This window comes from Harpia harpyja, chromosome 13 (genome assembly GCF_026419915.1).
Source record: "Harpia harpyja isolate bHarHar1 chromosome 13, bHarHar1 primary haplotype, whole genome shotgun sequence".
In the NCBI taxonomy this organism is placed as follows: Eukaryota; Metazoa; Chordata; class Aves; order Accipitriformes; family Accipitridae; genus Harpia; species Harpia harpyja.
Genome location: NC_068952.1, coordinates 5,771,536 through 5,998,093, shown reverse-complemented (window position 1 = coordinate 5,998,093; position 226,558 = coordinate 5,771,536). Strand labels below are relative to the sequence as shown.

The 226,558-nt window shown below is 37.9% G+C and overlaps 1 protein-coding gene across 14 annotated transcripts; it reads right to left on the bottom strand.

Annotated features, from left to right (window-relative positions):
- Positions 1–3,124: 3,124 nt before the first annotated feature.
- CDC42BPA (CDC42 binding protein kinase alpha) lies at positions 3,125–192,848 on the bottom strand. Of its 14 annotated transcripts, XM_052806775.1 has the most exons (41): positions 192,196–192,847; positions 191,205–191,429; positions 130,020–130,111; positions 123,672–123,755; positions 119,025–119,120; positions 114,079–114,227; positions 83,623–83,716; positions 82,651–82,851; positions 81,811–82,059; positions 78,324–78,403; positions 77,086–77,252; positions 76,575–76,697; positions 71,276–71,409; positions 69,372–69,614; positions 69,019–69,129; positions 64,849–65,096; positions 59,789–59,894; positions 57,917–58,041; positions 50,347–50,452; positions 49,589–49,737; positions 48,289–48,380; positions 45,518–45,594; positions 44,302–44,349; positions 40,420–40,458; positions 37,192–37,311; positions 36,417–36,497; positions 34,232–34,337; positions 33,334–33,470; positions 32,526–32,665; positions 31,610–31,691; positions 30,209–30,425; positions 29,401–29,463; positions 27,894–28,487; positions 25,940–26,037; positions 24,257–24,341; positions 22,418–22,541; positions 20,994–21,111; positions 14,565–14,750; positions 9,430–9,547; positions 8,288–8,445; positions 3,125–7,124 (listed from the first exon to the last, which is right to left on the bottom strand). In XM_052806775.1, the coding sequence occupies exons 2-41, from the start codon at positions 191,398–191,400 to the stop codon at positions 6,993–6,995; spliced, it is 5,568 nt and encodes a 1,855-aa protein (XP_052662735.1). In that variant the 5' UTR covers positions 191,401–191,429; positions 192,196–192,847; the 3' UTR covers positions 3,125–6,992. The 14 variants fall into 14 exon arrangements, with proteins under 14 accessions (XP_052662735.1, XP_052662742.1, XP_052662736.1 ...); XM_052806782.1 differs by lacking the exon at positions 69,372–69,614 and having other exon boundaries at positions 192,196–192,848; XM_052806776.1 differs by lacking the exon at positions 40,420–40,458.
- Positions 192,849–226,558: the final 33,710 nt, after the last annotated feature.

The following is a 226,558-nucleotide window of genomic DNA, read 5'->3' as shown; positions in this document are numbered from 1 at the left end:
AACATACAAACTTCTTCATTTAAGACTTGGTTGAGAAAGATCCAGTGCTGTTTAATTCAACTAAAAAGTACTGGTTTTAGGTTATTCCTAACCCTTTCAGAAGAGTGAACTCTGCTGTTCAGTGAAGTAATAGTTTTGCATTAAGCTGTTTAACTTTGTATACTGATACACAGTAACTTTGTTGTTTTGGGTTCTGATGATAGACATTGTTTAGTTTTTCTCCTTTGGATCTAGACCTTGCAGCTGTAAAAACAGTGGAATTGTTTGAGATGTTAAATGCTTATGTTAAAGGTTAAAAAGCAAATTATAAAAAGCTGACAAGGGTATTAGATTAGGTGAGCTTCAGAGCAAAATTTCTGAAACTGAAGATTCAGAGCCAGTATGTTCAAAGAACTTGCAAAGAAGTCAAAATAACTCAAAAAGAGCATTACCGTTCACTTTTCCAGTAAGCACAACTAGGTGAGATTTGTATGTGCTTGTTCATGTGACCACAGACCTTTTGTGTAGAATGCTGGGACATGAGTGTTTAACTCTCAGCAAACATTTCCCTTCCCTTGAGAGAGAGTGTTTAAAGAATAACATCAAGCTGAACAATGGAGTTGTTTTGCATTTGCCTAAAGGATAGCAACTAGCAGAAGGTAAGGAAGGTGTTTCTTTATTAGGAGAGCTAATTAGAGCTCTCAGTCCCTAATTCTCCTGGTCTTCTGTGTATGTTCTGAAAGTGTTAATTTCTATAGCTTTGTCCAGAGAGATTTGTGACATGAGGAATTGCATGTCAGTGTAGCAGCTGTGGAGAAAAGGTGAGCCAGAAACACGATGCTCTGGTGTCCAAGTCATGATGTTTTACAGTGAGCAAGAACACTTGATCACTGCTGCTTGCTCTGTACCAGCTAGTGCATTTGCTTGAACTATACATGTAGGTTGAGGATATGAGCATTTCTCTGCTGCAGCAAGCTTCTAAGTTCTAGAAAAATCCTTTTGCAGAAAACAGTTCTTTGTTCCACAGGGCAAGCTGGAGGTTAAATCTGCTTCTCTGAAGACAGGGATTTTCCGTTCTAAAGAATCAAGATTCAGGCTACATGTGGTCACAGTGGTTTTTCTACCTTCCTTCCTTTCTTTAGTCAACCTGTCTGCTGCGTCAAAACAGAAAATGAAGGCCGAGGAGCTGAACAGGAACCCTAATGTGCAGTTCACTTTCTGCTTTTCTAGTGTCCCAATCCCTTGAGAATAGAAGGCCCATTTCCCAAGACCTTCACAGCTGTGATGGTGCAACTGGAACCCTGGGAAATCAGAAATATAGCACTGATTGTAAAAGAGCAGAGGAAACATGGTATTTCACAGAGCTGCAGCAGCTAGGAGAGACCTGCAGTGGCCTAAATGGGATGGATGAGCTTATGGGCTTAAATCCACATAAGCTAGTAGTAGGGGGCTGAGAAAGTAGTAATTTTGACTGAAGGAGAGGGACAGGATTAGAAGTTTCTGTGCAGTAAGGTAGCCTGTGGCCATGTAAGAAGTGGGAAGCATGCTGACTGTTCCTGGAGGGGATTGGTAATGGGACAATGCCCAGGCTGGCACTGCTGGCAATACAGGATCAGTGACAGCAGAGTCCTGTTACTCCTGCTGCAGGGGGGTGTGACTGAAGTACGTAATCAAAGCTAGGACTTCTACCAACAGGGTAATGAATGAAGAGGAAGATGTCCCAACAAACAGTCTCTGGTATGGAGAAAATCCCAGGCTGACTTGTGAGGAACTGGTGGACGATGTGCAAGGGGTCAGGGCACATGCAAAACTTAACAGGTATTTTGAGATGCACTTAAAGGTGGATGAAAGTTGATTTGATGGTAGTAGCTCAGAAATAAGAGTCCAGCCTCTAACACTAAGACAGCTGAAACATTTGATGTGTAACTGAATTAAGGAGGAACATCGGAAAAAATGACTACAACTATTGACACAGAACAGATGACCTAAGAAAAAGGTCAGGAAAACTGTAGTTGAAGAAGTTCAATATATTAAAGTATAAGGTGGCTTGACTTTGAATTTTCAAAAAGGTTCTGGTAATTTTTTCTGAAAGCTGTTAGAGCTAAAGCTATTTCTTATATATTCCTTTTCTTCCCAGTGTGTACTTGTGCAGACATGTTACAACATGCTGGTTTTATCTTCAAGAACACCATTATTCTCCTTCCCCTTTCTTCCTCAAAGCTTAACATGGGGAGGTAGGAAAAAAAGACAGAACTTCTGCATTTCTAACAGTTCCCTGTTTTATTGCAGTACATCAAAGTAGGTTAATATTAAGTGTGTTACCAACATAAAATATTGGTGGTAAGTCATTTTTACATTGTTGACTTTTCCACCTTAAATATTTCTGTGCAAAAGAATCTACATCATTGTTCTGTAGCAGAGAATCTCTTACAATGTCCCCTACAACATTGAGGGCATTAAACAAAATAGTGAGAAGAGGCAAAAAGCAGAATCTTTCCCCCACACGCACACTTGTCAGCTTTTATACTCTAAAACAAAAAAGTGATTACATCTATGCCATGCAAAACTGTACAATAATATTACAATGAAAAACCTAAAAAACATATTTTAAAAATAAATGATATGAAACTGTCATACATAAAAAGGCAGGTATAATTGCTCTGAAATACCAACACTGGTTTGTTTGTGGATTTCTTCCCTGTGGATGAGACTTTCTTAAATGCAGAATGAAAATAGGTTGTACTGAGCTGTGGCTGAAATGAAAGACAAAGTGGAGTTGAAATTTAGACTGGAAAGCCTGCAACAGAGCGGTTTCTAGGGGTGTTTATCAAATACAGTGTCAACACAAAGCACGTGGAAGGGTGCAGTTTGTGTTAGTGCAGAAAGTTGTCCCATTTCCTCCATGGAACTAACTCCTATTAAAAAAAACCCAAAACGCAGCAGAAGCTACTATGTGCCACTTCGATTCTCAGACTAAGGCTCAGGAGGTGTGGGTACTTGCACTGCAGTGAATTTTATCCTTAATGTATTCATTTAAAATTAAACAGCGTGCATAAAATGGAAAAAACCCCAAGCTTCTTCTACCTAAGAGCATGTTTGTCCTGACATTCAGGGTCTGGCCATGCAAGACAATACGGTGCCAGAATCTGAAAAGCTGACACACTCTGTGAACCAGTTAGGTATAGTTAAACTACATTTCTATAAATACACTATGCTTTTTGGACTTTTTTGGTATGACAAGACCCTTAACTTCCCTCTGCCATATACCTGAGAATAACACACCTGGCTTGTAATTTTATCAGAAGCAAATCAAGGAGATATAACATTCCTGATTCAGTTTTGAAGTTCATTAAAATGGGCAAAATGCACATTTGTAACAAGCCACAGCAACTAACTGAGAGGAAAAGCAGCAACTACTTCACCACAGCCTCAGGAATGTGTTTTTTGAAACCACCAGCTGTCTTCTCCAGGTCAAAGGCAACAGAGAATACTATAACCCTGCTTTTGGGTTGATGAAAGGTGGAAGGAAGCCACATATCTGTGTGTGCACACGTGCAGGGGAAAACTATTTACCAAACCTTTTTCATGCTATAACCTGGAATCCTTAGTAGCTGCCTGAATCTGTTCAGATCCTTTTTTGCCATCAAAAGAGAAAAAAAATGCAAAAACCCAACAACCCATATGTTTAAGCAGTGTCAAAAACGCAAACACCTTCAGTCTCAGCCAAAAGGAAAAAATCAGCTAGATACATACTGTGTACAGAGAACATATGCCACAGTCAAAAATCCAATGGGAGATCTTAAGCTCCCTGAACAAAATACAGCCCTCTAACTGTGAACTTGAAGCAATGCTACAGTGCAAAGTAGCAAACATCAAACCTTAAGAGACAACTGTGAGATACCAGTCAAGAGTCTTACAGTTCAAATGACCAAGTTACTTTTCCTAGCCCAATGAATATTTAAAAAGCCCAACTACCATATGCATATGTTTTCAGTGTTCATAGCAACAAAAAAAGATGAGTGTAGTTTAAAATTGTGTGTTTAACCAAATGGTCCCCAAATATATAAAACTATTCAAGTCCTAGGACAATTTTTCAAATAAGTGATGTGGTCATTTGCTTTTCAACTGAGAGAACAGTTGCTGTTTCTCTTTTGAACAGATGCATTAAAAATGCACAGTACCAAACTAATGATTAAATACAGTAATCCTAAAGGAGACTGCCAAGGCTTAGAAATTGTGGTGTACAAACAGTGTAGGCCTGTGGAGCTCTCATCCTCTGGAGCTTAGTTTTGTAACACAGCTGACCTATGCTCTGCCTGAAAATGTCAGTTTTTGATATCAATAGATTGCAGGCACCATAATGGAGTAAACACAGGGGTTACTCGATTTAATTGTTTGCTGTGTCATGGCTCTTTGGGTTCCATTTTCAGATAGAGCATTAGCTCAACTGCAAAAAAAAAAAAATCCACAAAAAAGATCCTGTGATCCTCTGTCAGGGGACTGTCACGCAGGCTGCTCTGTCTTAAATGACTGCTGTTTAAATGCCTTCTCTCAACATCAAAATAAGATTAATGTTTAAATACAACATACAGTAAATACAAAACTAGTCTGCAAAGGCTTTGAAAAGTGTGTGGACATGCTTCACCAAAAGGAGGGAATTGTGGGGAAAAAGCAGTGGCTATACTTGAAGCAATATGCAGCCTTTAAAAAGAAGCTGATGTGGAATTTTAATAACGCCAATAACGCCCTGCCTATCTGTCCCTCAGAGAGACTGAAAACTTCTGGGAGGAATTAATTTCAAGTGCTTAGCTATTTGCTAAAGCTTTTAATATTAAATGCCAGGCTTGCAAAAGTAGTAGCTTTGAAGTGAAAACAAACGACACAACCAGCTTGCTACTCTCAAAAACCCAAACAGGAGAGAGACAGGCTTTTGATGTGATGGTTTCTAAAAAAACTTCTTGAATTCCTGTCCCAAAATAACACTGAATGAGCTTAAAACTTGGACAGGCCTCTTGATTCAGAGTAAAAGAGAAATCTTACCTAGGAGACCCAGCATGATTAAATGGATTAGATGATCTGTGTCTCATTCCCTACTTCACATTTAGATCATACCTGGAAATCACTGTATATAGTTTGAACTTACCTATAACTTCTATTAGGGAAGACAGAAACTGGAAAACTCCAAACATCTCTATGTGGGTGAAACATTATATACCGCTGACTGCAAGAATATGGAATGGTTTAATAAAAGCCATAACAAGTTTCCGAAACCCACAAAACCCAGTATTCTAAATACAAAAAGCCCTTAGATGTTTGAGTATGGTCATAGTATAAAGCCAGCAACAATACTACTGAGAAGAGAGGCTCATTTGAACACACTCCCAAATGAAAAACACATCTGCCTTCCAAACTAAAGAGAAGAGACGTCTTCCTCTTACCATCCATTTGTACATTGGTCTCTCACTTTATTCTGTTGACTGCATGACCAGCTTCAGCTTTTTATTTATTTTTGCAACTTCAGTGGGCTCTGTCTTCCACTGCAATACTTTCTGCCCTCCAACCTGACCTGCTATTGGAACCAAACAGCAGGTGAGCACATAGAAACAACTGCAAATTGCACAAACCCACAGCACAGGTAGGGAGGGAGGGAGAGGAAAACCAACCTTGCCAGCATGGCAGTTGTGGGTGACTAGGCATCTTCGACTACCACAGTGTTGAACAGTGTGAGGTCAGTCTTGAAGGTTCTTCGTTGCTACAGTGACAGCATAGCCAGCCGTGGCTAGCTTTGGGCTAAGGGCACTCATTTGGCTGATGTGTATTAGCAACTAGTATTTGGTAACAACAGTAACAGTTTCTGGTTAGGGATGGTTACAGTAGATGTGGAAAACTGCTCGCTTCTGAGTTAAACCTAGTCAAAGGCTGACCCAGGGAAACAGTCTTCCTGCTGAATCCTGCTGCACTGAATTCCCTTGCTGCCTTAAGGACCTCTACTGTAGCATGCCGTAAGGTTCCTCAGCTGCACAGCTAGCACACAAGAAACCAGGGCAGCCACCTGGCTGACTGGTGCCCTTGGTTGTCAGGGCAGGGGGTTGCTTTCCAATTGTCATTTTTGCAAAGGATGGGGATTAACATGGAAGTAGGAATTATAGCTTCAGTTATGCTACCGCCAGAAGTAAAGAAACGTGAAAGCACTGCAGGGACCTCTCCCGGCAGTGCAGCGAGTGCTATGCAAAAGGAATATCTGTCCTGCGAAAGGTTTTAGGCCAGGCCTCCAAGTCTGTATATTACCGAGCATGAAAACAGGGACAACACAAATCTTAAATTAAAGGCTCTCTTAAATAAGCATCCATCTTCTGCTGCATACACAATGCTTTTTTTCTTTGAATATATACATACGTATTTTACTCTAACATCTGCGTATTTATTTAAACTCTGTACTGTAGTAAAATATGCATCATTTTAATCAATAAGGATTTGCTGGCGACAATCAGATTGACATTCAAACGTGGCGGCTGAAAGCTTTTATGTGCCTCTGACATACTGATCATTCCCCATGCAGGGGAAGGGGTCTCTGTGCTACTTTTGTACAGTACAATGAGCTATTGTATGAAAACAAAATCCCTCTGAATTTTCTCTTGTCGATACTGGTCTGATCTACTTAAGCTACATTTTGGGAAGTGGAAGGGGGTTGGGATAAATATGTCTTTAAAAATGAAGCAGCCGTAACCACAAAAATGAAACCAATACTAATACAAATCTACAGCATCTGATATTTACCAACACCCTAGCTTTGCTCATTTGCTGCTGTCAGATCTGGGGAAGGGAGGGTGAGGCAGTGCTGAATGGTGCTGAAGACGACCAGCTTTTACCTTCCTCTGTACCCCACTCCCAGATCACTTTCAGGCAGGGAATGGGGAGGGTTAGGATGATGAAGGTGAGAACTGGAACAAGTGAAGGGAACAGCCATGGGGACAGCAAGCTGCTGTGATGTCAAATCTGAATGCTGAAGCAGTTCATGAGTCCCAACTCACGTGGTCAGAGCTCTCCAGGGAGAGGCTCTTTGTCTTGTGAGGAGAAACCGGGCTGGGAGGGCTGCTGAGGTTGGAGCTGTTCGATGCAGTAGAGTGCCTCGGAGAGTCAGAGTCCTGCAGCCCAAAGACACATAAGAACATGGTAAGTAACACAACAGCAAGTTTGAGAGTGACTGAGGATGTCTGAGCAGCAGGTGACTGGATTCAAAGGCCTCCATGTATTTTGCTTGTGTCCAAAAATACAGAGGAATTTTTTTTGCTCAGTATTTCCTGGTCTGGGGAGACTTAAGAGTAAGTGGTGAGATCACTCTGCTTTCAGCAGGCATAACTGATGCTGACATAAGGACACAGCACCTGTGGGATTCTTGCAGTCTGCACGCTGCCGAGGGCCTCTTGGTCAGCAGAGTGTGCAACTTCAGGTTGCCTGTGAAGCTACAGTGCCTCCTGCCTTTTCACAGATTATGATCTGAGATGCTCTTGTGCTAAACTGAGGAATGTTTATGATACGGGCTTCACCACAGCTACCTCTTCTATGTCAGTCCCAAGATATTAATTCAAAGCATCCTAATCAAGTTACGCCAGCTGGATCTTCCAGAGTACAGTAGAATGCAACTACGTCTGAGTTTTGAGTTTGGGTTGACAGTTGCCTCCAGCTTCAGCTGAAAGGATATATTCAGTACCATGAAAAGCCTGTGTGATCTCTAATTTTCTCACTCCTTCATAAGAAAATGGTCTGGGGAAGTTTTGCTGGCCTACTTCAGATTGAACCCTTCCCTGTAAAACATTCTTGGAGGGACTGAGTTTAGCACTGGGCAGGACTGCAGTTCTATCATAATGATAGTCTTATTCTGCACAGAATATAAATTATTAAATCCAGTTTCTGCTCCAAATGAAATTATTATATGATAATTCTTAAATTACCTTGTTAATTTTAGGCACTCTGAGAACAAAATGTCTCCTGTGAAATGGTTGCTAAAATAGGTTAAGAGTCTTTGCAAATAAAGGGCGGAAGGAATATCACCACTTCAAGCTGTGATAGGTCACTATCAAGCATATATCTCCAGGTAAGGAGTGCAGAGAGTTTTCTGCATGTTAAATACCAGGACCAGACTTGACACAGTTTGACCAAAGTCTTTTGTCAGGATAGCTTGAAATCCAGGAAATCCAAATTTTCATTGTCAGTGACTCCCAAACTTGTAGCCAAACCCGTGACAGAATTCAACTTCCTCATCTTCATCAACACACTTAAATTTTCTCCTCTTTCTCCTGTCACTCACCTCTCGCTCGTAGTCCCTTGTTGGTGCATCGCTGCCTTGGTCCAGGCCACCAGAGGATAAGGAACCATCTGAGGGCGATGCCATAGGCTGACGCTTTGCTCCATAGCTACCTCCTGAGAATTCCCTCCGCAAAGCACTGCCGTTTTGTGCAGATGATCCTAAGATGCGCAGAGGAATTAAACTGTGTTACAGACACCCGCTCAAGGTACTAGACATTTGTTAGCTGTTGCTCTGGTTAGTTCTGCTTTCCTCCAGCATGTCCCAAGATGCTCAGCTCATAGCTTGCAGGCTGTGTGGACTTTTATCTTCTCTGCTGCAGTTTTTCCTAGGGATTCTGTGGTCCCTCCCTTGGCATGTCAGCATTAGCACACTTTACCCAGCACAGACACAGTCACTATGTTCCCAACAAAGACAGCCGTTGTAGAAACTGCTGTGGTGCAGCCTAGTTCCAGTGGCCTCTTTCCCAGGGAGTAGGTGGGTTGTACCAGCAGGTACAGACTACAGCAGACACACGCACTTCCTGCAAGCAGTTGGCAATGTGCAGCAAATGCAGTGTATGCCACAGGAAGGGAAAAAACCTAGAAAAGTTGGGACACTAGTCTTGCCTCTATTTTCACATGGTCCATTACTTAGTCACTTGCCTGGTCTCAGTACAGGTGACTGTGCTGACTCTGGCACACAAGGACTAGGAAAGGTGTTTCAAATTCAGTGCAGCTCTTCCATACCAGTAGCCAGTTTTCTATTGCTTTCTCTTTGCACTAGCAGCAAGAGAGGCATCAAGAGCTCTACACAGTTCAGCAATGAAGTTAATAACCATGGAGCTTGTGAAAAACTTGCCACTGTTTTAAAACACTTAAACAGCAGCAAGGTAGTCCCAAGGGTAAGAATGTAATTTTAATTCTAATGTCAGTTTTAAAAATTTGACAAATTACAACCGTGGGACTCTCAAAAGTGCTAGCTGCTTATTCACGTGCTCCTTTGAAAGCAAGATTAAAACACTGTGCTTGCCCTCAATAGGAAGAGAGTTGGCCATCACTTCTGAAAATCCTGTCTAGTGACAGTATGATAGAAGCAAATGCAAGCAGCCCTTTCCCTAAAATACTTGTGCATAGACCCCAAGCAACACAGTTTTGTTTGCTTACGTGCTGCTAACCCGCTGCTTGCGCTCATCGATCGTCCTGGTTCTGTGCGGGATTTTGTGATCGATGGGATACTAACAGAGCCACTGAATACGGTCCGACTTTCCTGAGGCCGAAGATTCTGCAATGCAGACACACACAACGACATGTTTACTTATTGACTGCTAGCTCAACCTTGGATGTTATGAAGTAAGGCCCCAAAACACATTAAAACCCCAACCTTACCAGAGCTGAATTATCTGCAGCAAGTCAGCAAAATTTGCAAAATAATATTCTGCAGTTTAGTGCAGAGACTGGAAGCAACACAACGTGATAGTGAAGTGCTGAATTACATGGACATATGCAGACAACTGAAAGAGTATGTCTAATAATTCAAGAATTTCCTTGAAAGTATGGTTTGCAAGCTTAATTAAGCTGCTGTAAATATATTCAAGTAATATCACATAATGCATTCTTTCTGAACACAAGCTTCCAAGGTTCTTAATAGAATTTCTCTCTTTGATGCCATCATTTGTGCCATGCATGTGTAACTTTATACAATAACCATGTTAATCCCTAATGCCTGCAGAGTTATGAACACATAGTGGATCAATCCGTATTTCAATTACTTATGTAATTCCAAAGGCATTAACAGCATTACTCCAGACCTACACCAGTTGAGTCAAAGTGAGAATCAGGCTCCTGTTTTCAGCCTACTCAAAGAGGATGACCAGAGCACATGCCACTGTTTTTCTACGTATTTTGATTATCGCTCCTGTTTTGCACCCTGAGAGTTCCAGTGTGATTTTCTACATTGGTAAGTTACCGGGCTGAAGTGGTTCTTTACTGAGGGAAGAGATAAAACAGTTTCTCTGCTTGGATAGGGTAGTTTCTTAAACATAAATTGTCTTTAAAAGAAGGGAAAAGAGTACTTTGAATTGAGTTCTGGGAGATTTTATTTCTGCTTCTGTTATCTTACAGCTGACCTTAGGGGAAAAGGCTTCTCAGCTTATTTAGCCCCTCTCTGTATATGAGTTGGCTTCTTCACCCAGAGGGACTTTCTAATGCCCTTATGTATCACTCAATCTCTGGCTAAATATGAGACTTCATCCTGCTCCTAAAATGATTTGTACTATGAAGTCATTAGCATTAATTAGAATTAGGTTTAGGGAACCTTTACAGATGCAGAATGTGAAAAGAACTGCAGGTAGCTCTGAGCATTACTTTATTTCCACTTTACCAAACACCCCCTGCAATAACTGTTAATTTCTTCCTATTTATATTTAATTATTTCCCCATCCTCATGCTGAGGTAAAGTAGCTACACATAAAGCAACAGTTGCAATTGCAATGCCTTCTTAAGCTAGGATGTTATGGAACTTTCAGACCAGAACAAAGATTCCACCCCCTACAAGGGTATTCTCAGAAACCCTCAGATACTACCCATTTCTCTATCTGTAAATGGAGCCTTTGTAATGAACAGATTTTATACAGTTCAGAGTTTATAATTGTTACCAACCTGCTGTCAAATCCAGTCTTACAATGATCCTTTGAGTCATTGCTATAACAGACCCCTTTGCTCTTACAGTCAACCCTTTGCTTCTCATTCTCCCAGTGGGCTGAAATGGCTGATTTTTAACATGTAACAAACAAGAAAGAATTAAAATCTCTCCTCCTGTTCCCAGATCTCTCTCAAACACCAGCAAAAGAGAATCAGAGACCTTACCAATGAAAAAGTCCTGCTTAATTCTCCCCTCATCCATTGCTGCACTCTTCTCAATGAGGATTTATACCTAAAGGCTTAAAAAAGTCTCTTAAATCATTTTTGGGGTCATACTGCTGTCTCTTGCTTACCTTCCTCCCCACCCCCCCCTTTTTTTTAAATGTGAACAACCAACCTACTTTGTAGCACAAAATACTAAATTTCTGCTCCTGTGTCCTTCACCATGCAATAAACAATCTGAGTTACAGATAAGAGTATGAACATCCTGGCTGTATGAAGGCTCCCCTGACAATACACAAAAGAACTAATGGGCTAAGGAATAAGTTACTGCTGTGTTCTGAGAAACAAAGGAAAGCTAAGTGCAGCACCATGCAAACGTGTGCACTGTGGTTAGTACACTGGAGTTGCAAGGAAGGTCTTTTGTACTTGTATAAACCTACAATGGTTCATTTTGCAAAGAGAATAATTATGTTTAATGATAAGGCGATTAACCTCCTTAACAGTGACTGAGCAGACAACATACAGGCATCAGGGGAAGGAGGGAACAGGTGGGTGCATGAAAAAGACTCATTTATTTTAATAGTGTATTCTAATGATGATTATTTTTCATGATCTCAGTTTGCAAAGTCCATGTAATTCCTAGTAGAAAGTTTCTCCACAAAGCAAATCTTTCATTGTTCTTTGTTCTAAAAATAAAATAAGCACATGCCAGAGACCCTGGCATTTTGGACCAAAACCCCTGGAAGTTATATGCACATGATGCAGAAAGGGGATTCAAAGAAAAATAAACGGCGGTTATTAGCGGTAGTTATAAAGCAGCAAAACACAGCAAGTTAAAAACAAAGGAAAAAAAAAAAAAAAAGAAACTTGAGCTTGCTTTACTTGAAGAGAGAGACAAAAACCCCTCATTTAGAGCAACAATTCAAATCCTAGCAGGAAAATTCATCCCCACTGCTGAACCCAATGGAGAAAGGTGAGAGAAGAGAAAAAAAAAAAAAACAGCAGCAGAGAAGCTGCTTGCTGAATGAAGTTAATCACTGTGAAATAGGGTGAAAGACCCAAATTAGTTCAGTGCATCCCATTCCCAGTCAGAGAACGGAGCTGCTGTGGAGTTGTGGGTTATGTACATGCTATCGCTGCTATGCTCGCAGCTCTGCAGTGTTACAGAGCCTCAGCTCTCACACTCACACTAACTGCTCCCACGCTGCCTTCTCAGGCTGTGGGGTGAAAACATACATATAGGGTCTAACTAAACAGTTACGACACCTATAGGAAATTGTTGGCCTATGTTTCTCTGTCCATCATGCTGCTTGTTGTTGTTTCGGGTTTTTTGTTTTAGTGTTCTGTTCATTACATTATAAACCTGAGCTTTTAATTCTTCCATTAAATAATATGACAGAATCTAAAAGCCTACTTTAATGGGCCATTTTTCAACTTCCCTATGGATTCCATGCTGTTTTGGTTCCCATATCCCATCTGTACCCGGGACCACAGTCCCCTCGGAGGGAGTGCTACCCTTCTTACACTAAAATCTCCAAACACAAAGGGAGGATGGACAGACATGAAACCAAAACTCACAGCCTTGCTCTCCATATAGCTTACAGCATCTCTACCCTCAAGCCACAAAGGAAACAAATGCTTTTCTTCATACAAGACTAAACCTCTAGTGCTCTAAGGACCCAACAGGTACAAGACCTTGACACTCCAGGTTGCCCACTTCACTTTTTTTTTCTCCAATTTATGCTAGTAGGCTGCAACATTAGGATGAAGGATGCTCCTAAAGCAAAAATTAAGAGTTATTGTCTGAAACACCGGGGGTCATTCCTTACTGATCCCAGGGAGACTACTCACATGAGAAAGGGAAGGTAGAGAGTGGGTCACAGTCCGGTGATACATCACTGCATACTGAACACAGAAAATTTTACAGCACAGTTGGATTAAAAAAAAAAAAACTTGTTAAAACCAGAACTGAAATACAGCTTCAATGACCCTATAGTGACCCTCTAAGAGAAAAACAACTTTCAGTTCAGCTTAATTTTTTTTTTTTTGCATTTCAATAGAGCATTCCTCTTGTGCATTTGCATCTCTCCTCCTACCAGAAAAGCCAGGATGGATGCAGAGCTGTCATCACAGGGCATGTTTTACAAAATGCTGCAACTTCATTTTTGAATATTAATGGTTGTGACAATTGGGACTTCACAACAGTGACACATGACCAGACACATGACGTGACCAGTCAAAGCTTAGGTGTGCAGATTTGTTTCGGAGCCATATAGAAGAGATTAATTTTCCTCCCGCATTTTTAAATTCTCTCTAGGGTTGTATGGAGGTATGTATCCAAAAACCTTCCTGGTGATAGGGATCTAGGGCAGCAACCAAAAGGCACTCAAAGCAGTCTGGCAGTGAAGGTTTGCCATGCATGTCTGAAGGGTATCCAAAGGCCACAGAAACCAACAGCAGTGTTTCCATTACAGCAACAGACGTGGGTCAGACCCATACAAACCCTGAGCAACCAACCACCATCACATACATCTGCCTCACAGATTATTCCTGATTTATCTGCGAATCTGGCCCAAGCAGAACTGCAGGCCACAGCACAGTACACAATTACAATGCACAGCATGTACTTGTGTGCCTGTTTTCATATGGCTTGTATTTCTGTAGGACCTAGCAACCCCCACATAGTCAGACCAGGATGCACAATACAAGAAAAAAGAAAAGACCACTTCCATCCCCCCAACTTACATTCCAACTGGAAGGGTATCTACAGAACAGTACCCTACCTCAGCCTCTGCTTAAAGCTATCAGGATTAAGAGGATCTACATCAGCAAATTGCCATCATCTTTAATTTTTTATTTTGCTTGTACATGTTCTAACTTCACTTATTTACTTTAACTAGAAACTGTCTGAGGTACAACCTGTCTCTCTCTCAATCTGTATACAGTACTGTGTAAAAATTCTTGCATTCTACATGATTTCATCGTAAACAAAGAGTTTGAAAGTTTCATGCAACACAGACAGGTCCGGAACCTTTTCCTAATGCAACCTGATACACAGCATCCCACTACTGACTACTGGAGGATGAACACTGTGAAACAGAGAACTCATCATTCAAAATTCCCACATCCTTCCTGGTGATTAAATATGCTATTCTCGTAGCAAAACGTTCTAAAAATGCTATTCTCATAGCAAAAGGTTCAGCCCAGTTGTTATACATTTCATTTCTTTTTTTCTACAGCCATGACGTATCTGTTTCTTGGTATGTCAGAGCTGTGGAAAGACCACAGCTGATAGCAGAAAATAAATCAACTGGGACAGAAGAAAGTTAAGGGGTGAAGGAAACTGCTTACAAGGGTTTTTCTCCCATGTTAATAGCCAGGCAAAAGGAAAACCACACAGTGTTAGTAGAGTGAACACCTGACTCAGCCGTTCATACCCTCAGAGTCATAAAGTCTGGAGTACCGAGGACAGAGCGTGGAGGTGGGGAAAATGCAGGGTTTATGGAATCGTAAGAGAGGAATTTTTCAGCTGAATTAACAGTCATGTGGTAGATGTGCTCAAAGTTGCTCGGAGAGGAGATCAGACGGGAGTGATGATGAGGGAACTGATAAGGGGAACGCTGCTATCAAAGACAACAGAGAGAGAAAGCAATGAAGGATGGTTGTACAGGTTACATTGGCAACAGCAGTCCACAAGAGCAGTCAAACACAAAAGGACAGCCAGACAGCAACCCTGCTTGCCCGTCAACACACAGGTTCTTACATTGTCACCCCCAGTCCTCTGAGCACCTTCCTTACATGGTGTCATATGGGCCTGCAGCCCTTGCTGTTGCTAAAACATTAAAAACAAATAAAACTTTTAACTCATTAGGAATCGATTCTAGTATTTATTATTATTTGATATTTCAAAGAGCACCACAGTTGTAAAAGGTGCTTTACAGACAGTTGAGAAGCATCAGTTCCCTGCCTTGAGGAGCTTACAATCTAAAATAGACATAACACAAACAAAGGAAGGTGAACACAGGTGAGATGGTGTGGGGAGAAGAAAAGATGAGAATACACAACAGTTAAAGATCGTAAGAGATTTCCTTCTGTTATTCATGCATTTTAGTGATTCCATTAAAATTAAGTATCACCCGTACAACAAACACAGAGTATTTCTAAAGGGAGGGAACAGTGTTTCGACAGGATAGGGACACATGGGAAGGTGAACTGCTTAGTGTCAGACAACTGGGACAATTTACTCTGCTGTAGACAGATGAGACAAGGCCTATGTCCTTCTGCACGCTCACTTAATCCTCACAGTGCTTTAGCAATGAAGGGACATTGCACTGCCGTGTCTGTGCTGCAGAAGACTAGGCCCTTAGCAGATAAGGTGCAAAAGTATTGGGAAATTCAAATGTTTTTAACAGGTTAACTGAGCAATGTGCTCCCAAAGTGTGATGTAAAGAAAGAGAGGGGAGAAATAATCCTGCAAATTAAACAGAAGTCACTTCTAATTTATCTCTACAAAATGTGCTGACACAAGTGCTCTTATAATTTAAAGTAATCTAAATCCAGATTTAATGGAAGAGTGTTTCAAGGCTCAGTCTCCCTCCCTGTGTCATCTGTACGTGTTCACCAGGTCAGCCTGCAAGGGGATGGTTTGCCCAACGGCCACCAGCAAATCAGAACACCTTTTCTAACTTCTAACTTTCTCTTCCCCTTGTCCAACTGATTTCATCACCTTAAAACTAACAGAGCTGAGTAACATTAGAAATGTTAGGACTTAAAAAAATAAAATATGGTAAAAATACAGCTTACCCCTCTGCTAAACCTAAGGCACTACTTTTTGTACGTGGAACGTATTAAAGTCTGGAAGAACATTAAGTCACATCCCAATACATATTACCAAACATTATTGTTACGGTTCTCTTAATTTCAGCTGGTAAAATCCAACTTTTTTTTTTTTTTTCCAAACACACAGTTATTATGAGGCTTTGCATGTTAACCAAAACATCAATTACCACATTATGGCATATAAGACATAATATATATTAAATTGTTATTAGTAAGTTTAGCAGCATGTAAATATCAGTACAAGAAGCCACCATTCCAAGAATGGTCCAGGAAAGCAGACTTTGCTGAGTTATCTGCTCAGCAAAGCCAGCTATGTTCCTAAAAGCCAATAAGGGAGAAAAGGGAGTCTCTAAAATCACAAGCTAAAAAGCAGAGGGTAGGCCAGCTGCAGACCATGAAAATATTTAGCCAGCATTCATGAATGTGAAAAAGCCACGATATGGCAACATTTTTAAAATGATCCTCCATGGAACTTTCCCCATGGACTCCACCATTAGATGCATGCATGGGGTTCCCACTTTCTTTAAAGAATACCAAATATGGATAAGTATTCATTTACTATAAAAGTTTCTCATTTGAAACAAGCAAAGCTTCACACATCATCTAGAATGGAAGTATAATGGCTCATGTATAATGAGGTCAAACTGAAGCATAATGTTCAAATATAATGGCAGTCAAGACTAGCTTTTGTATGTAAAATACGTAGGCATGCAGAATATGAAAGCAAAATCAATCCTGTACATCTGATGTACACAGAGAGGTGGTCTGTGCTGCAGTAAGTGCAGTTCCAGATTTCAGATCTTCACTACAAAGGAGCATCCACGATAAAGTGGCTTCAAGGGACAAGAGGGCAGAAGGGAGGCCAGACTGTACGGCCAGTTAATTGGTGACAGGCTGCTAGGGAAGAAAAACATGTAAATAAATAAGTTTGGGGATATACTAACAGGAATGATTCTAAATTGTACAAAGCAAGACAATGACCCAGATCTAGCACCCACATCAATAAAATACAAGTATGTACTGATTACGGCTCTGTTAATAGCAAACAAGAACTTCTGGTTTCTGTTATGTTGTAGCCCACAAACTTGCTTGTCAAAGCCAGACCCCTAAGTAGCTGCTCACCATGAAGACGGATGAAAGTTTACAATTGCCTGATAACCTCTAGTATTTTCCCTCTTAACTCTGATCTCACTCTCAGCCTTAGGCATGTTCATTTATGCCCAAACATAGGGCTATACTGAAGTCAAGGGTGTCCATTCACAGAGAAAACAATGTGGGACTAGGCTAAGAGACTGCAATTTGCCATAAACATCTCACTATTCATGTCACGTGCCTCTTGCATACCAAGACCTTGGAAACAATGCACAGAAGAAGCATCTTTCCCCCTTGTGTGGCTGCATCAGCAAGGGCAGTCACATGCAGACAGATATGTTACACATATGTAGGCATCTGATACAACATATCAAATAGCCTGAAAGAGTTTAAAACATTCCATTTATCCAATTTTCATTTTGTACATTTACAGTACAAATTAAACTCTCTAAAGCTGGTCTTATAAAAGACATCGTTAAGAACAGTAGCGGGGAGAGAGCAAGGAAGCTCCCATTGGCCCTGCATCCACCAGGCAGTTATGTCACGGGTTAAGGCAGCACAAGTGTATGTCCCCTCCTGCCCACTGACATATCGCAGCCCAGCCACGCAAGGACCATTGCTACCAGTTCTAATTCTGTGCTTCATTCAGTTTTTGGCATTTCCCTTGAAAAAGACAGCAGAGGCCGGTTAGTGGGACTGCAGAGATAAAGTGAATATGTATATATAAAGTGAATATGTATATATTGTTAAATAAATATAAATACATACTTATATATAAATTACCATTTGCTTTATAAAGTTCATCCATGGATGCTAGATAAAAGCTAGGCTGAGCTGGCTATTTAGTTTGTGACTATCTCATCCAACAGAGATTAAAATACCTATTCTCTATTAAAACCTATTTATTACTAAGGACCCTTCTGCCTACGTAGCCATTTACTGACTTCAGTGAAAGCTCATGCTGGATAAACAAATTTCTATCAGTAGATCCAGCCAAATTTGAAATTGCTCAAATAAGTCGGAAGAAATCGCAAATAAAAAGGCCCACTCCATTCTTTCATACACTTTCTGCATTCCAGGATCTCATAAAAAAAGAAGCTATGTCACCTAAAATAGTTGGATGAAGAGAATTTGAGAAAACTATTAGTCTTGCACTACTTGTTCCCCCTAGTGGTAGCCCTCTTTAAATGCAAAAATATATTTTATCATCTGCTTTCATAAACAGAAATGGGCATTTGCAAAGTAAAATGCTGCAATCTTTCCCATTTAAAAATAAAATACTTTTTCTTCTGAAACATATTAGTCTATTTAAAAATACAAAGATGATGTTCCAACTGCAAAATCATCACACCTGCTAAGAAGCACAAAAAAAAAAGCTATCCACCTTTTTGGAAAAAGGTATGAATCTAGTGAAATAATTCTATGTCCTTGTAAACCACCATACAGATGAACTGTACACAGGGTTGGATGAGTATTCTTTACCTTGTGTACTGATTCTTCAGGAAACGTCCTCTATTTCCATCCTCTCTTTTAATTATAAATTTATCTTTCAAATAAAACATCAGACTCAATACATAACATCACATGCACGCAGTAACTCCTTCTCTTCTATTTTTGTGCCTGAGAAACAAAGTAGGTAGTTTGGAACAGACTAAATGAAAACTCAGTCCAGCCAAATACCTTACAGGAAGCTGTTGGAAAAGAAAAAGCTACCTAGACCAAAGTAGCTCTTGACAGAACATTTATTTCCTAATCTCAAGTTACACTTTCGAATTCACACATTTTCAAGTCCTATGATTGACACAATTCTGTACCCGTTAACTTAGGAATACAACTACAATATGATATTGCAAGGAGCTGTTGGAAAAATACACGTCAAATTTGCTTTATCTGCAGTGACATCTCCCAGCATTAAGACTGATACCTACTTGCAAAAAGGAGTTTTTAATAGTAACTTTATAAAGAAGCTGCAGCAGTGGAACAAGTGCAGAAATCAATTCTATATTGTACACATTTTCTAATGTCTTCTCATCACTTTTAAGTGTGGAAAGTGACTCATGAATTTCTTGCAAAATGTCGTATCGATTGGTAAGAAGCAAAGTACCAGTCCTAACTTCAAATATGACCTTTGAGCTAATACAAGGCTTGCGTAATTAGCATGAATTCAAAGCTAAAAGCCATTTAGAGATGACATAGCTGAAGAAATATTAATCCATGTAAGTCTAGAAAATCCCCTTCAATAGACAAAATCATTCCTCATTTTACACTTGCCAGATCTGGGGCTTGATTAAGAGTCCTTGCAGCTTTTGATTCCCATGAACTTTCAACTACTGATGGTGTGAAATGGGATGTCTTTTGCCCTGCCTTTAGCAGTAGCAGATTATTTTCTCTGCTTGAGAAGAGCCAGAAATATTTTAAGGAACCCACCAGAAATGGAAAAAGAAAAAAAAGATTCTGATCTACATCCTGCCCTGAAGCCAATTATCATTCTTTGTTTAACATTAGATGTATGTATACTCACATCCAGGTAAGATAAACACTACCTGCCAACTTCCCTTGGATGTGTCATGTATTTTCTAGAAGCAGCTCCTTCATTATTTATTCATTTATAAACACACACACACACACACACACACAGAGTTGTTTTTTGCTCAATTGCACTGAATGTATTTGTTATTGAGAGGTTTCTCTGAGTGTCTCTAGTACGAGATTCAAAGAAAATCGTTTCCTTTCCTTCCATATTCTCATCTAAGGAAAACACAGTGCCAGAAGGGCTCACGTACAATGTGTAGACTTTACGGTAAAGTGTAACATAAAAGTACCATTTGCTGCAAAAGTGAGGTAAAATGAGTATCCGAAGACCAGAGATTATGCTCCTAAGCTCCTAAACTAGTGCAACTGCACGGCACACTTTATTTTCCAGTCTTACTGTTGTTTCCTCTGGGGTTTTCAGCATCTGAAAATACCAATTTCAGTATCAACTTCCTGCTTTCTGCACAAACTCCAAGTAATAACAATTATCATTTTAGACAGCACTTCTGTACTAATCCCTATGTCTTACGGTGGTACTCATATCATCTGTTTGATATCATATAACCTGATCTTTCTTACAGTGCTAATTAGCATCTTCTGAATCTCATCTGTGTCATCGTAGATGAGTTTATAAAACAATACAGAACACACAAACAAGATGCTCAAGGTAGCTTGAAGCAAGCAGTATGATACTCTCCTGTGAACAAAATATTAATTGGTCTTTAGCTCATCAAAAATTTCAGTAACTTCCAGGTGAGCATTTCCTATATAAGGTTTTGTGGAAATGAACGTGTGTGTGCTATTACATGTTTTCTTTTTCCATTTTTCAACTTAAAAGGTTAATTTTTATGTAAGAAGTTCTGTTTCATTGAGACTAGTTAAATTGGAGAGAAAATGAAAATAGCATCTTTGGAATGGAAAGAAATTTGGGCACTACACACTATCAAACTGCTACAGTTCCACTGTCTGAGGAAAAGAGGCTGTAAAGAGATAGGCTAAGATGGAGTTGAAGATGGGAAGAGAAGGAAGGAATTGAACTACAGTTCATGAGAAAGGAATTTCTCTTTCCATTCCCACAAAGAATACAGGCCCAAATCCTCTTAATTTTGTCCTTTCATATGGGTCATAAAAATTATCATCAACACCAAGAGGCCAACCAGCCTTAAAACCCAGGAGGCATTAGCCACTCCTCCTCCTCCCCTCGATGCTTAAGTGTCATCCTCTTTGTTTAAATTTTATCACATACAGCAGAGCATGTTCAGCTCCATTTCCCTAGTAACACTGCTCCTGATATGAAATACATCAACACTCTGAATACACATTTAAAATTGTACTTGTCTTTCTCTCACTTATTTGCAGCCTATGTTGCAGTCAGTCACTCTCACATGTACTTTTGTACTTACCATTGGAAGGTCTTTGAGAATCTGTATACCATCTCCTGGACCCATATGTGCTATGTGGTTAAAATTAGTTGGGTTAGAAATTAATTTATTTCTCATTTCTGGATCACGTAGCATCTCCCTGGAAGAGAAAATACTTTGTTTAGATATTTCATTCAATGTAAGGATGGACATTTATAAAACATGTACAGCTTTAATTATCAGCTACTTTTAAATGGAAATTAACTATTTAACCATCTTAACAGTGATAAACCCTTGCTATCAGCACTGGCATGGACAAGCCTCCAGCTTGAAGAGGAGGCAAGGGGCCAGAAGAAAAGAATGCTGTTTACAGGCTAACAGCCCGCACCCAGTAGTTACTAACATTTAAAGAATATACAACCACTATGAGCTGATAAAAAGCTCTGTAAGATGAGCAAAAGCAGAACTCATTTGTGATGTATTACAAAGTAGAGATGAAAATGAAGTACCAAATATGAAAATAGAATTAAAATAATACTGCAGTACCTTTCTCAGTCTGTGGTCAGAATTAAAAGCTCTTCAAAATGGCAAGGATGCATTTCAGAACTCAGAATAAATAACATTTTAAAAGACCAAACCGCAATCAGCTCAGAAAAGGCAAGGACAAGAACTGGAATTTTATCTCCACTGTACACAGCTGTTACTTTTCTTAGAGCCAAAAAGAAAGGAAAGCTGGGAGCCAACCATCGGTGGAAGACGTTGGAAGTTAGAAAACTGAAATACTCAGTTCTTGGAGTGTAGCTTAGCACAGTAGCAGGTCATCTTTAGTGAGTAATAGTAAATGGTCAGTAACATCCTCTGTGAACTCTGTGAGTAGTGCAGACCTATTTTTATTGCCATTTAGGAAAGTAATTGTGGCCTGTTAAAGACTTCTATTAGAAACACATCCTGAAGTCCTATGTTCTCTGAAGAGGTGAGTTTTCTGAGATTTATAGAATGTTTATGTAGTTAAATCTATAAATCAAAAAAGCAGATGCCTTGGAATACTGCTGAGAGTAGAATTGCCTTCAGAAAGAAAAGCAGAACCAGAGTCTGAAAGTAATTAATCCATATGTATAGTTAGCAATGTAATCCCCTTTTACAAAGTGTTTATTACAGATCTTTATGTATACAGTATATATGCACACTTATGTACCTATATACAGTATGTGGAGACATGCATTCCAAATTACAGCTGTTTCACATAATTAATTTGAACTAATGAATACTTGTGTATCCAGTGCATATCCATATCCAAACTGGTATTAATACAAATTAAACATTGAGGATTAACGCGGTAGTGACGAGACAGGAACATCCGAATGGGCATTCCAGAAAGCAACAAATGAAGTACTACATTGGCATCAGTCACTGTCCTTCAGGGCCTACAGGCATGTACAGAAGACAAGTACATGTTGAATACCGACCTCCTCTGCTGCATCCTCTCCTCCTCTGGTACTCTAAAAGAGTAACGGCGCTTGTTGTTGATGTTTCGAACCATTTGCTTCCGGCTGTTATCTGATGTCTCAGGAACTACCAGTTCATCACCCTCTGAAATCAATATAAATATGATGATCCAGTGGGACAATTATTAGGTATTCATGGAATTTGAATTCAAAGACATTTTCTTCCTCTGCTCTTGCTAGTGCTGGACACCACCCATTTCCCATCAAACCTGAACAAATACTCCTTGGTTTATGGGTTTTCTTGGCCACTATCTACTCTGTTATATAGCAACAGACTTAACCCTTCTCACACACAAGTTGCCACAACTGTGTTCTCAAAATACCACTGATTAGTTCTTTCAAACAAAACATTTAGGTGGGCAGGAAAGAATCTCGGTCCTCTATCTCAAACTTTCTTTGGCAGCTCTCACTGAAAATCACTAGAACAGTCTTCTGCCAATTGTCTGGAAACTCAATGCAAGATTCTTTTTCATTGATTCCCTGCTCCAAAGAGGCTATTCCTTTTGAAATGTTTGAACACTGATGTATTTTGGTGCAACTGTGGGAAAAGGGAAGATTTTTTCCACATGTGTACGTCTGGCCAAGGTGTTTTTAATAAAGACATGAAATGTACAGCAGTGATAATCATACAATAGGAGCATTACTTTGAATGAGTGCTGCAACCGCTCTGTCTCGTTTTATATATATGGAGACTAAAGTTACACTTAATAAGCTTGAACATACCCAACACCCATTGTTCACTGCCAAAACAGTTTTTGTATGGAACTGAAATCTCTTCTTTCCTTAACATCAACTGGAGATTTCATGAAGTGTGGAAACTACAAGTAGCTTCGGGAAAACACCTTGCAGACTTTTAAAGACATACACCTGGAGGATACTTTACTGTTTGGCAACCTCTTCTGAAAGACAGTGAAAAGCGTACAGGAGTAAAGCATCAGCCTTACTCACTTCTGATCCTATGCTCTCCATTTTTTTTTTCTCTTCTGCTCTACTTCTAATGTTCAATCTTTATTAGACTTGAAAATTATTTATACATACTTCCACCATATTGCTCCTCTCCACCGCTGTCATTCCTTTTGTACTAAATTTGCTAGCAATTTCAATAAACACTGAAACACTGCCAACAGCAGTATATGTTTCTAGAGTGTTTATTTCTACTATTTTCAGAATAGTTAAAAAAAATTATAGCTTTTGATTGTTAAACAAAGCACATCCCCTCTCCATCTAAGAGGTTAAACGAAAGGTTAAGGAAATTACTCAGGAGCATGCTTACGAAAATGGGCTCTAAAAAGAAAAAAAAAACAATCAAAAAGACTCACAACAAAAATAGAATTCTGAAGCTAAAACTTTGGCACACAATCACACGTGACCCTAATAACAAGTTACAAATACGTAATATTATATTACTTTCTGATCCTTGGGAAAGGTTTGTTTAGGTTAAGTATAATATTAATTTTAATGTAGTACTGCCAAGATCACTATTAAAGTTTTTAATTGTGCAGACAGCGTTCTGGCAGGTGATCCCAGATTTGGAGGGAGCATCTAGTCATTCTATTTTCTATTTCCAGTCTTCATTCAAGTCTTCACTGAATAGTCAAAAGGGAAAAAAAAGTTCAGAGTAGCTGCCTAGCAGATATCATTGCAATCATTGTGGAATCTGTAAGCTTTGGCTTTCTCCGAAATTAACAAGCACACACACATTTGAGAGGTCACTTTCTACAATGCACAGATCCAGGCCAAAGAAAAATGCTCTTTCTAAACAAAAATTTGCATGATGAAAACTGCCTTCTCTTTACTTACCTGCCATTTTGTTTTTGAAATATATTAATCTAACCGTCTCCAGGCCTAAAAGGTTTAGTGATCCTTCTGTATTCAAGGGTCGTACCTGAAACAAGGAAAATCAGTCTTTGTAAGAGCAATAACTCACATTTACATAGTGCATCTTATTCTGAAAGCTCCAAGGTGCATTATACACTCTATAAAAGGAGCACTGTTATAAAGCCAACCAGGGCACAGAACACTGCAGGGAGCAGTGTCTCCTACCTCTAGTAACACACGCCTGCTCTCAAGAATAACAATTGTGAGTCACTAAAGCTGCAAAGCAGAGTTAAAAACAATTTTAGATTTTAAACTTCTGTTTGGAGAACGAATACAGAGAGAGTTGCTTAAAATTCCACTTAAAGACATAGGCTTAACACCATTCCTCCCAGCATTTAAATAAACAGTTCTGTTAGAAGTCTACTTCATATAACAATTCAATTTTGTCTATTAGATGCACAAAGCAATAAGCTGTGCTTTATTTTCTGTTAGTATCATGTCACGATTACGCTTTGCAACTTGGTAAGACTACATACAGGTTGCTAAAACCTACTGGTATTTGTGATTTCCCACTTCAAAATGAAAGAAGCACTCCACTCTACTGAGTCTGCAAATTGTGTTAGAAACAAACTCTTCACAATAAATTGCCATTTTTGAGTCTCCTAGATATAGCAGTTCTTGTTTGTTGAAAGTAGCTTCACTTATTACATGGGCAGTCTTGAGCCAGATATTAATCAAAGTACTAAATCACATCCTGCTGGGTAGGAAAAAAATGCTCCAACTGCTTCATAACTCAAAGTTTGGACATCAGAAAGAGTAGAGGAAATCTCCTCTAAAAGGCCAGATTCTTCTTCTCTCCTTAAGACGGTTAATAGCTGAGCACCTTGATCTTTGCATTATTTATCCTCACAGCATTGCCATAATATCCTGGTCCGCATCTGACATGGGAAATTGATAGGTAGAGAGACTGAATGACTAACACAAGACCTCAAGGGCAATTTCTTGTAGTTCTAAGTTATTGGGATGCCAGTAAAGGAATTATGTTGACACTAATACAAAGTTGAAGTCAGTCTAAACTATGGGAAGAAAAACACTTCTCTTTTTTCTTTCCAAATACAGCTGAGCAAACACCTCCTAAATACTAAGGAAGTGTCAGTTTTCAAAAACTTCGTCCTTTTGATAAGTGATCTAAACCTGACATCTCCCTGGTTTTAATATTTGTACTGGTTGAACCAAAATGTTCTAATGCTACCTGTCTACAATGTTCTCAAGCAGCAGAAGATAGATTTTTGAAGGCCTCTTTAGTTATCTTAACATGCATCATCTTCTGGCAATAACATAGATGCAGTCAGTCCCAATGAAGCCATCTGCAATTAATACCAAGAAACTGCTCTCTACAATAATATCAGTAAGTCCAATATACTCATATGCTCCAGACTGACCATTCATCTAAAACAGCGAAATCACATGCAAAACACATTTCGTATCTTATATTTCAAACAAAAAGCACTAGTTTCTTTGCAGTAGCTCTTCTTTCAGTTCAATTACGTTTAAACAAGCCGTTTTAAGGATGGCTTCTAATGTGCTTAAAAACCCGGTATGACTGTAGCAAAGCAATATTGAGTCTAGACATATTCTTTAACTTATACTGAAACAGCAAGTTACCTTTTTAAGAGGAATAGTCTGAATCCACTCCATGGAGTTCACGTCAAAGATATCAATTGCATTTTCACTGTACACAGAGAGGTATGGTGCATTGTAACCTGAGAGGGAATGATTAGGTATAGTGTCACGTGCTTTTAGACAGGGCTCAAAATATACAATTTCTTACGGTTTAACCGTATTTATTTAAACCAGCAACACCAAAAAAACCTTAAAACCCCCACAACTTTTCTTTTAACTTTGCAGAACCAAACTGCTTTTTGAACTACAAGGGATTACAGTTTACTCTGCCAAACACTGATGTGGTTCAAAGTTTTTTTTCTTCTAAAAGCCCTATTTTTAAGAGCTCGTATTTTGTAAATGATGTGGTAGGAAAATATATTGTTGTTATTTAATAACTGTCATTTGAATGAATTGAGTCTTTGGACTATGCACTAAATGAACATCAGTTGGAACTAAGCACCATGACACAGTCATAAAAATCTTCATGTTTCCTTCTAGCTTTAATTCTCTCTTCTTATTTTCTGGATTGTAAAGAGAATTCTTGTGCTACTTATCTGGCACATTTCCCCAGGATGAAATTTGTTCCACTGGGACCACTTCTAAAGGAGAATTCATTATTTCCATGTCGGCAACAAGACTGCCATGGTCTGCCAAGACTAACAAGAGCATCCAATTTGTGTTTAAATGTAACAGGTTTTGCTATAAAATATACCTCCATTCTGAATTGGAATAACATCAAGTCACTTCATTTAAGGCAATCAAAAAACTTTCCCAAGTATCAATGACCAGTGTAGATGAACTACATGTAAAAATACCTGTTTTTCAATCTATCACAAAATCTTTTATTTTGATTCACTCATTCCCTGAGTCCACTGTAATAATCACACTCTTGCTGGAAAACCAGAAGTGACATATAGCCTGTTAAAGTTGCTCCTTCCACATTCAGAAGGGGCTTCACTCAAACAAGGTGAAACATTCCTCTCCTCTGCAGTGTGGCTGTACTGCTGTCACAGTGAGGTAAGAAGGCAGCCTATTTTAAAAATCAACATAAGACTGGGCTCGTTCACAGATACTCTGAGGACAAATTTGGCTAATCCTTATCTGCATTCAGAAAGACATTAAAAAGAAGACGACAGGCATTGGAAGTTGGTTTTTTTTTTCTCCAACCGTCACAAAGATAAAGCCCCAGCTTTGAAAAAACGTGCAATAAATGTTTTAACAGTTCTTGCTGGAAATGGAAATCTTGAAAAATTACAGTATTTTTCCCTTAAGGTTATGAAATGTATTTTCTATACTGCCTGCCATACATTGTATTTTGGAAGGGAAGAGGGAGACAGAGGGGGAAAAACTTAAAAACTGATTTTTTAAAAAAGCAAAGAGAGGAGATGAATGAGAATAGTGTCAACAAAAACTGCTGAGGAAGAGAGAAAGAAGGAGTAAGGAAAGAAAATAAAAAAACCCAGTAGGTAGGAATAAACACCATTAGAGAAAAGCAAGTCAAACTACCAGATCCTGATGACTCTGAACATCAAGAAAGCTTGAACCACAATGGTGAGCCAAAGTACAATCAAATTTTAAGACTTTAATTAACAACAGTCCAGTATCAGTGGTAGCGAATGCATAAAGATCCCATTAGCCTCTGGAGGACCTGAGGTTTTTGGCCGTTTTAGAGATCAGGCCATGTGTTTAGAAATTGGACACTGGAGTTACAAATCCTGACCTTTGATTCCTCTTTGTATTACAGCAGTATAGGTCAGTTACAGAGTTGTCGAAACTAGCATAAATGAGATCAGGATTAAACCCTCTGACTAGATTAAAAATGCTGACAGAAGCTGAGAGCATTCATTTACTTGTCAGGTAATTATCCCTGAACTTCACTTTCTGTGGATATTAACACAAGTAGTGATCACTTCAATGTATAATAGCAAGTACACGGACACACATGGCAACTTACAGCAAGACGATGGAGTTGCGGGCCACATCAGTTCTTGTTGTCTACATCTTCGGCCCTGGCAGTCAACGTAAACCCCTACGCTGCTAAAACACAGCAGGTATTCTTTATTTGAGATTTCGACCGCACAGATGGCATCAGTTGGCTGCTGTGAGATAAATGATAGTGTGTGGTCATCTGGATGGAGCAGACTGTATGGGCTGCCTTCTCCGTGAAGGGGATATTTTAAGAAACCTGACTGGTAGCCCACACAAAGACGGTCACTGAAGATTGACATCCACTGGACGTTTCCCTGGACTTGGATCTCCTTGATCTTTTTGTGACGTGTCTTACTCTGATTCAGTTCGTAACAGAGGACCTGCCTTTTCATAGCTACACAGAGGCAGGTAAGAGCTCCGTGGCGCACATGTCCAGAAACTATTGACTGACAGCCTTTTGTCTCTGCCAGCTTATAAAACTCAGTCTCCCTTCCATCCAGGGCAGCCATAGGGAAAAGCCGTACATGACGGTTTCTTCCTGAGATTACTGCAATGAGCTGTTCATTTGGGATAAGCTCAATCTGATGAACCTTCTTATTGTCACCAACACGGATAATCTCTAAAAAAAGCCAAAACAAAACCCCCCAAATCCAAGTAAATAATGTTGAAGTGTGAATTGATTGTAACATAGGTATTTGTAAAGATAAACTATGAAGGAAACCCAAAAAATCCCCTTTATTGCTTTCCTGCGATACTAAAAATACAGAATCAAAACCTGTATTTTAGTAATACCAGATGTGGCAACGCTGGGTAGACCTTTGGCTTTTCCTCATCAGAGGAAGGGAAGAGCAGATCCGATGCAGTAACAACCACAGTATTATTTCAGTATTCATTTCAAAAACAGTTTATAGCCACAAAACTACCGAATAAAGAAAATCCCTCAGAGAACTGAAATATACAATTAAACATGTTGCTTGTTGAATTGTCTTGGGCATCTGTCGTTACATCTCTTTACAATACTGAACATAAGTTTTCATTTCCAATACCAAGGAGGAGGTTACAGAAAAGGATCAAGCCAGGCTCCTTACTGAGGGGCACAGCAGGAGAAGAGGAGACAACAGTCACTAATTGAAATGAGGGAGGTTCCTAGTGGATATACAAAGAAAATGTTTCATTGTGAGAATAATTTGCAACAGGCAGCCCAGATTGATTGTGGAATCTCTGTCCTTGGGGATTTTCAAGACCCGACTGGTCAAAGTCCTGAGTAACCTGGTCTGAATTCAGTATTGAGCCTGCTTCAAACAAGGGAAGAAAACCTTCAACTGCATTCCAGATACTGGAAAGGATACCCAAACCAGAAAGCACACAAAACACCTTCTTGATTATCAGCTCTCACATGGGGTTGTCCAGTTGATAGTATAGTAAATTGAGAAAAATGAAACCAGAAATTATTGTAAGAGAAAAAAAGGTTACAAAGTCACTTTCTGATTATTTACTATTAGGGAAATAATTACCAGTTCCTAATCTCTTACCATCTTTGGTGACATGCACTACAAATAGCCCTTCTTCATTCCCCAGAGCTATTCTTTCATGGTCTATGATATTAAGGAAAAAAAAAAAAGGTTATTTTTCTTTGGAAATTCTTCTTCAACAATAGTGATAATTCTGATTAACAGAGACAGTTTTTTAACATCTTGAAATAAACAAATACAAAGCCAAACCCAACACATTCATGTAACAAAAAACTTGGTAACCTCCCAATCTTTCAAATTTCTGAAAAAATAAGTCTTTTCCCATTTCTCCTGTTAGTAGAAGTAACAGCAAGAAATGTCATTTTTAACAAACCATTCAGAGCACTTAAGAGTACTACCAACTTTGCAATAACTGTAGTATCATATTTAAATAATTTAAATAATGAGAGTTTAACAAATTGTATGCAGTAGCATTTAAAATTACTAAATTCATTCCCTGCTTTTACATTTTCTCTCTGGTCCCACAAGCAGATTTGGTAAAGTCAGTGATTTACGTCTATTCTATAGTGCTAATTTTGCCCAGTTAAGGAATTATGTTTAAAAAATAACAAAAGAGTAATGTCCAATTCTCAGTCGAAATTATTCATAATGAGTATGTGAGAATAGGGGGAATATTCTTAAAGATCTGACAAAGTACTGGGTAGTGAATTGCACTTCTCTCAAACCCCTACACACTCCCATATGGGATAAAAACACTACATATTACTCTCTATTCAGTAGATAATGCCATTTAACTTGGTTTTTGCAAAAAAAGCGTGCTTTTAGCATACTTATTTTTCTTAGAGCTTACTTCTTATTAATTTCATACCTATGATTGCTGCTGACTGTGTTGTTTTGATGAGGGGTAAGGTGCTGTCATAAGCTTCTTTGGGAACATAGACTGAGCGGTCTTTGAGTTTGTTCTTCTTCAAGATCCTATGCAATTCATTCAGTACTCCTACCCACTTGCTTTTTTCATTCTCACCGTCTGCTAGAATCAGGATTGAACACTTATTACTGGATGCAGAGAGCTGGGAAGCTGTAACCTGGAAAATTTTAAAATATATATTTTAAGTCGTAAGTGATAAAAAATTTCATCATGATCATTTTTACAAGGGTATCAGATGCCTATAAGTGCCTTTTTAACTAGCTGTCTGAACTAAGAATGCAAAAATTTAGCCTTCGTTAATAGAAAACACCCTATCTCAATCAAGAACCCACAGCAGAAAAACCTGTAGGTATGAATAACTCAGCAAAGAACAGAGAAAACTTTTGCTTTATTCTAAATGCATTTGTATTTATTCTGTAATTCAGAAATGTCTGCCCTAAATAAGGTAGTCAATTGTTTCTCACAGCATTTTTATAATGAAAAGCACTTCTTACAAAGTATTCTGTTGGTTTTTTTTAAACCAATAGTTTTCATTAATAATTTAATGCAATAGGAATGGTCTTTATGGAAGAAATATCTATGATCCTTTTCATGTATTTGGTACAGCTACTATAGATAAAAATGAAAGCCCCTTTTGTAGGTTTATCTCCTCTCAGCACACAGAGTGATGAACAGTCTGAAAGCCAGAAAAACAAGGAGTGAAATACAATGGTATAGTAAAGAAATGATAGTGGAATTAATAAGACACCAAAGATATTTCATTGAGGTCAAAGCTTCAATAGAATATATAGTAAAAATAAGAAGAATATTAGAAAAAGCCAATAACGATGGCAAAATCCTAATACCAGATGCTAGACATAAATTTTGATGAGCATTTTAGACTACATTTCTATACTGACTACCTGATGAATGGGAGTTTTCAGAGATCCAGTGCATATATACAAAGAAAATACATAAAATAACGGCTTCAGGAGAAACACAAGAAATTAAATTGAGAAGCAGAAGGCAACTTTAGGAAATGAAAATATAGAAGGTCATGAAGAACAGAAGAACTCCAAATGACTAACAGGCGGTTGAGAAAAGTATGTCTTGTAGAAGGTTAAAAAAATAAAACCCACGTAAAAGGGAGATGAGAGCTTGTCTAAATGTACCAGTGCTATTTTTACCACGAAAATGATATATGTACAGATCCTTATGCATTGCTGCTGCTGCCATGGATACCACACGGCCAGAACTTGCAAAGGAAATAAAACACTAGCAAGCTGTCAGTGACTACACACTGTACATCACACTGTGAAACCCTGTACTTCTGGGTTACTAGGTTCAAGATGTAACACTTACCCTAAAGATACAGGGGATATCTTTTCGATTTGCGTGGATGACATCTGAGGCCAAGACAGAACTCACTGAGAATTCTTCATCCCTTATGGAGACCACAAACATAATTGGAAAAGAGTTAAAGAGTAAAAGCTGTATGTTTGTTTTTTACTTGTATTTCCATAGTACCGATAGCTTTGTTTTGTGAAGAACACAAGACAGTACTGAGATCTAATTTTTAAAATTATCCTTTCCTCTTTATCTGCAGATGCAACTCAGAAATGCAATGTTGCATAACTAATTCCTGGTAAATGGTGATAGACATAAATCTATTCAGAGTATCTGGTTTTTTGTCTGTTTAAATTAAAACCTTTTTTTAAAAAAATGAAAATAATCACACTTAAAAAATAAGCCTGGACCAAGAACACCTCTCCAACTCTTTCATAAAAGTCCAAACTCACTAGAAGCTATAAGCTACAGCTGTTTGAGACTTCCTGGATAAACTAACCTAGTTCAGAGATGAGCTTTACTTAGTTGGTATGTTAAATGTTCTCAGCCTTCAGTGAAGTTGGTAGTATTTCACTAATACTGAAAACAGTGGGAACAAACTATTCAGCCCTTCTGAATCAAAAATGGTATTCGTTTTATCCTATAACAAAGTTTTATCTGTCTTTAAAAACTCTATTCAATCCCAAAAGAATGTATTTTTCTTTATTAATTCCAGGCCTTCTACACAGCTGAAGAGATGCATTTTGGCACATGATGCAGTAATGGAAGTTTAAACTGCCACACTGCAAATACTGCTTTTTTCCTGAAAATTAAAGGCTCCCAACATGGATTACAGCGTTTCATAAAAGCTTACTGATTTCACAATGAAGAAAAGCAGAAAAAAACCTCCCAGTGCCTCTGAAAAGCTCCCACTCAGCACCAAACAGCTTACCTCATGTCTACGACCTGACTCACTATCACACTAGGCTGGGATGCTTTTCCTTCTGCTACATCATATAGGAAGAGTTTAAAATCACAGATCACTGCCAGTGCTCTCTGCCAACCTTTCTTTACTCCAGCTGGTTTTGGTACCTGTATCAAAATAAATTCTGATTAACTCTCTGTAAGTTTGCATGCAATCAAAAATCAGACAGACAGTACCAAATTCAATTCTCTCATCTAGGCTGACAAGCTTTTATTCAGTGATAATGTTAAGCAACATAAGCAATAGCACAGGTGCAGTAACAGCATCAAACACAGCCACACAGACACCACAATACATTATTTAAAAAATTCACAGCACCACAGATTCTTTCTTCTTATTTCACAGACTCATGCAAAGCTATATTAACAAATACAGAGAAAGAAACCCATCTCTAGTTGGTCAACAGGAGTATGGCCAAAACTACGTAATTTTTTTAGCATTTATGTACCACATTTAGTATCCACACCAATGACCCTGGACAGTACTAGCATCAACAGAAAGACTCAAAAACTCACAGGCCCCGGAAGATGATCTGATCTCTAGAGATGGACTATTCAAGACTAATTCAGAGCACAATGGCTGACAGAGATGGAGAGAGAATTACTGTTGAAAATGCTAAGCGCTGCTTTGTGAAAATTTAGGTCTTAGCTTCCAAATGGTTACCTTAAAGTATAATTGAATCCATCCCCCCGATGCCCCAATTAGAGTTTAATTCCAGCTCTGGAATACAACAGATTTAATATAAGTGTCTCAAATGCAGCTACCTGATACTTACTCGGACATGTCCTTCATAAGCTGTTCCTATGCCTTTCTGCGGATCTATTCCCAAAGGTCCCTTAGTCTGTTCGGGAGGGATTGGACATACTGCAGGAGCCTTGTCTGCACAGGTCACGTGGCAAGAGAATCCACATACTTGCGAGGAGGAGAAGAAACAAAAAGATTTTATGGTTATTTGCAGTGCAAAAACTATGATAATGATGATGACATTTATAAAGGAATCCTCTCTTTTTTTTGACCAGCAAATGAGTAGTTTCACTGAACTTTGCCACACTGAGACAGACATGTAAGTCTGCGCACAGCAGCAGTTCATGCTTTTATCTGCTCTAAATTCCGATTTTCTCATTTTCAGAGGTGTATGGATACATAGTCTGGTTTCATCCAGGTGAGAAAGAGCCTAATCAGAAGCTCATACTGATATAATCTTTTATGATTTCCTCTAGGCCCAACTCTACTAGTAAACAAAAAGCTGGAAGCTCCTCTAAACGATGAGTGTCATTCTGTGCATGTACAAACATAGAATAAATTAGTCCTGGAAAGAAGCAAAATTGGTACTGAATGGCAAAGCTGTCTTACATTTTGCCCTGACTCAGAAAGCAAAGCTGCTGTCAGCATACTTGACAGCTGACTGTGGCCCCTTACTGCTATTTTAAGTAAACTGAACTAAGCTCTTCTACCACCAACTGGAGTTAAGTATATCCCCAGATAACTAGGTGATCTGTTATGTAACATGTTCAAAGTGTTTGGCTTCTACTGTTAAAACAGTGAAGCATGAGAATATATTCTGTTATTCATAATACAGAGAAGACTCCTGCATTATCACACTTCAACATTTACTGTGCAATTTGCATCTCTGCGAACTTCAGTTCACACTTCCTGCTTTCACAAGTGCTTACCTTCACAAGTACAGCCCTGTCGTATTAAACCAACCATCAGAGATGTGCATTGATTGCATTTTGTTGGTGTATTAAATGATTTCACTACAAACTGGTGGGCTTTAGGCTGTGAAACAAGCAGACAAGGATGTTAATACCTGTAACACTTCTGAAGAACAGTTATTTTCTTCACAGACATAAGAGTGCATAGGTGCATTTAAAAAGGTAGCTTATTTGTGTTTGCTGAAATGAGATCTGAGCTCCGAACACATGGGCTGAAAAAAATTCCTTATCAGTGCTCGTTATTGATAATTTAAACCATCCTCTGAAAATGAAACCACAGAAACTGGACCTTGTCTCAGAACAAGAGTTTGCTTCCATTGCAGATAGGAGAGTTGCCAAAATTATTCCATTACGCTCTAGAAGTTGAATGTGTGTATGTGCTTGCTGGGCACCTAGAGGCCAGCCAAGGTCAATCCTCCACAGTATTTTCTAAGCTGCAAATTCAATGGTCCTCTATAAGGAGTATTGCCTTAGTTCAAAGAAAAATACCAGACTTTTTCAAAATTCTAATTTTTACGCCAGAAAGCATGACAGCGTTCAGTTTTACAGTGTGAGGCACAGGCAACTGCAGAACACCCAATTTAAAAGCAAGAGTATAGATGAAGCTGATTTTGAAAGGGCTTCTGTTCTTGTTAGTTCTTGGGAACACAGACTACATGAGTGTTTTAATTCTCTCTCTCCCCTCAAGGATGGCAGTGCTGATACTATGGTATCAAGGCTAAATGACTACGTAGCTTGGTAGTATGATTCATAAAAGGCCTTATATAAAATCCAGAAAGCTGCTTTGCTTTTCTAAAAAAACCTCCCAGCAAAGTAACACCTGGTAGGTGGAGAAAGGATACAGCGCAGGGTGAACGCAAAAGCTGTCCAAACAACCTGGATAATATACGTGATCTGAAATAAGACAATTTTGCAGGCTACTTTAATGAGTAGGTATATTAAAATTTTACTCACTTTCCTGTTTTTCACAGCATAAGATATCACAACTAGGTGCTCAAACTTCATCCATATTTAATGACAGTTTTACTGTTACAATGGAAGCTTTCTGTCTACAGATGGACGTCTTGTTTTGAAATTTGCAGGGAAACAATACTTAGCTTTAAAAACTGATGCAATCATAAAGTAAGAAGGTTCTTCAGGGAACATAGTAAATTACATAGCCAATCATTACTTACTGAGCAAAATATCTGCAAAAATGAAATCACGTGCACGGTACTTCACATGATTCCAAGTGCACTTACAGTATTTTTTTAATTGATCTACCAAGATGTTGCCAACAGAACACTGTCTGCTCAAACTTTTTAGCTTCCCTTTACACAAATGAAGTCTTTTGCTATTTTGCAGTTTATCAAAGCAGAGAAACAGATCTATTAGAAAGACTTACTTCATTGATTAGTTGCAGAAAACCTGTCATTTTTTTAAATATACAGAAGATTCCTAAGCCATCGAGGCACTTCTGAAACCTTTATGAGAAAATTTTTTCTTTAATAGCTTGTATCTCATTCCTCATTTGCTTGAATATACACAATTCACTGTGAATTCGCATACACTGACTGGCTTATTTGGCCAACAGCAAAATAATTTCAACAACTGATATAAAATCAGTATTTATGCAAGTAAAAGGCCAGAAGACAGAAAAACTGGAATTCCTTCTCCCAGCCCAGTGCTGCAGTGGTGGCTACAGTGCTCACTCTACATTGCTTACAAAAAATGCAAATCTACAGTTTCATGTTCGGCTTACTGCTAATCCGAGACTGGCCCACAGTGACATCAGTTTTATTGTATGCAGAGCATAGAGGCAGGTCGGTGAGACGTATGCCAGAAAACACTCTCTTTCTAGGAAGTCTCTTTTCCTTTCTTCATGTTCTGGTTCATTTATCTCTTTCTAATGTCCAAACTACTGTTTTTCCTATAATCAAATATCTGTGTGCTGCTACAGTGGAATACCTAGTACAATTTGTCACACCACATAATGTAAGAATGAGGGGTTTTAAATTTTAGAAAGCAAGCAGCTTTCATATAAACAACCCTTCTAGGCAGTTCTGGTAAGATTATTGTGATAAAGAGTTCTCCTGAAGCTGTTGCCCAGGAGTGATATTTTTCCCCCTTACTATATATAAAGTGTGAATACTTGACTGAATACCTTTGGTGCAGAGAGTCCCGATCCAATATATGCTGTCCTCATGGTTGGTGTGTGAATTGAACGGGGAGGATGATCTGTAACCTGAACATAGTCCCCAAAGGGTCAATAAGACATCAAATGCACACTATCAAAGACAGCATGAATAAAGAAAGAGACTACAGTGTCCCACCCACCCCATCCCCAAACATACAAGCAATGAAACCAAACTGATTAACATAGGAAAGGACTCAGAAAACCAAATCATTTCTCAGCAAAATGATGTGTAAGATTAATGTCCTAAATCTCAAAAATAACTTCGTATTATCTTAAAAATTTGACTGAATCTTTTCTGATGTAAAATAATCGGAGAGTTAATTTTTTTAACAGGGAAAGGGGATACATTGTTATAGTTGCAGAGCCTGGCTAATATTTTGTATTGACAAAACTTTCAGCAGGACTCCAAAGTGTGCTCTTATAAACTATAGTATAACATTAACTTTGTGCCAACATTTCTTAAATATTCATGACTGACGATATGTTATGAAGAGACACTGTATCTAATAATTGATTCAACATAGTTCCCATCCCTAATCAATTAACCATATGTGAAAGGAAATGCAACATTCCCCAAAATACAGTTCAGCCTTAGTGCAGAAGGCTGCTACAAGGCCCTAAATAGTCTTGCTGCAGAGGAGTGAGCTTCATTCTAAACAAAAGGACTTGCAATAGCAATTTTTATATGAGTGAAGCTGTTACTCCTAAAAAAAAAGACAAAAATTTGTCAACACTGAAGTACCTCAATTGGTTCGATCTCACTAGCTGTAGAAGGAGACCTTGATCTTGAATGGAGGTGAGACTTGCTATCTTCATCCCGTGATGGAGTATTAGACAATGTAAAATTCTCAACTGAATCAATCTAGGAGAACAATTCAAGAGAGAAAAAAAAAAAACAACCGAAAAAATAAATCAAAGACATCATTAAAAAAGAATTCTCAACTCTCACCAAAATAAGATATGGGAGCAGTAGAATTCCTAACAGAACTGAGTAGATAAAAATTTGATTTCAAGCAACTTCCTAATTAAAGTACAAAAATGCAATGAGAATTATTGAATATGAACACGCCAAGGCTTCTGCTGAAAGGTGAGCACATGCATAAGGAAGAGCTGCTAGTTCAGGGGCCTGATAAACACTTGAAGAGACTTGTCATTCAGCATTTTTAAAGGGTAAATATTTTCTAAACACTACTGTGTTTTGTCCACTGGTAGTAGAGATTTGTTAGAAGTGAATTCCTATATAGCCCATGTAAATCACTGCAAACGTATTTAGGAGAAAATAAGGAGAAAAGGCAGAGCAAACAACATATTTCCTGAGGTTAGTGTTGATTATATTCAGAGAGAATTGAGCGGTTTTTTGTACCCCATCTGAACTACAAAAACATCCTTACCAGGAATACAGTTTCTTCAGGGGAATATTTTCCTAGTCCTTGATATACAATGAAGCTAAGCCCAACACAGAACTACACTGAACAACAAGGCATATAGGTACAACCAGGTATCTTGGATAACAAGTCATCTTTTGTCAGTGCAACTGAAAAATCAAAGAATGCAGGATTCTTCCTTGAAAACAAGATATCTCCACATCAAAGTTTTCTGTGTGAATTTATATTTTTTTAAAACAAATTATAGCAAGATGAGGATGCTTTTCTCCACTAATAATAAAACTAAAAGCTGGAGGCCTACAGAAGGCTCCACTGCATGCCTTGGCTTTTCCCATTGCTAAGGATTTGGCTAGCTTGCACACAAACTAAAATATGCAGCAACGTTTACAGAAAGCATTTGAACATTCCAGTGTTTTTTCTCTCATTTGCCATTGACATCATACCAAGAATTCCACAAACTTTACTGCTTTTTGGGAATAAAATATATTGCCAAGCCAATCTTATACATGCATATACAGTCCTGTTCTCCAGAAACTCAGTCATGGTAGCGAACAGGTGCAGTTGCTCTTTTTTCTTTTTCTCTCCTTTTTTTTTTTTTAAATAGTAGTGAGTTTAGCTTGATGGCTTCCAGTTTTATCACAGCCTTCAAAAAAAAAATTATCTGGTGGAGAATACTCATCAGCTTAATCAACTTCGGCACATTAAGATGCCTGCAAGTATTTCTGCAATGAAAATGGGAAATTCTCATACTGAGATACACCTGTTTTCTACACATAGATCATGTGTTTCAAGCATTGAGGCAAAAATTAGCAGTAAAGCAAACATTTTATGCTCAGATTTATCAGAAGCAAATAATAATTGGAAGCTTTATCCAGTATTAGAAACATTGATGCCGTTAAGTAGTAAATCCCTCGACACATAATATTGCTTCGATTATTTAAAACTTTTTTCTATCCAGTCTAAACATGATAACTTGGAGTCCACTCAAAGACTGTTTAACCTTGAACAATTCTACCTTCCTCTTAAAAGTGTTATTAAAAAATAAGCCCAATGAGTAACTACAGGCAAAATTTTCATAGCAAGAAACAGATGTTCCTTTTCTTTTTGCAAGTTAAACTCAGAGGTCTAATCTATCATTTCATAAATGTTTTCAGATACTCCAAATGCTTTCCCTTTCAAAGTAGCATCTGCATACCAAAGACTTTCACGGTGTCGCTTAAATAATTTAGTACAAGCACGATATGAATGATGGAACTTTTCTGGAATGTGCTACAAAGCCTTTGTGGTTGCAGACAACTGCTGAACCAGTAACAAATACATTTTTACTTTACTTATGAACATAAAAAGCCCACAAAACACACAGAACCTGATCTACCATTACAGAATTTGAAGGGAATTTAACCACCACCTTTACTGCAGAAACAGGGCTTTAAAGCAGTATCGCTGCAGTAATCTCCAGGTTCCTTGCTTTAATGAGAAGAACTAAGTACAAAAGCAACCTGACTCAACTATGGCCAAAAGCTTATGTGGACCATATTAACACCATTAAAATTAGTTTTAAACTAATTCACTGGATTATCAAAAGCATATTTCAGCATCTCCTACCAAATTGTAATAGCCTTGCTGTCTTCCACAGCTTAGTTGTCTACACAGTGTCGCCTGTATAGGTCTGAGCCAAAGCTGGCCAGTGTAGAAACACATCTTGAGGAAAGATGAACTTCTGAATTGGAGCCACAGCTGACAAAAACAAGCAGTTACTGTAAGCTTGCCTAAGACACTGAGCGGTGTGCTTTGAACTGCATAGGTAAGGTCATTATTAGAGCTGTTGGGCATTATAGCTTATTTATTGAATATTCAATATAAATGCTTTGTATGCTTCCCTATTCCTATCATCATATGTGTATAAAAGAAACAAAAGCGGCAGTATGAGTTTAAAATGGACATAGCATACCTGGTACGAATTCAGTCTGACAAAGCTTTGATAACACCATGTTTAAAAATCCACCTTGATTTTTGAAACACCATAGAGCTTTCCAGCCTAACAGACTACAGTACATCCAACTCTGTTTTCCTTGTATGAATTTTTGCAGCCCTCCCTGATGCTCCAATTTACTCAATTCCCCACTTCCCATTTATTTATCTTTGTACTGTGACATTTTCTATCATTTGCTATGACATACCTTCCAAATGCCGAACTTCTACCTTCTATAGGCAATTCCCATAACTCAACACATGCTCTCTGCTAAGGGCAAGGAAACAAACAGGCCCTCATTTGACATTTGCTCATCTTCTCAACCTGCATCTACCTGATCAGCTTTCACACAGAACTTTCATATTGAAATGAGAAAGTACCCAAAGCATCTTCTCCAGTTACTGTGATATTCTGCTCATAGGATTACCAAACGACATACTCCAAAAGCTTTTAGCCCACAGCTGTAAAACAACAAAAAGCACAGCAGCAGCAGCAAACGGTAGCAGCAGCACATGACATGCAGTGAGGTAAATACACAATCCATACATTAAACAAAGGCATGTACACAACAGGCAAAAAATAAAGGGCCACAGAGAGTAAGACAGCCTCTTACACGTCTGCCTTTGTTAGCTGGAATACAGGAAGGAGAGCGCTTTAACAAAGAAAGGAGGAGAATATGTTACAAAACCAAACAGTGACACATGTATCAGCTCAGAATTCGTCACTATATCTCCAGAGGCAGTGTTTAGACACACGAAAACATGTTGATTTTTACAAGTATTTTGAAAACAAGATATTCTGGGGCAACAAGAGGGAAGAAACATTTTTTAAAAAAAAGGAACAATTATTTTAAATTCTGTAGTTTTACACTGGACAATAGCAGTGAAACTGCAGACTACGTTACACTAATACTTTGCAGTTAGCAACTCTGTACTTTGAATAAGATTAATAAATCAATCTCTTGGAGGTGCAATATGTCCAATTTAAAGTATTGTTAAGAACCAGAATTATTCTAAACTTAATTATGAATGTGCAGGTAGAGTCAGGGCTCTCACCACACGCTACTATGGCTTATTCTGTTTAATAGTGAGAATTCAGAACATGATTTATTCTGTGGTTATTTACAAAGTTCAAATTTCTTTAGTCTAAGCAAAGCCCATGGGGACTGCATGTGAGGACAGACTGCAGGAGGATTTAAAAAAGCTATTTTTAATTTGTAATGTGTTGACAACTGGGGAAAAATAGTATTTTCTAGCAAGTGGGAAAAATAATTTTGTCAAGGGAAAATGGGATTCCATTTTATTGTTATTAAATAATCACAAATTCATCTTTAAATAAAACAAATTGATTGCTTCCAGTAGCTAGTGAGTTACACAAAGATCCACCTAGCAAAAAACCAAAACCCGACACTTCCATTATCAGACACTTCTAGTGAACACAGGAGACTAAACACCTAGACGACGTTACTGAGAGACAGCCTGCAACACACAGGAGAAACAGCAGCAAAGACTTAGAAATTAGTACATTAGAGTCACTAGGGGTGAATTCCCTCCCCACCAAAATCAGAGACCAGGGACAGCAAAACCCATTCCTACTCCCCTTTGCATCCTCCCATGTGCACAGGAGATACAAGGATTGTTTCTGAACATGTGGGCTTTTGCAGCTATGAGGATCTAGGCACCAGTTCTGCCAACCTGACCAAGTATCTTTTCAAGGAGGTACAGCTGGAACCAACAGTGGTTGCTACTCATCTGAATAGTGAGCTACCACTTTTCTTGCTCAGCATCTCCAGGCTACTGAGGCAGCGGGACATCTATTTTTGCTTCTCTCCAGTAAAAATTGCAAAACTACTGTTTTCCTCATTGAAAAAATTAGAATTAACTCCAGTCATTCACAGAGTGCTATAAACAATTACATCATTTGGATGGCAGATACACAAGACATACCCACCCTAGTAAACTCCAAATGTAATCAGTGGGCCAAACTCAGTGCTGCTTACACATCCATATGTTAAATAGACTTCAGAGATCTTGCAAAGAATGCTATGTAACTGCAACTGTGTATTATGTTACACTCTCTCTGTCATTTCTTAATGAAGCACAGAGGCTGAAGAAAAAATATGGGCCATTAGTAATATTTACTTTGGGTTCTTCATTACAGGAGAGGCTTTCGTGAAACCCATGTAATATTGCAGCACTGCATGAGTCTGACCTGAGGACTTCTAATTCTTCCTTGGTCTTAATGTAAAGAACCCCCACACTTCTCTGGTTTGACTGAGCACAGATTAATTCCTCTTGAGATGCTGCAAGAAACACTGCCCTTCAAGGTAACTACTGTCAAAAAGAGACATTGGAAAGGGAATGGAAGAATGGGGCGGGGAGGGGATTTTTAATACCTTTATTTTCATTTAAGTCTGCCTAATACATTGATATTGAACCAACTCAAGGAGCTCAAGCATAAACAACCATTCATTTTGATAATTCAGAAGCTATATATTATGAATCTCTCTATGAATGAATCAAGTAATTGTCCAATAAATGAAAGATGCAGAACTGACCTTAAGCACAACTTAATTATACCACCCTTCACCTACTAACGCAGACATCAGTTTCATTTCTCTTTCTAATAAAGACAGGTAGCTCAACAAGTCTTGTATTTGTCCACAAGGTACTCTTCCTATCTTTGAACAGTCAACTCTCTTTTGCAGTTTTGCCAGATGAGAAAGAATTCTGCCCCGGTGTTAGACATGTTTAGCTCCTGGCCAGCCCAGTCCAGAAATGTACTCTTGCCCAATGCAACTGAGGAAAAAACACTCCTGTTGGACTCAGATTGAAGATGTAACAGGGGAAGTTTGATTCTCCATGTCGTAAGTCATCCACACGCAACAATATACACATTAATACCTCCAGTTTTACCTAAGACTAAAAGATGGGTATCTGAAAAGATTTGATCTGGGTGGAACAAACAAGAAGAATGTCTTAAAGGTTGCATGACAACAGTTGAAAATTATTCCCTTGCATAGACTTAAAAAAATATGTGATTTTATGAAAAAAATATGCTGCCTTCTTTAAAGAAAAACTAAACCAACAATAAATACAGAATAAAGTACTGATGTCCTTCAAAACTAACTAGATAGCAACCAGGAAAACTTTCTTCTCCTAAGTTTCCCCTTGCAAATTAGAACACCATCAGCTACTCTGCCACATAGGTACTTTATTTCTCTTTTAACAGGTTTTAGGAGACAGTATTAGATACTTTTAAAGGTAACTTTCTGTGAAAGAACCTGCTGATACAAACTAAGCGTTCCTAATACTCAGGCAACAGGGAGAACACTTCTTTAATCCAGATGAAGGGTATAAATATTATTAGTTTATTATAGATTTAACATGACAGGAAACTGTACTCTCATTCTTTTCATGTAAGAAAATTCCAACAATATCAGCAAGACAAAGTTTTCTATATGCTATATAAAAACACAGGCAAATGCCTTCTACTACGGTACCACAGATGTACCCTCACATTTTGTCTAAGGTATATACCTGATTTACAGAAAAAAAAGGCATCTAGAATAAGAGTATTCCTTCAGAGTTTGTGAAAAGAAATGCGATCAGTACAACAGGCCCATACACTATAGCCTCTTTGATACACCCTTCACAGCAGAGATTTCTAGAATAAAATTAATTACAACACATTTTAATGCAAATAGGATTATACTATTTTAAATATATATGTATAAATATGTGTATACACATACATACAAGCACACACAGATGTACACACACAATATACCTACAGAGTTGTAATGGATGGTTCTCTACCATAGATGCATAGTATATACTTTGATTTTAAAAAGCTTATTTATTATTTACTTTTATGTGCCTACTACTTCAGTCTGGAAGAAATATAATGCAGTCAATTTTCAGCTTTTAACTCAATTCCCTTAGTATGCAATTAACTAGGGTAAATATTTAAACACTGTCCCCTGACAGAAAACTAGCATCTCGAATGGCAATAAAAGTAGTAAGTTCACTTCAGTTATAAGAAAGTTACTTCTTACTTCTAAAAAAGCAACAATATTTTATTTGAGCAAACAGAAATTAACTATGTGCAGTGAAAACATTTTCACTGAAGTGATCAGAAAACTTGGAAACAACTAATGATAACATAATAATATGAAGCACTAGAACTAAATGAAATAGATGGGCCAGTGATTTTGGAACCATTTTCCACAGGTAGATAAGGCCCAAAAGCAGCTTCTCCCATTAGAAAAACTGTTTGCAATTAAGAGTTCTTCACCTGCACCTAAAGAAAAACATTTACTTTAAAATTGAACATCTATCTATATAAATAGGTGTAAGTATGCTATTATAGAAATATTCTGTTCTCCACTGCACTTGCAGATTTTTTAAGTTGACCGCATTAATGTTTGAATATTCCAAATCAATCAACTGATCTGTTATTGAGGGATTTACTGGTTTGAAAGTCAAAGACTTACGTCATCCATAAAATCAATCAATGAGGATGAAGAGGAGGAAAAGGAATCCTATTTTAATGAAAACAGCAGTAAAAAAAGAGAGAGAGAGAGAGAGAGAGAGATGGATGAAGAAAACTGTTCAGTATAAATAAAAGTGCAAAATAAAGAACTGTAAATAACTAGTGCCAGTAACAGTTACCTCAGTAAGTTTTCATTAATTGCCTTTCATAGACAATTAATCAATAAACTACCTGTATAAAACCCAATGTTTTTCCAGCATTCACTCAATAAAAAAATATTCCTACACTCCAACAGGATTTTTATATTGAAAGTAACTCATAAGATAAATAATTAAAAAGCAAATTAAAAAAAGGTATTAATTGTGAGGACTTCAAGAGAGAAGAATGAATTAATGAATACACAATGAAAAGAAAGTAAATTTTGGAACATCAATAACATCAGGGATTATACTCTTTCACAGCTAAATGTGATGACCTTCTACACCCATCAGAGAAAAACAGGGGCAAATTTTAGACCAGTACATAACTGTAAAGGTGGTGCCTTATCTCCTCTGAATTCAGTTTGACCAATATTTCACCCCAGATACTATTTTAAAAGAAAAATGATGCATTGCTTCCTGTTGATTAAAAACAGAAGATATGAAATGTATAGTATCATTCATTTTTTCTTCTTCCAGGTTTTCTACCTGAACTGTTTTTTGTCTAAAAGTGACAAAGGAATTAAACAGATTTATTTTTCAAGTATATAGGATCTGTGGAGAGGAGATGAATAGGAATTATCTGGATTTTACAGATCTGTGTAAAATGAACAGAAGATGAAAACAACCTAATACAGTACCAATGACTTCATGGAATACATTCAAGGATTATTTTTGTATTTTCTTTCATTTTTACCAAACCAGTATCCACGTTACTGAGCATTTTTCTGAACACAAAGAAAGGCCATTTGAACAACTACACTTTTCAAGTTCACTACAAGATCAGGAAAATTTCAGCATTCAAGGTTTGAGAGAGAATTCACTATGATTACTCGTGTACAAGAGAAGACAGCCAGCACTGTAAATGACAAACAACTCTCACATATTGTTATACACAAATATAAATGGGGCATTATGATTAAAATACAGTGGCAAACTCTCAGCAAATATGGATATAACCTGCACATAACAGCAGGAGTTCCACCTACTAACGGAGAGTTAGAATAGCTGTACACTTACTTCAAATTGATCCAGAGCAGAGGTAGGCGCATTCAAAAAGGCCAAGAAAGAATTCTGTGAGTCTTGGTGCTTTACACCTAGAAAACAGCAGCAGGTTTTTAAGCTACAGAAAAATGATCTTGTCATGGAGGACCTTTGCCTTGCTGAATCAGGGTTTGAGTAGCCACCTGAACCACCTACGTTTTTTTAAATGAGTTGTCACATTTGGTCTGTTTTCCAGAGTACAAGACTTTTTTAATAGACATACACCCACTAAGCAAGCAGCATATGTTTAATTAACCTTTCCCAAGCTAGGATGTGTGTGGTGTGAATTCAACATGAAAACATACTGTACATACATGTCTATTATGCAGAAGGCACAGGTTTCTAAGGTGTTTATGTCCATTTGCAACATGCACTGCATGACACACAGGCATACACACTAAGGCAGCAGGTGTCATCCCTACTCTAGTCACACACTGGACAGCCTACCATGACAAGACAGCTTTAGCAAACACTGAGGTTCCACAAAAATGTACAGAACAGGCTGTTTGAGGAACACACCGCATTTCCAAATAGTACGAGTTCCTTGACCCATGTTCTATGCCTGTCTCTGTCACCTCTCACTTTTGAATGTTCAGGAGTAATACAATCCCGGGTAAAGCTTCAAATGTCTCTGTCACGCTACACCATTTACACAGTTTTCAGCCAGTAAGCAGAGCAGGAATGCTGCATCCTCTGGAGCTCCAGAGGCTGGCACATCTGGACTGTTACTTTAACTTGCTTCAATTGCTATATTCTTTTTTTCTTCTTCTTTTCTTTGGGGAATAATTCGAGTCACTGTGTGGGTGTTTATAAATCACAGATGTGTACAAACTCTAGCTTCCTGAACACTACAAATATATTATATATATGTACTTATTATGACCAGAGCCTGCAGGACTGTGTGCATCTCAAAAGACTGATGCTATCAAAGGTCACTTATTTCTTTTAAGAAACATCAGTGTCTTGCTCTAACTGCTCGTATCACCCTGTTTTGTCTAAATATAACCCACAGTGAACAAAGAAGTTACAAAGAACCCTTTTGTTTTTAAAATATAAATACACTGAAACCCCAGTAAAAGACTAAAAACAATTCTCAAATTACCTGCTACTTTACAGAATCATTTTTAGTAATCTTTTTCCCCACCCTCCTCAGTTTCTGGAACACATTTATAGAGCAAAGGATTCAAGTGCTAATCTAAGTAATCCCTTCCTAGAAATCAATTTCCACGCACAGGAAGTTACACTACCACTGTACATTGACTACCTTTGAATCCTCTATACAGTTCATGATTCAAACATCAATAAATTTCTTCTTATAAGAGAAAACCAAGTCCAAAGATAATAAGGATTTTGGATTAAGGTGTATTTCTATCAAAATATTTGAATAGCTGCAGTAGAATCTTATTAATTTACTTCTGGCAAAAAACATAACTACTAAATTTTCCTTGAAAAGTACTTGTTGTTGTTGTTAAAGAAAAGAGTAAATATTTATCTCTATTTTCACAAAAAATAAGGCTTTAAATACTGGAGAAAATACAGGGTAAAATATTAATTATAAATTCTTAACAGACCGTTTAACATGAAGGAAGACTTCAGAAGCTGAGTAAGCATGCAAGATATTTAAGACAGTTCAAGAATCTATAAATGAAAGCTAAACGTGACAATGCATTAATTCTCTCCAGTGAGATGCTATCAAGAGTTCCTCTCCAAGCACTTGGAAGAAACGTAATCCTGGTATCAGTGCTAAGCATCAAGACGAACAAGTATAAATTCCCTAAGTCTTATCTGCTAATCAGCAAGAGTAATTTTTTAATGTTCTGTATAGGTTTATATTATTTTTACCAGTCAAGCAGCACCTGGAGGTCTATATATAGGAGATGAATGTTAACTGCAATACATTATCGATTGACGTGCCATTAGGTTGCAAAGGCTGAACAATATTTGACATCCCTACACAGCAATTGTTGCCAGGGTTTTGAAACTCTGGAGTTCAGTTACCTACAGAAAATTAGGTAATTCCATTTGGACTGAAGAATCACTTCTTCCCACATGACTCATAAGATAGAAATATTAGAGCTACTACAGGAACTGCAAAGAACCAGCCAAATCATAAATCACCTCTCAATGAAATTTTTTTTCATTTCAGAATTACCAAAAAGTCTCTTCACCCAGCAACAATGCGAAATACCGTTAGACAGAAATCCCAGAACATGCTCTTAATACCACAGCAAAGCAAACATGACCACACCGCTTACTACGTGGTTACAAAACCAATCAACAAAGTCATCCCAGAAACGAATGAATGCTACAAATGTCTCTGCAGTTGTTTATTCTCTGTGTAGGCAGGGCTAAAACATTCATAGAAGAACACTATGATCAGTATTGAAGTCTAAATACCTTCACCCATCATAAAGGATAAAAAAAATTATAAATATATCTATACTTGTAACAGTTCTCTGGCAGTAAATTATCATACACATGCCAAATAAAAATAATGCAGTTCCAACTCTAATTATACCTTACTGGTTCAAGTATATCAACAAAACTGAAGCATATTACAAGTATGTATTAGAAGTGCAAATGCAGCTTCTGTGGGTACATCTTAACATGCAATTGTTGTGCTTACATTTTGTACGCCAAAGTCTGTTGGTATCGGTATCATATTTTAGTTGCAAGGTGACACTTAATTGATAAGATGTACCCACCAATGTGAAACATGTTATTTACTTAGGTATCAGTTGCCATACCCTTTTCTGATCTAAGCTCTTCTGTCTCCTTTTTCAGCCTTTCAATATCTGTCAACAGTTCCATGTTCTTCTTCTCAGATTCTTGCAATTTACTTGAAAAGAATAAAAACAAAGAAAACCTATGTAAGTATTGAGAACCCATGATACAAGTCACATTTTTCTGTCCATCTTTGCATTCTATTTAAAAATTAATGCCTAGCAAGCTTCATGATGTCATGCCAGAATGAATTCAAAAATCTATTGGGACCTGTTTAGTATGGTATCTTAAAAAAAAACCAGAACAAGCAATTAATTGCCCCTGTTTACCCATTAAATAGGCTCATGTTCCTAATTTATGAGTAATTGTGAGAGCTTGTATCCTATGAATGAGGAAAAAAAAGACCACGTATTTTTATGCTTAAAAATTGGTGGTTTTTTTATTTGTTAATTCACAGTGTCTGTGATACTAATAGATTATGTTGAACTATGTTACTTTACAGTTAGTTGTTTCAGTGCTTTCTGATTCACAGCTGATAGGTAACACTACTACGCTTTTCTATCACACTTCTCATCCTTGCCTATCAAAGCAAACTCTGGTTCTCCTGTTCTTAGAGGATCTACAATGCTGCCTATCATCATGTTACATGGCCTGAAAAACATCTAAGTCAGGTGGACAAGGTATTCCCACTTTACAGATAACATACTTGAATCTCAGCTCTGTCCAACTGCTTTCCTAAAGCTGCAAAACAAGTCAGTGCTCTGAGCTAGACTGAAGCTGGAGACCTAGAAATGGAATGTCTTCCTACTAATCCCTGCTTCAGGCATTCACCAAACTCAGAATAAATTCTGGGGAGGTAAGAGGGGGCGGGGAAGGGAAGGGAGATAGAGGTCTGGGGAAGGAATAAAAGAATTCATAATCTTCCATAACTGCATCTTACTACTGTGCAAATCAGTATGCAATAATCGATTTTCATCAGCTAACCCAATGCAGCTATCAATAGAATGGAAGAGAATATGTTCTAAGACACAAAACCAAACTCTGCTTGCATTTGAACTTGTTATCACAACTAGGAGAGATTATATTATTAAAGAGAAAGTGTCTTCTCTGAAAGTCTTCAAGATTTCAGATTTCCCAGTAAGTGTTCAGCTGCTTACACAATGAAGAGAGATGTGGTCTTTTTTTTTTTTTCACATTTGGATATAAGAAATTGGCATATAATTCATTATTAAATTTTGACAGATAAGATCGTTAAAATCATGATTCGATGACACTCCCTGGGAGGTATCAAAGTAAATTTCCATCAGAACAATTCAGTCTTACCACTCTGTAGAGATACAGGAAGCTTTGACTTTATTCAACTCATCTTGAATGGCCTGTTTGGCTCGGATTTCAGCATCAAGAGCAGACTGTAGTTCCAACCTTGCAGACATATCCAGTTTTGCAAAGCGGCGCATCTTCCAGGGCATGTCCTAGTAAAGAATAAAAGAAGGGAGAAGAAAAAGTAAGAGGAAAGAAAGCTGAAAATGCAGAATGTAACTAACTTCAACAATTATGTTTCTCAGTCTATTATGTTCTTAACATAAGAGTTCATTAATTCCAAAGTAATCTAAAACTAAAAAATTGAGTAGTGTTATTATTATTATTGAACTTAAGTACTAAACAGGCAAGATGAGTGTCTTATGTTGTCATGATCTCAAAAGCAAAGAGATTTTGTGAATTCTAGTTTTGATGTGCCTCAATTCAAATGACAGCTACAAAGGACATTCACATTTCACAGGTGAAAGACTTTAAGGCTTTCATAACCCAAAGTATAGATCTCCTTCAACAAATTCATATATGATTATAAAACAGCTACTTGAACAATATTATAGATAAAATCACATTATAAAGATATTGGTGTTTAATTAATTGATAAGCAATAAACAATAAATTTACTATTCAGTTATTCAGAAGGGAAGCTCTAGGGAAGTTTAACTTCTAACACAGACTCTACAGACAGGTTATTACTGCAGCTGAAACAATCCAATTAGTGTTTTTGCAAACAAAAAAAAATCTGACATATGGAAGTAGAGTCTTACTGTAGCTCTTGCACCCAAACTGGAGTTCCTCAGGGCCTCTAGTTCTTCTGTCATTTTAGAGGCCAAGGCTTGAAGATAACCTCGAGCATCTTTTTCATCACTTACCCTAAACAATTACATAATAAGAAAAAGGTGTTTTAACCAAAGAATCTAAAGAAAAGAAAACAAAAGTCCCTTCAACAAAACAGCAACCAGAAACAGAAAAAAGCATAATACAAAACAAAAATCATGAAACGTAAGGAAACAAAAAAACCCCACACAGAACTAAGCCTTTGCTGCTCTGCAGAGTTCCATTAAACAATATGCACCACTAAGACAAGGAATAAAGATTGAAGAACTACGTATCTAGTAGTCCATGTCCAGAGAAGGGCAACCAAGTTGGTGAGGGGCCTGGAGCACAAGTCTTACGAGGAGCGGCTGAGGGAACTAGGGTTGTTTAGCCTGGAGAAAAGGAGGCTGAGGGGAGACCTTATCTCTCTCTACAACTACCTGAAAGGAGGGTATAGTGAGGTGGGTGCTGGTCTCTTCTGTCAGGTGGCTGGAGATAGGACAAGAGAAAATGGCCTCAAGTTGCGGCAGGGGAGGTTTAGGTTGGATATTAGGAAAAATTTCTTCACTGAAAGCATTGTCAGGCATTGGAACAGGTTGCCCAGGGAAGTGGTTGAGTCACCATCCCTGGAGGTATTCAAAAAGCACGCAGAAAAGGCACTTCAGGACATGGCTTAGTGGGCATGGTTGATGGTTGGACTTGATGATCTTAAAGGTCTTTTCCAACCTAAATGATTCTATGATTCTAAGTAAGTAATACATGTCTCAGTATAAATGTCAACTACCTGAAATTGAGACTTTGAGAAAGAAACCTTTCAGGATCCGATCTATTTTTAGGGAGTAAATTAAGACAAAATTTGTAACCAATAATTAACAATTCAACTATCCACATAACATTGGAACTAGTGGTTGACTTTACTCTTATCAATTGACCATGAGAAATAGTAGTTAAACAGTGATGTTATTTCAAGAAATGCTAATTAAATAGGGAGAGTCTAATTCTAATGTTATTAAACGGCATAAGCCAGAAGAGGCTCTCTCATCCCCTGAGCTTGCTTCCTATCAAGACATGTTTTCTGGGTGTAAAGACATCAAGGAGGAGACATGTCTGTTTTTCAGATTCTTTGATCATCAGTTACAAAGAAAAAACCAAACTTCTGTGATTAATTACAGCAGAAGGTTCGTTCTTCATTTGCCTCAGGTATTAACATAGAAAAGAAAGTTGCTGAAAAAATTACCTCACTGAAACTAGGTAGCTTATGAAAAACCTAAACCAAACACACACAAAAACCACCCCAACACCCTCCCTACGCACACACACAGTTCCTTTCACCTTACAGGCCTGGCTCTGAACATACTCATCTTGCCCACAGAAGAACAAACTCAGTTCTGCAACAACAGGGCATACCCAAGTCTCTGAGCTGGTCTCAGAGACCAGCAGTCTAATACCACAGCTTGATCACAGTTAGGTCTATCAACACTGACCACAGAAATGTTTAGGATGTGCTATAAGTAATGAACCTCAAACAGCTTTAACTTACAGGGAAGTGGGAAACAGTTTTTCTATTTCGTGGAAATTAACTTATCCTTGCTTCCTGATCTTTCCTTAGTAACTGTAATCCTGAGCATGTTGGACTGGAGATGAGAGTTCTCCAGATGGTTCATCTTGTCTCGCAGTGACCTTTCTGCAGAAAGTGATTCCCCCTCCATGCCTATAAAGCAATATAAGTTTCTCTGGTTGATACTATGGGGTTCATACACATAGTAATTATGAAAATGCTGCTACTTGTAAGTTTACCATTAATTAATAATGTAATGTTTCAACAAAGATTTACAGATAGTCACCAGGAGGCAAGAAAGACAGAGCACATACTCTGAACTGCCATGGGCAAGGGAGGAACAGAAGAGCTTTCCCACAGTGGCCTTAGGGCAAAATGACAATGTGAAAGCTATGGGCTAAATGTCTACAGGTTACAGTAACTTCTGGCTGTGCAGTTTAAGATTTATATATGAAAGATTGCTTTAATACAGAGGGGGCTAATGCAAAAATAGTGACGATTTACCATAAAACTCACATCCAACATGAAAAGGTAAGCACTTATTCATGCTTTGGGCTTCATCTTCTCTGTCTCCTGCTTACAATTTAGTTCAAGAGGTAAGGAGGAGCCTAGGAAAAAACCACATCCTGACTTTATTGAAGTCAGAGAGAGTTTTGATATTAATGAGTTACTATTTTTCCCAAGGTATACTAAAACTCAATGGAAGCAGCATACCAACTTTTTTTTCCTGTAACATTTTGGATGACATATTTTGACCACCAGATACAGATAATCTTGGCCTATACAAACCACTTAGGGTACAAGAGTAGGCAAAAGATGTGAGAAGTAGCATAAGATGCCTTTTGGGAGGGGGGGTGTGCATAATTAATTACATAGTAAAAAGAAAAGAGTATAAGCAGGAATAAAAAGAATGTGAGGCTCTCAAGGTGAGAAGGTAAGTTCTCCTGATGTACAAGGAAGGAAAACAGATTTAGGAATCAGCATTTGAGCTTCTCTGTTTTTAATGACACGTAAAATCTTTGCAGAAAAAAAAGGGACAATGTCAGATCAAAAATAAAATTGAATTGGGCCATATTTTTGAAACTTTTCTAATTAAATATGAAAAACTTTCCATGTCCAATTTCTTTATCAGTTTTTATCATGCCATATAGATCCTTCCTTATGGAAGGTGAGAAAACACTTCAGTTATTTGGTTTATGATGCACAGAACCTTCAGGCTCTAAATGCTGAAAAGCTGCACATGCAAAATCCTCAGAGAGGTGTTCCACAGAACATGTAGAAATCTAGAAAATGAAAATAAACATATAAAGTCAAATTTCGCAAAAACCTATACTGAGTTCAAGGAAACTCCTCAGACTCTTAAAGACAGTAAATAAAAGCAGTACAATTTGGAGCTGAGCTACAGTTTTGTTGCCCACTAGATGGCAACATTCTCTCGATAATGAGATACATTGATTAAACATTATGTGACCCCAGGAGCTCTTGGGAGTTTTTTTGATTTGTTACTGTTTTGCCGGTTTGGGGTTTTTTTGTTTGTTTGTTTGATTGGCTCTTTTTTTTAAAGAGCAAGAAAGGTAAACTTTTACTAATGTTTCTCTCCTTGCCCCCCTTCTTACAGTGAGCCCTAACAAGCACAGCAAAAGACCTGAGGAAGAAAAGTTCTTCAGGTTCCACCCAGAGTCAATTCTTTCATCTCTGAAAATTTAGATTGGATTAACCATTCTGTTTTCATATATAACGTAAGTGCCCTTGCAAACTTAGCTTGTTAACTATAAAGAACCTAGAACAGCAATATAGTTAAATTTAATTTTACAGGAATTTGTACTTTTCGGTTGGAGCCAACATCACAACCACCTTCAAATAACCATTGACTGCTAGTGTGCTATTTGTCAGGCTGCTCTGAAGGTCAGACTCCCTGGGTCTCTCTCTCCGGGATACTTTACAATACAAAATGGACCCAGAGGACTAGAGATTTTTGCTGAACAGGAGAGGTCTTAGAGCCCTGGGGTCATACGCCAAGCTGCATCTTCCTGATTTAAAAACCCCAAGGAAGTCTGAGAGCCATGACTCCCAATTCTCCTGTACTTTCTCAATGCTTTTAAGTTTCTGTCTTTGTATCACTCTGCTCAAAGCCTACAACTTAATTTTTTCTTTTTCCTCTGCCTTCTCCAACAAAATGGTTTTTTAGAACTACTTCTCTAAAAATTTTCAACACTTCACTCTGCTCCCAAACCCTCAAACTTCCCCCATCCTCCAGAATTTCTATTTTATAATTAACTTCTGATTATTCTTACCTTAAACACAAAGCATCTCAGAATTTTTCATTTTTCGTTTTGAGTTTCTTACAGTTGAATTTGCCCAGAATTTTTGCTAAACCTTTTCCACAATTCATATGTGCTTTCTTCTGAGAGCAACCAGATTAAAAAAAACCAAACCAAAAAAACCCCCAAACCAAAAAAACCCCAAAACTTTGGGGCTTTTTTATGTTTGATTTAATGCAGAAGTGTTTGGGGGCATTGGGGGGTTGCTTTGTTTGTCTGCTTGGGGGTTTTTTGTTGTTTTTTTTCTTCTGGTAGACAACAGTCACAGCTTCTGGCCAGCTGAATCCAAGCCTGACATCCACTCTATAGGTAAATCAGGTAGGATGTAGCTCATCCATATAAACATACTCAACAATACAGAATTCTTCATTTGAACTAGTTGCCTAGGCTTCCTTTTCAATAGTGGGGAGAAAAAGACGCTTCTACAATACTAGTCATGGGATTTATTTTAGTTGTCTACCTTAGGACTTCTAGAACTAGGTTACACAAATCCCTCACAGAGAGACTAATAAGTTAAGATTCTTGACAAGTACTCTGGGAATCACTACCAAGACTTCCATCAACCTCCTTTCTACAACAGAACAGAAATACGGTACCATGGCTATTTAAAAGATTCCTTTTTAAAGTGACTGCATTAACCTCCAATGCAATGAATCTCTTTCCCATGTCCCTTAGGAAAATTTATAGCTGACTATAAAAGCCTCAGTATTTACTCTTGTCAAGGCATGATGAGTGATTTGGCTAATACAAACTTGTCAATATAATAGCCCCACTAAGGCCGAAGGATCTGTGAGGGTCTATTACTACCACATTAGAAGTTGAAATGAAAGTTTGATGCAAGTGTTTATATTAAAATTTTGGCTATATTTATGGCATCTTGGGATAATAACAGCAAAAATAAAAAGGCTTTTGTACATTTGCCCTAAAAAGATGCAAGAGAGCACAATAAGAAAGCAGGGAAAGGCTAAAGGGTACATGATAGGCCATCAAAATTACTCACAAATTATTTAGAAGGGCCCAAGGAGTTGTGAAGAAAGTGACAATCTTAACCACCTAAAATATGGATTTGAATAGTGGGGCAGATTTCCTGAGAGAGGTATCTATTAGATGGCAAAGCACTCAAAGGAAGTAAGGGACTCCTTGGGCTTGTGTTAGTTAGAACAGGGCTAGAACAAATCCCTTGAACTACCATAGGCAGCTGAGCAAACTGTTTACAAAACCAGTAATTAATTCCATCTACTGTCTCATATCCTTCATGAATCATGGTACAAAAAGAAGATAGTAGGCAAGCCCCGTTTTTAAGAAGTGGAAAGTATGCACCCAAAATACATATTTTAAAGTAATATTATGTGAAAAATCTGTCAGTTTCAAAGAGGGAGCCTACAAGCTCTACCCTACTTTGTTAGCTCCAAGGGATTCTGTTGTCACACTGAAGAGGTGGACAGGTATGGATTTAAATTGCATGTTCTTCTGAGAAAAACATAGGCTTGTGACTGATTAAATAAGACTAGTTTTCTTGAAAATTATTGTTTTTCTTTTAAAATGTTTATCATTATTATAGATGTTTAGATAGTTCATATAGCACCCCATGTTCCACAGCAAAATATCACCTGAGAAGGACCTAGTTTCAGTATGCAGTAGTGAATTCTAAGGACAGCAGATAGACATGATCAGATTATCTGGGTAACGCATGGAAAATCTAAACATAATAAGAAAAAAAAAAAAGTGAGCCAAGATAAGGCTTCATATAGCTGGAAAAAATTTAACATAAGCAGAGAGAAGTATGGAGCGAAAATTGAGATGTGTACAGTGATTAAAAACTGGAACCAAGTCAATTTTTTTTATCTCCTTAATGTTTGCCCACAGAACTACTTTTTTTTTTTCTTTTCACATAATTCTTTAATTTTTAGTTCCATACTTTTAAAAAGACACTATATTATCATAAGAGATCAGTAAAATGGTATCTTTCATTCAGAAAGTTAGTCTTTCATGTTCCTGGTCTTTTTTCATTAAGTATCTTTAGACATAATAAAAAACTCTATCCCAAACCTCTTTTACCCTCCCCATGACATCTCTAATACATGCAACATGCTTTATCATATACCTGAACCACATTGGTAGTACATTTTAAAATATTAAACACTCTCATAAACTGGAGAAGGCACATTCTTAATGGCTGTTGGTACATTTTTACATAGTGTTAAATAAAACAATCCACAACTAATTCTGACTTGTCTTTGTCCAGAACTGCCAAGTTTTATGAGTGCTTTCACATGTAAATCTGAAAAACGGGGTTTGGTTACCTTGGTGCATTAAGACAGATAAGCATTACCTTAAAACAATACGGAATATGAAATAATAGACTTGTCTCTCTTTACCTTGATTTTTTTCTGAATAAACATTTCTGATTGGCTAGAAATTAACTGTTCATTTAAACAACTTTTATGTATTTTTTCTTTATTTCTGTGATGCAGGCTGTCTACTACACTCACAGTTATGAGAGACAAGATTTAAAAGGAACATGCACAAAGTGGACCTTTTAAATTTTTTAACCTCTGCTACGAATACAATGCCTTGAGACACTACAGACTTCGTAACACAGGTCAGCATTACATAATTTTATGTAACAAACACTGCTTAAAACACTTCCAGAAACCCAGAGGACAGCCCTCCTTTCTTGTTACATATTCACATGGCTATATTCAAAAGACAAACTTCTCTGTATTTTGACAACAAAATTATACTGACACTACCACAATACCAAACTAGGCTTCATTAAAACAAATGTTTCCCATTTTTCCTTTGACACAACAAATTAGATTTTTTCACTAACATAAGATGGGAAAAGAGGGGAGCGGAAATAATCAAGTAGTAAACCAAAAAAAGATTAGTATATGATGATGAAGTCTTCCCAGAAGTGGATGATCTGTAAAAAAAAAATGTCTGGATGCAAACTATTTTTGTAGATGCTAGACACTGCAATGGACCATAAAAGGGGAGGGGAGAGAAGCAGGCATGCAGAAGAAAAATAAAGACCACCTAGATAAAACAACCTTTTTCTCTTAATAGCTTCAACTTGGGGTGGGGTTTTTTCCCCTAATTTATTAGAACTGGACAGAAGACTTTAGAAACATAACATCATTATTTAGCAAAAGTATTATTAGAAACATCACTTGACTGGCTTTGCGGTAGTCTCAAATGCCCTTCTTGTGAAAAAATCACATAAAAGTTGCACTGTATTTGTTTCATTCTGCCACATGCCAAGCAGATGAAGGAAATTAATGCCGAGACACAAATACTCTCAGCCACTGCTTTTCCCAGGCCTGTTCCCTCTCAGAGGCGTGAGCTCAGCATATGACTCCTTCCAGCATTTTTCCAAAGCCACAAGCCACACCCAATGGCCATGATTCTTCTGCACTTAAAAAAGTTGTATTTGGTAAGACACTTTCGCTCTTAAGGAGGAACACAATCTTCCGGATTTGGATATTATTAAAATATCAATCAAAAATACAGCAGAATCCCAGACAGGTGTGAGATTTCACCTAAGCACTTGCCAGTGCCACATGCAAAGGCAAAAACCTCAGTAACAGCCCTACCACGTACTGAAGGGATTTTGCAATGACATTAGAGCAGAGTATTCACCATTGGATGATCTCAGTAATTTGGGCCTCCCAGTGGGCCACAGACTCCTTTTTATCAGCCAGGTCTCTCATCTCTTCTTCCAGCTGCCGGTTATTCATACTCAGCCTCTCAAACATGGTGGTGAGCTGAATGAGAATTTAAACAACTTGTTAAAGGTATAAGCTGCTGTGACGCCATCTCTGTGCAGACTCAAAGCCATGTGTTCCCCTCTCCCACATCATGCATCTGCTTTAAAAATTGGTACTAGCCATCACAATAAACACCGTGTAACAATAAAAGCCAGAATCTTTTCTCATGTATGACTGTAGCTGTAATGAAAGGCCATTTTTAAGGACTAGAACTACATTTTCACTCTAACAAATGAATTCATTTTCTGAGAATTAGTCTCCAAATACCTCTACAACTCTTAGAAGGTTTCTGCATTGAACCATATAGGTGTGGAATGTTCTATATAGAAAAACCTACATTAAAAGAACAAAGCAAGGACACAAAAATTGTTATAGCTCAGACAAAACTGCCGAACCTCTCACTGGTTTAGTAACCATGGAGAATGAGAGGATTAAGAGATACAGGCGCAAGTCAGTCCTGAGATTCTCCAGGTGTCTCACATTCCCCTGTTTTTCATTTTACTTACTTGCAGATAGGGAAATTGAAATTAAATGCACATCTGTAAGTACAGTATGTTATACCTATCAATTAACCTCTCGCATTCACATAGCTGTCATTCATACATGCACATTCTGCAAAACAAAAGCCAGAGCTAACCTCAGTTGGTATTGGGAACTAAATCCTCATTATGTTAAATAATTATTCAGAAAGTCAAAGTGGAATCAGAGATCAAATAGACTTTATAGGAATGCCTGCTTAGGAGAATTAATCTCATGTGAAAGGCTTCTTTTAGTACTGAAATATACTAATAAATCGAAATGATGTAAAAAAAAAAAATCAGTTTTAAATCTGTTCTACTTTTTACTCCTAATGAGTACTCCACTCCATATTTATCTTTTAAATGGGTTTATGATTTAAATATGCCTTTTTATTAAATGTCATTTGACAAGAAAAATACAAAGCTAACCAAATTTAAAGAGAGACCAAGCAGAAAAACTATCAAAGTGACTTGTCTCTTACTGTTCTTGGACTAAGCCTACATATAGGCATATACAGTATGCGTCTTACACTGGTATGAAAATGTACTTTAATTTGAACACTGACATGCAAACATGCTTACTTTGAAGAACACTGTACTTTCATCATATTTTTAGAAAATGTAATGCATTACAAAAAGAATAGACAAGTTTAGCAAGACTTGGCTAATCCACAATGAACTTGAATAACCTGTCAAAATGAACAATAAAGAGATAATCTAAATGCACGAAACATAATTATTCCTTGTTCAACATACTTTAATTAATATGCCCTATCATTTGTATTTTTTTAGTATCTCAAAGTAACACCTAATCTCAACGGGTGGGAGGGGTCCTGCTATTTCACAGTAATTGACATGCAAGTATACTCTAAGTAATCACATCATTAACTATGTATTTTTATATTTGGGTCATACAGAAATCATCTTTTTTGGCTTAATATGTTGTCTAAAATCAGTCTTACCGAACTGTAAGACCATCTAACTCAATTCCTACACATAAATACACATACATGCATATATATATACACACACATACACACATTCTCAAGTTCAGATGCATATAGATACTTCACTATTCGAATCAAATATTAATCGCCACTTTTTTGTGTAACATTAATTTCTGCTATCAATAAAGACTTAATCACAACCAATACAGCTCTATATTGTCCAATTTGTACATAGCATACAATAGTTATAAACTCAGGACTCAACTAATCAGCACTTACCTTATCAAGCTCATTTGAAAGCTTTTTGTTTTCTTCTGTTAGCAGAATCTTTTCTCGTTCATACTTCTGTTTGAACTCTGTTTCGAATTCCTCTCTTTCACTTTGGCTAAGAAATAAAATGAATTAGAATTAGAAAGTTTCCTATTCTAAACCTCATCACACTTCTCACTTAAAATACATAAAAATCAACGCACACACTAGCTGAAAGTACTGTATTGGTAACACCATAGCCTATTAAAACTAAGCAAGTAATGTATTATACTACCATCTTAAGACTATAAGACAGCCTGTTGAATTTTTTCATTAGACAATGATCCTTCCTTCAGTACGGAATTAATAGAGCTCCACTGACCTAACGTTTTATCAATCCACTTATACGTATTTTATTCTTTAGACGAATCCTTCAAATATTGAGCAGCTGTAATTCTGTAGACCGAAGCGTGTGTCAATATTCTAACTCAGGGTAAACTCTCAGCTCACAGAAACAGTATTTTAACTTAGACATTTCTGTAATTCCAAGTTTCACACAGAATGACAGGCGAAAGTGACCACATATGAAACCAGAACATACAGAAGCTAAATTAGAGGACTTGGGGCTAGGTCTCTGATGAGAAAATCTTATATGGGCTAGTCTTTGGAGAATTTAGAACAGCCAGAGAACGAACTGTTAATTCAGGTACCATATACTTACTCTTAGCAAAAAGTGGATGGAAAACCTATATATTCATAGTATCACCAGATTCTAGAGCAGGTTTGGACCACTGTTTCTGAGAAAGAGTTTCAAAGTACCTGTTTCACCCAAACCTTCCCTCCTCCTGTGGATGTCATTCAGTAGAGGAGAACCCCTGGTTGATTCTGCTTAACATCAACCTTTATCATGCAAAATGAATATGAGAATCCTAAAATAAATGAAGCTGCAGGTCCTCTGTTTGCCAAAAAACACTGTAATTTTCTTAAAGTGGTGTACCGTAATGTTTTAGATGTGTAACTCCCAGCTCACATCTGCTCTTTGGAGACTCACTACATTTGCATCTTGTATTCACTGTTTCACCAATTATTCAGGTAACCGTCACAAAGTTCATCAGTAGGTTGATGGAACTATACTATAAATGCCAGATACAATAAATACCATTCAGTAAATACCACTGTCCAAGCCTTAAAAGGTTTGAAAAAGTGCTCACTATAAAAGATTAACTTCATAAAAATAAAATCCAGGTCAAACCTTGTCTTGAGCATTACAATTTTTTTTTCTGGATACTGATCAGAATTTTACATTATGCAACAGGGAAATTACATCCTTGTCTCTTTTTCTGAGATGCAGAACTACAATAACTGCCAAATTAAGATAACACCCTTAAAAGATGAGAAGTGTCAGTGGTTACAGTGAACCCAGTTAAGAGTAATGCTGGTTTGAATTTCCTATTCGTAATTTGAAATTCATTTAGTGCTTCAACCACTCTTTGAAATCTAGTACAGCATGTCAAGACTCATGGTGAAATTCTATGTTGCTAGGCATCCTTTGAAACATAACACTACATCCTAGTAAAGTAACATACTATCGTTACTGTTTAAACGCCAAGTTTGAAATTCACCACCACTCCTTTTCTGTATCAACAGATTCCATGCATATGATGAGCAGTCTAGGGAAAAGACAGGAGGAGATGAAAGCACTGGCTGTCACGGGAATTAATAACAGGTCCTGCTTCTGTTTGCAAGGCATAGATTCAAAGCTAATTTCTCAGACGTTAGACCAAACTAATTTTTAATTAATTTATTTACTTTGGTTTTATGGTTTTGTTCAGGGTTTTTTTACTCTGTATTTTTCTAAAACTTATTCTTTTAAGGCTTTAAGGTTCAAAGCAGCCATAAATGGTGGTGGAATAAGGAAGTTTTGGATTGGTAAGAGAGCCCAACATATTTGCAGTTTTCTGTATTTTATGTTCATAATTCAACTGGTGATTGTCACTACCCAGTAAGTCAGATTGATACAGTATAATACAGAAACAAAAATAAATTTTAAACAGAGGAAAATATGGGTATAATCTATCATACCCAAATATCAACTCAGCAAACTACTGAACGGTGACAGATTCCATAAGCGTACCTTGGACAGCCAGGAAGATCAAAATAATGCATTTGCTTTGAAGCCTGGCATCCTCCTCTCCCATCAAGCTTTTTCTCTCATCTAAAATTTAGCTATGTATCTGCTCTTCAAGTTTGAGAAATCATACATGATTCAGCTTTCTTTTTATCAGTAAAATAACTGTAGCAAACCACATGCAAGCAATGTGAAATACAGCTTTATGGTATCACTTTGTCACTCCAGCTCTTTATTGCAGCTGTACAAAGTGGAGAAATATTTTATCTTACTGCTTTGAAACCAAGAAAAGTAGACCTGAAACAAACACCAGCCCCCAGGCTTCTTTATATCACACAATTTAAAAACAGCAAATGCTGTTTTATAAAGCTCTCTGCTTTATAAATCTATCATTAAATGACGGGCTTAAAAGAAACTTCTACAAACATGATTTATTTTACACAGTTTCTTGCACCTTCTTCTGAAGTATTTAATAATGACAGTTCTAAGAAATGGAATATCGTGCTACACAGATCACTGGCCTGATACGGTGTTCCTACGTTCCCAATTTTAATAGTGTGAAGTTTATGAGACTTTAGCAAAGGGCAATCATTTTGTACAGAAAGGTAGTTTCTCTCCCTTGAAGACTTACACTGTTGAAATAGCAGAAGTAAGAAAGCGTAAATTTGAAGAAAACAAAGAAAAAAATATCTATTTTAAAAAATGAAACAGAAACACCAACGTGCAAGTTACATAAAAAAGTACACACAGATTTTGACCAAGCTCTTATTGACCCTTGCTTAGAATAACCTACGTAATTTACTCTATGCTATCGCCCTTATGAAGTAATGCAACCGCATCCTCTTACCAAAGCCTTTTTTTTTTTTTTAATATGCACTAAAGATTATTTTTAGACTACTAGAATTTTTTTTTGCCAAACTGTATATGCACACTTCAACCCCAGGCCCACTCCAAGCCTATTGTTGAAATAATTCCACTTATTTCAGCATAAAGCATCCAGGTGTTTCCTTTTCAATGCTTACCTTGAACACCTCTGTACTGGAAGACTCACAAAAAGCTTTGCATGCCTGATTACAAAAGCTAAAAACAATACGTGTAAGCAGAAACAAAAAAAAATTCATGTTCTCTTAAGAAAAACTGCCAAATATAGAGAATCGAGCAGCAACAGCAATTCTTCCATCCCTAATATTTAAGCTTCCCTTCTTAATCCCTGAACTACTGCAGAAGTCAATCCGTAGCACGCCTTGAACGGTGGACTTCTGCATTTCTGTGGAGTCCTAATACTTGCATGAGATTCTGCAGATATGTTTAACAAAACCCTGTTAAGATCAGGTCTTCATTAAACACTCATGCGCTTGGACACCTGACTTCATATGATGCTGAAGCCCTTCCCATTAAGAGCCAAATGTTCGGTACTGGTTACGTGACACATTTCTGTTCGTACTTTAAAATGTTCTCTTCCACAAACACCTCAAATACATATAGGAACACATGGTTATGTCAGCACTCATTTTAGATTTGCATCCAGTTCTTTTTTTATTTCTAGAGATAAACTAGATTGAAAGAAGGTTTATGAACTAGCTAGCATGAAGCAGATCAGCATTGTTAGGCGATTTGTTATTTCACTACATGGGACATCTACTTAGAACTTTTGCAGCTGTACAACATTAGAATGGTTCTGATAAATCTCCAAGGAGTTTGTGGTCTGGTCAGTGTTTGGAGGTATGATCTTTAGCAACAGTTTTGCTTGCAGAAAGAGGTATTTATGATTCTTTATTGAATATTTCTCCTTCTGAGACACTACTGGACTGACATGGCATTAAAGGAGTATCATACTATCACCTTTATATATTACAAGACAGCATAGCCTTTTGTGCATTTATAACTGATAGGTCAGCAAGGCTGTTAAGTTGTGGTACAATGAAAACATGCTGCTGATGCAAGTTTTACTTCTCAACCTAGAACAAAGCAGCAAACTACTGTGTTAATATGTCTGGCCTATGAATAGCTGCATTCTAGGAAGACACAGTTCATCCACTACGTTCTAGGCTGTATGATCTACTTCCCCTGCTGGAAACAATTTACCAGAGAAGCAGTATTTTCACCTCTATTTGCATAAGCTTTTTTGAAAAAGTCTGTATTTTATTTACTACTTATATTTAAGGACTTGCTACAGTTTGGCTAAGCTTTCAACAGGAACTTCTCCATGGCTTTTCTAATATGCCATCTTGCTACAGCAGCAAAAAGAAGCATCTATGTTAGTGTCTCTAAAGCATTCTGAATTTTTTATGAATGAAAATGAACACATTTAATTTATGACTATTTCCATTACTACACTATCCAACAGAAAAACTTGTTTTCATTGATGAATGCCTCAAGGAACATTCTCAAAGCCAGTTACAAGCTCCACCATGTGGGAGAGAAAAAAGCAGGTCTCTGACAAATTACCATGTCAGAAGAGATAAAGCAGCTTACGCCTACAGTAGTCTGATGACTGATGTTAACACTGGATGGAACCCAGCATGGATTAGCCTTAGTCCGCATTAAGTGATTGTTCCTGTGCTGGCAGAAATGTAAGCAATAGTTGATCTCTAACACATTAGTTTTGCATCAAAAGATGAAAATACCAAACAGAAAAAAAAAGTTAAAAAACTATTTTAAACTGCAACATAAGCTTCAGGGGTTGACTTACACCGAGCTGCAAGTCTGCAACTCAAGTTACATACCTTGGAATGGTCAGCCAGTGCAAGAATTTTGGTGCAAAATTAACTGTTTCAGTACAGGGATGTGGATTTTTTGTTCCGTTTTATTTTTAAAGGTGACTGTTTTTAACCCTGGCATTAGCTCAGCCAAAATGCACCTGTCTGCACTACAATTAAGGAAGCAGTAGTGTGTTTGGAAACATACTAGGAGTCTTCAAAAGATATTTTGAGCTTAAAGGCAAGTTCCATAGAATACTCACTTTTCTCTCCTGGTTTTCTCTAACTTGTCTTTCAAAATCATAATCTCCTTCTTGAGGGCAAGCTGTTGGCTCTCTGCATCCCGCAGTTCTTTCTTCAGAGTTTTTATTTCATTAGCATGCATTATTTCACGTTTAGATAGTTCCTCTTCATAGAAAACACTTTTCTTTTCCAGGTCTGCCTTTAATTTAGTGATCTCTTGCTGGTGTTCTATACTGCTTACCCCAGGTGAGCGACCAACCTGTTTTTGCTAAAATAAACAGCCCTAAGTTAGCACTCAAGAATGCTGAAAATGGTGCTTAATAACACGTCAATATTCATAAATATGTTTAGAAAATATCCCATTACAGACTTGAGTTAAACACATCTATCAATTTTTTTGAAAATCTGTCAGAGCATAAATCTGAACTGTACTCTATCATTTTGTGATTTAAATACAGTAATAGTTTTCAAGCCATTCAAAATTTGATCATCACTTTACACATCTCTGGCCACATTCTGACTCCCCTTACATGCAGTCAGAAAGTGACCACAGAATTAGAAGATTTTTATGCTCCCACTCACACAGCTGACAACAGTTAAGTTCAAGTGACTTACAGGAACGCAGAATAAAGACTATGATATACAGTCAATATATTTTAAAGCACAAAGAACTTGTGGAAAAACTATACTAAGACAAGCAGAGGCTTAACTGAAGGCTAAAATCTAGCTACAGGAACACTGTATGGATTGCATCGGTCAGGAGGGAAATCTGACCTATTTTACTTAAACTGACCATTTACATCATAGTGGATTAATAGGAAAAACAAGCTTTAAACAATAAGAGTAATTACTTCACTTTTCGCAGCTGCATAGCTCTCTTAGTGAGGTCTTCTGGCATTTCAATAGGCTTTACACATTGCTTCAGGATAGATACACATTTGCACCAAATGCTGCACTCACTAAACTCAATGTCCTGCCATAACATAGAGGAGGAGCAAGATCAGGTTCAAAATGAGATAGTGGCATGACATGCACTGAAATCCAAGTATGGAAATATTTTTTAATGTAAACATATGTATAACTTGGTTTGGAATTTTTTCTATTTTTTAAAATATGTAATTAAAGGTAGTCTAAGGAAAGGAAATTACTTAAAAACAGTGTTTTGAGAAAGTGCAGGTAACTGGACAACCTACTTCCTTACGGTGACTGCCTCGCACCTTTAGGAGGATCGAAGATATTTTGTTAATTATGCCTCCATTCTTGCCAAGAGATATTAAAATCCTCTCAGTTACCCTTAACTAAACATGGCTTTGGGTAATTTTCTTTTGCTGATGTATGAACAGACTTTAAGAGCTAAAAGTCATTGTAGAACATTCAGATGAGCTGAATTTCAACTATGACTCATTCTGTGAGAAAGCTGGGCCTTGCAGTTAGTGTCAGCAGAACACTGCAAAACCCTCTAAATGTACGAGCCAGATATGTGCTGCTACCGCATTGTTTTCTCTAACTCATCAAAATGACCATCTGTTTTCATATAAAGGTAAAATCCTGCCCTTCGGATGCAGAATGGTAAACTGGAGAAAGATGCCATCCTAACAGGAGATGGTCTGAAGAAAGAAAGATTTTAAAAAAAAAGAAAGCAGTATAGGAATTTTCTTTCATGCACAGGCAGTTAACTATTGAACTTGTTTGTTACCACTCAACATGCTGAATTACCTACACATACATGGCAACGGAGCACATAAAAAGTTTAGGCTTTGCAACATCATCTATCGGGTACATAAAATGTTTTAGTGGTATTTCACATTTTTTTTCCACAATGAAAAGATACTATTAAGACCATAAGACAGATGGTGCAGTGGAAGAGAAAGCTGGATGGTACTGTACAGTGGCTTACAGATCTAGAGTAATATAGTAAACAGAGAATATCTTTTGAATTGATGTAAGCACAAATTCCAAATAGGTGTTTTCATACATGCCTGTTTCAAGCAGACAAATGGTGCAACTGAGACATAATGCATCTCCTGGCACGTTTATAGTTAGATGCTTTTTAATGTACCCCAGGATGCGGTTTGCCAGGGCACGCTGCTGACTTAAATTGAGCCTGATTTTTTTTGAAAATCTGAATACATGACATCCATTGGATCTCCTTTATCCACACACTTACTGACAACTTCGCAGAACCCCAGCAGGTCAGTGTTGCAGGACTTGGCTGTACAGAAGGCACGCTGCCTTCTTCTCAATAGGCTCTGCTTCATCCATGAAGCACTCACTGACCTTATTCTTTACTACAGCCTCTACCCCTTTCCTAAGGAAGTTGCACCCACTCCTCTGCAGTTCCCAGGATCTTCTGGATGAGACTTACAGTGGCATAGTGGGCTGTCTGTAATAAGAAGGTGCACATCTTGGCCAGCAGTTCTCTTACTTCTCACCCAAGTTCCTTCAGAACTCCCTTGGCGAGGCCACCAGTCCAGGTGACTTCACATCTGACTCACCTGCCAGCTCTAATGCTTCCTGCACATCATCCTCAGACTGATCCAGCTCATCTGACCAACCTGCTGCAAAGAACGTGCTGTGTGGCAATCTCCCCTGCTTCAGCAGTAGTCTGACACACAAAAAACTCATTGAGCATTTCTGCCACAGCCCTATCGGCTCAGAGATTAACTTTTTCATCCCTGCCAACAAGCAGGCCCAGGAGTTTCCTAAGGTGGCTTTCTGCTTTTGATTTAAAGATCTTCCCACAATCACTGTGAGCATCCTTTGCAAAGTGCTCTCTAAATTCTCTTTATTTAGCCTTCAACATCCTGTTTATACTTAACCTGCCATCTGTTATGGGCTTTTCTGCTCGCCTCATTTGGAGAAACTTTCCTTTTTTCTTTAAATATTGACCTTTTCTCTATGATAGCCCCCTGAACTTAACTAAGGAGCCATGCAGAGCTTTTACTGAATGGATAATGCAGTATCACAACAACTGCACTTGATCCAAGGTGTGCTTACTGTACTGTGAAATGTTACTAAGAAAGCTACAAGTCCCCTTTCCTCTTCTGATAAACTTGCCCCATTGCTATAAATCAGCATATCATTTATTCTCAACAGATCTCCAATAAATTCCTCTCGCCTCTTAAACTGTCATACAAACTCTTTGCTGATGGTGAAGATTCATGAAAGCAGAAATACATCTTAATTTTCAGATAACAATCTGAATTCACAGCAGTAGAAGCTTTGTAAATCAAACTTCATACTGAATGGATTTCCTTATTTTCATTTAACAAAGGCAGGCAAAATAAAAGAACGTTTGCAAAAACCCCCAAATTTTCTGTGCAGTGACTTAATGTTGACAAATGTCCCACAGAATTCTAATTAAAAAAACCCCTGTTATTCATGTAAATTAAGACCAGAATAGGCCTAATCTGACATTTTGCACAAAAAGTTTAGAATTATTGTACTGGACGAAACATTGGGAACAGAATTTTGCAGTAAATGAACACAGTCCTCGTGGAAATGAAAAACTTTCTCATTCAGTTTTTGAGAAAGTGTAATTTCTTCAGAGCACCGTATAAAACACTAATCACTGAATAAAATAACAGTTAACATTCTTGGCTTACTTAAATTTCTGCTCCTAAAAACACTTACATGGGTGAGCAATCTCATCAATATAAACAAAGTCTTCGTGCTCAATGCTGCTCTTGTGCAAAAATGTCTCAACTTCTGGCTGAGAGGCACAATACACTAAAACTTTTCCTTTACAGTTACATCAGTTGACATCCATTGTGGAGGAAATAATCTTTGTTTTGACTTACACACTGAGGAACAACACAGTACACAAAACAGCTATACAGAAACCTGCAAATGCTGCAGGTTAATCTTCAAATACTCAACCATCCTGCACTAAAAAAACCTGCTTTTAACAGGTAAAGTTAAACAAAGTAATAATGGAAGCAATTTGCTAAGAACTCATCGACTATTAAAGAAATACGTCAGTGAGCAGTGAACAAACTGGCCTGAAAAGGGCATTAAGCAAATGTTCATTTTAGTGGACAATAATGCGATGCATGCTTGCATTAATATTCAGCATCAACTGAAGTGACAAACCAACAATACGCTTTTGTCCTACATCTGAAAGCAATCAAACAGATCCAAGTCCTAGTTGACTAGTAAGTTTGCAGGTGTTAATATCAAAACAGACTAACCTTTAGCCCTTCTACTTCGCTTTCCAACTGTTTAGAGTACTGTTCACTTCTCTCTCGCAATTTCCTGTCTTTGGATGCCTCAGCAGCTGCGGCTTCAGCTTGGACTTCCAGCTACAAAAGTACATACGCTTTTAATAGGTAGGATTCTTATACTTTTTTTCAAAATCTACTGATGCTTTTCAATGTAAGAGATAAATCTTCAGCACTAAACTGGACACTTCAAATTCTTAGAAATCAAAATCGGTACTGTTCGAAACAACAATCAAGAGTTAACGATTTACAGATAATAAATTACTTTGTCAGAAAACCTTACATAAAGCTATTAGATTCTAAACAGTCTTCTCACCACTTACTTCTTTTTTAAGTCTCTCTGTTCTGCGTAACTCTTGCCTTAAACTTTCTACTTTTTGCATCACCACTTCCATTTCTTCCTCCTTATCTCGGAGCTGGCGGGCAAGCTTTTGTTTTTGAGAGTGCAAGTCTGTCAGCCGCTCGTTCATCTCTGAGAACTCCTGCATTGCCAATTTCCGCTGGCTGTGTGCATCTTTCAGCTCTTTGGCTTGGGATTTTAATCTGTCACTAGACTCTGCCAGTTCCTACAGTTTAAAAAAAGAATTAAGTAATAAACCTAGAAAGCTGCAAGGCCAATTCTGTCTTTGGATGCGCATCTAACACCTTCTCCAGAGTGAACAGAAACTACATATTCATTTCTTTTCATGAATGCTTCTACGATACAGATTATGTGCCTCTACAAATAAGGAAAGAGGCCAGGTTTTACACTACTAAAGTTAGTAAAACTGCATAAACGTAAACTAAGCAGGAATTTACGTGGTTATTATAGGTTAAACACAAAGGCTTTCAAGCACTTTCATTAAAATATAAAAATACCTTGCTTTCTTAAATAAAAAATGTCATCAGCATAGTTTTTCAAGAACTACTTAAATGAATAAAAGGAACAGCACTTATCTCAACTGCTAAATGATTAAAAAAAAATTTTTGCATTAACCGAATGGAAACTCTGCTCTGTGAAAACTTCTACTTTAGAAGTTTTTGAAAACTGACCCGCGATGGTGAGTATGATTTCCACACACTGTACCATAACATCAAATATTACAGAAAGTTTCAGGCAACACAACACTGTAGTAATTAACAGCAATATATGATAGTTATTCTTTTAAAAGAACCCACATGAAATAACACTGCTAGTGCTGCGATAACTCTACAGCACAATACCTTCACAAAGCTTGCTGTGTCCTAGATCTGTGCTATTACACTACAAATGAGGGACCAAAACAGTTTAAATGGTTTAATGATGTTCAGCCAAACCAGAGTAGAAAAAAGAAGCAAGGAAAAGCAAGTCTGAGGATGAAAAGAAGAGCGGCAGGAAGAATTAATATTTGGCACTGTTGACATCTATACAAATTTAAAAGCATTTTCTAAGGTTGTTAAAAAGAGGTCCTAATCACTACAAGTTGTTTTAGAAGAGAGATGGTCTTTCTTGGACAAACTGGCAGCTTTCAAGGTTTTAAGTGCCTTAGGGGTTAAAAGAAACAGTATTAAATACAGCTGGAACATCAACATTGAGCATGGACTCTAAAATACTGGGCCAATATAATCATGATGAGAAACAGGCTAATGTATTTCACACCTGATTACAGGCTGATTTAACCATGAATACAAAAAAGCCATGAAAACAATACATTATAAACAAGAAAACAAGGAATTGGGGAGACAAAGAAGAAGAAATAAACCCCAGTATTCTTTACCTGTAGTTATTTCAAATTACTTTTCAATCTTCACAGTTGGGCAATTTTTCATGTCTCTCTTCTGGAAACAGTTCTGTGACACAGCCTTAATACCATATTCTTAACATATTTTCCCTGCTACAGTCTCACCCATACTTCACCGCACTTCAGATTAAATTAGTTTTCTGGAATAGTTCTTCTCTACTGTCTTCTAACCACTATCATTACCACCTTAATCTCAAGCTATAAAGCCTTCTTTGCAGCCACCATGCAATTTGGATCATGGAGTTGTTCACTATCTGGAAGCAGTCACCTAGGACCACCCAGCAGTCATACATAAAACATGTTAAATAATGTCCTTGTCTTCAAAAAAGAGGCAGAAAGCAAAGTAGGTCATGTTACACATTTGTTGTCTGCTCATTAATTTTATACTTGAAAGTTATTTCAAGCAAAATGAACAAAAATAAAACAGTCTTTAGGGTTTAGAAGAGTTGCTGATGAAATGCTTTTACCTTATTAAGATCTTCCCTCTCTTGCTTCAGTGTTCTGACCTGTTTCTCAAAAGCCTTTATTTGTCTGGAAGCATCATCCAACTCCCGCCTTGCAGTGCTGGCCTCCTCAAGTTGCTGTTCTAGCTGACCAGAATCTAGAAAAAGCAGCAGACTTCTAAATATGTTAAGGAAAAAAAAAATCATTATTCTAGAATAGCATAGTCTAGCTGCTTGAAGCTCCTTCTGTATTTGTTCTGGTTTCCATTTAATTGCAAATTAATGCAAATCTTATCTGGTTTAGAATAGGGAGTAGGTTGTTTCAACTGCCATTATTTGCTTTTAACGGAACAGAATAAAAGGTCACAGCTTGCTGCAAAACAACATAGAAAGCAGTAACAACTTGTCTTTTCACATTATAATAATCATGCACTATACATAATTCTGTAATGTATGCTTTAACATCACGTATACATTTGACTTTTATGCACTGTGATGTAATATATAATGCATCTTTTATTACACTGTAATTATAAACAGTCTACCTCCTCCCCCCAAATTCCCCCAGAAAGAAACAGTAAAAGTAACGGGTCACTCAAGAGCTGGCAAACATTCTCCTGTTGATACACTTAAAATTAAATTCAGATGATTTTACTTATTTCTAGTGTGAAAACCACTTGTGTTTATGTGATCTGCTTTATTACTACTATAAATACAGGAAAACTATTACAGTCAGTTTCTTAACAACTGTCAAATACACAATGACAGTACATTTCTATGCCACAGCTAAATAATGTCATATAAATATGCTCAAATGCTACAACATGCAAAGTTGAAATCCATAAACTATGACAACTGAAAAAGTCTAGGTAGTGGGTGGTTTTTTTCCCTCCTAGTCCTTCACTTAAAAAAAAAAAGAATTTAAAGCAAGATATATATGAAGGTAGGTTAATTCCAAGTTCTGTGAAACCAGTGGACATTTTGCCTTTGATTTCAGTTGTGGCAGGTCTTCAGATCATATGTATTTACCCACAGAACAGGAACCCATCTATACTCTTAATAAGAGCCTTTTACTACATTTTCATAAATGCAACCCTAAGAGACTGGGTCTTGGAGAAATCAAATATAAAAACACATACATTTCTAAGAGCTGTTATTTCTGAAATACAAGAATTTTATAGGCAAATGAATACCATTACCTTATACCCAGACAAATATTCACTATTCTTTTAATTCATTGACTCTTGTTTAAAAATTTAAAAGAATGCATTTAAGTAAGAGATGTAGCTCAAAGCCAGAAATTATTAAGTGCCTCTCTTATGTAGTCTACTCTGAAGTCACCAGCAAAAACAAAGTTTATATATGGCTCTGCTGAGCCAAGATAAATCTCTCTTCCGTGCATGAACTACTTTGTTCCACAGCTCTGTTTTCTTCTTCCATCGCTGCCCTTTACATATTTGGCAATATTAAAGATTCCTCAAAGTCTTCTCCTATGTAACTTAGTGAACAAAAATTGTAACTTTGACCTCAAAAATTGAAAGCATATGCTAGCTTGTCATTTCCTGGAAAACTAGATAGACAAGAAAAATGTATTTTTCTAAGGTCCCCTCGGTGAAACTCCTAAATTTGACGCAATTTCGTGTTCATTTTGTATTATCTTTTTAAGCAGGTGTTTACTCTTACAGCTCCAGAAGAGGCAGTAAAACAGGTTAAAGAATATAACCAAAAGCTAGTTGTGACATATGTCTCGTAAATGGTAATTTTCCATCTAATCATGCTAGTTGTTGCTAACATTTTAGCTACTATATGCAAACACTGTAGAATGTTACTACATTACATTTAATTAACCAAGAGATGAGCCCAAAGCATAAAGTTCAGCTCTGCACCTGAACCGAACCTTCTTAGTTAATCAGATCTAGGTTTGGAAATTTAGATATTTTAAAGGTCACCCAGAAAACTTGGAACTAGCTCCCCTAAACTTGGAAGCATTCAGACATGATCATCATTTGGTTTGTGCCTGTATTCTGTCATTAATTTAGTTTTAAAATCTATCTCACAAAAAAACCCCATAAAATCAAGCAAAATACAACATCCTCTTTTCTCAATTTTACCAAATCAGCTTGTATTAGTTACAACTCAAGGCACAAATGAATGTCTTCTAACTAACGGCTGTATTGCCTGGACCAGACAAGGCATTCGAGTATACACTGGGGAAGTTATGTGGTGACCAGGGATGGATTAGACAACTCTACATCTTCCTCACTTGATCACATTATTCAATTCCAACCCAAAAAACAAAAGCACATTGTATCTAGGAATAAAAATACCAATATATATGTGGCGTGAAGCAGAACATTCTTAATGGATACTTAAGGGAAAACCTTCTCAATATTAACTGCCTTCACCAGACAGACTTCTCTTAAATTTGAAAAGGGTATCAGTTGTGTTGGGGAATGTTCCACACCTTATTTATTTTTTTTAATTACCAAAGGAAGAGTAATACCTTTAGCAATGAACTAAAATCTAAGTTACAGCTCAATAGTCAAGAATAAAACATAATTTAAAGCTGATCTTGATGCTTTTCTATGAAGAGCTGGTCCCATTCAAAAGCTGTTCTTGTAGACGTTGCTTTTCAGTGGTCCCAAAGAGCCAAAACCAGAACTGAGGATTGCTGCAGAACAGAGGTTTCTGATTGTGTTGTCTTTTTCCTCATTACAGCAGCAAGTGGAGGGACACTGGCTGGAGAGAAACTTCACAAAAACCTTTGTCCTGACATAGCGCCAACATGGCATCACTCAAATCAGAGTGATCCTTCCTGAGCTAGTTAAGCCATGCTCACATCCAAAAATAATGCTTATAGTACAATACAAAACTGCTGCATCATGCCAGAGCAGCTGTCCAACTGTATATCTATAACAGCCTTTTTTCAGACTACACAATTTTAACAGCATATAATCTACATGCTGCAGTCTACAGCTCATACATAGCATGCTTCTGCCCCGTAATGTAACAGCAGAGTCTAAACACACCAGCTAGAACATCTGGAAGTTAAGTTCAAGTTATTCTTTCTGTGGGTGTTGCTGCTGGCATTCCTGACACTTCCAGGAACTCCATGAAGTCCTTTCACAAATATAAACCAGAAGAAAATTTTTTTTAAACCGTTTCCTTCAACCTTTCTTGCTGGTTTTTTTTCCCTTGCCACAGGTAAGATATGAACATACAATAGAGATCCATCTACTGCTACTTGTGTCTGATTTTTCTCTCACATAAAATGCAGACATTTTCCTATCTGGATTGACAAGAGGAATCAGATTTGTACTCCCCATTTCTATGGTTCGAGTCCTGATACCTTATAGTCTCTATCAATCTTGTTAATTTTCCTAAATAAAAACCATCTTGCTGTACTTCTTTTCTCTTCCTTTGAAGATGTCTCTGCTCTCAAGATCCTAGTTTGAAAAAAACCGTTATGGAGCAGGATAGCAGAAGTGCTATGCTATGAAGCACTACCAGAGAAAATTCCCTTTAACTTAATTCAGAGCATCAAATCAAGAATAATGAATATTAGTATTAGTAGGCTAAAAAGCTACTAGCTAAACAGACAGAAAATTTGTTTACTAACAGCTACATTCAACATGGTGGTGAAATAAAAGCTCTCCGTCTGGAAGTTCTTAAAACATGAATTGCCTGAATCTAGGAGAGTAAGGCTGGAAAAAGATGGATTTGGATGTATCGTGTTTCTTTGAATCTTTTCCTAAATGTCTCCAGCAGCCTCTAAAAAGACACAGGATACTGGGCTAAGTAGATCTTTGCTTTTTGACTAGTGTGGGAGCTCTAAAGAAAGGCAGTATGACATTAATTAAAGAAGTTCAGCTCTTTATCTGCGTAGATTTCAAAAACACTTTTCAAACTTGAAGTACTGAGATACTTGAAAGCCAAATTTTTAGTTATCATAAAATCTTAATGAACTCTCAGAAGCAAAGGAATTAAATAGAAAGGAAATAAATATTCAGTTTCGTAAGAAACGATAACTCATTGATAGCAGAGCTGAGAGGTGGTTCTTCCCCCTCTTATCTCCCTTTCCTTGTCTGCTCCTATTGCCCACTTTGTGCTGATTTATCAGATCATAAGTTGATTAAATTCTCTGCATCTAGATAGTTCTTTGTTTGTTTAATTGAGTGAATTAAAGTCAAGAGAGAGTCCAGGGCATGCACAGAGAGAGGAGGGGCCACACTGTGAGCAGGACCCACTTTGGTGGCAGAGTTTTGTTTGGTCTGTTCTGCTGCTCATGGAACCGCAGCCTTATAGCCCATAGTGTCCTCTCATGGAAAACACACTTCGCACTACTCCCGGCCACTTGGAAAACTCAGTATCACTGTAGTTTCAGGCACATAGCACACCTCCAAGATAACCCACACTGTTCTAGAAGTACCGTTCCAACAAAATACTCAGAAAACCACATCTCCAGTTTGAACTAGCTTTTACTCCACACCTAGTTACAATGCACTAAGCAACAGCACACTATAAACCTCTGTAGTTTCAAAGAAAATATAATCAAAAAGGTGATCACATCTCACAAATTTGGCCCTTCCAAGGAAAATTTGACAGAAAATGAGATAATGAAAAATATCAATTGATGCTTAAACCATAATAAATTATCCTTCCATCAAATATTTTTAAGACTATCAAAACTGCTAGGCTAACGTCTTCACCCCTCACGTTTACTCATGTAAGCAAGAAACAACACCTTCCTACCTTCCAGTTTACTACCTATCTATCCGCATACCAGAGTGCAGAGATGTACAAAGCAAGGAATACTAAGATATGCTACAGTGACTATGACTTCTGAAAAGACTGCAGTGACTTTTGATACTGCCAAAACCAAGCAAACAAGTGCTTCATCCGCTCTTGCAGTACACATTGCAGGAGAAAAGAAAGAAGGAAAAAAGAAAAAAAAGAAAAAAAAGAAGAAAAAAAAGGTAGTACTATGGAAATTGGTCATGGTTTCACAGATTCTCAGGTAGAGCCTGATTCATGTAAATTAGCAACACCACAATTTAAAACTAGTGGAACTTTACCACTAATAATAATATCAGAAGTCATTGAAATCTTCCTTCCCCCTTGCAACTGGAATTATTGAAGTAATGAATATTAACTTGAATTTGTAGAAAATGTTGAGGTACTAATGAAGAGTGAAGGGCAAAATGAAAAGTAAAAATAGACTGGAAGACTCTTTTAGAAAGCAAGGTAAACCTAGCATTACTTTAGGAGAAAAAATCTTGTCAAAATACTGTTTCCTGTTACAGTTTTTACATTAATAACATACCTGTTACCTGTTTCTTCAACTTTTCAATTTCTTCTTTCAAACTTTTAATTTCTAAATCTTTGCTTGCTGTTATTGGGCCATCCACTGTTGAATACTGCAGAGCCTGGACTGTCTGGGTGGACTCTAGACAAAGATGGAAGAGGGAGGGACAAATTACATGCCTGACATCTGAGGAGGTCAAAAAGATATTACTGGTAAATTAACATGTGCCAAAAGACCCTCTCCTGAGGACTCTACAATCTACAACTACCAAGTGCCAATTTTTCAGTAACTGTCAGCTGGACAAACTAAGTTCTTAGAGGTTTTAAATATAAAATCTTTATGCCATAGTAACAAAGAGTAACAGAAGTTTAATTTGTCAATGGAAATAATGAAAAGAATTCTTTTCTGCTAGAAAGCATTCCAGGAGATATATTTATTTTTTTCCACAGTATAAACTGTACCTTACAAAGCTGCAAGCTAATCTAAGTCAAAAAAGTGATTGAATTATTTTTTTTTCTAATGATTATACCTTGCAGTTTTCTGCTAAGTTCAAGCTTTTCCTGTTCTAGACGTCTTATTCTCCTCTCATAAGCTTCTGTTGCTAAACTATCCTCCAAAGTTCTTTGAATGCTGGCATCAAGATCCATGGAGGGTGGTCCAGCTGTCAGTCTTAGACAGCTGCGGTCTGAAAGCACACTGGGGGAAAAAAATTAAACAGTATTGGATTTTACAACAGGCTATGTTTAAAATAATTAAAAAAAAAAAATCAACCAATAAATAGTTGTTTAAATTGTTAATTAATATGTAATTTATTATACAGTCAAATAATACCTTGTTAGTATGTACTCATTAAAAATTGAATTCATTTTTACCTAGCATGACAGATCTCCTCAATACATTTTTTGTTACATGAAAGTGAATGAACTCCTGATTAAAAATTATCGTTATGGACAGTCTACATGAGCCAGATAGAAAAAAGCAACAATCTAGGTAGTTAGTAAGATTACAGTAACAGTTTGTTTTAAAATAATCAATCAAGTTTCCCAAATACTTTAACGACCACAATCACAACAAATGGTGTGAAATTATCACATGACAACTAGGGCATATACATATCAGAAATGCTGTGGCTGTCATTCTGTGGATACTCATGTACACATACTGTGACTTATGCAAATAACCCTTATGAAGTCTACAGGACATGACACATAACCAGCATTAAGCATGTGTTTGCAGAAACATAGGCCTGGTTTTTCAATGGTTGTAAACATTCTTTATTTATTTATTTTCATAAATGATCAAGAAGCATACATGGACTTCCTTGTTACTGTTTAATTTAGCAGTAGAGATGAACATGACAAATACCACATTAATAACAAATATCAATAAAGTAATTTTTAAAAAATTTCCATCCAGACTTACAGGAAAGTCAAAGGACTAGAAATAAAACTGTTTTTAAAGTCTAGTAAGCTCTTTCTGGGTCCACACATCTGGTCTTAACTTTGTCATATGCAGTTAACTTCATGCATTGTCTGAAAACCACCTTCCTCAACAAAACTCTTCTGAATGCAGGTGCTGACCTTTAAATCCATGTAAATTTTACCTGCAGAGACCTCATTCTTTTGGACAGACAGCATTTTAGATTATGGCCTAGTAATTACCTCAGCAAACCACACTCTTTGGTATCTCTTTGCAGTTGGTTTCAGAGACAGAAACTTAAGATATTATGCAACTATCCTACAGACATTGTTGGAACTCTTAACTTACCAGCTACTTGTATATGTGAAACCCACAAATGGTAAATGATGGCCAGAAAATGCAGTGTGTGATGGTGGAGGCATTGTTTCCTAGAAAAATAATAGGACAGTTGATTAAGTAATATACCACTTGACTCAAAAGAAAAAGATTTTTCGAGTTTAACCATATGTGAAGTGTTAGTGATAGTATTCTATTAACTATATTCACAGTCATCCTTATCTACAGCCCAAATATGAAACGGCATCACCTAAATCTATTTATAATAGCATGCAATATACAAAAATACAGCATGCTGGCATAAAAATGCTTTTCTAATTAAATAGGCTATCATTAGAGGAAAGCAGAATATTATGCCTATTAAAAGCCAATTTATTCCTTCTTTTTTCCAAGAAGCTATTAGCACAGAGTATTGCCTTTTATTCCCTCCTATACTCCTCTCTGCTATACAGTCAGCAGGGCTTCCTGCCTCTAAATTTACCAACCCCACTTCTGAGCAGGCTCACTCTATTTGGAGAAAACAACAGTCAGACATTTACTAGAAAGAAGTAACACAACAGGGTTTTCTAATCCCATTAGTGCTTTGACCATTTCTTCCTTCATTGCTCCTTTTTCCTGCCAGACAAAGAACTACAAACCAAGACAAATCTTTGAGCTTCCCCTCAGGCTAAAATAACCCTGTTGCTACATTATTCGAACCATTATTAAGTTCTAATATTCTTAAATATCCTGTTAGAAGTTTCCTGTTTAACCCCAAGATGCAAGGTTTTATGTTGCTATACTAGAGACGGCCTTAACAGTCATCGAAAGAAACTCCCTAAGAAGATTATCACACTGAAAGTGCTAAAAGGTTCTAAATTTTAAGAGAAGGTAACATAATGATTTCTTTCGAACAAAAAACCCACCAATGACATGGCTAGATTATATAAGTACATCAAGTCCACCCTGGTGAGCATTTTGGAAACTAAGGACAAGACCAAATTACAAAGCCCTAACTTTCCACTAACCGATAATAAAAATATCAATTATTACACACTATGGTTAGGAAAAGTAAACTTCTTTACTTCTCTTTATACTTTATTTTCATATTTTATAGATTCAAGTTTCAAAACTGTCTTTACGAATAACTTTAAAGAAGACCAAATGCATAATTGTGTGATTTTAACAGCCCATATGACAGTTTTCAGTTACCACACAGGTAACTGAGTGTTGGTTCTAAAATATCATATCTATTGATAACAGTGTAAGATTCTGTAGAGAATTTGTTTCTTTGCTGATTCTTTGGCAGAGATCAAAAAACTTATTTCCTGCTGCTTGTGTGAATTCAACTGTATTATCATACTGACAAAATTATAACTGAATCTATGTCTATCATGCCTATCAGTAAGGCTACTAAACCAAACAGTTAAAAGCTAAAAACCTGCAGAACTTAGGCTGCCTGACACCACTGGTTTGTCCTTTGTGTTTATGTGTACTTCTAACATATTGTTTGAATTTCATTATTACGTATATAATTTTTTCATGGGACCACAGCCTCATTCCAAGTTCAGGCAGAACAATAACTATCATGGCTTTTTCAACACTGCCTTTTATCTTCAGCACTGGGCATTCCTCATTTGCTGTATGCCATTCAAACCTTGCAAAGAATTTAAAAGAAAAGAAAAAGTCTCATGGGCTTATCTGTGGTGCTGACTTCCGCAACAGTAATGCAAGTATGTGAACCTTCCTCACAAGATGTGCATGAAAGACGGCAGGGAAAACACCTCCAAAGTTACATACAAGAATTTGAGGGGAAGCAATATTAAATACCATGTCCACTAGTTGACGCAAAAATGTAAAACATCCTCAGTCACGCAATGCCTCAGGCTAGGTTTTTTTCAGAGATGCTAGGTGTGAAAAGAAATGGTAAAAATATAACCTTAAATTAAACAAAAAAACCCCCTACCTTTACATGTTTCAAGTGAGGAAACTGAAAATGAAGCTCCAGAAACTAGTGCTCATCTCGAACAGTTCAATGGCATTGCTTTTCACCCCCAAAGTCTAAAGCAAATTAAGAACTGGACTCTATTTTCAAGTCTGAGTCCAACAACTCATCACAGGAGCATTCTTTCTTCACCTGCAGCTCCCTGCTTCTTTACAACGGGGAAACATTCACACAACACAGGCACCTTTTGAGTGCCTCAGCTGGGAGATTAGGCCCTAAAATGGAAGACCCCCAGGGCCAACATTAGAACGTATGAATAACCTCTAAAAGGTATTTCAGCTTCACAAACACAGCTTCACAAAGACTTGCTACACAGAGCATCCATTCCTGCTACGCCACCCTGATAGCTGTTCCTGGACAGAATAATGTGCAAACAGATATCTGAAGACTGTGTAAAAAGTTTTAAGATAAAAATACTTCAGTTGTGAAGGGAGATGAGCAATACCAGATGCAAATAAGGAAAAACCGAAGGAAAAAAAAAAAAAAAGCAAGTTGTCCTAGGCAGCTAGACTGATTTGCTTAATTTGGCTATATGAAAGGACTCTGAGACCTAATGGTCCACACCACATATGTCTACCACTGGATTTCATCTAGTCAAAGTGTTTTGCATGTTTTACTGTGCAGTTGGAAGGAAAGGAATGCAAATAATGATCATCTTGCCTGTATCAATTCAGGTTGCCTATCACTTATTTCCATGTCCAGGAAGCTCAGTGGAACTGAGATGCACAGGCAGTTCAGAAAACAAAAGCAAAAATGGTGAAAATGCTTCACCTTGCATGCAAACAGCAGGTTTCTACATCTTTCACACCCCCCCCCCCAAGTATTTCCAAGGAGACAACACAAGGCATTCCTCTGCTGCTAAGACCTCTATCATTTGTCAAAGTTCCTGTTCAAAAGCATAGAAACACTAACATTGTTAAAAATCAATAGTTGCAAAGCTTTTTAAGTAAAGGCAAAATCATTTCTTTCTCACTAAGACTGTTCCTGAAAAAATGGCTGTAACATTTCTCCTAAATTTCCCAAAACTCAACTGAAGTCAGAAAACAAGCTGGAAAAAATTTAGTGGGAATGAACTGAATGGAATCTGACAGAGATATGAGCAATTAGAGTAGAGCACGACAATAAAATGCATTATGCAAACTTAGTACAAGTCTAAACCACGCTCTGCTAGAAATACTGTGTCTTGCAGACTATCTACATGTAAATATATTATTTTTTGTAAGACACGGACACTAAGAACTTGTTACTGCAAGTAGCAGATATATGTGTTTGTTAAATATGTGTAAAGTTACAATGAATTTACAAAACTGAACTGAAATTATCCTTACACATATATGTTTGGAGCATCAGCCTCCAAACTATGAATGTATTTGCCCCACAGTTCTTCAAAGCAGCAATTATTTGTTATTTATGCAGGACATAGCGAACACACTGAAATAAACTGCCATTTACATGTATTTTGTTATGAAGTATACTACAAAAGCAGATTTGTCAAAACGTGAATTCTATACTTACAGAATTTTTTAAGCAATCATCATCCACATCGAAGTTTGATGTATCAGTGGGGCTGCTGACTTCTGGGATATAAGGTGCCTCACAGTTTCTAATGTTGTCCCAATCAATCCCAGCAAAAAATGGATGGTTCTTAAAGTCTTCTATGCCATTTTGTCCAAGTCGATGCTCCCTGCTACAAATGAGCCTTCGGATAAGGTCCTTTGCACTTTCAGAGACATCTGTCACTTGGGCAGGAAACTGAAACCTCTCCTTAAAGATTAATATAAGAGAAAATAGTTTATTACCAAGAAAAAGTTGGAAAAATCACCCTTCTTAGTGAAAATCATTATGTAGAAAAAGAAACGTGCAAATGTTCCAGCTCTTAAATACATGCAGTAAGGTTTCTAGGAAAAAGACTTCTCCAAAGGACAGAAACTATTGAAATTTTTTGGTCTCCTAGTTTTTCTTCTTTATTTAAATTTCTCTTACACTGTTGACTTCTACAGCTACCTCCATGTGGAAGAACATTTAAGAATCTTCTGCATAAGCCAACCAATGGATCCACCAGAAGAAAAAGTAACACAAAAGGAGTGATGTAATGTAGCCAAGATTTACTCCATAGAGTGAACTAACAGCCATGTTTCCAAATCCAGACTTAGTTTTGAACTGCTTTATCCTAAAGCAAAGCCATCTGCAATTCATAACCATAAACTTACTATATGGAAACATATTTTTTGTTTTACATTTATGAACGTTAACATAATTAGTACATAAAACCTTGTTTTTAAATAAGCCTTCAAGTTACCCTATTACTTATTAAAAATTAGCTTAGAGAGAGACAGAAAGAGAAAGTGCACTAACTTTGTGGTTCATTATTTTCCCATAGGTCTCCACCAAGGACTCAGCATAAAAGGGCGTTTCTCCATAAAGCATTTCATACATGCAAACGCCTAAGGACCACCAGTCACACTCGGGCCCATACTTCCCTTTTCCATCTTCCATGGCCTGCAAGATTTCTGGAGAGATGTAGTCTGGTGTTCCAACTGCCACTGAAGATTGAACCTGTAGAAGTTACATTTCCAGGACTAAAATCAACTTCCATCATTACAGACACTGCCGTTTGTGGCACTGTGCATGTATATATAAATTTAGCCTAGTGTTCTGGTTGTAACAGTAACAACTAAACACAAAGACTTCTAAATTCATTAAAAAATACTTAAGCATCCATAGCACTACATTAATAGGCATCGCAATAATATACTTTTACTAAACTCTTACAAATATTTAATAACAGAGAAGGAACAAAACTGTCAATTCTTAGGCTTAGAGCTGTTAAGTAATTCTAGATTAGGTAATCACATATATTAACTCAAATACTTTGTAACACTCTGGGACATGATTAACATACTGGAATTACATTCTAGTCACACCTACTACATACTGTGCAAGTTTAAATATACTACAATTAGCACATCATCATATTTCAGTACCTCATCCTGCTTATACTAAAGCTTACATTTTCAATACAGATTAGAGCTCAGAGCTCAAAACTGAGAGATTCATAGTTCATCAACAAACACCTACTCACTACTGATAGTGCAGCTTGTCTTTATTTATTCATGAGTTGACTATATGCATCTAAAAAGCTTTTAATACACAGTAAATCCAAGCAGTGTGCAGTCATACTTTGAACCAAGGTCAGTTACATACCAGTACCATTACAATTCCATTTCGTTCAACATTAGGCACCTTTTCTCGTTATTAGCACACATTTTAGTAGCTAGCAAAGGACTGAAGAAAAGGTGTTTAGGAATGTATCTCTTTCTAATTTACCGTTCCATCTTCCATCAGTTTCAGACAAGAACCAAAATCTGCTAATCGAATATGTCCATTCATATCCATCAGGATGTTGTCTGGTTTAATATCCCTGCAATTAAAACACATTTCAGAATTAGTACATAACACATAGTCCAAGCATTAACTCTGCAACACTCTTATCATTCAAAACCAGCAACAGATCAGTAGACGGAACACAATCACTCATCATATGGTGAAATCTGAAAACTTTTTTTTTGTCTCATGTTTTACAGATACCTAAGTATACTGAAATACAGATAAAGTGTATGCCCCTAGTACGCAGCCAACTAGGACAAAAGCGTCTATGCTCTATAAGTTACCAGAGGGACATTTATTGTTCAACTTGCAAACTAGGTTCACATGTTGAAATTCCTTTTCATTAAAGTACAGTTACAGTTATTAGAAATATCCATTAAACTACATTTTTAAACATATAGCATTATTACATTCTTATTCTATCCTTACCTATTACATTCAAAAGGTAAATCACAACTGTATGAAAAAAGTACTACGAATACCTTCTCAGTGAACAGTCATTTATAAGACATAAGAACAAATCCCCTAAAACAAACAAAAAACAAGTGAAGCCCTGATTTTGCTTCATTCCCCTAACAACTTATAAACGAATGTCATCAATGGCTCTGCAGACAAATTTCAAAATATTCACGAGCTAAGATATTCACATTGCACATGAAAGCAAGGTTTTGTTGTTTGGGTGTTTTTTCTGGTTGTTGGTTTGTTTGGTTTTTTGTTTTTTGTTTTTTGGGTTTTTTTAACAAAAACTGAGTTATAAACAACGTTTACTGAGAATTTATAATAATGGCAAAAAAGTTAGAACCACACCTTGAACAACATTATAGAAGCAATAGTATGAAGGTGTTGCACTGTTATACACTCAGTGACAATTTATATGGTAACAGCATGCTGTTTCAAAAGGTACTTTCTGAATTTGTGTTACCCAAAGACAAGCAGGCAGTGGCCCATGCTAAAAACAAATTTTAGCCACCTTCCAAATATGCAGAAACATTTACAAAGTAAAAAGCAAACACTACTCAAGAAATCATACTTTTGCATCTTGCAACTGAGTGTACAGACAATTCTTTGCAAAGAAAATCATAAAAATTAACTGAATCCATTCTCTAAATAACGTTTTTCTACTTGATTTTTGCTGACACTGAACATGCCAAAGAATTGAAACCTCCAGATTGAGACAGTTTTACTTATTTTACATTCACCCACCAAAAACATTCCTTAATCATGTTTCTAAATAAAAACAAACACATGCTATTGAGACCTCTGGAATTATAGCTTCAGTTTAAAACACTTTGCAAAAACATGCACCTAAAATCAAGTTCCTCTTAGAAGCTGGACCTAGTTCAAGCTAAACAAAAACATGAGTCACCCTTGAGGCTCCGTTTATCCATATTCCATCTTCTAATATATTCCCAAGAGAAATAATAATAATAATAATCATCATCATCATACCAACCTCCCCCATTCAATCGCACAAAACAGCAGAGAACATGAAATATCTCACTCTGTTGGCAACACTGTGCAAAAACAAACCTGCAAGCAACACTGAAAGTACTGACAGGAACAAGTATTTCTTGCAAAGCAAAGTTTGTAAGGCTCAGTAATAACTTCATAAGAACAATTTTTATAGTTAAGGAAAAAGAGAGACCAACTTAATGCATACAAATTCTTTTCAGCTCTTGTAACAGAAGGTATGGGTTATGAACAACTGTTCCGAATTCAGCTGAACTACGTTAATAAAAGACAGTTTGAAAGACAAGAATTGCTGGCACCTGCAGAGCAGAGTAGGCTATAAGCAAAGGCAAAGTTAAGAAAATTATGAGCCCCGGAGGGGAACAAGGAAGGGGAGTAATTATTGCCAGTGTAACTGAAGAGTTCAAAGGTGGTGATTATGGGGAAAAATAGTATGTCATAAACCCTGCATGTCTACTGAGCCTGCAGTTGTTAGATTTCATTAGAATTATGAGTTTTCTTCCAGGTTTTTTGTTTTGAACGACATTTGGTCACTCTCCTTTAGTGATCAGAACTGATTCTTCTCCTGTGCTAAACAGAGCGTGGTCTTCCCTCTTCACACCCACTCCACCTTTCCTGGCTTATCCTAGTTTCTTCACTGTACAAACTGGTTCCCTCTTCCCATGCTTCCATTTCAGCCGCAGCTTTATTCCTGTCTCCTAGATTCACCTCAAAAGTTGAGACGTCCAATGCTCCACAGCCTATCAAACCCAAATCTCTTCCCCTTTTATTTCCTTCTTTCCCTCTCAGCTTCTTCACTCCTAAGTCTTAGTCTCCTGCATGTACACATATAACTATTCTTTTTTTTCCTCCCATCTCGGATCTCAGCAGTCACTGTTTCCCCACAGTCACTTCCCAGATTCCTTTCCCATTCCCACTGGCTTCCGATTCCTCTAATCCTTACTATCCTCTTTCTTCATGTCTAATTTTTGTTCTGTAGCCCAGGAATCTTCTTTGGCACCAAAAGGAAGAGCACTATTAGCAACAAAGAGCTGTCTCTAGTGTCTATTCACCAGCATGTCCCAAAATTGCAGGGCAAGTGCCTTCATTCTTACAGCTCTGAAACAGTGCAAACCTACAGCAGAACAAGATGAAAAGCATTTAGGGACCAAACTCTGCATGTGGTTGTTTGAAACTTGTAACAACTGGCAGATTGAGGGGAAAATTATAACCTGAAAATATCTAGATGGGGGGCAGAAGAACGAAAATACATCCATGACTCAAGGAAGATTCTCTCCTGGATTTCAACGGTGTTTCCATATTGCAGAGCAGAAGAGTTTCCTGCAGTGCTTGTAAGAATTATTTTATTCATTTAAAATCTATAAAGGAAAAGCAATGCATGTTTCTTGATATTGTTCCTGGAAAGAGATGACACTTACTGCTTCAGGAAGGAAAGTTCTAGACCAGGTAGCTAAAATCTGGCAAAAGTAATGAGCAAATAATGAAGTTACACAGTTTAGTGACTAGACCACTGGGCTGAATCTCTGTAGATAAGAGTTACTAGGGGATTGTGGGCAAACCATTTCAACATCAATCAACGATAACACTAGTGCTCAGTCAAGCAACTAATATCATCTGGCTAGAAGGCTATGGAGCACTAATAACTCTGCAATTAGTTCACTACAATAAAAGAAAAAGGTCTGCTCACTTGAAATATGAAATAATAATTCAGTTTCAAGAAGCAGAAGCATTTGGAAGCCATTTTATGAGCCAGACTTATAGTGGGAACAAGTATTGAATTGGGGGAATTGCTCGGACACCACTGTGCCCTCTGAAGACCCTGAGTTCTACCAAGTCCCAGACAGTTCAGCCCCACTAGAGAGCAGCTTCTGTGGAAAGCCCAATGTGCAATGGGCACAGGTTGCCAGAGATAGACCTGGTACAAATCAAGCTAATACAAGTTCTTCAAATGTACTCCACAGTGAATTAAGGGGACACGGGTACTCAGCATACCCAAAGAAATACAAACCTTCCTTATATCAACTTTTTTGTAGCATTGCCACCTGAGGATGTGAACTGAGCAGACTGCTGTTCTGCGTTCTTGTGAGTGAGTGATATACCAGCACCAAAGGAGCTAGAAGTCTGGACCAAATAAACTTCTTTCAACCATCGCTCCAACACAGAGTACAGAAGTGACTTCTATTTTTGAGCTGCATTGGCCTTGACTGTAGGAGAAAAATCAGCACTGTACAGCAGCTTGGATAAAGTGATGTTCTTTGTATTTGTTTTGCAAACTTTCGTTACTTGCTTCTGTTCATCTGGAGAATACTATAGGAATGAACAGTCTGTGTGATACTGGAAACTTCACTTGCACAGCAAACGAGTGTGGAGGCTTATGAAAAAATTCTGAAAAATCTTTAATGAAACATTTTTCATAATGCTTCTTGGTTTAATCTCGGGAGCTGTTCTTCAGGTTGGCATATTTACCTGGATGACTTCACTCACCTCTCTTTAAAACAGTTTACTTTCTTAAGCCATAATTAAAACCCAAACATTTTACATACTAGCTGTGTTAATATAAACAACATTCTGAAATAGGACTACAGCACATATCTGGATTATTGCCATTCATTTTGATTTCTCTGTTAATGAGCCAGAGTAGAATTTCATTTGTTCAGTAAGAATCAAGAAAAAGTGTTCCCTCCGAGACATGCTAAATCCATAGCACATTCCAACTGTAAAACAAAGTAAAAAGATTTTTTTAATACATGTGAAAGTTGTTTTTTTTTTCTCATGGATTCATTTCCGATACTAAACAAAACTTTAGGAATCGTGAGGTCTTGTGTATTGAAATTCGGACTAGACAACCTCCTTAAGTTCCTTCCAACGTGAATTATCTGATCATCTGATGATTTCAAAGCATACCTGTTCCTGAGGTTCATCTATGCCATTGTCTGAATCATTAAATCAATGTTATTCAGTTATTTGCAAGAGCACATGGAGTTCCTCAGGTCTACAGCACAGGAAGCAGCAGATTCCAGAAGAATCAAATTAATTTTGTTTCATGGGCAGCCTCACGGAGGCAAGGGACCAGACAAACAGAAAGGAAGATACATCAAAAATAGAATGACATCTAATGCAAGAACTGTAACAGAAAGATTAAGCAGCAGTCATGTCAGACACTACCAAATATTATGCCAATGGACCAACTCACAGGCCCTCACCTTTAAGTTTATGTGATTAAAAACCCTACCGGCATTAAAGAGTTTGTGACCAGTAGGGATCCCTCTTCTTGGTAACTGTACAGTTATGATGCAGAATGTGCTTGCTTTGGTTATTCATTTGTATTGTATTTATTCTTTTTTCAAAACAAAAATGATCAGGCAGAAATGGAGGAAAAGGTAAGTCCTTCTCTGTAATTAATATCAACAAAAGGTGGCCAGATGGTGCAAGGGGGCACCCTCAATATGTCCAGTATGTCCTCATTGGAATAAACATTTCAGATGCTAAGGGACTGTCCCTACGTACACAGCTGAGCTCTTAAAAAAGCAGCAGAACTGAAATGACAATAAAATTTTTGTGGTCCTAAATTCAACAACTGCAATATGAGCTGAGCCTGAAAAAAGAAATGGACCTGTCTGAAATCAAAGGAGTGATGTGATAGCTGAGCTACCAGTTTATTTTAGCCTACTGGATAAGAAAGGGATAATTTGGAGAACAAATTTTTATTTCTAATGTTTACATTAGAAAAGCATGGAAATTAATTAATTTTCCTAAACAGGTCATATGCCCCAAGACATGCTGTCCTTGAATCATAAAGAACAAAGTGAATAGCTTATATTAAATTATTTTTCTGTAATATCTTCACATGAAGAGTAGTTTATTTAATGCTACCAATGCAAATTAAAATAACAGCAGATGAGAAAAATAAATTAGTTTCAGGTGTAACTGCTGGCACAGAGAAACTGATCCAGACAACTTATTACTAATTAAGGATTTCACAGCACATTATTTTCTCATTACACATGCAAGAGGATTCCCCAAAAGTATAAATAAAAAGGTTAAAAACAGACATCAATGATTATAATTATCCACTCTTACAACAAGAAATGTTATCCTTTGCCAAGTTACCTACTCCAAAAAAATATAACCAAGATCTTACTGCCAGAATGCCTGGACTTTTTATTCAAAATTCCTTCAGAACACAGGATTATCCTTAGTCAGGACAGAAGTTTGGCTAACTGTTTATTTCACTCCCTTCTGTTGTTTCAGGCAGACTTTTCTTCCACACTCCTCTTCTCCTCACACAGAAATGCTACATCCATGATAAAAAATGAAGACATTTGGTTTTGGCAGCACTCCAATGAAAGGAGAAAATTTGGTGCCTGTGCAGTTTTTATTAAGGTATTCAGTGATGCCATACTGACAGCCCGCTTTAGATATGCAGAGTGAAACTGCTGGTGAACTTCCATCAAGAATGCTAGTCAATTGATGCTTTTTTTCACAGTCAGACCTATGGACATTGATGTCCAGGAGCTTATTTCTATTTTCCATTACAGTGTACTGGGTTATATCAAAGTCAAAATTGCCACATTCTGCCAACCACAGTTTATCTGAATTGTAGTGAGCAAAACTAGAAATACACTCCATCTGGCAGAAAGACTGATGTGCACTGAGCCAAATTAGATTTGGACAGTCAGCAGTTATTCTTTAGTAATCCCAAGAAGATAGGCTGCACAAGATAGCAGCATGAGAAAACTGGAATATGTTGTACCTCATTAACCGTGCCTCTTATCAAGACTCTACTGCGCCTTCTCCTAAACAGGCACTCCTCCACTTTTGGGTGGAATCCAAAAAGTGCATATTTCAATTGAATTCAAAATCATTTAAATAACTTTGATCACAACCTTATTATTTACATAGCACCCAAACAGTTGCATCATGTTTGTATATTAAACAAAACCTGCTTCGTATAAAGCCGACAAACTAAAGATTGCAACTGAAAAAGAGTAGCCTTACATATAGTGTTGAAGTCAACAGGAACAGTCAAAGACTAAACACTTTAGAATTTAAGCCGTAATAAGCAAAGCAACTACATGGAATAACATAAATGCTATAAACAACCTTATTTTAAAATTACAATGAGGAGGTTCAACTTTTTTTTTTTTAATTAAATGGTACTTTAATACTGTAAAACTCCATTGTTTTCTCATTAACTCTTGATAATAAATAATTACGTCTGTGTTGTTCCAGGAACACCCAGTAATTCACCTCTACTAAAAGAATCTCACTACTCTCAGCAGCACGAGATTCATCTAAATCTCATTAAAGTCAGTGGACAGACTCCCATCAATTATTAGGAAACATCAAACAAACCAAGGCAATAAAGGTTCTAGGTCTGTGATATAGTCATTATTTATGGATCAGCAAGTGCAATTGTATATTTATACTGTTACACATCCCAACCAAGTTTTATTCTTCGTAATATTACAAAACTAAATGAAAGACAATACAGAAATCAGTTTCATGTACTAGATGCAGTACCTGTGCTACATCACATACAGAATCAGGTATTGAATCCAAACTCACTTTGTTTCAGACTATACATTCTGCCAAAGCGTACTTTTTTAATCCCTAATCCAGATTGAGAGAAATAATTTGTGTCTGCTAAGAATAAGGTAATTACATTCCTATTTTACTACAAAGAACTTGCACCACAGACTTGATTTATACAACGCAAAAAAAAGACTAAGGCTAATTGTTATCCGCATTGAGTGTGGGCAACACAAGAAGTAATGAATTTAAATCCCAATGAAAGATACTTAGATGAGACATCAGAAAACACTTTCACAATAACAACAGTAGGACACTGGAACAAATTGCTTAAGGAAATTTCACCATCTCCATCACTGTATTTTTTTTTTAAGAACTTGTTAGACAAACATCTGTCAAGAGTGGTTTAGCTATAGTTTGATCTTGCCTTGCAGCAGAAGAAAAGTATTAGCTGACCTCTCCAAGTCCTCTCCCAGTCCTTTTCTCTACAGTCTTTAATTTCTGCCACTCAGACAAATATTCTGGACACAATAACGTATTTACTTTATGGTATCCAATGTTCTTTATGAATTTCAAATGCTAATAAAGGAAATAATAACAAACAACAGGGAATGAGTATATCAGCCAACACATATACATCTTGAGTTTGTTCAGGCACTGATACTCATTCCTGAACACTTGAACTGAGTGCAGTTACTGGCTTATAAATATATGCTCCACTACATCATATTATAATGTCCTAGAATTAATTTACCTCAGAAAAATGTCTCCCTGTGGCCTTTGTGCATATGTATTTGCTTTCAAATAATGGATCACTCACATATAACAGTTCCAAAACAAGGATAGTTATTTTTAAAAGCTGCTTATATCCTTTTTCTTCCCCTCTTTTAAAAAAACAAGGGGTGATTTGAAAAATTCTTTTTGATAAGTGCTTGGCAGCTACATACTCCCTGTAGCTATTGTCTTTCATCTAAAATGCTAATCAATTGACAGAACCAGATATCTACGAAGAAAACCCCCACATCCAGGCTAGGCCCCTCATGCAGTATTTTGAGGAGATGTCAGGGCAAAGTCACTTGTGATGTCTAAGGATTATTTTATTGTCTTGTCAGTTTTACAGACTAAAACCAAGAACACACTGTGTCATTTTATAACCATTTTAAATTTAGTACCTTACAGTGCTGATTTACAGATGTCATTTTAAACACCTATGAAATAAAAGAGTTGTAGACATTATCAGAAAGACAATTCCTCATGGCAAACAATCATGGACATAATGGAAAGTCTGATATGCGATGCATCCTGAAACTGGTAAAAGTTCAAATAGGAAACAAAAAAAGAAAAAAAAAAAAAAAGGGAAGTTAATTGAAATAGTCTGCCTACCAAACATTGGAACTGTTAAAAAACAAATAAAAAAAAACAAAAAAAAACCAAAAAAAATGAACTGGCCTCTTACAGTAGAGCAAGAATATAGAAGCTTGTAACTTTCCTTGGAGTCGTCTCGTACCCAAGCTATTCATATTAGACTGAAAAACTTGTAGGAACTCAAATATAAAATTGGGAATACATAAAGAACTGAACATTTGAATGTTTAATAATGCATTGATCTAGAACAGAATAGTATTGTTGAGTAAAAATTCATGTATAAAAACATGAGAGCCTATTTCTTTTCAGGTCATTTTCATAGTTTCAAATAGCTATTTATGATGGTCTCTCAGGATGCAAAATATTTGAAGCACAAGCATAAAAGTTTTGAAAGATGTGCAAGCAAAAGATGAGAGAAACAAAACAGGATTTTTAAAATTTTTTTTAGAAACAAAAGCCAATTTGAAAAACAAGTATTTGGTTTGAGAAGTCCAAACGTCAGCACAGGAAATTAGCAAAAATTGCTACTAACTGAATGCAATTTGTAAAGCTCAAGAAGACAACGCTCAGGAAATGAGATAAATATTCTTACACGAAACAAGACAAGTTGTAACATAACTACAGAACGATACTCTAAAGCTCTGGAGGTACTATGCCATTCATTGATCAAAGTCAATCCAGAATTATGGTTAATTTGAAAGGACTACTCAAAATCCAACTGGACATGGTGCTTGGCAATCTGTTCTCACTGACCCTGCTCTGAGCAGGAGGGTTGGACTAGTTGATCTCAAGAAGTCCCCTCCAACCTCGGCCATCCTGTGATTCTGAAATTATGATTAAAGCTGCCTTTTCAATTTTATTTCAATAACAACTTTCTGATTATATTGTATCAAAGCTCCCCAAATCTAATTCTGAAATGCCCTAACACAAAGATACTACACATTCAGTTGTAGCAGCATATGTAGTTCTGAGTTCTTGTGGCTCAAGACAGAATGCATCTTCAGCCTTAGTATTAATGATGTACCTATCTTTGCACTGGAAATTGCAGTTCATAAACCAAAAATTGGCAAAGTCTCTCTCTCTCAACTCCACAAGGGTATGTCAGGTAAAACCACAAAATTGTCCTGATCGTATGTTGATTAGTACTAGTGAGGCTTACAAAATTTGTTAAAATGAAAAACTTTCTTTTCCTGCTCTAAAATCTGACAAAGAGAAAGCCCCTATTTATCCCAAAATGCTCATCAATCAAGGTTATTCTTTGACATTGCTGACACTGCCAAGATAATAAATGCTGGCAAGATTGGCCTTGAGCCAGTAGGTAAGAAGACATGAGTAGCCATCCACACCACTGCTCCTTGGCACAGGTTTTCCCTGCCTAAGAAGTCCTGGCTATCATAGGAGACTCATCTCCTTATAAGAACGGCTTCAGCACACAAGTCTGTGGCTACAGCAGAGCCCAGCGTACAAGTCTCCTCCTTGTGTCTCAGAAGTATGGTAACCACCAGTACCACAGCTCTATTGCCCCAAAGCAGAGTCTGTCTTTCACATACCAATTTCAAGAAGAGTTTACACTTGCTGCCAGATAACGTTAAGAGATCAGCTAGCTGGTTTATTCTATTGAAATATAACTTCACCATATGGTTTGCGCCTCACATGAAGAGCCCCAGCTTCCCCTAATGTCTCTTGCTTTTCTTAACTGAGGACTCTATCCTCATCCTGATTCCCTAATTAACCATACTGAAACTCACTGTACAACAATTTTGAACTTAACAAGCAAAGGAAGACAAGGCAAGGTTTATAGGAAGACTTTTAGGGGGTAAAATATATATGGAATTTGTTGAAGATGCAAATTAGGCACTATTCTGGCCTGGACTACTTATCTGAACCTCATATTGCAGTGCATGGATTACTTTTCTCACTATGTTTTCCTTAGCTAAATTGTTTGTAAATGTGCGTGCTTTTTTATTATTATGAAAGAATATTCTCAGGAATACACAGGTGCTAGAACAGGTACATCAATATATGCAAAAGAAAAGGATTTACATCAGGACTGTTTGCTTATTGATAGTTCTTCAGAACCCAACTACTTACAGGCAGGTGCATTCAAAACAGGTGTTTAAATTATACCTTTATACGACTAATTAACTGCCTACACTGAAAATAGAACAGTAACTTGAAATGAAGGAGCGTCTGGGGAAAAAAGTGATGGCAAGGAGTGGATTGCTCACCTAGCAAGCAGCCTACACCAGAGGGGCCCTGAAGAAAAAAAAACCAAACAGTTGAAAATGGACTGTGAACCAGAAGTTTTGCCACGGTGGACTATGTACTATTTGTGAAGGAAGAGTTGAGAACCTTTAGTTTACACAGCATTTAGAAAACAAAACAAAAAAACTGATTTAGTCTCTCTACTTCCATCTGGTGTTGTTCTAGTTTTCTAATAAGCTACAAATACATGCAGTGGAGGACCTGGCTGAGGGCACTCACTATTTTCGCCTCTCTAACCTGCCCAGCTGTCACAATGCTTTTTTTGGATCCAATCATTCTGCTTATAGTTTCACATTCCTCAACAGAAACTCCACACCAACAACATTCATCAGAAAAAACAGCCATTTGAGTCAACACTTGAGAGAATAATGGCCTTCGAGTTCAAGCCCAAAGTTGCATGAATATTGAGAAACAACACTAAGTACTTGGCAGACAAATAACTATCATAGAAGTGTATTCAAATATCTTGAACACAGTTTGCTCTTTTTTGTGGCAGTCTCTTAGGTGATACTTTAAAAAACCTACTAAAAACCAAACTAATTCAAGATGATGGTGGTAAAAACAAGTTTCATTGACCAGCCAACTTTAAATATTAGGTTTATTCACTTAAGATTTCAATGTAATTATAATGGAATACCAAGCAGCTTGTTTCAACTCTGTGAACTTCAGTTGACAGAGCTGTTTCTGAGTTGCTAAACTGTACTCTTTTGTATCATTCTACACTCTTCCTCCAAAAGATAAGAATACAAATATTACCATGACATTTTAAAAAACAATAAAAAAAGACTGTATATTTGCCATGTTTTGCCGTGTCAACTTTATTGGAATTCCATTTTGGCTTCTAAGAACTTAAGTAAACAGATTAAGAACTCTACAACCACTACCCTGCACCATATTCTAAAGATTAAAAAATTAAAGTCTGCTAAGTAAGGCTAATTCATGTCAAAGCTTTTAGATTTCTAATAGTATCATGAGTTACTGGCGGGTAAAGGAGTAGCAGGAGTAAGCTCCTTAAGAATGTTATGTCCATCTGTGAGTGCCATCTGTCAAAGAAATCCTGAAAGAGGCGGCTAACGAGGAATCCAGAATATGCCCAGCTGTTGTACTGTAAATTACTACCTACACTAGAAAACCTTAACACATATTTCTAGGCAGATAAATGTTTTCTTTCCTTTTGATTCTCATTTTAGATATGCAGTCTCTGCTCTCTGCATTTCAGTACAACCATACATGGTCTCTGAAACAACTGATTGCATTGAGTATTTCTCAGAGTAAATTAGACAACATAAACTGAGAACTTGATTGGGTTTGACAATGACAGTCAAAAAAACATTTTGCATATTCATTTTTTTTAAAATGCACTGATGATACTAAGAAAGCAATTCACAGAAGAATGTTCTCAGAAGCTGTCTGGACAATTTAACAAGTTTTAATATATATTCTTATATATGTGTTTGTATGTGTATCTGTGTAAGACACACATATATGTTTTTTAATTATCAGAGATATTTATAAGTATGAGCTGAAGCAAGCTGTTAGTTGCAAATCACTAGGAAATTTCTGGGACTGATGAAGAAACAAACTAACCTGCTGGGTCCATACTGCAGCCCTCAGCAACTCTTCCCTAGTCCTTTTCTATCTTCCTCTGGGAATAAATACACAGATATAAATACACCAAGGATTATGGGAGGTGAGAGAAAGGGAGGTCTGTACAGAAACGAGTTCTGAGATCACTAGATACTTTTCATTTTGCCAAAGGAAGGATATACAGTCTTAATATGAGGTTGATCTTATCCTTCTCCCATCCATATACTTGATCAGCAATAAAAATCACCGTGAAGCTATAAAAATATATTACAGCAGGGAAAAAAAAAAAAAAACACATAGAAGAATGTAGAACATACTTTAAAGATGCGTAAAGTGTACAGGAACAGAGGGCACATTACAAAAATTTAAATAAATTGTTTCTTGTTCCTCAGTTATGTGGTAAACAGAACAAAGATAAGAAGCAAAGCTGCAAAGTAAACCCTGGAGGCTAAAAAAAAATGGTTTACAATGAGGAGAGAACCAGTGCCATCCCAACAGAACAAATATATACATCAAATACTTGCCAGAGCTCTTGCAACATGTGAAGAAGCACTGTTATATCCTATATATTTTACTGTTCTTCCCCCAGGCTAGTATGGCTTTCAATTTCACATATTTTTTGAAAGACTGCCCAGCAGGAAGAAGAATGTTTCAGAAAGCAACAGTACTATACAGCCATTTTCATGTGCTGCACAGATCCTTTGCTTTCTTCCTCCTTTATCCAATAAAGGTTTACTCGACAGTTACACAATACTTGCGATTCCTGTTTTTTTAATGGAAGTCAGTGTTGTTAAGAATACCTACCCCCCCTCTAAAAAAAAAGGGGGGGGGGGGGAGGAGAGGCTATTGAAGAACAACAGACAAAAGCATGGCTTTTCCAAGTATGCCTTCTACTTAACTGTGCCCTAAATTAACAGTATATAGGTTAAATGGTAATAGGAAAGAAGATCCCTTCCTAGTGAGTAAGTAAAAAGTAGAACAGCGGAGAGCAAAGAACCTACTACTCCTGAAATAATAAAACTAAATTTAGGATAACCTCTCTTGCTTCCCGCCAGCTTGATCATGTTCTTTACTGTATTGCAAATATGGCATTGTATTTATTACCTTTTGGCTATCTGCAAAAAATAAAATGCACTAATGAATAACCGTGTTGAAGGAATTCTATGCACAAGTTGTTGAAATACAGCAGAAGATACTGCCATTAAATACAAGAAATGCAAAGTGACCAATTTTTAGGTACAGAGAAAAAAAGTGTAAGAGCATGTGTGAAAGCACATCTATATATGTGCACAAGGGAAGGAAGAAAAATTGTGTTTCACTGGAAATTTAGATTATTTTATGTTATTATTCATTCTGTGTCAACCACATGAATAGCTACTAGTTCAACCTGACCAATGTGGACATAGGCTGAATCAAAGCCTTGCTGGAGGCAGCAAGAAAAAGAATGAGTGCCTTACAGTAGTGTAGACTTGCAAGGCTTTATACTGAAAAGAAAGAAGCAGCAGAGGACCGTATCGTTTCCTGCATGCTATTCCATAGACAGATGAGGAATCATATCACGACCCTCTCATGAAATTCTCAACCAAGTCCTCTGCAGGGAGGACAGCACACAGGGTGAAAGAACCCACCAGTGGAAGGAGCTGAAGAGGGACATAAACGGCTCTAAATCCATGAGGAAAACAAAAATGAAGAAACATACATATCCTCCCGCCTCTGTCATGAGGTAGTTGGTTTTGGTTTTGGTTTTTTTCTTTACTCTATCACTCAGGACTCCAAAATAATTTTTTAAAGGGTGAAAAGTAAACATTGTGCCTAGTTGCTCAGCTTCAGAGTCTTGACTGGGAAGGTAGCGCTTGCCTGCTGAAAGACCTCATGCACTCCACAGCAGCAGCCAGCTCTGGCATGTCTGTCTCACCCCCACAACCGGCCTTCCCCAAACCTGAATAGAAGAGAAGCTGGAAATGAATTTTTTGAGTCAGAAGTCCTACCATGACATGTAAAACAAGCTACATTTTACATTATTATTTGGCATTAGCTTTTCAGTTATGCTAAGTTAATTCAATGTGAAAAATGCACAGGTTTGTTTCTGACTATGTCCAGAGGGATTGTGAGGTAGAAGACTCCTCAGAAGTCTCCTGTACCCATCTGAAAAACAGTTTTACTACTTCTTGAAAGATTCCCCCCCCCTTATTTTGCTATCTTGAGAGAGTAGGGTGCTTTCCTTTTTGACACTAAAATTACATTCAAAGTAACAGATTTCTGGCCTATATAATGAGGTCTGGGATTTTCATTTTAACTCCTTACACTTAGGGGTTCTTCTACGCTGTCTACTTTTCAGGCGGCAGATGATTTGGGTAAGACTTTTGTAAAAGACTGAGGCTATGATCCTTCATCTGACCATGGGATACCAAGCAAGACGGGATACAGTCTGGGGATTTTTTTCTCCTCAAAAAGACAAGCTCCTTGACCCTTCTTTGCTGTACAGCACAAACATGTATGGAAGCAGAATGGAAAAGGGCAGAGAACAGTGAACAGAAGGATGTGACCCATGTGAGGCTGTGCTTCAAATTCCTAGCCTGACTGTTGATTATTTCAGTAACAGCCACTTTTATGAATATTTTTTTCTATTGTGCTTTTTCACATTCAATGTTCATACAAAAGTCATTAACTGCAGAAGGAAGGAATTTGTCAAAGAGAATTTTTGAGTCTTTAAAATGCTGAAAAGCAGCACCCTGTGCAGACAGCTGAAGGGGAAGGTGGTAAGAGTCAGGCTGTATCCCAGGTAAGAGTTAAGTTTGCTGAAGCACCCAGGTGAACCAGAAGCCTGCATCTCAGTGAAAACTATGGAAAGTGATTCAAGCTTTGACATTCTTAGATCCTTTGACAGAATACAACAGAATTCATATTGAGAAGTTACAATGAGAAAACATATAGTAGGAAACTACGCACTTCATAGCACTGCTAATTTTTTTCCGTTAGAGATTAAGATATGGTGGATTTGATATGCCTGAATTACGAATGTTGTATTAAAGACAGATTCAAATAAGGAAGTGCAGCTACTGAGTGAAAGCTGAGGTTGAATTCACATTTTTAAAAGAAAGCCAGAGAATACTATCTTTGAACAAACAGTTATTTAGGAATATTCAAAAGTACAACTCCCCCCACCCTCAGAAGTCACTCGGTTTTCCTCCCCTTCTTGTCTCCCTCACTCCCATGCTTGTTTTCTGTCTAGTATCCTCCTCCGTTTAAATAGCTGCTCACTTGGAGGATCAAAGTTGCTATTTTCAGTCACTTAACCTACAGTTAATCTCATTGTTGCTTGCCTGTTTAAGCAGAATTACTTGTCTGCTGTGCACCTAATGGCCAACAAGGAGACTGACAGTAAGTCCTTGGCTATATGTAATGTCACAGAAGGTGCATTTCAGAACTCACATAACGAGCAGTTTTAGCTAGTTTTGATGCTCGTTTTCATAGATTTGATCAATATCTGAATTTATGTGACTTGAATAATTTCTGTATTAATCATTATTGTCTGGCTGAGACTCAACCATTGCTTTCCTCTCTCTCGGAACCAAACTGAAAAGCAAATTTTTTTAGAGCAGGGAACAGCAGTTCGGAACTTAAACCAGGAAGTAGACCAATTCTATCTAGAAATGATTTATTAATGTGATACATAAGCAGAGTTAATAAAAAACTTTCCTTGGACATGTGTTATAACTGATCTGCTTCAGGAAAAGTCTGAGTAAAGAACAAAGTAAAATTTTTACTCAATTTTATTCAAAAGTGTGGAATCAAAGATCATTCCTGATTGATGCCTGTGCCTCACCTCCAACCAGGAGAGACTTTTCTGAACTCATCACCAAGCAAATGGCTCCCAGAAGAGTGTTTATTTTAAAAAATGGAAAAGTTTTTCCACAGTTCTTGACATTATCAATACCATTACCAAAGTATCCTGAGAAAACAATGCTTCATAAGTAAGCAAAGTTACCTACATGCCTAACACTATTTTTTTTTTCCACAGATGCAAAGAAAAACACCTATTCTGTTTTGAAACATCAGAAAGAAATGGATGGTGTTTAAATATTCAATTTTTAGTACTCAACTTGAGACTACCTGTTCTACATAGATCATAGATTCATATCATAGAATACCAGGTTGGAAGGGACCTCAAGGATCATCTGGTCCAACCTTTCTTGGCAAAAGCACGGTCTAGACAAGATGGCCCAGCACCCCGTCCAGCCAATAGACAACTCAATACTCGGTTCCTTTAATAAATAAGAACATTCCTTAAAATGTCTATATAAATTATCTTCTTTCTTCTCATGGATCTGGAGCTGAGGAGTACACAAACTATACAATAGTGGGAAAGTACTGCCTAACTTACATTTCTTTAATATAACAAATAAAACAAAACCCCAGCATTGAGATTTGAATGTCATAAATACATATGCACTGATGTAAAACTATGGTTCGAAAAAGATCAATTAGACTAGAAGTTTACAAAAAAGCCTCTGCCACGCTCCTGAAAATTGCATCTACTGAGGTTAAATTCAAGTCAATTGTTGTACTGACGTGATATCCTCCACTCTGGCACCAGGTGAATCAGCTGGCCTGCAAGACCAGACTGGGCAAGTAATTCAGCTATCTGCTTCAAGATATACTTTTCATAAATTAAGTCACATGTACCTTGCTAGGTAAGTTCTGAGAATTTGGGGGCTTTTTTTCCTACATTTCAGTTGTATTACTATTTTAAACACTTTGTTGCAAGACCATAAAAAATTATAATGATAAAAGACAACCATCAATTATTGATACTTTTATAAAGTATGCAATACTGAGAGAAGATCAGTTACTTACTAACAATAATAAAGATTTACCAGTTGAATTCTGTTTGAGCTAATCATGTTTTTCCTCTTAGCTAGACCAAATTTTCCAGTTTCCTGTTATCTGTCTACAGCTTTCAAGCTCCCTAATAAAGCCTATTGAAGGGACCAGCTCTAACCTCCTGTGAAGTAGCACACAGCAGATAAGCTATTGAGAGTTCTGCTTAATATATTACGCAAATGTAATTACAAATCTCAGTAAGATTATTACTGATGCTATTTGAATGTTGCACAAACTAGTATCACACCATCAGACACTTTCAGCCAAGAATTCTCATTACCATAAAATACAAATGAAGTTGAAGCCTGCAGTATGAATCCCACACAAGCATGTGTATTTCAACTATTTCACACACTAGCTGCATTTTTACCTTAAAAGTACATTTTGTCTTCAGTAACTGCTGCACTGTGTTCAAGCAGACCAGTTATAGAGAATTTCAATCATAACAGAACCCAAGAACTACACCAGGATTGTGTCAAAATTTCTAACAGGATACCAGAAGCTTCTTCATCCCAGTTCAAGATATTCTCTGTTTTCATGTGGCAACAGGAATTTCCTGATTTTTCAGAACAACTCTATTATTTCATCACTCTCTCTAGAACAGAGGGATTGGAAGATTTTTGATGCTGCTAATATTCTATACACATGTTGCATTGCACCAATCTGGTACTAGGGAATTGGGAAGTAATAATAGAGCCAACACATATTTGCGAAATGCTTATTGATCTGAATCGCACAAGCACAGTCAAAACATTATACAACACTTTCTAACCCACAGAAATCAGTACCTGCAACAGGAAGACACACACTCAAGGTTAAAGTGAAAATCTGTTTTTTACATGATATTGTCCAAAATGTTACAGGTTTCAAGTTAGTTTCATCAAGATACTGTAAGATACACACATTCAGTTAGCGTAAACCGGGAGGAAGACAGACACAAATACATTGAGACAGGCAACAGTTTTGGCAGGCAGCAACACAGATTATGGCAACACATTCAAAAGGTAAATAAGGAAATCAGCAAGCTGTCTTGCATTAACGTAGATACTGGCAGCATACAGAAGTTACTAACTGATTTAAAAATTATGGGACAGAAATTTTGGGTGTTGGTATATTCATAGAAAAAGCAGGAAAATAACTGAACAAGCAAACCTGGATAACAGAACTCTTATATCCCCAGGGAAACTGCACTGAGCAGCTTCTATGTTTGTTCATGTTTCTAATGGAGCTGGTATAATTGTTGATGACACTTTGGGTTTTTTTAAGTTTATTTTAGGCATGTCAAGGTCAGACATCATCCTTTATTAGAAATCAGTTTTCCTTAATTGGAATTAAATCTGTGAGAGGGGATGCAAAGGTCTAGTTTGAAGTCAGACACTGCAACACAAAAATACTGCATTTCTTACCCATAACATCCTCAGAACCCTTTTGATTTTTTAAAAAGGGACAAGTTAATCAAGTGGGAATCATGATGTTTTACATTTCAGCATTCACAACTCTTCTAAGCACTTGACTGTCAAAAGCAATCGTGACATTAGTAATACAGAATCTCAGACAATTATTTTCCAGGAACTATGGTTTAAAGCAACAAGGTAAGCAAAGACTGAATCAATGTTTATGAAAGAGTTGCAACTTGACAATATTTTCTTTTTTGGGTACACTGAACAAAAGCCATCACTGTAAATCATGCTTTTGTTATTTAATTTCCTGCACCTTTGGGGGTTTTACATTCTTAAAAAGGAATACCAGCTTTGTGATGCAAGTGAGTAGAAAGAGAGTGTTATTTGGAGCTATTGCAATTAATCAGGCAGAAAACACATACACTATACTAACATACAACTTTCACTTCCCTAAACAAAATGTATAATATTTAGAATGATTATGAGGAATACCATGTTAAACCATGCAAACACCGGGAGCAAAATCTGAATTCCTTTGCATGCACAATTCATCAGGATCAGGTAATTTTTGTCACAGTATTGTGAATTGAGACAAAATCCCACATGAAAATGTTTTAATTGATTTTTTTTTCACACGAGAAAGAGTGCCACTGAAAGAAAAAATGACAGCACTAGTAAAGATATTGGTAAGGAACTGGCTAAAAGAGAGATGACAGTGCTGAAAGAGGAAACAAAATCAGAGAAAGATTATTAGTGGTAATCCTCCAGGGTCAGTTTTGAAACTGATTTAACATTTTAGTTAATAACCTTGGCACAAAAATAAATGCATGCTAATAAAAATCTGTAGATAATCACAAAACTGGAAAGCAGAAGTAACAGCAGGAAGACTGGAATATCAGACATAAAGAAATGGCTAAACCGAAGACTATAATAACAGAAATCGCATTAAATTTAATAGTGTAAAATGTAAATATCTGCCTATTGAGTGTAACAGCAGAAACTTCACCTACACACTAAGAGCCTATCAACTGTACATGACGGAGGGGGAACTGGGTACACCAAATAATTATACCTGCATGTACTCTTTCAGTGTGATTGAACCATGGCTCTTGGTTTTGTGGGGATAAATATTCTAGCAGAGAGAAAAATACTGCATCTAGAACACAAGTTCTTTCTAAAATATCATCTGGAGTATTATTTACAATCCTTGTCATTAAAGTTTCAGAAAGTTGAAAGTTGTCTGACAACTTTAAGAGTGAATGACAACTTGAAGAATGACCACACTCAAAACTGGCATGAAACACTACTTCAAAAATTGTGATCTGTAAAAGAAATCCCTAAAATTTTAACTTACACATAAGAAACTTCAATCAGGCTACCAAACATGTGCCAAATAACTGTAGCTCCAATAGTATGAAACAAACCAAAACAAAGTAGTCATTGTGGTACAGAAATTTAGTTCTTTTTCATCACCACTAAACTCTTTAGAGTTAGACCCACATGTAAATAAAGAAACATTATATTTTTCCAACTCTTCTTTCTATTTTGCAACACATTCTACATGATCAAAACCAGTCTTTGAAATAGAGCACATGTGGATTTCTTATCTTGCTTTATCTATTGCAGTCCCAAAACCTACTAGCCTTTTTGGAAGTATTCTGCTTACTCTCAACTGTAGCTTGGCTGTTACTACACCTACAAGGTCAGAGAAAAAATTAACCTGGACTGAAACTCCATAGCTGTATTGCTCTGCTATAAAAATGAAAATGTGTCCACCATATGAAATTACATATGTGCTTATTTCTCACTATACTGTACTCCACTTTCTTCATATATTAAGGATATAATTAGCCATCTTCAGAGCGAGCGTGTAAAACTCCCATACACCTCAATGGGATGTCATCTGATACCTAGCTGACCATATTCACCACTTCATTGTCAAGAATCACTATCAATTTCAAGCTCTTGCTTCTTTGGTTTTCGTAAAGCTCTCCTGGCTTCTGCTTATCACTCTGTTGTCTGTTTGGCCCTTTGTAAAGTTACCTCTTTTCAGTCACTAAGACAGCCCTTTACATGCTTAGCATGCAGCTGCAGACTGTAGAAAGATTTTGGTGTACCGGATTGGTCAGTATAGAAGTAGTTCTGGTAACAATTTATCTTTTGCTAAGCAAAAATACTGCAGCACGTACACAAGTAAGCATATTAAAAATAAGTGTGCTTGTTGAAACATAACATACCAATATATTTATATGTAAAATTAGCATTAGTCTATGATATCTCTGGCATCTGAAGAATATTGTACAAATATGCTTTTTCTAGAAGATCACTGCACTAGAGATCGAAAGTGCACTTTCATACTTTTATGCAGGAATATTTTATAGTTTTTTAAAGCAGCTTTTCGGAAAAAACAATAGTTTTGTTTAATAGATAGGCCCCTATCATGTTTAAATCACAGGAAAAAGATAATAGTTAGAGGGAAAGAATATGAAAATAATACATTCATCATTCTTACAAAACAGAAATTAAGGAAAAGAATAAAAATGTATCCTAAAGACTCTTGTCCCATAAACCATTCAGAATGTGTTCAGGTAGGTTCAACCTGTAAGACAATCTTTATTCCAACCAAAAGTGAAGGAAACATGCAGGAATGAGGTAGACCAAACTTGAAGCATATGTCTGCAGTTCTTCTACTATGCCATGTAATAACAGACCTAAGACATAAATAGTTTGATATGTGTTTTTTGCTTTCATTGTTGTTAGAAAACAAAAACAAAACATATAGACAAGCATGATCCAGATATAATAAGCACTGTAACATCTGCCTAAAACTTCTGACAGCAACAGACTAAGGAAGGAACTGTAGCCACAGGCTATAAAGGAAGAAATGCATTTGGTCTAAATGCATCCCAGTATCTCCAGTACCTGCAGTAGCTTTGCAGAAAAATATCTCAAAGGTTTAAAAATAATAAGAAACAGAGTGCACTGTTTGCTCAAACACACTAAAATCACACTTATTAAGAATAAAGAATAGTTATTGAAAAAGTCTTTGTATTCAAGTTGTGTAATATACTTTTTTCTTTTAACATAAAGCATAAAGCACAATCCTTGCTTAAAAATAAAAAAATACAGAATGTTTAATACCTCAAATAGGAAATTAAGGCCTGAATTTTCAGCCCTTGAACTTAACCAGAACCCTGAAAGAGCTGTACTTGCATAAAAGTAAATTCCTTTCTGTGCTAAAAGTTCACTTTCCTATATGAGGAAGACGTAACTTTGCTCCCATTACACCAGATCAGATTTTAGCCCCTCCTCTCCTTTTTTCTTCTCTTTTAGCCAGTATTTTCTCTTTTGTACCTTTCTAATGCCCTTTTCCTGGACTTTACACGCTATATCTGATTTAAAATTACTGAGTTACAGTGGCAGTAATATCACTGCTTCCTGCTGCACAAGGAAATGCTAAAGGCTGCCCCCCAATAGCTAATAAAGAAAAACTGAACAGCATAAACATCACAGCACCTGAGTCAATAAAGATTTTAATACAGCTTTTCAGATAAAGCTCCACAAGGTCTTGCTTCCCTGACCCCAGCCACGAAGCCTTCCATAACTGAACCAAGTGTGACCTTATGCAAGCATCTGCTTTGTAAGCAGTATTCTAATTTGCAGGATGTTAAATGACCTATTTTTTCTCATGTAAGAAGTTAAAACCTAGTAATATTTTGCTGTTATTAAAAAGGAACATGAGGTAGGCTCTTCTAACAGTACAACAGCTCTTCTGGAAATGTAACAGGGAAATGCTTACTGTAGAACAACTTCAATGCAGACAAGGTTATTTGGACTGATACTTCCTTAACTGCCCTTTCAGTAATCAGATTCTTGCACCAGTATCTTGGAAGGATATCTTAATTTACTACGAAGAAAAGGAAGTATTACATTTAGTGGTTGGGGCGACAGCAATTTAATTCAGAAATTCAAACACCATATTTCTACTTGCCATATCTGAAAGTTCAGATAGTGAAGACATTCTCAATCCAAATATACCAAATACTCACTGGGAAGAATGCTCTAGCAAGAAACTAGACAAAAGACAATGGTTTAAAACACCTCTTATAATGTATTCAAGCATCCCAATGTTATGGTTTTATACTAACACTGCAGGAATATCAAACAATAAAGCCAAGTTACTATTACTTATTTATACAATGACAAATCTACGTGACACTCAAATTCAGATGATAACCAATTTGTCCTGTGCAGCTTCTGATCTGATCTAGTCTAATCTAATAACATAAAACCAATTGTATTTCAAATAGAAAGAAAGAAGCAAAGGGCCCATAATCGTAAATAAAATAAAGGCATTCTAAGGAGGAACTTGGGGAACACATAGGGTATTAATAAATGAAAATTTGAGACACTATGGAGGTAGTTATGAAATAAATACTGTGTTCACAAAGAGATAACGAAATGGAAAGTCTGTAGAAGAAAAAACATGAGGCAGTTAGTCTCCTTCTAATATAACAAAAAAAAAATGAGACTAATGAAGACTCCATCACACAACTGCCATCCTCATTTCTGCCTGCATTGTTCTGAACTTTACAAACGAGAACAAAAATCACTCAAAGTGTCAATTAGCAACTCTATCCACAGCCACCAAACAATGAGCTAATTACACCCTCAGAACCACAGCCACCAGGACTAAAAATTCAAAAATAAGGAAAATGTTTTTGTCCTACTTTCCTGATGTTGATTTTGGATATAAAAAAAAAAGGAGTAGGAGAAAATATTTCCAGGTCTGAAATAATCAGAAAAGAATGAGTGTAAAATTATAGCTTAACTCACATAAAAACAGCTTTCAAATGGGAATGTTTTGTCTTCAAAAATTTATTAAGTTAAAAAGTTATTAAAGTTATTTCTGAGGGTATTATGGCTAACTACATTTAAGATACCCCATCTCCAACCGCTTCTTATGTCCCTTTTTCTGAAAACACCTTCAACTTCATAAGGCACTGAAACAGACCTCATATCAGAGCTATGACAGTTCTAATGTGGACTTTTTTTTCTGCAAACACCACAGAAGTCAAATGAATCTTTATGCTAGTGGCAGCAGTATGTCTTGGAAAGTTCCATCACATTTAGCATCCACTGACCCTTGCTATAAACATTATTACTTTGAAGGCAAGCCCAGGGTTTGTTTTTTTTTTTATATAAGACTTTTGGCATTAAGAATTTTCCCATTAAGGCACAAGGTTAAAAAGGACCCTTTTCAATCAAACTTTATTTCTTGTCTGTCTCTCTCATTTTCACTTTTAGGACTGTTTACACACTTCTGTTTTATGACAACCACATCCAGTTCCTACCTAAACAGGATTACATACCATCTGACAGAGTGCTCACATCCATCTGCCTTTCAAGCAACAGCGCCCAGAAAATACACCAATCTACATAAAAAAGAAAAAAAATCTTCATCTACACATTCCTCCTTTTCATATGAGTCTTCTTTCTAATAAAGGTGTAATTGTCCTAGCTAAAGGTCTGGTGGGGACTCACCAGAAAGATGGAGGGGTGCGTTCCTTGCCTTGCTAGCCTTCCTCAACTGAAAATAATCAAGAATTTCCTTCCTTTGGAGGTAGGTATAAGACATGAAAGGGGAAGGGTTTATTTCTGAGGGTATTATGGCTAACTACATTTAAGATACCCCAACTGCTTCTTGTGTCCCTTTTTCTTTAAAATCATAGAGTTGAATAAATCACCAGATATTTCAAGTACCACTCAATGGATGTAGGGAAAAAACGGGCACAATGTGATGAACATAGATTTTATTGGAAAGACCAGCTTAAAGATATTTCCTCCTATTCTCCATCAAACAGATTGGAGAATTGATCCAGGTTAGCTAAAATGTAAAGTTACTTTTAACCTGGACTGGTGTCCTCATTCAATTCACTGCACAGCCCCACAAACCTTTGTTTCAGCACAGCAGAAGGGATGTTTGGAGCTTGGGTCTTAGGGAAGAGAGGAATAATGGGAGAAAAAAGGCCGAAGGATACATCTGTAAAAGCACCTCTGCTGAAAGGACTACTCAAGGCTACTATCGCTTAAGGCACTAGACTTCGGGTTTCTAAATTCCTTCTGCTCGAATAACACAGAATATAGGTCTATGATAGCTCATTCACCCACTACACAGCTTTCACTTAAATTAACACTCCCACTAGACACAATACTGCAAGAAACCATTTGCCTTCTACACGATAGCACAGCCAGTGTGATCCACTAGCTCTTGGCACTCCAAGCATATATGGGTCTTTTATTTCAAAATACTTCTAGGTTATCACAGACTCTTTCAGAAATCCTACCAACAAATTCTAGTCAAATAGTATTAACCACGATACAGTCCTCACTGCAGGTCGGATGCCACCCTAAGGGGGGACTATGGGAGCAGTTGCCAGTGTTTATAACATGTAGGGTCACAGGGCAAAACAACAGCCTAGAGTCTGTAAAGATGACCTTTGTTTCCAGCCCCTCCTCAGTGTGAAAACGGAGAGAAAATACAGAGCCTAGACTCACGGAGCCCTCCTACCTCTGTAAAGGAATACCTTGTAAGGAAGCACTAGCTTACCAAATACTCACTAAAATAACTTTCTGTCCTGCAGTTTTCCATGTAAAACTAAACCATGCAACATTTCAAAGCAATACATTTTCAGTAGACTATCAAAATAATCTTATGTTATTTTTTCCTTATTTTTCTAGCCCTGTTTCCTTCACTCTCAGCACTTTGTAAGGACATCTTCATGTGTGTGTTCGACATTATGTCTGTTGCAAAGTTTGGTAAACACTTAAAATATGTTGTTGCTTTCTTTCAAACCCACAATTACGGTTCACTTTACCAAAGGCCAGAGCACTTGGCTCTTCCTTGTGCCAACTCAACTCAGACATACCACGCAATGCAGCTAACTCCCTTGATGGGCCTTCCACCCCCAAATTTTCCACTTGAGCAAATTAATGATCAGGAAAGATGGGATACACCCAGAAGACAGAAAACCACTTATTCAGCAAGTCAAAAATGGATATGCTGGCACTGAAACTTATAGTTTCAAGTGAAATGCATCCTACAAAGAATCCCAGATTTCAGCTGCCTGCTAACTACAGTAAATATTTCAGGGATGTCCCCCAAGATGATTTTTACTGAGGACAAATAGTACCTTCTTGTTAAAAGCAAAGAAGAGGCTGGCTTGATAGGGAATAGACAGTTCTCTTACCCCTCTAACGGATTTATTCCCTTATGTTCAGTATTTCTCAGAAAGGATGTCACTTCCACAGAGAATTCTGCTGCTCTACATTTTAAGAATTCAAATGTTCCAGTGAGGCCCAACTTAAATTTCAGAAGTCGATATAGAAAATGGAAAGAGAAGGGGGAAAAAAAAAAAAAATGCATCTGGTGGTTTAGAATGCTAAAATCCTTCAGGCAGAGGGACAGTGGCAACTAGAAATTCAGAAACACACTGATCAAGCTAACTGTAATCTCGCATACCTTATGGAAATAGGCGTCTTATGCTTTGCACGCCTATCTTTTCACATGCAAAAGACAACATCTGAAATGTATGTAACCTGAGAGCTTGCCCTGTAGTCTTAACTATCCTCCCATAAACTTAACCAACAAAAATAATAATTAACATAGGTGTTTCATAATCCTTCCAAAATATTTTCCTAGTAAGGAGGTAAGTGAGGATTGTTTTACCATTCAACAGAAGATGAAGACTGTTTAACATGGGTGTATGCCAATATATGAAAACTATTTTAAATGAATATTTTTGCAGTGGTCTGGAGGATCATGAGCCTAAATGTTGAACACTTCATAGCTGCAAATTCGCTCTACACTGAATCACTGTGCAACCCTGCACAGAACAAACAGATGGAGGAAAGAAAGTCAAGATGAAAATGACTTAAGCACATTAACACTTATAATTCTGTACTATTCAAGAAGCTGGAATGTCCCAAATTAAATTTAGGACAGAGACAGACTTAAATGCACCCTTACTAAAGTAAGGGCTGCCTCAGAAGACAGCACAAAAGACAGCAGCACAGGCACACTCAAGGGGCATGCAAAGCCACCAGTGCACACTCACTGTGCCTAGGACTAGTACCTGCCCAGAGGGTATCTTCTGCAGTCCTCAGAGGAAATTTCTTTCAGTGGCAACCAAGGCTTCTAAAGTCTTTTTTACTTAAAAGGATTCAGACAAAAACAAGCACTTTACACCTCAATTTCCACCTTACATAAAATGGAGAGAAAACTTGGCTCACCAATAAAATAATTAAGGAGTTAGTCTTGGTTGTAGGAAAAACAAGTTTTACATGTTTGAGGTAACACAACATGCATAAAGTGTAGCTACCTAGCTTAAGCCGGTAAGACTTTTACTCCAGCCCACACCTGGATATTTGATAATGCATGCAAATATAAACTTTTAACATATGTCATGAGGAATTAAGTAACAGTACAACCTTGAAACTGAAATTAATATTAATGCATGTAGAGGCTTTTTTTCAGCCAAAAAAACCAAAAAAAGGTGCTACAAATCTATGAAAATAAAAACACAAATTTATGTTGATTCCTAATAAACATAAAACCTTACCCTGTACGATACTACAGTTTGCAGAAAACTAGCACAACACAATATTTAACCTTGGTCTACAAGCTAGCATCACTTCATTAGTACAAATTAGTAATTTAGGGTATCGGGGGTAGGTATAAGCTTTACATGAACTCCTAAGTCGTGCATTTGTGAGAGATACACATACGTATGTACTTTCTGACTGTGAACACCTGCACATATACTTAACTTCAGCGAAGTTTTCTTTCTAAAGGTAGTCTTGGAGCTGTCAACAACATTTGGTAATGCCAGTGCTGGTGCATTTATAACAATAGCAAAAGCTAAGATACACATTAAAGAAAAGGCCGGTTTACTAACATTCTGAGCCATCATTTAACTACCAGGTAAAATACCACATGACTTGTTCACAGAAATTAATTCATCAAAAGTGACAGATTATGAAAGTTTTATGTTCTGATTGATGTTATCTCAAAAACATTATATCACATATTTATTTAAACTAAAAAGTACATAAAAACAGGGGAAAAAATTAAAATATACTAAAACCAGTAGTATTGATGTTATTTTCAGCTAGCAACTTTTCTCCTTCAATTCAGTAGGAATCAGGAGACAGCTTCAAAAACATCATGCAATTTCTCTGCACAATTCTACTACTACCTAGATTTTGATCTCCTTCCCACCATAAATTCATCCCATAATCCTACAGTGCTAGTGCAGAAACGGCATTCAAATTTGGTCTCCAAAACCTTAAATACAGTTGTAGCAATTTCGTTTAAGTAATGCTGAGGTTGCTCCTATTTGATGTTTCACAACATTGGCCAATGTACTTTAGGAAAGAGAAATGACTTGCATTTGACATTGGAGTGGTCTGCACACGAACCACAACTGCAGTCAGTATCACTTCTGAACAAAACTAACTGACAACAAAAAAAGTGATTAATGATAAAGAAGAGCAAGAGGAGTGACACACTCAGAATAAAAATAGAAATACAATTTTTAAAAGGTACAAAAACATTCAGAGAAAAAGAAAATTACTGTCAAAGTACAACACTACAGTTAATGTGAAAATCTATCCTGAAAGAACTGGGGCACTAAAAGGAAACAAAACAAAACAATCTGCTACCTCATTGTATGGAAAAAACCTTGAAAAAAACCATGCCTAAAGCATGGTTTCTAGCTCACTAGCTACAACTCAGACCAAATCCTGATGCATATTGGCTATTCATCTGAAATATCACTACTACAGCTGTTACATTATCCATCTTTCAGTAGTATTTTCCTTCTTCTCCTATGCCCTTTGCTGTCTGCAACACACTCCCAAAAATAATGTGGCCACCACAGTTAAACTTTCAGGAAAAGAGCATTAGTGGCATTTAGATGATGTGTTTTCTTTTTCTTTCTTTCGCTTTACCAGTTGCAAATATCCTAATAAAACTAACGGTAGAACAGGTCTCATTTCAAAGGCTGATCATTTAACATATACTCAAGTGCTCTTTACATTTTTAATCTTTGCAAAACATCCCCTTATAAACAGGCATTGTATTACAGTAGTATTAATGATAAAATCCCAAAGTGGCATTTAGAACTTTATAAACATGGGAACCTCACTGGCAAAGCCACAGATCAAACAACAAAGGACTGGGAACATATAGAGCCTTTTCGTTGTTGTTGTTGTTAAACATTCATAGTAATAAATATGCAAGCATAATAATCACTATCTTGTTTTGAACTGCAATGCTACTTAATTTTCACCCAAAATTTTACACCAACACCTATTTCATCTTGGGGACACTAACTATTTGAGGATGGAAACATCTAATCTGCTGCGTATTACACACTAACAGTGCTGAATTACAAAGGTTTTGATCTGTTTGGAGGTAAAGATAGAGATGGTGGGCATCTCCTCTTCTGGGAAGAGTTACTACCCCATATGCAGATTCATTGGGTAAAACAGCAGTTTATGTAGTACATGAAGTACTCTCTACCTGGTAAAAGGAGATAGCATCTCAACAGTTCACCCACAAACACATTTTAAAAGTTGGATCCAAATTAAACTGAATACAAAAACCTTTCACATCAGGTCCTAAGTGAACAAACAGTTTCTCAGAAATAAAACAGGTGAAATCTTCAAAATGCAAGAAAAATACTCTGCTTGGGTTTTTCCACAAGGCATTATCACAAAGAACTCCTTTTAGCAGGTAGACACAGTTCTTCAACAAAACTAGCAGACTTCAAAATATTCCAGAAGAACAATTTGCAGCTTAGCACCACCCCACCTTAAAGCACTCCTTAGCTACAGCTCTTTCATGAAAAGCCACAATCTCAAAGGAAACAATAAACCAAAGAAACAAACCAAAACCAACCGCAATACACCTTTTGGACAAAAAAAAACAACCAACAACTTTTCTGGACTGAAGCAGCCAAGTGGGAACAGTAGAAGAAGGAATGGCCAGTATAGACTCTGATTAAGGGCATCAGATGCACCTATCAAACAAGTTCATTCAGCCAACTTAATGATTCACCTTAAACAACTGGGAGTTTTCCTCATGATTTCTGTCAGAGCAAAGTACATCTATTGAGTGCATTTGAAAATTCTGCCTCTTTTAAGGTAATCTTTTCCCCTGCATACAAGAACTACCATGGAATTCAGCAGAGAATGATTCATTAAAGAAAAGATTATGCTCATTTTGTAGAAGAATCAATAATGACCTCCAAAAAAGCTACACACAAATGACTTAGTATTTTCCTTTGAACAGAATAGGTATTTTTTAATATATATACCAAGGTAAAGGTAAGTACCACAATTTAAGTACTTCCACTTATTTAGCAAAATGTCCTCACTTCATTTTAAAGATAATTTCATTAAGTCCAAAAGAAAATGGGGAAACAAATCCAAAGCAGACCACACAATGGTGTGTTTTCAACTTTGGTACAGATTGAACAAATTAATTAAGAAACAGAATCTGACCCTTCAATAAACCTGTTCAAAGTTGATCGTATTTCACAAACAGGTTTCCAGTTTTGCTTTTATAAATTATGGATCATTAACTTTGAAACATGCCAGTGTGCAAGATTCATCACATGCATTTGGATATTCATTCATGTCTCTGACCATATGGTACAAGGTTAGCAACAGTTCTCAACAACCAGAAGATACAGGCAGGTCAGTTCTATCATGCTTGCTATTACAGCAAATACTTGTTACTAGCTTAAACTGTTTAACAGGAATTGTTTTTACTCTATCGAGTAACTCCCCGTAACTCCAACAGGAATTTGGAGCTCAAATTACTTACCTATGAACATAATGCAACTGATGAACTGAATCAATAGCTATCACCATTTCAGCCAAATAAAAACGAGCCATATCTTCAGGTAGTCTGTCCTCAAACTTGCTGAGCAATGTAAGCAGGTCTCCTCCAACATAGTAATCCATAACCAGGTACTATGGAGTGGGAATGATAAGAAAATAGAGTGGAAAAAAAACCAATTTATTGAGTGAATCAGAGACTAAAAACTAATTGAAGCATAAAAATAAATTTATTGCAAAAATTTTTATGGGCATTAAAAAAGCTAACCAAGATGCTTAGATGTTCTGAAAACAGTAGCTGGTTCAGCCTCATTTTAATATTTAACCTATCTGAATATGTTTCATATTTATACCTCTCCAAATACAATAAGCCTCATAACAAAATAGTATCAGCTTCATCCACTGTCCCATCACCAAACATAAAATACTTAGATACTCTGGATTCCCTTATAAAAACAATACCCTTTGATAGAATTCAAAAGGAGTAAAGGATACAGACCTATAAAAATGAAACCCATTGTGTTAACTTGGGATCTCATTTAAGGGCCCTAATCTCCCAGGCTTCCCCTTCCCTTTTTTCCTGTCATCTTCTTTTCCCATTAAACAAACAATTTTGGAGAGTAAAGTTTTTAGACTACTCGGATTAAGGCAAAGATTGAGAGATCTCCAGTGGCTCATAGTACAATTCCAGATACTGTTGACATTGCACACACTACACGATCTGCCAACATACAAAGGAAAGTGTCACCTTCTCTAATTGAAATGGTGGAGAAAAATACATTTGATTTCTGATTTATTAATGAAACATAAAACCTGCTTGCCATTGAATCAGGTGCAAAGACTTCAAAGAGATCAGAACCTTTCTCCATTTTACTGCATTATGGTCAAAATGATTAGAAAAAGTAAAAATAAGAGAAGTGGGAAACTCATGAATAATACCTTTTTAGCTTAGCTTAGTTTGTTTTAATTGTGGAACAGCAACTGGAAGGGCAAATGGGGAAAAGAAAAAAATCATTGAACTAATTATAGCTAACGAACTAATTATAAGCAATCTAATTTAACACCCACTGCTATGACATTACTTTCAAACATCATTGTGGACAGACTAATTAGAATAATTTCCCACTAAAGTATATAGTATCTGAAAGCTTTTGCCTAGAGTTCCAACCTCTGCCTCTAGGAAGGCAACATATATCCACATTTGAAGCAGTGACTCTTACCAATAGGGTATAATGAATCACAAATAATAAAAAATATTAAAAGATGCAATAATGTATATCCCAATTTGATTCTTTAGAATTTTGATAAAGCAACTTAAAGGGACTTTTTATAGTTAGTTCCCCTCTTTTGTTCAAGTCTTTCTCATCTTCAGAAAAACAAATTAAAGCATGTGGAAAAAATTCTGCAAAATTGTACCAGCTATAAGGAAGATGTGGGGCAGGCAGAAACCTTACACCTGGGTTTTTTTTCCCTCATACTTTCCATAACAATAAAGGTGATGAACAAAGATTTTAACAATTTGATACAGAGTAACCTGGGCATCCTCATTGATTCCAAGTGCATGAAGAAAGTACAAAAATGCATTTCCACAAAATTTTAAATGTGCTGACAATCAAATTTTCATCTGTTGCTTTGTGACATGAATAGTAAACTTAAATTATGCTCACAAGCCTTACACATGACAAATATCTTCTATTCAGTGCTGCTCCTACACTCCCTCTGAAACATGATCTCCAGTATTACCTTCTCATGTTTTACAGTTTTAGAAAATACATTAAGCCTTTGGAACGTAATATAATGATTATTAACTGATACACTCTATAGAGATCTGCAAGAGCTTAACTTACTGCTTTGAAAATATATTTAAAAAACCTCTTAAGATTCTCATAACTGATGTGGGATCTCTGCACTCATTCTTCACCATTTTTAAAACCAGTGCAACTCGGTTATTGGATATACCAAAATAAAGGAATTTTGGCTCTTACAACACAGGGCTCTGCACCGCCCATTTTGCAAGAGCAACGAAGTAGCCTATCACAAGGAAACCCTCAACTCCTGAAATATACCAACGCTTCAACTGTAACTCACAGTATTAAGTTGTGCACTTGTTAAACACATCCATAGGAATCTAAGCTAAGTTTAACAACTAAATTTTTAATAAATAATTCAGTCAATACATAGCATCCCATCCTATGTCAAAGACCCATGTCCTTAAAAAAAGCTGGTTTTTTAAAAAGCTTTAAAAAATACTTTCTAAATGCACACAGCCATCAAGCTCTATTCAAGTCTCAAATACTCAAAATACTACTGTACAACAGCACCATCCTTCTAAGAGAAAAAAAAGCACAGATTTAAGGACATCGAATTCTAGTAACTAGTGGAAGTTTAACATGGGCATTTAATCCTAAATCACAGACTTGTTTAGGTTGGAAAAGACTTCTTGAGATCATCTACTCCAACCTCATCTGCTCAAGTAGGGTCAACTAGAGCAGGATGATGAGGACTGCGTCCAGCTGGGTTTTGAGTATCTCTAAGGATGGAGACCTCACAACTCCTCCAGGTAACATGTTCCAGTGTTTGACCACCCGCACAGTAAAAAAGTGTTTTCTTGTGTTCAGATGAAATTCTATGTGTTTCAGTTTGTGTCCGTTGTCTCCTGTCCTGTCCCAAGAGGAATCTGGCTCCCTTGTCTCCATTCCCTCCCATCAGGTATTTATACACATTGACGACAACCCCTCAACCCTTCACTTATCTGGGCTGAAGAATCCCAGCTCTCTCAGCCTCTCCTTACATGAAAGATGCTCCAGTAGCTTAATCATCTTTCTGGCCTTGCGCTGGACTTGCACCAGTAGCTCGATCTCTCTTTTGCACTGGGGAACTCAGAACTGGGCCCAATACTTCAGATGCAGCTGCACCAGGGCTAAGCAGAGATGAAGGACCTCCACTGACCTGCTGGCAATACTTCTCCCTGCAGCCCAGAATACTCTTGGCTTTTTTTGCTGCGAGGGTGCATTGCTGGCTTATGGTTAGCTTGTTATCCACAAGGACCTCAAGCAAAGCTGCTTTCCAGCCAGATGGCCCCCAGAATGTACTGGGTTTATTTTATTCCACCCCAGGTGCAGGACATTGCATTTCCCTTTGTTGAACTTCATGAGACTTCTCTCTGCCCAGGTCTCCAGTCTGCTGAGATCCATCTGAATGATGGCACAGCCATCTGGCGTATCAGCCACTTCTCCCTGTTTTTTCATCATCTGCAAACTTGCTGAGGGTGTACTCCATCCCACTACCCAGGTCATCAATGAAGATGCTGGCCCCAGTATTGAGCCCTGGGGTACACCACCACTGACTGGCCTCCAGATGGACTTTGTGTCACTGATCACGACCCCCTGGGCCCAGTAGTTCAGCCAGTTTTCAATCCACCTCACTGTTGCCAATCTAATGCATACTTTGTCAGCTTATCTGTGATGATGTTATGGCAGACAGTGTCAAAGGCATTACTAAAGTCAAGGTATACAACATCCACTGCTCAACCACATCTACTGCTCAATCTACGCAGATTTTTTTTTTTTTTTTAAAGGCCACTTCTGTTATATTTTATTTTAATAAAAAGCACATAGAGAACTAGTGATACATTCACACTAAAATGATGAAAAACAGTATTACTGATATTTTCCCCAGCAGGCTGCAAAACTTGCTTCTGTTAGCAGACTATCAAAGATAAAGAACAGAAGCTGCTCTGTGTTTAGTGAAAATAAGGAAACTGGCAAGATTAAAAGAAATTCTAGCAGGCTGTTGCAGAATATATAATATTTTCTTTTAAATACTGTTAATAGTAAGATCAGAATTACATAAAACATGAGATTATTTTTACTGCCCACATTAATAAAGCATGAAGCTGGCTGCGAGGTATATAAGCCAACAGTTAGATTCACAAATGCAGAGCCCTGGTTCTATATAAACTCCACCAAAATCTATGAATCTCCAAGTATCTGAGCTGACAAAACAGAAAGCAATATAATGGCAAAAACGATTGCAATTCTGCAAGAATTCCATGTATAGCACTTCTTTGACTGGACACATTGGGGGGAAAAAAAGATTATGACTGCATAGTAGATTTTTAAGAAAACATTAGAATTTACTAATGATATAGAATCCAAAGCACAGGGCAATAAAACCCAAATAAGCAAAATCTATCAATGTGTAGTTGTTTACTTTTTCAGGCATAAATATTACCAATACCATATCACAATCAAAACATATTTTAAAGTGGGAAAGATTCCACAGAAAAATAGCACTTTTTCCTCCTATTAGCTTCTTTTTGCAAGTCTTTCAAAATACTTGAAAACTAAATAACATTAAATGTTTAAAGAGACACTTTAATCTACAATTATAGCTTCCAACTCTTATTTATGAACATTTAGTGGCATTCTTCCATGCTGCAAGAACGTTTTATTGCTTTATGACATCTTAGTGGGTTTAAGTCCTCAAAAAAGCAAAGACCAACCTACATGAACTGTTGTTTAAAAACAGGGCTACTCCCCATTTCTAACTGTAAAACAGTAATCAGCAATGTTAATCACAGAAAGTGAAAGTCAAATAGAAAATTTATTTTAGTAAGTGCACTTTTACTTTTATGAATCCAATTAAACTGGAGTGATGAATTATAAGAAAGAAGATGCAGATAGACCAAGGTTCATCAACAAATGCAAAGTGGTTTAGAAAACAAAGCTGTATTCCTGAAATATTTATAGCAAAACTTATAGTTTCTGACCACTCTCCACCCTTCAGAATCTTATGCACAAAATCACAGATCCTCACATGGTCTGTATGGTCCAGAACATGAAATCAACAAATAAACAAACTATATTTCTGTCTCATACCACAACTAAGAATCTGCATTTCCAGCCATATATACATAAAAGCAACACTCACTAAATAGTTTTCATCCTGGAATGCATAATGTAATGTTGTGATCCACTGGTTATCTCCATTCACTAACACATCTCTCTCTTCTCGAAAACAGGCTGTCTGAAGGGGAGAAAAATAATTATAGACTTTAAGTAAAATATATAAAGACAGACATTTTTGCAAGTTGACTATGTTTTAACATTACGTTTTGGGGGGGGGGATCAAAACTGTCTCTCTAAGTTAAAGTCATTTACTACACTCTTCAAACATGCCAAAATCTATGAAAAACTAGGTATCAGAAAAGTCCACCTTCTTCAAATTTAAAGAGTTCTCCATGTTGTTAAATGATGCAAAGGGAGAAATAAGCTGCTGCTTCCCATTGTGTAAAAATCCCAAGTCAAAATCTTATCTTTTTTGTACATAGAAATATTGAAATCAAGTATCAGTAATGACAGAATAGCAATATAAGATTGGAGAAAACAATCAATAATGGCATTATGTAATTATAACTGCAACAGGAGTTGAACTAGAATCCGGAGTCTTGTGTCATTGCTTTATCTCATCATGCTGTTAGCCTAGTTTTACACTTGAATTTTCACATAGGCAAGGTTCTTCTCTTCATTTGAAAGTAGCTGCCAATAACTTCCATGTAGTCATAATTTGATAATCATTAACCAGTTGGTGTTTTCTCCATGTTTTTTCCTCAGGAAAAGTCGGACAGAATTGAATATTGCTCTTGCCAGATATAAGCTGTTGGTAAGACATTGAGGAGGACCTCCCCTCAACATGCTGGAAACAAACACAGGAGGCAAAAGGTGCCTTCACAGCAAGTGGAACAGAGGAGGAATAAGAACTGCCAAGAAATGCTAAGGAATACCTAAGAAAAGAAGGAGAACACAGGTTCGTATGAAACAAAAGAAGATAAAATGTGAAGAAAATAACCAACTGGAAAGCAGCAAGGCAATTAATTCAATGGAGGTCTTGCAACCTGCCCCGAGAAGTGAATAAAATACCTCAGCAAAAGCAACTTTGGTCATTTTCCTCTGTCATTCTGCAAACAGAAAAGAAGCCAAAAAGAAACTATAGCAAAGAAATATGATGAACGTTTTGAAGGGACTGAGTTCTGAACTGAATATCACAAGAAAACAAAAGGTATCAAATAGCAAAGCCAACACACAATTTTAGTCAGAAAAAGGTCTAAAAGATACTGTAAAAGAAAGAGTAATAATTGTATGGGCTCTATTTACAAGGCAGATAGAGATTTAGAGAAAGGCATAGACCATAATCTCTTCCAGCACACTTTGCTATTTCACAAAGATGTTTCATCGATTTGAACCATGCTCTATCTCTTCCATCTTAGGAGACAGCTAAATTTAAAGGAAATGCAAGTCTTTTTACTTTTTCAGTTTCATTTCCAAAAACAATAGGCAAATACCAGAACTCTGACATGGTTATTGTTGGCTGTGAGATTTGGAGAGTGAAGAATGAAGAGCAAAATATCATTTCAGACTGAGCTATGCACAAGAATACATGCAGTAAAAACAAGAGCAGAAAATAACTCCCTTCTCCAATCAAATAAACCATACCAAGTCTTGTTTTGGTGACTACAGTGAGTAAGAATAATGCAGACCAGGAAAAAGAAAGATGGTATACTTCAATCATAGCACAATGCATGAGATAAATCAGTGAAATTTGAGAAAATAACAGAACATACTTTAAACAAATACCCTCAAAGGTTACTAAATGAAAAATGGATTTGGGGGTGGGAGAAGAAGAAAGGATGATCTTCAGAAGGAAGAAAAGTTGTTCTATGCTTCAGCTTCATTTTTTTTCCTGCCCTGTTTGTAAACTCTTGACATATTTCAGACAGAGACACTAGGAACTCTTGTTTTCACAAGGATAAATGACATGTAGTTTCTCTACTTGTTCTGACACAATTCACAGGATTACTTACTAGAGAGTTTATATAATTCCACTTGTTTTTGCCATCATTTAACAAAAGACCATGCATTCCTTGAGCACTCTAGACACCCACCTCTGGGCAGTATGCCTAGAGTTGACAGCAACAGCTATTACCAGAGTACATCACAGCTGAGACTGTAACAGCCAAAGAGTCTAAGTGGTTCATGGGCTTTACATTAATTCATGGGGGGGCGGAAGTAGTTCTTGTAATTACTGTAACATAGCTCAATTAAGTTTTTTTTCAAATGAAGCCTTTTTTTTGTGCCTTTCATGATTTCAACATTACACTTCATCTTCCCTAGGCACAGACTCCTTGAGTTGTTGGCAGAGACCTCCAGAGATCACCTAATCCAACGCTGTCACAGCAAAGGCACCTTAGTGCCTTGGTTATACCTATACAGTTATTGTGGCCTTTGACCAGCAGAGAATTCAGGCTGCTCAGCTATTTGGTGCTCATGTCCTTACAGCTCAGAGTTAGCACCTTCCAGGAGTGCTGACTGCTTCCACGCTGCATAATATTTGTCCTGGTCTCTCCTGAGCCTCATCTGGCACCACTGTGGCACACATGTAACTCTCTAAGTGATTGTCAACACTCAGGGTAACAGGTCTGGAAGTGTAACAGCAGGCTGTCGCACACTTTCAGGTACTCCTTATATCAGTAATGTCCCCAGTTCTACAGCACATCTTGAAGTTTTCAGCAGTGGCAAGTATTTGGAAAACTTACGCTCTTTATAATACGAAAAAGAACACTGACCTCACAACCTGTGTAATTTCATTGTAACAAAGTTTTTGCATACAATTACGCTGAGCTTGCAGTCATCTGGCATTCGTAAGCCTCTTTTGAGTACATATCCCTTTCTGCTTTTACAAATGACTCCCATTTCCCAGAGTTGATACAGGGATATATGAACAACTTATTTCTGCCATTTACATATACACCTACCTATATGCTTGTCTTGCATTTTTGGACTATATGATTTTCCTGTGCATTTCAGTGTTAGTACAGCACACTGCTAGCAGACCCAAAATGGGTCATTTTCCCTAGCAGTAGTAACAAGTGAGATGCGGTCATCAATGTTTAAAAATGACAGGTTACAGTTATTGAAGGTCATGCTTTGTAATGCATTTTCACTCCAGATGGTTCTCTTTCCACTGTATACCCATGGGTTACAAATACATGGAAAAACATAGCTGTAATTCTTTTTAGGCTAACAGTTCAGACTTTCAGAAATTCAGCCAGACCCATGGGAAGAGTATTTTTAATACCTTGCATAGAGAAAAATCTTTCAAACCTATTTATAACTGTATTTTAATGGAAAGAAATAGCTCTTAAACTGACTTTAAAAGGGTACATTTAAAAATAGAGTGTAACTTTATTTCTGGTCTTTTCTTTTTCACTGAAATAATAAAACTTACAGTAATGACATCTGTCTTGGAGAGAAATACCTCTTTGTATCAAGACTAAAACCAGATTGCTCAGTATCTGAATAATTTCTGGATAAGAGGAAACACATTGTATAATTCTAACCACAATCTACATGCCAGTTATAATCCTTAATGTGATAACTTTTTCATTAAAAGAGACAGGATGTGCACACATCAGAAATTGGCTTTAATTTGTCTGGATACATTATTTTTTTTTTTAAAGTGTGATGGTTTCCCATTGATCTCATTTCCTAACAAGACATAATTAAAATATAAGTGCAGAAATCAGAATAAACTTGGGAGCAATTGAATAGCAAGGTAGTCTGAGAGTAGCAAAGTAGGAGTTTCAAATAAAAACTGAGGTTAGAGATAATTCGATCAGACAAGTTGGAAGAGACACCAAGGTAGTGCTTACACTGTCCAAACTAAGGAAAACCCAATGGCCAAAGCAACTCTGTATGTGTAAGACACTGAGTTATATCTTTGAGTCTTATTTTTCAGGCAGTTTATTTTTAGTATGCATAGATGAAGAATTTCAAAGCACTTTAAAGAGTTAGATACAAATTCTGTTTAAAATTAATACACAAGTCTTCAGGTGTGGACTGCACTTTGTAAGTTTCTTCCCAAAGGAATCCAGGGAAACGTATTGAGGATTTTATGAAGAGTGGAATTGTATAATGAAAGTAGGAATCCAAGGCAAAGCAGGGCTGGTGAAAGAGCTGTTCCACTTTTGTCAGAACACAGAATGGACTCAAGCTTTAATGAGGAACTTTTCATCACAAATTTTTGCAGATGGATATTTTTATGAAACATGCACTCAAATTAATTTGAAACTTTTATCTTTCTGATTTTTCAATCTACAAATTGGACCTTGGCTAAGTTCTAACTACTGATAAACTAATAGGCTTGATGAGTTATAGCTCAGTAATTACCTTGTTATAGCTCAGTAACTACCTTTCACCATGGAAAATACTTGCTAAAGACTACATTCCTAACTGGAATAAATGCATTAAAACATTGCTTGTATAGGTTGGTAATCCTTGGGCAATTACAGAAAAAGTATAATGCCTAAAACATCCAGTCCACCGAAGTCATGATTCCATGCTATTTTAACCCTTCTGATGAACTGCTTTAAGCTTATTTTAATATTAATCTTCATATTGTCAGTAAGTAGTGAAGCATCTCCTCAATCCCTCTATATACACAGAGTCTTGTGGAAAGAGAAGTAACAATTCAGCAGAGTAAGAGGGTGCATGATTATAGAAAACATTACTGTAATCTTACTTCAGCTCTCTTCAGCATCTCCCACTTATTAAGTATCTTCATGGCAAAAACCTTATCTGCATTCTTCAGTTTTACTACTGCAACCTGGAAAAGATAAATCAGTTAAAACATGAAAATGCATATTGTTTTCATTTTTATGAAACCTTGCAGTTTTGGAGGTTCTCTTCTTCACTGTTCTGGACACTTAGCTTTACTACCCACACAATACCATACCATCACCATCAAGAAAGAATAACATCACCACAGTATAGGGTATTTATTCTGCAAAAGTTCCAAGTCTATTTTAAGCTTTCATCATGTATCATTTTTTCTAAGTGACTGTAGATGAACAACGGTATTTCTCACCATCACACTTCTTGCTCTATCATACTATCATGAAGCTATCACTGGCTGTATGCTTTATGCTCCTGGACTTTAGTCCTACACAGCAATTTAAATTACAGAACCACCAAGAAAAGACAACAATGTAGTAGTTTCTAAAACAAAATAAACAATATCTTTTTGGTTTTAGACACAAATTAGACTGTAGGTTTGCCATAAAACAACTTCCACTGTCATTTCAAATAATGCACTAGACTTTCTTCAAAGATACAGTAAAGTATTACTTCACATTTTTTCCACCTGAAGTTTAATGAGGTCTTTATCATATCTGTTGTCAGCAGCAGGGAAACAGTGAAATCCACATTTTCTAGAGAAGTAAAACTTGGGAAACACAAGCCTTCCTCCCTCTCATTGCTTCTGAAATATTAGATGCCACAGGCCTATGTAATAATAAATTAACAAAGCCAATCGACACAGTCCTTTTCTGGGAATATTACAGTTTTGTTTAGCTGTAATAAAAGCTAACATGGAATATTTTTAGGAAAGAGGGAGGGAAGGAGTTTACACAAACATGTTTTCACAGTTCAGGCTTCCCTGGGTATGGAAAGCTCAGTGTCTTACCCAAAATGCCCATGAATCTGCCACAGACTCAGAGCTGCTGATCAGAACTAGACCAGATCACCACACTACCATCCTAACTGTAGAAAAGTTCAACAATCAATATATTTTAACAACCATTCTCCAACTATCCCTTTCTGCCTCTTCCCTTTCAAATAAATCTTAAAGCTTAAGCAGATAACAGTTTATTTCTGTGTGCATCTGGTTACAAACCAACATGTTGTCACACAGATTATCATCATCTTTATCCTGTAGGCCAGCGACAAAAAAATACTAAGGTTGAATCCTACATTCCTTCCACCTCTTTCATAATCAGTAAACCTGCTATGTGTGAAGACAGTGATAACAGAAAAGAAAATACAGGATCAGACAGTTTGAAGAAAGTGTTGTGCAAACCTCTTTCAACCATCTCCAAATGTGTCATCAGCTGCAAGAGCTTCATGAACATGGCAAAAGCGCAGGTTGAAGGACTGCAATACTCAGATGTCTAAACTAAAGCGTATCTGAAAGTATACCTCTTGCTTAGCTATAGATTCATAGACGAAGCAGCTGTCACTTCCCATATGTGCAGCAATGCATTATCAGCCCTGCTCTTGACACTGCTGCCTTCTGGGGTCCCGGGGGTGGGGGGGGACAACATGAAAAAAAGGAGAGAAGACAGAAAGGTACTACATTTACTTGTTTAAGCTAGTTTATGAACTGAAATTTTTAAAGGTTACTTCATGCGTAAAAATTGAGGTTCAAGTCCAGACTTGGGATCCCTCAAGGTACTTTCAGATTTGAAACACAAAAACAGATTCTTACTTCATACTACAATCTTTTTTTAATTTATAAAGAATGTCTACTCTCCTGTGCATGGCACCCCAAGACCGAGCATCACAATTCTCTTTAGGAGGGAAAGATGAGTCCTCTGCAGTGATACATAACCCACAATGCAGATTTGAGTCTTGAGCCTCCTTTTAGCCAAAAGGTTTGAAATTCTGATAAGCTGTATCTGTATTGATTTCTAATGAGAAATGGCAGGAGGAGAAAGCCTTAACATTGAAACTAACCAGCATTCAAACTGTATCATACCTTCGATGTCAGGACCCCCCTGCATGATGCAGTCTGTAGTACGAAGCTACAATGTAATTCTTCCCTAAAGACCTTTAAGGGTTTTGTGACTGTTGCAGGGAAAAATTAAAAGGTTGGTCCTAGAGCTGGCTAGATTGCTGCTGCTGCCCAGCGTGAAAAGTAAGTTTTTCCCCACCATTAACTGTTGTAGTATAGGCAGCCAGAGGCACAAGGTAATACATGCATTTCAGGTCCAACTTCAGGATTTCATTTCTTGCCTGCAGCATGCTCAGTGAAAGGCTGTGTTATTCTGCAAAAGACTTGGTTATTGAAAGACATAAGCTAATTGCACAGCTGCCTAAATTTGTAGTCTCCTATACAGCATTCATTTGGACACAACCAAAGGGGCTACAGCACTGCCTCTGGTTAACAGCTGGAGCACAGGCCTTCAATGACAAGATCAAGGGCTTGGTACCTTCTGTGAATGTGTAATAGTATTGAAGAGTGACTAAAGAACAAAAATAGACTCACATTTACCAGCTGTGTTTACAATCAGTCAGAAGCAGTCTTTTAGTCTGTGAAAGCCATTAAAGTTATTCCATATCAATAACCACCACACACACAAAAAGATCACAAACCATCGTTTTTCTGCAATCACAGCATCTTTCTGGAGGTGTCTCAGTGCTTCATGAAAGTAAATTCTAAAACACTTATTTCAGGACTGTGAAAGAGAAACCTGACACTTCAGCAATGACTGGTCTGATGCAGTTACCAACTGTAACAAAAAATTCCGAAACATGATTACAGACCCAGGCAGTGTTTACATACACACACACAGAGGTATATACTATGTACACAAAGGCCCAAATACACACAGAGTGCTGTTCTGATCTTCTCCCTTCCCCAATGAAGCTGTCAAGACAGAAGAAAGGGTGATCAGTCCTGTCTAGTTATCCTGAAGTGTCTTGCTACTGGAATTTCTTAAAATAGGACTTTTAAAGGTTGGGGTTTTTTTAAATTTATATTTTCCTGTGAGCAACCCAACAAAAAATGATTGATATGTGCTGATGTACATCTTGGTTAGTCAGACAGGTTTTTTTTCCCATTCTTCCAACAGTTTTCCATATTTCCGACAAACAGCAGTACAGTCTGGCATGCTGTCAGACACCTTCTGCCCCAAACTCGGCTACTTGTCTCTATGGTACATGTCTGCACATTTCCTTTGCTTAAAAAGCAACAGCCTTATACAGAAAAAAGCTAAACCAGAAGCTATTAAAATTGGAGGGAGAGGGAGGGAGAAGGGGAGAGAAGAGGTTTTTAATAAATAAATAAATAAATACATTAAAAAAAGACTCAGCATTGGTTTTCTTCTCCATCTAGAGTAGGCAGCCCTCCAGAAACAGGAAGAGGGAATGTTACTGTTCATAACTGGATGCCAAAATCTAGGAGTAACTAACTACTTCTCAGAGCTGCAGAATATTAACAACATAAGGACATAATATTTGCTTGCATAAGCAAGCACTGAACTTTTTATTTTTAAGCAATAATAGAATGAACTGAAAATTTTGGTATTCGCTAGAATCTTCAATAAGCCACACTTGCACACTGCTGAGAGACACCGCTAAGAGCTGTTTCCCAGTTGCTTCACTTTTCCTAGCAGCATTCTTCAACTCCCAAGTTTAAAGTCTTCTTGCTTAGAGTTGTTTGCTAAGTTTTTTGAACCATGCTGCCCAAAGCCAGCATAAGGAAACACTTGCTGCCCACATTATTAATTTTACCAGGATAATCCTCCTCCTCCAAGCAAAACATCTGTTTTCTAAAGACAGCACTCTCTTACATAAAATTTTAAATAAGTAAATGTATGCGTGCAGAGGGGAGGGGCATGTCATTAATTTGACAAAAAAGAAGCATTCTCAGACTGGCAGCAATCAGGGTAACAGGAAAAAGAAAACTAGGAACAATAAACTCTTACAGTTATAAGCAATAACTAGTTTAAACTACTTTTTGTCTACATCAAACTTGTAAAAACAAAAGGGAAATATTTCTTGAGTATGCAAATTGAAGAAATTGAGTAGCATAAAATCAAAATAAGAACAAGTCTGAGACTGTGCCAAAGAAAACTTGCATTAACTTTGTTGTCTACAGAATTTCAGAATTATGTTGATTCAGGGGACAAAAATTACTCCTCCCAGTAACCTAGAGCAATCTTGGTCTCATTTATACTTTGCTGGAAAGAAAATATATTCTTCCAGATTTCTTAATCTGTCTCAGTGAACTACTGTAGTCTACTGAATCTTAGGAGTATTTTACAATTTAATATTAATATAGTTTCTGGTGGCTTAAGTAGCAGTAAAATTTGGTTGTCCTTTTTTCAGCCTTGCTTGGATATTTACTGTTTTTTTTAAAGGAAAATTAGTAATTTCGTACAGAACTTGTTTTCTTAGACAAACGTCTGTGTAAGACTTGAAACTTGTCGTCTTTAAGCTAGTAAGAAAATTTAACATACATCCTTGCAAATATTTAGTAACTCCTACTTTAAGAACATACAAAACCAAACATCTTCACTGAGAGAACTTCAGTTTTCCCCTTACTCAAGATTTTGGCAATTAAGTAGAGTCATGCTATCTTTCTCAGATAAGGAATTAGAAAGAAACACTGTTCCTAAAAGAGGAGAACTAACCAATTACACAGATTGTCCCCAGAAGAGGATGGGAAAAGCTACGCTCTCACTATTCATGGGATGATTCACCACAAAGAAGCTTCCTGAGAAAGAACTACAGGTTGTTTTGTGGTTTAGCTGCTGTGGAGTTTGATGCTGATTTAGCAGACAAACTCTTAAAAACACAGTATAAGGCAGGTTTTACATATGATTCTTCTGACAAGAAAGCACCTACATGAGTGATTTTTCTTACATCTTACACAATCTGTATGTGAACTCAGCTGCAACTATTATGGCAGCACTGAGAAAAGCTGATGTTTTAAGCACAAGCGTTTACATCAAAATGGAGAACGCAACATTCTCTTTGTGGCAGAAGTTTAGACTAAAGATAAATTATCCATGAGTAACTTAAGCCTTCAGTCTCCTTTATGAAGAAGCATTACTCCAGAGGGAGCAAAATCAACCAAAAGTGATATAACAGCTAAATAATACTACACTTTTATTGTTATTTTTACAGTTGCCCAATTATGATATTTGCATGTAGGCAGAGTATGACATACATTACAGTAAAAATTCCTGTTCCTTACGTACTACCTATAGAATTCTATTCTTCCATAACCACAGACTAGTAAAGACTAATTTTCACACATGATGTAAACATGTAAGTGAACCTGAAACCAACTCTTCCCTGTCACATGCCATAGAGCCTCTGGAGATGCTCTCATACCAAAGAGAACTGAAAAAAAACCTCTAACATTTCCAATTCCAAAAGCAATGAAGACATTGGTCAGAAAATCTTTTTCTTCTACTTCGGGTTTCAGTTCACATGTATTTTCAGGCAGTATGGAGTACCTTCTGCAGAAGCTTTACATAATATCCCCATCTGTAGTATATTTGGCTATCAAAAATCCAAGGCACTGTTACACATTAGGTTGCTCTTTCTACATATGTAATTGTCCTGCATGAAGAACAAAGCACATGCACCTAATATAATTATGAAGAAGGGGCAGAAAGCTAACGTTTATTTATTCGTTTCCTCGACCTGTATAATCTGACATGCCTAGCGTAAAACCTAGCCATCAACAGCCTTGTCTGATGACTTCAAATAAGAGATGGCTTAATCAGAAGCAGCAAAAAACTGTATAGTTTGATAGCAGTAGGTGACAATGAAAAAGAAACTAACATCTACTATACTCTTTAAAAGAAATTCAGGAAAAATATTCAAACATTCATTAAAAATAGGAAATGAAGTGACAGGAATAGAGAGATTTCTGGGTGGTTTTAGAATATCAACATTTGGCTACTTAAGTTGCTGAAAACTACTTTCAGACTATTTAGTTATTAGGATGATTAGAAATGGCTAGATCTTTATACCATCAGTAACTCACTGGCCTCCACCTGCTGACTGAAAAGAATTACAGTCAAGCAAATGATTTATCAGACAGTTGAAACATGGTCTTTTAATCCACGCGAACTTGCCTTCTCTCAAAATTTGAAAGACTTAAGAAGAGCTGTCAAAGAATGTATAAATCAATATGTATTTGCATCAAACATTAGGCAGGCCTACAATATCCATTAAGCCCAAATAATGTAAAAACCCGTACATCAATATATTGCTATTACCTCTCTCTCCTCAGCGCTGCAGATTTGCAAGAGCATTATTCAAACCCTTCCTTCCACCTCCTTCACATACATACCTCCCCAAAGGCTCCTCGGCCAATCACCTTCAGGATTTCAAAATCTTCTTTATGTAGTCGCATCTGTTTCACTTTAGATGTAAAAGGTTTGGCTGAAACAAAGGAAAATATCAATCATTTAGAAAAACCAACCACACCAAAACCACAAAACCAAACAACAAGGTAACAGTAACATAAAATAGATGTAATCAGAGCCCTGAAAACAACAGACTGTTTGCTTATAGACCTATATTCCCTCATGTAATATAATGAAGTTTAAACCTAGAAATAATGACCAGTAAGAACTAAGCCAAAACTGCTGTGAGAAAAAGTATACGAAGTAAGCTTGCTTTTGCCTTTTTTTTTTTTTAATTTCAAGGGCAGGGGGTGGGGGGAAGAAGAGTCAACGTGACTATTTTTCTACAGTCTTCTGAGTTCATAGGCATTCACTGCATCTGTGCTATATGTTGTTAACTCTGGTTGCAAAAGCAAAGTATAATATAATGAGGAGTTCCCTTTGGACAACATTACTTTCTCTGCCAGACAGCAAAACAATACTGTATTCAATGAAAAATTAAAATGCTGATGAGTGATTGGCCTAGACAATGTATCATGCAATATTTTTGGAGACCACACCTTCAAGATAAGGATGCTTAATAGTCAATTCTTGGCTTCTGGAAGCATGAACAGTTGTACTCAAGACATTATTAACACATTCAGTGGAAAAAAACCATGTATATAAAGTTAAGCTTCATTTCCCTCTTCTTTTTCTCCTCTTTTATAGTAGCTTTGAAAGCAGTACGCAAAATAAGGTATTGTATTCCAGCCAGGTAACCCCAGTATTCTTTGCAATGAAACAGTATCAGGAGGACTGTTCCCCTCCTTCAGCCCCACTTAGCACTACAACTAACCAGTTCATTAATACATGCTCTCTGCCTGCATGCAAAACATCCAAGTTCCTGGGAACTCCACCTCAAAAACCACATAACACAACCTTTGGTAAAAAAGAAAAAACAAAAAAACCAAAAAAAAAACCCCAAACAAAAAACCAAAGCAAAACTTCAAATAAATTAAGCAGGAAAAGGAGTTGTTTTAAAAATAATTGTTTTAAAATCACGTTTAATACTTTACATAAATGAAATCTATTACTAAAACAGAAGCTCCAGTAAATACAGTTCATAAAAGTTGTCCATCAAAGGAGGCTGTACAACCCAGTGTACACAGGACTGGAATGGGTCTCAGAAAACTTTAAGTTCAATTTCTGGCTCAAAGGCAGTCTTTCTCAATGATCCTAAACAAGCAACTTCAGATACTTCACCCACAGTTTCACATCTATAAAAGAGGGACAGTATTTTTGTAACAGACAAGGCACTGACCACCACATACTTGGATCAAAAAAGAAACAAAGAAGTGCCTCATAAGGCAACCATTTTACATGGCCCACAAAAACCTTTTCAGCTTATGCTTTCATGGTAGAGGGACCCATCTATGTCCACTTCTATCTATACAGAGACTGATGGAATTAGTACAGCTGTATTTGCAGTGAAGAGCTGTAACAGGCATCATATTGCAGAACAATTTGTTCAGAATAATGCTTCTAAACAGAAATGGGAATTGGTTTTCAAAAGCTCCAAAAGCAAATGACCCTACATAACAACCAAATTATATCCAGACACATGTAAGAAACCTGATATGGGTTCTCCTAGAATTCAGTATTTTGTCTTCTAATGTTATGAACTAATCCTGCCAAAAAAACCCAAACCCTAATACTGACACAGATAACCCAGTATTCAATTTAGAATTTTGATATTAACACACACCCCTTCAAGGCACTACAATATCCTTGTACAAAAAACTACTGCCCACTATTTGGCAAAGCAATTTTATAACCTGAGTCAAGACACAAGCTACCTGTATTTTTAATACCTAAAAACCCCCACAAAACTCCTTTACTCTAGTCCTTAAATTAGCATTGTAAATCACATTTGAAAAACAACAATGCAAAAATGTGGAGTCTTATGCTTCTCCTGTTAAGCAATATAGCGCAACTCCACTAATGTTAGGGATAGAATGGATGAAATCCTTTAAAAATCTCAAGAGGTTCCAAAGTCTGAACTTAAGTCAATTTTTCTAAAATTCCTCAGATGCCAGGAATCAAGTCTACCAGCAGTTACACAGAAACATCACCTTATGATTAAAAAAACTAGGGTTTAGGTCCAAATAGTAAACCATACGAGACTGAGATTTTCACTTTAGCAGTATTTTTAGTTTAAATTTATAATAATTTTATTAAAAATATTGAATTATACAATTAAAATACAGGTTTAATATGACATTTACAATACTTTAAAAATTTATTTTAAACAGAAGTATATCACTCACGTTCACAGAGATTCCCAAACTTTCAATTAATCTTTTATACTTTAAAAGAAAGGTCTTGCAATAGAAAAAATAAGTGACAACAAAATCTACTGCCTTACTGGGACAGCCTCAGCGTACAGCTGTACCAAGTGATTTCGTACAAATATTAATACTACTGACAATACTACTGAACAAATTAAAACAAGCCACTAAAGCCTTTTAACTTGAAAAACAACTGATTGAAAACAAACGTGTAGTTCTCGACTTCAACATTTTTTGACCATTATAGGCCTGGCTAGAGTACAAGGCAAAATATCTTGTTAACAAGCAACAGCATAGCTGTTTAAACCACAAAACTCTTCCTCACTTTATATTGTAAGGAAAGGCCTGTCATTCCTTAATTATTACATTTTAGAATCTTCCAGGGTTCCCATAGGGACACTGGAAAAATAAACATCACTACAACTACTTCAGTAAAATACAGCCGACAAAAATAGGTTTGGATTAGGTTTAATGATTTGTAGTATCAGGGCTAGTGGAAAAGTTTGTAAGCCCTTCTCTTTAATTTTTTTATCACCTCTAGCAACAGACATGTCAACGTATAGCCAAGCAGTTTTATAAAGAAAGATACAGTCCAAGAAAACAAAAAGAGAGAAAAAAAAAAAAAATTGCCCTAGGAATGTGCTCCAAATAGCTTGTTCCAAAAAAGGTCAATTTGCTTTATCATCAATGTTGTTTGTCTGCTGTGCAAACATCTGCTGTTCTTGTGGCAACAGCAATCTTAAGTACAGAAAACTTGGCCTGGCCAAGGGTCTTGGAAGGCATATCTTCAGACAGCCGTTTCATACATCCAGCTTTCCAGACTATGAGGTTAACAGGCAGACTTCTTGCAACTAGTTTGGCAATGTCATATGAGCTGTTATAAAGACAGAAAACTGTAAGGTCAGGGAACAGTTTTCAAAATGCAATGTGCTGAAAGGGGTCCCTGCAATGCAGCTCTGTAAAAACATACAGGTACGCACTCCTCACCTGTTTAAATCCCCATCCCCCTAAACAGAATCATCATGAAGTTAACAGAAAACAAGACCCTCTTCTTCAGAAGGAGCTGCGGTTTCCTTGATCGTTGATACCAGAGTGACACACTGCCTTTGCAGCTTTTCAAGAGCAAAAGGCGGTATGGGCATATCCTTTGGCACTTCACTGAACCTACAGAAAATACACAGATGGACAGCCGATTTTCCCCACACGGACATGCCTTTTCAAGGTTGCTAGCCATTTGTGATACAGATTAGGGACCAGCAGTTAGCTGTGCCAAATCGAATTTTTCCTCCTCCAAACCAGAGTGTAAGTGTGGGCAGTATGTCCCCTGGCTCCTCCTGGATTTTCAACTCAGCGGGAACCAAAGTTCCTTATATAAAACTTTCAAATTTGCCAGTATGTTCTCTACGGCCACAACCTGGTAAATCATACACAGAGTCTACGGTAGAGGCTAGTCTGAAAAATATTCTATGTTGCTATCAATCACTGTGGAAGAGATGGATAGATAAGACTTTACCTATAAAAACTATTCTAGAAAAACTGGCCACCCCACCTGGCCAATAATTCTGATCTCACCCTGCCTGGGAAAACTGCACTACCACCCTCTCGGCAAGATTCCTTCCACTTATTCCATCAATTACACATGGCAAGAAAAACCAACCTCCCAATTCACCCTCAGGGGTAACCAATGTACTGAAGTAGTAAGCTAAGCTGTTTTTTCAAACAAGGTGAACCTGTCATGACTATTCTTTCGAGTTATTTGAGTCTCTACGGGTCTTTCCCACATTTTATGTCCTAGCCATTCATTCCATTTATGCTTATAATGCATTCAAACAATAAAAATCAGTAAAAGGAGAATTCTACAAGTGTCTGAAATGTAGATTTTTTTCCAGTTGAAATTTGACTAGAACTTCACCTGAAGTAACATGTTAAGCACATAGAAAAAACAGTCAGGAGGACTCCAGCTGCCAAGCCAGGCATACAGAGCAGCATACATTCTAGCCCCTGGCCCTGAAAAGGGAGGATTTTACTACAACAACTGTCCAGCAGAAGAGAGGCAAAACAATGGGTTCTGCAGTAGTGACACTGAGCTTCAACAGTCTGCTTATCATATTGGGGGGTGGGGGTTGGGGGGGCAGGAAGCAGTTACTAGCATTACTTACAGCATGTTTAATACTAATGGGTTTAATTTTTAAACTCTTGGAGATAAAAGTACATCTCCTGAAGAGCAGACACAGGAAGGACAGCAACATGGTTGATAACCCAATACAGTTTAGTACTGTGATTATACATGTGATACCAAACTACATCAAAATAATATAACAGCAGTATTGGATGCTTTATTTGCCAAGTTAGTCACATGCTCCTGACTTGCTCTCTCTCCCTCCAGCTCCCAGTTTCTGTCTGCAGAGCTTGGGCAGGGCTAGCCCTGAAATTCAGATTTTTCAGAGCTAACCTGCTGGCTGGGGGAAAAGAGCTAGTGGTGAGCTCCCTCCTCCTCCCTCACCTGCTAATGCCCTTTTCCCTGCCCAGCAAAGCACTGCAGTGAACCAGAGCTGCTGTAGGCATGGGTTGAAATTAAACCCAAGTGAGATGAAGATCACTTTGACGTTTTAAAGAGAGCGCTGCAGGCATGGAGCAGCAATTGAAAATGGGTCCCCACAAATGATTTAGATAGGAAACAAAACAGAACAGGACAGTGTTTAGGAATTCCTTTTGGTGCCTCACTGATGCCATGGTTGCATTTTAGATAAACAGGCTGGCTAACTCTGCTCAGATGGAAGACTGTATCCTCGACTGGCAGGTCTCAGTAAGATACCCCTGTCTTACTTCCCAAAGGAATTACAAAACGTGCTTCCTTAGTGATCCAGGTATCACACAGCAAACCCAGCCTTCTGCCTACTCCACTGTTCAATGTAAAATACCATGTCAAGCCAAAGATACAGAAATTAAAAGCTGTATCCACCAGAATTGTCAACAGCAATGATGAAAGTTCATTATGAAGGAAATAGATTGGAAAAGAAAACAGTCACCATGGGAAACTAGCTGCTTGCCATTTCCAGACAAAGCTCCCTTTCCTTCACTAGTTAACAATAATTATAAAAATACATACAGAGCTTTCCCATGCAAAGGAGAAAAATCACGTAACCTAAGAGATTGTCACTTAACTGAGTAACAGAAGGCTCTCTGACTCTTCCTAACGCTATCCTTGAAAAAATAAAAAATAATATATAAAAAAAAGAACAAAGAATAATACATCTATAGCTTTGTTTTTAAAGCATTCTCAAGTTTTGAAATTTCTGCTAAATTCCTGGAAGGAATTTAACAAGTGTTCTTATTTTACAGGCTCAGTCCAAACCCAAAGTATTTATTTTCCACTGGTTTCTATCAGCTGTGATTATGAAATCTGTAAATAGCATTTTTGAGTTGAGACAGACTATAACTGGATGTTTCAAAAAACTCCAGAAAGGAGGTGTGAGAGAACACTCCTCCCAAAATAAACAGTATTTCTCAAAACAAAGGAGAAATAATTGACAACTAGCAAGGCAGAGCTGCTTAAAGCCAAATTTAATTGAGAGGAGACAGAAAAGAAATCGCTCCTCTCCACCCACCTAAGACTGGCAAAACAGCACAAGAAAGCTTTGTTGCAGTTTCTGCCAACTCTCTGGAGGAAACCAGAGGCAAAACACTATAGTCAACAGTGATAGGAGCTGAACCACAGAGCATTAGATAAGGCAATGTAAAAAATATGAGCCACAAATACCCGTCTCAGTTTTAACAGTTAAGATTCAGTTTTCACTCCCTCGGAACATTTTTAACATGTTTTTCCTGATGAACAGTTAAGTGCCAACATCCGTAAGTACAAGTTAAGAATCTGGCATTTTCCAAGAATGAGAAGCATGTCCACAAATTCCTGTACTATGATATAGACAGACACAATATTCTGGATCCTACTCATCTTGGGGAAAAAAAAAAAAAAAAAGTAATCTGTTCTCATCTAGGTCAAGTGGAGACCATCCAGCCACCTTTGGCTATAGCTACTACAAAAGCTTCTTCAACAGGAACTTTAAAATCAGAGAGAGAAATAAAATATCTTTCCCAAACATACGAAAGTAGTTCTGTTTTTTCCCTCCCCAGACTCAGATGAAAAATAACCCCTGCATTCATGAAACACCCACTGCAGATCTGGGCAACACTTCCATACCACATCAAGATATGGCCATTATTTTTTTTATATTACCATTCTTTCTCATCACAAGAATTTCAGTAAACCACCCTATGTTTAAATATTATCATACTGGCAGCAAAGTGCAACATTGAACTTTAATTCATCCTGCTGTGCACTGGAATTCTGATGCAATTCGTAGCACGGTCAGTAAAATCTTTACTATAGGACTCCTGTTCCACCTAGTAAAGAGGGTGGAAATGTTCTGGAAGCAAATCAAGAACAGACAGAAAAAAAAAGTTTTGTGATATTTAAAAAACCTGAAAGGCTAACAAAGGAGAAGGAGAAAGGGGGTCTTACACTTATAAAGCAGAATGCTGCTTAGACTCCATCCCTCATGCTGTCACAGAGCTGGAGACAAGCCAATTAAAATTACACTTCTGACAGTCAAGCTTAAACTTTGCATTCCTCAATATTTGACAGGTAACTCAATATGCTGGTATTTAACTGCCAAAAAATGCTGGACGTTTAAGCTGTAAATAAAATCAGACCTGTGTTTAGAATTACTAAATGTTCTGAAACATCAAAATAAACCAGGCATCAAAAATTGATACTCTAAGTAAAATTTTTAGTCCCTCAATGCATTACTTTTTATTATGTAAAATACAGATATCACCATCTAATCTGACTAGGCTCTTGAAAAATACTATCTTACTGTTTGTGAAAGATTATGTGTTGATGAATATCTGAGAAAAAAATCAAATATTATGCAATAAACAAAGAGTGTGCAACCACACAGCAAATTTCAAGGAGAAAACAAAAGAAAAAAAAAAAGGGGGGGGGGGGGGGGGAGAACGACTACGTGTCAAGTAACAGTGCTCCACTCTAAAGAACAGGTATTTTGTGTCCACAATGGAAGCCTGTAATATGTACTCTCTCTAAGTAGTTGTGGAGGCATCATTAATTCTGTCATTTCCCTTGTTCTGCATTTATGGCTTTGCATCCTTAATTAAAGAATTGTTCAATACATATTTTATTTAAAATTCAAATAATCCTCTCATTTAAAAAAAAAATAATAATCCTCTTTAGAAATTCTGCTGCATACTGTAATAATATGGAAGTGTTTTACCAGAAGAAAGCTAGCAACTTTGGCCCACAGAACACAGGCATCTAGTACACAATCCTCACTGACTAAAGGACCAGTACTGCAGGTTGTTGCTCTCTGCGTTACCAGCACTAATGAAGCCCCCTGCTCAGTTTCCCAGGTATTTCATAGCACTTTAGGAGTCTCCTGTTCCATTTCTGAAGCTAGACAAAGAAGGATTTTAAGTGATACTCAAACACCTGCATAATATTGCAGCCTGCCTTACACTCCCTTCTCTTGCCTCTCAAATACGTTATCCAGTTTCACTTCTTCCCACTGTGACTCCTCATCCCAACGCTTCCCTTCTCAACTATTCAGTCCTAACCTCTCCCACAAGACTCGTCATCCAGTATCACTCTGTCCTGTCCCCACACAGCTTTGCCACCACACCCGAAGGTTTCTATCCACAGCCTCCTAAGTTTTCTCCACATCTGCACCTCACCTGCTTCTTGTATCAGTCTGATCATGTCTCTCTCTCTTTACCTCCAGGCCCCCATCCCATTGCCCTGTTGGTCACAGAAGCCATCATCTGAGCAAAGTTCTGCTAGCTGTCTAATTTCTTACTTTTCCTTTCAAACTCTGGTCTACCCAGCTGAAGTCTCTCTTCCAAAGTCCCAGTTTCAGTGATGATGCCCTGTCATCATCCTTTCTCAAATTCCCTGATGCATTTCCTTTCTCCTTTTACCACCACTAGTCTTGAGTGCCTTTACTTTTCATTAAATTGTGACTAACAAACAAGGACTTGAGCTACACAACAACCTGCCTTCCTCTTATTTTAGGATTTTAATTAAAAGGAAGGACGGTTTTTACAGTCATCTATATAAAGCAAATATACTGATGTCAGACATTCGATTTTTTGCTGATACTGAGAGTTTCATTACCTCTTACATGTGCAGCTAACATTGTTCATCTTCATTTTTGAGGAAAAATAGCTGTAAAAGCTCTGTAAAACTGAAAGCACTTTTAATCTCTTTTAACTAGTTAAAGCATATGCTCTAAACATTGTGAGAAGGGGGGTGAGCAGACTCTCCACAAACTCTCCTCCTCTAAAATGACTCTTCTTTGTGTAGCCATGTATTCTTAGCGTATACTTACACTTAGAACTTGTCAAAATGCACACCTGTCAAGTCTCACACAGCACATGAATCATTTGAGTCCTGTCTCTCACTCTTCCATCATGACGCTTTTACCCCCAAATTCACTGCACTCTATTGCAGACACTTCCCTGCAAGCCACAAGGGCCTCAGCAGAAGGCTAGTAATGCAGCCAAGCTCTAACAGCAGGCAAATTCTTCCTCAGGACGTCACAGGCAAGCGCCCATATTAACTGACATATCATGTAACAATATACCTTGTTTCCTCTTTAAAAGCACGGCATAAACCTGCTCATAAGCACTTCATATACAGTGGGTTTCACTGACGCTTGTTTATATTTGCATTGCAGCAGATCGCAAAAGTCCCAGTCAGGACTGAAGAACTCTGGGTAGCGGATGGTGTACAAATGCACACAATTACACTCCTAATTCTGCCTTTATGGACAACATCTGAAATGAAAGATGTTATATGAAGTTCTTCATTCATGATCTATACCTGACATAAAACTGAAGTTCAAACATTAAAATAAACTTCAATACTCATAAAAGCAAGAATTACTTTAACTATGTCAAATGGAAATATTAAAAACTATAGTGAGTAAGAATTTAATATTGTGAGAAGGAATTCTGCCTAGGTTAAAATAATACACGTTTTCCAGTCATATTTTTAATTTTCTTTAGAAGTAATCACTCATTCTCATTAGATGTATTTTTAAAATAGCATTTGTGATCCAAATAAATAAAAAGTGACTTTTGAACACTGCCTGCACTAGTTTTATGCTGCTAATACATCCTACAGGTTACTCTGAAATGAGTAAAAACAAGAAAATAGATGCTATTGCACTTCATTAATCTATCACAGTAAAACGCTGCTTCTAAGTGTTAAGCCACTATAAGTGCAATAAAAAACAAAGATACACTATTGCAGTCTCTACTGCTGCTTTTTACTCAAATTTCAAGTTCCCGGTCACACAAAAGAAGAAAACAAAACACCCTTCCTATGTCCACAGAAATTTTTCCACCTCTACAGCTTAAGCTTCCACTCCACACATACCTCCCCACCATTTTAATGCCATCACCCTATATTATTTCTGCTGTAAGAACTGCAAACTACTCATTTGCTTGTTCCGTGTATTCAAGCTGGGTAACGCAATTGAATGTGTTCATTATTGTCTGGGTTTTTTTGCATTGACACAATGATAAAAAGACAGTAATTCTAAAAAATGTGATGTTAAGTCATGTTTCAAGAACTCTTCTTAGTTTCACTGTATTTTAGGGAATTATGGCTTTAAAAGTAGTCATTTATTAAACTACCAGCACTCCTTAAAGTCTTAAAGGTCTTCAAATATCCTAGAACGTCAGCACTCTTTCAGAGTTACCTTAAAACTAATGCAATTAAACTTAAAAAATAATTAATCATTTGAAAGTTCAGTGCCATTAGAATGTAAATTGCCTAAAACAAACTTGATTTGGCCCACCTGAGAATAAAGACCATATCATAATGCTTAAGTACCTAACTGTGCACCAGATCCGGCACTCTATTTCTCAACTACAATCATCTTTGCTTTCTTCCTGATGAAGTGATCACTGTAAAATAATGCTGATTAAGATATTTTTATTTTGACCGCATTTCACCTCATGGCAATTTTAATCATTCAATCTTCAGTGCAGTTGAATGACTAAAATCTATTACTATTTCAAAAAAGATCAACGATCCCCATTAATATAAATCAAACTTTCAACAGAATCTTGATTTTCAAGGTGATAAATGTATTTCCCAACACCTGTAACTACCCTATAGCATACACTTTCTGTAAGTACTAAGTTCCTACATAAACCACGTATGTCTGCGTGCTCACGTGCACATGTGTAAGAGATTCTTGCATCACAGCCCTTTTTGCTTTGATCCACACCTCCTTTGTATCACCAAGGATGCAGTAAAGAATAATTCTGGAACCCAGATCAGTGATGGATCAAATTCTTTACGAAACCAAAAAGAAACTTTTTATTCAGTTTCTCCGTTCAGTTTTTAGGCCACCATATGCTTATATTACCTAAAAATAAAAACGTTTTCAAACCACCTGTTATGGGCATATTCTTTCAAATTAATCCTTCAGCGTTCCTAATGAATCAAGTGAAGGGATTCACTAAGCGGTACATCTGAATTGACTTTCGTGCTATGGAGCACATAATTTATTTCACTATCCCTGTCAATGCCAAGTCAGAAATAAGAAAGACCTCAAAACCATGAACTCTACTATGCATCTATTTGCAGGGCTGAGCCTAAATTAAGCGTCTTTTTTGAATCTTACTCCCTAAAGTAACACAGAGTTGTATTGCTGTATGCCTGTTATGATAGGCTACATAGATTAAAGCATTTGCTTATTGCTACACTGATAAAAGGCAATTTTTCTATGACAATACAACAATTTTATAACAAGATATGATTATTTGGTTTTATTTATCAGCTTAAGATAAAAAGAGGAGGTAGCAAATGAAATTAACATTCTTCCTGTAAAGGAAGGATTAAGTGTTTCAGTGTCAAACTATTAACTAATCAAAGAGAAGAACTAGTATCAATACAGACTGTTCTTCATCTTCAAATTCTAGACATTTTTTTCAAAATTTTATATGCTTTTTTTTCCCCAAATGTGGACAGGAGAGGTGGTCTTGTATGCATCCAATGCACTGGAGAAGAAATATTTTAGAAGTTGCTAAACCAAATGCATAAAATATTCACTGAGTTCTGAAAATTCTTTGAATGCTTTTACCCAAGTTTTATCTCAAAAGTTTTGTTTACTAAAAACTTGAAAGGAAAAGCCATGGCAAGACACAGCACACATAAACAAGTTTGAGATAAGTAATGGGATAATGAGGAAGTTGGACACATTTTCAGAAGAGCACAGAACACATTCATTAATTTATACACAAACACAGCAGTTCTCAGGAAAGTACTGTTACCTCAATAAAGTAACCACACTTCAGAAGTAGGTAACATACACGAATTTTAGTTAGTGCTTATAATTTTAAAATAATATCAATCTAGATACTTCATACAAATACTTAAATGGAAACTGCACTTTGACAAAAATGGATTCCAGTTATAGGTAATAAAACATTTTGAAAGTGTAAGTCATAATTAAGTCATGAACAAAATGAATGCTAGGAATTCATTACTTTTCACTCTGGAATTGGTTTATAGAAGGTGTGTTCTACGAAAAAAGTACTTGTAGGGAGGTGAATTCATACCTCATTTTTCCAAATGTCACCTTGTTCCACAGAGCACAAAAAGAGCAAGTTAAGTAGTTCACAGTAAAATGCAAGCAAACATAAACATTTCTTTTTAGTATGGATAATTTATGTTCCACATTATATGACTAAACCCATTTTCCTAATTATTTCATCATCTTTCCCTGTTCAGCAAGAGTCCCCAGTTCAAACACCTAGTCATAACACCTCTTCTTCCTACAGACTTTAGTCCATGTTCTTGAACAACATATTAAATTAGTGCAAGCTTAACAACAATCTGAGAGATGGTCAAAGCTTTATGAAATCCAAATCCTACAAGTTCTTAACACTTATCCATATGAAAACAGTATCAAAATGCTATTACTAAAAATGAACATTAGTCATAACGAAGCATCAAATGTGTATTTTGAATCAGTTATATTTGAAGGTATGGGTCATGAGTGTACCCATCCATATAATAGCCAAACAGAGCTTGTTACTTTTAAACCATTCTTGACAAATGGGTCAAGTCCTAGGCCAAACCTAGATTACTTCCATAAGACACTGCACTTCCTAACTATTATGAAAAACATGAGAACTGTAATATTTCCCCTCCCACACTCTGAACATTGTTTTTTTCTGATCTCAAATCCTTAGGAAAGTGTGGCAACTCCTGCCCTTATTAACATCTATTTTCAGACTGTTATTCTGTATTTACTCAGAATTTACCAAAAAACATTCCTATTAGTTTTAGCTTGGCTTCACATCATTGCTTATCAAAAAAACCCCTTAATTCGTTGCTCTTTTTGAAATTCTCTAGTTATATTTAGCAAATAAAACTGATTACTGAAACTAAATGTAATATTCTTAGGCCTATATTGTGTCAAACATAAGGGAAAATTTAGCAACATATGCAAGATATCAAAATGCATTTCCCCCCACCAACTCAGATTCAATTCATCCACTATTCATACCTATATATACCTTGCCAACTTCCTACTCTATATTGACACTTCTTTCCATCCACATCTTTCTCTGTTTATCATAAAAATACAATATTCAACTTATTGTTTAAATATTCTCAGTTTATCTCGAAGTGCATTCAAAAAACATCTGTACAATAAGAAACACACACCTGGAAAACCTGCATTCAGTCCAGATAGTAACTGCTGTAAGCAACTTTAGCAATATTCATTCAGAGGAAATGAGCTGCTTATCTAACTGCCTAAATGGAAAGGACTCTTTCATACAATAAGGTATTTTGGGATTACTTACTTGTTATTTTTTTCAAATAATGATGGCATGTAAATTAAAAATTTTACATACAGCAGCAAACGGAAGGCTGGTATTTACAATAGCCATTGTGTACATTTTTTACAGCTAATCCATAAAAAGCATACAAACCAGAAGGGCAGAATACAGTCCTTATGAAGACTTGTAACAGAGGTGGTGTTCAGAAACATTTGGTTTACATCCTCCAGATTTACAATTGCTCTCAGGCAGACCTGGATTTATTTTCAAATTAATCATTTTGACTAAGCATCATCACCACCACCAAAACCCTTTACGCACAAATATACTTGAATTACTGTCAGGAGAGTGACACAGAGATGAAAGAAGCAACACTCCTGCAGTCACAGTGCCTGCCTGCATCCAGGTCTCCTCATAACTTCTACCCACCACCTGACTTGAACCAGCTATGACTAAGCAGAAGGTGTTTCAAAGACAATTCACTTCTTGCATGCTCTGCAAAAGTAGGTGGGTGGCAGGAGAGACTCCTAAACCCATGCAGCCTACAACAGCATCCCCTTGCTTCTTAATCCCAGGGCAACACCCTGGCAACCAGCTGGAGGGGTGGGAGCAGACATCTTCCCACACATGTGCTGTTAATTGTGACAAAACCTTTAATGCAGCGACTCCAATCAACCACAAGGCACAATTAACAGGAAACCAAGCTTTATTAGTCACTTCTGCTCATGAAATTACTTCTGGGGGGTTGTTCTTTTTCTGTTTTCTATTGGTTTATTTTGTTGGGTTTTTTTTTTAATCAAGAGTCTGTATCCAGACTCCTAGCATGACCAGCAGATACAACTGCTTGAGAACTTATTAGTCCCTCCAGCTCTTTTTAACAAACATACATTTTAAAAAAGAAAGAAAAAAAAAAAAAGAATCGACAAATATTTTGCATAAAGTTTGGCCAACTCCAAGGGTAACAACAACTCTGATTTACTACTTCTTTTGACACACAAATATGGAAAAGATGATTAAAAGAAAAGTGAGATCTCACTTTATGAAGCTGAGAAACCTTTCCCTAGAAGCCTGACATCCACAGAATATTTCTCCAGGGAAAATAATTTAATACACATTAATTTGTGAAATGACTGCAATGGGTTTTCAAGATGTCTTGGTCCCAAATCCTCAGAAGAATGCAAACATTTAACTTCTACTGAAATCAACAGGCCACCTGTGACTACGTAACTCAGTCAACCCTGATGCAAAGTGCCAACTTCAGACAAGACAGAATTACAGCATTGTGAAATGTATTTGTGTACACAGGCATTCATTACAAAAGAAAGGACGCTTCAGAGAATGAGAATTAAGTATTCACTCATGTACTAGAAAGATGTCCAAGTCCATAAAAAGGGAGTAATGAATATACACAACACCCTCAACTTCCTCAACCCTCATTTTGTTTGCATTTCATTGCAATTTTTACTTACTTACACAGAGGGGTAAACAAAACTTTAAAGACAGGGAGCACCTTGATATGATGTACCATCAGAAATGTTCAAAACATTTATTTTCTTGCTTTTAATTGTGACTGTTTACTGATTTAATAAAACAGGTATTTATATACGTTTAACTACAAAGGTCTCACCTTCCAATGATAATGCAATTTTAACTTTATAAATAAAATAGATCATGCATTTGAGAGAGTGAGTTTAGTGGTGTATGTTAACAATTACTACTACTTTATATCTTGCTTCTATAAAGTTACTCTGAGGGAAGTTTAAAATTGGATTACCTTCCTATAGTTTCTTCTGAGTATTTCCAAGTAAATCTCTCTCAATCTTTTCATCAAACATCAACTTACCCACCTAACTTACAACGAAGTTGTTGGGATCTTGAATATCAAAATTCATCCAACATCAAACTTTCTCACATGACTTACACAACCCTTGCAAAAGGTTCTTTCTACTGGAGTCAGTTACTGCATATTCTAGTCATTATGAGTTTTCCCTAGTTGGGATTTGTTTTCCCTCCCGTGTTTTCTGCATAAGCCACAGTGCAGTGCCTCCCCTCTATGTACCAACCTACAAAGGACCAATATCCACCGCAGAGATAAATCTTACTGCTTGCTCCTTTATAAATTTCAAATAATGAACCACTCAGTACTATACAACACAGTGTCAACAGAATCTTTAACTCAACACAACTGTTAATTTAAATCAACTACTACTGTGTGTCAGAAAAAAATGGAAAGTGCATTTGTTTTAACCCAGCATTAGTACTTGATTTAATTTAATTCATGCTCAAAGGTGGTAGCACCAATATTAATCACAGTAAAGTATACAAGCTGCACAAACGTTTCACCCATATTGTGTTAAAGTACTTCTTTACAAACCTCAAGATAAATGGATGCCTTCATCTTAAAATCCTTCTGAATCTCAAGAAGAATTCAACTTGAACTCAAGAAACAGTGACTGTCAGTAACCTGGGTTGCTAATCATCAAAACAGACAACACTCACTTTAGCTTTTCCTCACTCTTATCAGTTGGCAGTACAGCTTGCTTAGGCTCCATCTGTTAAGCTAAGAACCACTCATGCTGTAGTGTTTTCCCCATTTACACTTACTTTAGAACATTCTAAAACAAATGTGAATTTAGTATTTGTGAAAGTTACTAGACTGACGAGTACTAGGTGTCTGAAATAAGGGCAGGGCAGGTTTCCCTACAATGTACTGACCAACGTGCCTTATCTGAGTAACATTTCCACAGACAAAGGCGTTTCAACTTTTTTTTGCTGAATCAAATCACAAGTATCTACATTGATACTAATACAAAGATTAAACAAACAAGAAAATGCATTAGATACACCTGAATCAGCAAGGCCTAATGAAATTTATTCCCCAGGGCTTGAGGAAGTAGGCAAAGTAATTTCTCACTCATTAGAGATTCTATTCGAGAACATACAAAGAATGAACACTGCTCCAGAAGATCCAAGATGGGCGGAAAAAAAGGAATTTTCCTTTTTGTAAAAATCAAAATTCCACATCTACCTCACGAAAAAATCTGTTCTACAGCCTAAAAGCACAATGGCAGAATTCAAGCTTGACATATGCATGCCACCACAGGAGAGCAACAAGTTACTGAAATTAGCAGTCTGAATCACTAGGGAACTAAAAAATACACACTCTCCAGGTAAAAGTCAATCTATTAATTTCCAATCATGTACTGTGAAGAACAGTGGGTGGGCTGAAATTTGCTTATAGTTAGCTGAATCCCAGTATGCAAACAGGCTGCTGCACTCAAAAGGAAGTAACAGTGGTAATGAAATTATGATCCAGATCAGTGAAGGAGTTACAACAACCAAGCCTACTCCTCACCTATCATTTTTTCACTGACTGTCAAGAGATAATAGGGAATAGTCTGTTAACTGAGCTATCAAAAATTTTTATATATATATGCGTATGTACCCACACATACACATATATATACATACATATATTCCACACATATATGTATATTGCACTAAACGGAAATTTCCATGGGAAGGGCATGACTGTAGGTAACACCAAGTTTCTCAGACCAGCTTATTACCTCCAAACAAATCTCAAAAGGACCAAAAAAGGGAGAAAAAAAATCTTCTCAAATTCAGGCTTCTTTTTGAGCAGCACCATCTGTTTTCTATGGGAGAGAGAAAGAATAGCTTGAAAATAATGCATACAAGCATCATTTAAACAATCCTCCAGAAGAGAGGCTGAATTTGCACAATTCAGGGGCCAAGTGACATACATTCCTGAAAAAGAGCTTAAATCCTCCAACGATGACACAACTTCTGCGGCAACCTGAGAGCTAGATTCTCTAGGGTGTAAGTGGAATTCACTACACCAAGCCTGTGCAGGTAACAAAGCAAGCCACATCAAACCAGCATCACACTTAACAAAAGCAAATTGTAAGTATTAGTAATTAGCCTTGCTATTTACATTTGGTAGCCAAATATCCCCTTTAAACAGTGCATTGATTTTTTTTTTTTAATAAGAAAAAAAACAAAACCTTCTAAAAGCCTTCTTCCTCTCATAGAAGCACCTAAATTCCTATGAATCTTAATACAATTACACAGCCAGATGAAGATATTTATACATAAGTTACAGAATCCTCTGAGAGAAAAGTAAATAATAAAGAAAACACAACAAAACAACAGATGTCTGAGCAGACCTAAGGATGAGGGCAGCCTTCAAGGAGGTGCTCTGCTTTTTAAGGCCCCAGTTGTTTTTTGAACCCAAGCACAGTGGAGGCAATTTTGAAGCACTCCTAACAGCCGTCTTCCCCTCAGCCTGTACCATGGTTTTGGGAGTGAGGGAAGTGTAAAGTTTACCCCAGACACATCAAAATTCTTGTGGCCCAGGCCCTGCACAGATATGAGAGACAGCACCATCAGAAGAAATCAGCTGAAACCGACACCAAACAAACATATTTCAACACCATCTGGCCCCAAACTCAACAGACAACAGCAGCCCTGACATACTGGTAAAAAAAGGCAAAAATATCCTTTTGTGCACAGTGTTACAACTGCTTGTTCTCTTCAGCAGATGACATCACTGAGTTTCCACACAAGATGAGAAGTATGCCTCACCTGCTGCAGAGCTGCAGGGGAGATGAACTGAAATTAAAATCCCAGATCTTACGGTTTGGTTTTTTTGTTGTTTGTTTGTTTTTTTTTTAAATATAGGTTTAAAGTGTAAGTTTGAAATAGTAAGCAAAAGGAAACAAAGTTAACAAACAGGATGCTTAAACAGGATCACAAGCTTACAAGTGAGCTTCCAAGTTGTCAACTTAATTCTGAAGGAAGCAGCAAATGGAAGTTCAACAAAGCATCTTTTCTTGTAATGAAATATGCTGCATTTTTTCTGGACACCGCAAGTACATTTCAGTGTCAACACTAGTGACTTATATCTGTTATTGGAGGACCTAGTACACCTGAAATACTGTACTTCCTGACCACTACATGCCCTTGCAGCATCAGTGGAGAACCTTAGAAGACTTGATGAAAGTGGACATAAACGAGTACTATAATGCTGTTACGCTTAAGAGAGTCAAACAAAACTCTGCAGTATATTAGAAGTGTAACAATGTTCACAGGGCAGGAGGGGTCAAAAGAACAGTTGGGGCCCTTGTACTACATCCAACTTTTAGAAGAAAATAGACAAATAACTTTTGGCTGTGAAAGAACAATGGACATTCCCAAGTTTGAATGACTGTACAACTGCAAACAATCTTACTGTATCTGAAAGAAATAATTGTATTATCTACTTTTATTATCACCTTTTCTAGATTTAAAATGAGTCTGTCAGCTGTTTTCTTGAAAGATTCTGAACTATTTTTGAAAATATGATCAATGTAAACACCAAAGATTGCATAGGTTTTAAAAAATGTAAATATAATTGCCCAGACATCATATACAATGATTTTTCTAATTACTAACAGTAAGTTTTAATTCATTGCAAAGACTGACCAGTACATCAGAGAATCCTAACTAGTAAATTAACATAAACCAACTCACTGTACAAACAGAAAATCATATTCCCCTATGTGATGGCTAGAATCTATGAGGCTGCATAAATAGAGCCATTAAAGGAACAAGGACCACCTTCTTCATGCATGAAGTCTTATATGCTCTACTCACTATCTGAACTCAAAGAAGAAGTACGCCATGGAAGGAACACTGTGAAAGTAACCTTAGGAACAATTTCTTCTCAGAGACCATAAAAGGTTTGTTTTGTTTTTAAAAAACTAAACTCTATCTTCCATCTTTGAAATGCTATGGTGGTTTGGAGCTTTAATAAAGCGTGAAAGAGACTTAAGGAAGCATTCATGATGGATGTCACCAGGATGCATCCGAGAGCATTACAGCATATAATCTGCATGACCTGTCGTTTCTTCCACTACCTAAAGTCAGGTAGAGAGGAGGAAAAATTACCGTGATTTACTGGGGTTACGTAGGTTTATAGGGTGACTTGTTTAGCTCTTTCCCCAATTCTTTCCTTATCAAATATAGGTAGCAGACAAAAGTCTACTCTGAATCCTGCTTCTGTGCCTCCAGGAAAAAGAAATCTTGCTTTGTCCCCCATCCCATAAACCCTGAAGTACACGTGACTGAGTAAACAAATTGTTGCCCCATAAGTAGTAATTTCTCTCACTGATCATCTAAACCCCAAACATTTTGTACTTATTCAAAACAGCAAAGAACCCTTTATTATTTTGCACATGGGGAAAATAATTACTTCCTGACCAGTTTTATTTGGGAATTACTTCAAATGCCATATATATGTGTGTACACGCACACAAATTTGTTGTCAAGATTACAGGCCTGAATTTTACAAAAGCAGAGAGCAAGGTGGCAGTCAACATTCAGTTCTCACCCTGACATTCTCAACAAAACCCCATGCACGTAGTTAAGCACAGCCTGTACACAAATTTTAAACTGTCATCTTGAGACCACATCTTGACTTATGAAAATAACATACTAGAATACATAAATGGATGAAAACATTTAAGCAAATAGGTAACTGAGCAATTTTAATAGAAAAATCTGGATGTTTTGCATTTTGAAAAGACCTTACCACACTAAACAGCAAACCTGTGTTACAAGAGAAATCTTACCTATTTCTACCTTGTTTGAGAAAGATTTTAAAATATACATATACTGTTGAGTAACAATATAAAGTGATATTATTTTCCTGAAATAAAAAGTATATTCACCCAACTGAATTGTTCCTTGGAACAAAATCACAAGATAAAAGACAAAGATACAACAAATGGGAAGAAAAAAACCTTTTTCCTATTGCAAAAAATGAGCCATCTCCGACAAGAAGTTGAGGTCTTGTTGAGCAGATCATGTAAAAAACAGGATTTCTTCTTGAAAACTTCTGACATAATACATACACCAGTATAACCATTTCCTTTCTTTCACGAGACAAGAACACTCCTCTCTATTTTTGAAAACTAAATAGTTGAAGATGCCATAGAAACAAGACAGCTAGTATTTAATCAATAATATTAGGGGACTGTTATTGACATGATTGGCCTTATTTTCTCCCAGAGGAAATAAGAAAACCAACTAAAAGAAGATTCGATTTCTTCATTCCTTTTCTTTCTTCTTTCCTTCTAGTCAGTGGCTTCTGCTACTCTCTCCTATTCAAAGTCACTTTTTTTCCCATTTAAAAGTGAAAAAGTACCTGACAGGCAACATAACTAGGCTAGATAGCAAGCAAGGCGGCAAAATCTGTGACCACACTGTTCTCCTGCCCTCCAGTCCTGCACAGGACTGCTGTTGCTATTTATATGATTGTGTAGACACACTGAGAGTAAACACAGCTTTCACATTTTGCTATGTAAAAGGTGATAGCCTCCTTCCTTGCTTCTAGCTCAACTTCTTAAATAGCAGTATCTTCTTCTTAATACAAATAATAATTAAACAAAAGCAACTGCTACTTGTCACATCAACATTTGTTCTAATGATATGCATTTAAAAAAAACACTAGTCTAAAATCAGTCTCAAATGAAACACATAATAATGATTTCTAGTGGTTCTTTAAGCGTATTACCAAACATACAGGGTTGACAATCCAATTAAGATTTTATTTATTTAAATCTTGATTTTTTTTTTGTATGATGTTTTAATCTATAACTTATTGCAGGTATCACACAAGATAGACTTAAGAGAAACAATCAAGTATCAATTTAACCTTTAAAGCTATAAAAGAGAATTAGATATCCATTTATTTTTATTACAGGTTGTCACTCTAAGAGATATAATATGCAAAGTTATGTACAAATATAAATAAAGTGCTAGCAGTCCTGTTAGTACACTCCAGAAACATATAAATGCTTTTAGTATTGGCTGCAAACAAAAGCTACAAAAAGGTGAAGATGAAACACTGTATTTTCAATTACCTTTTTTTTAAAATTGGTTTATCTCCTCTAATCTCAAAGAAAATTATTCCTAAAATACCCAAATTCATATGGTATAGATCTTTTACCTCAGAAAAAAAATTCCCCCAGAGTCCTCTCCCTGGCTGCAACCTTGACACTAAGACAACCCTCTGCTACACGGCTGAAATAAAGCAAGTGTCACCTCCAATGTAAAATATTTTGGAAAAAATAGTCTTCACAGCATTACCTCTATGAACACTTTTTTCCCCTTTATCTCTCAAATTTTCAAACCAACCTTGACAACAGACATTGCCCCTGAAAGAACACTTAGACATAATGTAAACCAGCTTTTCCCAGTACTGCTTGTAAGCAACACTGTAGAGTACCTTGAGACCAGAAAAAAAGAAAGAAAAAGCTTCCACTAAGGAGTTAAATATTCTTCTATGAGAATGTGAAAAACTGTGGAAAATGGCTGTGTCTGGCCTATTTAAATTCTGCTATTCTCTCCTAGGGAAAAATATAATACAAATAAAACATTTTCCTTGACCTAGCAGCAGCAAAAAGACCATAGGATTTTCTGCCCAGTGTCACTCTTAACTAAAGATGGCAGAACTTCCATACAGCTTCAGAATAAGCTCATGCTGCATCTTTTTTTCTACTTCCTTTTATAAAATTAGTTATCACCAAGTGAAATTTTATTTTGAAGAAGCATTGCATACTGTACAGTTCTCTAACCTTTTTTGCCCCAATGGAAGTTGATGACAATGCTTCATAACATTTGCAATACTCATGCAAAAATAATCACTTGTGAACACATGAAATATTACATGAGACAAAAATTTAAAAAAAAACACTCTTTAGCCATGAAGTTCTTGTCAGTGTAAGCTACCTGGCAACTCACACCTGCAAGAACATAACTACTTATGGGAAAGTTTTTCAGAACTCTACACATCCAACTAACCCAAATCACTGATACACATGGAAACACCATTAGGCTTGGTAAACAAAAAAAAATTACTATTTAATAAAATGCATCAAGATCAGCTGGCTAGTAGGCTGTGTTATACTGACGAACCAGAACAAATACATATACATATTTCTGCCCCATGTAAAGTTACAGGATACATGCCACAAAATCACTATAGCAGTGTACACACTAGAGCCCTCTATATTTGGATTTCCCACCACTGCACTACAGTATCAGACAAACCCTAGCTATGGAGGTACACTATCATGCAAGAAAAGCCAGCAGCTGCTAGAAATTCAACTTGATGGTCTACATTCAGCTGTCTGTATACACCAGGTATTCAAAAGTCAGCATACAAATAAAAGAGAATTTAGCTTTCTGTGCCTATGTGTCTAAATTAGGAGTCTGTCTGCACTGCAAGCAATGATGTAGTAATACCCAAGGAAAACAGAGTACTAGAAGTGTTCTAGCCACTACAGCACAGAGCTGTTTCCCCTCTAACATTAGTAAGGATGTACTGCTAGGATGCATCTGGTAGCACGGGATCCTCTGTTTTATACTGTAGCATGTATACGCTATTTTCTTCTGACACGATCTCTTCTGTCTTTGTAGCTTTTTTCCCTGATTTTTAAAAATAGGCAGTTCCTCCACAAATCTCTGCATACTTCTCAGTCTTACTTAATATAAGCAACTGATGACTGTGTAAACATAGCTTCATTTTGCCCCATTTCTACCCTCAGCTTATTTTCAATTGGCAATCATATCAGCTGGATTTAGACAAGAGAATTTAAACATCCATTTGTTAAAACAGGCTGATTCAGTTAGGAGAAATAGCCATTTACTATTGTCAACAAGTCAGCCTGAGGCAAATACAAAGTTTAACCAAACAGTTAATACTTGCAATGTAACCTGCAAAAATTCAATTTAGGGTTCCCTCTGAAAGCAGCAATTTGACCTTCCTACAGTGATCTGAAGTATATGTTCAGAACTGAGCAACATTTAAAAGGACTGGAGAAAAGCTCCTGTTTTACCTCAAGACCACAGAAAACTCATTTTAAATACAGATACATCAAGGACTTAAACTACTCAAGAAATTGCTCAAGATTGGAGTCCAAATGCTTTAACTGCTTGTTTCTTGGGGTTTCTTAATTATAATGTGAATGACCCCATGAAAGAACACTTCCAATAGGATGTTATTCCTTGGTTATTGTGAGGACTTCTCAGCTTCCTTCCTGCACTCTACAAGATCTCATGATAAAAGTTGGGTGGTTGACCTGGAAAATTCTGCCTCATGTGATAAGACATTAAATTTCAAAAAAGACACAATAGCTAAGCACACAAGCCTTCTTTCAAAAAACACAAAGAACACAGAACTCTTTGAATAGGCTTTATTGCTGTATTAATAGTTGAAATGCAGAGCAGCCGAGGGAGCAAAGCTCTTTTTTCCTTATTTGAACTCAGTCAACTGGCACAGGATCCCTTTCCCACTCTCCCAATCCCTTGGGTCCCTGCAAATCAAGACCAAAACAGGACCCAGCTGTCTCAGCTTGTTGTTCAAGCCCATTCAATTACAGCTGGAAGGCAGAATATTTCCTGGCAAAACTTTCCTCTGGGATACTTACTCATGTGAACAAAACATACAGACTGATCAGGTACATTCAGCCACCGCAGAGTATTAGGCTTGTTAAATATACTTCGTACACTCTGAAGGAAGTGCTTAAGTAGTCACAGCTTTAATTAAGCACTAGCAAATGAATTAACATAAAAAACATTAATAGCAAAGAAATCAAAGATCTAGTTGTCCTGAACACCAATGAGGATTAGAGGATCTTTCTGCCACTCAAAGGCCTGCAAGTCAGATTCTATAATCAGGATATCAATTACAGGTATTCCACTTGACTATGCTATGCTTGTGATTACATGTGCAAGACGAGCAGCTATTAGAGAACATATACACACAAAGCAGTTGTGCTAAATTTGGGGATTTCAGTGGGTAATATTTCTTCGAACTTCAAAAATGCTGTCACTTTTATGTTTGCTAGCCTTTTGTCACAGGATTTAAAAATATCTACACTGGTCCAAGAGCCACACATGCTCCAGAGTAAAGTCATCAGAATGTCATCTCTGTCTGTCTGTGAACATACAAGAGAATACTATCCAAAACCACAAGCTAAGCAATAGCAATATTTGAAAAAAATACATCCAACTACAGAATAACTCCAGTTATTTGAGTCAAAATGAAGGGGGAAAATTCAGTCCTTACCATTTCACTCCTATCTACAGACTGCTCTGAGTACTCACAGTGAGTTGGAGATTGCTCTTACAAACATTCTTCACTTTAGTTTTATTTTAGTCATGAACAGAAATTCCTGAGGGAGAGAACAGACAGATACTCAATTTCTCTTCCCTCTCTTCCTTCCATCAGCAGGTCAGATAAGTCTTCTAACTCACTAGTCTTTGACCTCTGGAGTGTGAGCACTTTAGGGCCTGCAGAAGTTCATGAGTAACTGAAAGAAACACACGGTTATCACAAACTTAAATGTTCTGTACAGAAGTCCACATTTCCAGTAGAAATTCTTTCAAGTCAAAAAGGTAGAAAGCTAGTGTTAAGGGATTCCAAATACTGTTTATATTACCTCTATAACTGAACCTTTTTCAAAAACTCTAATCACAACATTCAATTTACTGCCACTACTTTAATATTTATTAAATATAAAGCCCCTGACAAAAGACATGGCTTTGCAAAACACTACAGCTTTCCCCCAGACTCCTTCAATATTTTAACCTCACAATGCTCTGTTAATGCATATTGATAACAACTGTAGCATAGCAGAAAAGCAATGCTACTTCTGAGAACAGCATAGTAAATACTTAGCACAAAGTCTTCAGGGGTCAGAACTGATTCTCCTACGGAAGCTGGTAACAGACATTCACCAACTATCTTTCTGAAGTGCTCAGAATCGTAACAAAAGAAGCAAAAACAAAACAGGTCAGGAAATCCAAATAACGATAGCAGTAAAAAGACTCCAGCCACAATTTTGTTTAAACTGTCTACAGCCTATTCATAACACTTGATACCAGACAAATCCTATAATTATGGTGTAATATAGTACTACATACAACATTTTGTCCTAAAAATTAAAACAAACCAAGAACATTTGAAATAAGTACGTTCAGAAATATGTCCCTTCCAGATGCACACTGACATTAAGTCAATTACAGTTTAAACACCATCTATATTAACCAAAATGTCCCAAGCTTTCTTTGAATGTAGTATCCATTTTCCTTTATAATATCCTCTTTGAATACTGATTAGCTTTGTTAGCTTTTATGCTAATGAAGATATGTGAACAAATAAAAGCTGCACACCACAGGGAATCAAGCTCAGAAGATTCAGCTCTGCATTGATCTGCCTGTACTACTTTACCAGTTCTGGCAAAGAGCAGTTACCTCTGCTAACGAGTTGTTCCATGCTTCCTCAGAAGATCACCAATGCAGAATCCTGTAACTCACAATTTGCACTGATTCCCATGCTGAAACCTCTTCCATTGCAATCTGCTCTGTAATACAACTCTCCACTGTTCCTGTTATGATGCCTAAATGACGTTCAAGGGATACGAGTTGTGCACAGTTGCCATATTATTTGCTTGCTTCACAAATAGGATTTTTAATAAACTGAGAAAAATATTATTATTAATAAAAGGCAAAGAAATCAGAAATAAGCACATTACATTTGGTACGTCATTTATATTACACTTAGTATCTCAATAACATATCCCTTTAAAAGGCCTCAGAATAATGTAACATTTGAAATAATAATTTATGTATGTGTAGCACCCAGTAATGATTCATTAGCTCTGCAGCAGACAAAAAAAATCAAATTAGTTACACTGCTCTGAGTAAATAGCAGCTGCAGTCTTTTAAGAAATGGTCAGCTGGTGTTAAAATCAGAGACGAATGCTGCTCCTGCAGACCATAATGGGCATTACTCTTCAAAGGCTCCAAACACAAGCCATTTGATCAACAGTGAAATAGATTTCAGAAAGCAAAGCAGCTTTCATTTCTGTGGCAGCTCCTGTAAGACTCGACACATTCTTCTTGTTTACAGTTGAACAGCTCTTTTTAACCATCTCCCAGCTTTCATTTTTATCTGTAGTTAAAAAGGGTCATGACGACAACTTATTACAACTGCAGAAGTGTTACTGCCCAGTTATATATTTAACAACGTAATTTCCTGTAAAATGTGTTAAATTACTCCAACCATGTTGTTACATCTTTAAAATGTTTTAACAAGCTTTAAACAAATAATTTTGTGAACAGCATGACTTTCTTCTAATGTCAATGAGGACCTTAATCTGTAGTCCACATATTACAGTTTCTTTTATGTTAACACATTGAACATGCCCTCAAGTGGATCCTCAGTTCTTCAACAAGGGCACCAAAAGCTCATGAAAACTGTTCGCATTAGAAATTCAGCTAACATCAGTACTGTGTATTCTAGATGATAAAGAGATGAAGTTTAGCAACTAGATCGTACTCCATAATGAGTGCATCCATTTTTAAGTCAGACTACAGTATGTATCCGTGTTCCAACCGTGTATCTGATCATGAAATCCAGTTATCACTGAATGGGCTACACAAGCGCACCTAGAGCTTGGCCCTGAAGATCTTGTAGCTATAGCAGAAGTCTTGAGATTTCACTTGTTTAAAAATCTTTTATGTTTATAGTCATATATACAGAAAGGCTTTACAACTTTAAATAAAATTTGAGATAGCCCCAGAAAGTCATGTTTTAACCGAAAAGACTGTTCTCTTGCAATTACTACGTTTTACATAACTAAATATCCCCAATATCTGCAGACAGCTGAATTTCTCATAAGTTAGATCAAGCATAAATTAAGTAATATTAATACAGCACAAAACAAAACAGTCTTAATGTCAAAGAAAGGGCCAAGGTGCAGGAATGACGAGTTCGCAGTTTAACTCGTTTCCTTCCCACAATGCAGCACCTTTCCTACAAAGCTGAGAAACAAGAAAAAAACTAATTAAAAACGGGACAAGGCAATTAAACACAAAGGAACCATTCCCTGGCTTGGTAAGTGCCTGATTGGCAGTGCTATGCAAGAACAACCAGGAGAGGATCTTTTGCCTGTCCCTTGCTGCTCTTCCCAAGGCTGTTCTCCTGACCTCCAAAATTCGTACCTCAGCAATGCCAATGGGACAAACTACCTCCCACGAGAGCCAGCAGTACAGCTTATACTACCTTTGCCTTTCTTGTAACTATCACAGTACTTCAACAGGAATCCACATATAAAGATAGTTGCACTGGTAGAATCAAGGACTGAAACAGCACATTACATTTTCAGTAGTTCTGGGTAACCATCACATTACTATCAAGTGCAACAGCTTAGAGCTTCTTCTAGGAGACAAAAAACTGCACAGCTTCCAGCCACTTTCAACTTGTATTTTAAACTAATTCATCTGATGACTACAAACAATGAAAGACAAACTTTCCTTCCCTCTGCAAATATCAAACACGACTCATCTGAGACTGGAACATCTATAAGGAGAGCTGACAAGTTCTATTAGAGTAAAATCAAATATAAAGTCTGTGTGGTAATGCATTCATTTGCGGACTAGACTGATACAAGCAAATAAAAACAAATAAAAGGTTATTCCTGGAGGAAAGAGGTCTGACTACCTTTGCCAACAAAGAACTAGTAGAGGGGAAATGGAATCGTTTCAAAGAAGTGAAGAGCAAAAAGGAAAACTTCCTGAATATCTCCCTACACAACAACTTGCAAATGAATTGTTATTATAGTAAGAAAAATGTTCAAATATACGTAACAGTTGCAAGGCCTTAAAATACTGTTATCTCAAACAGACTTAAATATGAAACAAGATAACATTATGTAGATTTGTCAACAGTTCACACACACTGCTCTTTTTACCTTTGAAGTAGTTAATATCTATTATAACTTTGTAGAGAAAACTACCATAAAAAATACTGTTTTAAAAAGTTTTAATGGTCCAAAATTCAGTTAAGAACATTCTAAAATAACAGGTTATAATACATTCTGATATTTATATCAATATATTATTTCAGGCAGTAACACTTTTTTTTTTAAATGAAAAATTTCTCAGTAACAAAAAATTATGTGTACATTACACAAACATTTCCCCTCTAATTGCCCCCTTCCCTCTGATAGCTTTTTCATCTTTGTGTGAACAGAGTCTGGAACATTAAAATATAAGTTCAATTTTATACTGGTATTAAAATAATTTGATATAATTTCTGTCAAGCATGTGCATCTAAGAGCTTCTTTAACACCTGTTTTTCTACTAAAGTACTATGGCAGCTTTATTTATTCATTTTTAGAATTCAAGCATTAAAATATGTGCGTATTACAATATCAATTATGTATACCAAAAAGGAATTGACTTCACAGTTAAAATCTTTGATCTACTATTTTTATACATATACAGAAAGGTAAAAGACAAAAAACCCTAAGCACCTGGAATATCACAGCTTGATCTGATGATGTCATTTTTTTGCCATAAAATATTATCCTGAGTTTAATAACAGCCTGATTTTGAAAGCTTTCTGAATCAGTCTTTACACATTTTCCAGTGGCCTTTACATCAGACATCAAAAAAATAATAAAAAAAATTTAAAAACCTAACATGCACAACATACTCAACAGCTAATCCAGTACTAAATCACAGAGATAAATTATTTGATTCTTCCACACACTGAGCAGAGAACAATCTTAATACCCCCAGGAACTAAGAGTTTAAAACATTTCTGGAGGGTATCAGAAATTTATGGAACTGTGCCTTCCAATTCTAACCAAGACCAAGTACCAAAGCATTCAGATGGCTTTTTTTTTTTAATATACAAATATATATACACACATATATATGTATCAGTGTGTACGTTTGTGTCTATATATACACCTACACACATATATATGTATGAATATAGTATACCTATATTTACATAGGATTATATGAGTAATTGAATAAAATGAATTAAAATTAAATACAACCTACAAATTCTGCAGGTCCTTAGTCATACGATTTCATTAAGAGCTGTGTATTGCATAATCAGGTTCAACTTTACTGCACAAGTTCTAGCACTACCTACAGATTTTCACCAGTTTGCAATATGAACATGTCCTTTACTTAATTGGTGAAACTCATTTTTAGTAGTTATTTTCCCAGGCACTTGATTTGGGGGGTGGGGGGTGGGGAGTAAAAAGCAACCCACGTTACTTTGAATCAAGCATGTTCCCAATATTAAACACTATTTAATAGTGGTGACCTCACATACTCTACTCCTTAACATAATATAAATAGAAAATATTCCTTCTGGAGATTAGGATCCTGAAGCCTTAGCTGATGCTGGTAAATCAGCTGAAGCTATAGTTTCAACAGAGTGGAGTCCATTTACCTGAAGAAAACAAGCAGCTTTCTCATTAACAAGTAGAAATATACTAATTTCCTTACTAATCAAATATAGTTTACTATGTATATTATATAGTAGTGATTTACAAATTACTTGTGTGGCTGCATTCTACACCACCAACAGGCTTACCCTCAATGCTAAGCCTAGAAGGAAAATTATCTGCTTTCTTAAAAAACACTTACTAACACTGAGCGCTTTAAAGCAAACTATCTCCAAAAAATTACTTAACATATTTGGTCACCTACCTTTTTAAGCTAATCACAAGATAAAAATAAGCTTCTTTGAACAGAATGTTAGGCTACATGTAGTATTTACAGCAGCTAGGAATAAACTTTTATTGAAAATCTTACACTTTTTAAAGTTGCTACTGTGCAAATGTTGTGAGGAAAACTGCTCACACTGCTATAGCTTCACATTTTCCATGGTTACGCATTATACTGAGGTACTTTTAAACCAGCATTATTTTCACACTGAGGTGCTTGTACTAATTTAACTTGATCAGGAGAGTTAAGGTTCTATACTGCATGCATGAATAATCAAAGCCAAAGGCAATTTCTCAAACCTTGTTTGAAAAAGAAATTTTCTTTCATCTTCCACTACTGCACAAATGCAACACACTTCATTTGAATTAAGGATAAAATTTAGCTTAAAAACAAAGATTAAATGCTTGCTGTAGAGAGGTATTGTAGGCCTTCAGCCCACTTAAGGCAGCGTAAAGATCACACTATGAACTGAAAACATAAAGGTGCATTTAACAGGTTTATTAACATATGAAGTCAACATGCCCTCAGTCTCTTGATCCAAAATATTTTGCTGTACTAAATACTCTCAAAACATTTTATCCTAAAGAGTGCTGCATAAAGTTTCTCTTGATGTTAAGTATCTCCTGTTTATGTTTTTTCTCCTTTCAACTCAACTGTTACTTGAGCATATACATAGGAATAAACATTTATTTTCAGATTGTTTGGATATAATCTTCAAAACACTCACTCACTTCGTATATTGGAAGAGATCAGTAAATCTGTTTTAGGAATTCATCACAAGTCTCATCCCATGTATAGTCAAGAACTCTTCCCTGTTTGCTCTGCCTGCTCTCTATGCTCACATCTACGGTTTACAAACATCTGTAAAATTGCTACAGATAGTCACCCTGTCTTTCCAAGGAATGATTTCTCTTCCCTCTACCAGAGTTCTCATCACTTTTACTCCTTTCATCTGCTTTTACTCGACCTGCAATTGCTATGAGGAAAAAGGTGTTTCCTCTTTGACTACACATTAAGTGTTTTGACATAATCCAATTTTAGTAATACCTTTATTTCTGATACACATGTGAGGAAAAGAAGAGAAAAACTTCACATTTTCTCATCCTGCTATGGGTTTTTAACACTGTAAAATCTTGGGGTGGGTCACAGCAATTAAAACATGTGGGAAATACAGTGTAGATAACAATTCTAGCTGCCAAAAGAGGCCATTTCAACAGGATGGTATGGATTGGAAGAAAGCGTTCTTACGTAACTTTTTCCTCACTAACTACTAACACCTTAAATTACCTTGGAGGTGGGAAAGGAAGAGATTGGAAGAAGAGAGAGGGGTACTGTTTTGAAGTTTGGGTGTTTCCCCCCCAAGACTTGTACAGTATTATTGCTCCTATGTTTATGTACTGTGCATTAGTAACTCCTTAGAAGAAAAACAGAGTAATAAATTGCTTCAGTTTAAATGCTGGGCCAGATCTCCAGCTGACATAAACCAGCTAAGTTTCATCTATTTCCAAGTCTCACACACCTCATGCTCAGTGATCTCCTCTAAAAGGTCATTATGGTCAACATGGGGGGGGTTGCTGCGTTATGTTTAAGTCCTCATATGACCATACAGTATATTTTATGATTAAATTAGGATAGACTTAAAATTCTCTGATGTACTTACACAAAAAGAGAAGCTAACTCTGCAGTTTTAAGCTATGTTGGATGACAGGAATTCATTTAGCTGTCACTTTTGTCACTTTGAGCGGCATATAAACAAACAGCTATTTCTGCACTTCCCCCCTGCCCTGCCTTTAGATTTTGCACAGAAGATAGCATAAAAACATAGCTCAAGTGCGATGTTATGAAGACACCCCTACTCTTTGCTGTAAAGCAAGTTCGAAGAAGAAATTTTCCCCAAAACCAAACCTAGACTACTCTTCCATATATATTTAATGGGCACTCTCTGATGACCCAAGAAGGCTAGCAGAGCCACCCACATGCCCACCTCTGGCCCAGACTTCTGAACCAGATAATCAGTCATCATAAATCCATTTGCAAGCAGCATGCTTCTTCCCCAAATTTATTACTGATGACAACAAAAATTATTACATCACAGAACATTCTTGATGCTTCAAGCAGGGAAGGAAATGAAGTGAATTCAGTCCAGATTCTGCAAAGTCATTTTCAATCATCTTTCAACTACTTTTTTTAAATCCTCCTGCAACTCGTTCTAAACAACCCCTTTCCACAAGTTATTCCAGACAATCTTCAGACATTAGCAACCCCTTTAGTTAATTTCCATTATTTCTGAGCTTTGACTTTCATTTTAAGATCCAAAGAGAAATGTACTTAAGATACATAGACTTGGCTCAACAGAGGAAGTGCACACTAATATTGTTAGTATCAGTTTGAATAAACAGACAATTTGTCATTTGTGCTGGTACGGCACTTCCACCACAGAAGTTTCTGAGGTCAACAGTTTTACCAATAATATTTCTGTCAGATCTACTGAACACTCTATGTACTGGTCTCTAATAGAGAGAGAAAGAATTACAGAAACAGAATTTAAATACCCCACCCCTGAAATTCCTATTAAATCAACATTCCCCAAACTACTGTGCCTAGTATTGCTATCTCAGTTTGTCTCTACTGTTACTGCTTCCTTCTCTTTTTTCAAGTCTCCATAAAACTCTCCAGAGGGCACATGTCCTTAGGGGCCTTTGGAGGTATATTCTAACAACCCAAACTGAGAAACACTGCTACAGATACCGGCATCTAGCTCAACAGCTAGGGATCAATACCTACTCCTGCACTAGTTCATGACACGAGAGCAACACAGAAGCATGGGCTCCCAGCCAGGTTCAGCAACTCCAGCACCATACAGCTCCAAGGCTGTACATGTCCTGTGAGTACAGAGCCACAAGCAGTATCAGATGGTTGTTACCCAGAGCGCAGGAATTAAGGACTACATACTTCAAGGATATCAGTACTTTGGGGGCATGCACCTCAGCATTCCCTGCCCCTTCTTCCCCACCCTGGCTGATTTTCAAGCCATCTTCCCTTCTTGCCAGTAAGACATGCCTCTAGTTTGCCTGCACGCCATTAGCAGCTTGTCTGCTTTAGCAACAGTAATCCCCTTTCATAAGGGCTGTCAAGTCACCGTAACACCACACACACTCTGTACAAAGCCAGGAGATATGTTCTTAAAACATTTTATCCTTCCTTTGCCCTTTTATCTTCCGGATAATTTATAAATTTGGGAAATAAGTGTAAGTAAGGTGTAACAGCATGTGCAAGAAAGAAACGAAATGCATTCTGACGAATTGTGTCTTTCCCTAGTTTTACTTAGCATGGTAATAAATTCCTTTAAATTACTTTAAAATTGAAAGAAAAAAAAAATCTGCAGCTGCATCTAAAAGCTCATCCTCCCATTCCTTCAGAAAAAAATTTTATAAAGAGACTGACACCCAACAATGCTATCACTGTGCCTCAAGAGTCACAGCAGAGCAGGTCCCAACGAAAAATTAAAATAATTAGAAGCTTGCATATTGCTATATCTTGAAAGTAAGGGCTTCTAGACAAGATATAAACTGTTTCTGATCAAGAATGAGGCTACAGACTTGTTTCAATCAATTTAAATGTGCTGTGTTCTCAGAAAGGATGGTCTCACTCTCCTGACATACCCTTTCTTTCTACAAGCACGAGGGCTTACGTAGCTGAATCAGCTCACTGCTCCAGCTCAAGGAACAATGAGCAAGAAGTCCTACATGCCTCCATGCACCTCTTACCTTTCAAAGCCTCCAAATCTAGCACACACACACTACATTTCTTTTTTCTTTGGGTGTGTTTGCATTTGACACTACTAGCTTTCATTTTGTCTGAAGTGACCCACATTACCAAGTTTTCATCCACAAATTCTGATCAGCAATACTGCTGTTTACTTTTAGATCTTTTTTACAAAGATTCCCATCTCAAAAACTGTTAGCCATTCTGTTTACATGTTGCAAAAAGCACCACCTTTTTAAAGTACAACACAGTCCTAAATCAAAGATAGTATTCTGCAAATACAAAATTATTACCAAAAGTATGCAGAGAACAAAACTGGTTTCAGCCACAGGATTTCCTGTGGTTGTATCATTGCTCTTCAGTCACATAATCAATTAAATGTGACTTCCTATGACAAAGTGGGAGGAAACCAAGCGGAACTTACTCATCTGTCAGCCAGTGTTACATGAAAAAAGTACAGCAAGTCTCAGTGATATCATAGACCACAAATAATCCATGAGTTTCTATAAAGAATGCTTAGATTTAGTGAAAGCAGAAAACCAGAGAGATTAGAAGAACAATTGCAGATGAGCAACAACTATGCATTAACACAGCAGTTGTGCTTTATTTCTACCATAAGTAACTTTTGCAGGCCACGAGGTGTAACATCAGGCATCTTTCAATCTAGATGATTTGATGAATATACTTACAATAAATAGAAATTACATAATCTGTGCACTTGTAACCTGAAGATCGGAATTTATCTATACAAATAGTAAAATAATACTAGCTGGTATCAAATTAGTAGCATACATAAATTAGCCGTAAAAATATGCACTTTGTGGGTTCACTGAATAATGATGAAATCCAAGATTTCAAACTAAAGAAAGGTCAAGACAGATACATCGCAGATGTCTTTGCCCTGTTCTCAATTACTACATCAGGTATAATGCAAATACGTGAAGTAGGAAGGAGAAGAGGAGGAAATGAAGGGTATGGAAAAGTTTTCCAGTAAGCATGTATATTAGTATACAACCTGCACAGGTCTGTAAATAGGTATTTGAAAAGACCAAAAATTCAAGACACTTCAAGTAGCTACAAATACCTTAAACACAGCATGAGAGTGGCATTTACACACTGGGATACAACAATTGTTGCATTACTTAAACCTAATTTTAACAAAAATCAATAAACAAGCATCTAGTAGAAATGTTCTTGGATTGGCTCCTTCCATGTTCTCCATAAAACACACTCTACTAGTCACCCAAATAAACATCAGCCCCATAACTGTTTTAACAATATTCCTACTACTAGACTCATAGTACTTACCACCTTTCAGGAACAAGTACCTTGAAATAAACAGTGAACAAGCCATACGAATGTCAAGCTATTTTGCTTACAGTAAGTGAAGAGTTAAAAGGAGTTATGCATCTGCAAACCTGGGAGTATAATCAGCCTGTACAGTCCCATTCAATTTCACAGCTCATTACCTGGAATAGACAGCTAAAACCCATACCAGATGCATTTTGTACAAGACAACACTTCAAACTGTATTTAAAAATCCCCTCTCAATTTCAACATGACATATGTGGTGTCTATGTATTGTCTTTTTTTCTTAGTACAGAGACTATCTTTAGATTCATTTACTTTTTGCTGTATTAGTTATCACACAGGGAAAACCTACTAGTACAGATATGTGTGGTTTTCAAATGACACATACTGACTACAGAAGAATGGCTAAGTGAAGACAACATGTAACCATGATTTCTGGACAGGGATCTATTTAAGTTAACTATGTAATGACAATACTTAAACATAACCTGTAGAACCACTTTAACATAACCTGTAGCATCGTCCTTAGCAACCATTCTTTTGAAAGAACATGAAACTTCTAAAGCAAGATATTTTGTCTAAACCAAGATTAGATGACGTTGATCTGGTATGATGTTACAGTGCACTGATCCACTAAAATTCATTAACAGGCTCCAAAAGAAGCCCTTACCCAGTTTGTCTTTGGCAAAATCCTTGATGGATACAATAAGGAACTTCATAAAACAAAAGGCATAAAGAAACTGATTAAAATCCCTCATTGGCATGGGAATGTGCTAGATGATCTAATCCTAATAGGGTTTTGCCACATCTAATTTCTACTATTCAAGGAAAATGAAAAGGCTTTGTCAGGGATGAGCAAAATCACCATAATGACCAAGCAGCAGCAAGAATTAAATATAAACTACCTACTGGTAAAGATTCTTTTATATAGTTTAAGCAAAGAATGCATGCAAGACTTCGTGTCCTCTACTGGAGTATGTTTTAACTAACCTGCCAAACTCTAGCCCCTGAGAAGAACCCATATACTTATCCAACCTATTAAGTTCTCTTCTCAACTCAGGATTCTGCAGGATGTCACCTAGCTACCATGAAAAATCAGTTTTGTAAATTGAATTCTGCCAACTGGAATACATACAGTCATATCCAAAGTGAAATCTGTATATAGAGAAAGACATGCCAGTGCCTTGGAACGACTTCCCTTTCTGCCCCTCTCCAAAATGTCTTCTTCCTGGATTCTTTACTATAGTTGTTTTCCTATTTATCTCAAACTTCAAATTTATTGTTGTTTGCCTTGTTCTTTTGGCTCATCAAAAAGAGAATGCATCTGGAAATTACTTATTTTTAATATACTTTCTGGATAGTATCTAATAGCTTAGTTATAATTACAATTGCACAGCTTATCTTAGCCCAAAGTCAAACAGCAGTATAAGCTTTGACCCAGATTCAGGAAAGCATGTGGTTAAGTACATCCTTACACTCAGGAAAGCACTTCATGATGTGAATAAAGGCAGCCACTGATTAAGGCTCATTTACACCTTTCTTGAACAGATTTCTTTTCATTTATAGCTCAGGACCTTTTCTTCCTCTTCTCACTGACCACAAATCTAACCAATCCAGAAGAAAATAATCTTTTCATTTTTTATGTTGACAGGATACAACAATATCTAAAGATGGCTTAGTGCCAGAAACTACATTTGACAGCTGTTTCAGACCACGGCATAGCTAGCACATTTTCAATGCCTAGTGTTGACAGCGATTACTTAAAACCAACTGTACTAGAAGAAATTGTTCTGCAGGCTATTCCTCAGCAGGGTTTTCATGAACACAGTAGTTGTCAGAGCAAGTGCTAATTTGTATTTCAAAACAATTATTCCAGTAAATACAGCAAATTCTTTTTTATAATTTACAATTTCAGAATACTTATTTATCTATTAAGACCAATGGTGGAAAGGTAACTCCAGCTGAGCATATAAATTTCGCATCCATGCTAAAGTGAAGATTGATCACTAACTAGCATACAAGACTACAAGCTTTTCACACCTGTTTTTAGCATTTCCTCATTTAAAATAAATAAATTTTAAAAGTCAATTATTGAGCAGAAGGAGGGGTTTGTGGTTGTTGTTGTTTCATATTCTATGTACTTTACTCCCAATCAAAAAAGACTGACTTCTACCACAGCCACTGCGAGCTAATTTTGCCTAATTTGTGGGCAAACCAGTAATAGAGTTCACATGCCAAAAATTGTCCCTGAAGGGATTTAAATACAACTCACATACTTCACAGAAAAACAGGAAATGGTCTAGTAGTTACTTAACACCTACCAGAGATACTCTTTTGTCTCAAATTGGTCAAATGAAAAGCTCCCTTATAGGTCTGAAAAATAGAAAGCTAATGAAAAATCCACACATACAATGCTAAATTTTAAAAGTTGCTTCTGTACCATTAATAACCAGATGTAAATAGTTTTTCTCATCTATTAACAGAGTCAGGAAAAAAGTCTGAGAAACATGGAATTGCTCTTAAAATTAGTATGGTTGCTTAACATTTCATCCGCTGTTGCTGTTTAACAGCAGGATATTGTGTAAAGGGACATACCAGAGAATGAAAATGGCTCTGTATTTAACGACTGCTCAGATTTACAATAATCAGGTGCTGCCTGGGCTAGACAAAAGACAGTCTCTCAAGACTACCAGTTATACTGCTTGACACACGACCAATGCGTAGCAAACTAGCCCTACAAACACCGACTCTGCCACCCGCAGGAATCAGACAGGTGCATTTGAGAGCGTAACTGGATATAACAAGCCGATTCAAGCGTCAGTAGCGGGGGAAGTCTCATTTCCAGGACTGCTCTGCGGCTGCAGAAATGGAGACGACAGCAGCAGCAGCTCCAGACTGCTCTGTGTTTGAACACGTAGGTGGATGATGGACAGGGTTTGGTGACTACCACGGCACCCGAAGAACGGCTGTTTACCTGCTCTGAGAAAAGGACAGCAAAATGGATGGAAGCGCACAACGGCCCAGACCCAATGTAAAAATAACTTTGTACCATACAGATTTCAGTTCAGTGTGGGGAAAGCGAAGCCCCTTCATAGTCCTAAAAGTTAACTTTCAAACCCTCACTTCACGAGGTTGAAAGGAACAACGATAAACTTTAATCTTAATAAATAATGACCTAAAACCTGAAGGTTCAAAGTTGATTCCACAATAGGCAAGTAATTTTCAACTAGAATTGGAAAGCATCATAAGGCGGATAAAAACAAACAAACAAAAAAACCCCCCAAACTTTCACTTGTTTGAATTAATAAGTTTTTGTTACAATTCTACATCCAATTACAATTCTACAGTTCTGTTGCGCCGTGGGATAGAAAACATGGCTGTGCAGCAATGCGGATAACTTAACACCATCTCATTTCAGTGTTAGTCGTCTTGACCTATACTCTTCTACTTGCCTAATGACAAATTTATGAAGGGATCATTAATCCAATGTAACAAAACCAACTTTAACCCTGATTCTCGGCTACTTCTTACCATTTTCACCTATTAAGGAGCTTTGGATGCCTGTGGGGAGGCATTGGGAGTGGGGTGCTGTGGGGCAGTCTCTGTGAGGAGAGGCCGCGACCAGTCCCGCAGCTGCCCCACCACAGGGCCCTGCCCAGCCCCTCAGACAAAATGGCGGCACCTGGGGGGAAGCGTGCTTAAGGGAGGGCAAAACGCCACAAAGACAGAGAGGAGTAAGGAAAAAAAATGAGAGAAACGGCCCTGCGAGCATCAAGATCAGAGAAGGAGGAGGTGCTGCAGGCATCAGAGCAGGGATTGCTCTGCAGACCCCAGAGGGGAGACCATGGTGGGCCCTTTCTAATATATACAGTAAATACAGGAAAGCTGCAAAAAAGGCTTTCTCATACTGCAATGTAAAATATGCATGTATCACAATATGCAAACACTATTTCTAAAGTCTGAAAGAAAGCCCAGCCATCTGACATCTTTATCAGCCACATATTAGTGTTAGCTTTGATTTAGCAAAAAAGGTCAGCGGGAAAACACTTCAGTTTCCTTTACATTAGGCTCTTCAAATATAACACCACGACTGTTTTCACTCTTTGGTAACAGCCATCCATTCGATATTATCTATCGATGCTGTGGGCCAGGCTTCCAAAACCAAAGACATCCATTAAGGTACTTAAAATGAACCCACATAAACGAAACCTCTACTATCTGGACCCCCCCAGTCAAATCCCACTTGGCTGCAATCCGTTTATTGAAAGCTGTGCCTCCAGCATCCCATTCGCAATGCAAGAATAACTTCAGAAACAAAATTAAGCATGGTCATGCCTTCCTGAAAATAAAACTACCCAGAAACATGGAGCATTTGGAGTTATGTTTCACCACTATGGAACAGCTTTTCTGAATTAAAAATAATATATATTTTTAATCACTGCAACATCCTCCTCCAACTTTTTACCCACAATTCAATTTCCAAAACTAAAATATATTCATAAATGATCCAGATTTTCATTCACAAAAAATCTTTATGAATTTTTTTGATTGTAAACCTTCAGAACTAATAAAACAAGAAAACACAAGAAAACCCAGCTGGTATTCTGACATACACCAAAATACATACACATTCACGCAGCTCTAATTATCTTTATATATTGCAGACTTTCTGTGCATAAGAATATATAAATATATTGTTTTACTTCAATTTTTTCAAAATGTGTATCTGTATTTTAAAAGTCTGCAAATCCTATTTTGCCTGAACAGACAGCAGATCAGCAGCAGTAATTAAATAAAATCTTATTTAATAACACTTATTTTTCACATTTAAATGCTTTTAATTTTTATATTGGACCATTCTTCATTCTCACACAAGTATCCATTTATCTGTAAATGCCTGCAAGATTTCCAAATAAAAAGTATTAGAAAACCAATATGTCCAACTCTTTCATTACAAAGTGGCTACACATTACAGAAAAGCCATTTGTCTTTTGTTAGAACAGCTAGAAAACAGAAATTTATCTCAAAAACAATTTAAAAGCATTTTTTAATTAACAAGCTTTGCATGATACTGCAGTCATATCTGAGCACACAGAGTGACTTTCATAAGTATTACAAATTGGGCAAACACAGTGATTGCCTAAACTCAGAAGTTTTGTACAAGTCTATTAAAGTAACTGTCTTCTGCATGTAGACATGGGAGCTGGAATAAATTGCATCAAAAAACCACACACCACCTCTTCTGTATCACAGGCCAACTGACATGTTTCCATTATTTTTACAAACACTTTGTTTCTTTAGAGTTTGAAATAATCAAATTTCATAGGTGCTCCTTAAAACAACATTTTGCTTATAAAATATCAACACCAACATGATTACTGTTACTTTGTTACATTGCATGAGATCAATAGGGAAGATAGAACAAGCTGCAGCATTTCTTCTTTGGTGCTTACTTCAGACGCAGTCACAATGTGGATGAGTACCTCAAGTAGCTCTTTGGTAACAACAAAACACAACCACAAGGATTTTTGCTTTTGTTCTTAAGAACAGAACAACTTAAAGGATTATTTTCAGTACAAGCTTTACTGTTCCCCCCCCCCCCCAAAAAAAAATTAGTTAAGTTGACAATAGTTAAAAACATTGCCTACACCTGAGTACATCAACAGATGATACAGACCATCTTCTAAACGAAATGCCAAGACATTTGAACCATTTCAGATTTCTTTTGGATTCCGTAACTGTGCCATTTCTCACATTTTCACCTGAAATGGGCTTGTAGCCAGAAAAACAAAACAAAATAAACAAACAAAAAACCCATAACCAAAATATAGATAGTCTAAATAACTTCACTCAATGTGTATTTGTAGATTAGATCCTTCTCAAAGAACTAAGCAGGCAGCAACACTTCATATAACCCTCTGATTAAAAGGTGAGTATTGTGCAGGTAAAAATAAATTAAACTGCTCTGGACAGTTCTGAAGTGCAACACAATGTCTTAGCCCCTCCTTATGCATACAGTTTAGTTTCCCCCACGAACACAGGGTACACAGGCCGTGACCTGGCCTCTCCCAGTGTTCTCTGAGCATCGCTCACTGGAAACTCCAACAGATTGACTTCAATTAGTTCTAAGGACCCTTTGTTCCCCTGAGACTATCAACAGAGAAGGGTATGACAGAGATCCAGATTAAATTCTTAGTTTATGGCTTTCAATACTAAATATTGTATTTTACATAAATTCTCCAAAGCACATCACATACTACACCTAAGGAAGTCTCGGGACTCCCAAGAAGCACCTATCAACTGTTGCCCACATTTTGCAACTAAAGAACAGAGAAAGCAAGTATCAGGAATTTGATTAGAATCAAACATGAGGGCTGATACTGCCATAAAACACTGCAGAAAATTAAATACAAGGCTGTGCCAATTCTTTTCTCTTTTAGGTAAACTTGATATGGTAAACCTATATCATGAAAATTCACTCTTTCAAAGGAGACCACTAAGAAGGTCCTGTAGAAATTTTCCCCATACTCTGCAAATCTACTGTCAGACTGAACAGAAGTACTGCTTTTCCAGGTTCCAGACTACTTCTATGGAAGTAGTCAAAAAATACAATCAGAAGAATTGTATTAATCCGCCAATAAAATCTGTCTTGAATTTCCCTAGCTAGATCTAGTAAGTGATTTGCATCATCCTGCACAAATCAGCAAGGTTCAGCAACCTTTTTGCCACCTATATAATTGCACCATTACCACCTGTATCTCTCCAGGTACAGCACTACCTCTACACCGAATACAGACAGGCTGCCAGGAAATCTATGGATTGAGTATCCAATACTGGTATTAATACACTATCTTTTTAAGTATGCTTAAAAGAAAGATTTTACCCAAAGAGATCTCAAGTCTAGTGGAAGGTGCATGGTGTGCAAGCTTCCATTCTTAGGGTCTGAAAAAGATGACAGCAATGACTCTCCAGGGGCAAGGAAAACTTTAAAGAGAGGCTGCTGATGAAATAGTGACATGGGAACACAGTTTAAGGCATAACCTGTATACTGTTTGTTGCCTTTCTCCAAACAGCATGGAAGTAGCTGTATGGATGTAAGGATTAAGGATTTGGCCATTATTGAAGATATTCTCTCGCTTGCCTCTGTTGAACGCTTTCTTTCTCTGTTCTGCACTCCATGAATCCGAGCAAGAGTACTAGGGCCAGTAGTGTACCTACCAAGACAGAGAAGAGGAGCTCAAGATGCCCACATCTCTGTCAAAAGGAAGGTTTCTCCTATACCAGATACACAGCACCATGGCAGGAATGCAGCTTTAAATATTCTTGTGATTAACTGAGAAGCAGCTTGCTTTGTTTTTGTTCTGTAGCCATGAGATTTTAAAAGAGGAAAGTACAAAAAGCAATACTTTGAATTTTGGAAAAACAGTCGGTGTTATGCTTCTTCTTAATTTAAGGTTTGGAAAAGTATGTTCCTACTACAAAGCCTACCACTGGAGAAGGAAAACACAGTGCTCTTTTCCCAAAAATGGTGAAGAAGAAGAGATACAGAATGTCCTTTACCTTTGGGCCTGGATGCTGTCTTCTAGCCACAAGTGACTGCAGCTGGAATTGAAACACTGGCTTCCTTCCCTACTGGCTGAGGCACATTACTTTAAACAGTGAAACATCTTGCAGCTGTAGCTTCCCTAGGATCAGCCCTCCCTCAAATGAGCAAGAAAAAAAAAACTATTTTGGACTATGGCTTTAGAGTTACCTTTGGGTGTTCAAAGATACAACAGCATCAACTGCAAAGCGTTGATAAGAGAAACTGACAGGTGCACTATGCAAAAGCTGAACTATGCTCTCCTAAAGGTTGAGAGGAGTACATGATAGAAAGCCTCTAATTTAGGCAGACAGGATCCCTCTCTGCAAGCCTTTAAATACATTTACATACTCTCACTGAATCTACAGGAATTTTAAACATGCATTCTAAAATGCACTTAATTCTCTAACACGCAGACTATCTTATTTTAAGCACAGTACACCCCCTCCTTAGCTATCTACAAAACATAGTGACATTGAGACTAAGCCAAATGAAACTTGTCACCACTTCTTTTATATAGATTTTTCCCTTTCCTCATCTATCAGTAGCTCTATCACACCTCATTTTAGTTCAGAAAAATTCTACTCATCTCTTCCAAAACAGAAGTTGTTTTAAAAAATGATATAAGCTATGTTCAGAGAAACTGGCCGTCCTGATCAACTACAGCTGCAACAATAAAGTAGGTAAATATATATGATTTTCATACATGCCTTCTAATGTGCAATTTACTAAGTGAATACTCTGTTAAAAACAAAGCCAAAAGACAATTCATTGGAATAAAACTCTGACTGGACAGGTCAAATTAATAAAAAAACCAAGAATGGGCTGAGACTTCATTGCTAAAGAAGATTAAAGTTTGGGATGGTGATAAACTAGAGGGCACGGACATACAAATGTTGACAGTCTACAACCTTTCCCATGCTCAGGTAAGTTATATTCAGGTGGTTCCTGAAAACAGTACATCTTATTTGTTCTGCAGCAAGACTTGTGAATTCTCACAAAATTTGTTAAACGCACTCTTTATGGCAGGATCCTAAATACATTACCTTTCAAAATACCCTTCTAAGAGCCCACGATGATACCACCTTTATGACAAAGGGAATTGGAACATAATAAATAAAGGGAAAAAGTGGTCATCCAATATTAACCAATAACTTTAGAAATCCAGATACAAGTTTTTTAGAGCACGTACCATTATATAGAGCTTTACCATTTAAAGCAGAGCTCCAACTGATTTCAGTGACAGCTGAGACTTCTCAGTATCTTTTCACATCAAACCACAGGAAGTCAACTGATTCATATGGTGATGAAGGCAGAATTAGTGGCTACATACAAAATATGTGGTTAATATCCAGCATCACAAAAAAAAAAAAAAACCCCAAACACAACAAAAACCAACCTCTGTAGCAGTCAGCCAGAGAATCAAATTCTCCATAGCATCATTCCATTCCCCCATAAAAAAAAAAATTTGCCTTTTCTGCAAACCACAACTTCATTCCCTACATTGACAGCTAACTTTGGCAGCTTACTCCCCAGCAAAATCTGAATGAATTTCCAGAGCCCTACTGTCCTATGGGATACCCAAAACAGGGGCGGGGCAGGGCAGGGAAAACACCACAATCATGCAGCTACAGATGAAGATAGGAGACACACAGATAGATTGTTAATTCTGTCAGTTTGTGTTTATACAACTTTATTTCTTTCAGTATTTCTACCACAGATACATACTAGCAACAAAACAAATTTTCAAAAACTTTTACTGTATTCTTAAGTCATTTAATAATCACTTAAATAACGTCAAAACTTTCACACAAAATCCACTTACGTAACATTCAAGATACATCTACTTGAAAATCACCTTCAAGCTGCTCCCAAATCCAATTTCTACCAGTCCTCTGAGGTGGACATTCCCAGGCCTGACACCTGGCAAAGCCCCTGGAAGGTGCATCGAACATCACTCCCTCTCTTCTCTGCAGTGTGCTTAAAATGCACCACATGTCAGGGGATCTACAGGGACTGGTTCCCTGCAGCTCCTACTTCCTGAATTCTGATGCTTCATATTCTATTCTCAAGTGCCCGCAAGTAGAGAAAAGTATAGAAAGGAACACCATTAACCTGCAAAGTAATTCCCAGAAAGACTCTCCCCATGGCCATTTGGAATGCATCTTACCTTTTCATTTGAGAATAAAGTACAATATGGACTATTTTGGCAAAAGCTATAAATGATACTCACATTTCCCTTCTTTCAAACTAGAAGGAATTCCCTGACCTTTAATGCAAAACCAGAATTAGCTCAAGCTTTTAAGCAGCCAAAATAGTTCATAGATGCAGAAAGAACATCATGTAAATTTCTTCATAACACCAACATTGTCACTCCTTACTTCATTCATACACCATTAGGATCTGGTGTTGTATTTCTGGGAAAGAGATAAATAAAAATCTCCTGACCACTCAACAAGGTACAGTTACACAATACATCTTCTTCAACTTCTTAAGCTAGCCTTGCTGCTGTTGTAGACACATTTCAACCCACAATCAGTTCACTGCCCTCAGGTGTGCAGATGTCAGACTGTGGAGCTCAGCTGTAAATCTTTATTACTGAAACAGCAACCAAGAGGCTGGGCAAAAAATGCTCAACATCCAGTGAGTGCAGAAGGATTCTACTTCCACAAGTGATTTCAAAATATCAGTTGATATAAAACAAAAAAGCAGTAACATAGTCATGAATTAGGCCTTGCATTTCCAAATAACAGGTAGGACTGGCTCCTGGTCATATTAGAGACTGCCTAAGATTAAGACATTTGCCAGGCAGCGGGCACACTTTCACATATAACACAAACTTGTCAAATTCAGGAGAAGGAGTATCCCAGGCCAAATGGCTCAAAGACAGTCCTTTTATACTGTTCAAGTCATACTCAATGCATAACACACTTGGAATAATTCTGAGAATTAGGTAAGCAAGATTTGGTCCTGCAGAGGCTTTGAGCTTCACATTTAGTTCACATCAAAACGCCAAGATTTAAGAATAAGGCATAACTCTCAGCAGACATGGAAAGGTGGTTCTGAACCACCATTTATTTGTTCTGGGCTTGTGCAGAGGCTAAGCACAGAGCAGTGCCCTGAACACAACCAGAAGGCCACTGCTCTGCAATACCACTGAAATGGTGATGGATCAAATTCTCTTTTCATGGTAAGGTTTCCTTCCTGAACTATCAGGCTTGAAAGAAAAAGGAAAGAAAAATTATCGCATTGACTTTTCTTGTGTTTGTCTTTCTCTTAACACTGTGAACAACATAAAAAAGAAAAATATTAATGGATTACTTCAAGCATTTAAGTTTTGAATCCTAACTACTCTTCTCAGCTAATAAACCCCCAAATGATGCACAGTATGCAATTAATGAAGTCACAAGAGAGAAACATGCCTCTTCTTTTCCAGTGCAACCATCTGCAGCAACATTTTTCAGGAATTAAATCAACCCACAGGAAAAGTATTATCATGCTTGGTGCAGAAAAGTACCTTAAAACAAAGATTATTTTGACTGCGCTAACAATGCCTAGAAGATTCTTGAGCATGGCCATTCAGTCTCAGCTACCAGTTAAAGGCACAAGAAGCAAAAGGGGAAAAGCATTCAACGGGATGACTAAATGAATTACTCTCCGTTTAATCGGCAGCTCACCTACTACAGTACGGAGCTCATAAAACGGAAGGGACTTACTATACAAATATTACATAAAAGAAAGCATCCCCTGTTGCATGGAATTGAGAAGAGAAGGGGGAAAGGACCAAAGAATCTCCAGGAGAACATTAAGTTCTTCTGTGCAAGTTGGGATTTAGCTCAAGAAATCAGAGAGTAACTGGCTCTATACCCCTCCTTAATATAACTCAGAGAAACAGACACATTCATCAGCAGAAAATACAAAGAATAAAAAACATTCACCAGGAGATGGGATAACTGCATTATTTACAAGCAGGGAAACCACAAATGGGCTATTGAAGCTCTCCAAAACAAATACTGATGCAGGATCTGGTTTTGCACTAGCTTGGACTTCATTCAGATGTTACTGTTACATACCAAAGGAAAAAAAAAAAAAATTTAAACCCACTACTGTTCTGACTGCCTTTGATTTTACGTAGGTGTGAATGACTATCCAGTACTTCAGATGTCATGTGGTCAGGCTGAAGTCTAAAAATTTGTTAAAGCTTTTTTTCAAGAAAGCTCACTTTAAACAGTCAAATTCATTAAAAGTTACTCTTCTCTATTCATCTGCTAATGAAGCCAAGACTGGACTAAAATCTCAAATTCCACTCTCCACGGACTAGCAAGAAAACAAATTCATTTTAGTAAGCCTATTACCTCAGAGCACCAATTCATTCATGACCTTCCACACCTGACTGTAAAAGAAAGAATAGCAAGCAAGTTTCTAAAGTCCTGCTATACCAAATCAAGAATGAGATCCCTAAAACACTGTCATTTTACAAATATTAGATGTGCAACAGTAGAGCAGAGGAATAGCTATTCCTTCCCCACATTCGAAAAGTATGCACAAGGGCTGGCTATGGCAGTAGGCCATGGAAGGCAAATTCCAACCCTTGCCATACTTTCACTGAAGAACTTGGAGAAACTCAATGCCTGCTCCGATTCCTCTATTCCAGGTATATCATAAATAACTACCTTGGGACACTTCAAGAACTTTTGCCATTTGAATCTGGCAGAGCAAAAAGACAAGTTACAGTGATTTGTACAAAATGTTTCTGCACAAACAAAACACAAAGTAAATGCAAATTATGAGACAGTGAAATCACTCAGGAATATCCTTATTAAACAAACTCCCCTATAAATAATGAGAACTTCTGATGCAAAACATTATATATTACATAAATTACACTGTGCCTGGAAGATAGCTGCTATATGTGAAGTAATATCTCATGAATAGTTCTTGAATTTTTCTTTTGCAGTACCATTTATAAAAAAGAGAAATTCAGCATTTTTCTTCTGGCATGTCATGACTAAGTTGCTGTAAAAACAGACTGACCAACCAACCGACCTCAGGGCACCCTACAGAACATGTTCAAAAGTCCTTAAGCACAAAACACCGAAACAAAATTAGCTAAAAATGTAGAGCATCCATTCTTAATGGAAAGTTGAGTTTTACTTAGCACAGTTGCCTTAAAATCAATTCCTTGCAGGGCAGTTCAGAGCCCAGTGGGAACAGGCAGGAAGCAGATACTCAGGAGGACCAGGCAGAAAAAAAGGAGGGATGGAGGAATAGGGAGGGGGAATTTCCTGATCCACAGAAGTAACCGTACTGTGAAATTGCCTACCTATGCTGTCTTTTTTACCTCAACTGATGACTAAATACAAGGTTATTAAAGGACTTGCCTCAACCTTCAGTTAAAACTTTTTTGAGCAATACCTATGAACATACAGCTCTCCAGGAGATAATTTCCAATGTTAGCTGGAGATTATAATCAAGAGTTTCTGGTTATCTCTCTTGTCATCATATATGACTTCCTGGAAGCATACAAAGTTTCATGGGAAAAGTTTCTAGTGCAGCAATGTTGTATACAAATTCCTTTTCTCCTCTCTGAACTGAATTTTGCAGCCTAACAGTTACTTGCTCCAACACCACCGACAAGTCTTCCTCAAAGTCCACTCAAGTTAAGCAAACCCTACAGACAGCAGGAATTACTGCCCACCTATTTCATAAACAGTAAGTATGAGACAAGATTTAAATGTACGCATTACATTTTATATGAGATATTTAGACACTCTGGGAAACTTTTCTGAAATACCATTGGTATGCATGTACTTCGTGGGGCTGCAGGGAAGTTTTTTAAAAGGTGAGGTACAAACTGCTGTATGAGTTAAAAGAAGCTTAATTTTTACGGAGGGCCAAGTTCAACATACATAAACAGTTGCTCAAAACACAATTCTGGCAAGCATCCACCTGACCACTGCAGAAAAGAGCACTTCCCTTATGAGAAATAAAACAATTGCTCTGAATTGTACAATGCTAAAGTTACAGGGAAGGGAGGAAAGAGGACATCGCAGCAAAAAGATCACACAAATGAGATCCCAAGCTTTCTCGAGTAACGACACCAAGAAAAAGAGTACCCAAACAGTACGCTGAAAATTTACACAAATAAATAAAGCACTTAAACACACAGAAGTTACAAGCCACCCACACCTTCAGGAATTTCTACAGCAAACATTTCAAAAACTTTGGAAAAAGAAAAAAAAAAAATTGGAACGAACATACACATAAACCTGGATCTTAGAAACTGTTTTTCCACTGAATTTTTGAATGGCCTTCAACAAATCACAGCTCTGCCTCCATTTCTTTGCAGAGATATTTAAGATGCTAATAACCACCCAGTTTTCTCAAACAGATTTTCAAGGTAATATACGCAAGTGCACAGTATCATTGTAAATGACTTTCTCACTAGGAATCATACTACTGAAAGAAAAAAAAAAACAAAACATTTACAACCCTCCCAGTTTGGAAACAAACATATGTTTTTAAAGTATACTTTAAAAAATTAAAGCAAAATATAGAAAATATTCTCTCTGGACATCCAGAGAAACCTACAGTACCTGAACTCTAGTTTTAAATACTTAACCAGTTAATGCCCTCAAGTAAGTGGCTTGGCTTTCTTTAAAAGCTCAGCAGCAAATATGAACTGCTTTAATACTGCATGGGTATCAGTGAATTAATGTCACACTTCTGTCCATTAAATGAGAGCAGAATTTGGATTACAAATGCTTTCTCCTTCCTACCAGACAGACATCACAGTTTTGGCTCACAGCTGTTAAGTCAATGCCTACCACCTAAAGTCTGTATAGGTTTATTAAAGAAAAAGTCTTTTCCGATACATATTCTATATCTATGTATACACAGAGTCTTCTATATACAGCATCTGAATTTCTATTTATTAATTTTATACATACTCATCTTGAAAGACAGTCCTCCTTCCTAAAGATCCACTGATGAATCCATTCCCATTCAGATGTCTAAACTTTCTGAAGTCTTGACACACCACCTATGGCTGGCAGATGTGCCTTTCTCTGGAAAGCCTGTTTTTCTCTCAAAGAGAAAAAAGCAGCAAGGAAAAATAGCACCCAAGTCCTCAAGTGCCAGGCATAGAAGAATATAGTATGAGACTGACACTAAGGCAGAGAGAAAGAAGGAAATCTGGGTTTATTCATTGAGTCCTAAGTTGAAACTGAGAGGTTCAAAATGTCTGCAAGTAGCACACTTAACAGACTTTAAATATTTCTGTCTTACTTGAATACTCTAAGCGAGAAAGGACATCAGGTATTACACAACGCAGAAGAGCTACGTTGCTTTTATAAACACATACAAAGGACCCCAAACCCCTCTAATAAGTGTTTATGCCTAACTCAAACGTGCAGTTTGACATGCCTGACCTGGCTTCTCTTGAAGCTAATGAAAGTTCTACACAAGCTTTTAAGGGGATGGCGGTGGGGGTGTTACTGAAAACAATGATCGGCATACCAAGAAGAAATCCTTGTAGCTTTGCCAGAATTACTTCACTTACCATCTTCCATCTCCTGCAAGTTTCCTCTGCCACTTCCCATAGGAAATGGTTTTGTACCCCTGGTGCTAGAACAGTGCTACGAATGACCTTCGCACCCTGTCACTGTAAGAGCATATGATTTCACATGCTGAGGTAGGGGGCAAATACAGAAAAAACTGGAAAAGGTGCGCCTGAGAGAAACTGAAAACCTAAAGTAATAGCAAAAACAAATGGTAGCCTAACATTAGCAAGAGTGCCATGAAAATATATCAGTCGCCAAGTTTTCTTTATTACTTCAGAATCAGTGGGATAACATCCAAACTGTTTTATTTTACTAAAGAAAATACTTGCCCCAAACAAGTGAATTAATTTGATCTAGCCAGATCTGACAAGTAACTTATCAGAGAAAATGGTTTTCTTAAACTGGAAAACAAAAAAAGAAAAAAGAAACAAAAAATAAAAGGAAATCCCCAAAAGATGAACCCTTCTCTGAAGTGAAAGTGAAGACAAAAACCTGTTGTTCTTTTAGAGACAGAATAATATTTGCTTAACTCCTAGGTTTTAAAATGTAAAATTTAATTTTGCTGAACACAAGCAGTTATCACTAAGAACTGTCAATTAACGTTCTACTTCTTAATTAAGGTGGGTGGGGGAAAAAAAAAATCACAAGATCACATGGAACAACATTAGACAAGTTTTGAATAATCATATGCCAGTTTGATGTCATCGAAAGATTTTAGTGCCACAAATTCAGCATGGTTTAGAACTGAATGTATAGAGGCTTTAGAAACAGTCAATGCGCAGCAACAGATCATGTAGATTTTGAGGTGTTTAAGAAGCTTTTGTAACTATAACTATGATCATATACGTGGTTAAATATATTTACTGACAACAAACTCCATGACCAAGATAAAGCAAAAAATCTTGAGACTGGATTGTTCCCTTATGAAGAAAACTTAATGGTGAAATTAAAGCAATTTAAGTATAATGTAAAGAATTTCTTGGAAGAGATTCCCTTCTGTTGGTAGTGCCAAGGATCAGAAGTTGAATGTAATATTGTTAGTAAATAATCCTAATTCCATTAAATAATCTTAGTTTTGGAGAAACGGAATGTAAAAATTCAAGAGTGCAGCTAGACAGCAGATCAGCCACTCCTTGCCCCCACCACACCCTTTTTTTCCCCCAGACAGTTAAAGCACTAGGCTACTACTGATAAAAATCAGATGACATCTCTGCTAAATCACCCAGGAAGAGACTTTTCAGGTGTTAACATAAGCTCAGGCAGCATATACTCAACAGCATATTTGTACAGATGTTCACTGAAGTAGCTAAGAAACTGTCACTAGAAGCAACTGGTTCCCACATCACCTTCTCTCAAGTCAAAGTGTTACTCGAGGATCGAGTTAACCAAGAAATACCAAATTAACGAAATAATACACACCAGCTGTGGTAATATGCATCATATACCATTTTCTCTTAGTAACCTTAACTCTAAATAGAGTTTGCTTTTTGAGAGCCTGGATTATTATCAGTGGAGACATTAAGTCATTACTTACTTTCAGAAAAATAGATAACAGAGTATAAAGAAAACAAAAAAGCCAGCCTGCCAAATACTTAGATCCAGAAAAACCAATTTGCCTCAGTCTATTTCAAGAGTTAAATTATGACTTTTGCAAAGATACAGAAGTTTAGAAATACATCTTTCGTTAGCCACAAGTGGTTGCTAGCTATGAAGGTAAAAATAGTCAATATTGGGGGTGGAGTGTCACAGTAAAATAAAGTGTCTTAGGACAGAAACAGCACAGCTAAATGATAATGATTTTCTCTGCAAATTTCTATTTGCGTAGGAAGCAACTTCTATAATTTCCCTGTAATTTATCAGATCACACACAGCAAAAACAAGTCTCTTTTGTGTCAGTCCCTACCAAAATTATAAAAGGTCCTTTTAAATTATCACAAAATAGAACAACGTCAAGTGTTTTCTAAAAGTTGGGGGAAATAGAACAAAACTATTCCAAGTGTGTTAATATAAGAATCCTTGTCTTTCAGTTACAAAATGTACAGGGAAAACTGTTTAAAGACAATGCCAAATACCAAATGCCAAATACCACAAAACACACAAATACACCAACACTTTCTTTTTCCAAGGAACTGCCATCATCAAAATCAGACAGCTATTTTGAAGACCCCTATTCATGATTAGAAATTTTCTCATTGCAAGAAGAAAAGTTTCGGTAACCACTACAGAAACAAAAAGGCTCACTGAATTTCTATACCAAATATCTATCAGAAAAAGCTGGTAACATCAAAATTTGGTTCAAAATTGTAGCTTCCTTGTATGTTAGAAGGAACCTGAGAGGCAGCCTCTAAACTTGGAGCACAAGAGCTACAGTAGGCGAAGCCACTGAAGTCTGGGCTGTCACAGACCTAGCCCCCTCCTTTTGTACAAACACCAGTACAAATCTCTTCACACAACCTGATCAACAGATTTCAACACATTTTTGCAGGGTTAGTTTTTGACTGGATTACGTCCCTCTGCCCACGTAAGCACCAGCAAAACAAGAGATCAGTGGATTTAGCCAGCCTTAGCACACCATCAAGTCTGCTCCCACCCAAGATAAAACCAGTGAGTTACAATTAAAATACCAACTTCTATTTCCTCCTCCTCTTGTTACTATGTGTCCTGCAAAACATTCACACAACACAGTGCTTTATTTACAAAAGGCAGCGTGGTAAAGGTGAAAGAGCTTTAATGAGCAAGAGCAGGAAATACCTTGGGACTATGGTATCCTCACAGCACAAATGACATTTTCTTAAACCACTTTGCAGTCGTATAACAAAAGTCGTTGCCACCCTTCCTACAACTTCTTTCTTTTAGTTTTAGGTATTAAAATGATAAAGCTATACTCTCACTTAAGTCTCTTTGTATTTAGACACCAGGAGTAAAATGGATCACAACTTCTAACTCACAGCCAGAACAAACAGCCCAAGGCCCCAGCTCTACAAGAGCTTACAAGTAGAAATGATTCATGTTAGTAAATCAATTGATACGTACTGGATTTAATAAGAAATATACAGGGTGTTTACAGAAAATGCTGTGTGTATGCACCTGTAGGTAAAGCTTGTTTGTATTTCTCACACAGGTGCCAAATTTTCTTTACCATTTTCCACACACAATCTCTATATTATGAACCTGACCAACAAAACCACAAAAGCTGGAGGATGACTGGGGAGAAACAAAGAAAAAACCCAATCCAAATCCAGAAACCAAGATTTTGGCCATGGAAAGATCAGACGGACACACAGATATCCACTTATTAGAAAGACAAACTGAGAGCTTGTTTGGATGAAGGGCAACAGAATGGAAGTGGGGAAGAAGAGGAGGCCTCAGCTTAGAGAAAATAAGTACGTTAAAGCTTTGCTTTGGAATAACATTACCCGTCAAAAACACACAGAAAGGAAAGGAGGAAGAACTCAGCAATGGAGACCTGGGAGCGCTTCACCGCAGATGAGAACACCTCACAAGCAGGACAGTCACACAAGCCTAAAATAAGGCAGGATTTTAAGATGAAAAGGATGAAACAACGGCAACAGTGAGAGGGAAAACTTTAAATAAATAAATAAAAGAAAATCACTTCACACAGAAAAACTGCTCATGTACCCTCCACTCTGAGACCGAAGTACTTCCACGCTCCCAAGCTAAGAGAACAGAGTCCTCCTCCAAGCCCAGACTTCTGAGACTGAAAAGAAACTGGAAAAAAGAACAACAAAGCGTTGCTGGCCTAATCCCACAATGTTTAAAGGAAATGTAATTACTGTTATTAACATCTACAAATGCTTTTCCCCTCCCCTTTGGAATGCCCCTCTAAACTCACCTAGACTTTCTACAAAAAGAATTACCATACATTTCTACTAAATTGCTGAACAAAATATACTTAAAAGGTTGGGGTTTTTTTCCTCAAAATGGCCTACAAAATATTGCAGTTCATAATATCTACAAGTATCATAATATCTCCAGATCAAAAACTTTTCAAAAAGATGCAGAGAGAAGGTGCACTAAGAAGCTGATTGCTAAGAATAAAAGAAACCTACAATATTGTGTAACAAAACTAATTTAAATCAAACTGGAAGTCTGGATACGGATAAGGAAGAATTATGAAACACAAAGTCTTTGGAGTCTGGATACAGCTCATGTAGATTTTATCCATGGTGACCGCTAGTAAACCTAATTAGGCTGTATTACTAGAAATAAAGCAAACTGACCCGTCTGAATAGAAGATTTTTGCAGTTATTATTAAGCCTAATGTCATGTTTAAACTATTTGAAATAAAAATCTTGTAGTTAACAAAAGATTGCACATGACTGACCTAAATCACTTGCATTTTTTGAAGATTTTAGTCCACATTAGTGGCATTCCCAAGCTTAATGAGGATTTTAGAAAAATAATGTGTTGAAGTAAGTTAGACCAGAGTAGAACAAAATATTCTAGTTGTTCAGCCAGAAAAAGAAAATCAAATTAAACAAGTACAAATGTTTATGGAAGGAATGCCTGCTTTGCCAAAAGATAAAACTTAAGAGTCTAAGAGTTGCCCTTTCCTTTTAATTCTGTCTCAGCTATCCACTGTACCTTTTTTAGCCAGGTTTTACAGCTTGGTAACAGGATCTAATTGCTTCTGGAAGTTTTCTGTGCAAATGGAGATCGTAATTTTTTTACGGTATAAAAGTAATTAGGGATGCTATGAATGGGTTAATATTTTGCAAAGACACATCCAGGATAATTTACAGCATCCACTTTCAGAAAACAACACAGGAAAAATAATTTCCAGAATAGTAGCCTGCATCCACTTTGTGTCTGGAAATTCTGTATTTGCAATTTATTTGCAATAAGTTTCGACTATCCAGCCGCAGGTATGACTCAAAAGTGAAATTACTTTTATTTGCTGCTGCTATTCAGAATTCAAGCACTGATCTATGAGCTTAAAAAGAAAGGTAGCTTCTCTCGACCTTTGTAAAAAAAGAAGTGTGTATATATATATATATAAAACAAAGTATTAAACTATATTGGGCCAAATAAGCTCATTGTTCTTACAGCATAATATCCTTCTTTCAGTCAACTGTGAACTAGTAATATGCTACAGGTTTAAAAGAGTATGTCAGTAAAGTTCAGGAGAGAAGGGCCAAAAGACAAGGAATGAGTTTAATCAGGTACACACATGCAGTGTCATACGCTACACAGAGGTTAAGAATTCAAAAGTACCTTCAGCAGTACATTTTACAGTTATGATCATCCCACAGATAAACTACTGGATTAACCCTTTAATATGAAATGTCTTAGCAACAGGGAATTTGTGTTGTCATGAGGTTTATAATGCCCACTGAGCAGACTAACTCAAATAATTGTATTTCTCCATTTGTCCCCATTAGACCAAAGCATGCTAGGCATTTCTGTACAGAATAAAGGCATTCCTAAAATTCCTGAAAATGAAGTATTAGTTAGCTTTCTATCTAAGCAAGCCGTACTCCTTTGCAATAAAAAGGACATCACTGACAGAAGTCAGTCAACCTAAATACACAAGCCCCAAAGCCTGTCAGGCAGCCTCTGAATACCTCCAAACTTCCCCAGCCCAAACCAACAAAAACAACCACAAAGACCATCCATAAAAACCTTAATTTTCAGTAAAAACAGGTTTAAAAAACTTGATGTACTGTAAATGTGTTAAGAAAAAAACGTGTTACAATGGGTTAATGCCTCACTCTACTGGAAACTGGCTTTAACCCTAATGCAAAACAAGTAGAATTAACTGGATGGTCTCACAGTTCATTTGATCTCATCAGAACTGTTGATTAACTTACAGTAATTAGTTTCCTCTGTTCAAGACAAGGATCAAAACTGAAATAAATGTGGGAGAGATCACTATTCAAAAGGTATAGATGTTAAACACAGAGCTACCTAACAGAAAGGTCACAGGCAACCGTTCTCCTACATATTTTCCTGCAATTTTTTTTTCTTCTTTTTCAAGTAATTTGGTATAAAACTGCATCTCTATAAAAGCTGTTTACATAATATTCTGAAACATGAAGATTTGAAGGTCATTTCTATTTGACAGCATTGAAGAACCTCCTTCTCTCACCCTAATCAATAAAAAGCATTTAATTGTTAGCTGCAGCTATGTAACAGAAACAACAGTTGACATAAATAAGCAGTAAAGTGTTATCGTAAACAATGACAGAAATTTGCACATCAAGAATGGTGCAATGACTGCTACATAGATGAATTCCCGTACCTCCATATACCTCAGCTGCAGGCCATGGAATGACTCACATTCAAAATCAGACATATGCTTAAGCACATTAACTGGGCTTGACAAGCAGGATGTTTGCTCTTTCCCAAAAATAATTTAATAACTGTTGTCGCTCATGTTAGCCAGAACAAGAGGTATTCCCAGTTTTATGAGTATAACAAGAAAAAAAAAATTGTCATTCCTAAAATGTAATTTTTTTTTGAAAAATTTATTTCTAATGGGTTAGCTAGTACTAAGGTTAGATAGTACTAAGCACCAAATTCTAGTTTAAAAAAAAAAGCAACACTTAACAGAAGTTGTGGCATGTCTTTTACTGCTGTCTCTGCAAAGAATAGGACCTAAATGAAGGAGGTTTTTTTAAGTCTGTTTTAAAAACAAAATACAAGCAACTCATAGCTGAAAATGCCTGTGATTTCTTTCATGACCTACATACAGATGAGTAACACAGAAGAGGTGCAGAAGTCTAGAGACAAGATTTTGTTTTCTTCTGTGACTAATATTTAAAAACAAACCTACCTAAAAAATGGGCGCACCATTTTTTAAGAAAAAACGAGAGAGAGAGACCACCAGAAAGAAAACAGACAACCTCTTCTGTCTTGAAAAAATGGTTTTATGATGATAGAACCATTTCTAATGGCCAGAAGAGATGCTGCACATCTGAACGACAGAAGTATGAGACCAATGATCACAGTCTAGTCTATGACCATATCAGCACTGCATGAACACCTCAGCAATTCAGTTCTGCTAGAGGTGAAATGAGAACAATTTAATCCATTTTCCAAAGCTGCCTTTCTTAGGAAAAACAAAAAAACAAACACACAACATAAAAACCACCAAAGGACAGTTTACATTTTTCCTACAAAAGAGTGGATTCAACCAAGTCATTGACCTAGCCATGCTATTGGTAGTGCCCTCCATCTTCCCTCCCTTATATCTCCACACATTTTGAAGTTTATTCTAGTTTTCTTTCAATGCACCCTAAATAACATTGTTCTAGTTTCTTTTTAAAACCAATTCAAATCAGTGCCATTGTAAAGGAAGTTTTCCCAGAACAAAAACACCTCTAAAAGCTTTTTTCTATCACGATATTCTTCTTTCAAATTCAGCTTATCAGCCTTCATTACCTCCCTCACAGCCTTGAGTCATTGTGGCACCTCATACACATGTAGAAAAGAAAAAGCAAAATGCTTGGAATTCTGAATAGCTTTCCCTGGTAAGCTCTGGTCAATTCTTATAATCAGACAATCCCTTTTCTAAATCACAAATACAACTATCAGTAGAGATGAAAATGAAAACTAGAATCACATACATAGAACAAGCCAAATCTAAATGTTCCGTTTCCTTCCCATCATCTCAAAATGTGCCCCGATTTAACCCTCAGAACTCAAATACAACAGTTGTTTACAGGTTTTTGCATATAAAATACACATGTAAAATAAACAACAAAATCAAATCATTTATTTATGTCACAAAACTAATAATGTATAGAAACAGGGAAAGTAATTACGTTTTCACTTTAAGCCAAAAAAAGGATTTTAGAAGTAATGCAGATTCTAAATCACAAAAATAATTAACCTTACACTTCAAAACAGCTTAATGCCATTTCAAGCACCTAAAAAAGACTGAAAACCTACAAAAATGTAAAACCTAACTTCACATTGCAGAGACCTTACTTTCTCCACTTGCTGTGTTAAACTTGTAACATCAAACAAAAACATGAAGAATCAGTTCAGATGCTCAACTGTTTCACCCTGCCTCGTATTTTAATAAATTATAGATCTAGATAACAAGTTAATAAAACAGTCCTAAAAGATGCAGGACTAGAACATGAAGCTTCTTAGTTCTCCTAAATATAGCAGCAGTCACACGGCTATCACTAAGACCACATTAGTTTTTCCATGCTAGAAGACCTCCTAAACCTTCCCCCCCCAAAAATTTAGATTTTGCTATAAATATTCAATCTTACATGAAATATAGCACATAACATCTCAGACCTAGAACAGCTTAAATAAAAATACACATCCACATACACCCCCCACAAAAAAACACACCCCAAAACCAAACAGTAGCACCTCAAAACCGCACCACTGAAAAGCAAGAAAAAATTATTTGCTGTTGTGCTCAACAGGAGTCTGTGATCACCAAACAGCTATTTATTAGCCCTTTCTTAAAAATAACTAACCATATAAATAAATCTTATTTGCTTCTAGAAAGAATAATTTTAACAAGCAGTTTAAGCTCAAGATGATGAACAGTTCTCAGGAGTAAATTTCTACTTTGCAATTTGTAAATGCATAAACATACCATTCCAAGACCAGTTCCAAAAAATTCAGATCACACTCTTCATAGTAATAAAGCAAATTTGTGGATGGTTGGCATAAACCCACAAAACATCTTTCCAAGAGAGCAGCCAACTGACATCCACCAGTAGACATACCATGCACCAAGTTTTATTTCACTGATGGGAAAAATAAATTAATATGCACTATTTTATATGGTACATTCAAAACTAAAAGTACTTCACATACAGCAGCTTTCCAAACTCCCTGGTGTAAAATTGGTGGTATTTTCCCTACTGTTCAAACAGGGAAGCTGAAAAAAAACTGAGCTGAAAGCACTTCAACATTGAGTCACTGACAGAGGCAGGGGCAGAGCCTACGATTTCTGGATGCCAGCCTTCCACTTCTGCGACTACTCGGCACGTCTCCGACTTTAAAACCACACACAACCTCTTTCTGATCAACCATCTGCACCGTTTCCCCTTTTGGGGAGACAGATATGCGAGGTCACAATTATATCAAAGAACCGGGTACCCTTAGCAACTTCACTGCACCCGAGTGCTGGAGGGTACACTACCTCTGTAAGAACCTCACTTTGCCAACCCCCCCGATCTCAAGAGAAATGCCAGAGACCGCTAGTTTCACTAGGAGGTCTGGCTTTCAGAAGAGACAACTCATGTGAGTGTTTGCAGGATAAAGACATCATTCACAGAGACACTTCCAATGGCAGGTACTAGAAACCATTGCTCTTGCATTTCACCTCACAAACCCTCTTGAAAAAACTCCCAGGGTAGAAGTCCAGATAGCAGAGCTGGGAGCAGACAGAGGACTTGGGCAACTTAGCCCTGAAAATGGGAGGAACTGGTCTCATCTGAAGCTCAAGAGTCCTGCTAAGGCACAGTTGGATCATGAGAGTGGAAAAGTAGCCGGAAAAATAGGCCAGCGAGAAACCTTATTCCAACCTTTCCAAAACAGTGTATTATTTCCATCAGCAGCCTGTAAAGTTTATTACAGAAATCTTCGGGTACTGTCAGAGCCTTGTAATGATGCATTTATCCATCAACCAACTACCACTGAATGCACCAGCACCCAATATGATGGGTCCCAAACATACCGTTACTCTGATTATATTGATATGGTTAACTTTCATTATTATTATTATTATTTACAGTGTATCAGCTGGCTAGATCCGCTGCAGACTACACTAAGTTCCAGCATACAAAAAACACTTGGAGCCACCATATTTTCTCAGTCTTTCACAGCTTCTGTATGCCAGTGACAGTTTTAGAGGATTCTTCAGACGACTTTTAATTACTATTTCCTCCTTAGCTAGAACACATTAATTACAGCCTGTTCCTCCAGATAATAAGAAAACAAAGACCAGTGCAATATGAACAGTACAAGAAACTTAATTACCGAGTCAGATGTCCTTTAGATGTCAGTATGACTACAGTGAGGAGCAGGAAAATAAAATACATATCAGCCTCAAGTTGTTAGATCAGTTATCAAAACAATGTCTTTCCTCACTGACTTCATAATGAAGAGCTCAACCAGCTAATTAATCAAATGCCTGTTATGTGTTTCGAAAATGAGCTTTTTTTTAATACAGGAGGCCTGCTGATGTATTTATTACAAAGCAAATGTGGTAAATGGTTCTGCATGTAAATGCAGAAGTGCAGCATGACTTTGAAGTTTGAAGGTCAGATACAGTAACCGTTCTCATCAAGGTTCTTATGTCGGACTGCATCTTCTGTTTTGCATCCATGTTTAGGAGGAAGAAGAAAACGAATTCAAGAGAAAAACATAGAGACAACCAGTTCTGTGACAACTTAAGAAGAACTGGAATGTCATCATTCACCTGTTTTAATTTAAAAAATCTGCAAATACCCTATCTCCCCAAAATGAAGAAAGAAAATGGAAAGGGTGCTGGGGACACACACTATTTCATTCTGCTTTTCAACTTTGTTTTCCTCATCAGGAAAATCAATCTAATTAAGTCAGCAATGACTTTAGGTTAAAGAAGAAAATGTCATTTTCTCAATTTTCACAGACATTTCAAACCCATATTGCTTAAGAGAGCTGGAGAATTTTCTTGTTGGTCAACACCTTTTATTTTAAAGCAGTATAGATTTGACTGCAGATGCAAATCAGAGGATTGTGTACTGATCTTTTTTCCAGGCATCAGAGAATTTATCCCTCACCCTTCTATATTCCCAGCAACTTTAGGATACAAAACTCAACAGCTGGACCTAAAGGCAAACAAATATGCCACATGTACCAGACTCTGACCCGTGTCAAAAAAGAAAAGGAAAAAAAAAAACAAAACAAAGAGTATGTTTTACATGCATACCTCAACTGCGAATAACCAATATGGATTTCTTTTTAGCACCACCACCGTGTTTAAATACAGTAAAACTGATAACACTCCCCAGTAAAACACAGAGTTATAAACAATCCCCTCTTACACATAAATAACAAGAGACATTATACAAAGCAGACAGGAACATGGACGGATGTACACAAAATAAACACATTCAAACTTACCCCACTCTAGATACTCAAGGATGTTCTTCTCTCTTCTCAGAGGGGAATTATTACATTCATCATAAAGGCAGATGAGTATATCCAGCAAGGTTTCCACACTGAAGCATTGCCCATTAGTCTGAGTTGGCCCATCCAAAATAAACTGCTCCAACTGCTTCAAACGCACTTCTCCAGACATGGTTGTTTCAGTTTGCATTGGGGTTTCTTTTTTAATGATTATTATTACTTTGCCAAAAAAAACAACAAAAAAATAAAACAAAAAAAATCTTTTGAGGGTTTTGTTGTTTAAAAAGAAGTCAACAGTATTTTTAACAAGTGTCAAACTGTGGCGGTGCTTAATTTCCAGCCCACCTCGGTGTTCCCTGCCTGAAACTAAACCCTTGTGAGTTTCAGACACACATATAGCGTGTGCATAATTTTTAAGAGAACATAGTTATCCTAAAACAAAAAAAACCTATCTTTTAATATGCTTAATAAGAAGGAAGAAAAAGAAACGGCCACTCCTGATGCTTTAATAATAATAATTGCACTCAAATTCAACCGAGACTGACTGACACCGATTTCACCGTGCGTGCCCAGTCATACGCACTTATATATTTAAAGAGATCTTCTCCTTCATTCAAAATGCAGATCATGCAGCACGGTCCTGAGAGGAGCCCCACCGCATCACTAAAGTGCCACAGCCCCCTTCGGCTCGCACCAGCGCTTCACTTCCCAGAACGGACGGGAAGGGAAAAATATATGTATTTATCTATTTATATACGCGAAAGGAAGAAGAAAACGGGGCGCACACCGGCGGGGAAGGAGGGAGGGGGCCGCGCAGCCCCGCCGCCCCCGCCGCTGCCTCCCCCGGCCCCGGCCCCGGCGGGCAGCGCCTCCGCGGCCACCGCGCCCGCCGTGGGGGTGGGGCGCAGGTCCCCCCCTCGGCCGCCCCTCCTCAGGGCGCAGCCACGTCCTGCCCCGGGCAGCTTTTGCCCTTCCTCCTCCTTACCGAGTCTCCTTTTAAGGCTTTTCAGTGATTCAAAAAAACTAAAGTCTTCATCGTCGCCCCCTTCTCCTCCGCTGCGCCAAGGGGCGGCGGGCGGGACGCGCGCCCCTACACACCGGCACCGCCACGGGGCGGCTGGGAAGCGCTCCGAGCCCTGTCAAATCCTTCCCATGGCTGCTGCTGCTGCGGAGACGGCGCCCTCCTTCTCCTCCTCCTCCTCACGGCGCGCGTCCTGGGGCGGAGGGAAAGCGCCGGAGTCCCCGCTCCGGCCGCACGCTGCGGGCCGGGAGGCCCCGGCGGCAGCGGCAGCAGCGGCGGCTTCACTCCCGGCGGCGAGATGCTCTCCCGGCTTCGCCCCCCCGGGCAAAGGGCATCCTCCCGCGGTGCGTGTGTGGAGTGTGTGTGTGTCTGTGTGCGTGCGTGCGCGGGGCGGCGGGGAGGGGTAACGGCGGCGCCCTCCCTCCCTCCCCTCCGCTTCCGCGCCCTCCTCTCCCCCGCCGCTCGCTCCCTCCCTCCCTCCCGCGGTCACACGCAGCAGCAGCCGCCGCCGCCGCCGCCGAGCTCGCAGCAGCCCAACATGGCGGCCGCGGCGGGGGGTAGCCGCCGCCGAGCGCCGCCGCAGCGCGGGGAGCCGAGCCCGGGGCCGCCGCTACTGATGGGATTGAGGGGAGGAGGGAGGGGAGGAGGAGGAGGGGGTGCTGCAGCAGGGAATGCAGGGATACGGGCGGACCGAAGCGGAGGGGAGGGAGGGGGAGAGAGAGGGCGGGAGAGGGGAGGCCGCCGCGCAACGCCCCGCGGGCTGCGACCGCCTGGCCGCCGGCGGGCTGGGCTGCCCCGAGCCGACCCACCCGCCAGGCCGGGGGTCCCTCCGGGGCCTTCCCCCGCCTCGGCCCTCCACCGCCGCTGCCCGCCCCCGGCCCGGTTCCCTTAAGCCGCCCTGCTGGCTCGTCTCCCCGGTAGTTACGCGTTTAATTAAAAAGCACTGCCTCATTAAGGCCGGCGGGCTGAAGGGTAGGGGGAGCAGTGCCCTGCCTGGTGTTTCATTCCACGGTTATGTCTGCCGAGCCTTTTAGCACCGAGCTCCAGGTGCGAATGTAGACCGCGTCCACCTCACGCTTCGACAACTAAAAACGTGACAGAAAATGCGGCGGTTCTTAGCGGTTATGTCCCCGAGTGCGAAGTGCCATCCCTCCCCGAGGAGCCCACCGTGCCACCCTGGCGTACGTGGGGGGAACAAGCCTGTTTGGCGCTGGAACGGGGCCGCCTCAGGCGTGGAAAATGGCAGCCGACGGGCAGCGCGTGGTGGCGGTTCTCCTCTGAAAAGGTGTAAGGGATGCGGTGTTGTGCTCAGGCTACCGTGAGGGATTGAATGTCATCTGTCACTTCAGTTCGTCCTTCCTCAGAAGTCAGGTGAAAGAGGAGGAAGGGAGCACAGCTCCCAAGGGTCACCGGCCATAGGTGAAGTTGAGTGTTCTCCGAAAGCCCGTGAAGTCCTGCATTTGCTAGAACTCCAGAGAGGGAAACGGCTCAGGCATCTGCTTCCTCAGTTCAGTAACCAATGGAAGACTGTTGGCTGGGTTTTGCCATAACAAGCTTCTATATAATACTTTTTTTTAAACTGTCCTTTTTACCAGCCGATATAAAACGTCAGCAGTCATATACCCACGAAGATGAAATACACAATACAATTAAACAGAAGTCCCATATGTTTACTCAGAGTCGCTGAACTATATATAAACTCACTGGTGTGAAGCTAGAGAGGGCAGTGACCCCCACCCCATGCAAGTGAAAAGGCAGAGCAGACAGGCTGTGGGGCTGGAAAGTCTCCTTTCTGTTGGTGAGCCTGGGAAGGGGATCCACCAGCTTGGGCAATGGCCTTTCAAAGGACGAAACTCTCCTGCCAGCTCTTGGCGAATGAAGAAATGTGCAGAGAATTTAATTCTAAAAGTTTTTTTACACAGAAACCCTCCAAGAAATTTTGTTAGGAACTGCTAAAAGTACAAATGAGCTTGTGATGGGTAGAAGGTACGATTAAACTGAGAAGATGGGGACAAGGAAAGCGTTCCCTTCCCATGCTGGGGTATGCCCGTGGTATGACAAGAGCCCTGTGCAAGGATCTGGGGTGCTGCTGCTCCTTGTCTACTGAAGCTTTCGTTGAACAAGTCACCGCGGTGCCTCTGTGGTAGGAGCCCGCTCCGAAGCTGTGGCACACAGGCAGTTTTACAGCGAGAGTAAGGTATTTCCTGCTGGCTCTCTACTGAACTTGTAGAAATCAGGATTGAAGCTGGGGGTGGGGGACGCCTGATGACGGCAATAAAAATAAATTGCTATTGCCGGGGTAGGTGGACCAGATCAGATAGCACTTCCTATAGGGGTTGCAGACATGTCAGCCAAGTTCATCCTGAACATACATTAACCATTAGTAGCATTGCAGAGGGAAAAGGGAGAAGATAAAGAGTTAAAGGGATGTTAGCTCCTTGGACTTTGGCACCACTTGGTAGGGAAGTGAACTAAAGAACCGCTGCCAAAGATATGGTGGGTGTGGATATTTCACTTATTTACTTATGTTACTGTGTTTTCCTCAGCCAATAATAAAGTCTTTCCTTGTTTTAATTGCAGACCAAGTGTTTGCAAACAAGGAAGGATACCTTGCAAAGGCACTCACTTTCCCTATATTTCTGGTTTTAAAGTTGAACCCTTGTTTCTGTCAGCACCACTTGACAGAAGTTGCACATCAAGCCAGTTCTTTTCAGCATGCTTTCAGCTCGAGTGAGGCTACGAAAGCCACACAACATGTTTTGCTATAAAAACTGTGCTATGTAAGCTGCAGTTGAACACAAAAACCCAGGAATTATTTGTTCTCTACTCATTTGATAGCCTGTCCAAAAATATATAGGCGGTTCCCATAACAACTGGTGATACACCCACTGGGCTGTCCTGTCACAGAAGCTGTGAGGAACAGGTAATACCAACAGTGACTAGCAACAATTTTATTTGCTGGGAGTTACCTATGTACCAGATGAGTAATTCTCACAATACCCCCATGGGATGGAAAAATATTTTTTCTGTTCTATAAGAAAGACCGCAAGAGAGACTTTAGTCCAGAATATTTAGAAAACCAACAAAAGAACTTAGTGTAACACTCAGAAATTCCTTCCCTCTTGTATGTTCTGTCACTAAGACAGACCGTGTCCTAAAAATACACCCAAGTTGTGCAAACATACCCCAGTATCTTTCATAATTATCATGTGTTTGTTTCACCCCATTCTTATTTTAATAACATCACAATAGTACTTCCTTCTTATTGCTTAGCTTTACAAATGTTTACAGTACCTAAAAAGTAACTAATGATAATAAAGGATTTATATCTTAGAATAAATTAAGCAAGCTGATAGCAACACAGGGAATAGCAGGGAATGAGGAGGATACGGTTGAAACAACATAGTTTATGTATTAAGAATATGTATGTTGAGTGTTGCAATACTTAATATTGGTATAATAAAGAGCCTTTTCTCTCCAGGGACATGAGAGTTGTTGTTTTGGGTGAAATACTGCAGATATCTGCTTTTGGCATGCACACCATTTCTGAAGTTGAGAGGGATCCCATACGCTTCCCAGCAGTTTGACTGGTAGATCTGTTACATGCTTAGGGACAAGTACTCCAGAGTGGCATTTATGCGTCAACAAAATTTTGCATCCAGGCTTTTCTGTTCTCCAGAACTTCACTTTGTAGACACATGTTGTTTTTACTGACATAGCGGTTCATCTCCCGAGGAAAATTTGGGCAGTACTCTATGCAAAAACCCAATTTAGAGAACGTATGTTTAGACACATGATGGTACCATTTAGAATGGGGTTGTAAAGCTGTCATCTGAACTATAGTAATAACTTAGGTTATTATAAGAGATTGCAGGTAGCTACAGATGGAGCACACATTGGTTGCACTCTAGGATGACACTGAAGACATGCATGTGTGAAGTGAGCAAAACTGGTTCTAGTATCTGTAGCATTGTAGTTTCACATAAATCTTACTACTGGGGCAAACTTAATCCTAGTGGACAGAGAGCTCTCTTCACTGAAACTGATGACTATCACAGAACTTAATTAGTCTCAGTACCTATAATAATGCATTTAGTAACAAGCTTTAATGTTTTTAAAGACTTGTAAATCTATTATTCTTTTCCTCTCTAACTGTCTTGCCAAGACCTATTTCTCCTGTGAGGCCTACAGACAAGTACAAGTACAAGTACTAAATGGTACCTGGCAGAATTTATGCTTATTATTTACCTAATCCCAAAACAATGATCATAAATGTGTATGCATATATAGATATTGTAAATATGGAATTATCTTTCTCTTCCCTTGTGCTTCTTTTATTGGTCTTTGGAGTCTTATTTATAGTCTTAATGATTTTCTGTGAATGGCTGAACTGACTAATTTTACCTCAGAGACAAATTGCATCATACTGATCTCACTACACTGGTTCTGTGTCGGCCTCACTCCCCTAGATTTAGTCTTCATTTAAAACTAATAAGAACGTGGCCACCACCAGGATACAATTTTCTGTGAAGAATGCAGTGCTTTTGGCCCTGCTGAAGTGTCCAGGGGTGCTGTGCTCTGAATAGAAACAAGATAGCCTCTGTGATTAAAGAAGAGGGGAGGAAGCAATGAAATTACATTAATAACTGCGTGAATTTGCTATTATTTTGAATCCTGCTTTTATGATGCAATCTAGGAACTGTCCAAAATCACATCTCATGCTGGCCTCCAAACAGGACCCTGTTTGCACTCTGACAATGCTGTTTTGTCTCTCAATATGTCATTTTTTCCTGTAAAACTGGGACCAAGTCTGCCAAAGCTCCTAGGGTTGCTGTAAAGCTTAATTAGCATCTGTGTAGCAGTCGAGATTCTTTTTACTTTCCTTTCTTCAGTAACATAAATCTAAAAGTGTTCTTTTATTTCCTTTCTCTCTTGTTTTTGTAGTCTATATCTCCAATTTTTCAAGCCTTTAGTCCCTCCATAGTCCAGGTGTGTCCTGTGGATTCCTCTATCTATGCTGAAGGTTTTTTTCACTGTCTCCTGAATCCGTTACCTGTGTTATGCCACCTTCAACAGTTGAACTCTCCTCAAGATACTTCAATCCCTTAAATGAAGCTATGTAGTGCGGTAGAACTCTTCCTCAGGTCGAGTGGCTTTTCAAACTGAAGAGTTCTCAGGGAGACCACGTATTTATTAGTGAAACTGGATGGATGCAAATTTCTGCCACTGCCACACAAGGCACAGCAAGAAAATCCTTTGATTCAAAAGAAAAATGGATACATTTACATTATTTGGCTGATGCCTATACAAAACTACTGTTGCTCATCTTACAATTCCAATAACTTGGCATGAGAGCTGCTTCTAAACCTACTCTCTTTGCAATGTTTCATAGTTTCTACTGATCATAATCAAGGCTTTTGGTACCTGTTCCTCTAAAACTAGTACCTCTTCTTCTGGTGAACACCCAATACTGTATTATGGATTTTTTTTAAAAAGGGTATACTTAGAGATGAATGCAGTGAGGACCTAACTGTGAAAGTGATTTAAAAAAAATGCAATGAGCTGCTACTACCATATAAGTAACAATGGAAGAAATGAGGAATGAGGAAACTTGTGACTAAGAGATCTTTGACAGGGGAAGGAAACAGGATGGAGTGAGGAAAAATGGGATAGAGAGGAGAGAGGGAGGGAGAGTGTCAATTAATTTGGAGATCATATGGGAGGAAGAGTGATTCAGAAAGGGGAAGCCAAAGGCAAGGATTTTGGCAAGAAAGTGGGAGGGAAGCTTGTGAAGAGGGAGAGGGGAAAAAAAACCCCTTATTTGCAAAAGCCAGCAAATTCTGCACTTAGATGAAAACAAGCCCAGCAAGAAGCATAATTTGGAATGTGAGCCCAGGGTGGATTGACCTGGACTAGCTTTACTTCAGAGAAGGGCTCAGAGTGCCCAGCTCATTACAAAAGGGAGTGCGAGAGGTCACACACTGATCTCAATTTCCCCCAAGGATGTGGAGTTTTCAGATTAGAAGTCTGACCAATTCAGTTTTTGTTTTAAACTAGTATTCTGGTTTATTTGAATTTTAATTGAAAGAACATTGATATATTGAAAACAGCGGTGCCTCTATTTTATGTGTTGCTTATTTTTAACTTAAAAATTGCCAAGCAGCAACAAGGCTCTAAAATATGTATTTTATTGGGTAAATAGATATGGACAATCATGACAGTTGCAATTCTGGCAGAAGTCAGTGTTTTAATTAGAAATAGGACACTTTTAATGTAAAGAGACACTTCCATCGTGGTCTGCGGATTGAAATCACAATACCGAGTCTGATCAACAATTGGCATTTTGAGTGTGTTTGCTAAATTTTATTTAGATGGGGAGGCAGAAAGCCCCATCTCTCTCTTCATGGATTAGACTTGCAATCAGTCATCACATTTTACATCACAGGTGATAGCAGTGGTGCAGCTCACAATGACTAGAAACCAGGCCCTTTATTATTTGCCAGTACTACATTTTGTGGATTGATTCCTTCTGCAGTAAAAACTAATAGAAAAATGAAGTGCTCTGTAAAACTTGAGAGAGTTGTGGAAAGCATTTGTTGTAAAGAAAGACCTCTTGCCACTCAGCAGGTAACTTTAGGTCACTTCCCAAAGATCTTGAAGAGAAATGGGCAATGGAAGACGATTTCAAAATGTTATGTAGTGTTCAGTCATGATCCCACTCAAGCCAATGCCAAAAAAGCCTCCTTGATCTCAGCAAGAAAATAAGTGAACTCATAATTCCTTCTGAAACAAACAAAACTGTTTGGACTCAGATTTATGAGTAATGAAAGTGGTTTATATCTTTGCACAATGTCAACCATTTTTCTTTGTAAACTGTCAGTGCACAAATTAAGAGGATTTAATTATATGGAAAGGTTAGAAGAGTTATTCCAAGTATTTTTTGAGGTAGAGAAAGACAAATATTTGTACTAGTTTAATCAAAAGTATGAACATAACACTGGCTCGGATCCTCGTGTGTGGATAGCAAGGCCTGTGCACTGGAAATAATTGTACTTGTGGAAGGAGCTGCTGGCCAGTGGTACAGCTTCATTTTGTTAATAGTGCTCCCTTGGTGAAGGTAACCTTTCTTATAGAAGTGAGAGCAGATCTACTAGCATCAGTGCTCCCTACCTCTATCAGTGCAAGAGAGCGAGGTTAGCAATGAGTAACTATGTAATTGTTTAAAGTAACCCAGTTCACGCTGGCTGAAATAAGTTGGGGCTCATTTAGTCCTCTCAAGACATCAAAAGGAGGGACAGTCTCCAGCAGATGGGCAAAGACAAGCATCAAAGACGGGGTTGGGGACAACAACCTCTCCTAATGGGACACACATGGATCAGGAAGAGGACGTTGCTCCACAGTCACAGTCATTCAGCTGGGGAGAAGCTTAAGTTACAGTGAGATTTTCTTAAGGCAGGAGTGTTGCTATGGACTGCATTAATTCAACTCAATCAATCAAACTGAAGACAAGGACTAAAAGTACTAATTAAAAGTAAATATTTCCAATCAGAGTAAGTTTTAACAACCCATAACTTGAAAGTCATTTGGCTGATTTTCCTCAGTTTTTGCAAAAGTGACTAAAATACACCTGGCAAGCTTCAGACTTGAGCAGCTTTCCAAGCCAAAGTTATGATGATGGGATGGAAATAGGGTGCTATAACAGAAGCTAGCTTCAGCCTTAACCACAGAGATGTTGCTGCCTCCCCTTAACATCCCCAAGCTATGCCAAAGCACACAGTAAGTGAATTAAAATCATCACATAAAATGGAATGTTTGTAAAACTTTAGTCAAGTAATGTATTTATCTGTCATAGAAACATTAATCATAATATAGCTATATCTCAAACTTTTTCTTCCCCAGACATGGAGACCAGCACAGTTTCCCAGAAGACTGACAATTTCTATGTGTAGTACATCAGGAGGAAGCAAGGTCCAGCTGCATTCATCACCTGGAGTCCAGCATTTTCTGCAATCGATTTCTTGGTTCCCTCCTGAAGAGGAGGGTGTCATTTCAGAGGCTGTGAAAATTGGGTTTCCATGCAGGTAATGAAAAAAGATTTTTTGACGATGTTATAAAGAAAAGTTTTGTATTTTTACAATGAAGAGTGAAAGCCATAGTTGTGTGTTCTCAAAAAAACACATCAGCAGTTATTAGCTGTTCTTTTGGCTTTTCCAACAAAGTGAAGATTTTCTTACTTGACCAAATAATGAGGAAAGTGGCTAGTGGATGTATAATTAGCTTCCAGCTATGACTAGCACAGCTCTACACAGCAGCAATCCTACAGTCCCTAATCTCACTGCTGTCTCCTGCAGGAGGAGGAAATGAGCTGGGCCACGGTCTCTGAACCTCATCCTCCCTCTGGTCAGGGACTCTGACAGACCCAGGGTGCAGAGCATCAGGATGTTGAATTTATTGCTCCCATTTGCTTCAAGGCCTTTCCTAAGACTCAATTCCCTCACCCTGCAGTAAAAGTGATAATAATATGAAGGTCTATGATTCACAGTAAAGCACTGTATCTTGTTTAAGTTAAACAAGTACCTAAGTGCTCTGCTGAACTAGGGCCAAGGGTGGATTACTGAGAGAGCTGGGCAGTCTTCCCATCTCCAGCCAGTTCACCAAGTAGTCTCAGGCTAATCATGGACTTGTTCTGGGGCTTAGTTTCCTGCACATGTTTATCATAGGGTATCTATTCTGACTGGTAAAGATAGGAAGATAATGAGGGAACACGAAAAAACTCTTCAGAACATCACAGAAAGGAAAAAGTGCTGTAGAGAAAACAGGCTTCAGCATTGGGTATATACTGCATGTTACATTCTCCTTATGATTTTTCTTTAGTCTCTGGACTCTATTAGGTATTCCTGAAAAACATCGGGTAGCTTATTAGCAGAGAGTCCACTTGCGCTTTAAATGGCAAGAGTGTAGTCTGCATCCCACAGAAACCAGTGGAAGAAGATCCAGCACTGCATGCAACCAGCAGCCCAGAATGGCTCAGGCTGTGTTGCCTTGAAGCAGCCTCATCATTCTGCCAGCACTGGCCTGCTGTAGGAGGTGAATCCAGCAGATTCTGTCCAGGCTGTTGCCTTCATGCCATACAGCAGCCTGAAAAATTAACTCAGCCCTCTTTGCAATGGCTTATTAAAAGGGAACTGGAACAAAGCCTTTGGCAGTCTCTGCCTAGCCTGTGCTGGGAGAATTTCCTCTGATCAGATATGGAGCTTTTAAGGCTGTTTTGCATTTCTCTGATTCCTACCTGGCAGAAAGTGGCTAGAGAAAGGGCAAGGGTGTCACTGTGGAGAGCTTTTTATTGATATGAGAGAGGCCTTATTACCACGTAATAGTTTACAAGAACAGACTTTTCTTTTAACACTTTTTCTACTTGGAAATTTGTATTACATTTTGCAAAGTTAGAGCAAAAGAGTGTAGTGTATTGAATTGCAAGAGAGCTATCCTGAGGACATATGTTTACTGTATCTTTTGATACAGAGGAAGTCAGCATAAAAAATCTTTACTAAGAATAGATTGTGCCAGAATATTAGTTTCGTAGCATAACAAACAGACAGGAAAATATAAACATGCTAATCCATCCTGTGCAAGAGAAGAGCTGAGGTAAGGTACTCTCCTGATTAACAGCTGCTAGCTGGTGTTATAAGCACAGTTGTGGAGATCTTAATATTACATTACAGAATTGTTTGTGAAACCAGAAAATGCCAATGTTACTTTTTGTGGATTTTGAGCTACAGTTCTGAAAGAGAATAAGCTCTTTTTTCTTTATAATAACCGTCCATATTTTGTTTATCCATAGATAAAGCAGCACTGTAGCATACTTCTGTTTCTGTGACCTCCTCAAAACCTTTCTGCAGGCATTTCCTGATTCCTGAGTTCTGCAGATTTAGAACCAAAAAAGACTGAAGAGCAGTGAGTATCAGTGATATTTCCTTTTTCTACTGCGCATTCACGGGTCAGTCTGGCAGGAATTAGCACAGACTGAAATAACTATTTTGCTCAGGCTCCCTTTTCTGCAAGGATAGAATTCCCAAATTCTAATCTCGCCCCCAATTCTGGCTCACTTTCTGTGCATATAAGGCGTGAGGTAGCTGGGGCCAACGTGCAGACAAAGGATTAGCACCCGTGGGGAATGAGCTGTTTTCAACTCCCCCTGCATAACTGTGGATTTGAAGGCTTATTTCCTTACCTCTTTTGCGGTAAGTGAAGGGGAAAATCCAGTCGACCAATAAAAGAAATGGAAGGGGTTGTGGAAAAGGGGTTTGTGGAAAGGGGGTTGTAACTATGATGTATCCCATGCGAGTAGCTTTCAAGGCCCACCCTCCCATCTTTGCTGGGGATGCACAGGAGACAGCAAGCGATACAAGCCCATTCTGGTGATTTCCAACCGTGGGAAAGATCTCCTGAGCTGTTTGCCAGCTGATATGACAGATCATCTTTACCTGACCCAAGGCTGCAGGCGAGCAGGCAAAGAATTGGATAATTAAAAACTGCCCCTTGCCATCTCCTCCAGGGTATGATGTGTAGGAAGATCTTAATCCTGACAGACAGTGAGTCCAAGACAGGATTTGCCAGTCCTTAGCTGGAAACAAACTGTTTAGAGAAGACTTAATGCAGGGGCAAATCTTATGACAGAAAGAGCAAATTCAAAAGATAAGCATGATATTTAAGACATAACAATTCAGTTGCAGAAAAAACCCCGCTACAAATGCAGGCAGTGTCCACTAAGTGCATTGTTCAGCTAGGATGGAGATTGGTCCTGGAGCTAATGAAAAAGGATGTGATTCATCCCTTACTAAAACTACACTAAAATTTCTCATGAAGTGATAAAAAACATTAATACATGCATTACATTGAAGTGTATACTCCATCAACAATGTAAAGTCTGTTGCTTAGAGAGAGAGAATACATAGTGTGTAATTACAATACCACCGAAGAATACAGCTTATGTGTTTAGGTATGTCAGCTGTCCAGCTGCACTTAAGTATCTTTCAGCATATCCATTACATTTGCATACGATATATGTAAATTAATATGTCCTTAACTCATACCTATTTCTGTATGCATAGATGTAGTATGCATGTATATACATGTATACATATATAGGTATGATATAAGCACATATTCATTCAGAGCATTTTAATATAGTTAAAACACTGTGCCAAAAATGTACACCATCTGTTTTCAATCAAAATAGTCTATTTCAGAGGAAGGGAGTGTTGTCTGGTGATCAGAGCAGGGGAACTAAAGAGTCAGGACTCATGGATTCCATTCCCGAATCTGCCAGAACTTGGCTGCATGGTTTTGACAAGTTCTGTGACTCCTGTGTACCCTGCTTTCCCCATTTGCAAAATGGGGCAGTATCTGCTAATAGGATGTTGCAATGGAAAACATAATTAGTATATGCTTGGAAAAATACAGAAGTTCTTGTTAGATCATCATGGTATGTTTGAAGAGTGGAATTTAATTGAGAAATACAGTACAGGATTTGTTTCAGAAGACATACGTAGCAGCTATGTGTATAATTACAGCTATTTGTACACACGTGGGTAGCCTAATTTTTGAATGATAGTACCCTTAACAAAGCTAATGGGCAAAAAATGGTGCTCAACGCTCTTATGAACCCAGCCAATACTGTAAAAGTTTTCACACTCTATTGAACAGGGTTTCCACGGTGACAGCTGTACACCAGTGGGTGAAATACGTGCTGTACCTAATTTTCATCCTGAAATAGGAAAATACAAACGGGTATTGGGATTTTCTGGCACGTTCCCTGCAGAGAAAGCCTAGTTCCACTGAAGACAATGACAATACTCCTATTAACATAATTAGGACAAGATTTCACCCCATCCGCTTCTTTAGCTTCAGTGCATCCCTTTCAGGAATACAGCAGGGACTGATCAGTCCATCCCACAGTGCTTCCTCTTGGGCATGTTGGCCACATTTGCACCGCGGCACAGAGCGATGTCTCCTCCTGTGCTCAGTAGGCTGCACGGGGTGGCCCAGCCTGGGTTTGGTGGGAATGCTCCAGGTGTCGTAGCAGGCAGAACAGTAAGGGTGCTCCACGCTCCTGGTCTCCCACTGTCCTCACCTGCCGATTCCCAAACTCCTTTGGTTATCCTGTAGTGCACACATCTGTGGGATGTTACGGCTGTGCCTTGCCTCTGGAGAGAGATATCACAGGCACTTTCCATTGGGATGAGAAATACCATATAGAAAATTGCATAAATGCAGCAGCTGCGGAGTGTTGGAGAGGAAAAGAAACAGTGTTTGTATGTTGGGGTTTGCCTGGCTGCCAGTACGGAAGTGGCAGTGAGAGAAATCGCGTGCTGAATGCTGCTTATGTATTCTGCAAACTGAGGCATTCTAGTATGTGATAGATATTTGATGTAAATATGAAAGTATTTCAACATCTACGTCTTTGTCACCAAGAAAAATGGGCTGAGCTTGTTTGGCTTTGATGTTTTTGACAGCTGCTGTTCCCCAGGCTGCACCTCATATCTCATTAGTGCACTGTTGCTTAAATACAGCTTCAAAAGTACACTTCGGATCTTAAAATGTATATACCTAAAATGAGCCAGTTGCTCATCCAAGTGCACTGGTAAAGTGACATATGTGATAATGCAAAGACAAGGCAGTATGGATCTCACGGCTATTAAGTGGATTTACAGCTTTGTCACTCAAAGAAATGCTTTTACCCAAATGAGTGAGGACAATGTGCAACATAAGGTTATGTTGGAGAGACAAAACAGTTGGTTCAAATACTGGTTTGTGAGAATTATAACTCCACGTCTGAGATCTTAACAAAAGTTATCATCTTCTGTCTTTGTATCTGTAAATGTATCTGCTCTTTGGATCCCACCCCCTATATTTTAAAGAACGGGTGTATTCACAGAGTGCCTAGGATATGCTTTTATGCTTTGTAAATACAGCTTTCAAGCCTCTTTCAAGCCTATGGAGAGTTTCCATCATATATATGAGAGTTTCCATCATATACATGTGCCATATTCGTTTTCAACTGCTTTGAGTCAGAGCATTGAAGACAACAAACTTGCTAACCAGGATAAACTTTTCTTCAGTTCTTGAACTTTTGTAAAATGAGATTCCTCTTTAAAGGGGGTACAATTACCAGCCAAATGAGACAACAGCTTCCAATTTCAGGCTACCAGTGACACAAAGAAGCAACTAGAGAGACTGAAGCAGGGAAGGAGGGTAGGGCTTGGTGGGAGGGGACCAAGGATCTAAATCCTGCTTTCTGCTTATGAAAATCTGTACCTGGAGGGGAGCGGAGGAGATGCACCTAGCAGATGCATCTCTTGTGTGCAGTAAATGACAGCTGTTCATTCAATCGATTCATGCAGTAAGCTCATACAAGTGCACCAGAGGCTATTCTTATGCACAGACTTACATTTTGGGGAGAGAGAGGTTTTGCTCTTATGGCCCATTTGTTTTTCTGTCTCTCTACTGTGACTTTTAGCAGGGAGGCATGAAATCAGGGTGTATTGCCAAATGAGTATCAGCCAGTTCTGGGGCCGGGGCCAAGAGGCAGCGATAAGGAGCTGGTGAAGATTGCTGCCTCTCCACATGCCCCACATGGAGGGCAGTGGATTCCTGGGTGTGACCTTGAACAGTCAGGAAGAGGATGAGGAGACTGAGCCAGGCAACCCAGCTCCCTGCAGAGGCCACAGTCCCGGTGCAGAGCAGGGCTTGCTGTCAGTTGTCTTTGACAGCCACTTCCACCGAACCAGAGCAAACAGTCTGGCACAGCCCAGCTTGGAAGGTCTGCTGGGTTGCCTTGTTTTTGAGGACACTTGTGTGACCCAAATAGCAAGGATTTCACACGTTGCCAAATGCACTGGACATGTCAACAAATGCATAAAAATGTTCAGTTTACCACCAGACTGAAAAAAAATTAAGAATCTGAAAGGCAATAAATTCTGCAGATTTTTTCCCCTGTAATCCCAAAGAGCATGACTTTTCAAGTATGTTGTCACTCCCTAAACCCAAGAATTGTTCTGCAGTCTGTTGGCTATGGTGTTCTTGAGAATTTGTAACTGAAACAAATATACTTTGTTCTGTTTTGTAATACCCTTCCACTATATTCAGGGTTTATTTCTGACATTGTCAAGAAAGGCCTCATGACTTCAGTTCAGGCAAACTCCTCCTCAGAAGAGGAGGAAAAGTGACAAGAGAAACTTACTTAAATTCTTTATTCACGTAAGATAGATGCAGTTTGTCAGTGACTTTTTAACTACGGAAATCTGCAGGTGTTCCAAGCCATAAGGCAGCATTACTGGCACCCTGGTTAAGAGGGATCATAAAAGGGGAGATGCTCTTTAATGTTTTATACATAAATACACCACACTGGCTTTGCTGTTCTTAGGTGCATGCTACACGGTGCGATGGTCTGACATGATATAACTAACAGTTGTTGTGTCAGCATTTGGAACACGAAGTCATGACAATACAGCACATTATTTTCTGCTCAGGGGTTGATTTGAGCTAGTATATACTGATCTTGTTTTCCAGTTTCTGCTGCTATCTGTCTCGAGCTCTTTCTCACACATGAAGTGCAAAAGCAGGGCTTGAGGCAAGCAATGCCTGATGGTACAGCAAATCTTCAAAAGTAGTATGTGTGCCACGTGTGATTTGAGTCTCACGTTGGGATCAATATCCAGCTTCTGCTTTTGCTTTGTTACAGTTCCTCCATGTCTGGACTGTGGCGAGAAACATCTCAGGTGAGACAGAGGAGGGGAGACTCGCTATGTCAGGCATGAAACTTCTGCTATTATTACAGCGAAAATGGAACAATATGCAATGAGAGCGCCGGCGCGCTCCAAACCACAGCCCTCCTAGACTTCTCCTTCTTCCAAGTCTGATGGGGATCCAGATGCAAAGGAACTTTTCCAAAAAAACAGACCTTGGCTGTCAGTGCTTCATGCTGCAGAGAATTATGCAGTTTCTGAAATTTTTCTTTGAGAACATTTGTTTTCCCGATGGTGTTACTTCATGGACTGTATTTACTTTTTCCATTTTGTTCATAGTTACCAGTGTGTCTATTTTCATAGTCATGCTCTAGAAACAGAAGTTCCTTTCCCTCTCTCCACTCTAATCCTTGTAACCCTCACCCAAGGTGGGGGCAGAAGCCAAAGCTTAACACCTAATTTGGATAATAATTCCTGCCCACCTTCTCCCTCCTCCCACTTCACTTGTCCCTTTATTAGATTAGCTATACAGAATGAAGTGCTAACGAGTGCTTTCTAACAGCTTTGAAAAACAAGGTAATGAAAGGAGCCAAGTAAGAAAACAGAATGTTTGGCACTAGTAATGGAACACGAAACCTTTTACCTTCATCCATGGATTTGAATCTAACCCAGCTCAGTAACAGCCCAAGTTGTTAACATGTCAGGGTTATGTGGTAGCCTGAAATAGTTCAAGTTCTTAGTCCATTTCGTCAGGTATGGGACACAGAACCCTGGACTCCATGCACAGTCTTGAACATAATCCAGCTCCGTTCTTACTGTCAGGGCAATGTGGTTGCCTGGGTAGAAATAGTCCATGCTGCTAGCCAGCTTTCTAGCAGAAAAGCTTTCCCACCAAAGAAATGGTCAGGTCGAGTAGTGCTGCCCCATCATGTTGGCCATCCCGGTGGCAGGGAATGGTGAGGAGCCAGTGGACTGTAAGGAGACAGTTCCATCTTTTAGAGGCACAGGATCTATGCTGCATGCAACACATGGGAGCATAGCAGTGCCCCTGGAGTTAATAAAGAAATGAGGACCATTGTAGAAATAAACAGCACTTCCAGGAGACTGTGGCATTTGAAAGCTAGCTCCCTTGATGCTTTTTCTGTGGAAGATGCAAGAGGAATTTTTTTAAGACGACCCTTGTCTTCTCTAAAGAAGCTGGCTTTCAGAGACTGTGTTAGAGTTGTTACCCAATAGGCTGCTGTCTTTGTATATGGCTAATGCATGCTGTGCAGCAGAAGTGTACCCTTTGGACACGGCTCCTCCACTGTGTCTTTGCATCTGTCTTGCTGTGAACTCCTGCAGAAATGTAGAGATTCAGGCATGTGCCCAGGCACAGAAGAGTCACGGGGCAGGGCAGAGAGGCAAGCCCAATTCTGCATGATGCTTTGGGCTCGTCAAAATGGTCCGGGAGCCCTCCAGCCCAAGCACCACCAGTGCTGAGGACGCTCAAGGTCTCACAAAAACAGTCTCCAAACCAATGTGAAACAGGTCTCAGGCTTTGCTTTCAGAGTGTTAGGTTCACTTTATACTGTGTTTCCAGCAAGAACTATCTGTCAATAATAGATCTTCCTAGTCTAAGGATATTCCAGTTATGTGTCAGCTTTACACAGCCTTTCTTTTTCATATCCATCTTTGTTGCCAACATAGCACAGGACTTCTCCAAAGAGTTTTCATGGAGAAAGAGTGCACATCAGCATTTTTGCCCCATTTGCAGCTACTTTGTCTTTGGATAGAGCCAGGACCAAGGCAGTGCAAGGGAAGGAAAGGCTAAAATGACTTAACAGGTGCATTTTAGCAGCCTTGGATGATGCGCTTCTCTTTCAAGGAAGCAGCTGCATAAAGATGTTCCTGAATATCCTGCCTCCCACACGAAGACGCCCCATCCCTTACAGACAGTCTCAGTCTCTTGCAGATTCTGTGGTATCCCATGAAGCGTCTCTTTGCATGATGGGAGAACCCTAGTAAAGTCTTTATTTTGGCCGGCTTTGCCAAAACTTAATATCTGTGAACTCTGTCCAGTTTGGTTGGAATTGTCTGCTGGATTAAAAACTGACATCCAAGCAAGGCACCTAGTTTGATCTGATATCCCTTACTCCCTTTACAATAGAGGCTAAAACCGGGATGGGACTGTAGTTTTTTTCTTCAAAAGGACAGAACTTGCTTTCAGCTTCTTGCAGCATGTAATGTATGTAAAGTGGCTCAGGAACAACTCCAATTAAACTAAATGTTTCCTCTACATAATGATCCATTCGCAACAGTAATTTATCAGTATTAACATTTAGAATTTATTTCCAGAACTGATGTTTTAAAGTCTAATTAATCTTCAACAAGATTAAAATAATTGCTTGTAACATTTTAACAGACTTTGCCAGGTGACAAGAAATTTGTGAATGTCAAATTACCATCAGAGTTTCAAAATGCACTCACTTACTCTTTCGACAGGTGCAAAACAATCTTAAATAATAAATGCAAAATGTCAGTGCTACCATCTATCAGCACAGAAATCATCTTTAAAAATGTCATTAGCTATGCCCTTAAACTTTTTCAGGAGATCTGGAAGCAGGGTTATTTATCACATGTGGAAGTCCACATTTGTGAGAAGATCTCACAATATTAGAACCCTAGAAAGCGAGTTTCTCTGTTGTATTTGAGGTTATGGCTCTCAGAGTTCGGTCTTCCCTTATTCTACAAACTCTTTGGACTTTTACATGTCACTTTTCCATCTTGCCTTGTTATGCATGTTTCCCAAAGCAGGATGTTCACGTTGGACTGATTTGGAAACCATATTTAGAGCATATTATCCTAATGCTTTATCTGTCAGCTTTCATGGGCAAGGGGTTGAGACATTTTTCTGTATTAGTTCTTTGAAAGCACAAATCTTGCTAGTCCTGAATTCTTATTATCATTGGTGCAATTGTAGCTTGCAACCCTTATGCTATCAGTGAAGTGAGATTTTCCTTCCACCTTCTTGAGCTATGCAGCAGATAAAATCCCAGTCCTTTTCTATGTCAAGCCCTTGTACTGTTGTATTCTGCAGGACTAGGGGCAGAGGATCTAGGCTTGCAGATCCTCCGTGGTCACCTCTGACTTCAGTGAGTCAACATAATCCACGGTGTCTGCTGCTCTATCTTGGGCAGAACTTTGATCACCACATTTGCAGAGATAGCTGAATTTCAGTTTGACGTCTCGCTGATCTCTGCTGGACTTCCAAAACAGGGTATGAGTCATAAACTATTCCCTGTAAGGTAAGCCTTACTGGTTTGTGAGCTGTAAAGGAAGCCTGTGTTATTTTTAAAGGACAGAATTTTTCTTTCATTCCCTCCTCCCCTCCAGACACTCTCTCTGTTTATTTTTCATTCTGCCCCAAACCTTCTTTGTTTATATCCCACATTTTGGAAATTTCTTTCTTCTCCTTCATCTAACTGCTCTTTTATTCCACATGGTTTCTCTGAAGAGGCGAGCAAGTTCTGGAAAGAATCAGACATTTACATTGATAATGTTCCAGCCGGATTAGCAAATGTTTGGAAAAGACCTCATGCTTTGGGCACCAACTTCTCTCTGATTGGGGTAAAACACTTTAATGGCAGGGGTTATTGCTCGGTAGAGGCTTTTTTCCTTTACGGTATCTGGTGCTAGTTATTATCAAAGACAGATTGCTGGACTATGTGGACTGACACTGGGCTAGTCCACTCTGGCAATTCTCATCTCTCTATCAATGTGAATCCAGACACATTTCAGTCTCAGCTGGGTGTTCTTTTTGATGCGTACAAGATAAATGGTGAGGTATACTCAGTAAAATTAATTTGCCACAAGAAGTAACTGGTGACCTTTGTATCCATCAGTCCATATACTTGCTGAACTGAATCCCCAGTTCCATTGGAAGAGAAGGAGCCACAGAGCTTTCCAAATATTTTAAAATATATGTAATCGCAAGCAACAAAGACTTAGCAGAATGCTTCAGTCATCTGGGTTTAGACATAAGGCAAGGTTAAATTTAAAGCCCAGACAATACACTTGCAGCTAACTTTTTGACCTCATTCTATATGTGGGTTTTCTTCATTGCGGAATCCGTGTCATGAAGCTGAGAATGTCAATACACTTTTTAGACAGGGAATTGATCCCTTAGGCACTTATCTAGCTGAACTGGAATAATTGCTTCCTTTCCTCTTGTATTTCTTCAAGGCATTTTTATATGTTGTAGTCTTAGAGTTTCTGTTGACCAGAGCAGGAAGCCATACAGCAAGTTGCAGCCAGATTTCAGGGACAAAGCTGATTAACGCTGGTGAAGCTCTAATGCAAATCCCATCCCATTTAATTCCTTAGCTCGCCTCCACATTGCATGGTATTCCCTCCACAGACACAGTCCTACATTACCAAGTGACACACCACCACCAGCAGCCTCACATAAATCTTGCAGAGCTCGGGGCTGCCAGTTCACGCTGCACAGTTTTGAAGTGAAATTCTCTTCTCAGTACAAGGGCTAAACAAATGACACGTAGTGTTCAAGTCACTCAGAGCTCTGCAAAGCAAAGAGGGCTCATGCCTTGCAAGAGGGAACTTACTGTGGGTGGTTTCTGTGATCTGCTGAAGTGTACTTACTATTCTGTTGCCTGGATAATTAATTAATGTTTTGTACTATCAATTGTGTACATGTGTATTTATGTTTATAAGTGCACACCTATACCTACAGAAGTATGCTCCATTATATAAAATCCGCTCTGATGACACCAGTTAGAATAAAATCGAACAGCTACAAAAGTAGAAATCACAGGGGTTTTACTGTTTTCAGGGATGATAATCTTTTTCCTGCAAAGACCTTTTATGATGGCAGGGAGCTGCTAATACAGTAAGGAAGACAATGTAAAGCAAAAAAACCTCCTCTGCTGACATCTCTATATCCACATCAGCATAAATTAAATGAGAATTTAACTTCATATTGTCAAAAGGTTATTAGGCCCATATTTAATAGAAAGACTGATGCTGTAGTGATTTTGACAAGGTTCAGGTTAATACCAGCTAGCTGAATTCCACAGACATTGCCACACCTCTGGGAGCTGCAAATTCACAGAGAGAGACAGTTTGACCTCATCCAATTTATTCATTTGATCTAATGCACTGGAGGTCATCTAAAAATAGAGATCTGGAGAGGAAGATGGCTAATGCTCCTGAGCCACGGACCAACAAAAGCAGCTCTCCTTTTTCCAGTCTCTTTTCTCTGTCTGTACTAGACTTCAGCTCAAACTTCCCTACAGTAAAAAAATTGCTTTTATCACAGATCCCCTCAGAATAGATAACTTCACGCTTACTAAGTCTAAAAGAAGATTTGTCAGTCCTTCATGAATAACCAGATGTTGGGAAAACGATGGTGTGTCATTTCCCTGAACAAACATTCTTGGCATTTATGCATTTCCTCCCGTATCTCCTTAAAAAATGATTGTGTGTAAATTTAGTGCTGACAAAACTGAGGGCCTGGGAGAAAATGGACTACTCATTCATTTGGTAATTACAGTTGGTCAAGGCATGGAATTTCTGTTTTCTGGGAAATTTGACACTGAAATACTCTTTTTCATTCTGATTCAGAATATTTAAAGCAAAAATATTACCATAAAGCCGAAAATCCAAGATAGCGTTGTTTCAGTCCCTTTTTTGTTTGAAAATTTCAAGGCTTAGTGTTTCTTTCACAATATTTTTAGTTTTCTTTACATGATGAGACTACTGATGGAAACTTGCTTTTTAGTCATCAAGTGCCACTCCTACATACTGGGCTAGAAAAGATAAGATGTTTCATTCAGTACTGAAGAGCATCTGGCAGTATTATTTTGAAAATGTGTTAAAATAGCATATTTCAGTTATCCTCAATCATATGCAATCCTTCAGTTATATGATAATGTGCCAGTAATAATGATTCATTTACTCTAGCACAGCTATTGAAATTAAATAATGGAAAGAAAAAAAGTTATTTTTAAGATCAAACTTTAAAAACTGCCAAAACAAAACCACTTCCATTTCAACATTTCCCTAAAAATCCTAAGCGTAATCAATACAACTTCACATGTAACAAAATAGTGGGTCAAAGATACTTTTACAATTAGAAAATGTTACTTGAAATGTCTGTTTCGATAAAAAGGTCAGGCAGTCATTTATCTCTGTATTTCTAGAATTCTGTCCGTGTCCAAACAGATGTTTGGTGTTTTTATAGGTTTATGTGTATTTGGTGTTCTCATTCACAGACCTCCCACACAGTCATCTCCAAGATTACTTCTTTCAGTATCAGTATTTTATTGATAATTTCCACAGAGAGATCAAACAATTAATTTACACAGATGGTGAAATAGTAACCATCTGACTTCAGTAAGTGAGAACACAGTTTTCTCATCCTATACCTCAGGAACAGAACGGAGATATTAAAACATTGTCTATGAAATCAAAAAGATTCCTGTGACTCACCTATATTGCAAAATGATTGAACAAAATAACTCCCTTGGAACCAATGTACCATTACCTTTTCTTGAAATGGCACTCATCGTCCTCTCTGGATGGTGAGCCTGATTTGAAAAGGGTGCAGTGCACCAAATCCTGTACGGCTTTGCAGATTTAGTAATGTACTAGCAGAACTATCAATTGTAAAGAGAATTACTCTCTCTTCACTGAAGTAGGCATAACATAGTGGCAGAAAGGAAGCAGAGCCAAGATTGCAACTGATAGGTATGGCTATTTTTTATGTGTATGGGAATTTCTGTGCCATGTGATTTGGCACGCTGCATAACTTTAATAAGTCATATGTCAGAGAGAACCCCTGCCCAGAGCAGTTTGTTAATCCACAACTGCCTCTAATAACTGCTGTCAGAGAAGAAAAATAAAAGTTAACGGACCAAATTTTGTCCTCTGTTAAGTGTCACTATACTGGAGTTTCCACTGATGTAACCAAGGCTACTGTATCTTTGCCAGGGTTTAAGATGTTCTCATATATTTATATAACCAAATAAATTGATTTGAAACAACACACTAGAGCAGAGCATTGATCCTTCAGCTGAAGCTGAATCAGCAGTTCTGGTCTGCTGATTACATCTCAGAAATCCATCGTGTCATGAAAATAGTGCCCTACACTTGTGCAATGAACATGCTTGATGTGGTTCAATGGTTCACAGGGGAGTGTGGCCATCCAGGTGCTGTCCTGATGCTATGTGGCACACTGGGCAGGGTACGTACCACCCTTTGTGCATCATTTGATGCGTCTTTGAAATAAGTTTGCTTATCTTGTAAGAGTACAATGATCTTTGGATGAGATAGAATGTAATTAAATGAACTGCTAGGAGTCTCTGCTGTTAGGTATATGCTGCCTAACACTGAGCTTTGGATTCTTTACTCAACAGCTGAAATGAGCTGAGCTGAGCCAAACCAAAACTACTGCTGAAATGCCACATTCGCATTGCTTTCTACTCTGCACTTAAAAAAACCTTGTTCTTCCATCCTCTTCCCATGCAGACATTTCTTCCAGTGAGGTACCTGCCGGCAAACTCCCTTCATCAATCTATTGCCTGGTGACCCACAATGATCTGTTTGTCCATGTGCAGTTTCCCAAACACTTCAATAGCAGCTCTTACCATACGCGTAAAGCGATGCTGCCCTCTCCTGTTCACTCTTGACCTGAATGACCTGCTCTATGCAAAGACTGCAGGACCAACCGTGCAACAGTGCTTGTGACCTCCTCGAGCTAAATCGTAGCCAGAGGAAAGGGTCCACGTTTTCCCTGTACTTTTATCAGTCTTTTAAGATCTACATAAATTGTAGACCATGGAAATGTTCTTGCAAATTCTATTCCTTGAAAATTTTCCCTTCCCTTCCCAACATTCCTTCTCTCTCTCTTTTCCCATGGCCCCTTATATTCTTTGTTTACAGTTTATTTTCTTTTTTTTATCCACCTGCTTTTTACCAGTCTCTTCTTCCCTCTGAGAGCTTTCTAAAACACATTCCTCCACCAGAACCAGCTAAACGAACATGGGTGCTAATTGCAATAAACAGTTCATAAACAATCAGAGGAGACACTCAGTCAAAGCCTGGTTCCATTATTCGGTCCCTGAGATAAGAGTTTGACACAATAATTGTGTTAGCTCAGACAGCTCCCCAGAAGAGCCCATCAGGGAGACAAACACCGCATCAGGGGACAGGGCAAGTGTGTGACAGCATTGAGGTCTAGAAGAGACAAAATAACAATAATTTAGTTCTTCTATTGTTCTTGTTACCACCCCTCCTACTCAATAACTTAAAATATTCACTCAGCGCTTTTTAGGAACAATGCCTCTCACCCCCATTCAAGCCGTTATTGAATGCATGTATAGTTCACTCATTCTGAAACCAAATTTTCCAAACCATGGGTTGTGGGGAAAATTCAAAAGGAGCACTGGAGGGCTAGAAAAAAAATCTTATTGTTAATGTAATTGTTTAAATTATGATTGATTTAATATCAAAAGAAAACAGATAATTTGATTTCTGTTGTTCTTTTTCTTAAGTTTTATGCTGACAGCATCTCATTTTTCCCAGGGTAAAGGCAGTTGAGAAATGGCTGTAAATACTGACTGCAAGCAGTTATACTAATCAGCCTTTAAATGCTGGCTGCAGCTCAGTCCCTCCACCACCAAGGAGAGAAGTGCTCTGTGTGCTCCTCCTGTAATTACGGCCAATTCTCACTCCTCTGCCCTGGAAGAGCTGAACTGCTCCTGCCATGGAAAGGTAATTTGCAATTTCCTGCCTAGGGAGAGTCAAACGGAGACGGATGAGCTCAAAAGCCTTAAATATCCACAGCACTAAATACTGCTGTTCTCCTCCTTGAATATCCGCAGCACTAAATGCTGCTGGTTTAATCCCTGTCCAGGGTCTGTCTGTCACCGCCTCTCTGGCACTGAGCATTTCTGGAGACGGGTTCTCTAGCCAGCCTCGTAATAGCCTCAGATGGGGAACTTAGTGCTGCAAAGTGTTGAACATCTCTGCACAAGAGCTGCACATCAGCTCATGTGGATGAGAGTGTTACCCCTTCGGAAGCACTGTAGAGCTGGAGCCTTAGTTCATGTGTCCTGATGTCTATGATCATGTCTTTCCCTGGTAGCACATGCTGATTGGAACGAGGAGGATGGCTGTTCTCTCTTATTGAGCTCTTGAGGAAAGCAATCATCAATGTATTGTTCCTCTCCAATAGCTACTGGATTTTTGTTCCTTTAAAACTGGGCAGGGACTGGTGTGTGTTTTGATAAAATTTCTTCAGAATATCCCTGTATCATTTTCCTCTGTATTTACAAGTACCCCCCAAATCCCACACGCCTCTGCCTGTTTCACAAGGAACTCAGATTTGTTCCCTGAGCTATGCAGAGGCACATCTCAAAATATCTTACCAACTAATCTTTCATTCACCTGGAGGCCATATAACAAGGCAGGCTGCCTTGAGCATTCACTTTCATCCATCAGCATTGCTCTCAAGGTGTTCAGCAGTCTAACGGCATCCACTTAATTTGCGATCTTCATTCAAGGCATAGCTGCAGGTCCTGTAATGCACTGCAATGGAAAACTTTTTGCTTACATCTGGAATCACGGTTCTTGACATCTCAGATAGGGGTGAGGGGAAACCTTTATAAAGAGAAAAGGACAATGAGGCAAGATGTTAAGACAGCTAGTCGGTCAATGAGTCACAGCTACTAAACATTTGGCACCAGCCACAAAGCAGCTAAATGTAACCAGCTCTAAAAGGCCCACAGGATGTCTCTTGCTCATTCACTCACACACACAGACACACACAAAGAGTCTAGACAAGCAATTCCCCCCTCTGCATGCTTCTAAGACTAACTTTGTAAGCATCTTGGGCATAGGGTTTAATTTCCAGGGGAAAATTTATTTTGCTTTCCTTCAGCTGGTTTTCTAACACCCTGATGGAGCCTTCTGATGGTGTCTTAGGGTCTGATTCACAGCCTGCTGAACCCAGTGTGAGTCTCTCTTTGATGTTCAGTCAAGAGACGACAGATCAAGCCCTTAGCAATCAGTTTGGGCCACACGTCCTGATGGCTTACAAGGTAGATGCTGACAGTGTAAAACAATAGCAGAGGAGGCATAAAAGGGGACTGACTGACTATCTGTGTCAATGTGGTGTGATGGCTTCTGTGTCAGTTGTGGCTTCTAGGTGTATCATATAGTCACTACTGATGTGGCAACAGCTTTGAAGGGGAGAAGGTAAGAACTCGTACTCCCTAGAGAAGGAAGACGAGAGACAACAGGGTGTTGAAAAAGAAGGGTCAGGAGGACTGAAGAACTGCATTTGTGAAGGAAAGTGAAGAGGAATGTGAGGAAGCTGCAAAGGAAAACATTACTAGAAACGGAAAACAGGTTTTCCCAGCCACCCCAGGGGTAAAATGCTGATAACAACAACAACAAAAAAATTTTTTTTAAAAAAGCATACAGCATGGTGCATAAATAAAACCCAGGCTTCTAAAAATTCTTGCAGTGGCACTGTAATAATTACACAGTGTTGCTAGACACCTCCAACCAGAGTAAAAGTGTTCCTATAAGCCCCAGATCACATGCTCAAATGGGGCAGTGCCCACTTGTGCCAGCTGTGAATTTGGTCTCTGTTTTTTGTGAAATTTCAGATCCTTTGAAGGGTCTTTTAAACAGGAAGTTCCTCAGTCCCCTTCCTGTGAAATAAGAAAGTATCATCGAGGAATTATTATTTCAAAACTAGATGAATAATACACTATCAAATTCAAATATTCTTTATTGTGATCCTGAGAGCTTTTTGTGTGAAACGTGCTGCAGGTCGGAGAACAGGTTTTAAAAGTCTAAATCTATTCCAAAACCACCATGAATGGTTTTCTGGGAAGGAAAGATTATATATTACACTTGGTTCCCCTCCAAGATTTGTATGTCTTACATGAATACTCCTCTGTCTCCTTCTGTGGTGACATATCTGAGATCAATTATGCCAACAGTAAAGTCTGGAATTTTTATAGTCCAGCTCTTTACGAGCATTTTCATAGAAGAACTTATGAAGGCTGAGGCATAGGAAAAGTCCAATAATCCTAGCCTGTTATCTTCATCATCTCCAGCCCTGTGCCTTTTCCTCTCTACCCTCTCCAAGTGAAAACACTGGCTCACGTAATACACATACTCCATTGTGGTGATTTAAATGGCCATCTGTATGTTTATCTGAGGCCTCCATGAATGGGCAGCCTCATTAGTGCTTGTGTCATGGACGGATAGGCCAACACAAATTCTGTTTGTGTAAGATAAATTCTCCTCTCCTGCCTTTATCTCTTTTGTTCATTCCTTTTGCGCTCTCTCATTTTTCTTCCCTCTCTGGGAGTTTATTCTTGCTAGACCTCACTTTCCTTATTTCTAAGGTTGGATCCTGACGCCTTTGCTTTCCTTTTGCTCTGCACATGCTTAGGAGAAATCTATCTGAAAAGACATGCATTTTTAACCTGACTGTGGCTTTTCTTGCACGAGTGGTATTACTGAAATTAGTGGGACTAATTGGAGAAAAAGGTGTTATTCAGGATGAGAGAGGGTATCAGGAGTAATTCCTAAGTAATAACCTTAAGCTGTGACTAAGGACCTGAAAGTGTTGAAGGTTGCCCTTAGGTTTATTTACTTTTTGCAATGATAAGAAGCAGTGAATCTGTTTTATTTGCCAGTAATTGATAGCTGCTTCATGTCATCTCCCAAAACTACAGTGTCTGGATTATAAACAGGTGAGGGAAGGCTTATGAATTATAAGAAAAATAATTATAAGAAAAATGTTTTCATTTTTCATTTTCATCTTTCATTTGGCTGTAGATTTTGATAAACTTGTTTACAGGCAGGATGCTGAATCTGTCATGCTTAGTCGCACTGAGTAGCACTTGAGTGCACAAATACTCCTACTGGGTGAACTAAGTATTTAACAAATTCTGAGAAGAAGCATTGTGCTTCACTGGCTGGGAAACTGGCAAGTGGAGAGGTAATTGTATTAGTCAATATGAAGGGAGGTCACCATCAGTGTTTTAAATCAAGGCTTAAAGACAGCAAACATTAGCCTTAATTCAGACAAGCATTGGTTCAACCACAGGTGCGATTTTGTCTCTGCAAAGAAATTGCGAGGCTGATATGTTGCATTTCCAACATAATGTTGCAGAATTTTCTACATCATATCTGCTGCATTTAGTGCACTGCCTATTCTCAGTGCCGTCTGCAACCTGAACGCCCTACTGGATCCTTTCTGGCTTATTCCTCAACATTAATATCAGCTTCAGTGGGAATTTTGAATGCGGGTGAGGACATTAAAGAGATACATGAGTGATGGCTGAAAATCACTGAGTCAAACGATTACTTACTCCTAAGTACTTTTGAAAGCCATCTGCAGAAATTGAGGTAACAGAATCCAGTTTTCTCTTTTATCAAAGAGCATGTTCAGGAAGGGTAATGGGGGCTAAGGAGGAATACATTTGCTTTCAACAATAAGTAATTCTCTATGAATATACACATGCAGTACATATGTGGAAGGAGGCGCAAGTGTAACAGTCTTTTCCTTGGTAAAAATGCATTTGTAAAACTTAAAAAGGATTCCCCAGACTCACAGAATTGTACCCTATTGATAACTTCTTATAACTGTACTTAGGTTTCACTGTTCAGATTGCTTCAGCATAGCTATGGGAAAATATAGCCCTGGTCCTAGGAATAGGAAGGAATGTCTATTTTTCATCCTCATGTAATTGAAAACTGAAAACAATTGGCAGGAATCTACATATTCACATTTGGGCAGAGACCAAACATGGGAAATTTCAGGCCAAGGGAATCTTTTTGGGGAAGATTATGAGGAAGTGCAAAAGAATAGTTGTGTTTTTTTTTAAATTGTAAGTGTTTTATTAGAGGTGACTCAATGTATAAATTGTCCAACCGTTTTTTCCTGGTGCTTGTTCTTCAAATCCCGCGTTTATTACTTAGTGTAAAAGTAACAGACAGTGTATCTTTAAATAGAAATTACATTCCTGTCAGCTTACCCAAAGCCCAAATATGGGACAGTGTCAGAGAAAAACATTAACATGAGGGATTCAGGGACTTGACAACGGTACAGCCTCTGCTTCTGCCTGATAAACAACTTACACTGACTCGTGGTCCCTGAACTTGCATCCCAGGACATAAAAGTAAGGGAGAATTAACCCCTTGCTTGAGCAACAGCAGAGAAAGAGAAGTAAATCTAATGTAGGGTGAAGTGTGGGATATCTGGAAAGTGTAGGACGACAAGGTATTAATATCCCATTTATTTTGGTATATTGCTACCTTGTGCTGAGGTTGACAAAGAGGCACATGGCTTCACTGGCAGAAAGATTTGGCCATATGCTGTAAACTATTATAAATATTACGTGGTGTAGCTGAGGAGCTTACACTCCAAATGTAATCTAGTATGGTTCAAACATTGAAGACCCACTCTATAAAAATGGCACTTCTCTGTTCTGCACATCTGTTTCTTGCATGTATCTTAAGAGTCAAGTCTGCTTAAATAACACTTAAACGAAGGTTTTACTGTGATTATTTTTTTTATTTATTTAAGAAAAAAAAATCTGTGAGCCCAGCAGAGCCACTTTGACTGTAGGAAAGGGAGCTTGCTCTTCTTCAGCGTGACTTTTAACTGCAAGATCACTTTTGCTCTCCTTTATTACTCTGTGTGTGTGCAGTGAAGATGTGGAGTCAGGAGGATATGCCTTGCATCAGTGCAGGACTGGAGAGAAGGGCAAAAGTTGCAGCTGGGATCCTGGAAGCTGGTGTGAGCTGGTTTGGACCCAGTTTGTTTCAGAGTAGTCCCAAAGGTCCCTCCTTCCCTCTAAAAATCCTGCCATCTTCTGCTGCTCAGAGGTGCTGGAGACCAGCTATACCCTACATCAGACTGTCCTTCTGAGCACGTGCTGCTGGCAGGGTGAGCTTGCGTTCCACCAGTGCCACCCTTGTGTTAACAGTTCCTTCAGGGAAATGGCAGCAGCTGAGCTAGTGCAATGCTGGGGTCCTCCTCAAGTGATAAAGATTAAAAGCCTCCAAGGAAGCATAGTGGTGCACAGTGCTCCACTGGAGTGCCATCAGGACTCTGTGCCAACTTTCTCTTTGTTAGCGGTCCCAGCTGGGCTCACATCTCTTCTCCCCAACACCTGGGGGATTCCTTCCTCACCTTCTTCCTTCCTCAGCCTCTGGGTTTGGGATGCTTCCAGGCTTGCTCCATTCTTGTTGAGAGGAGCCTTGGCTACTCCCGCTAGTGGGAGATACTGTCACACCCTTCAGCATCCTCTAGCCAGAAACCAGCTGTTCAAATGACTCCCAGTGACCTTCCTTCCCCTTCCCTCCCTGTGGCCTGGCTGTTTTTACCGAGAGGCTCACACCACAACCAGCTTCCAATGTGCTGCTGTGATTTGAACTTGGGCAGCAGGAAAAAACTGACCATCCTGCGCCTGGTGGCTCACTGTGCTGAGCCACCACATCAGCTAGAGTCTAGCTCCTTATTACATCCAGATGCACAAACAGTTTGCCTGCCAAGAGTATGCTTGATGCTTCATGAAACCCTATCACTGAAACGGATTAGTGTCGGGACTGCCAGGAGCAGCTTTCAGGAAACGCATCAGGAGGTAGAAAGCCTCTTTACGTATGATACGTCCACCTCGTGAGACAGGCTCACTTCTGAAAACTGACTTTCTAGTCAAGGCAATTAAAAGCACAGAAGGAGTAAAACAAAGGAATAGAGGAAGGTTTGCCAAGTGACTCCAGATTATAAATCAAAGCTCCACAAATCTGTGCCCTCTCCATAGTCTCAGATCCAGGGCCCTTCATTTCTCTTGTTGGTGCGCTACAGTGCAATTCCTTTCACTCTGGCTCCTCAGCTCTGGGCAGGCTCGTTTTCTGCTAGGGTGGTATGAGTCTTCTCCTGCAGCTCCCGTTGTAGAGTCCACAGTGCCTCCCACCTGTGCATCTTTCTGTGCTACTCACTTCACTGAGGAGGCCCTCATTCCTCCCAAACCTTCATGCTTAGTGTATCTGTTGTTATAGTTGCTGCTCAGCTTAAAATTTAGAAAATGTTAATTGAATTTAGAGTGTTAACTACCTGAAGAAAAGACTTAATTGCACTTGTCCGAGCAAAAATGATAGGCCTGTCAGCTTGGGGCTTAAAGACTTTGGGACAGAATCTAAGGTTGTTTTCTGCTATTTGCATAAAGGGTAGTTACTGTCATTTGTGCAAAGCTTTGCAAGCATGTAGCCCCAGACTTTGTGCGTGTTTCATTGTGAATGAGAATCTGTGAAATAGAACCATTATTTCTGAATTTGCTCATGCACCTGTAGTGATTCAGCCACCAAAGTTACCTGAAGTTCAGGCCTGGATCCAGATTTTGCTTGCAAATGAATAATAGCAGAAGCCAGATTTCAGATGTGAATATGACCAGTTTTCAGGATATTCAGAAAGGGAATCTGAATTTTGGAGATGAAAATTAGTTCCATAATAGTTAAATCTAAGGCTTTCTAGGGACTAGTATGCTGTGCCAGAGCTTCCTTCCTCAGCAAAATAAGCTGTTCCTTCTCACTCAAGGCAAATGATCTGTTAAATCTGCAGGCTGAGTTCAGTCTGGTCTCTGGCCACAAGGGGACAGACAGTAACAGTCAAATAAGACGACGCTGTGTCCTACGTGGAGTAAGTTCATCGAAGACAGTCAGTGCCACAGTACTAGCTATTTCTGAAAAGTCTGTGAAAAAAGTGTATCCTAGTCAGTACAAATCAGGTACAAAAATATATCTGCTGAAGTAGCAGAGCAGAGATCAGAGAAATAAAGTACATATACATTCCAGACGCAGCATAGGAAAAAATGCCATAAATGTTTAAGTGTTTATAATTAAAAAAGGTACTTTAAGTTAGGAGGTTGAAGCAACATATGAAGTAGTAGACGGTGCCTGCCAGAGGCTTTAGCCCTATAAAAATACTTGGAGGAGAAGGCATGAAGGGGAAGACTTGATAGATCAGGGATAAACAATGTGATTTTTAGGACCTCTTGTCTCGTGTTCATAGATTCAGGTCCATACTGCAGATTTAATGGCAGTCAGGTACTACCTTCTGAGTGTAAACATTTCGTTTTTACCATCTTGTAGCATCATTGCTTGCAGCTCTGTGTCATGAGAAATGGTGGACCTCTGCCTCAGCACTGCAGGACTGATGTCCCCATCATGCTGGCTGGCACCTCTGTGGGCAAAGAGCTTCATCAGCCCAAAACACGTCAGGTCGGGGCTCATTCTCCTTCATCAGTCAAATTGGGCTGCTTTGACTTCTGAATGGTTACTCTGTGTAGTCACAGGAAAACTCACTTGAGATAGCTGATTTCAGGGTGATTGAATTCATTTGGGTATTTCTTCTCTCTTCCTTCTGAAGCTGATCACACAAAGACTATCTTCAGTGCTTCCTGCATCAGAAATACCACTGTAGATACTTCATTCAATTTTCAGTGACCTTTTCTTTATACTTGTTTCATGAAGTACCAGACTCATTCACAGGGCTATTAATTAGTACTGAATTCAGTCATTTTGGATAATTTTGGATTATTATCATCCTAAGAGTGGAATTTGATCTGGTGCAGGAACTTGCTTTTATTTAGGTCCTTGGGAAAAAAAAAAAAGTGCTTAACAGGGGGAAAAGTCAGCTGTAAACTAAAGGGAATAAAAACTGACCTTTCTTGACAAACTGTCTGAATTTTTGTGGCTTTCTCATGTCTTCATGCTGTGAGTAATGTAAGGAATGCTGCAGGCAGAGTCTGCAAGCTCTGATATTAAAAATAAAAACTTTATACAAGCCAGTTGCAGTTTCCTCTGTCCACTTTTAGTTTGCTTATTCTCTTTTTTTTTTCTCCTCACAAGAAAGCAAATTCTGGAGATTGTTCCCACATGAAACATTCCCCCACATGGGTCTGTCAGTGCCGCCGAGTCACTGCCGTAATATCCCACTGCTCCTAAGAGATCCATGAACACTCACTGATACGCCTTTGCCAGGCTTCTCCTGTCTTATTAAAAAATATGGTTTCATTTAACTCCTCACAGAGCAAGGGCTTGTCAGAGGAGAACTACAAAAGCCTGCAAAGCCCTTCCAGCTGACCAAGGGTGAATTTTTTAGCATCTCCTGCCATCTTGTGGGATTGAGGGGAACATTCACTGCTTATTAATATCTGAGATGTCAGCTTTCCTCATGGCCCCCACCAACTAGCAAGGAAACGAGACACTGAGCATGGCAGTGCACCCTCTTCTGCAGGAACAGTTTGGGGGGAACTTGGTGACCTTAATGGGAGTGCCCTAAACCTCTCCCAGTATGCCTGTGGTCAGGCTGGCTGAATTATAAATTCGTTATGTAGTCATTATTAGAGGAAGGGATCAAAGTATGTGGGGGCTTCTCTTGCTGTGGGTCGTCTTGGGGGATGCCCATGGTGCCAGCTGAGGAAAATCTGCAACAGTATCGCCTCTATATCCAGCAGAGTTGCCAGAGAGGTCAACTAACAAACTGAGCGTGGGGTTGGAAGCCAAGGACTCCTGTGTGCAACCCTAGCTAACCCTGGCTAATGCCAGCTATGGCTGTGTGGGTGGCCTCGGACAAGGCTCTGAGCACACAGAAAGAAGCCAATAATTTCTGAGTGATAATCCCCTGTTCATCCTTTCTTAAAGCTTCCCACTGCAATGAGCAACAGATTTGCTCTGTGTAAATAACGCAAGAGCGACTGCCAGTACATGAACCACACTGTCCTACAGAGCTGGTTAGTTGTGCAATAGTTAAAGCACAGCAAGGTTTGAATACCAGTGGCTGACCCAGGTGAATGCATCCATGTTGTAATAGTGGGAGACTGAAAAAAGTCACTGTGGCTTGGTGTGACTCCTGAGTGAGTGGCAACAATATCTTCAATGTGACAAGTTTGTTTTCACACTCATGCATACCACCAGCCAGCCTGTTAGTTTTTTTTGGTCTTGCTATGTAAAGCCAGCTGAAATCAGTGTGCACCTTTGTTTGCTTCAGGCTGCTTTGGTTGACCTCTTCTGCAGATTTTGGAATTGATTTGGGGTGATTGATTCTGCAATATGAAAAATTTTCCTTTCATATTTTCAGCTTGTTTTTAAATTTGCTCTGTTTGAAACCACAGGCAGGCTGAATTGAGAGAGATTTCCTGAGGACGCTGGTGAGTCCTCACCGGGAAGAGGCTGTCATGGCTTCAGCAGATCAGTACTAGAAGGGATCAGGACTCTTTCCAAGCAGGTTTCATTGGTGCTCTCTGACAGTGGGGAAGCCATGAGGTCTTGCCAGCCGTTCCAGGCTTTGGAGGGGAATGTTCTGGTGGGCATAGATTTATCCATTCATTCTCCCGTATATTACCTTCCATCCCTGTTGTTCCCAGACATAATATCCTTACTCGGTTAGTTCCTCTCCCTCTCTGCGTCCTTAACCTACATGCCTCCCTACCCTTGGCCCTTTTCTTGCCCTCCAATTCCTTCTTATTCTCCACGGACCTCAGAGTCCTCGAAGAGTCTTTACCACCTCCGTTCCAGGCTATGTTGCTCATATGTAAATTTTTCTCAATTTACTTCCCAGACTTTATTTCCCATGTTCTCAGTTTGGGTCCTGCCATAGAATAAGACACATTCCTTCCACATACTGACTATCAGCAGGATGGACAGACAAACTGCCTCCTTGCTTTCCCTTGTCCTTTTGTCACTCTGGCCCGGAGATGCTGCAAACAGGTAGCTAGCACACGAAAAACACAGAAAACTTAGTTCTGCCACATGTAGGCCTGGGCTGTGTTTTTATGAGGATGGTGTATAAACATACAGTACAGTAACACAAAGGATCTATGAGATTTAGGCATGAACAGTTGCTCTGTGGGGGTGACACATGCACAACCTCAGCATGCAGAGGAGTTGTGTGAATGTACGCTCAGCGAGGATGAAATTCTAGCCATTAGGTGAAGCTGTTAAACAACTCTACTAAAGATGAGCAGACTGTTATCGTTCAAAGGCTTTGTGTTTTGTGCAAACATGGGCAGATTTTCTATGGAATTCTGGGTCCAGGTAAAATTTAAACTCTCTTCTTCATAGAAAATGCTTCTCTAGCTTTGCTCTAGTAAAAATAAAAAACAACACACCCTCTTCCCCCCAAAGAAAACAACTGTCAACACTGTTATTTTTTAACATCAAAATCAACCCTTAGCCTTGTTCTTAGAAATGGGTGGATAGTTTTGATTGAACATTTTCCAAATAATGGGGGACTAAGGCTAATAGTTTTTCACTTAGTATGGAAAATTGCAGCCCAGCAGGTTTGGCTGACAAATGTATAAGCAACTGAAATAGGTGCTCTGCAATGGGAAGCACTAGGCAGGTTTAAAAATAAGGAGTTCTACTAACCTTGCTTATTAAAAAAAAGTCTAGCTCTCAGAGCACAATGCCCTGATGAAATAACTCTATAACTCCTTTTCACTTAACCTGGATGAAATCTTTTCCTGTTACCCAGGATTGCCAAATATTGG

Excerpts from the sequence above, each read along its gene's own strand:
- CDC42BPA (XM_052806775.1), bottom strand. The coding sequence starts at position 191,400 with ATGCAAACTGAAACAACCATGTCTGGAGAAGTGCGTTTGAAGCAGTTG. Across the intron at positions 83,717-114,078 it reads CAGTTGCATTATGTTCATAG|GGATATTAAACCAGACAACA; the intron begins GTAAGTAATTTG and ends TTTTAATTGCAG. Across the intron at positions 44,350-45,517 it reads CTGCTCTGGATCAATTTGAA|GATTCCTTTTCCTCCTCTTC; the intron begins GTAAGTGTACAG and ends TCATTAAAATAG.